The 288,358-nt window shown below is 39.6% G+C and overlaps 8 protein-coding genes across 11 annotated transcripts in view; 5 read left to right on the top strand and 3 right to left on the bottom strand.

The window, feature by feature from the left end:
* Positions 1–8,357, bottom strand: part of slc22a16 (solute carrier family 22 member 16) — a 15,909-nt gene extending 7,552 nt beyond the window's left edge. For both annotated transcript variants that reach the window (XM_066677261.1, XM_066677262.1), the window contains exons 1-4: positions 7,927–8,357; positions 5,144–5,617; positions 4,202–4,319; positions 1,766–2,080 (exon numbers count right to left, since the gene is read on the bottom strand). In XM_066677261.1, coding sequence (XP_066533358.1) covers positions 1,766–2,080; positions 4,202–4,319; positions 5,144–5,617; positions 7,927–7,970 — 951 coding nt within the window. In that variant the 5' untranslated portion in view covers positions 7,971–8,357. The remainder of the gene's footprint in view (positions 1–1,765; positions 2,081–4,201; positions 4,320–5,143; positions 5,618–7,926) is intronic.
* Positions 8,358–19,509: 11,152 nt separating this feature from the next.
* Positions 19,510–76,912, top strand: mettl24 (methyltransferase like 24). Its single transcript, XM_066677959.1, has 5 exons — positions 19,510–19,761; positions 45,645–45,743; positions 50,830–50,969; positions 63,464–63,689; positions 76,309–76,912. Exons 1-5 carry the CDS (start codon positions 19,510–19,512, stop codon positions 76,627–76,629), a joined length of 1,038 nt encoding a protein of 345 aa, XP_066534056.1. The 3' UTR covers positions 76,630–76,912.
* Positions 76,913–84,949: 8,037 nt separating this feature from the next.
* cdc40 (cell division cycle 40 homolog (S. cerevisiae)) lies at positions 84,950–114,111 on the bottom strand. Its single transcript, XM_066677104.1, has 15 exons — positions 113,899–114,111; positions 111,733–111,819; positions 111,483–111,612; positions 111,112–111,198; positions 110,852–110,991; positions 110,564–110,660; positions 110,254–110,393; positions 107,213–107,287; positions 106,059–106,104; positions 103,298–103,399; positions 101,192–101,307; positions 100,569–100,702; positions 90,554–90,630; positions 87,888–88,032; positions 84,950–85,528 (listed from the first exon to the last, which is right to left on the bottom strand). The coding sequence occupies exons 1-15, from the start codon at positions 114,079–114,081 to the stop codon at positions 85,351–85,353; spliced, it is 1,737 nt and encodes a 578-aa protein (XP_066533201.1). The 5' UTR covers positions 114,082–114,111; the 3' UTR covers positions 84,950–85,350.
* Positions 114,112–115,710: 1,599 nt separating this feature from the next.
* wasf1 (WASP family member 1) lies at positions 115,711–227,200 on the top strand. Of its 3 annotated transcripts, XM_066676630.1 has the most exons (11): positions 115,711–116,179; positions 168,797–168,951; positions 170,695–170,829; positions 193,417–193,570; positions 201,541–201,658; positions 212,797–212,871; positions 217,048–217,104; positions 220,361–220,533; positions 221,591–221,761; positions 224,991–225,541; positions 225,829–227,200. In XM_066676630.1, exons 2-11 carry the CDS (start codon positions 168,819–168,821, stop codon positions 225,984–225,986), a joined length of 1,725 nt encoding a protein of 574 aa, XP_066532727.1. In that variant the 5' UTR covers positions 115,711–116,179; positions 168,797–168,818; the 3' UTR covers positions 225,987–227,200. The 3 variants fall into 3 exon arrangements, with proteins under 3 accessions (XP_066532727.1, XP_066532728.1, XP_066532729.1); XM_066676631.1 differs by lacking the exon at positions 212,797–212,871; XM_066676632.1 differs by lacking the exons at positions 212,797–212,871; positions 217,048–217,104.
* A 3,636-nt stretch (positions 227,201–230,836) lies between these two features.
* aida (axin interactor, dorsalization associated) lies at positions 230,837–238,431 on the top strand. Its single transcript, XM_066677223.1, has 10 exons — positions 230,837–231,141; positions 231,603–231,669; positions 231,859–231,912; positions 233,182–233,236; positions 233,579–233,642; positions 233,766–233,869; positions 234,478–234,600; positions 234,690–234,812; positions 234,952–235,069; positions 237,045–238,431. The coding sequence occupies exons 1-10, from the start codon at positions 231,035–231,037 to the stop codon at positions 237,139–237,141; spliced, it is 912 nt and encodes a 303-aa protein (XP_066533320.1). The 5' UTR covers positions 230,837–231,034; the 3' UTR covers positions 237,142–238,431.
* Positions 238,432–238,556: 125 nt separating this feature from the next.
* Positions 238,557–261,784, bottom strand: mia3 (MIA SH3 domain ER export factor 3). The gene is made up of 28 exons (XM_066676495.1): positions 261,627–261,784; positions 260,535–260,668; positions 259,952–260,038; positions 257,008–259,609; positions 256,289–256,582; positions 256,077–256,210; positions 251,787–251,918; positions 251,683–251,704; positions 251,137–251,225; positions 250,974–251,051; positions 250,758–250,868; positions 250,600–250,671; positions 250,345–250,449; positions 249,838–249,960; positions 249,647–249,746; positions 249,499–249,560; positions 249,310–249,400; positions 249,047–249,185; positions 247,358–247,520; positions 247,223–247,258; positions 247,069–247,136; positions 246,892–246,986; positions 245,175–245,288; positions 244,394–244,462; positions 244,265–244,311; positions 244,026–244,088; positions 243,288–243,582; positions 238,557–242,374 (listed from the first exon to the last, which is right to left on the bottom strand). Exons 1-28 carry the CDS (start codon positions 261,745–261,747, stop codon positions 242,055–242,057), a joined length of 5,766 nt encoding a protein of 1,921 aa, XP_066532592.1. The 5' UTR covers positions 261,748–261,784; the 3' UTR covers positions 238,557–242,054.
* Positions 261,785–268,553: 6,769 nt separating this feature from the next.
* Positions 268,554–280,598, top strand: taf1a (TATA box binding protein (TBP)-associated factor, RNA polymerase I, A). Its single transcript, XM_066676986.1, has 12 exons — positions 268,554–268,705; positions 269,167–269,293; positions 270,016–270,179; positions 272,765–272,878; positions 273,072–273,285; positions 274,480–274,592; positions 274,686–274,844; positions 274,974–275,040; positions 275,709–275,838; positions 276,555–276,706; positions 278,369–278,493; positions 280,095–280,598. Exons 2-11 carry the CDS (start codon positions 269,179–269,181, stop codon positions 278,452–278,454), a joined length of 1,314 nt encoding a protein of 437 aa, XP_066533083.1. The 5' UTR covers positions 268,554–268,705; positions 269,167–269,178; the 3' UTR covers positions 278,455–278,493; positions 280,095–280,598.
* Positions 280,599–287,785: 7,187 nt separating this feature from the next.
* The window catches only part of dusp10 (dual specificity phosphatase 10), a 15,708-nt gene continuing 15,135 nt past the window's right edge, over positions 287,786–288,358 (top strand). The window contains exon 1 of the mRNA XM_066676927.1: positions 287,786–288,001. The gene's annotated coding sequence lies outside the window, so the exon portion shown is untranslated. The remainder of the gene's footprint in view (positions 288,002–288,358) is intronic.

Genomic DNA, 288,358 nt, shown 5'->3' with positions numbered 1-288,358 from the left:
ATCATAAATTCTACTGAAAAGCTGCATTCAAATGCAGCACTAGCTGTACAGAACCATTTTCATAATAAGGCAATGAGTAAATCAAGCTTTTTCCTCCAATATGTTTTGCATAGTTAAAATAGATTTTAAAATGTTTCATACGTTTTAGACTTTACCAATTATGATAAACAGTTCATGGATGCTCCAGTAATTTTTTTTTTTTTAGAATTAAACATGCCCCCCCCCCCCTTTATTTCCCTGTGGCACCCAGTGCAGACTTGGAGCCATAGAAAGTTGATTCTATTGTTTCAGTAAGGAACATATCACACAAGAGATTACTAAGTACTGTCTCAGGGATAGTATACTGAGGATCAAGATGTACAACACTTAAGATCATGTTTGTTAGAAATTGATTTGAAGCTTAAGCGCGAGAATGTAACTGCTGCATAATTTAAGGTGAGACAGACAGTTCTAATAAACAGTAGATGCCTGAATGTATTGTATGTGTTTTTACATTTCAGTTTAACACATATTTGTTTTCTAAATTTAAACTTTGGCCAAAATGAAAATTCAGGGTCAAAACTGAAAGTGCTTTTATGGCATAATCACACACTCAAAAGAGTTACTCAAAATTCAAACAGCTGAGCCATACTTCAACAGGTCTATGCTATGCTATGCTGCCTAGTCACATTAACACCATAGTGAACTCAGCTGTTGGGTCACAGATGGTGAGATATCCCACCACCTCTCAGTGGTAAGGTGATAGCATTGGCTGTTTTCAACGACTCTCAGTTTCATCAGTGCTGTCTGGACATGTGGCTTTGAGTGACATTGTGTAGCCATCAAAAACAACAAAAAACAAGTCCCTGTAGCTAATATCCTACATTAATACTAAAATAAAGGGAAAAGTGTAGTTTGTCCTTTTTTTGCTGCAGTAACTGCTTCTACTATTTTGGAAAGTTTTCGAATATTTCTGAGAGAATTTGAAGGCATTCAGCAACAACAGTATAAGTAATGTCAAGGAATTAGATTATTATTTTTGGATGAGAGAGGCCACTCCAACTCATCCCATAAAATTGTAAACAGAGCTAAATTAAATCCAAAAAATTTTGGATACACTTCCCCAAAGTCCAGTGCTGGAGCACTTTATACCCTTTTACACAATATCTGGCAATGGGCATGGTGATATTAAGATTATATCATTAAGTGTACATTCACAATTTAAGGTCTGTGTCACAATTTAAGTAGAATTTACCTATTATAAGTCCAATCTACACACTTTTAGACAAAATTTCCATGATAAACAAAGTGAGAGTAAATAATTCAATCCACCACAGAATCAACATAGCTGGGATGTGAAAACACACTGTCAGGGGCACCTGTCCACGTCAGGGACTTGACCTCTGCTTACAAGAGTACCAGTAACTCCTACCTGCACACATTATCAGTAGTGCTTAGGTCAGAGGATCCATAGCCCCTTAACCCCCATAAAGTAAATAAGCCATAAACATTTTTAGGCCTAAAGGTTTTGATTATTAATTTCTAAAAGAAATTCTAATGTAAATTTCAGTTGCAATATATGTCTGAAAATGTTTCAGCATATCGTAAAGCCTAGTGCCTGGCAGTTTAAGAAATAGATTTGTTAGATTCTCATTTGGCAGTATTTTTCTTAAGATATAGTCCTACATGTTTTTAACATTAAATGTAAATGCTAATAACACTTTCATTATCATTAAGCTAAGGAAAGCCATCAGAATGAGTGTAGATTCTATAAAAGCAGTTCTACCTTAAGTTTGGGTTCTAGGCCATTACATTTTGCCATGGTGTCCAGCAGCTCCTGTGCTTCCTGGTGGCGTCCTTTAGCGATCAGATAGAAGGGTGTCTCAGGGAACTTCCAGCAGTAGAGCAGGAATGGGCTGGTGCTGAGGGTCAGGATAATCTGATAGAGCCACCAGACTCGCACCAGATATCCCACCAGAGCCACTATCATGATGCCCACCGCAAAGGCAGCATGTACATGCATGGAGGTCCAGGTACGCACCTTATTCCCAGTAAACTCCGTAACATAAACAAAGACCACCACCAAATAACCACTTGATACCTACCAAAAGAGAGAGATCAGAAAGAGGGAAAAAGGGATGAACAAGAGGGAGTAGTAAGAAGTTTAAAAAATAAGAAGAAGATAATGCATTTCAAACATGTCTGGTACATAATATGTGTGTGCTTCAGCTAGCTCAGTTGGTAGACCACATCTAGTTCAGTCAGCAGAATATGAGACTCATAATCTCGGGGTCTTACGCGCCCCACGTTGGGCGCAAAATCTATGGCAGCTGTGGCATAATGGTTAGAGACACCGGCGTGGTGCCGCCAGGTTACTGGTTCTATCCCTACAACCATTCATAGCTGAAGTGCCCTTGAGTAAGGCACCTAAACCCCAAGATGATCCCTGGGCACCAAGGGTTGCTGCTCACTGCTCAGTGAATGTGTGTTTACAGCCATGGATGGGTTAAATACATATTTCCATGTACTCCTGTACAAAATACATAAAGTCTGAACCTCTCTGACACAGGCCTGACAAGATTTTCATTCAGAAACTGTAAACCATACATAAATCATCTGCAAATTTTTTTTATGGACATTCCTTTGTTTCTCAGTTTTAAACACCATCAGTTGTTTATCAGTTTAATCAGTACATCTGTCTGTGTTTGGGTCTTAGACACATAAAGAGCAGATTACATGTTTAATGAAGTAATTAGTAAAGTAATTCCATTACACTTTGACAGCGGTAATTAATACATTGTTATGGGTTATGTTTTTTGAGTGACTACATACAAAATACACACAAACACACACACACACACACACACACACACACACACACACACACAAACACACATGCACACCCACACAGACACAAACAGTGGCACTGGTGTAAGTTATATTCAGGCAGCTCTTGGCAAAGTCCATAGTATGGAATCTGTTTAATGAAACAGCCGGTTCATAAGCGGTGAAACAGAGCAACGCTTAGACTGTGTCTCTTTGCTCTCTCTCTCTGTGTTTGTGTGTGTGTGTGTGTGTGTGTGTGTGTGTGTGTGTGTGTGTGTATATGCCTGTGTATGAACAGACGAACAATGTAACAGTCTATGAACAGATAAAGAACAAGTAACTCCTGTAAGCATTCCATTCAGAGTTAAACTAATTAGACACCAAAACTTTCCACCCACTTGAGCTGCTATATGATCACTACAGCATCATAAAGTACATAAATGAAACATCTTTACATATTTAACTATGACCAAATATTTATTTAGAATTAAATATTAATTCAAGTTCAAAGAGAGTTCATTTTTATTCAACAATTTAGTGCTGGCTACAAGGTCTTGACCTCTCTGGCCATTTAGGACGATTGCTCCCATTCATTTGTAAAGTGTGTTTATGAGGATTTCACAAGTTGTTTATGTGACACTGAAGGTCCATGTAAACAACAGGTGCACTTTAGAGTTGCTGATTTCAATACAGTTTTACATCTGATTCAGAAAGTGCACATAAAAGGTTTAAAGAGTATTTTTGTACTAACTACTGTATTTATTTACTTAATGCACAATAAATATATTTATTTAACAATAAAATATATTTATGAATACTGTTTGAAGAATTACAGGAAACCTACACACAAACTGTGTCTGAAAAGTAGAGGTGGGCGGATCGATCCAAATATCGATAATATACAATACTCGTGTAAAAAGTTCGATATTGGGGATACTGGCTCTGTATTTACTTGGTATTGCATTGATACCAAAATTCCCGGTATCGCCCACCTCTACTGAAAAGGTTTGAGTCACTCCCCCACAGTTATAATCATGGGCGTGTGTGTGTGAGGGGGGGTTTTCAGTGTTCTGGGGCCAGAATTGATTCATAAAAGTAAACCCAAGGATCTAAAGTATCGATATTTAGGCATCGATCCGCACATCCCTACTGGACAGTCTTTGTTTTTGTGTATTTGCTTCTGTGTACTTCAAAAAAACAAATTAATAGTCTCTTTTTTCTCAGTAGTCTACTCTTAAACTCGTGCACCCTTTACTACACCAAATTATAGTGAAATGGCGGGAGCATAATAATGGAATGACTAAAAAGCATCCAAACAACATTAGAACAAGGCTAACACACTTTAATGCTCTAGTTCTCTATTGAAGAGCAGGTAGGCTTTTAATATCATACTTACCATGGCTAGCAGGAAACGCATCGCTACAAAAAGGTAGTAGTTTCCGGTAAATGCTACAGTGATGCCAAACACAAACTGGCACAAGCTGGTGACCATAAGAACGGGCCGTCTGCCAACCCTAGAGTAAGACAGAAAAGTTTGTAATGAATCATACTTTGTACTGTGTATAAGTTTAGTTACATTCAGATCTGCCTTTGTTACAACTCAGCTAAGAAAAACCCTAAAACCTGTACTAGATTCTAAAATCTGATGTTAAAAGTGTTTGTAACGTATTACATATACAATTTTAATGGAATACTGGAGTTATATTTCTTAGCATATAGACAGTACTTTCAAAATAGATTTGAAATCATCATCTATTAATCATCTATTATTGATCAGATAATTACTGGACATGAGTGCATGTGATATTTAGTAGTTCAGACAGTTATTATTTGTGGTCTGATGTTTTATTTACTTTTCAATGTTCAAAGTTTCTCCCTTGTTTACTGAGGCAAGTTTCTTGGTAGCGGTGAAGTATCAGTTAAAATAAAAGTATTTATTATCATATTTCAGTTGTTTTACTTTTATCAATATTACAAAAAAACCTCAGAAGATGTGTAAGTTCAGTGGTCATTTTCATAGTAACTAAAGACCTATTCTTCCTTTCACCTCCCCTGTAAAAACCCAAGCTGGTTACATCCGTTCATAGCCACTGTTTACATCAGTAGCATTCCCCTTTAACTGTAGTAAAATCAATGACTTATGTGTTTGTTGTGACTGTGGTGCAGAGTCCTTAAGTGCATGACCCTAATAAGCTGCTGCAGTACATGTGCAGACCCACTGACCGGGATAGAGTACGCATTTACATAGTCTTGCAAATATATAATCATACGTATACATACACGCAGCAGTGTCAACAGTCGCAGACTTCTATTTTGGTCCCAAATATGCCGAACATACCTGTCAGCTATGTCTCCAAACACCAATGCCCCGATCAGGACCCCCAGCATAAAAGACGGCTGTGCAAGCTTGGCCAGCCATTCCTTCTCACAGACCAGATTCCAGTCCGTTACGATGTTCTGCTGCACCTGGCTGTGGTCAAACACATATTGGCTGCATGACTCCACAGACCTGTTGCCTTGGAACTCATAGAGGAGGTCCACTGGGTCGTGTCGCATCACCCTGCGACAGGGACTGAGCTCCCACTGCTCTCCGTTTACAGTCTGCACCACCACTGCACCATTCCCAGGTTTGTAAACAGACCAGACGTCCTCCAGAGAGGTTCCGGAATGATTCCCATATAAGACATTCGTCACATTCCATGGTGCCTCACAGAGAAATTTCGGCGTCTCTACCAGGAACACAGAGGCTAAGTAGTGTATCCCACAAGACGTGGCTTGGAAGACAGCAGCGAAGTACAGACATACCTGGAACCTGGGAGAGGGGTATATGTGTTATCAGGGAGCCCCAAGAGACTAAATTAAAAAAAGAACACATTCAAAAGCAGAAGTCTAGACATCTTGAATCAATATTTATTTTGATGATAGTCTAAGTGAAAATAAGTTTACAAAAGTAGATATTGAATAATGTGTGTTTATGCAATTTGTGCCCACATTCTATTAATTGGCTTAATTTAACATTCATTCATTCATTCATTCATTCATTGTGTATAACCGCTTGTCCAGTTCAGGGTCACAGTGGGTCCGGAGCTCACCTGGAAACACTGGGCGCAAGGCGGGAACACAGCTTGGGGGGTGGGGGGGGGCACATCTTTACTTGCAAAGATTAGGTGGATGCTCCTTTCATGCCTTACATTTTCATCTTCTTATAGCAAAATGTTAAAAAAATTAACACAAACTTTCACTCTTACTTTGTCACTGTTCCGTACTTTTTTGAATGTGTTGCCAGCATCATAACCTTAATTTGTTTCATTCATTGTCTGTAAACACTTATCCAGTTCAGGGTCATGGAACCTTCCCAGAATCACTGGGCGCAAGACAAGAACACACCCTCAGGGGGCGCTAGTTCTTCACAGGGCAACACACACACACACACACGGACACTTTTGAGTCACCAATCCACCTGCCAACATGTATTTGTACTGTGGGAAGACACAGGAACACCCGGAGGAAGCCCATGTGAACACAGGGAGAACACACCAAACTCCTTACAGACAGTCAACCAGACTTGAACCCACAACCTCGAGGTCCCTGGAGCTGTGTGACTGCGACACTACCTGCTGCAACACCGTGCCACCCCTACATTTGTTTATATTTATTAAAAACAATTAAGTTAGTCAACCGGAACATTGTAAATGTTTTCTTTTTACTTCAAGAGAACTTACAAATAATACATTCTTGTTTATATTGCATTTAACAAAAAAAAAGAGATAAAGAAAAAATTAATCCTAAAATAAACACAAATATTTAAAAACAATTCACAGTTAAAAATATAGTTAAATAACTATTGATTTTCTGTCAAATTCATGTCTTAAAAAACATATTTGAAAGCCCCCTAGTGAAACAGGAACTAAGTGATTCTCAATTACCTCTAGCATCAAACAGCCCTGTAAACTGCATATCTGCAAACATTCGCCTCAGTGTCTTGGTGTGAAAACCCTTAACAACTTAATCTTCGGGTCACCATACTATAAGTATCTACTATAAATTATTCTGTAATTACAGTGAAATTACTGTGTGAGGTAAGAACAGTGATAACAAGGCTTATATTTCAAGTTTAGCAAGTGGTTGCTCATAAACAAAATGTGTTACACAACACAATTCTTGACATATTTACTTGTGTTAATTCAAAACTTGCTTTCTACTTTGCAATTACAAGAGAGGAATTGAAGTTTGGACCCTCCGTTACAGTTTAAGTGGTTAAAGGGACCTGTTTCAGTGGATGGCAAGAGGAAAAATGTGAGTTTTCTTGTTACATCTTGTGTCACTGAGGAACATTTTATTTCCGAAAACAAACAGTGAAACTGCATGTGTCTGCTCAAGTGTTAAGATGTAAAAATAATTTAAAACTGAAAAAGAAAAAAAGCAGCTACGTTTCTTTAATCAGCACTGAAGGAGACACTGTAATAAATGCTGAATGAATGAAACAGTGAACCATGATGTTTAATAATTGAATGAATAAAGCTCTGAAATTGTGGGTAATGCAAATCAATAAAAAAAAATTTAGCCTTTCATTTAAAAAAGTTAATAAAATACTGCCACTGTACATCAAAATTCATCACTTAACACTGTAAGAGCCCTGAATATTGATTACTGTATACTAAACCAAACGGTTTTCTGCTCTTGTAAAAAGGATAAATTAAACAATTAATTCAGTGATGAACGTGTGAATAAGAAATATATACTGTTAATACACCAGTGAGAAAGTGATATTTTTAATATTTACTGTACAATGAAAGAGTAAATAACCCACTGTTAAAGAGTTAATTTAACATTAATTAATTAATAATTTAATTTCTATTAGAACGGTAAAAAATGGTAAATATACCACATTAAAACTGAAAGAGTGAAAGACACTGCACGTATTAATTTACCAGTGGAACCGTTAAAGAAATAAAAATAAAAGTCTTTCCAGACAATCATTTGGCAGGTGACTGTAAGCAGAGCTCGGTGTTTTTAATAACTGACGAGGGGGCAGACCTTGCTGACCTATATTATATCCTCTTTTCAGACAAAAGTTTCCTATTTCACTCTTCTACAAACAGTAATATTAGAAGAACTCACTTTTTGAAGTGTCCGAGCTCGTCAAACAGTCTCTCGACGCTCATTCTGACTGTGAAGGAAGTTTAGGAGCCGTTGGCTGAACTGTCCACGACCGTTGTAAATGTTGGCTCCGGTTCATCCTAGATTTAAATGGGCGGACACTTGCGAACTTCCACCTTAAACACCGAGCCCTCCTCTTTTCACACGAGTCCTCATTTCGCCGGTGTTTGACTCTGCTATAGCTCTACTACTTCGAATTCCGTTACGAAAATACAACATCAGTACAGGAAGGGATCACAGCTGGGCGGCTAAGCTCTCGTGCCCATGGCTATTTGTGTAATACGGCCACTTTATCCCGTGATTTAGAATAGTCTGCCAGTCGACTGCTGTAATCACTCTCTAATGCTCTCTTATGAGCTGTTGTTTGGTTATAAGCACAAGGAATGTGTGGGAAATAAAATGTTTTACATGTATTTGAAACGAAGGGTGTCATTTTAGTTCACATTTCAACGTACAGCTTTTTTTATATATATATTTTAATAGCTGACATTTTATTCGGAGCTTAATTCAGACCAGCAATAACCTGGAATCCTTACTTTAGACCAGGCTTTTCTCTGTACTGGTCTACCTATTTTAAGCTAAGTTTTAAAACTGGCTGTTCCTAGTCCATTGTATTAGCCCAGTTTTTCCAAATCCAACTACCCATATTTTAGACCCTGTCCTGGCACTCACCATTTAAGACCAGTCTGTCAAGTACAAGTTCAATAGAGTTTCTCTGTGTTTTGCCCACTTCTGGTCCCTCAATTTAGGATTAGAGCTTTTCTAGACTACTTTCTAAATCTGGTAAAATAGACAGCATCATTTTAGACTAGTAATTCCCACTCCCGGACTCATCTAAACAGGTGTGTTGCATTAGAAAAATCTTTTTTGTTTACTAACAACTTATAGACTTTCTGATGGTTTATGGAACTAGGTAGAGTTTAAAGGGCATCCACAAAATGTAAAGATTCTACATCAAATTGAGGTTGGAGTCCAAGCCAGGATCCATTAAAATCATTTTTAAGAATGCCATTAGGTTCTGCTTTTTAAAATCTGGTCCTAAAATATTTGATGTTTGGATTTAAATAAACACAAAGTAAAGCATCTTGGATAATTAGTGGTTAATGTGGTTCAGCTGGTAACAACTGTTTAAAACCTAATTGAGGCTGGGTTTCTTGTTTCTTTGTAACAACCATGTACGGAGATGTATCCAGTGGTTGTTGAAAAGATGTGAATGTGCTTTAAAAGTGTCAAATCATTTACCTGCATCAAGCAAAGAAATGTTTGGTAAAATGATTGGAAAGGGCTTTATTTAATGACTTTTTATTAAGGAAGACGAAGATTTAACGACAAGAGCTCAGATAGAAAAGAATGATTTTTACACATCATTCATCATTTTAAATAAATGCTACTGAATTTATCAAAGTACATTGTAAGAGCCATGAAGGTTTCATCAACACCTTTCTAGACTCTAGAGTGGTCACAATGGCCCTGACAGTTAACTTTGTTAAGAGTACAGAGTATTGCCTTTGATCATTCTAAATTCATCAGGATATAGACAATGTCAACAATGGAGGTAAATGAGACAAGGCAATCATCGTTATTAGACATCTGTGAGCCACACCCTCATCAGTTCTCATGTAAAAACACCTCCCTCATTTCAAAGACCAAATATCTCTCCTGATATTTTACCTAAATACATATACTTTTGCATGTTTTCTTGTTTATGGTTTTTTTTTAACTATTCTACCACTTCCCTGGTTGTAAACTCATCATCATCATCATCATCATCATAATCTTTTCCACTTAATCCATTCAGGGCCACAGTTGATGGTAAACTTTATTTATAAAAAAAACTATTATTTTATGACTTACAGAGACATATGCACAATTTGTGCACGGTGGCGCAGCAGGTAGTGTCGCAGTCACACAGCTCCAGGGGCCTGGAGGTTGTGGGTTCGATTCCCGCTCCAGGTGACTGTCTGTGAGGAGTTGGTGTGTTCTCCCAGTGTCCGCGTGGGTTTCCTCCGGGTGCTCCGGTTTCCTCCCACAGTCCAAAAACACACATTGCAGGTGGATTGGTGACTCAAACGTGTCCGTAGGTGTGAGTGTGTGAGTGAATGTGTGTGTGTCTGTGTTGCCCTGTGAAGGACTGGCGCCCCCTCCAGGGTGTATTCCCGCCTTGCGCCTAATGATTCCAGGCTCTGGACCCCCTGTGACCCTAAATTGGATAAGCGGTTACAGATAATGGATGGACTTATCCAGTTGAGGGTTGCAATAAATCCGGAGCGCAAGGTGGGAACCCATACTGGAGGGGTGCTCCAGTCCTTTGCAGGATGACAGACACTCACTCACACACTCATGCCTAACAACATTATTAAGTATCCATTTTACCTTCCAATGTGTGCTTTTGGACCGTGGGAGGAAACCCACGCAGACACAGGGAGAACACTCTAAACTCCTCACAGACAATCACCCGGAATGGAGATAGATAGATAGATAGATAGATAGATAGATAGATATTGATCCCAGAGTGTAAAGCAGTGCTGTAAAATTAAAAGAATTTAAAAAGACTGTGTAATATTACAAAACACTACAATAAAATAAACTTAAAAATAAAAGTATATTGTTGTTTTTGTAATATTACCATAAAACCTTATAGGAGACGACCTCCCAGAACTGTGTTGTTCTGCTATATCAGCTAACAGTTGCTGCATTGGCTGGCACTGTGCTGAATGATTTGGGAGAGGGAGCCCCAGCACCACACAGAGAGTGACGCCAGTTGTACTCTTATGAATTCCTGGACAGATGGCTGAGGAATCACTGGGGCTTGAACGTGAGATCTCCTGCTGATAGTGCTTAGAATGTTAGGCATAGAGGAACTAGAAAAGATTAATTTGTTCATTCATTCTTTCTGTAACCACTTTATCTTGTTCAGGATCACAGTGGTTTCAGAGTTTACCCAGAATCACTGAGCACAAGGCAGTGAAACACCCCGTACAGACAGGGCACCCGTCCATCAGGTCCATCACAGGGCATCACACAGTCACACTTTGGAGTTTTTGATTAGCCAGTCCATTTTACAACAAGGATTTTTGGATTGTGGGAGGAAACTGGAGCACTTGGAGGAAACCCACAGAGACACAGGGAGAACACAAAAAACTCCTCACAGACAAGGACCTGAGGCGAAATTTGAACCCACAACTACAGAACCCTGGAGCTGTTTAACAGCGGCTCTACCTTTTGAGCCTCCGTGCTGCACTGGAAAAGACATTTTTGGTGAAAATAAAAATAAAAACATGCACAGATATTTAATATGACTAGATACTACAGGGTGCCCCAAAAGCAAGGAGATAGAAAATAAATATTAAGGTTATTTTAAGAGTGCACTGTGTAGAAACTGCAGTACAGGCTCATTCAGAATAAGGTTCTCCACAGGTTCTATTATTACTAGCCTTGTCTCATTATTTCATTGGATTTCCAATGTGTTTAAGAAAAACATCCCTCCAGATCACAATTTGGTATTTGTTGAATGCTCAGCAAAAATGTCCTTTCCACACTCTCAACAACAGGCACGGTTGGCTGGTATTTTAAGCAAAAATTATTTTATAGAACAATGTAGTACTACGTTTTTCTTCTCTAAAGTTCTTCTCTTTATTATTCATTCATTATCTGTAAGCGCTTATCCTTATCCAGGGTCGCTGTGGGTCCAGATCCTACCTGGAATCATTGGGCACAAGGCGGGAATACACCCTGGAGGGGGCACCAGTCCTTCACAGGTCAACACACACACATTCACTCACACACTCACACCTATGGACACTTTTGATTCGCCAATCCACCTACCAAAGTGTGTTTTTGGACTGTGGGAGGAAACCAGAGCACCCGGAGGAAACCCACGCGGACACGGGGAGAACACACCAACTCCTCACAGACAGTCACCTGGAGCGGGAATCAAACCCACCACCCTCCAGGCCCCTGGAGCTACGTAACTGCAACACTACCTGCTGAGCCACCGTGCCCTCTCTTTTTTTATTATTATTATTATTATTATTATTATTATTATTATATTGGGCATCACAATGGCGCAACAGGTAGTCACACAGCTTGAGGGTCCTGGGGTTGTGGGTTCCAGCACTGCTCCGAGTGACTGTCTGTGAGGAGTTTGGTGTGTTCTCCCAGTGTCCGCGTGGGTTTCCTCCAGGTGTTCTGGTTTCCTCCCTCGGTCCAAAAACACACGTTGGTACATGGATTGGTTACTCCAAAATATTGCTAGGTGTGAGTGAATATGTGAGTGTGAGTTGCCCTGCAAAATACTGGCGCCCCCTCGTAGTGTGTTGCCGTCTTGCGCCCAGTGATTCTGGATAGCCACTGCGACACTGAACTGGAAAATCAGTTACAGACAATGAATGAATGAATAAATGACTTACTATGTTTGTTATACTTTGTTGAGCCTATTCTTTTGAATAAAATATACAAGAAAAAAGAGACTGTGCTGTCACCTGGTCTGATGCAACACACTCTCCAGTCACAGTCTCAGTCTGCTTTCCCCTGAACTGTCAGAGAGGAGCAGAGTAAAACATTATCACACTCACCTACACACGAGTTCAGAACCTTCACCTGTGTGTGCAGCTGCTGAGTTCACACTCACCAAGGCTTCCTGATACGTGCACTCGGAGAATACACGTGCTGTGTTTTTGTAGCAGAAATGCGAAGTACTTCAAAATAATACTCGTTAATTAATTTGGACTTGGACCAAACATTAAAATATTATCAAAATATACTAATAAACTGAGCATTAATGACGAAGGCCACAACAATAATAGAAATATGCTGTTTTCCCATTAGTTTTGGTTTGCATGAATTGGCATGCCACCCTTGGTCAGGAAAACTTAATTAAATACAAATAATAAAATTGAATTTTTTTTAATGGATATTAGAGTTAAGAGGTCTTAACACTATTTTCTGTTGTATGTTGAATGAGTTGACATGGTCAAAGTAGGTGTCCCCAGAATGACCGAATACAGCCCTGGTTAAAAGTTAAGGATGTAGGCAGAGAGAGTCACTAACATATTAACACTTAACCCAAGCAAAGGGTGTAGTAAACCAGCTCTGATTCATTTACACCAACCATTGTGGCCACCAAGAAGTCCAGCACACAGGGCTGGGACAAAGTGTTGTCACGATACCGAAATAATGACTTTTGATACAATACCTGCCTAAATATTTAGATACGATACTGAAATTATACCATCGCAAAAACCTAAAACATCAGGAAAAGTAATGTATACTTTCTCTACAAGCTGAGGGCGGTTGGCAAAATCGCTGGTATCTGCTTGTTTATTGTGACGCCACATGTGACGTTTCGCCATTTCTGGCTTGTTTACTGTTTGAATAATATGGAGTCAAAAGAGGGTCAAAAAGATTTTGAGTTTGTAAAACAATACTCACAAATGTAACGGACTTTGTAACTGCGTTTGAGCAACTACAGACACGTAAAACTAAAATCCACAAATGTATTGGACTGCACAAATTTAAAACAACAGCAACAATGATAATAATTTAAATTCACAAATGTGTAAAAAAGATTTGCATTTGTAAATCAAGTGTCATAATGTGTGAATCAGTACCTTCTGAAACGGCTTAAAATGTGCAAGAGCAGACTTTTTTAAGGTTCCAAATGTGACAGTGGGAGATTTTGAATGAGGTGGAAAAAATCCACACATTCGCCTTCTCTGCTGCGTGTGCGAATCTCTTTTTGCAGTTGCAGATTTAAGACCCTGTTTTGATGGCCGATTGATGGACCAATAGAAAAGCTTTAGCTGGACCAATCACATCGCAAGGTTAGTTTAACCAATCGGAACATTGATTTGTTGCTGTCGCCCATAGTGCTTTTCCACCAAATGAACTCCGGTTCTTGAACCGGTTCCGTTCCTGATTCTTGGAACCTTGGTGTAGCTGTGTCTCCCAGAGCTCCGTTTCCAGGAGCAGAGAAGCTGCGGAGAGAGAGCCGTCTTTCCCGGTCACCGTCAGTCCCGGTGTTCTAACAAGTTGTGCTATAGGCGATTCTCTTCTATATAAGATAGCTAAGGTTCGTACAGAAAGTTGCTGGTGCTAGTCGGGTAAAAAAAAAAAAAAACTAACTAGAAGGTCTGAAAAGTCGCTAAAACTAGCGGTAAAATCTTTAAGGGAGCGGGAGAGGAGGCAAAGCTCTGCAGGCGCACACTGCCCCCGGTGGCACTTGTTGGAAATACCGCTCTTACCATATTATTCTTATTGTACTGGTACTCATTAGATTGGAGGGTATTGTACTGCTTTTAATGACACAGTATTGAGGTACTTTTCTAGTATCTGAGAGGCAATAACATGAAATCGCATCAGCATCGACAAATAAAGTCAAAAGTTGCACATTTTTTATTCTCAAAAAAAAAAAGTTAGGAAATATAAACAGATCACTAAACCTTAAAAAAAATACATTTAAACATTTTTTCTCTGTATAGGCAGTGTTGTTTTTCATAGTTCTTTAAAATGGTCATTTTAATAATGAAGTATAGTTGAAATTAAAGTTACAGGAATGTGATAACATAAAGGGCCTTTATTTTAAAATGACATACAAGAATGTCTTGGTATTGATTGACAAATTCAGAGGGTGGGTGTATCATTTGTACATGAAATTTGTGAATCATTCCTTTTCAATAAATTGAGTATAAAATCGATAGAAATGTCTTCATTTAAGAGCATTTATTTTTAAATTCCACAATGTCTTGATATCTTCATGCCTTGTGACTTTTCTTTTGAAATCAGTTCACCTTCATGCTCTTACCCTTAGTTTAGGTATGTAAGATGTCGATGTCACTGTCACCCGAACGTAATGTGCCCTTGCCTTTCCATGTTATTACCGCTACTGTAGTATCAGTATACCGTACAACACTACTGTGACAATTTGACTTATGGCTCACCTCTGCTGAACTTCATATGGCAGAGGACCCAGTTTATAGTTCTCAGCAACAAGCGCATCATTCATACATTCACATATTTTACACCGGAGGAATCTCTTGGTGATGTGATCTGAGCATATTTGTTTTCAGACAGCACAGCAGTGAGTGTGTGTGTACATGTGTGTCTGTGAGTTGATGTGGGGGTAAAAAGAAAACGGAACACTTTGGAACAGCTGCACATGAGCCTATCATACTGGAGAGGTATAGAGCCCCTCGATATTGGGCTGCTGAGTTACGTTGAGTTGGTGTTAGTGAACCAGAACTAGAGGATGACTCTACCTGTTGTCCGCCTGTTATCTCCTCACTCTATCACACCCATTACAACATCAGAAGGGTGTTGGGACCAGAGGAATCTCTAAAATGTGCAGAGCAGAGGCCCTTCAGAACTGAGAACCAGTGCTCTATGGAGTTCAGGTCTGGAGGGCTGACTGGGCCATAATCAAACACAGTAATATCATTGTCACATTCACACTGGACTTCAGGCGTCTTGGACTCTGTGCCTCTCAACTCTTCCTCCAGACTCTACCTTGATTTCCAGATGATTACTTTGATTTCAAATGTACTTACATCTGAAAAGAGGATATTGGACAAATGAGAAACAGTCCAGTTTGTTTCCCCTTAGCCCAGGTAAGGCACTCTGATATCGTCTCTGGTTCAGTAGTGGCTTGATGTTAGGAATGCAGTTGTTCCTGGTGACATCTGTGCATGATGGCTTTTGATGCAGTGACACCAGTGTGTCCACTCCCTGTGAAACTCTCCCGAGTTCTTGAATCCCCTGTTGCTTGAGCATACAGAATGTTTGAAAACAGTGTAGCTTCAATGTATTTTAAACTTTGGCTCAATCTTATTTTGCCCCGTCCAAATGTTTGGTTTGATGCATCAATCTATCTACTGCAAAAAACACACAAAATATAGAATCAATTTATTATTATTATTATTTTTCAGGTAACAAATTACACATTTACAGAAACTTTTCCAGAAACAGGAATGTACTCAAACTTTGGGACATATAGTACATCTTTTGGTATTTATTCATTTATTCATTCATTATCTGTAACCACTTATCCAGTTCAGGGTCGCGGTGGAATCACCGGGCACAAGGCAGAAACACACCCTGGAGGGGGCACCAGTCCTTCACATGGGACGCACACTCATACTCACTCACGCCTAGGAATACTTTTGAGTCACTAATCCATCTACCAACATGTGTTTTTGGACCGTGGGAGGAAACTGAAGCACCCGGAGGAAACCCACGCAGACACAGGGAGAACACACCACACTCCTCACAGACAGTCACCCGGAGGAAACCCACGCAGACACAGGGAGAACACACCACACTCCTCACAGACAGTCACCCGGAGGAAACCCACGCGGACACAGGGAGAACACACTAAACTGTTCACAGACAGTCACCCGGAGTCGCAGTCACACAGCTCCAGGTCCACTACCTCCTGCACCACAGTGATTTTTTGTAATTACTGAAAAGCAATATTTTAACAGAACAAAGGTACTTCTCAGCTGTTAGGTTTAAAAGCTTAGTGATTTTTTTCAGTGGTTAATACTCTGCTTACAGCCATAAATTCAGAGGCTGATAAAGTTCCTGTGAAATTGCCTTTCATCTTCAAAGTTCTTGGTCCAGTTTTATGCAGAGGCATCACCAAAAGGGTTCTTTATAACATAACTGGTGGCTGTTTCATCAAAGCCAATTTACCAATGTATTAATCCATGCAAATAATGTAGCTGAATATTAGCCTGAATTGATAAGTTTGATGGTCAGTTTACCCACAGATGGTGCAATTTACCCTTTAACTGGGGCAATTTGAATTGATTACATGAACTGATTAGAAACATTCTGAAATTAGATGCTTTCATTGATACAATTGAGGACTGAATTACCATAAAACAGCACATCTTAATCCATTCACTCCTAACATTGTGAAAAAAACTTATAAACAATGCTTGATCCCTTTTCAACAAGTTAACTCAGTTCCCTGGGGTCTAATGAAATATCTGTGATATGCCTTGGTCAAAATATCACAAGGTTCAAACAACATAGCACCATCTTTATCCTGTCTAAACAGCTGTGTCCCGCTGTGAGAATTGTGTGAAAAGCTCTTGTTTTTTGTTATATTTGTGGCAAAACATGTTGTTGAAAAATAAAAATAGGGCCAAAATATATTTCTGACAACTTAAACCAGAAAACTCAAAGCACTCTGTTTGACATCTGATCTCTGAGCTGCAGTGTTTCTGCCCGATTTTATTCTCGATGTGTCAGAAAATGTGCTAAATTCAAGATATAGTGCACTATTAAGGGAGGGGTTTCTCCATTTTCTAGTAATGTTCAAAAACACAGTGTATAATTTTCAGTGCAGTCAAACAATCCCACAATGCACCGCAAAAAGTAGTGTACAACCCATGTAGACTAGCAGATAGCAGATTACCCATAATCCACTGTGCTGTTGTTAGTTCCCAATAATAGTGCACTATATAGGGGAATACAGAGCCATTTCAGACACAGGGTCTTTCTACAACAGCTCAAACAAAACAAAACAAACAAAAAAAAGTAAACACACATCAAGTGTTCATCCAGCAAACTGTGGAAAAGTAGTAATTCCTAATAAGCCTTTTTTCATCTGAATGTCCTGGAGTAGAAAAAACAACCACCAGCCTTCAGATTAAAGACCCCCTTCCACTTCCCCGTCCTGATTACTGACTTGCATTTTAGCAATGGTCACTGTCATCAGTTGTAAAATATCAAACTACCACTCGTAATATAGATAGACAACCCCTGCAGCAACTACTCACATGCCTGTCAGGATCCCATCTTTACCATGAGTCAGTCTTGGATATTTTTTGCCTTTCTATATATACCCCAGACATCTGTAAGACACTGTAGACTGGAATTCCCATTCTCCTTCCTAATTCACAGCCTCATGTAAACATTGGTGCATGCAGGTTTATGGAGATTTCTTTTCTAGGTCTAAATTGCTGTGACTATTCCAGTAACAGGCATATCTATAAAACTACATCCAACAGGGGGCAGTGTTTTGCTATGTATGTAATTTAGGTTCAATGGGTGGGTAGATCGATGGATTAAAAATAAACAATCTTTTTCTTCTTCTTTTTTAATAAAGAGAGAAACTAAGCCTTATCTGTTTTTTTTTCATATGGCAAAAAAAGAGGAAATGATTCTAGTAGAATTCTGAGAGTTTACAGATTAATTAATACATGCTTTGGAGCAGCTCTTATCTTTAGCAAGACAGTTAATTAGGTTTGGAATTAAATGTGTGGGACCCTTGTGATTGTGTGATTACAGTCAATAGGATATAAAACATAAATGGAAGATATAAATGAAGTTTTACTGTATATTTAAACTCTGCAATATGCTACAATTTCTTCCAGAGATAAAGGGCATTACAGCAAGTAGGAGCATTGATTTTTGCTTGAACTGTAGCATACAATGTCTACACAGCAAAGAGAAGCTGTATGGGACAGAGAAAGAGTTCATTTGAGGTTAAAACAAATTTCCTTCAACAACTGTTTTGTTGTTTCTGTTGTTTTGTAGCAGAGAGCTAAGAGGCTAATGTAGCTAACAAATCATGGCAGCCCTGACAGCAAGCATATATCGGTCCACTGGCTTAAAAAGAACGGTACTGCACTGACTGTAGGCCACTGCTGGTACACCATCGAATAAAATGACAATATTACAGATTGCTCCTTTTGACTTTAAAGAAACTTTTTTTTGTACTATTCTTCACAACTTACAATCACACTGACCCCTACTGGCCTATATGTGTTAGAGATAATATACTAGGCATTTTAAACATGGAACCACTATATGGAACGGTAATTTGTTTACTCAGGGACTATACAACATTTTGATTCTTTGTCTCCTGCATTGCAGCACCATCTGCTGTGTTTGTGGATATAATTGGTTATAGTTGGTTGGCTTGAGTCTGCTACAACACACTGGTCAAAACTCACACAACAGTTATGCAGAGAGGCTCAGGGAAAGTTCCCTCTGTGTGCTCTCAGATAGTTGCATTGAGCGGCTGGAGAAAAATCCTGTTGTCGTCTGGTTGCAGATGTTGGGGGAGGTTCCAGAAAGTTGAGGCACTGAATGTGTGTGTGTGTGTTGTGTGAGGGATATCCACAAAGGAGGAGTTCCCAAAGTTCTCAACCATGCCTGCAGTTCGTTTTTACTGGTATTTTCATTTGGCACACAGACACACACACACACAAGCGTGGACAAGGATGTTCACAGATGGTGGACTTTGTAACCAGAGAACTTTCTGTCCTTTAACTCAGACTTGGGCAAGCCAAGTGAAGAGAAGAGAAGCGTGAACGGGATAAAAACATGGGACAAGAACAGCCAAGAAGAGAAAAAGAGAAGGAGTGTGAAGGCATGGAGGGAAAAGCAACCTGAAAGTTGTCAGCAGAAGAGAAAGGGGTCAGCCAAAGACATGGAGATGGAGAAATCCAAGTCCCAAAGTGAGCTTATGAGAGAATAGAACAGAGTGAGAGAGAAGGGGTGAGAGACCTGCAGATTGACTACAGAAAGTGCAGCATGCTGAAAGAGAGACTGAACAGGTGTGTGTTGCTGCGTGCGTGTGTGCTCCTCTCCGTGGTGTGTGTTTGTGTTCATGTATATGTGGAGTTTAAAGGATATGATCTGAAGAATTGGACCAGGGTTGCCCCAGTCACTCCAAAACACACACAACTGGACACTAAGCATCAAAGTGTTTCCAAGTCTTCCAGCAGGTCCGGTTTAAGTGACCCCAATCCTACATGTTGCCCACCTGTCCAGCACCGCAGAAAGGTAAGGGTGAACATTTGATCTGTGTTGCCCCATTTCTGAATATCATTTGGAGTATTTCAGTAAAGAAAATTATGACATTTACATGAACAACTTGTCGGAAAATTTGAGAAAAATGTTCAACTGACAAATCCCACTCTTATAATAATTTAATTGTAGCTGTGGTATAGGATTAAATATTGCAATTGAAAATTAGATTTAAAAAATAATAAAAATTACGTATTAATACGATTTATCCGTTAAAATCGAAATCACTTATTAAGAAAATATTTTAATCATCTAAACCAAACCTTGCATATACTTTTGGATACAATATTATCACCACAATCTGAACAAATAAATGCATGTTTTGCAGAATATTTTTCTTGATGGAATAACAAATCCAGTGGCAAATAAATAATTCTCACTTGCCATTTTCAAACAACATTTTTAGGTTTAGTTTTTGTTCAATTAAATGACAGTTGTGATTTTTAATACTACGCAAAAGCTTAGAAACTGCACTGTTAAGTTTCTTACGTTACATACTAATTACATACATAGGCTAAGCACCACTTAATGGACATCCGTGAATATTTCACATTATTTTAGTTACTGACATATATAAGTATGATTTAAAATGAAAATAGCAGCTTAATTTGCTTTAAAACTGAATTTTATTAAATTGACGGAAAAACCCGAGCTCGCTACGGAAATTCTTGAACACAACCGTGACGTCACTGGTGGACAACAGCTGAACAACACCGCGGTAAAACGCCGTTATGACTGACTGTTATGACAGTATCTATCTAAATAACCAACATTATTCATGACAATAGACTAGCAATAAGCTAAACTCAAATGTAGAGGTACCGTTATTCTTGTAAATGTGATCGAAGTCGAACTCGAATTCATCCGACACTAAACCTCCGTAATGCAGCCGAGTATAATCTGAGCCACCGAGTTTAGCGAGTCAAGCTAACGTTAACTAACACCAACTAAAACAGGCGAAGTGAGTGTCCTTACCCTGTTTACCTCCATGTTACAGAGGCTCTTGAACACCTTTCGTTGGTGTCCTTACATGCCCATATTGTTGGAAAAGCGCCAGTGAAATGAGCTACAGATAACGGAGTGAGCGGATGGTCCTTTCCAAAGTGACAAATTTAGTCCAATTTCTGGATATTTTGGGATCTTTGGGCCATTTGTGCACAGATGACCCACTGCACATTGAATTATTGCAGTCAAAAACAACACACCTTTTTGTCATTTTGCATTAAATTAAGGGGGGGGGGGGTCTTTTAAACGGTCTTTTAAACCTTATTCCTTGAATTAGTAAGAAATAACATGTTTTCTGACTATCAATAAACACAAGTTAGGAACTCAAATTCCACTGTATTTATTTGTTTGACACTTTCATGTAGCTGGTGCTTAGCCTTTAAAAACTATGTAAAACTGAGCATTCTTCCAGACTGCTGGGACTAAGGCATATAATGCTACATGAGTACTGCATAATACAACAAATAACATGCTAGACTGTGCACAACAACCAGTCTAAAACACTGGCCAATTTATAAGCTTAAGTGCACTTGATCACCATGACTTAAGTGTCACTGCAGCCTTGAAAATGAACCCCCCCCACCCTAATAATATCTGTGTTGGACCTGTGGGAGTCCCAACCATAGAAGAATAATGTGAAAGGGGTGAACAATATATGCAAAGCAACAGATGGACTGCTTTCTGTAATTGCACTTTAAAGTGCATATAAAAAATGAATGTAAGTTGCTCTGATAGAGTGGACAGGGAGTTTAGAAACAATGAGGTCATTTTAATGTTTTGACTGATGGGTACATGATTTAATATAATTTGAAATCAAGTCTAAAATATGTACTTAATATTTCTCATATGGGATGGCCTCGAGTATATGTGTATTTAAAAGATTGTCTGTCCAATTGGCAGATAATCTGACATCAAAAAATTCAGAAATGTTCAGAAATGCCAAGGATGACACCTAACTAAAGCAATATTCAAAGCTGTGGTGCAGGTAAATAAATAAAATTAGGAGAAAAACATAACTGGAAGTTTAATTTGTGAAATGCATAGAGTAAAGTCTGAGTTGTTGACATGGCTCTGCTGGATGACAGGAAGAGACCTGGTTTGGCTCAGGCTGGTTTATATTGCATAAGATGGAGATGGGTATTGCATACAGATGACTAAATCTTGATTAAATCACCGTCACAGACAAAAGACACATCCACAGTATATATCTGGCACAGATTCACAGAGGAAACTAATTTGATACTATGTAGATATACTAATACACTAAGATCATTCATTCTGAGAGCAGGACATAGAGGGCTTTTGCAATAGGTTGTTGGACAGTACAGCATCAAATAAATGGTATCTAATATGATGGGATTATTTATGGCATATTGTGCCCTTCAGTCTGTTGACTTTTTTTATTTATACAAGGCTGGACGTAAGACCCCACAAACTAACCCTTTGGTATATATCCCTTAAACACAAGGCTTTTTAAATGAGCAGTGTACTGTGCTATTAAACCAGCACTGTACTGAAGTCAGTGGGGAGGGGGAATTGACTAAGTATTTATTCACTGTTTGATTTACCACAGAAACTTTAGTAGTTTAGTTTTGTTTCTGTTTTGGTCTGGGTTTACTTTCATGCACTTGGTGCTCCCCTTAATTTAGTCAGTTCTATCTGACTAAAGTAATGACTACAGCAAATAAATAAATAAATAAAAATATTTCTCACTTATTACGATGAAATAGAGAAATATCCTCATCTGAGTGTGTTTTTCAATGTTTGGAGGTCTCTCAGCCATCTAAACACCTCCAGATGCCTTTTCTCTGCCGTGAGCAGAAAACCTAGCATATCAGACTGAGACCCTTTGTTTTTTTTGTTTGTTTGTTTTTTTGCCATTTACTGACACTGGGGATTTTGAAGACATTAGACTGGTTTCAAATGCACAAATCAGACTGGAGAACTGCAAATTGTGAGGAAACATCTACTTAATTTTTAATTTTATTTACTTTTAATATTAAAATTATGAACCTTGCCTTTCTTCTCTTACTTAAACTTGTCCACAATTTTTTAAAATCATTTTTCATTGTCCTGTATGTATGAAGGCACATATATATATACACACACAAACACACACACACACACACACATGCAGTGTTGTGCTTGAGAACTCTTATGACACATTTTCACACACACACAAAATTCTATGCTCTCTTTCTTCTCTTATCCTCTTTATCCTTCTCTCCTCAATCCTTCTTGCTCAAGAAGAGAGGCACTGGCTTCCTGTGCTGGCTGTGGCTGTGCGAAGGCCAGGCAGGAGAACAAAGGAGCATTGACCGATCTTCTGATTAAAACATTTGAGTTCCACACCCACAGAGGAACACAGCCCTCAGGCGCTGACCTTCCATCAGAGTGGGCATTCAGGGCAAAGACTGTAAACCCAGATCAAGACTGTGCTCTCAGCCTCTGTACACCTCCACGCAAATTCTCTCTCTCACTCACACACACACATATACACACACACACACAGGCCTTGGTCTCTGCCGGTGTCTCTCTGTCTCTTTCTCTGAAACACATACCCAGTCATGGGCATTCAAGCCCTCTTTGGTTCTTCTGCTCTTGACAGAACATGAGAGTCAGTTTCCATTATCAGCAAATGCTCCTTTCTCTGCTTTTTTTCTTCTCTTTCCAGCAAATACATTTCTTCCAAGCCACCCAGCAAGGTCTCGCAAAGCATATAAGGCCCTCATTTTGTTCCCAGTCTTGCACATAAACATCAACAAAAGGCCCACCGAGAAAAGAGGCTATAATCAATATTACATGCACCATATGCCTGTTCCATCTTCTTTTTTTTTTCCAGACATTTGTCACTGAGCCCCACATGGGCACAGCTCTGCATATTCATCAGCAACCCCAGACGACATGTCGCATATAGCCTGCATTATTGATAAAGCATTGCTAAAAGTCTGCTCAGAACAGACCCAAAATCAGTTTTTCAATGCTAGTTAAGGATATCACTGGAAGGGGAGGGTGGTCCTAGATTAGTAGTCAGTTTACTTCCACCTCAGACACAGTGCTTTTCTTTTTTACATAGAATGGGTTTCTAAATAGAAAATGAATTTTAATTGTAGCCCCGTGAAGGACTGGCGCCCCCTCCAGGGTGTATTCCCGCCTTGCGCCCAATGATTCCAGGTAGGCTCTGGACCCACCGTGACCCTGAATTGGATAAGCGGTTACAGATAATGAATGAATGGATTTTAATTGTAATTAGTACAAAGAATATTTCATATTTGTTTTGAAATATATTTACCAATTTTGAATTTGATGCCAGCAACATGTTTTAATACAGTTGGGGTGGGCCAACAAAAGGCTGGTAACATTGTGTATTACTACAAAATAATTAGGCCAATAGGCTCAGAAACACTTTCCCAAACCATTGTTTCTGAACACAGTTTGTTTCTGCATCCATAAATGCAAGTTAAAGACTATCATGCTAGGAAGAATCCACATATAACCAGGATCTAGAAATTCTGCCCCATTCTCTGGGCCTGAGCTCATTAAAGATGGACGACGAAGTGGAAAACCCTATAAGCTGAAAGCAGCTGAAACCCTATAAGAAACAAGCATGGGTAAATATGTATCTTTCAAAACTACAGCAGTTGGTCCCCTCGGTTCCCAAACATATACAGAGTGTTGTTAAAGAAATGGTGATGCCTGATGGAATGTGCTGCTGGCATCAAATGTAATATGGGCACAAAGTTATCAAAATGCAGTAAAAGTTCTCAGTTTCAACATTTAAATTTTGTCTTTGCTGTATGTTCAATTTAATATAGGGTTTAAATGATGTGCACATAATTTCATTATGTTTTTATTTTCATTTTCACCCCAAATTATTTCAAAATGGGGTTTGTATACCAACTGATCACTTTTAGGAATTTAGTAACCTCCGTATAGATCTGACCGTAACCACCATACAAGGAGTAAAGAAGACCTCTGCTATTTTCCTATGTCATAGGTTTAAAGCAGCCAAACAAGATATCTTAGAGAAGGCTGTGAATTCAAGGTTGCATACAGACAGGGTTTTGTCTATTCAAATAGTCCATTAACTGGCTGAGTGAAAAACCAATTGAAATATATCTGGGGACACTGAACAATTATTGTGATGCTCTAGTCTTTTCAGAAAATATAAGCGCACTGAGAGGAATAATTATATTCCTGTGATCTCCGACTTTACAAGCAGCTAAGTGAACAAGTGCCAAAGAAAAATCAGTAGCATTATGGCAGAGTATTTCACAGTGCAAAATAGCAGAACAGAAATAGAAGCACTACTCTCTTTTTACCCTTAATATAAACAGCATTCCAGAAAAAAAGTATTATTCTTTTTGTACCACCTAACACTACACTGATTCAATTTCCATTTTAGTTGTTTTCATGCTCAAGTAATTATTAATCAGTTCAGCTATTACTAATCAGTGGGAATTTTAAACCATGTCTATAAAGAGGAAGAGACTCACAACTGGTGCAGATAATGGCAAACTGAGGTTGAATCTTACAGTATGTAGCTTGATCAGTGGTTATAAATCAAGGCAGCACTAGATTTTCTGGGGTTCAGAAAATGAAGCGCAACATCTTTCTGCTCATCTGGCTGTCATTTCCTGTTGCAGAAATAAGAGACAGTTGAGGAGAACAGAGAAACAAAGTTGTTATGATTTTACATTCAATTAAACAGTTTGTAAGATCATAAATACTTTGAAAGATTTGGCATGAATCTAGCTGCTCGTATTTTTTTCAGCTGAGGAATGTTCATTTTTTATTATTAATTCATGAAATTTCATTTTGACCTTGAAACAGTGATCTGAGTGTAGTTCATTCTTACTTTGGTTAGAGAAGATGAGGAAAGCATGTTCATTCTATTCAGTGTTGTTTCAGTCTCATTTGCAGACACAAGGTTAAGCAGAAACTGGAAATGTATCCCGTTGATAGTCTGGGATGTAAACATGTAGGTTGCTGGAGCCAAACTGACTTCTTTCATACTATGAACCCCTACTAATTAGCCCTACCCATTAGTTTTGCCTAGTGGGTCAGGTGTTTCAGTTCTTCTTGAGATAGAGGGGTAGGACAAAGTGTAACACACACTCTAATGCCTTGGATGCCTTGTATATCACCAGCAAGATGGCTGCGGTGCAATTGACTAAAGAAATGTCATTATCTACTCTTTTTAAAATATATAACCATTGTCTCAGTCAAATTAAAGTTCAATGGATTATGATCCTTTACTTCATAACACACATAAATTATTGCTAGTAGTATGGTGATGTCCTGGTAGTTAGCTAGTAAATGTCCATTACCACTTTAAATTGTGAAGCAATTACATTATGGCAACATTAAAGGTGGAACCGGAAGTTTCAAAGGAAAGGCTGCTGATTAAGAAGCTGAATTCAGATTCATATCAGACGTTTTAATATTGTTGAATGCTCCTGAAGGGAAAGGATGCCATAAACCACCAGAAATGTCACCGCTGTTTAACTCCTCTGATATTACTGCAGACAGACATAGATCTGAACGGTTGTAACATTTTGTAGTGAAAATTTTAACCGCTACACCTTCTACATCAGTTCAAAAAGGTCAGGTTACACTCTAAAACAAATGGTGGGGTGAGAATACAAATAAGAAATGGGATTGGGCCTAAATGTCATGTTCCAAAGCCTCATGTTAAACCTTCCTTTAACAAAACAGTATAAACTATATTAAAATACACTTAATTTCAGAAGCAATGTCTCTTAGTCATACAGTGTACATTTTATAGATTTACATTTTATTACTGGGCTGTTTTAAAGTCTAACCTTTCAGACCCTTGTGTGCTAGGACATTCTGTGATGGAAATCATAGCTAGCCAAAACACCGTTGTCCGTTTAAAGATTTTATTTCTAATTGCCCAAACACACACCACCCCCATATAAATGTGTGAGCTGCCAGCACTGAGCCTGGGTTAGGGATTGGAAATGGGCCTCCATTCAGCTTGACCTGCCTCCTACAGAAATCTCGTTTCCGGAAGACCATTTGCCATTAGGTGAACAAGTTTGTTCTCACTTCACTCGCTCAGTGTCCAGCACAGGCTTTATCACATGGTTTAAAAAGTAGGTTTCAGAATGTACAGTAATATATCTGCTCATATAAATGTTCAGAATGAGCCAATTCATCTGTAAAATGAAAGATTAGGAGAGAAGAGTGGAAAAGCCATGAGTATAAAGATGTAGAAAATTTGATGTGACACTGCAAAAAGGCAGTGAACACTACTCATCCAGAGTGTTATTCTTAGCGATATAGCCCATGCTTGACATTAAGCAAGTGGTACCACACTGGAATAAGACACTTTAAAGGTTTATAAATTTATCTTAATGATTATTACCTAGGTTGTAAACACATTAAAAGGCATTAATTATCGTTTGTAACACATAGATAGAAGGGGGAACAGTTATCTGTTATTTGCCAGATAGTGAACCCACATCCATCTACACTGTTGAACCTCAGATCTTGCAAAATACTGATCTTAGTTTGGCTTCTCCATCAGTCAACATTAAACCTGTCAGCTTCAGCACATATTTGTTAAGAAGTTTAACCATGAGTTGAATGAATTAAAGGGTGGCACAGTGGCGCAGCAGGTAGTGTCGCAGTCACACAGCTCCAGGGACTTGGAGGTTGTGGGTTCTATTCCCGCTCCTGGTGACTGTCTGTGAGGAGTTGGTGTGTTCTCCCTGTGTCTGCATGGGTTTCCTCCGGGTGCTCTGGTTTCCTCCCAGAGTCCAAAAACAAACGTTGGTAGGAGATTGGTGACTCAAAAGTGTCCGTGAATGTGTGTGTGTGTTTGTGTGTGTGTCTGTGTTGCCCAGTGAAGGACTGGCGCCCCCTCCAGGGTGTATTCCCGCCTTGCGCCCAATGATTCCTGGTAGGCTCTGGACCCACCGCGACCCTGAACTGGATAAGCGCTTACAGATAATGAATGAATGAATGAATGAATCCATTAACCTCAGATAGAATTTCACTGATGAAAATATGGTGTGTACATTAACATATGAAATGACTAAATTAACATTCTCAGGTCTTATTTTATTCTTTGAGGTCACTGCTGCCCTTTCTATTTCAGCATTAAAAAATGATTATGAATTACCTTCAAAGAAACACTATGTAGGATTTTACCTTTAAATGATAACTTCAAAAGGATTGTGATGCTCCACTGACCTGTAATAGTGAGAAAAGCGCCTCTCACTGCTCTGTGGGGATGCTTCTCTAAAAACTAGACTACGTATCTTGAGAATCATGGTGCGGAAATCTCTCACGAGAACGCTTAAAAGCACATATATCATAGGTGTTTAGCTCACTACAAGAAGGATAGCCTTTTTCTGGTGTAGACAGTATGGCAGAGACAGCAATGAAACCAAGGGAGCAAGGAGGGGAGATTGAGAGAAAGAGTGAGCCCATACAAGAGTTAATACTGGACTGGACTAAGTGAAAAAAAAAAAAAACATATGACACACATATGATTTTAATTAGCAAGCCAGTCACCATCTTGGCTTATGCACTTATCACACTTAAGCTAACTGCACAGGCAATCACACCAGGGTTAATTTTAACCAAAATAAAGTCTGGCCATAGCATTAGTTACAGATATATTTTGTTTATGTTTGTTTTTGAGAGTTACTGAGCAGTGAATGCAAAGTTTGCTAGCTTTAGCCGGATTAGCTCACTTTTTAGCATTAGACAACGATTTTGCTAATAAGTGATTTCTGTAGTTGCTGTGTGGTTTTAATGGTCAGAGATACACTTTGTGTTGATTTGTTGACAGCAGGGTTATAATCAGGTTTTTGAGAGTTACTGATGAATAAGGGCCAGAGGTAGCACCTGCTAACTTTAGCTTTTAGCATTGGGCATAGAATCTGGTAATAAATGCTATTCTGAAATGGGGTGTATGAAATCAACACAATTGTAAAATATCCAATTATTATAGAATATGCTACAGTTTTGTTCTCTAACTGAAGGTACAGAGATGTGAGAATGCTCTGTGGTGGTCCTGTGAGGGTCCTGACCACTGAAGAACAGGGTGAAAGGGAGCAAACAAAGTATGTAGAGCAAAAGATGGACTTCAGATTGTAGAACTACAAAGTGTTCCTGTGTGGTCAGTGGAGCTGAGAGAAAGTACAATGAGTGTAGGTACAAGAAGGTGGTGATAATGTTAAGGATGATCGGTGTAGCTAATATGTAAATTATGAAATAAATTTCACCTGGTTGCCTTGTATTCATGTTAGGATTATTTTAAAATGGGCTGAGCAGTGACTTTAAAAAATAGAAGTTGATCTCCAATTTAGATCTCTACTGTGCAAGGTATTATTTTATAATCTGTGGGTGGAAAAGAATAAATATTCATCATTCAAAAGCACAATGGCCCCCCCATTGGTTACTGACGTAAACCACCTGGACCACACACACCCACAAATATACACCAAAGGAGATTTTTCTGTTTCTCTCTCTCGCTCTCTCTGGCACACTCTATTACAAACAATCTGACAAACAGATCTTTATACAATTGACAGCACACACACATGTTGCAAATGTGTTCCTTCCACTTCGTACACATTGTGTGTGTGTGTGTGTGTGTGTGTGTGTGTGTGTCGTGTGTGTGTGTGTGAAACACTAGTACTTCTTATCTAAAGAATCCACTCTCTTTGCCAATAATATTCCCATCACAAGCAATCTGTTCCTCACATGGTTTATGTCTTACACCCCACTGCCCAAGAGAGATTACATAAGAGTTTACATCTTATTTAACTCTCTAGAAGACTTTGAATGTACTCTGTCAGAAAGTTAAATATGGTATAGGTACAACAATAAGTTCTGGCCCATAGAACATCGCTGTCCAATGACAAACACGCATCTCCCGAGACAGTAAATTTACAGGACAAGGGAAAAAATGTCACTTTCACACCACTCTGGGTGACTGTTTGGTGTGTTCTCCCTGTGTCAACATGGGTTTCCTCCGGATGCTTTGGTTTTTCCCATGGTTCAGAAACAGGTGGATTGGCTGCTAAGTGTCAATAAGTGTGAGTGAATATCTGAGTGTGTCACACTGTGATGGACAGGCATCCTCATATGGGTGTGTTGCTGCCTTGCACCCAGTGATTCCGGGTAGGCTTCGGACCCACCACGACCCTGAACTGGATAAGCGGTTACAGGCAAAGAATGAATGGAGGTCAACATAAAGCGATTTGATTGCAAGTAATTTTGGAGCATTCCCATTGGTCCAATATCATGAAATTTTCACACAATGTGAAGGACAGCTTCTGTGTTCAAATCATGTAGTAAACTAAAAATCCAATAAAATGCAGCTACATATTTTTAATTGGACATTTTTTAAAGAGTCCAGAGTTTGCAAAGAATGCTTGCCCATGTGAATTAGGCAGATAAAAATAAACTGACTAGGCTGTTTTGTCTCAGGGTTGGTGGGTTGATAGGAGCGCCAGATCTTCAAAATGTGTGCTTAATGCCATGATTAAATTTTTTTTTTAAATAGGCAGAAAATACAGAGAAAGAGAGAGGAAGTGAAAACATTTTGCTGACTCCCAATGAGTGTGAGTGTGAGTAGTATTGACACAAGGAGAATGACAATATATGCTCTCTATCAGATGAAATGATGTACATTCAGCCAAAGAAATCTGCTGTTCACTCATTTAAAGAAAGCAGGGAAATGCTGTCTGTTACTGGAACCTGTCAAAACTGTGCCTGTGTTTAACATGGAGTGTGGATGTTGTCAGTACATACCAACATATGAGTAGAATATATTGTACTTTGTGTGGGCAGTCTTTACCAGGCTGCTGTACTTCCACCTCAGCATCACTGGTCAGAACAGGCAAACTAGCCTGAGGTATATATAACTCTCAGGAGAAACAGGCTGTGAAAGCAGCTGGGAAAAAACAATGTTTGTATTTAGCCTCCTACTGAACACACTCCCGCGCACAGTGCTACTGTAAATTCTGGTCATATTCCCCAGAGCCCATACCATCCCATTATACTTTGTACTGTGATTCATCTTCATGTTTATTGTTTATTCATAAAGCACTGCTCATTTTAGATACAAAATTCAAAGAGTGTGCTTTACCCATTGATAAAATAAAAACAAAAAAATGAATGAGACCCAATAAACAAGGCTTACGCTAGAAATAATATGGGCACAGGTTCTGTAAAGCTTGTATACTGCTTGTAGACCTTTAGACTAGTTGCTGGAACATAGCTGTAAAGATTTGATGCCATATAAACCATTATAAGGTGAAGTACTGATTCCAAAGTTTTCCATTTCAGTGAATTTCTCCATTAATATTTCACTGTAAAATGGCTCCCTTTTCCTCAAGTCGGTTTGGGAAATGTCTGGCCTGCTAGCTTGTGCTATTATCATGGAATCGATGATTAAAGGAGCAACATTAGCTTAGCCTTGACACAGTAGACCATACAAACCCATCGATTTGGAAAAACATGTTTTGAAGCATGCCTCACTATGTCCCAAATGCCAGCTGGATTAGTGAAAAGCATGCATGTTCTCTGGATTTAAAACATGCTTCACTACCTGGCGGTTTTATGGATAAACCACAGTTACATATCCACATATTTTGGAAAAATATATATAGATAATCTGGTTCTATTTTGGAAGTGATTCCAACACTGTGGCAATTGTTTGAGGTAGTGCCTTTCCTGTTCAAGCAAGTCTGTGCCCCTGTGCACAAAGCAAGGTCCATAAAGGCATGTTTTGTTGAGTTATAGTGTGTAGGAATTCCAGTGAAGAAGCAATCTTCAAATTGCTTACTCACCATTTGCTAGCTCTTCTGTATGTTTGCACCTTGGAAAAAGCTCTGGTGTTTGTACACAGCCCTGTCTCTGTAAGCGGGGAAAAAACTAAGGGCCTCAGAATGAAATTATTGAAATGTCTAAAGCTTCTTCTCTCGAGGCGTTTGGATGGAGGAGAAAAATGTGAATGGTGAAAAACATTGCTTTATTTATACAGTACTACTGACCTCCTTTTTTGCTGTTACAGATTACTTTAGGTGGAACTGACACCAAATTTGTGAGATCGCTAATTGTATGAAAGTAAATACAGACCAAAGTGCTCCAAATCTAAAAAGCTAAAAGTAATGAGTTTCTGTGTTAGTCCAAATGGTGAGTAAATACTTACAAGTAAAACGTCATCCACATACATTCTATAGATTTGTTTCATGCTCAAACAAACTGTTCCACCGTAAATAAATAAATAAATAAATATGCAGAGCTTTTGAATGAAAACGAACAGTAGTTCCCCAAAATCATCTACATTCTGCTGTCATCTAATGAGCACAGATGTCCACAGTCACCTCAAAGACTAGTGGAAATCCTTCCCAGAAGAGTGGGGATCCACTCCATATTAATGCTCATAATTCAGCAATAGGATGTCAGACAAACGCCTTTAGGTGTGATGGTCAAATGTCCACAGATGCACATCCATATTCAGTATAACAATAAATATAGGAACAAATCTGCATAAGAAAGCAGCAACTGAGCTGAAAGTTATCCAAGGACTTGCTAGGTCCAGGGTTAGTTACAGTTGAATCTGTTTAAGTGAATGTTACAGACGGGTATGGCGGCATGAGCAGTTGGCTGGTGTTATTCTGCTATGCCCAGGGCAGGTTTTATTGCTGCTGTGCTCCAAACACCAGGTCTAAGCTCCAGACTAACAAACTGAGCAAATCAGTGGAGAGTCGCTGTTAGTTATCACCCATCTGTCACAGTTTCTTGTGCCAGAAAGAAAAAACCCACACACCCAACCATGCACACACACACCCACATACACACACACACACAAGCACATGTGGGTCTAAACGTCTGCCGTGCAACTGCTCAGCTGAAGAGGGAGCGCAGTCTAATGGCTTGATGTGTCATTCTTAGCTATACTGACATGAGAGTGTTGACAAGGAAGGAGTAAGAATAGCCTGACAGTAGAGAGGTGGTTTCTAGGCAACCACGAGCACATTTTGAGGGATTTGGGTTAATGATATTCTCCTTTACTCTTCCTTACTCTCTCTCTCTCTCTCTCTCTCTCTCTCTCTCTCTCTCCCTTGTCTTTTCCCTCTGTTGCTCTCTTGCAGTCAGCTGGGAAATGTCCAGATCTGCACCTTTCCACCATAGCAACCCAATTTTTGATCATCAGATAATGCATTATAAGCTGCATGAAACAGGCAAATTCATACATGAACCTTCAGGTCCCTTCAGGCTGTCTGCATTTTTATCAGCACATCTGTAATGCTTCTTTCCAGTAGAGGGGTTAAACCAAAACCACATGTACAAACATACCAGGATCACTGAAGCTGGATCAGCCCATAACCCACAGGCAGCCGAATGAAATGAGCTCTCAGCATCAGCCGGTTGCATACAGACTCCAGAACACATTTGATATCATTTCATGTATTATACGTACAACCCGTGCATTATAACTATTAATGGCAGAGATGCACCCAATTCCTCAAGTATTTTATGGTTCACATTCCATTCGCGCACATTATTTTGAATAGAGTAAAGGGTGATGTTGCAGTGGGCCGTTATCGGCTTTCTGATTTGTAAATAAAAGAAAATAAATAAAAAGTAATTGGCTACATCAATGTGTTTTCTGTGATTGTGTTATCGACCGGAGCACACCAGTGACAATATCTCATGTTATAGCACGTTCTCTCGTGTATTATGGCGTAATTGGCGTAAATGTTGCTTCCAGAGGCAACAATTGATAGTTTCTTCACTTAATAAGCAACCGAAGATCACTCTCCTGCACTTGGTTTCTCCACTTTGTGCGTTTGTGTGGTCTACAACGGTTGCTCTTGACACTTACAGTTGACTGTGGCAGATCTAGCAAGGCAGATATTTCACAGACTGACTTGTAAAAACAGTAGCATCCTAAGACCGTCATATTTTAATTTACTACATTTAGCATTTTACAGTTTTCCCCATTCGACTGCCAGTGTTTGTCCATGAAGATTGTGTGGTTGTACTTTATATAAATGTAAGCAATGAGTGTGGCCTCTGTAATTAAAAGTACTGCCCACATAGTGTAGGCCACACAGTTCTTACTCAGGCATATGAAGTATATATATATAAAAAAAACTGTAGAGAGACCTTGCATTCCACTCATCTAATCCATTCCAGATGTTTCTGAGAGTGGGAGTTTTATAGAAAGTGAAAGAAAGAAAAAAAAAAGAATCCTATTACGAAGAGATCATGTGAAAAATGCCGTCTCCATTCCCCTCAACTCACTCGGAACATAAAACGCTCATAAACCTCTGTCTGATAATTTCTCTGTATTAAAAAGATCTTCATAATCCCCTATCTTAATTCTGTTATGTCTCTAATGTACATTCCCTCTGAGCTGGGATTGGAGCGCTGAGCCGATTTCCGGCCTGAGAGAAGTGAGGAATAAATCTCATAAAGTCTAAGTGTGACAGACACAGAGGAGGTATTTAACCTCTGAGGGATCATGTGAGAAATAAATTCCCACAGATTTAATGAGTTATTTTGCTTGGCTGTGCACGGTTTTGAATGGGTTTAAATGTGTGCGTCATTGCTTAGTGTGTGGTTCCCTGAGATGGACTGGCACTCTGTGTGATGTCTTCCTGTGTTGTACCCTGTGGTTCTGGGTGGACTCTGGAATATGTGTAATGTTGATCAGGGTGAAGTGACTACTGAAGATGAATGGATCTTGATGAAGAACGCTGAAATATATATGCATTAATACTTATTTTTGCTCTTACAGATTACTTAAGTTGGAACTGACTCCAGATTGGGAGACAGCTAATTGCATGGAAGTAAACGCAAACCGAAAGTGCTAAAACACTTTACAAGCAGCTGTACCAAACAGATCCCTGCAATCATAGATGCTCCCTTTAATGGAGACTAAAATATTACTCTTGTTCTTACTGGATCTTTGAGTTTTACTTGAGAAATTGTGAGTAAGGTGAAGAATGAAGTGCCTCAAGTTTCCCCTCTTCTGAAATATTTTGATATGTGTGTGTGTGTGTGTGTGTGTGTGTGTGTGTGTGTGTTCTCCCAGTAGACACTACAGCACCACAGCCACTGCCTTTACTGCTGTCCACTCCAATTATAGCCTGGACCCTTCACTTTTACCAGGACCTCACTTTTAACACACACAACACCGAACTGTCAGAAAACTCTTTCTCTTTCTCTCTCTCTCTCTCTTGCCGCTCTTCATCTTTTTAGTTTATCTTCCCTCTACTAAATCTGTCTCTTCCCACTGCACATTTCTCTCTCTTCTCCTACTACATTCATCTCTCTCTCTCTCTCTTTCTCTCTCTCTCTCTCTCTGTCTCTCTCTCTCTCTCACTTTCTTCTCTCTCCACTACATCTGTCTTTTTGGCTCCACAACCCTCCATCTCTTCTCCTACTATATTCATGTCTCTCCCTCTCTCTCTTTCTACATTAATATCTCACTCACTCTCTTTTTCTCTTTCTGTCTCCCCACCCTTCATAATGTTTCTCTCTTTTCTTTCTCCACTACGTCTGTCTCTTTTCATTCCACAACCTTCCCTTTCTCTTCTACTACTACATTCATCGCTCTCTCTCTCTCTCTCTCTCTCTCTCTCTCTCTCTCTCTCTCTCTCTCTCTCTCTCTCTCTGTCTAGGGATGTATTGATGGTGCTGAGGATATTTTCTCTAGCGTAGCGGGACGAAACGTGTTGACAGGCTGTCGACCCCTGCTTCATTCTTTTTCACAAACCCAGACAATCACACACACACACATTGCGGGGATCACTCAAGCTTCACTGAGTTCAGAGTCACACCTGTGCTTAAGGGCAGTGTTCTATGCTCAAAATGGTGTGAAATGCAGAAAAAACTAGCTATTCTGTCTTCATCTCCATCTGCTACCTACTGTTCAACTCGCACATTTCAAAACAAGGAACATTCCAGGGAAGCCTAGTTTTGATGGATCACCGTCATATTTAAAGGTCACAGATTTTTCAGAAATGGGGAAGCATTGGAGACACCGTAATTATTATTATTATTGTTATTATTATTATTCATTTGGACTAACGTAGGCTGTTTGGTAATGTCTTGCATTTTGAACAATGGGATAAAATATGTTGTGATGGTTCAGGTAGAGGTATGAATTCACAGGGTATATATATACCATGTATAAGACATGTTTATTTACACACACACCCTTTTTAATTGTGTAATAAGCTCATTCAGATTTTATTAGAATATTTTAACATAAAACATCTGTATATGCTACAAAAATGTCACAGAAATGAGTTTCACTATTAGGGCGGTGCGGTGGTGCAGCAGGTAGTGTCGCAGTCACACAGCTCCAGGGACCTGGAGGTTGTGGGTTCAAGTCCCGCTTCAGGTGACTGTCTGTGAGGTGTTTAGTGTGTTCTCCCTGTGTCTGTGTGGGTTTCCTCTCACAGTCCAAAAATCTACATTGATAGGTGGATTGGCGACTCAAAAGTGTCCATAGGGGTGTGTGTGTGTGTTGCCCTGTGAAGGACCAGCGCATCCTCCAGGGTGTGTTCCCGCCTTGCTCCCAGTGATTCCGGGTAGGCTCCAGACCCACCGCGACCATGAACTGGATACGCGGTAACAGACAATGAATAAAGTTTTACTATTTCAGTACTATTTTTGCACTATGTCTTTACATAAGGGAGGGGTGGTGGTTCCTTACCCTCCTCCAAAAGTTACATAGTGCAGTCTCTGCAGTGCTGAGCAGAGTAGCAAGGACAGAGGCTCTGTTACACTTACATTTACAGTATTTAGCAGATGCTCTTATCCAAAGTGACTCACAAAAGCGCTTAGTGTTCAGACAGAATGTGTATCCTGGCCAGTACAATAGGGTCGAGTCCAAACTCCCCCTGAGCTCAGACGTTGCCAGAACAAAGGCCAGTGCTGATACCTACAAACAACAAAAACATAATAAGTGCAATACACAGCATCTACTTGGTGCTCATACCAATAAAGAAAGGAGTTAAGCGCAGTATAAGTGCCAAGCAGTCTGTTACTGTGAGCACTAGGTTAGTGCACCTCACTTAAGTGGGTCACAAAGAGATGAGTCCACCATTCGGACAGCCAGTGGAAGTTCCTTCCACCATCTGGGCACCAGGACTGAGAAGAGTCTCGACACTAGTGCTCCACGTGTCTTGAGGGATGACAGGTCAAGTCAAGCTGTACTGGTGCAGCCCGACTCTTATCTGTGCTCCCTATTACAGGTCAGAATCCCAGTGATTTTAAAGCTGTAAATGTTAAGTAAAAATACTATCTAGTGTTCCTTTAAAGCATGTTTCTTGTTGATTATGCTGCTTTAATAATATTAATAATTAATCCGTATGCACAGTGAATCAGACTGCGACAATGAAACATCTAGTAAAGAGTTGTGAGGAGCTATGAAGCTGTGAAACAGCAGGAAGACTGCTAAAGTTGCTTAAAAGCTAATGTGTTAAGACATATATTAAATGTATGAGCTAAACAGGAAACCTTGTAGTTTGAGTGTATAAAATTCACCAGACTGGTAAATATAATGTTGAAATATGGTGAAATGCACTCAGACTGACCACGAAAGTCTTCCCCACATCATACAGTTTTCTAGCTGTGCTGAGAGTCTGTCACTGCTTTCGCAGATTTCATGTCCAAACACAGCCTAGGTGGTCCACAAGACACGCTGATTCATGCTGCCCACTCCACAACTAGAATGTTATCTCACTCTGTACACAAGGCTGTAGCAATTCACTTTAACATTTATGGGCAAGGACCTTTAAAGGTGACGTTTACAATTGTAATAAAAAAACACTTTTCATTTTTTTTCCCCTCCAACTTACCATTCCACCTTAAAAGATGGCGAACTTCTGAATGTAAACAAACCAGAGAGAACAGCATTTCCCTACAGTCCCCTTTAAACTATGGTTTGTTTGAAACTTGTCATACTACACACAATATATATATATATTATAGCCAAACGTTTGTGGACACATTCTTAACCAGTATTTGTTGCCAAACCAAGGGCATTAACAATGAGTTAGTGCCACTTTGCTCTAGTAACTTCTACTCTTCTTGGAGGATTTAAAATGAAATGACTACGATTGTATATGCTGTTGTCTGAGAGCAACATCCTCAGCCATTTTCATGCTTTTCAACATTCAGAAGCCTTTCCATTATCCACATGCCTCCAGATACCCATTTTTCTTGATTACTGCTCAGCTAGCATCATGCAGGAAGAAAGCCTGAGCCAATTCAGAGAGATTGTTGTCCATTTACTGAGCAAGGGCTGCATGCAAACATTGGATATTTTCCCACGCAAACAGACCAGAGAGCTAATCATATTGGATTAATATTGTCAACGTCAAATTAAAGTGTTAATAAAGATATGAAAAACACAGTTAATATAGTGAGGGCTTTTGAACTCAGAAAATGAGATTTAATGTGATCAGAAATCCTGCTGTCGTTAAATGTTTCAAAACACATTTGCCTGTGATTTGCACACTCTAGTGAAGTCTGACCAAATTTTCCAGTCTATTCCTCCAATTAACATTTGTCCTGCAGGTGTGTGGGGTGAGTCTGAGCGGGACTCTGATCAAACATGACATCCAGCTGCTCTCAGCACAAAGCCTGTCCTAGGGCTACAGCACTGGACCCAGCCGCTCAATTGAATCATTTATTTTGCTCTTTAACCATTTAAGCACTTATGGTTTCTATTCAGAATTATCTAAATATATCAGCCCTTAAAGGCAACGTTCACAATGTTGATCAAAAAAACTACATTTTTAAAATAAATATCGGGTGTTTCCTCACCATTTGCTATTGTTACATTTGCGTGGTTACGAAACCCCAGTGTCTGTAAATGGGTTAAAAAAAAAAAAAGTGTCTCAGTCCAGTATGCTAGGATTTCTCTGACTATGCTCATGGCAGAGAAAAGGCATCTAGGGTGTTTTAGACAAGAGAGAACTCTTGACAAGCATGAACCAAAATGAGGATGTTGCTCTATTCCTGCTCTGTAGGTGGGTTATATGGACTTACTGTTACTTGCTGGAAATACCTTCAAATTAAGGAGGCAGCTAACTGCATGAAAGAAAAGACCGAAAGTGCTACAAATCCAAAAAACTTGAGTTTCTGTGGTAATTCAAACAGTGAATAAAAACTCACAGACAAGTTAAATATGAGCCTCATAGGAACAGCAGCATTTTTTTTTCACCTACAGGGGTTGGACAATGAAACGGAAACACCTGTCGTTTTAGTGTGGGAGGTTTCATGGCTAAATTGGACCAGACTGGTGGCCAATCTTCATTAATTGCACATTGCACCAGTAAGAGCAGAGTGTGAAGGTTCAGTTAGCAGAGGGTAAGAGCAGAGTTTTGCTCAAAATATTGCAACGCACACAACATTATGGGTGACATACCAGAGTTCAAAAGAGGACAAATTGTTGGTGCACGTCTTGCTGGTGCATCTGTGACCGAGACAGCAAGTCTTTGTGATGTATCACAAAGTCACGGTATCCATGTGATGAGTCACGGTGTGATGAGTCACGGTATCCAGGGTAATGTCAGCATACCACCAAGAAGTACCAAACACATCCAACAGGATTAACTGTGGACGCAAGAGGAAGCTGTCTGAAAGGGATGTTTGGGTGCTAATCTGGATTGTTTCCAAATAACATAAAACCATGGCTGTGCAAATCACTGCAGAATTAAATGTGCACTTGTGTTTCCACCAGAACTGTCCGTCGGGAGCTCCACAGGGTCAATATACACGGCCAGGCTGCTATAGCCAAACCTTTGGTCACTCATGTCAATGTCAAACGTGGGTTTCAATGGTGCAAAGAGCGCAAATCTTGGGCTGTGGACAATGTGAAACATGTATTGTTCTCTGATGAGTCCACCTTTACTGTTTTCCCCACATCCGGGAGAGTTACGGTGTGGAGAAGCCCCAAAGAAGCGTACCACCCAGACTGTTGCATGCCCAGAGTGAAGCATGGGGGTGGATCAGTGATGGTTTGGACTGCCATATCATGGCATTCCCTTGGCCCAATACTTGTGCTAGATGGGTGCGTCACTGCCAAGGACTACCGAACCATTCTGGAGGACCATGTGCATCCAACGGTTCAAACATTGTATCCTGAAGGCGGTGCCATGTATCAGGACGACAATGCTCCAATACACACAGAAAGACTGGTGAAAGATTGGTCTGATGAACATGAAAGTGAAGTTGCACATCTCCCATGGCCTGCACAGTCACCAGATCTAAATATTATTGAGCCACTTTGGGGTGTTTTGGAGGAGCGAGTCAGGAAACGTTTTCCTCCACCAGCATCACGTAGTGACCTGGCCACTATCCTGCAAGAAGAATGGCTTCAAATCCCTCTGACCACTGTGCAGGACTTGTATATGTCATTCCCAAGACGAATTGACGCTGTATTGGCCGCAAAAGGAGACCCTACACCACACTAATAAATTATTATGGTCTAAAACCAGGTGTTTCAGTTTCATTGTCCAACCCTTTTACCTTTCCTCCTTAAAATATGCTGAGTTTCTAAACATAAATAAACCAGAGAGAACAGCATTTCCCCACAGTCGTAGATGTCCCCTTTAATGCTTAAACATCTTAATGCTAAACCTAGCTTATAGACCACTTCCTATAATGAATGGATTCAGCTATGTTTAAGTGGACCTTGTGGACAGAGATGTGCAGTTGTGCACACACAGCTTGTATAATTCCAACAGTAAAAACCATAAATATCGGCTCATCAGCTGCACGAGTTTAACCTAACCATCCTTAATGTTAAACATCAGGTATAAACGTAGCGTCTTGGTGTTGATCTGTGGAAATGCATTATGATGAGCTCACTTTTTTTTTTTGAGAATTTTTGAGAATCACTGGAGTTGTGTTGGTGTTCCAGAACTAATCATCCACCATCAGTGCCTGACCTCAGTAAGTCTAACTCTACTCTAAGTCTAGAGTAGAGGCTGTTTCTGCAGCCAAAGGGGGACCATCCCTTTCAATGTAGTTGTAGTTTTGTTGACTTTTGTTTTGTTGACATTATTTGCCATAGTCTACATTTTTCCTCACTTCTTCTCTGTTAATCAATTCATTCCCTCACTCTCGCTCACTTGCTCGTTCAGTCTCTTTCACACTAATCGATCTATTACTGCATTTCACTTTCTCAGAGTCTCCCTGTAGGGCTGAACAAATAGAGCACTCAAAGAGAGCCATTAACACACACACACACACACACACACACACACACACACACACACACACACACACAAACATGCTGTACATTGTAAAATGTTATACCTAGAAGCACAGTTATATAACACAATATTACTGCAATAAATTCATAAACTTACAGATAGAATGAGAGAGTGGGAGACAGAGAGAGAAAGATGAACTATGAGAGAGAGAAAGGGACAGAGAGGTAGAGCAGGAAAGAGAGGTAGGAAGTGAAAGGGACAGGCATAGCAAGAGAAAAAAAAGTGGTGAGAAGTGAGTGAGAGACAAAGATGGTGGAGAGACAGTGAGAAAAATAAGGAAATGTAGTTGGAAGAAAGAGAGAGAAAAGTGAGAGGTTGTGAGTAAAAGAGGGCTATGGGTCGACAGACAGGAGTTATAGAGAGAGACAGATATTCACAGCAGATCTAGTTGGGATAGAGAGAGAGAGAGAGAGAGAGAGAGAGAGAGAGAGAGAGAGAGAGAGACCATGCTATTATTACTCATTGGTAATTTATTAAGTGTGATTGGGGGTGAAGTTGGTGAATGTGGAAAACCAGAAGCTTAAGAGTGATTTTGCCTGAAACATACACACACACACACACACACACACACACACACACACACACACAAAATGCACTTCCCTTCTGCTTCCAGGGATATAAATGAAAATGTGGAACTACTGAGAAAATGTGAGCGAAGTAAAGAAGCTCACAGCGATACACAGTCCTGCAAGAACACCAAAGAACAAGCAGCACAGAAAGCATAATGGTGACAGGGTCTGTAAATGGGAGAGCGAGTGAATGGAAGAATAAACAAAATGGTGAACGGGCTCATCAGTTTTCCTCCTAAACAAACGCTGACTCCACAATCTCCAGGATTTGTTTGACAGTTGAAAGCAAGCAGAATAAATGCATCTATGAAAAGATTCAAGATAGGAAAACTTGGCCTCAGCTGGAGGTATAAAAGACCTCTTGTTACTCATGTTGTGATACAAGCCAGACGCAGCAAGAAGATAAATATCCGTCTACTTCTTGCCTGCTGACTGCTGTCCAAATATTTACATCAGAAAGCTAGGGATTTGAACCAATCAGGACAAATGTCCAGTGTTTGGTGTGTAAAGTTTGACTGGTCTGAATCAGGCCAGAAGGTGGAATTAGAGGCTGGAAGGCGATTAGCACTATGCTATGCCAGATATTCCATGTGAGGTACATTGAGAAATGTCACACTGGCTTTGCCCCATTATGTAACAGTTCTAAAGTAAGCACACTCAAGTGAAGTGCACTACAGGACAAATAGCCTTTTACATTCCAGGGAAGAATCTGTGCTGGCAGTTGAAGTTCACAATCATACAGCATGTGTTTTGTTGCAGAGAATTCTATCACACACACACACACACACACGCTGCATTTCATTTGCCTTGTAATTAAGATGTCTGAGCTGGGAATGATGTCACACTTGAGCTGAGCACTTTAGAAAACCCTATTACCTAATTTTTCATTGTTAGCTTGTTCCTGTTTAGCACTAGCAATACCAGTTTATAATAGTGCATTTTGTGATATTTTACACATCCAAACACCATCTAAACATGTCCATACTGCAGTGGGACCATTTAATTAACTCTAGTAGAGAGACACAATAATAAACTATATGATACTACTGCTTTTATACATTGCATATATGCAGTCAGCCATCTTGGATTCTGTCTTCAGGGATTGGAGAGGCGTCCCCAACATTCCAAGGAGGAAATCCAACTTGTGGGAGGGTTCCAATTGAAAATACAACATTCAAGTTCAAATCCAGTATTAAACATTCAGAAAACACTATGCCACTGTTAGCTAGCTAGCACTGTTAGCGATAATACTTGATAACTGCACAAGGATGATGTTTTATGCATTTAAACACATTGAAAATACATCCGGCAGTTGGACAGTTACTGAATGTATGGCTGATTTAATAAAACATATAGTGCTAATAAACTGCATGGTACTACAGCTTTTGCACCTCATTTATTTAAAGGTAGCCATCTTGGATTTAGAACTCATGTATGGTGAGGCTACCCTGATTTGTAGGAAATCTGACTTGTGAGGGGAGTTTCAGTTTAATATCATACTGGGAACATCCAGACATCTGAGTTCAACTGGCATGCAGCAACACCCAAAGACACACACACACACACACACTTTCTTAGACAAGGCAGATAGAGTACATTAATGTTATGTACCAACAAACCTAGAGTGATTGTGCTAAGCTGCTCTCTAACGATAGTACAGGCCTAATGTTGTTAGGTCAGTCAAGTCTTCACCAATCACCATCCTAAACTTCCCTCTGTAGAACAAGACCAAGGTTTATTACTCTTTCATTCACACACACACACACACACACACACACTGCAGAAACAATTCATAGCAGGACAGAAACACATTCACCACAAGCTACCAGGATAACGTGAGGAAAAGGTCCATGGAATCCATTAAAGGGATTTACTGAAGGGTAGAGACCAATAGAATGAGGACAACATCCCAAACTGTGTGTGTGCGTGATTCTAATGCCGCTTTTCTACTGCATAGAACCTACACCACCCTACTCGACTCAGCACAGCTCTTTAGCTTTTCCACTGGCCACACCTGGTAACTGGTCCCTGGGCCCGGGTAGGTTTTCGGTCCCAGCTCCCCCAGGGTTCCAACCGTGCCGAGTAGGTACTAAATGGTGAGATGTAAACCATGAAGAGCGCTGATTGGCCAGAGCCAGGTCAATCACCACAAAATGCAGAGCTCATTCAAATCCAGCACAAGTTCACTGCTTGTAAAATCTCTTCAATTACAGCAGTTTTCACATGTATTTTTATCGGACTCACAACGGCAGCTCATAACTTTACCTCAAGGTGTTTTGAAGAGGTTTAGATGCTCCTTGGGTCAGTGGCCGACGGTAACTTCCAGTCAAAGCCAAACGTGCAAAAAGTACAATTAAACTGAACTGTGGTCAGCCCAAAAAACAAAAACAACATGTGAATACATGATGAGTAAACAGCGCCTAACTTTTCCACTGCCGTTGTTGTTGTTTTTGAAAAGCCAGTGAGTCCTGTTAGACACGGGGTTTTGCAACATCACCATGTCAATTTCACTGGGCAGTGGAATAGCGACAAGCTTTAAGTGTGCTGAGCCGAGATGTGTAGAGTTGAGTCGATTAGAGCCGGACCCATGAAGTGGAAAAGCGTCAAGTGTGTGTGTGTATGTGGTGGTGGTGGGGGGTGGTATTCAGGGGACTGCAGGGTGCTAATGGCTGTCAGCAGAAAGTAAGACAATTTGAGTGACCCAGTCCTTGGTCAAATGCTACTGAGTAACAGCAGACAAGAAACACATACAGGCATTCAAGTCCTCATTTGTTTTATTTTATTTTATTTTATTTTATATTTTGGGGGGAAAAGGATGGTTCTAGTTCAGTTCTAAACTCAATCATGTTTGAAGCCTTTAACAGACCTCTGAAATGACCAGTGTCATGCCCTTATTTGGAATTCTACGTCAAATAAGGTTTCTGTATGGGAAACACAAATGCCATTTTTCAAAATCATCAGGTAAACAGAAATATTAAAACTGAGAGGGAAAGGGAATAATTAATACATGAAAGAGAGCATGCTGTGATATTATGTGATCGTATATGTGAAGGGATGGCCTCCTACTTTCCTCCAAATGCAGTTTGGGCGTTGCTGAGCCTGGAGTAGCAAAGGCAGAGACTCTGTTCTCTTATTTATGTTAGTGACACATCCCTTTGTTCCTTTAAAGGCACGCTAGTTTATTTCAAATGGTTTAAATGTGAAGGTGAAAAATGGACCTGCATATACTGGAGGTCCTGGGGTTACGTCAGTCCCGAGTTACGATGTTTCGTGGTTACGACACATCTCCCATTTACTGTATAAAGCCTTTGTTTCGACTTAAGTGGTTTTGTGTCGTAAACGTCGTAATGTGAACTTCGTGTTTGGTGTGCGCGGCGGAAGAATACACGGTTACGCGGCTCGGGACCGAGGAGGATAGGTGTTAGGATAGGATAAGTGCTTACAGTATGTTATTTACGTACAGTATGTACGTATGTTCCGACTTACACCGAAAATTGGTTTACGACGCGACGTAGGAACGGATCAACGTCGTAAGTCGAGGACCCCCTGTATATTGACAGCTGTGTTAATGTGACAACATTCCATAAAAATATAAAAAGTGCACATTAAAGGAACACTCCGTAATACAGATTGAGAATCGTTATGATGTTTCACTGAACGGTAATATGGAGAGCAGAGTCTCTGTCATTGCTGCTCTGGGCTCACCATTGCAGAAACTGCACTATGTAACTTCAGTACAGTGCTGTAAAAAATTTAATTACACTAAGGGCGACCCCGAAAATCTTTTTTTACCTAGTGTTCCTTTAAATAAATCAGATATAACACAAATGGATATGGGCCTGATCTTACTGATGCAGTACCACACTGCAGTGTACAACAAGAGGTTTATTCACAAATTCACAAACTGTTTTTTAGACAAAATTTTCCCTCTCTCTCTCTATCTCTGTGTGTGTGTGTGTGTGTGTGTGTGTGTGTGTGTGTGTGTGTGTAGGCTCTCAAGTGGAAGATAGAGCTGCAGCCATGGGCTACAGACAGCCACAGCCTGGAGGATGAGGCACTCAGATTCATCAAGTACATCACTACACCACAGGTAAAAGAGACTCACCGAAGCTCCAGTGTGTGTAGTAACTGTATTCATTACACATAATAAATCAGTAGAGCACATTGCACCCAACCAACCAATCAGATCAGAAGTTTATAGATTTTTCTCGCTCACCGAGCTCAAGCACCATGTACTCTAGAGCAGTGTGTGTTAGGTTACAAAGCATAAATCAATATAGAAATACAGATGTATACAGCCTGCGAGTATTAAAAGATTAAAATCGATGTTTTTGTCAGAAAACATTTATACCTAAGAACATCTGAGAGGAGCAGGGTTCGGTGCTGCTTTAAACAGATGCCTATGAATTTCAGTATAACATGCTTTCAAATTAATAAATGATCATTTTTTCCCCCTTGCGTATATACAGAGGAGTTGAAAGCATATTCATTTTCCTTTGCATAGATTTTCCATGTCTCTGGGCCACAGTTCTTCCAGCAAATATTCCCTCAGTTGGTGTTTAGAAGATGATTGAAGAAAGTGCTGTCGAACATGTCAGTCCAAAACTTCTTAAAGGTGTTCAACTGAGCAGAGATCTGATAAATGAATAGATATAAAGCAAAGGATTTTCAAAAAATAAGAATGGAATTATGAGATTTGGGTATGGCGGTAACAAAAAAGGATGCAGGCTGTATTCAGAAACAGAGCTATGAGCAATTCACAGCTTCCAGTAAAAACTAGACAAACTGTGGTGGTTAAGGCTCTTCTTTCAAAAGCTGAAATGTGATCTAGCATTGAATAGAGGGGGCAGCTGTGGCCTGGTGGTTAGGGAACTGGGCTTGTAACCTAGGGTTACCAGAAGTCCTCTTTTACCCGGACATGTCCAGGTGGAATTTCACAAACGTCTGGGATTTTGTTTTTCTAGAGTTTACATAGAATTTGGAGAAGCGTTTCGTTCACAAACTAGTCCCGCCCTCCCCTACTCCGATTGGTTCGCTTGAGTGAGAAGGGGGCGTGGTGTAGTAGCCTAAAATCTTCGGATTGGACGGTCTGACAGTAGAGCTACCGTTATTGGTCGAAACCTTCTCTGTAAACATTTAATTGGTCAGTCTGCACGTCAGTGCATTTTCTCACTGCACTCTAGTGTTCACTAGTGTGTGTGTGTGTTTAAATGTGTGTTTCACTGCACGGATTGGGTACATAAATGTGGAGAACAAATTCCTCTGTGTGCAAGCGCAGTGGCCATTAAAGTGATTCTGATTCTAATTCTAATTAAACACAGACAGAACAAAGCAGAATATCTGGGAGATTTTGGCATTGGCAACATTAAGAATAGCCCCTCCATTACATCTCCTTCTGTCTCTTTCAGTCTCCATCTTTCTCTCCCTCCCTCTTTTTTCAGTCTGTCAGTCTGTCTTTCAGTCCCCTCCTAGCTTTCTCTCTCTCTCTTTCTCTCTCTCTCTCTGGCAGAAAAGGCTTGGCAGTATGTGTCGTGTGCTGCAGCTGTTGGAGGTGATGAATGCTCTTTCTTTTTTTGATCAGTTATGCAAACACACACACACACAGCTCCACCTCCAACCCCTCTTCACTCCTCCCACAGTGACGCACTGTTCTTCAACTAGCCACGCTGTCAGTTCCCACCTTTGCAACAGAAACACAACACAGATACTGAAACACGAACAGTCCGTTTCCTGTGCACTACAGCTGTCTTTCCAACAGTCATAGAGACTCCCTCTAATTAGTGAATTCCACTACTTTACAGTGAATCCAAATCACAGCTGAGGTCAAATGCATTGTGAAAAAATGGAATGCTCTGAAGCAGCTGTAAATGAGCCTAATGTCACCATGACCAGTGCCAAGAGTCTAAAAGAGGGAGTTAAAATATATCAGCGTTGGTAGTGGAGCAGTGGAACCGTGTCCTCTGGAGTGGAAAAGCACCAATACATTTGGTATGAATTGGGTCAGGAATAACCCTTTATTCTGAATCACCTTTAATCACAAAAGTGACCAAAAAAGTACAAATCGGAGAGGTTCAGAGGTTTTCCAACCACTAAAATTGTTTATAAAGGTCATTTATAAAGGTAAGATTGTATAGTTTTGCTCCTGGGCTCCTCCTACAGTTGCAGAGTGTAATTTATCACTTTTACCGCACTCGGGGCAGGAGTGGGTGGGTCCCTACCACCCCTACCCTACCCTTTTCCAAAAGTTACCTGAGGTTCGTCTGGATCAGCAATGACAGAGGCTCTATTCTCCCTATTACAGGTCACTGGAGCATCACAATAATTTTGAAGTAAAAATGTAACATATTGTTTATTTAAATACAGAATTCCTGGTACATTTCAACTGCACAATACCATTTGCCCTGAATCATAAAAAAGGCACAGAAGTTTGAATGAACAAAAGTCAAATTGATCTCTAATAAACAGATACAGAAATAGACAAAGTGACAGAGGATATGGTTGAAAACAAAAGACACTTAAAGGGGGTGAAAGAACAAAACTCCACCAGCGGAGGAAGAGGAATCAGCACCTCTGTGTGAATTTCAGGACATGTGATGATTTGATTAAGAATAGAAGCAAGAGAAAGACAACTGAGAAAATGAGAAGGTGGGAAAATGCAGCATGAGACGAGAAACGGGAGGAGGCAGAGAGAGAGAGAGAGAGAGAGAGAGAAGTGTGAGACTGAAGACGACAGTAAAAAGGGAAAATGTGTGAGATCAGTTCAGATGAGCTTTATGACGTTTGAAAATTCAGTTAAAGGAGCTTGAGATCGACTGAAGGACTGATTAAAGATTAAAAGCAGCCCAGTGCACATTCAAATAGCCCCTCATCCTTTATTCAGGTGCTGGACCTATATGTTTATCTGAGAGTATAGGTTAGTTCAAAGTGAGCACAGAGGAACAAGTCAACTGATTAAAAATGTCAAAAATGGAGAAAAGGAGAACAGAAAAGAAAGGAACAAAGTAACAGTAATAGTCACTTGCATAAATTGTCATCTGTGAGGAGTGTGGTGTGTTCTCCCTGTGTCTGCATGGGTTTCCTCCGGGTGACTGTCTGTGAGGAGTGTGGTGTGTTCTCCCTGTGTCAGCATGGGTTTCCTCCGGGTGACTGTCTGTGAGGAGTGTGGTGTGTTCTCCCTGTGTCTGCGTGGGTTTCCTCCAGGTGACTGTCTGTGAGGAGTGTGGTGTGTTCTTCCTGTGTCTGGGTGGGTTTCCTCCGGGTGACTGTCTGTGAGGAGTGTGGTGTGTTCTTCCTGTGTCTGGGTGGGTTTCCTCCGGGTGCTCCGGTTTCCTCCCACAGTCCAAAAACACACGTTGGTAGGTGGATTGGCGACTCAAAAGTGTCCGTAGGTGTGAGTGTGTCTGTGTTGCCCTGTGAAGGACTGGCGCCCCCTCCAGGGTGTATTCCCGCCTTGCACCCAATGATTCCAGGTAGGCTCTGGACCCACCGTGACCCTGAACTGGATAAGCGCTTACAGACAATGAATGAATGAATGAATAAATTATCATACTTTGAATTAAATTTTGTAAACTATAATTATGGAATTATGGATTTGGAGCATAGTTACATGGCTTATTCGTGAAATTTTTGTAAGATATACCACATATTATAACCATATATTTCTAGTATCATGCCCTTTACTTACACAGTACATAGTTTATCTTACAGCTTACTTAACAGGTACATACTCTGTACTTACCCAGGAATTAGTGGGCTGTAATTTTAAGTGTTACCTAAAAATTATACTGAACTCTAAATACTGAAATTAACTGTGGATCACAAAAGCCGCTCACTCCCAACTATTGCTCCATTACTCTAGAGAACACCGTGCCCCTCTAGCCCATGCTTGACACTGGTCATAGTGACTTTAAGGTCATGCCAAGCACTATCAGTGTCCCATTCATTTTTGTGGTTATACAACTCTATGAGAGCAACTCAATGCCATTGGGTAACAGAATCACCTTAAAATAGATGCATTTCTGACTCTACAATTGGTTAAAAAAGTAAATCAAAGCCCTAGTCACCATATGGTCATATGGAAGGTTGGCCACAAGCATGTTAAGACTTTCTCTGGATTCCCTGAATCTTTTGATTATAATATGCACTGTGAAGCATTTAGGAATGTTTTTTTTTTTTTTTCAAAAATTGTTGGCTTACTCACTGACACATATTTGGCAAAGTGTAGACTTTCCCGAAGGCTCCTATTATACTCAAGCATTTCTGGAACCTATCATAAATTTCCTAATCTTAAACGCCTCCTTTCAAAACTTTTATGAGTCATGTTGCAGGTATCAGTTTAAGTTCAAACATATAAAGATATAAAAAAAAAAGTTTTTAATCTTTGTTCAGTTGGTGTTTAAATATAAGGTAGATTTAATAGATCAGGTGGCGCAGCAGGTAGTGTCGCAGTCACACAGCTCCAGGGACCTGGAGGTTGTGGGTTTGAGTCCTGCTCCGGGTGACTGTCTGTGAGGAGTTTGGTGTGTTCTCCCCGTGTCCGCGTGGGTTTCCTCCGGGTGCTCCAGTTTCCTGCCACAGTCCAAAAACACACGTTGGTAGGTGGATTGGCGACTTAGAAGTGTCCGTAGGTGCGAGTGTGAGAGTGAATGTGTGAGTGTGTGTTGCCCTGTGAAGGACTGGCGCCCCCTCCAGGGTGTGTTCCTGCCTTGCGTCCAATGATTACAGGTAGGTACTGGATCCACAGCGACCCTGAACTGGATAAGGGTTACAGATAATGAATGAATGAATAAATATAGGAGAGTTGGTAAGAGATAGTAAGAGAGTTAGTTTTGAGATTTAATCTGAATTTCATCAGAAAAATAATATAATCTAAGATAACAGTAGTGATGCTGTGTATACATTGCCTAATAAAACTTTTATACATCACTAGACTGTTTTTAAAAAGTCTGAATTATAGGAGGAAGTGGCCAAATTTGGTAAAATTATTCATTTGAGTTAAATAAAAATAAAATAAAATAAAACAAAAATAAAAAATGTGTCAAAGTAGTTTCCAGATTAATCACATGCAGTAACACGTTAACGTTGACAGCACAAATATATATATATACAAATAGCATATAATGATGTTGTTTGCCGTTATCATAAAAACATAGCTACTCGTGTGTGTTTGTCTCCAGGTTTCCTGTGAAAGACCTACTTTTCCAGTGATAGAAAGTGACGGTTCAGAACTTCAGAGGTCATGGGTGCTGTGTTTGGACAACAGATTCAGCCTGGCACGATGCATCCACACCAAACGCTGCAGAGTGTATTCACTAGGGTGAGTTTCATGCTTATTCACAAACTCTAATAGTACTGAAAGTATTTAAAATAACATTTACACACAAAGTTTCTTCTGTAGTTGGAAAGTGGTTAATTTCATATTAATTCTAGCTGAGTATTGGTGTCAGGGATGTTTCATTCCCTCAGCTTCCTCTGTGTAAGCATTTGCAGTCTGAGGTGAGTCCAGTTTGTTGTCAAGGGAGCAGATATTATAAAGAGTGGGAATACAAGAACTAATGAAGTTGCCCTAAAAAAGGATCCAAAGCCTCATCAGTGCATGAGGAAGGAAAGCTAATAAGGTCTGGTCTGAATAAAGGGCTACTGCAGCACAAGACACTTATTTCTAGTGAATTTACAGGAGGATATATCATAACAAACAGTTCAGGTCCTGGGTCTCTAACAAACTCTAGGTCCTGGGTCTTTCGTGTTGTCATTCATTTGACACATGCTTTATACGTGATGGAAAAGCACCAAATAAATATTCATTCATTTCATTCATTTATCTGAAACCACGTATCCAGTTCAGGGTCATTGGCCCACCCAGAACCACCGGGTGCAAGGCGGGAAGGCACCCAGGAGGGGGCGCCAGACGCCCACAAGGCGACACACACCCACACATTCACTCACACCTACGGACATTTTTGAGTAGCCAATCCACCTACCAACGTGTGTTTTTGGACCGTGGGAGGAAACCGGAGCACCCGGAGGAAACCCACACAGACACAGGGAGAACACACCACACTCCTCACAGACAGTCACCTGGAGGAAACCCTCGCAGACACAGGGAGAACACACCACACTCCTCACAGACAGTCACCCGGAGGAAACCCACGCAGACACAGGGAGAACACACCACACTCCTCACAGACAGTCACCCGGAGGAAACCCACGCAGACACAGGGAGAACACACCACACTCCTCACAGACAGTCACCTGGAGCAGGACTAGAACCCACAACCTCCAGGTCCCTGGAGATGTGAGACTGCGACACTACCTGCTGCACCACCATGCCGCCCATTATTATTATTATTACTATTAGTATTATTATTAGGTTCCAGGTCTGTTTTCTTCAGTGACTGGCATGATAAAATCAGCTGTTACAGATATCATGAGTTTGTTGTGAGTGAGTCAGAGTGACTTTTTCAGCTTTTGCTCTCAGCAGTGTGAAATTAAGACGGGAGCTGGGGTTAAGGCAGAAAAGAGTGTGGGGCTAAAGGGAAAGGCATCACAGAGCTACTGTTAATGTTTGCCTCTGAGACACTAGTGCATCTCCTGCTGACAAAATCTCAGATAGTGCACCTTTAAATCCTTTTTACAGCTTGATGGCAGTTGGTTATGTATGGAATGGTGCAGAAATGTCATAATTTGACTTGTTTAACAGGCTCAGGGTGTGTACACGCTCGCTCCTCATTTTTTACCTGAAAACATATTGGAATCTGTTTCTGTATCTTGAATCTGTATTATTTCAGAAGTCACACAGTCCATTTTCTTTTCTACAGAATGGGTTAAATTCCTGTCAAATTCCTGATGAACTGGGGGTGGGTTTTGCACTGTGCTGGACTGTTAAGTGACTCTCCAGAAGAGCAGGCACCATCTGAGCCGGAGGAAGGCATCAGCACAGCTGGGATCCGGGGATTAATTTGGGTCGTGTATTTAGATGTTGAAACAAAGAGTCTCTATTTTGTCAGTGAAAGGAAACGTGGGTATGTTGATAGAGTGGGTTGCCACTGAGAAACGTAGCTCCTGCAAAGAACCTATTATGATATTATTGAGTTGTGGAGTAAGGGATAAGGGTTTTATAGGGGGAGACAGGGCAAGTGGTCAAATAACTATTTGGGTTTGAATAGACCCTGTAATCCATCATTTGGATTACAGCACAGATATAGACACCTACACACACACATAGAGGGAGAGGGAGAGAGAGAGAGAGAGAGAGAGAGAGAGAGAGACATACTTCCAGTGAAAAATTTGTTTTAAAAAAATCTAAACTAAAGACTTATGCTTAAAGGCACATTTCTCAGATTTATGGATAATTATAATAAATTATTAAAGTGGCGTTTACAGTCAAATCAGATCAATATATTAAAACAGAATTCATCACAGGGATTCTTCATAAGAAATGTAATTTAATTTGATTGCCTCATGCCTCAGACATTGTTTAAAGATAGCACCAGACAAGATTAGTGTCTAAAATAAACAAGCACTATCGGCCAGACAGAAGAAAACAAGGTTAAAGAGGCTAAAGAGGAGCAAGCCTGAAGTGACACTGAGGGCTATACAAACTCAGTACAGCACTGCTGTGTCTGATCCACTCATACCATCACAACACACACTAACACACCACCATATCAGTGTCACTGCAGCGCTGAGAATGATCCACCTCCCAAATGAACCCTGCTCTGTGGTGGTCCTGGCCATTGAAGAACAGGATGAAAGGGGGCAAACAATGTATACACAGTAACAGATGGACTCCAGTCTGCAATTGTAGAACTACAAAGTGCTCCTGTAGACAGTAGAGCTGAGAGAATGGACAGTGCATGTAGAAAAGAGGAGGTGGTCATAATGTTAGGGTTGAGCGGTGTCAGTCCTGGAGTTGAAATGGTTGGTATGAAATGAACACATTTAAAAAAATCTACAGTTGGGCTTACAGCGAGTTGCTAATCATGAAGCTGCTTCAGAGAATAACACAAAAAATGCCATCAAGGTAGTGGCTACTTTGAAGAATCTACTGTACAATAAACCTCAAAGGATTTGGCATCATGCACATGTCAAGAACAATTGGTCTTTTGCCAAACTTGATATTCAAACCTGATATATTTTGTTTTATTTTCACCCTAAGGTTTTGAGATTAATAATATGGCAGGTAGTGTCGAAGGTAGTGTATAAGGGACCTGGAGGTTGTGGGTTCGAGTCCCACTCCCGGTGACAGTGTGTGAGGAGTTGGTGTGTTCTCCCTGTGTCTGTGTGGGTTTCCTCCGGGTGACTGTCTGTGAGGAGTTGGTGTGTTCTCCCTGTGTCTGCGTGGGTTTCCTCCGGGTGACTGTCTGTGAGGAGTTGGTGTGTTCTCCCTGTGTCTGCGTGGGTTTCCTCCGGGTGACTGTCTGTGAGGAGTTGGTGTGTTCTCCCTGTGTCTGCGTGGGTTTCCTCTGGGTGACTGTCTGTGAGGAGTTGGTGTGTTCTCCCAGTGTCCGCGTGGGTTTCCTCCGGGTGCTCTGGTTTCCTCCCACAGTCCAAAAACACACGTTGGTAGGTGGATTGGTGACTCAAAAGTGTCCGTAGGTGGCCGCCTTGTGCCCAATGATCCCAGGTAGGCGCTGGATAAGTGGTTACAGATAATGAATGAATGAACGTACATGCTACAAGCGAGTAAACACTCCTGCACACTGAAGGGACATGGTGTAAAACTACTGTTAAAGGGAACATATTTTCATCCTTTTTCACATATTTACACTGGCAGGCTTTGGTCAAATAGCCACAAGGATCAAACAACACAGTTCTCCTCCTGTCTAAACAGCCCTGTTCAGAACAACTGATTTTTATGGTGACAAAATAAAGACACATTTTTGAGACCCTAGGAAGACTGTTATTATTATTGAAGGGTTTAAAAACCGTACTCTGACCATGTTTTTAATTTGAGGGTGGGATCTTGTCAGCCATTGGCTGCTGGAGATAAGCCCCGCCCACAGAGTATATTCTACATGCGCTTCAGAAGCCCGCAATTTTAATTTTACCATGAGGTTTACCACTCCAAATACAAAATAAACTATAATACACTTTTAAAACAACGTTGTTTTGGATTTTGTTTCAAACTTTTAGTGACTACAGAATTCCAGACTTGTTCTTTCATAGTTCTGTCTGATATTATTTTAATGAATCTGTAAAAATATTCAGGAGAGCTTTATGAGCAGCTGTGTCTGTTTGGCTGGTTCTGTATCTGTAGCTACACAAGTGGAATCCAGCATGTCTTCACAAGTGCTGCATATTGTAATGAGGCACAGAAGCATCAAACTTCAGCCTCTAGGTATTGCTATAGGACAAGAACAAGAACAGTGTCAGCATTAAAATGCAGCATAGGCTGGATATTAATAAACACACAGTACAGTGGGAGCTACTGAGGCATTCAAAAGTTTGGTCCTAAAAGCAGATCACCAGCACTTCAAAGGGTTTGTGTAACAGTCGAATAAAGAAAGCTGCAAACAGCCAGTGGAAGATCTACACAACCAGTGTGAAAAATAAATCAACAGCAGAACGATTTGGCCTGAACAAACACAAGGACTTTCAAAATAAAAAGGTAATACATACAGATGGGTGACATTTTTAAGGGGAAAAAAAAGAATTTTCTTAAGGTATGCAAGCTGCCACCTAGCAATGGATTCTGCAAGTATCTGGCACTATACTGGGGTTACGGAAAATCTGTGCTAGGTGTTCAGTTATGAAGGCAAATGCCAGAGCATGTAAATATACATGAAATTTTCACACTCATCAAACCATCCATCAAACCAGCAGGTAGTGTCGCAGTCACACAGCTCCAGGGACATGGAGTCCTACTCCGGGTGACTGTCTGTGAGGAGTTTGGTGTGTTCTCCCTGTGTCTGCGTGGGTTTCCTCCGGGGGCTCTGGTTTCCTCCCACAGTCCAAAAACACACGTCCAAAAACACACGTTTGTAGGTGGATTGACGACTCTAAAGTGTCCGTAGGTGTGAGTGTGCAAGTGAATGTGTGAGTGAACGTGTGTCACCCTGTGAAGGACTGGTGCCTCCTCCAGGGTGTATTCCCGCTTTGTGCCCAATAATTCCGGATAGGCTCCGGACCCACCGTGACCCTGAACTGGAATAGCGCTTACAGATAATGAATGAATGATGCAAGAAAGAAAATAACTCAGAGCATCTTTGTGTTAATTTGCAGGGACCCTTTATTGTAAGTGGTCACAAACCATGCCGATATAGTGCCTCTGATATCTGAGGAAACATTAGCTAACTGTGGAGACTTTGTGACTGAGGCACCATTCACACGGATTGGGATATTTTTAAAAACAAAGGTTTTCCTCCCTATGCTTTTTAAAACATCCCCGTCCAGATGAATATGAATATGCTTGCATTATCATGCCAGTCCTGTAGGGGGCTATCGTACCTCTTAAAGAGAGACACCAAAACACCATGAATCAAGTTGGAAACAAAGAGGTTTAATCGCAAATCACTCCATACGTGCTATGCAGTGCACTATGCCTTATGAAAGTACTGAAGTACTGTAGATCTTAATAATGCATTATATATTTGTAATATAATATCATTTATATGTATTCATACGTGGGAATCTGGAATCTATTTGAATGTATACATTGTAGTTTTATGACATGTATAATTTACTCAGTAGGCATTGAGCTATTTGAACTTCACCCAGAGACAGGCACACTGTGTGTCATCAGTGTTTCCAAATAAACCCCCTTTTCCCCATCCACACGAAAACAGTGACACTGCGTTTTTCAAAAATCTCCACCTTTGAGAACGTTTTTTAAAAAAAAAACTCTTTTTTTTTAGTGCTATAAGTTGCTAGATTAATAAATAATGAAGCAGCAGAATATTTCCACTTTGAAGTCTTATTCGTCCTGTGGAAAATAACCCTTCAGAATTTTATTAGTGTTTACACCCTCTGGGCCTTCTTAGTGGGCCACACCACCAAAATAACTATTCACACACCTTAACAGACCCCATGGGAAGGGTGTGTGTGTGTGTGTATGACTATTACTCATGTGGTGGAGGTCATGTCTGGATCATTGCCAGTTATGTCAGAAAACTTGTCCTTAGGACTATGTCTAAGCCCCCCAGCTGCTGAGTCAGCAGATTCAAATAGCGGGAGCATGAACCCCCCTCTGAGAGAGAGAGAGAGAGAGAGTGCATTGCTTCAGTCCTTCCCTGAGTAATGGTGCCATGACACGGGGTGGTTGCAACTTCATAGACTCTGTTGGTCCCTCTCTCTTTCATTATTTGCTGAATAAGTAAGTGCACAGCTGTAAGTTATTAACCCCCTAGCCTGGCACTTACTGTAATGAAGTCAAAATTTATTAAAATGTTTATATGTGTGGAATTAATTATAAACCTGGTGTACTGCGCAGACATGTTGGACAGAGCCATTTTAATACTTCTACACTATATGAATACACCTAAGCCTCCCTGTATATACCACCTCTAGTAAAATACCCTTGATTTTAAAAGAAGCAGTGGATGAGCAAGTGTTAATGAACTTTTAGAAATATAGTGTACATACACATCTATCATTAAATTAAGTTACTTCAGCGATCAGGACTCCCACAGGACCATAATAGAACAGGATTTATTTGGGTGACGTGGTGGTGGTGTGTTAGTGTGTTGAGCTAGTATGAATGGATCAGACACATGAGCGCTACTTGAATTTTTGAACAGTGTCCACTCTGTAGATTGTAAAGTCAGGGACTGTAGCTAATCTGCTGCTGCACAGTTTGTGTTGGCCGTCCTCTTACCCTTCATCAGTGGACGCAGCCCCCAGGACAGTGTTGGTGGACTATTCTTGGTCCAGCAGTGACACTGAATGGTTTAGAAATGCTGCACTATTGTGTCTGATCCACTTGTGCCAACACATTCATTCATTCATTCATTCATTATCTGTAAGCACTTATCCAGTTCAGGGTCGCGGTGGGTCCAGAGCCTACCTGGAATCATTGGACACAAGGTGGGAATACACCCTGGAGGGGGCACCAGACCTTCACAGGGCAACACAGACACACACACACACACATTCACTCACACCTACAGACACTTTTGTGTCAGACACAACAGACACAACATGTGTTTTTGGAGCGTGGGAGGAAACCAGAGCACCCGGAGGAAACCCACGCGGACACGGGGAGAACACACCAACTCCTCACAGACAGTCACCTGGAGGAAACCCACGCGGACACTGGGAGAACGCACCACACTCCTCACAGACAGTCACCCGGAGGAAACCCACGCAGACACAGAGAGAACACACCAACCCCTCACAGTCACCCAGAGGAAACCCATGCAGACACGGGGAGAACACACCAACTCCTCACAGTCACCCAGAGGAAACCCACGCAGACACGGGGAGAACACACCAACTCCTCACAGACAGTCACTCGGAGCGGGAATCGAACCCACAACATCCAGGCCCCTGTGCCAATACAACACAACACATACTAAAACACCACCACAACGTCAGTGTCACTGCAGTGCTGACTATGATCCACTGCCCAAATCATACCTGCTCTGTGGGGTCCTGTGTGCCCTGACCATTTCAACAGGGTGAAAGGTGGCGAACAAACTATGCAGAGTAACATATTGAATACTGTGTAATTTTAGAACTACAAAGTGCACCTGTATGGTCAGTGGTACTCATAAAATGGACACTGAGTGTAGATACAAGGAAGTCAATCCACAAATTTGGCTTATGAGTGTATATAAATAGGCCTCAAATTTCTCATTCTCATTCACAGTATTGTTCAGTGGTCATGGATCATATTTTATTTAATTCAAAGTCAAAACTGCAGTTAAACTTATGAATTATTAATAAAACAAGTTATTAATATCAAGAGGCATATCTGAGAAGATAAATGAACATAGCTTAAGGAGGGGAAAACTGGAGCTATTAAAAGGCATAGGGAAACTGGGACTTGTAACAGCCAAGCAAGACATGGTCGACCACCAACACTTACCATCGTACAGTACTTAATCGTCCTATTTTTCAGAGACAAGAGAAAACCATTTCATTTATTGATTTAAAATATTAAATGCAGCTTTGGCTTTGAAAAATCTCTATAGGGAAAACCACTGAAAACCAAAATCGTTCTTTGTGGAATCTCATTAAATGACACTACATGGTCGACAGCTTGTGCAGATTTGCTCATAAAAGATCCATTTGAAAAGAATGGCATCAATTGGGAGTAGACCCGTTGTGAAGGCTCTGCACTAAATCAGTGGTACTGTACAGGCAGCATCTGGTCCAGGTCCAGATATAAAAATCTAATTTATTACAGTCCCACCAAAATATCAGCGAGGGAAATAAACCTCTTCTTGCAATCTGTCTAAATTTTCATTTCTTGCAGCGTATAAAAACAACAATGAAGTCCGTAGGCAGGGGGTTAGTTTGTTGACTGTGACAAAATTTCTGGATATATATACTGCACAGTTTGTGTTTGCTGCCTCTAGTCCTTCATCAGTGGACAGAGGACACTGTTGCTGGATATTTTTAGTTGGTGGACTCTTCTCAGTCCAGCAGTGACACTGTAGGCTTTAAAAACTCCAGTAGCACTGCTGTGTCTGATCCGCAGCACAACACACACTAACACACCACCACTCCAATGTCACTGCAGCACTAAGAATGATCCACCATTCAAACCATACCTGCTCTGTGGTGGTCCTGTGGGAGTCCTGACCACATTTCAACAAGGTGAAAGCAGAGAAATAAAATACACAGAACATAAAATGGACTCCAGTCTGTAATTGTAGAACTACAAAGTGCTCCTGTGGATAGTGGAGCTGTGAGAATGGACAGTGAGTGTAGAAACAGAGTGAGTGTATATAGAGTACAATATCAGTGTTTTCACCAAAAGTGTCTTTGCACCCTTCTTCACCTGTTTACTTTCATTATGAAATACTGGATGGACAGTTTCAGAGCACAAAAGCATGCCACTCCAGCTGCACTGGGACAACGTTTTGATGTTTTATGTGTCTCTAGGCCTTCATGCTTGTCTGTGGAAATTTATACAAACTGTGTGTGCACAAATGAATGTCTCCACAATGGGTGTATGTTAAAGAAGTAGAATAAACAAATTATAAGCCGTGTCTCCAAACCTTTGGACATACAGTTCATTTTGCAGTGTATGGAACTACACAATGGTCAAAAGTTTTGTTCATTTGAAAAAAAAAATCTGAAACTGAAAGTTCAAATCTTGAGATTGAACTTTAAAAAATACAACGGTGCATTCAAAATTAAAAAAAGGGTAGGATGATTTTTTTTTTCAATTTAAATAGAATTCAATCAATTCTGATTTTATTTTTCTGTGAGGAGTTGGTGTGTTCTCCCCGTGTCCGCGTGGGTTTCCTCCGGGTGCTCCGGTTTCCTCCCACAGTCCAAAAACACACATTGGTAGGTGGATTGGCGACTCAAATGTGTCCGTAGGTGTGAGTGTGTGAGTGAACGTGTGTGTGTCTGTGTTGCCCTGTGAAGGACTGGCGCCCCCTCCAGGGTGTATTCCCGCCTTGCGCCCAATGATTCCAGGTAGGCTCTGGACCCACCATGACCCTAAATTGGATAAGCGGTTACAGATAATGGATGAATGGATGGATGGAATAAATAATTTTAAATAATAATAATAATAAATAATAATAATAAAAATAATTTGAAAAAATATTTTCAATGTTCACGTTCCTGTATATTTAGATATTTGAAGTTTCATATCTTGTTTTTGGTCACAGATCTTATTTTCACTTTCAGATCCTTTTTTTTCAGTTTCGGATCCTTGTTTTTCAGTTTCAGACTTCTGACCCTTTCTCGCGTGGGAGGCGGGACATCAGCAGAGAGGGGCGTGGTCTACCGACTTTTTTTTCAAATGAACAAAACTTTTGACCCTAATATAGCTCCATAGCAGTGGTGCCTTTAAAATCCTTGTTATGCCACTAGTGCTAGATTATGACATGAGCTCAAAACAATCTCTGTTAATTCATGGTTTTTATTAGTTTGATAACTAAAGTTTTAACACATGAAGTCTATTACTGTGGATTTTTGATTTGATTTGTGCTGAACTGTGTGCTACATATTAACTATGTAAATGCAGCATGGAGACCCCAGTGGAGTTGAGTGTTCAGAAGATGTGTGAAGTTCTGTCTCTCTCTCTGATCTCCTTCAGCAGCTCCCTATGAGACACATCCAACTGCAGGAAATGATCTGTGTGTCTTTGGGTGTCTGGCTAGAGCTAAATGAATCATTCAAAAGAGCTTGAGACGGATACCCCTCCTCTTTGTTTTTCCCCCAGAAAGACAGCACAGAGAGACAACAAACCAACTTCAACTGATTGAAGAGAAAGAAGGGGGGGGGGGGTGCTCCCTCAGCTACAGTTTAACTGAGGAAGTGAGGGAGTTGGAATGAGGGAGGCATGGCTAGATGAGCAGAACATCAGACGAAGAGATGGAGCCGAAGTTGGTTGTGCAAAATGCAGCGTTTGTTGACTTGGATCAGTACATAAACGGCCTTCACAGATGAATACCCTCAGGAACGAAGAAGTCAAGAAAGAGTTCTCTTTGTCTCTGTACTTTCACTGAGACAACAACACGACCTGATGGAAAGACATAGAGACTATAGGAGAGATACACCCATGTTGATCTAGGACCTCAGTTCTACAATTAACTGTTATCGTTTTTTTCTGGACAGAAGTGACCCTTCTCTTGTTTTTGTCAGATGCTATTTCTCCTAATGAGTTAAAGTCAGTTAAAGGTCATTAAAGGCCGATTTATACTTCTGAGCTGACACGACGCAGAGCCTATGCAAGAGCCCTACATTTCTGGAGAGGTGCACATCAGGCTACACCTTAGTCTACAACGTAGGGTCAGCGTTGATGCGTTGCCTATGGTGTAGGGTCAATGCAGAAGTATAAATTGGGCTTAAGTCTCCTGAGCCATAAACGTACAACTGTATGCAATAACCTTTTCCTATTGGTATTAGTGTCGCACTTTGGCCATGTGAAAAGAGCTTGCTTCTTTTAAAGCAACGACTACCCAGACTGCAGACACATTTGTGCCTATTCTGGGCCACTTTTGGCACTTACGGATCAGTCATGGCACTGGCAAGTGTTGTGTGGGCCTGACATGTCATAATATGATATTTGCCATGTCACACAGTACTCTGTAATGCAGCATTATACTTGTAAACCATGTTTGATTTTATATTGTATTCATGTTGTCATGCATTATTATTCATAATAATAATAATAAGATTCCTATCATACATTTTACATCACAACATACAACTACTGGAAAACCCAATGGTGTCAATCAAAACTAATACCCAGCCTATCCTCTGACATAATTAATTCCTTTTCCATGAGAATACTAGCATACCTTGATATTGATTACAACAATGGCGATAGTAAACCTATCCTCCCCCTCCTCCCCAGATGCGAAGCTCGACCAGAATGCCAGTTTAAGGAAAACTGAACATACACAAACCAGTAAGAGACAGGTTTAGGAACTTTGGACCATAATAGCTAAAATTAATGTGCCATAACCAATGTATTTACACAGACCAGTGGACAGAATTTCACTAAAAATTCTACCTATACCAGTAGCTCATGGTTCATCTCTTCCAAACTAGAGCATTCATTGTCTCTGGTGCAGCAAGGTCAGAAAACACTGTGCAAACCCCCAGTGGAGATCCAAATTTTCCCTCAGTGAACCAACCGTGGTCCTCAATACTTGTCATCAGGGACCTCATAATTATGAGTTACTGTCTCATAATTATGACCTACTATTTCATAATTAATACTTAGTATCTAATAGCATCTCTTATTTATGACATATTATCATAATTATGACTTTGCTTCCAATCATTTGACTTACTATTTTATAATTATGACATATATAGTGTCTCATAAATATGACATACTCTCATAATTATGACTTAGAATCTCATAATTATGAGATATTGTATGTTTTCTTTTTCTTCAAGAGGCGGAAAGGGGCTTCCGTAAGTAACACACTCTAATCTTCTGGGAAATTTTTAAACTCATTTGAAGCTTGCTGTGAGGATTTAAAGACATTTATCCATGAGAGCATTAGTTGTGGATCACAAAATCCAGTTTAACTTATACCAAGGGTGTTGAATGGAGCCCCATCAAGAGAAAATAACTCCAATGCCCAAAGCTGTGGTGCTTTATACTCTGCTTGCTGATGCCTGGCATAAACGTGACCTTAGGTATGTGTACAGCACAGTAGCATCTCGTTTGATTTTATGTTCTTCTTTGGAGATTCTAAACTGTGTGGGTGCAGTGTAAAGTACGTAGATTCACTGATTAGAAGCTTGTGTCTGTAAATGCTTGTACTTGTAGTATTTGTCAGAAAAGGGGAGTTTTCATAGTTTGACTTATAAATTAACTCTAGTTTACTGGGGCACTGTAGTAGGATGCTGATTTTTTTTTTTACTTTGCTCCTAGTATCTCTTTTACAGATGTAGCATGACTCCTAAACTAGTGAGAGAGAAGTGTGATATCATGTTCCTGTGAGAGCTCAGCAACATGTTTTCAATATCAGCTTGTACTTTAGCTCTCCACTGCTTAATTGTGCCCTTACTGGGCTTATCTTCAGAGGCAGATAAAACCATCCGTTCTTCCTTGAGTAGGAGTTGTAGAACTCTTAAAAGCTTGCCCTTACCTCACGGTTCAGGGCCTTTGTATTAATGACCTCACTCTCATTCTCTCTCTCTCTTTCTCTCTCTCTCTCTGATTAGGCTGGGTGGTGAGGAGAAATGGTTGGAGAGAGTGTTGTCTAATGCAGGTTGTGAAGTGCACTGTTTTGACCCCAGCATTAAAGAAGCCCACCTACAGGATTCCCACATGTGGCTTCACCGTCTCTCTGTGGACTGGAGAGACCCTAACCCTGCCATCCCAGCTCAGAGGCAGCACAGCAGCACTAAGAAACTGGCCACCATTCTCAATGACTTTGGGCACAGACAGGTGAAAATTAAACACAATTAAACATCTGTTTCTCTACATACTTTCTCCCCATTTCACCCTGCTCTTCAATGATCAGGATCCGCATAGGATACAAGGGTACCAGGAAGGTGTCCTAGTCGAGTGATCGTTTGTGTGTCTATATATATGTGTAATATATATAATTAATAATTTCTGTGCTTTAGCACACTGAATTACTAATGGACACATGCTACAGCTGTTTACTCCTACATACAGTTACACCTCAGTTCCTGCAGTGAGCCCTGTGTAGTGTGAATGTATATTTTATCATCCAAAGATTGTAAAATAAAATGTGTGCAGTGCTAATATCTCAGTAAAGACACAACATATCACTAATTTAAGTGATTTTACACAAAGATAGCCGGCTCTCCCTGGGGGAGGTGTCTGGGCGCTTCAGTAGAGCATGCCTGGCTTCAGCATTATTGAACATTCACAGGGACAAAATACAAAAATACAATAACAGTGTTAAGTTATTAAAAATGCAGGGTTTTTTTTTGCATTAATGCATTAACCTTAAAAACTTTATATATTTAAATTAAATTCACAGCAACTCCCACAGCTTCAGTTCTTTTCAGATTTGCTTTCAGCATTTCAAAGAAACCTGCAGGGTTGTTTTGCCCCAGCTTCAATGTTCATACTAAAAGGCTGGTTGTAGTTTCTGCGTTTTACAATCAAAGTAATCATGACCACATTCAATGATGTGAAGGACTGTGGTCTGTTATTGTGTCAGTTTCACAAATATTATTCTTTTTTTAGCTTAGACATTTATTGCCTATTCACAGTGTACCTACTAAAATGTTCATTCTACCAAACTTGTAGTGTTGAGTTGTCTTCTCACAGTGGGAGGTTGGACTAAAATACCTGTGGATTTTTTTTCAGCTCTGAAGTGTGCTCTGGAGTGGAGCTTCTCTTCCCACAGAACCCACATGATAGTTTATATCTCTTCATAAATTTTTGGAAGCTCATATATAAAGGCATTTATTCCTTTTGTGAGGTACCATAAAAATACACTGATCAACCATAACATTATAACCACCTCTTTGTTTCTACACTTACTGTCCACTCTTTCAGCTCCAGGACAAAAAATTGTAGAGCAAATGTGATTTGGGTGGTGGATCATTCTCAGCACTGCAGTGACACTGATGTGGTGGTAGTGGTTTTGTGTTAGTGACTCATACAAGCCAATCAGACATAGCAAGGCAGCTTGAATATTTAAACACTGTTTCCACTTAGGGCGGCATGGTGGTGCAGCAGGTAGTGTGTCGCAATCACACAGCTCCAGGGACCTGGAGGTTGTGGGTTCAATTCCCGCTCCGGGTGACTGTCTGTGAGGAGTTGGTGTGTTCTCCCTGTGTCTGCGTGGGTTTCCTCCGGGTGTTCCGGTTTCCACCCACAGTCCAAAAACACACGTTGGTGGATATGCGACTCAAAAGTGTCCGTAGGTGTGAAGGTGTAAAGGACTGGTGCCCCCTGCAGGGTGTATTCCCGCCTTGCGCCCAATGATTCCAGGTAGGCTCTGGACCCACCGCGACCCTGAACTGGATAAGCGCTTACAGATAATGAATGAATGAATGTTTCCACTTACATTCCACTCTGTTAGACATACCTACCTTGTTGGTCAACCTTGTGAATGTAAAATCAGAAACAGTAGCTCATCTGCTGCTGCACAGTTTGTGTTGTCCTTTATCAGATCCACTCGTATTAGTGCAACGTCAGTGGACACCACCCCATTCATTCCTCCTCTATGGGGCTCCTGACCATTGAAGAAAAGGGTGAAAGGGAACAAACAAAGGATGCAGAGCAAGAGGTGGACCGCAGTCTGAAATTGTAGAACTACAAAGTGCTCCTGTCTGGTCAGTGAATGAACAGTGAGTGCAGAAACTTGCAGATGCTCATAATGTTATGGTTGACTGGTGTATGTACATGTACATCATTTGAGAGGATAAATATTGTTTTTCCATATCACCCACTCATAGCCCAGCTCATTGGGCATTTGGACATAATGTTGCTTCTGCTGGAAGGAGAGGAAACACTCTTCACTGAATGGGTTTATCATGCACATCATCATCATCATCTCTCAGCAAAACATGAGACTTCTGCAGTCCTGCCAGCAATAGCACTCAGACTGATTAGATAGCCATCTGCATAGTAAATGAGTGCCTGAGGGACAGCAAACTGAGTCAGGAGTTTGCTTTCTCGTGTGCTGAAAGAGGACCAGCCATTATCATGTTATTACTGCACGTATATCTGGAGTTTCACAAGCAGAAGTTGCACTTGCATAGATGAAACAAAACATTAACACCATGTGCTGTTTATACAGGTACCACATGTCAAACTGACCTTACCCAGGGATTCCCCGCAGAATATTACCTATCACATTCTCTCCACTGGTGACACCACAAGCATGTCCAGCTGTCCACATAACGGAAAGAAAATGAGGGCTGATTTAACCATTCAACATCCCTGCATTGCCCTAAGGAACAGTTCTAGCAGATGCTTACAAGTTTGTTGTTGGTGGTTGAATGTGGACAGGGTCAGCACTGTCACTCTGACTGTTCAGTGGTTACACAGCCTCATACATGTTGGGGTGTGACGTACTGCAGGTGACAAATTCCTACTCTAAAAATTGTTAACAATTTCTGAGACTTGTATAATCCTTTGTGATTATATCTCCTCAAACCACTGTAGGTAGTTGTGCACTGCTGTTGACCAGGAGGCCCACACAGTCTTTGCTGTTTAGGCCCAAATCATCTGGCCACTTGATACAGCTCAGGACTTAAACTGAATGATCACTGGATTAGGAACACCTACCTTGTGTCTACATGTGTTGTCCATTTTATCAGCTCCACTGACCATCCAGGAGCACGTTGTATTTCTACAGTTACAGACTGTAGTCAACATGTTTCTCTGCATACTGATGAAGGACTAAAGGACGACTACAATGTGGGCCAACAAGGTAGGTGTGTCTAACAGAGTGGATAGTGAGTGGACACAGTGTTTAAAAACTCCAGCAACAGTGCTGTGTCTGAACCACTCATACCAGCACAACTTACACTAACACACCACCACCATGTGAGTGTCACTGCAGCACTGAGAATGATCCACCAGCCAAATCACACTTGATCTGAGGTGGTCCAAAGAGCAGGGTGGACTACTGTCTGTAATTGCAGAACTACAAAGTTCTCCTTTATTGTCAGTGGAGCAAAAATCCTATGATTGTTCAGTGTAGCAGTGTAGTTCAGCAGAAGCAAGATTGTGGCTAGATGCTCAAGGAGCTGAGCATTGTTAATCTGCGTCATTTGTGTCTTGTGTAAGTGGTCTTAATGTTTTGGCTTATCAGTGAATATTGTTCTGTATCAATGGCAGCACTGTTAGATTTCTACAATCAAAAGCCTGTGAGGTCATGGCTGAGATATCCCAGCCCCAGCTCATACATCAAACTCGTTCACAAACAGAAAGATTTCCTTTGCCTTTCCTCTTGATTCAGAATGATAATTGCTTCAGATTTATGTGCCATATCCTGAGCTGCCAGTTTTTTGACTCGCTCATATATCACCCTGCCTCCCCCCTCCCCCCTCCCTTCTCGCTGCATGAGCAATTGTTTAATTGTTGCAAATTAAATTCAGGCCCTCAAACAGAAAAGCCTACAAGCCACGCGCTAGTGCGTAGCATTAGCCTGCTGACGCTTCCCAGACAGCGTGATTGATCTGTCTTTCCGAGGCAGGTGGGAAGTGTATGAGGAATCCATACTAATTAGTGTCACTTAAGAGGGCTTCCAACAAGGGCATCTACACAAAGGTGACTGGAGATCACTTGATGTTAATGACTGCGAAGCTGCATTTACATGCTGGCTTAGATGTTGCAGATAGTACATGGCTGACTGTGGCATTTGTTGCCATGGTGATTTCTGACCATGTGGTGTTGATGTTAGCTACTTTTTCATTCTAAAATGTTTCAAATGTAAAACCAATGGCTGTGACTGAAAGTGACCTCTACACCTTTGTCTTACTGAATCACGTCAGTGCCTTAAAAGGCAGAAATTTGAAATAAAGGTGTCTTTAACTGAGTCATTAGAGACAGGCTTTAAAAGAACGTCTATGATTTTGGGGAAATTCAGACCTGTTTGTATATGTTCACAAGCTCTGAGTCCTTTAAGGTGGAATGGTATGTTTGAGAAAAAAACGTAATTGACTGAAATTTACTTGTCTGTATATTTATAACTGGAGTTGTTTTAGAACTTTTCCTTGTGCATTTAGCACTTTCTTGAATTTGGAGCATATTTCCACCTCAAATAATCTCAAACAACAAAAATAAGTCAATTACTTACCAATGGAGCAGGATTAGGGCAATGTCCTCATCTTGGTTTATGCTTTTCAACGTTTGGAGTTTTTCACCATTGCCAAAAAAAAACTCATGCCTTTTCACTGCCTTGAGCAGCGAGAGAGAGATAAAGCCTAGCATACCAGACTGAGACAATTTTTATTTATTTTTTTTGGCTATTTACGGACACTGGGGCTTCAGAAACACATAAGCCCGGTTTTGAGCATGCAAACAGACTGTAGAGTTAACAAATGGTGAGGAAACACCCTCAGAATTTTATAAAAGAGTATCAATCATGAAGGTAACGGCAGTGTTCGTGTTTGGAAAGGCATAGACTATCCAAGTTGTGAGTATTACTTGTGTGCTGGTGTCTGCGTCATTCTGCAGGAACACCATCAAACCACTAGGGCTGAATCACAAATATCTTGCACAACCCTGTGTAGTACACAATGCAGTGGTGTAAGGATTATTAGTTTTATAATCTGTAAAGTGCACTATTTAGGGAGTATGGTGCTGTTTGGAGTATAATGATGTGCCAAGAAAAATACAAAGCTGGCACCTTTTATCCCATGTACTCCCACTCTTTGTAGTTTTTGTAGTTTTTTTTTTTTTTTTTGTGTTGTCCAAACAAGTTTTTAGGGAAATATCTCATCATGAATTTGCAGCAATGGATTAACAGTACATCAGATACAGATAACTAACATTTTGTAATTCACTCACTCACATTAAGCAGGCTGAATTTGTTCCAGAAGAGGGCGCTATTAGCAGTCAGAGAATGTTTAATGCTTCGTAAGAGCAGCGCTTCACATTACTGGGACTCAATATCTTTGTTAACTAGTATGTGTTTTACTGGAAATTTGGCCCCAGAGTTATAAACAAAGGTTTTAACTGAAATGTTTCATTTCAGAAATAATATATTAAATATCATTTGATATGTCTTGAATTTATTCCAAACATACCAGCTTGTGTTCTCTATGTTGCCCCTTCTTCCTTCTCTGCTCATGGCAAAAGAGCAAAAAATATGATAAGGAAAAATGTGTTAATATCAATATTTGTTGGTTTCAATAATTGCAGCACATTCTGATTAGCTCAGCATCAGTATCTGCTGCCTTGGGGACAAGGGGATGTAAAATTGCAGAGATTACTTCCACCCCCAAGCTTACACACCTGAATAGGACACACTGTCCCTTTAATGGATGTTGTGGCCATACTGTGAAATACATTATATAATTGAAATTTGTGATTTAGTTTGTTCAATCAGTTTAACACATGGTGCCTAGCTTCATATTGATAAAACCACTACAGTTCATTGGCTAGATGTGTGTGTGTGTGTGTGTTTACTATGCATCATTGCCATTTATAAAAGTGATCTCCATAAACTTTTCACAGCAATTAACATCAAATTTAAAGCATTTTGCTGAAGAGTTTAAGCTGTTACTGCCAAAAAGTGGGGACCAACCCAATTTTAATACCCTTTATTTCAGAACTTTGAACAAAGGTGTCCACAAAGTTTCAGCCATGAGTGTTATTCTAAATTTATATTTGTCCTAACATATGCAGACTTTTAGTGACCTTACTCAGAAAGTCAATTTTATCCTTCTTGTTTTTGACGGGTGGCAAAATGTAAGAGAAGCCAAAAAAAATCTCTTTAAAACGTCTCTTAAATGTTAATTCTCATTGTAACCAGTGTCTTTGTTAATAATAATAATAATATTAATTATTATTATTATAAAACACAACATAATACAAAAATATAATCATCTATAAGGCAATTTGTGAAATATATATATATGGGCGGCACGGTGGCGCAGCAGGTAGTAGCTCCAGGGGCTTGAAGGTTTTGGGCTCGATTCCCGCTCCGGGTGACTGTTTGTGAGGAGTTGGTGTGTTCTCCCTGTGTCCGCGTGGGTTTCCTCCGGGTGCTCCGGTTTCCTCCCACAGTCTAAAAACACATGTTGGTAGGTGGATTGGCGACTCAAAAGTGTCCGTAGGTGTGTGTGTGTGAGTGAATGTGTGTGTGTCTGTGTTGCCCTGTGAAGGACTGGCGCCCCCTCCAGGGTGTATTCCCGCCTTGCACCCAATGATTCCAGGTAGGCTCTGGACCCACCACGACCCTGAACTGGATAAGGGTTACAGATAATGAATGAATGAATGAATGTATATATATATATATATATATATATATATAAAATACATGTACAGATGATGTGTTGTCTGGGGATGCTATTTATTATTATTATTTTTTTAATATTTAGTACACATGGCAGCAAAACTCAGTGATTAATAAATGTGTATTCATTAAGATCATAAAAGTGCCACTGTGTTACTGTCCTCCTTTTAAGTTTTAATAGATTAAGCTCCTAATGTCAGGTTAAAATGTATTTCATATAATTTATAGTGTAAAACTGTTTTCTTGTATGAAAATTGTTACAAGAATAACTGAAATAAAACAGGCTTAACACTTTCTGTAAAATTCAAAAGCTTTTTCCTTACCATTTGCTGCTCTCCATTCTGTTTGTGCACTGGAAACCAGACTTATATATTTACAAAGCCTCAATATCAGACATGTTAGGCTTCCTCTCACTCTGCTCATGGCAAAAAAACAACAAAGGGAATACAAACGTTAAAAATCATGAAAAGAGAATAGGATATTGCTTTACTCCTGTTTCATAAGTGGTTTAATATGTGCTCTTTGTTTATTTATGTAGGAACTAACCCACTGTAAATTCAGGAACTGCAAGAAGGTAAACAGACCAACAGTGCTAAAATACTAAACAACTTGAGTTACAAAAGTATTTCATACAGTGAATAAAAACGTACAGCCTCATTCAAACAACAGTGTTTTCTCCAGGGGCGGCATAGCAGCGCAGTCGCAGTCACACAGCTCCAGGGACCTGGAGGTTGTGGGTTCAATTCCCACTTTGGGTGACTGTCCTCTGGGTGCTCCAGTTTCCTCCCATAGTCAAAAAACACACATTGGTAAGATGATTGGCGACTTAAAAATGTCCATATGTGTAAATGTGTGAGTGTCAACCTGCAAAAGACTGGTGCCTCCTCCAGGGTGTGTTCCCGCCTTGCGATTCCGGGTAGGCTCTAGACCCACCGCGACCCTGAACTGGATAAGCAGTTTCAGACAATGAATGAATGAATGGCTTTCTCCTCAAAATTACTGTTTCATCTTAAAAGACACTGAACTTCTAAATGTAAACAAATCAGAGTTAACTGCATTTCCCCACAATCTTAGATGTCCTTGTTAAATATGATTTGACTATTCTGTGTTTTAAAAGCAGTAGCGTATCAAGCCTGTGCTTCAGAACCTTGCTCAAAATAATGGAGGATCACCTGGTTACGTAACTGAAACACTACTCTCCTCCCACGGCCCGAAAACACATGTTGGTAGGTGGATTGGCTACTCAATAGGTTTGAAGGTGCGATTGAGTGTGTAATGCCCAATGAAGGACTAGCCAGGTGTGCCCTTCCTTGCACCCAGTGATAGACCTAGACCCATAGCTACCCTGAACTAGAAAAGCAGTTACAGACAATGAATAAATGGAAGAGCCATGTCTAATGGTTAAATACTGGGTCAAATGACTACAGAATGAGCTGAACGCTACAGTGTGCAGGGAGCTGAAAATGGGAGGTACAGTGGATGGTGGGCTATAGGGAGAAAGGAATAAGCAGTGCACTGGAGGGTATAAGAATTAAGGAAAGGAGAGTAGTCAAGAGGTTGTGAGGAGTAGGTAACAGTACAGGGGAGAATATGGTGAACGGAAGAGTGTAGGGAGTACAGGAGTGGGTGTAGGGAGAAGAGAATAAACACTATAGTTAATGATGTATAGAGAAAGGAACACTGTTGAAGATTTAGGGAATATGGAGCACCATGGAGGGCACTGGTAGCACTGTTCTTGAACCAATTCCCACCAGTTTAGAAGGGAACCAAGCATCTTTGGTGTTCTTTTGGTGGAAAGAGCTATAGGTGCACTCTGATGGAACATAGGAGGAGGGCATAGACATCATAATCAGACTGAAAAGTGTGGGCGATGGAGAACTGAGAAGAAACTGTGATGTGCAGTTGGAATCTCTTAGGGAAGTACCCTCATTTCCTGAAGAGAAAGTCTTTAAAGCTAATGTCCCACTTAAGGTGCACTTTCTTAAATGACTTCTCTATCATTCCCTAAATATAAATTAGACATCTCCCCAACACCAGACATAAAGCTGAAATGTGTCATATTTTTCTTTTTATTACAGACACTGAGATGTTTTCACAGCTCTCACAGTCTTCATTCAGCACATCAAGGCCTTGACAATTAGCTGATGATTTAAATCAAGTTACACAATGGACTGTGATTCACCAGCATTTTTACATAATTTAATAAAGTTGTGACAGAGATTGGAAGCAGTGGAGACTTAATTTATAAAAAATGATTATTAGTTTTTGAAAATTATAAAAAATACCAGTTGTTTAAGTGGGCAGGCTGCAGACAGAAGGGTTCGAAGGGTTATTCATTTTAATAAACAATGACTCAGCGTGCACTCTCCCAGCTCACTTCATGATGACTGATAAATCATTTACACAGTCTGGGAGTCATGCTTTCTATTTTATCCTGGCACTTGTATTGGTGGAAAATAATGTACAACACAGTGAGGCCTGAAGACTCAAAATAAGTCAGCTAAAGATCACTTAAAGGAACACTAGGTAAGATTTCCAACCCTCCTTCCAAAGATACATAGGGTGGTTTATGCAGTGCTGTCCCTGGATTAGCAATGACAGATGCTCTGTTCTCCCTATTACAGGCCAGTGAAGCTTCACAATTATTTTGAAAGTGTATTTTATGGTTACCGCGACCCTGAAATGGAGAAGCGGAGAAGAAAATGATGATGATGATGAATTTTATGGTTAAAATAGTACCTAACAGGGCGGCACGGTGGTGCAGCAGGTAGTGTCGCAGTCACACAGCTCCAGGGGCCTGGAGGTTGTGGGTTCGTTTCCTGCTCCGGGTGACTGTTGGTGTGTTCTCTTTGTGTCTGCGATGGTTTCCTCCGGGTGCTCCAGTTTCCTCCCATGGTCCAAAAACACACGTTAGTAGGTGGATTGGCGACTCAAACGTGTCCAAATGTGTGAGTGTGTGTGTTGCCCTGTGGACTGGCGCCCCCTCCAGGGTGTATTCCCGCCTTGTGCACCAATGATTCCAGGTAGGCTCTGGACCCACTGCGACCCTGAACTGGATAAGCACTTACAGATAATGAATGAAGGAATGAAACCTAACGCTCCTTTTAGAAGAATATTCTGCCCTAATTCAATTTTATTATGATATTTGTAACATTTTGCTGTAGTTTGTTGTGCAGGTTCCTTCAGCCTCATTGGTCAATCCCAGGGCATTATCCTTCCCTCCTCCACCAGAATTTTATGTTGGTGCTTAACATTTCAGTAGATAGCTTTCTCCTGCAGTGCACTATTTTAGAATGCTTTTATTGTCATTGCACAGCAGTAGGGCAAAAAATTTCCTGCCACATTTAACCCATCTGTGGCAGTGAACACACACACAGTTCAGTCTCAAGTCCTTTTTTGAGTTCCAAAACCATTAGGCCACGGCTGCCCCCCCTAGCCATCCAGATTTGTCAATCAAACTGCCCTGCCATATAATAAACTGTGATTTAACACTCCAGAGAACACATTTTCCACTGCTTTACATCACACCAACACTTAGCCTTGCGCATGGCAATCTTAGGCTTGTGTGCAGATAATGGGCAGATAATTGGCAATGGAAATGCACTTTCTGAAGCTTTTAACAGAGTTCTGATATTTCCTTCAGAGGCTGAAACTCTGTAGTGATGCAACAAATGACAAGTTGTTTTTAAGTTGGAGTTGTGTTTGTGTGGTTTACTGCTATGTGGCTGAAATTATGTTGCTGCTGGATGAGATATATATATATATATATATAATGTTTTTTTTTTAATAAAAGAAAGGCTGTGACAAACTGAAACGAGAGAGAGAGAGAGAGAGAGAGCTGGATGAGCAGCTGTGTAAAGGACATTATAGGACGAGTGTTCTGAGCCAGATCTCCCTCTGGGTGAGAACACAAATTCAGGCCACAGCGTTCAGATGCTGTCCACCTTTCTCTCCTCTGCCCCCAAGAACAGCTGCCCTACTTTCCCTTCTCTCCCTCCCTCCATCCATTCACATCCAGCCATCTTCCATTGATCTCTAAAGAGAGTCATTTTGCTGAACTAATTTCCTGCATTTTCATTTTTTTAAGGAAGCAAGCAAGATGGCACCATATGGAGCAGTCAAGGCTCTTGGCCAAAGCGCACAAACATGGCAATCTGTGGTCACAGGGGACAAAGAAATTGTCCAGTTGGGCTGCTTTAAAAATGCATTGATTTGGAGGCAGGGAAGCAAGGGAAACACCTGCTTTTAGTCTGTGGTTAATAAAACACTCACCATTTGATTATTGATGCCTGAATCCATGTACCATGTGTTTCCATGGGTTTCAGTGAGAGAGTATTGAGACACTGCTAAGGAACGTCAATGTGCAATACAGACTTTGGCAAAGCTGTGCACTTGATAGTTGTTTGTAGCTAAAACCAACAACAACCCAAAAGCATGCTCAGAAATGCTGCAGATACACCAATCTTAAGGGTAAAGAGAAGGTGAGATTAATAAAATCACCTCCTATTGGCCAAGAAAGCCTACAGCGCCTTGTTAAGTGTCAATTCAATTATTATTAGGAGCCCACTTAAGTAGCCACGTTCCCCACAGAAAGGAAATGAGTTCAGTGGAAACAATTGTGATTCATTCTGGCAATAAAGTCTAGCCCCAACTTTTAATGAAAGTCTGGGATTGTTGAGAGGTAATGAGGCAGGGGATCTCAGCACAACCATGTTTCAGTCTGATTTGCTGATGAGAATCCATGGGGCAGACAGCCACTTAGAACTTTAAATGTACTGACTGCAACTAAACTAGCAAGAATTCACACTACTGCAGCTTGCTCACAGTAAAACAAAGACTAGTCTAACAACAAGAAAAATAAATGAACCCTTTAGAAATATTTGGATTTCTGCATTGATGATTTGATATTAGAGGTCTGTCCAAAAAAGCTAGTAAGCTACCTAAGTAGGCACCGACTATGTAGACTGCGCTCTAACGGATGTCTGTCCTCATTAGGAACGTTATTGAGACACTCTAGTTAAGACAGCAATTGTGTCACGGTTTCCCGCCTACTGAACGCAACCATTATTTACTTAGCGATACCTCAGCGGCTAGACTCAGCTTTTCAGCACGATGGATTCTAGTCTTCCCGTTTTCTTTGCGATTTTAATTATTTTTGCGAAGAAAAAAAAAAAAAGAGCGAAATAGACGGGAGTTGTGCTTGCGTTATATCACGGGATTGCCTTCGCGGCTGAAGACGCTTCGATACTACATTAAAATTCGTCAAGATTAAGGTTTCTCAGTAGGTATAATGAGGTATCGAAGAATTGGGACATCTTACGTGTCGGGAACGCGCACACTATGACGTAAAATGCTGTATATGTAGCTCACTCTATTCAAGAGGGTAGTGACTGGTTTTGGGACACTTAACTCATTCAGGTTTTTACCAAACAGCACAGTGGATTATGGGTATCCGCTATACACTAGTGTCAGCTAGTGTACATGGGTTGTACACTAAATTTGCAGTGCATTGTGGGATTGTTTGCATGCACTGAAAATTCTGCACTAGGGTTTCAGACACATACAAAACGGCAGAACACTAAAATAGTGCACAATATAGTGAATAGGGCCATAAGTTTTGGGACAGACACTAATAGGTGTACAAATAAGTTTGCACATCTATGCATCTATCTTTGTGTAATGTATAATTGTAATTCAAAATTCAATCATTCTCACACTCCTTACCATTTTATGGTAACTGTTGCGTTTGATTCAATATGACCATTTTCATTATATTTACCCAAAAATAACTTAAAAATGAATTATAAATTTACTACATTAACAAATGTTAACATTGAATTCACCATCTTTAAATAATCACACATCTAAAACACACACATCCTTTTGCATATGATATTTCCAAGAGCTGAACAAATCAATTTTCTGATGAATGAATTTGTCAAAATTAAATTCTAACAAGATGAATACTTGGTCCAAATGTGGCCTACATTTGACCTTGAATGACGGCATTGACTCGGGGTGAGTCTGGCTGCCTCAAGGATGCTGGACAAAACATTGCCTAATTTACATACAAAAAAAGAGATATAATTAACATCTCACTCTCTTCTACAGGTGGATGTGCTGAAGATAGACATGGAGAGTGCAGAATGGAAGATTCTGGAGAACTTAGTTCTGGAAGGAGTTTTGTCTTCAGTGGGGCTCCTCCTCCTTGAGGTCCACGTGCACTGGGCGGGGTTTGAAGTTAGTGGGGACGAGCCGTCTGTGGTGCGCTATTGGTTCAGCATGCTTAAAGAGCTGGAGCGTGCAAACTTCTGTCTTTACCACAGCTACCGGGACCCAGCCAAGCCACGCCTTTTTCTGCAGAAGAACATGCTTAATGCCAGCAGCTCTTATATACTGGGCTGGGTCAACACCCATTATACACCTCGGTGAGAACTCATGGCCTTCATTCTGGAAAAATTGGTTCAGCTATTTTCTCAACAATATCTCTCCACTGAGTTCGAGTTGTTGACACATTTTTAAGCCATTTCCCTAATAGGTGTTTTACTGGCAGCTAACAGAACTCTCAATAAATATGTTCCTTTTACTCAGCTCCACCACTTCAGAGAAGAGTCCATACGCTTGTGGGGGTTTGTACCCCTCTAGCCTAGATTGTTATGGGCACAGAGACCCTGACTAATGCACAGCTGCTGCAGAGCACCACAGTCCACTGGGCAATGCTTTTCAGTGGCAGTTATACAAGCTGTGTATGCAAAATTAAACATTTGTCCACAATAAATTATGTACAAATAAGCCTTTTTGTGAACCTTATTATTGTAAATCAAAATTCAACTGCTCTTTTACCATTTTTGGTGGCTGTTGTTTAGTATTAGTATTAATATGATTATTGTCATTTCATTCAACAAAAAAATAAATAAATAAATAAAATAACTTAAACAAGTAGTTATGAAAATGGCGAGCGAGAAAAATTGATTCGTCACTGCATTTGTTGCAGTGCGATTTTGTTCTGTTCTTGGGGATAATATTGTATCCAAAAGTAAGTGTGTGTTTAATTTCAGACATTTTAAAACGATGATTTAGATGATTGTGAAGGTAGCGTATTAATACTTATACCACAGTTAGCTCAGACTCTACAGTGTGATTGTCTGAGAGACATTCCAGGAGTGCCATTATTACATGATTATGGCATTCTGACTGAAGCTTTTCTGGTATTACTCCGCAAAACACATGTAGCCTAGCAACGACGCCAGTGCTTACAAGACAGTGGTGGAATTACTAGACTTTTCAACCAACAGAGTACTGGGGCACTTTTGTTTTGATTAAAGTAAATAGTTGTGGCAAAGTGCAACTGTTATTAGCTTTCTGGTTTGAAAACAAACATACAGTGAAATGCAACATCTATGTGTGATAGCGTTCAGTGACTGTGTTCAACTTGAGTAGAGGCGTGTCTTTAATTTATTTTTGCTGCTCTCTTTCACCAGCTCAGCAGCACAGATCTGGAGCCATTCTCCAAAACATTAACTTAAACTTAAACAGACAGAACTAGCCATCGTTTACACATGTATCATATCTCACTATGATCTTTAAAAAAAATGGTTAAACCATGACATTTTATTGACACCATATGTTTTTCTCTGTCTCTGACACTGTCCTGATTTAGACCAAGAGCAGCTCTAAATAACGCAGCCTTAATTCCCATCAAAACTGGTGCAAACGCAGACCAGTTCACTTGAGAGAACCGAGGTCCAAGATCCATAGTTAGTCTTAAAAGGCATAAAGGAATGTGTGACAGAATAGAACTATATTACCTCGCAAAGGTTGATTATGAAAACAATTTTTTCTGTATTCTTTTTCTTAAAACCTAATAATAAACAACAATAACAAACTGTGGTATAAGCGCAATAATACATTCAGTGTTCGTCCTATAACATAAGATATTGGACACCAGTACCCATGTCTCACGTTACAGTGTAAATCTCATGTATTACTGCTTTTTCTTTTTTTAATTACTATTTTTAATACTTTGCAACAGTCACCATTAAATGACACGAGCGGGAGAATGTTTGACTTTTTAATTACAACTATAAATTACAAAGTGAAACCCTAAAACTTATTAGTACACCTAATAAAGTCACCAATTATTGAAATGTCGACAAACCTTTGGTCATATAGTGTGTTACTTGGCTGACTTTCTCTGTATAGAGGAGAACAGATTATCCTTTTGAGGGCTGGGGAAGGGAAGAACAGAACGCCGTAATTACTTGTAGGAGCTCATCTGTGTCTTTTTGTAAAGGCTGTATTTCTTCCAGAGGTCAGTTGCATAGTTAGAGCAGCAGTCACTGGCATCTCCTTATCTCGTGCTGGCTACTTGCCAGGAGTCTGACCCTCTGACTCTCTCTCGGAGAGAAAGTTATGAGCCATCAGTCAGAGAGAGAGAGAGAGAGAGATATGAGCCATCAGTCAGAAACTGATAGAGGGGTGGGGAGTGGAGTATGCTAAATAGTATGAGCACCTGCAGGAAGCCAAAAGAGGACAAACGAAAAAAGCAAACCAAATGCCTGAAAGACTTAAAGGATGGGCAACTGACCACAAAGTGGCAAAAATGAGCAAGAACCAAAGAAGAGAAAGAATGGGGGTCAATAGGAGAGCACCAGTCAATGTTTGTCCAGTCTAGCACTCTCATGTTCCTAGAGTCCACGGAAACATGTGCCTGTAGAGTGTCCCATTAGCCATTTTCTCAATGCAGCTGGGCCATCTATTGGTGCTTTTCCACTGCATGATACCTATTCTAAACTATTTGACTCTGCTTTCTCTTTTACCCTCCATTAAGCAAATCTGGTGCCTGGTACCGGGTGCTTTTTTGCTTGTGTTTCTTAGAGACCGATAGGGGTTACCGTGAACAGGCATTAAGGAGTCCATAGTCTCAGTTTATAAACTGTACCCTCAGATTTGTAAACTGTACTCTCATTGCCTAGTTTTGTTTAAAGTATCCCATCTTATGGTAAAGTATGACCCAGAGAGCTTATTGTCTGCCTTGTAAACAGGAATGAATTACTGCTGGATATTTGTATCCCAGGGGACACGTGTCACCTTCACACTGTGTAAAATGTTCATGATGAATGAACCAATAGAAATGTTCCAAAATTACTTGGATCCAATATTAGGCTGTTTTTATACAAATACATGATCTCTGTTTTGCTAAAAACTGCAATTTATGAATTGAGAGTATGGATTACTAAACCATGGGTGCAAATTTTCTTTTTCTTATGGTTTATTTTTCCACCTTATGACCCCTACAGGGCTCCGTAGGTCCAAGCGAGAAGAGTAGGGACTAAACTGTGATGTGTAAACCTTGTAGAACGCTATCTATACAAATTAACATGGGTGTACTTTGAAGAGGGACAAACGTTCCTTGGCTGATGAAACACTCCAGTGAGAGCTGGATAGTGCAACATGAAACAAATCACTACACCGATCTGTCTAAACTGATGCACAGAGACCTGTTCAGTCCCAATAATCAAGAACAACACTACACAAGGACAGCAAATACAAAAGAAGTAAACAACCCTAAAAACTTTGCCACCAGTGTTGTGGTTTCCAAAGCTTGCTGTTCCCATTAAAGATGGGATTTTAGGACATCACCATCTACATTTTGGGGAGGGTGTGCATTATAGTTGAAAACAAACCAGGAACCAGGTACCAAAAATTTAGTAGATTTGAGTAGAGTAGATACCATGCAATGGAAATGCATCATATTCAAGTGTAGGGGTCTTCAACAGAGATGTGGACGGTCAGAATATCTATCACAATGTATGGCTGTCTTTCAGCTGTCTGACCAACATGCACAGAGAAAGATAGTAAGATATGAGAATGTGTTTGTTTATTAATTTCACTTGTAATTGAGCTGCAATTTAATTGTAAATCAATCACGTTACATAGGCAAATTAGCTCATCATTTATAATTTAAAGTATTCTTGATGTCTCTTGCCCTATAGATCTGCAAATTGGAGGACCACCACAGAGCTAATTGTCTGTCCATTAGGAACAGGATCATGCATTAAAAGTTTAATTTGTTCACCTATGTGTCTTTTCTTTTGTGTATGAGCTCATCATTCTTAAGAGCAGCCAAAAATACCCTTACATTCACATTCACCAATAATTTGATTAACTTTCATCAAGCGTTCAGAGAGCCCTCTCATAAATGAAAACCATTCTGTGAAACCACAAAGGCTGCAACAAAACAGTCACTGGTGAAGATGGTTACTCTTTCCCTGACAGAGAAGCTTTTCCATGACTGAGAAGAAATAATACATCCTTAAAGATTTTAGGATATTAGAGGACAAAGGAATTCAGGAGGGCATCAGTTAGGGTTTTGAAATCCACTCGTGTCCTCCGTTAGCCACTCATGATTCCCTTTTCTTCGCTGCAAAACAGATAAATGGATGTGTATCTTCACAGAGCTATAAATCAGGTTTTATAAGGATATTGTGAGGGCAGTGAAAGTATGGCAACAAAGTTGTAAAAAATATTTATGTGGCATTACTTAGTGAGAACAAAAAACATCATAAAAAAGACAGATTCAAACCCAACCCAGTAAACAATTAGTCGTTGATTCAACGTTAAAAAAACATAATGACTGCCGTCTAATCAACGTTCTCTTAAGGTTGAAAATGAAAGTTGAAAAGACGTCCAAACACAGACATTGAAAAGACAACTATAAGACGTATTTTGGACGTCCATTGACGTTATTAATTGGTCCCGAAATAAATTACTTGTATAAAACGTGTTTTGGACGTCCACTGACGTTATCGACTGGTCACCACTTAACAAACTTATTACGATGGAATTTGGACGTCCATTGACGTTTAAAATATGTCCTTGACGGACAGACTACTTTTAGACCTATTTTGAACGTCCAGGAACGTTCCTTGTTTACTGGGAAAAAGCTGAATTACCTCAAGTGTGTGTGAGATAAGCAGTGCTTCGAATAATGAGTGTTTTTTCGAGTGCCGACCTCCCTCTCAGAACTAGCACTAGGCAAATGTTGTCATAGTCCCCACTGCCCCCCCCCCCATCCTTTTTTTTTTCTTTCAGTCAAAATTGGTGTTGAATCTTCAGACACTCTTTGAGGATTAGGCCTAAACCAAGGAAGCCAGTACCCTGAGTGAATGTTTAATTAAAATAAGGTATTTACATAAATAAGTAAATAAATATGATTAAAACTGAAGATTACATGTGAAAACAAGAGTTCAAATAAGGATTTTACAAGAGTTGCCTTGTTTTTATGGCTTTGTAGATTAAATAACAGCAACAAAATTCAAAATTAACCAAAAAGTAAATAAATCCCTACACAAAATAAGCACATCTTGCAAAGGAAATCTGACTGAAGATTATTCAAAGGGAAGCTATTGAGGCTGGAACATAAGACATGGCCTGATTAGTCAGAAGAGCAGCGTGTGTTATTAGTGACTGCTGGGCTTGTGTGAAAGCTTATAAAATGTCCACAGAGCACTGAGGCCTTAATGAGCTCCAAAAGTAACTGCAGAGTAACACTCTGTGTCTTGCTGTGTTCACGGTGTACATTTTGGAACTTAAAATGCCATCAAGATTAAGTCATGCATTTGTTTTACGAATAAAATACGTTTATGATGATAATCTAAAAACACATCTTACCAGAAGCTGTTTCCTCAACATTTGTCAGATCTCAGGTCTCTCTGCGCGCTCGAAAGTGCTCTAATGTGTTTACAAAGCTGCAGTGTCAGTAAATGAGTGAAATAAAAAATCAAGCTGTCTCCGTGCAGTACCCAGGGTTTCTCTCTTTCTGCTCACAGAAGTGAAAAGCCATCTGGAGGTTCAGAGAGAACTCCAAACGTTCATAAGCACGAACTGAGATGAAGATATTGTTATTGGGAAATACTAGAGTGACCGGACGTCCTCTTTTACCCGGACATGACCTCTTTTTAGGCTTAAAAAATGTCCGGGCGGAATTTCACAAACGTCCGGGATTTTGTTTTTCTAGAGCTTACATAGAACTTCGAGAAGTTTCGTTCACAAACTAGTCCCGCCCTCCCCTACTCCGATTGGTTCGCTTGCGTGAGAAGGGGGAGTGGTGAAGTAGCCTAAAACCTTTTGATTGGACGGTCTGACTGTAGAGCTACCGTTATTGGTCGATAATCTTCTCTGTTATAATTGGTCAGTCTGCACGTCAGTAGTCGTATATCAGTGAGTAAAGCTTACAGACAATTACGCCAGGTACAAACAGTTTGTACAAACAAGTACAAACGGACTACTTTTGCAAAACACAGAATCACCACTCTAATGTATACCCTGTTTTTTTTTACTTTGTAACAAATTAAAAAATCATAGACATAACTCACAAAATGTTTGATAGCTATTTAACTATTTAGTGTCGCAGTCACACAGCTCCAGGGTTGTGGAGGTTGTGGGCTCGAGTCCTGCTCCGGGTGACTGTTGGTGTGTTCTCCCCGTGTCCGCATGGGTTTCCTCCGGATGCTCCGGTTTCCACAGTCCAAAAACACGTTGGTAGGTGGATTGGCGACTCGAAAAAAGGTGTCCGTAAGTGTATGTTGCCCTGTGAAGGACTGGCGCCCCCTCCAGGGTGTATTCCCGCCTTGTTGAACAGTACAACAGATGAACTACATTTGGTAATTGCAGAAATACAAAATGCAACTTTGTTGTAAGCTGATTAAAAGGACAAAGAGTGTAGAAATAAGGTCATGTTGTGGCTTATCAGTGTATATCAGGTAAAGGACCAGGGGAAATGGCATTTATTACCACAACAATTAATGTACAGGTGTATTAGGATATTTTTCTCATTCCATCAGTATAAAATAACTTTGGTGAAGAAGTCATTGTTAGGATGATTTTGCACTAAGTTCAATGGCATGTCCTGCAAAAATTCTCATTCTAATGTAAATGTAAATTTAAAAGCAAATTTGGCCCATGTCAGTGCTCATTTCTGCAAAGTTTATGTAGCTAATTAAAGGGCAAAAGTTGTGTTCATTTAAAAAGTAAAACTTAACTTAACCCTACAACTTAAATTCAAGTGTTGAGATGGAAATTTATTGAAAAATACATCAATATATTCAAAATAAAATGAAATGCTGCAATTGGTGCAAAATGCTGTCATAAAAAGCCTGCTCTGCAGAATTTGTCAGTAACATCAGTGTTTTTCATTGAACATTGTGTATAGCGTGTCCAGTGATATTTTTCATAGTCCATAAAGCTGATCTTATATCAACTGCAATTTGAAATTTGGATCCAGCTTAATGTAGAACATTGCTTTTCATTCGTGAAATCCATGCCACAATGAATTCAAGCCCAAGGAACAGCAACAAAGTACACATATTTTTTTCCTAAATGTGAGTGATTCTGTATTTTGTCCTGTACTTCATCTGAAAAATGAAAATATGCCATTAATTCAAACAATTTAATTTTTTGAGGTCTGTTGCACGAAGCCAGCAAGTTCACAATATTATCGTGTCTTATCTGTGAAGCTATGAAGCCCAAACCTTTTTGAACATCCCTCAAGTGTAGTGATTTCATAAATTCCTCCCAGTCATAGGAAGACTTTATACTAAATATAACAACATTTCTGTAATGATCAGCTGTTTTTAACCACACTTTCTTCAACAACAATTCAAAGTTGGATTGCTTCCATGCTTGTTAAGGTGAAATGAAGATCCAAATAATATGCTTTCAGCAAAATTCCCTCCAAGATGCGGTTCTGAACTATTGTTCAACAGTGTGGTCCCAAGCCTTGTCTGTGATTTTAACCCAAAGTTTCACTGTCCAACCTTCGTTAAACATTTATGTGTTGACAACATTTAGTCACAGGAGCGCTTATGAAGTCAACTATTGATGTGGAATGTTTAATTCTTGATCTCATACTCCATGCCAACTCAGTCTAGAAGGTCCACTTCTACACAGCCCAGCACCAGACACTGTATATGCTTTCTAGTCAATGGTTTTAACTTTTATCTATTTCAGAAGCTATAAACATGCTCCATTTTGGAACACTAAGGCCGCTGGATATGTTATAAAAATAAATAATAATTAACTAATCGATAAAAAATGTGTTTTGTCTGCCTCTTGGCCTTCCTTCCATATGAACATGCCATTTTAAGTCACTGAAAACTGAGGTTTTCAAAAAAAATTTTTTGAAAAAGCTGTTGACACTGTTCTTGTGTGTAATGACAAAACGCTACTTTTTAAAAATGCTGATGCCACACAATGGATTAAGGGGCAAAGATGATGATGATGATGATGACACACAGCATGCCTTACTTTGGGATTAAACCTTTTTCTCTCATGCTGTGTGGTTTTGATATCACAAGAGGTACTATGGCCCCCTACTGGACTGGCATGACAATGCAACTATTTTAATATTCATCTGGTTTTAGACATTTTCAAAAACAGGAGGAAAATCTCAGTTTGTTTTTTTTAAATATCCAGACCCATGTACATATTAAGTTCATGTGGAAAGATGTCAAAAGACCAAATGCAGGTTAAGCTTGGGGAGGAATTGGTTTTCATGTTTCATTGTGGTACTGTGTAACATAGATGACCCAGAGCTGATCTACTATAGTAACTCCCATTACGGTTCACTATCAAATCACTAAAAGTCTAAATGCAAGAAATAAATATCCTAGTGAAGCATCTGCTCTGACGTTCTGCTCAAATGCACATACTCAAAAATGACTACAGATGGACTGATGGAAAAATTTACAAAATGTTTTATTACCTTCAGAAAAAGACATCTGATTTGGAAATGAAGACACTGTGTTAAAAGTGACGGATAACTCATTAATAATGAAACACCATCATAAATTCCCTTCTCCACTGAAGATGTCCAATACAGTAGAGAATGTTTTTGAAGTGGCAGAGAGGATAAAAATTAAACTAGAGATAGGGACTGGATGCCAGTCCATAACCTTTAAAGCTTTAGTCTGTAACTAAGCAAAACAAAAAACATATTAGAAAAAATCCTGTGGATCCTGTGATGCAGAATGATACAAATACAATGGAAAGCACACATGCCAAATACAAGATGACACGGCAAGGGTTCAAAGGTAAGAAGCTCATTCCTTTGTTCAATGTCTTTCTTCGTCCACTGAATTCCTCCCGTCCCTTTCAGTCCCAGAGTTTGATCTGTCCGTCCCAGCCGCAGGTAATGACCTTGGAGGTCTCATGAGGATGCCAAAGAGCACTGATGCAAACTTTGTCATGTGCTTTGATTCGGTGGTAGAGCTTAGTGGTCTTCCAGTCCCAGATATTCAGCTTCCCATCAGCATCGCCAGACACCACATAACTACAAGTAGGAGAAGAATATTACTGTAAAATATGTAAGAATATGTAGCTAAAAATGTAACTTAAGATTTATTCATTCATTATCTGTAACCCTTATCCAGTTCAGGGTCGCGGTGGGTCCAGAGCCTACCTGGAATCACTGGGCGCAAGGCGGGAATACACCCTGGAGGGGGCGCCAGTCCTTCACAGGGCAACACACACACGGACACTTTTGAGTCGCCAATCCACCTACCAACGTGTTTTTGGACTGTGGGAGGAAACCGGAGCACCCGGAGGAAACCCACGCGGACACAAGGAGAACACACCAAACTCCTCACAGACAGTCACCTGGAGCAGGAATCAAACCCACAACCTCCCTGGAGCTGTGTGACTACGACACTACCTGCTGCGCCACCGTGCCGCCCATGTAACATAACTATCTATTTCATAAAAGGTACTGTTCCAAAAGATTAAAAAGCTACAGAAAAAAGTTCAGTTAAATAATAAATAAATTAAAGTTTACAATTTTGCTCAAGGCGAAGCATGGTCCAGTAACTGTTCTAAAATGCATTTCAGTGCTATCATTTGATTAAAAAAGTTATAATAATTGCACAATGTGCTGCAATGAAATGTGATTAATCAGTGTATCACTTCTTGTGTCTGAATCTTTTAATAATGGATATTTAAAAGTAAAATCAACTGAATGATACGATCAACACAATTAAATTATATTTGTATCAGTAGTCTAGCGATTTAAAAAAAATGTAATCACAACAATGAAGTTAAAATGCTAGTACTTGTATGTTTTGGGAGGGACATTTACTTTATTATAATATTTCAGTGTATTTTTATGATTTTTTTTTATTGGAGTCTCTTAATTTGCTGAGTAATACTTTTAGGGATGGCTTTAGCAGACAGAAGTTTTAACAGAGAATATAAAAGTTACAGTGAAGCTTGTGCCTCAAATATGGAACCAGGAGGGGTGTGTGTGTCTCACGTGTGTAAGAGCAAGATGGAGCTAGCTTCTGATCTAAACAGTAGTGACTCTTTACATCGCTACATAAAAATGTCACTAGGCTCTGTAAAGAGAGTGAATTATGGAAGTTGTGGCTAGATTTCATTAAATAAGTAATTGGTGCTAAAATAATTAATGCGTTAAATTCCCATGTGCGTTAACACATCAATTTTCACAGCACTAATATATTCCTAGGAAGACTTAAGGTGACAGCAAATGTCACAATGTTATCTTTCACCTCATGAACCTGAAACTCACATTTTAGTGTTTCATATAAAAGCTGCTTTACAGAAATGACACTGTGTCTTCATTAAAGGCTAAGCACCAGCTATATGAAAGTGTCAAACAAATAAATACAGTGGAGTTTGAGTTCCTAACTTGTGTTTATTGATTGTCAGAAAACATGTTATTTCTTACTAATTCAAGGAATAAGGTTTAAAAGACCGTTGGTTCCCCCACCCCCACGGTGTTCGGAAACTCTAATAGGCGTCTTGCCTGTGATGTAGATGGTGGACAACAACTCTAGAAGCTGCACTTAATTTAATGCAAAATGACAAAAAGGTGTGTTGTTTTTGACTGCAATAATTCAATGTACAGTGGGACATCTGTGCACAAATGGCCCAAAGATCCCAAAATATCCAGAAAATGGACTAAATTTGTCAACTTTAAACGGGCACTTTGGAAAGGACCATCCGCTCACTCCGTTATCTGTAGCTCATTTCACTGGCGCTTTTCCAACAATATGAGCATGTAAGGACACCAACGAAAGGTGTTCAAGAGCCTCTGTAACATGGAGGTAAACAGGGTAAGGACACTCACTTTGCCTGTTTTAGTTGGTGTTAGTTAACGTTAGCTTGACTTGCTAAACTCGGTGGCTCAGATTATACTCGGCTACGTAGCTGCATTACGGAGGTTTATAGTGTCGGATGAATTCGAGTTCGACTTCGATCACATTTACAAGAATAATGGTACCTGGAATAATGGTAATGTTGGTTATTTAGCTAGCTAGATACTGTCATAACAGTCAGTCGTAACGGTGTTTTACCGCGGCGTTGTTCAGCTGTTGTCCACCAGTGACGTCACGGTTGCGTTCAAGAATTTCCATAGCGAACTCGGGTTTTTCCGTCAATTTAATAAAATTGTCAGTTTTAAAGCAAATTAAGCTGCTATTTTCCATTTTAATTCATACTTATATATGTCAGGAACTAAAATAATGTGAAATATTCATGGAGGACAATTAAGTGGTGCTTAGCCTTTAAAAGATATCTGGGATATTCAAATCACTATACTTGTTCATGTTGTCACTTTTTCCTTCTCCACATTATTTCTACTTTCTGTGTGGGCTGCAAGGGAGGAAAATTCTTACCTCATATCTGGAGAGAAGTCCACCTGGCAGGCATATCCAGCCACCATGTGACCCTTGAAGATCTTCTTTTTGTTCAGCCTGAATCTGTTCTGAGCCCCAAATATCAGGATCTGATTATCCATGGACTGACAGGCAAGCCACTTGCCTACAAAAACAAACAAACAAACAAATTAGATCTTAGGAACAATAGCCTTAGGGTCTGTTTTTCTATATATAATAAGCCAAGCTGGACACAACTATCAGAATTTGGTCAAGTTTCATTCTGATTGGCTCTCTGCATTAGCAATCCTCCATTGCACTAAGTGGCCTTCTGTGTGAACACTACACCACTTTCAAAGTCAGATCTGTGTACTGCTCACTTTATATGACATATTTCCCTTGCAAAATATAGTTTGTCAACTGACATTATGGTGTGCATGCAACACAGGTGATCACATATGAGGCTAAAATGACATAACCTCTTACTTGAGGAGGTCCCAAAAACCTGTCTATGACCTAAAACGTTTTTGTGAGCTGCAAAGCTATAGTGCATTTAAGGTCTGATGTTCCTTTTCTGTCAAAGTTCCAAAAGGCACCAGATTTAATAACAAAAAAACATAATTCTGGCTTAACCTTAAGCCGACAATAAGTTGTTTTAAGTCATGTAACTCAGACAATGCATGAAATCCAGATGGAAGGCAGGTGGTGAATAACAATGGAGGAGAGGAGCCAGTATTGTGCTAGTTCAGATGATATTATCAGACAAACACCAGCACCAACATATGTTTTGCTTTATTGTTTGTATATGTTATGGCGAGCTATTTTTAACTGAACTGTAAGATTAGCTGCTATCAAGGCAGTATAATAACTGTCTTCTTGTCCAGACGGCCTTTTCTTCAAGAACCCTACTGAAAGCATATAAAAGCAACGAGGCGTACAACTTGTTTTATTTTGAATTAACAGTTTACAATAAATGTTTACAAACAAAACTGATTACCGCCTTTAAGTTTGGCCGATACATTTTATTTATTTTAATCTATGTTTAATTTATCTATTTGAATGCGCCTGCACAACTTTTATTATTTTAGTGACAAATAAACAGCAATTCTGGACATTTCCCTATATGTGCTATGTGTCTAAGCTAGTCCTGATGCCGTAAGTCTCTCCCAGATGGTGATATACTGTATGTAGTGTATTCATTCAGCCGATACATAAATTGAGATTTGGAAATCAGAATTGTGCATCCCTAGTTTTAGGTCCATCACCAATGGCCAATCACAGCACACAACTGAGCAAAACTACAATATTCGCTCCTCACAGACAGCAGAATCTAGTTAGTTTTTCCTTTCCACCTTAAATGGTGAGGCAGGTATATACTGGCACCTGCTGCTCCATTCAAGGTGGAATACCGGTGAATAAAAGCTGACAAACATGAACAATTTTTGATACATCGTATGTTTTGATACTTGATATGTCGAGAGAATTTCGACTCGGAGGTCGACCTTAAAACTAGGAACCCGACCCACGCAACATTTGTAAACAAACGGCGCTCGTGTTGAGCTTAACTGACGCTACTTGGCGTCAGTTTACGGCGTCATTCCGCAAGGTTGGAAGCTTTTTGAGATTGTGTTCCATGTTTTTGCGTATTTAACGCGTCAAAAAAATTATGGTCAAGAACCAATTAATCGGTTTTTCGTTATTTCTTATGGGGAAATTCGTTTCGGAACTCGACCGCATCAGTTGTTGACGCGAGTTCCGGAACATTACCGTCGACTTCCGGGGTTCTACTGTATATAAACATGAAGAAAAGGACAGGAAGAAAGCAACTCTTATTCTGCCTGTCTTAATATACATATGATTGTCAACATGCACAAATGCAGCTGTTTCCTGCACATGTCATGAACCATTTGATCAGCTGAAGTATGCTCTTAAGCTGCACGATGCCAGCTTTCAGCTCTGAGCACTCTTATGAAGACAGGTCTTTTTCACATTTATTTAAGCCACATATTCAACTTGTTAGACAATCTTCTGAAAGTTTTTCAAGCTTCCTCAGCTCCCCCATTAACAAACACTCAGAAACCAAGTTGCACCCGTTCAGCATGTGCTCTCTTCCACACACACACACACACCACTTTACTGAAAAAGAGAGTGGTTTAAACTGCAGCTCATATGCTCAACTCAAGCTCTGATTTTACCACCCGTAGCATTTGCCACTGTTGTTGCAAAATACCAACAAACATGAAGAGGAGGCTATTTACTGCAGCCCATCTGTTTTGCGGTATTGCAATTTAGGAGAGAAATGCAGAAAAAGGATGAAGGATAAAGGACAAAAAAAAAAGAAAAGCCAACTAGACTAGGAACAACAGAAAGAAAGAGACAGGGGAGAGCTTATGTTCCCATCACTTTACCATTTTGTCTTTCTGAGAATAAAAACACTCTCTCTCTGAGATTTTTTATAAATTATTCACTGAGGAAATTATACCCGTAAGAACAAATTTGAACATTCCCTACAGGAACGGTAGAGGGGTAAAAAAATATTAAAAAGTTATAAAAGGGAAAAAAAAAACACAACTGCACAAATGCTCGCTTTGGGGAGTACAAGCCGCAAAGCATTTAATGAAAGACAGATAGAGTGTGTGTAAGTGTGCGTAGCACTGGTGAACCTATTCTTGGCCACAGGTACTCACCATTGGGTGAAAGTGTCACTGCAGGCATTGAGTGCATACTGGGCTCTGCAATATATTTGAAGTCCACTGGAATATCCCTGAAAAAGGACACAGATTACAAATTACAGAAAGACACAAACACCCTTGAGTAACCAACAACTGTATGGACAGATCAAGATGAATTAGAGAAAGCGTGGCCAATGGTCATGGACCGCTGATCCCTATCAGTAGCTTTTGGAGCCAACATATTTGCAGAAGCACAGCTGACAAAGAAGAACATGGAGTGGAAGTCAATGATATTTTGGCTGAACATACCTCCTGACTGTTTTAAGCCAATGATAGAGGCTCAAGTTTTACAAACCCTCAATTTGTGAAATGGCATGGGGCTGACAGTGAGTGGTGACTAGCCACAAATATTTCAAAAGGGAATAGATCATGTACCATGCTTAACACTAAGCAAAGACATTTAACTTTTTGGAAATAAACCTTGAAAACATTCTTATTTATATGTTACTAGAAGTTACCGGGGAAATGCAGACCAAAGAGACTAAATGGCAAAGAAGAACTGTGCAGATTAGCAGTTCCAAAGTCTGGCCTACATCTGAAAATAAGAAGCATCTCACAGCTCTAGAACTCTTAAAACAAGTTGATTTCAAATACTCCTCTAAAAGTCTGTTTAACTTGAAAAGTGATTCCCACCCAACCCTGGACCTGGAGTGACCCCTATCCACATTGCGGATTTCTCCCAGATTTAGCAGATCAGACCATTTACAGTAGCTTACTGAGCTAAAGTGAGGGAGTTTGTGCAGGAAAACACAAAAGAAAAATATGCAGGTTATTGTTATGAGCCAAGGGTCTTATATTTTGCATTTTTTAAAGCTCAAGGCACTTTTCTGTTATTAATTAAAACGCAAGCTAAAGAGTACATCTGAAATTTATGAAGAACATTTTAAACCTAGTAGCGACATATTTACTTTTGTTTTTTATTGGTTAAACGAGTCTTGTATAATATTAAAAGTTTAAAAATCTGTAGTAGATATGTACACTGTACTTGAGCAGCGTAGTATTGGTAAAATGCATATTTATCAAACAAATGATGATTTAGAGTATAATCCAGAGCTAATAAAAGTGAAATAACTCACGTCCTCATAAATCTTACACATCCAACTGTCTGCTTTAAAGGAATACTATTTAAGAATTGGCTTTTTTGTCTCCTGAGCACCCCCTACCCATTGCTAAGTGTAATTCACATCTCCCTCTCTGTCCATCCGTCTCTTTCACTCACAGAGTGATCAGTGATGTTTACAAACGTCACGAACGGCTCTTGGGGCTTTAGCTGATGTTGAGCTTGTGGGTGGGTTGTAATCAAATAAAATAATGTTAACTACACAATAAAACCCATATATCATCCATAACATACTCGTGTTATTACAACCATAAAGTGTAACTTTGGTGGTACTTTAGCTATTATAACCACAGCAACCAACAGAAAAGCACTTATTACCAGAATGTTTAGCGCTAAAAAGTGAGCTAATCTGGCTAAAGTAAGCAGGCGCTACCACTCGTCCCCGTTCTCTCAAAACCGGAATATAACACGGTCCTCAACATAGCTTGGGTTCCACCGACACAAAGTGTAAATTTAGCCATGTAATCCTCATAGCAACCGGCGAAAAGCACTTATTATCAGAATCAGGTCTGTTTCAGTTCACTCTACTGTGTAAATTTAGTCCAGTATTAACTCTTGTACGCTGCTCATTCTCTCTCTCTTTTCTCCTTCTTGCTCTCTCTGCCATATAATGTCCGTACCGAGAATACAGAGCTAGATTCTTCCTGTAGCTAGGCAACCATCCACCTGTTTCTCGTGAGAGTCCTCCACCCCGTGATTCAGAAGTTGCTTAGTGCAGTAAACCAGCAGAGGACATGGTGTAACAGCCACAGAGGCTATATTCTCCCTATTACAGCTCAGTAGAACATCACAATCACATCACAATTTTAAAAGCTGTAATTTTAAGGTAGAAATACTACATAGTGTTCCTTTAATTGGAAATTTTTTTTTGTTTTTACACCAGACAAAAAATTGTAAACTTAATTTTACTTTATATAACATTATAGAAAGTTTAGAAAGAGACTATAGATTGATATGAGGGGAAAAATAAAAAAAAAACGATCACAATGTATGAGCAGCACATTTACAAGTATAGATTTATCAGAGAGTATTAGTCTATAGACCATTTTTTGTTTGCAAAGAGAAATTACATGGTTTGTGGGTGGAGCTTATAGGCTTAATTGGTGGCAGAAAGTCACAGTGAGCATAGTGGTTTCAAGTGTAGGAAAATGGGAATATATCTAATCCGGATGCTTTCTCCGGTTATTTTATTAGCTAAAGAGTAAGAGAGATGTTGTCCTACATTAATAAGATAACTCTTAGAAATGGGGTGAGATTTTCTGACCTATACTCACTGTCACAGGCAAAAGTTACAGTGGCCGGATATCTTCATATAGCTTGTGGAAAAACCCAGTGTGTATACAAAACAAACACTCAAGGCATAAAATCTCTCGATGCCTACAATGTCCAGGACGGTTTAATGGCAACATTTTACATGTTACCTTCCTTGACAAACTAATCTCTTGTATCTCCCCAAATGGCTTTTTACCCTCACCAAACAGGAAAAAAGTTTTATTTTGAAGTGTTGTTTTATTTTCTTTTTGCAAGTGATCTTTACACAACCATGAGGATTACTAACGAGTGGATTGACGGAAAGACTCAAATTTGGTCTTGTTTTGAACAGGACAACCTACATACGTGCTGGTATGCTTTGTGTGGGTGTGAATTGCTTGTGGGCCCTTCAGGCTTACTGGCGCCACAGTTTTTTTTTTTGTCGAGGAAGACATCTCATATATGGAATATTGGTTTTAATTCAGTAATCTTACTGGACTTGCTCTCGGGTCATCGATAATGTATGTCCATTCAACTTTCATCAGTCCAGTCTGTCCGTTTAATAGCTTGTAACCATAAACCTCTGCGTTTTGCATAACGAATCTTATTAATACATAGACATACATATGGGATTTATACCACATTATATAAGCAAAGAAAACTACTTGACAAGTGCTGCTGAACTGACAAGGCATAAAGAAAATATCAGAGCAGAATCAGCCCAGTTTTGACAACCGTCCTCTATGTACAACAAACAGGTCACGGACAGGTTAGTCTCCAACTATGGACCAAATGCTCTCATGAATAGATCAGATACACTTAAAAATGCACTTCATACACAGCATTTTTAAGATGATGTTAAACATGCAAAAAGCCTCAAAATCCAAATAGACCCCATGTAACATTTGCCAGGAATAAGTAGGAATCCTGGCTATGAACCATTGTCCACACTTTTGTAGACATCCCTTGTTTAATTCAGCTACTTTATGGAACACTCTCTGGGGACAGAGACATGCATTTGTCCACACACAGCTTATATTATTTCTGTAAAAAGCATGAAATGAAATGGGACAATCTTGAGCAGCTGCACACAGGCCTAAGGGACTCAATGACAGGTTTGGGCTAAAGTGGTATATTCATTCATCCATTTTCTGTAACTGCTTCATCCTATTCAGAATCACTGTGGGTCCTGGAGCCTTCTCAATTCAATTTTCTTTATACAGCTTTTTTTTTCAGCTGGTATCTCAAAGCATTTTTCAGAATTCCTGGTCCTAGACCCATGTGAGCAAGAAGAGTGGAAACTGGCAAGGAACTGGGACTCAAAAGGGGAACCATCCTCTTCTGGTCAGCATATGCAAAGACCTTCAGCAACCTTTAATACCTCTGACCACATGGCTGAACACGCAGTGTACTAAACACTGAACGATCACTGGCTTAGGAACACCTACCTTGTATCTACACTCACTGTCCATTTTATTAGATCCACTGCCCATACAGGAGCACTTTATAGGTCTACAATTACAGACTGTAATCCACCTGTTTCCCTCCATACTTTCATATCCTCATTTCACACTGCTCTTCAATGATCAGGACCCTCCCAGAACAACCATAGAGCATGTATGATTTAGGTGAGGGATCATTCTCAGTGCTGCAATGACAGTGTTGGTGTGTGTTGTGCTGGTAAAAGTGGGCCAGACACAGCAGGGATCCTAGAGTTTTTAAAGCCCTCAAAGTCACCCCTGAACTGAGAACAGTCAACCAAGCAAAAATATTCAGCCAACAGTGTCCTGTGGGTAGCGTCCTCAGGATATTCAGTGAATTGTGTTTAAGAACTTCAGCAGCACTGCTGCATCTCATCCACTCATACCAGGCCCAACATTCACTAATACATCAGTGTCGCTGGAGCACTGAGAATGATCCACCACCCAAATCATATCTGCTCTGTGGTGGTCCTGACCATTGAAGAGCAGAGTGAAATGGGCACAAGAAAGTATGCAGAGAAACAGGTGTGCGCCTGTATGGCCAGTAGAGATGACAAAATGGACAATGAGTGTAAATACAAGGTAGGTATTTCTAATTTAGTAATTCTTCAGTGTACATACCTTATGTTATACCGACCTATGTGAGAGAAACTGAATTAACTGAGTAACATGAAACCATATTTATTTTAACTGACCGTTAATAGGCTACTTGGGGCTATGCACATTTTGTGCTGATATTGTTATAATAAAAGGACCCGTTGTTTTATTGATGGACGAAATACACAGCATCATCACAGACTCCCATTACTCTCTGAAAATGTTCTACTTCTCTCCTTAATCTGGTGGTTAAATACACAAATAGTATTAGCACAATCAGGTGCAGTGGCTTGCGGCAGTAGTAGCAATGCTACACACACACACACACACACACACACACACACAAAATCAGATTAATTAAATACATAGAACCCTTGTGGTTTCTAAGTCAAAACAACCATGTGACAGTTTAAACGAGACTCAATTTTATATATAACTTTTCACAACCTGGGAACATATCTGAAAGCAGGCCACATGTTGCCACTGTATTCCTATAGGGGAATGTTGAAAGAATTAAAATTTGAATTTAACACTGTGTATTTATTCAGTGTATACACCAATCAGATATAATAACAGGATCACCTATAGGAATTTTTCTAAACTCATTGTCCATTCTGTCAGCTCCACTGACCATAAATTTGCACTTTGTAGTTCTACAATTACAGACTGGAGTCCATTCATTGGATACATTGTTTGCTCTCTTTCACCCTGTTTTTCAATGTTCAGGACCCCAACAGACCACCACAGAGCAGGTATGATTTGGGTGGTGGATTATTCTCAGTGCTGCAGTGACCCTGATATGGTGGTGGTGTGTTGAGGTTGATTAATGCGTCCGCGTTGACTCGACGCACAGCCTGTACCGTAGCCTGTGCAAGAGCCCTACACTATTGTGAATGTTTTCTACTTGTACATAGATGTCTGCTTCTCTCTGCAATTACACAGTAACAACTCTAGGGCTGACTCTTAAGCACCTTCCTCTACAGTGTCCAATGTGTAATGCTGTATGAGTATTAGTTTTAAAATCTGTGAAGTGCACTATGTAGGGAATAGGGTGCTAATTGGAACAGATTGCATTTTGAGTGCAGAGCCAGGAAAGAAACAAATGTTAACATGGCACTTATTCCCACAAGCTGTTGCTCCTCATAGCAGGTTTTTTTTTTGGAAGCATCTGAAATTCATGAGTTCATGTCGACACAGGACCTACTCGCTGCCTGTGGCATAGGCTCAACCCAGAAGTATAAATTGGGCTTTATTGTGTGTTTTCCTGGTATGAGTGGATCAGATACCGCAGTGCTGCTGGAGTTTTTAAACACATCAGTGTTACTGCTGGGTTGAGAACCAAAAATATCCAACCAAAATCATCCTGTGGGCAGCATCCAGTGACCTCTGATGAAAGATGAAAATGACCAACACAAACTGTGCAGCAACAGAAGAGCTACCGTCTCTAACTTTACATATACAAGGTGGACCTAAAAGTTAGGGTTGTATAATAGAGTGGACAGTGATAGGACACTGTTTAAAACACAACTTGGTAATGGTTACATGGCTATAATGCTGTAATAGATCAGGTATTAGCTATCCTGCGTCTATTTTCCTACCATTCATAATAAAACATATGGCTGTTGGGTGCATGTACATTTTTCCCGAAGGGCATAGAATTGTAAAGGGACCGTAGAGACATGTCCCTACCAAAACGATTGCTGAATTGTCCCTAGCAATAATTCTGGACTAAAATTACAATTTGCATTTGAAACTAGTGATGCACCATATATCGGTACTAATAAGCGCCCTTCTAGAAACCATTGTTGGCTCGCTGTTGTCTGATATGTTGACCACCCCTGTAATATATACATACATAATATGGACAACAGTTTGGGTAGCCACCTAGTACAAAAAAACGTGTCAGCTCTGCAGACAACCAGAACAAAGTTTTGCTATCATCTATATACTGCATTTTTTGTGTGATCAAAATGATTATTTGAAACAAACATCAATGTAACTGCCATGATTTGTCTAAACAACCAGAATTGAGCGCATCTGGTATTGTTTAAGATATTATAAATGAAAGATTAATTTGCACACAAAATGCAAAAGCAATTATCACTATTACAATTAACACACAATATTTTGTGAAGCTATAATAGCAACACAAAACGCGAGCATTAAAACAGACCTGGCTATGTAATACTGCACACTAGCCCTTTCCTTTGACTTTACAGCTGGAAAAGGTTAATTGAGAGGTGTGTTTGTGTAGAGGTGATTCAAAGTCCATTCACTACAGCAAAGAAAAACACACCATTACATTGCACTGCAGACACATTTCTACCTTTTTCCAATGCACTGATTTTGTTGCTCTCTGATTCTTTTCCTCTCTTGCCCTTACTCACACAGCTGGAGGGCTTCAACAGACTCCGGGTAAGAAGGCCTGAAAATAGGGCAGCACTGAAACCTGAGTGATCCTAGACACTGAACACAAAGGACAAATCCCTTTACACAAGACTACACGCCAAAAATAACTCTGAACAGGAGAGAGAGCCAGATTGAGTGAGCACAAAAGAAACAATGTAATGTAAGCAAGTGAGAGTGTGAGAGACCAAAAGAGAGAGAGAGAGAAAAGAAAGGGAGTTTACTGGTGATGCCAAACTGACTCTTTCCTCCAATCCCTCAAAATACATTGCTCATTCCTTTACTTTTTCCTCAGATACCCTTGGTTCTTTTCATCATTTACAGCCTTTCCTGCCTCACCGCTTTTAGATCTCTTTCTTCCTTTTAGTGCTCACTTTGTTCCTTTCCTCTGCATATTTTCATCAGTGCTCTGGCTGCTGAGCTCTCAAATCCCTCCATCTGAGCAGCCTTCGTGGGAAAATAAAGAACAAACACCCTCGAGCCCACACACTCCCTCACACAGACTCAGTGTCTGTGTGAGCGAGGAGCCAGGTGGCATCTGTAGTACGGCAGCAAAGCCTTGTGCTGGCATTCGCTGAGGGCACACATTCCAGCATCTGTACCCTTTAAAGCTCTCAAAGTTGCGCTGTGTTCCAGCAATGTATAGAAGATAAGCTTATGACAATGTGTGTAGTGCATGTATACATTACTTTACTTTTATAGTGTGTTCTAATGCACGAGTGTAATAGATATTGCATTTACGGCGACGCAAATCACCTACAATATACAGCATATGGCAAATGTGCTCCAAGCAAAGGGGGGGGGGGTGGGTGTTAACCACACCACTGTCCAGTTTAACCATTTAACCACTGTTAATTTCCACACTGTTATTCAAATTAGAGGATTCTGTGACCATCAATGGGAAAAAAATGGGAAAACACTCCTTGCCACTGCACTCACCACAAATCAGTGAACCATACCACACCTCATTTACCTTTCACACCAATGCACAACTTGGAAGATGAAACCTTCTATGAAACCTTTATGGTATGTAGTTCAAATACACAAGCCCTCTAGATAGCTGCAAACTTCTACTACAAACCAGCAGCTATTGCTTAAATTATTCATTATCTAGAAATGTGCTCAAGCTTATTCACTTAGGAAACGAATCTCATTTGTGAAAATGTCCCAGGTGCTCTTATGATTGGCACATTGCTAGTGAAAACAGTATGAAGTCTCACAGTCTCTCACCAGCCAGACTACATTGAATAAGTCTTAAGGGAAGGTGGGGGTGAATCTCATACTCTGGAAAAATGATCCGCATACACAGCTATAAAACAACTGATTACTCAGAACAGAACCGAATCATGGCAAACTTGCAAAATCCTGCAGAAATACGAACTCAGACCTCATCTAGCTTGCAAGATCAAGCTTAAATGATCAAAGTGCTTGACTGCGTCTTTGAGTGAAAGCATGATTAACCAGCCTAGACAATCAGGGGCTGCTGACGGAGTGCCAGTCAGAAATCGTAGCTGGAGTTGATCTAATTAAATTGAAAAGCAAAGCTGTAATATGAAGACAGTAACTGCTGGATGAACTGCAATTTCTAACAGGGGCAAAACCAGTGTAGATTATATAGCAAGGCTCCAGCCAATAAAATTAAACCAGTGGTTATTATTCTGAGTAATATGTTTTAAAATATTTAATATTTTTATAGCCAATATTATGTTCAGCTTCTGTGGTTGGTTCAACTGTGACTGTAAAGACTATGCGGCAAAGTTACCAAACGAGAACAACATACACCTAGGAAAATATAATACAATACAGTGATGCCATTTTTTTGTATGCAATATAAATATATATAAATTTATATACAATATAAATATTATATAACAAAAGTCAGAAAAAAAAAATATACAGAGAGAGCCATATAAAAACGGTGATGCGATTTCAGACACATGCACCCAAGCTGTAGCGGAAAAGGGAAACCTTGTGCTAACAGCTTTTCACTTTTTCAGACAGCTACTTTACAATTTTAATCTAATTAATTAAATATTTCCAGAGGTCAAACATAATATAAGCAAAAACAATGACGTTGACATTCATACTGTTGCAAACAAAAATACACTAATAGTTTCAGTCATTAAAGGCCTGTATAATCAGGTCAGCATCTTGATAGATTAAAACAGGTAAATGCACTTTAAGCCAGGAAAAAAAACAAGGCATATTTATTCAATAATACAAATGGGAGTGCTATAACACGGTGTGCTGCGGTCATATATCAGTACACCAGTGCCTATATCTCACGTCATGTTATTGTGATTATACCACAGTTCGTTATCGCTGTTCATTATTAGGTTTTAACTTTAATTGTTTTGTTTTAGCACTGGTTCTCTCCAGCCAAGACGGTCTGAGCTTGCACTGAACCAAGACTGCTTTATTCAGAGCTGCTCTCTGTGTAAATCAGAACTGCGTCAGAATCAGAGATGAACAGAGTCAGTAAAATATCATAGGGTATCGGCTGTTTAGAGCGTGTTCAGATCATAGTGATATATCACTGCTGTGTAATTAAAAACATGCATCTCCCCAAAGAGTATCGTTAAGAAAAAGAGAAGGAGAACCTACTTAAGTTTCAATGGAAGTGAATGTAAAAAGATTTAATTTAAAGTCATTTTGGTGCACTTCTATAGGTCCATTCAACGTGAAATTCACACAATGCAAACAACAGCTGCTGTATTCAAATGATGTAGTAAACTAAAAATCGATAAAAAAGGGAGATAAAATACATAAAACATACATGTTTTTAATTGGACAGCTACATTATGATACATGTGTAAACAATGCCATGTTCTGTCTAAGTTAAAAGTGTGTATTTTGGAGTATGGCCCTGTGCTAGAGGAAAATAAACGTGCCTTCACTTAAGTCGAACACTGTCACAGAAAACACCCATCACATAACTCTAATCTGTTTAAAATTAGGCATGCATTCGGGAACATACTATACTGGCCATTCTGCAACGCATGCCATATTCTGCAGTTAAATACACTCATGCATATCAACAAGGGAGAATAAAATCCATACAATGAACAAGCAGGTTTCATTCAAATGATAATGTGCTTGCACTTGCCCCACTCACCATTCCCAAACACGCAGACTCTTATCGTCTGAGGTGCTGACGAAGCGTCGGTTCTCGTCTACAAACGTGATTGTGTTGACGGCTCCCAGGTGACGGTCATATTCCTGAACCACATCCCCTGAACGGATGTCCCACTAGGGGAAAAAATATGTTTACTGAAATGGTGTGTATTTTCTCTTTACACAAAGACACACACAAAATCTAATTTAAACTTTTTTTCCTCCCTGTCAGCGATAGATAGACTGACGAGGTGGAGTTCTAAGTGAGAAAGACACTAAAGAGAGGAATAGAGTCTAGTGATTAGCTATCTCAGCTGTGCTCTTTTGCTTTTGGCACATTCACTGCTAAAGGACTAAGACATCTGACCATTTTTCCCCCTCTGTCTTTCTCCTGCAGGGCATGTTTCATGGAGATTGATCTACCAGTTTCATGTGGGGATATCCATCCATTAGAACCGCTCGTCAGGTAGCTTTCTCACACTTTCTCCAGAAGAGATTCATATAGCTCTCATGCTCTTACTTTGAAGGAAATCACAGAGCATGAAATGAGGTCCCATCTTCAGACTTGCTGAGTAACCAACACCTCTCTGCGGTTTAAGTTTGTGTGTGTGTTCATATGCTCACCTGAACAATTTTCTTGTCTGACATTCCAGCAACAAACAGGTTTTGTTTGTCTTCATCTGGATTGAACTTTACACAGTAGGGAACTTTTCTGTTCGTGAACGGGGCGATGCATTTACCTGAACACAGAAAGAATTCCATTAGAGTCTCACAGCTTTATGTCTCTCTCAGATGGCCCTGGTCTAATGCTTTATTGTTATGTGGTCTGATATAGATGTAATTCACTTATCAGATATCAGACAGACAGGGCCAATCCACTTACAGATCCATAATCCAGTCCGCAGCTTGTACTTGCCAATGGACCATCCATAACATAACATAATAAAGATGTGTCACCGATCCATTATCCATTCCACATCTTACCATGAACCCACGTCAAAGACAGTCTGTGACTGTGGCGTTGTTGTCTGTGTTTTTGGCCTCCTGTTCACACGGATACAGACAACGAAGATTTTTGAAAACTCCATTGTAGGCATGGTTGTGTTTAATGCAGAATGGAGCTTTTGGAAAACACTGCCGACACACTGTGAGCCACTGAGCTCTATTCACATTAGCGAGACCATGTGTGTGTGTGTGTGTGTGTGAGAGAGAGAGAGAGAGAGAGAGAGAGAGAGAGAGAGAGAGAGAGAGAGAGAGAGAAAAAGACAGGCGAGCCATGGCGAGCTTGTCTGCTGCATGTTCTGTTGCGTTCTATTGGAGATTTAAAGACATTAGCTGTTGGGTTTGACTACATTATGCCCAGGTATTATCTGCCATACAGAAAATACATAGCACTGACAGGACAACAAGAGGATAAACATGTGAAGGATGCACTGTTACTAAAGTTAATTTGTAATGATTTTAACCTCACTGATTGTATGTCAGAGTTGATGGTTAGGAGAATGCTACAGGAGTAGGAGTGTAACAAATAAATTCCTTTGGAATGCATTTAAAAGGAAAGTCGACAATTGTGGAGAAACACAGTTCTCTCTGGTTTGTTTACGTTCGGAATCTGTTTGTTTAAGTAACCCGAAACAGCAAGAATAAGTCAATATCAGGAACAGAGCAATATCCTCATCTCAGTTTGTGCTTTTCAACAGTTGGAGTTCTCTCCATAGTCTAAAAAACTCTAGATACCTCTGCCATGAGCAGAGAGAGGGAGAGAGAAAGAACAGCATACCAAACCAACACCAGAACTTTGTAAACACATTAGACAGGTTTCACGCGCGCAAACAGACTGTAGTGCTAGTAAACAGTGAGGAAACATTTTTGCAAAAAGTGTTTTTTGATTACAATCGTGAACAGTGTTATTGTGAATTCAATGCAGCGTATGTATATTTTTTTACTCTTCCAATAATAAGTGCTGTGTGGTTTATTTCAGCCTCATGATGTAAACTTAAAAACAAAACCAAAAACATTATATATGATATTAAAGTAAAAAGAGCTCATATCAGAATTGGTATTGGTATTTGTGTATCGGAATTCGAATATGAGGAACCGTAGTAGTGCATCGATAATAAGCTAATTTCAACTAATGCCAACATTTAATATTTACTAAACATTTTAAATTTGTAAAAGTCATTAAATATTTCATTCATAACAGACACCTTACATTTATCTCTTCAGTGATTCCTTCAGTGATTCAGTAAATGTACAAAGCCCTGAGGAGCCCCTCACAATCTTCACATTCTACAAAACTCAATCAAAACCACTGCCGCTTCTATTATTTCCTTCTAGTTCTTCACCTTTGCAGAGATGAAGGATCAGGGCTTGTCAAGCAAATGTGCCTGGGGCAAATTTTCAGTTCAGACAAAAATTAATGAAACTAAATATTACTACACTTCAAGTCAAGTTTCAAAATCTGATCCAGGATCAGTAGTGCCTGCCCTTTGTGTGTGGCTCCCCCTGGTGGAGGAGCAGAACGTGGGACATGAATGTAAATAAACCTTTTACAGCCTACCCTAGTGCCCCATGCACTAAAGTTCAATACACAATGAAGCACAGCAGAGCAAGGAATATGTACTTAATAAAACCCTTCAGCTCTTTAGGCGTACAGAAAAATGTTCACATTTAGACTGGCATGCAAAATAACTGCACCTTGAAACATATGCGTGATTGTATTACACTTACCTGTCTCAGTGTCCCACAATTTGATATAGCGATCATAAGCAGCACTGAGAAACTGAGTACCAGTGTTATTGAAACAGATATCACGCACTGCCTTACTGTGACCTGTAGAAGAGGAAAGAAAACCAACATTAAGGAGGAAAAAAAAAAGGAAAGCAAGGCAAAGCAGGGAAAAAAGACAAAGACAAGGCAAATGAGAGTGAAATATTAGCATTCGCAAAATAGATAATAGAGTGAAAAGAATCCTACCACTACATAATCTGCTTCAAGTAAACATAATGGACAATAAATGTGGACTGATACATCAACACAATAATAGCAGAGAGTGTCAGAGATACGTTTTGATTTTCTCTTTGTACTTCAAACATAACAAATGACAGTCAGAAGACAAAATGTCCCGCTGGCCACTTCTCACCCTTCCTGAAGCGATTTTTGATGGCCTGGGGACCGTAACCAGGGCAATAACTGTAACCCATAGATTTTTCAGCAGACGACAGCGCTTGTTAATGATGCCGCCAGCAAGCAGACCTGCAGGTACTGCTGAGGATTTGGGAGTATGCTGAGATGTGTTGTGGGCAAATTTACCACCTTAAAGACTTATGTGCCTTCTCTCTCCCACAAACTGTGTGGAACTAGAATAAAACCCAAACCACAGAACAAAACTGCAAATCACAGCAGTTACAGAGAGAGGGTAATGGAAAATTACCAGGATTGTAAAGGTTTGCATTACAAAAAACAGCTTTTTAATTGGCTTAAATAAATAAAAGTTAATAGCCATCACTTCATATTAAATTAAAAAAATATAAAAAAATAAAATAAAATAAAAAAAGGGGGAGACAATTTTTTTAAAATTTGTGTAATGCTAAAAATGATCTCACAACAAACATGCCATGTAGAGTCCTGGAAATGCACTGGAGAAAAACAGATTTATCACGTAAAACCAGAAAACGTTAAAATTTAGCACCTAAAATCTTGTAACAAGCAAACAGGGGAAATTTTTTAATTAACAAAATTAAGGTAATTGTAATTCTCACTTTCCAAAAGATAGCAGAGTGGTGTTGTGGGGTTTAAAAATGAGTTGATAGAATTGATATATTTGGCATTACATAATGAGCATAAATAAATAACCATTTTTCTGTTTAAATATTTCACACACAGATATCCGTTATTGCTAAAAATATTGGTAACCCTAAAACTAATACTGTTTATTTCAGTTGTTTGCAGTGGAACAGAAAAAGGCTGAGTTTAACTGTCAAATCTGATATTATTTCACACACAGCACCAGAAATCTACTTGACAAAATAATTTGCACTCTTAAAATGAACCCCTGTAACCATGAATGAGTTTCAAACACCTGTCTACTGGAATTTTGGACCACTTTTCTTTTGCCTACTGCTCTAGCTCTCTCAGATTATAAGCGTGCCCCCTCATAACTGCTGTTGTGACACCTCTCCATAGTGCGGTCTATAACATTTCGATTTGGACTCATTGCTGACCATTTCAGAATTCTCAAGTGCTTTGTCTTATACCATTACTAGGTGCGTTTATAGCATGATTTGGCTCTTTGTCCTACAGCCTTCTGACAGTGGGCCCTTCAGTAGTCTTTAGGATTCACAAAATTCACAAAATCTAAGTGTCCAGTGCCAGAAGCAGCAAAACATATATGAACATCCACCATGTTTGACTGTGGGGATCATGTACTGTCCTTTGAAAGCCTCATTTTGTTTTCTGTAAACAGTACATTGATGTGCTTTTAACAGAAATCTCCATCATGGTCTCACCTCTCCTCAGGCAATATCTGCCTTTATTTTATGTCTCTGTGTCAGCAGCAGGGTCCTCCTGGGCGACCTAACCAAGTGTTTGATTTCATTTAGATGGCGACAGATAGGTTACGACAGTCTCAGCTCACACTGGGTCTGCAGGTCAGCTCGAGTTTGTTCGGAAGTTGACTGAGGTATTTTAGCTACAACTTCAAACCATCCTTTGTTTAATTTCTTCCATCAGTTTTTCTCTTCTGTTCTTTTCACATTTTCTTTTCTTTAATCTATCATTCTTTCCTGTCCCCTCTCCCTCTCTATCATAATACATGGCAGAAACATCTTGACAAGCGGAATCAGTCCAGTGGAAAAAGCCCATTTCCACTCTCCCAAACTGTCCAAACACCCAATAAACATATAAAGAATATTCTGCTCACGATATCTTTGCTCATGTCTGCCTACAAACCCCTGACTAAGCCAGGCAAAAGCCTCCTGTTGTTTTTGACAATGTTTAATAAACAGAGCAGGAAAGGAAGGATGAGAGACTGAGAGAGAGAGAGAGTCTTTAAAACATTTTGCATTCTCATGCTCAGATCGATCAATTATTTGGCTGCATTTATTTAAAGCAACCTGTATATCTTAAGTTATTAAAGTGCATAATTAATTAGCATTTTACAACACTCACACCACAGCATTTCAGTAGAATTACTTCAGTGTTTCTGGGGTGTAATAACCCTAATGTTACAAAAGATATTACTGGATTATTATTCATTAAGAACTGGGAAACCAACATTTATGAGCAAATACTACTTGCGAACATAATATTACTACATTATTTCTCATTTAATACCACAATGTCGAGGGCAACCCGTGCTTTTTTCCAAGTTAAAATATGATTAAATAATAAATCCATGTTACCAGTCAGAAATAGATCCAATTCATGTCTCCAATTCACCACAAGACAAATATTCGGTGTTGTAAGTAGTAAGTAAAAAGGCTGATCTTACCAATAAATGTCCGTAAACATCTCCTGTCATTGTAGACTTCCCACAGCTACAAGAGAAAATAGAAGGCTTTAAAACCAGTGAAAGCATGGAATACGAATATATGCATTATTTTACTTCCTGCATGCAATGCTTTTATTTCACTCAGCCCAAACCTTAAATTACCCTGTTTGTGCCCTCCTTGTGCATTTAATCTGCTCTGCTGACCATATAGGTGTACTTTGTAGCTCTACATTTACAGACTGTAGTTCCTCTGTTGCTCTACATACTTTGTTAGCTCCCTTTCACCATGTTCTTTAATAGCCAGGACCCCAACACTACAATCACCACAGAGCAGACATTGGGTGGTGGATCATTCTTAGCACTGCAGTGACACTTACATTGTGGTAGTGTATACTGCACCAGTACAAGTGGATCAAACACAATAGTTTTTCAAGACTTCTATTAAAGGAATAGCACAAAGTGAATAGCAGCAGGTGAACTACTGTGATTATAAATCTGCAAGGTGTGGAAAAAAGGTAAGCGTGTCTAATAAAGTGAACTCTATGATCTTGTGCGGTAATTGTATGAGACTGCTTAATGTAAGCCCATTAATACCTATCAAAGAGAACTAGTTTGTGTATTATTTACAACACATTTCTTATCTTATGCCCTACTTCCAGGTCCCTCGGCCCAATGGCTCATATAAAGCTGTTATAATATAAGTGTTTAAGATGTCTCAAGTGGCCTTGAAAATTAGTATTACCCAAAATAGACAAAACAAGGCAAAATGAAATATGTTATGTGCTCATAGTTACAGATAAAGCACTATATTTGCAGAATTGTGTGAAAGTATCCATTAATTAGACTGAACTACTCCAGTATTAGTGTGTCCTCAAAAATGCCACTGCAAATGTAACAGCACATTAGGCACAGGCATTTAGTGACATAATATGATGAAGTGGACACGTTCACTGTTATAATAATAAATATAACTGAAAAACAAACAAGTATGGACACTTTTAGCAGAAAAACTATGTGTGACAATTTTCCTCTCACCACCCACAAAAAAATGGCTACTGAATGAAACAAAACATTTTACTTTTCACACAAGTGCATTTGATTCATCCGTGAGCTTTTGCTTTGTATTTGGTATTATGCAGAGAAACAAAACATACCTTGATCTTACAGTCCATAGAACAGGAGAGCAGCAGGTGACCAGACACAGGAAACAGCCGAATACCACTGACACCCTGAGAACATCAGAGGAGACATTTTATGTGCAATTAAACTCTGCCTACTTCAAGAGCTATTTACGTGGTATGATACCACTATCATACAAAATAGAGAGAGAGAGAGACCAGAGAGAGAGAGAGAGAGACCAGAGAGAGAGAGAGAGAGACACCAGAGAGAGAGAAAGACCAGAGAGACCAGAGAGAGAGAGAGAGAGAGACCAGAGAGAGAGAGAGAGAGAGAGAGACCAGAGAGAGAGAGAGAGAGAGAGAGAGAGAGAGAGAGAGAGAGACCAGAGAGAGAGAGAGAGAGAGAGAGAGACCAGAGAGAGAGAGAGAGAGAGAGAGACCAGAGAGCTGGCCAGGCAATCTTCAGAATGATGTAGGCATGATTTCAATGACTGAATGAATGACTGTGGCCAATATTTATCAGGTATTATATGAATACAACATATCAGTATCAGGACAAGTCATAATACTGACAAATGTTCCTCTTGTTATGTGATGTAACACTGAACAATGGTATAATTTAACCTGGGGTTGTAAAAAAAGGTCTCTTTAGAGCATTCACATTGAGTCTTTGCACAAACACTAAGTTTTACCCCAAAAAAATCTCATCTCTAATGAATGCTTAAAAGGGAAGGGTGAACTAATCTCAAATCAATACCTTCAGACACTTAATAAACACGGGCCAGTGGTCTGATGCCAAACTAATTACAAATGTGAGCGTGAAGGCGCAAGACAGATTGTGAGGGAGCGAGACATTCACCTCCACTGTTCCAGAGCATAAGCAGAGAGAGAAAGCAGAATGAATACTGTGGCTCTCACACATTCACTCAAATTTGTTGACAGATGAAGCAAAGTTGCAGTGCTGATATCTCAAAATGCCCTAAAGTCTGTGCTACATTTCATTCTCTTTTTCACCAATGTTTTTTAGGCCTTTCAGAGCTACAACTTATACTCTAATCATTTTTATTGTGCCCAGTCACCCAAAAGCAACCGTTATAAATTTTCTATGTATTTCTATGATTATGCCAAGGTGAACAACTACGCATCCTATCAGACCTGATGCTAGAGGATATTGTCCAGATGTCCGTCTGCTCAAAGTTCATTTCATTCAGTATCCCGTCCAATACATCAGTCAAGGACTGCAAGTGCTGTTATTCACAAATCAACTACATAAGTAATATATCAACCACATTAGCATCCTACTAATCACGGGGATTTTCACTGTGTATAAATCAAATCCATCAACGGCAGGAACAGATGTTCTGAGAGTGCTCTGACAAATGACAGTTGTTTAAAATCCTGAAAAATCAATCAGGCATGCTGTGTGTAATGAATATACAGACCCATTTAAATCAACTTTTCAACCACAATATCACTGTTATCCATCTAAAACAATTACAGTAAATTATTGAAAATAAAATTACAGGATGAGATTACAGGTTAATTCAAATGAGATGGGCCTGATTATTTACTACTGTATCAGAAGGGTTGGGACAATAAACCAATTTTAAAATATAAAAGCTGGAACAAATTCATAGCTAAATATCAACTTTTCATAACTGAAAACAGTGCTATATTACAACTATATAATTAGGCGCAACAAGACCAAATAGACATGAGAGATTCCAGTTATTTATTGGTAGAACCAACACATCTGGACTTGTATTTCCACAAATTTTATTTTTTTTTTATTTCTAAAACATTCGCAGGTGTTTGCGACAATTAAACATACCCCTAAAAGTAAAAATACTGTTTCTTAGTATTTTCTGCTCACTGTTTTCCAGGTACGACAATGAAAATACATTGCCCAGCTCACTAGGAGCTAGGGATGGCTCTGAATATTCAGCTATTTATTCATTGGGCAGGAATTCGGTTTATAATTTTGAGATTCCGATATTCGTTTTTTTTGGATGAATGTAGCTATTGATAAAGGCAACTCTCCACTCCACATGTATTCAGCATCGTCAACATAAAAGTCTGGAACAAAGCCTAAAACGCTACAGCAACCTACTTACAATGAATCATGGCAAAGCTACAGTTCATTTTGTCAGCTTTACACCTCAAATTAGAACACCTCCATGAAGCTCTGGTTTATCTGTGTGCACACTGCGCCCTTAGTGGCACCGAGTTAGCGAACGACTCAGCGAATGGAGCCATGCTGGGAACCGCAGTGCAGCCTTAATTTTAAAGTTGGTGCTAAGTGCTGATTTTCTGAAAAACAGGAGTGGCCCTGAGTATTCGGGTATTCAGATATTTGTTCGTTGGGTGGGTATTCGGTATCTAATATTGAGATTCAGAAATTCGGTCCACTCAACCCACCTTCAGGCTCTGCAGCAATAAAAACAGTGCTCTCCCACTACATTCATATTCAGGCTCATCAACATAAAAGTCTTTGTGCAAAATCAGGAAATTTTGTCACAGTGGAAAGAACAGCTGATTCAAAATATATACAAGGTTTTATCCAAAGAGTGACAACATATACATGTGCACATACCATATCAACCATAACATTAAAATGACCTGCGTTACTGCTGGAAAGAAAACAGTTTCTAAACCAAAAACTATTTAGTCTATAGGGGTAAGCTTCCTGGCTGCTTCAGTCTTTAAAAACGGTGTTTTCTCACTATACATCCTACTAAACAAACCTTATGCAGATGCAAAGCCAGAGACAGTAACTCATCTGTGGCAGCACAGTTTGTATAAGTCGTTCTCCAGTCCTTCATCAGGGGTCACAGATTGGTGCCAACAGGATGCTGCTGGCAGGATATTTCTGGCAGGTTACACTCAGCTTTACACCCACTCATACCTGGCTTGAGTTTGGTTGCACAGAGATGCCAAAGTTGAAACTGATAAATATCATAAAATTCTGTGACTGTTGTGTGCTCATGTTATTATCAGATATTTCTGTACGCATGAACGGGTGTGCAGAAACTAAGGTCATTTTAATGTTTTCACTAACTGGTGCACACCATGCTCACCTTTGTGTGCCCTGTCCAGACATGCAGCTGCTTTTTGGGCAGATAGCATTTCTCTGGTATGTCTGATGAGCGCAAGTTAATCCCCACATCCTGAGGAACGTGGAGGTAAGAACGGCCCTGGTAGTCGTAGGCATCTTTAACTGTATTAACACAATCACACACAAAAAAATGTAATATTATTATTATAAACAGAAAAGTAAAAAGGCTCACTGGTAGTCCCAGATATATTTAACACAGACAAGCAATTCATTATGCTCCCCTCACACTCAAAATAATCATTTAGCATTAAAAAAGCTACCACAAATCTTACCGTGTAGGATGGTCTTCTCCTCTGATGGAGCCTCTTCCTCGTTCCGTCCTTTCTTCTGCCTCTTTGCTATGATTTCATCCAACTCCTTCTGCTCCTCCTACCAATCAAAATATTGATATATAGCACTGCGAGCTGTTCACAAAGTAAAGCTACAGTATTTACACAGTTGTTACAATATTTCTTCCCATGGTAATGTAAGGGGTATTGACATAAGCAAACAATAAAAAATGACAAAGTATGTTTCTACAGTCATGCTCAAAGCTTATTTAGAAAAATACTACAACTGACCTCAGAAGGTTTAGCAACATCCTTTTCATCCTGATATTTGGCCCAAGGTCCCAGGAAGCCATCAATCTCCGATGCCTCTCCTCCTTTCACCTTCCTTCTCTTCTCTGCCTTTTTTGTACCAGTCTCAAAAACAGTCAGCCCTGGGGGGAGCCAAAAAAGCTGATGCTTACAGCTGCTTGGACCTTTGATGTCTTTGGTGACTCCGGAAACCTCAATTACCATACTCAACAAAAAGAGTCGTACAATGTCATGACTGTTACCTTTATTTTTCTCTGCCTCGTCCACTGCTCCAATATAGCTGCTTGAAGACAGCTGACTGTTATCCACAGAGGGGTCTAATGCATAACCTGTGGAACATATTACAAATTTCAGGATTGCACGCTCTACAATGGAGAGTTGAATATGAGCATTTCATAAAGAGTGTGATAAATGTTAGCATTCTGATGTAACCTGACTCTTGCCCTAAGAAAAAAAAGTCTGTGTTCTAAACTCCTGCTGCAGCAGTTCAAATAGTCCCTTGTTTTGTTTTCTTTATTCATTCAATGTCAACTGTACAAAGCAGTTTGAAACTATGTACTGTTTGTTTCGTGTGTGTTCTGTGAAATGATTTTAACATATTATGCAATCTCACCAAAAGTTGAAAACGTTCTCCTTTGTTGTTCAAACATGAAGTCATTAACATGTGCGGGTTCAGCATATCCAGAGAGCATGTTCCTGGGAGCAGCCATTTGCTGAGTTTTGAAGGGATTCACTGGTCCAAACTACAGCAGAATATTAGGAGAATTAAATGAAACACTGACATACTAAAACGTGAACATCTCATCATATAATACTGACCATATTAGAGGCACATTCAACGAATCTTAAGCATAAGGGCTAACCTCAGGTGCAAACATAGTTTCATAGGTAGGGTTGTAGTTAACTTCTTTGAGCGAGGGATCCAGGTGTGCACCCGTCTCAACATCTTCCTGGAATAAAGCAACAGCAATATTGAGTTTATTTATTAGTTAAATGCAGCACTTTTTTAATAGTTTCAGAAATGAGGCCCACTTCAGAAACACTAAAGCCCAGGATAAAACTGCTAAGCTTAGATTTACAAAAAAAGAGGGAACTGATGGTTGGCATGCTCACTGGCCTGGGTTAGGGTCTGTAGTTCCACAATTAAAACTGTTAGCTAATGCTTCAATTTATCAGCCGCCTGCCCCTTAAACACCCTGTCCAGTGAAAACCAAATCAATTTTTTTTTATCTTGTTAACATGTCCATGATCGAGCTAATCAGTCAAAGCCATGGCTGATCATTTCAACTTTGAACCTAAGGCAGTCACAAAAATGAGAATCCGGATAGCCAGCGCTTCTCATGTCATAAATTTAAGGAAACAGTTGCATTCACTTGCAATGCTTTTAGACTGCACGCAAACAGCTGAAGGGGATAAATGAAGACAGATGCACAAACTATTTACACATTTATAGATCCATGCACAGCATATGAAAGCAAAGACATCGTTATAGCCAAGTCATTTAAAGCAGGAGATATTTCCAAATACCCCAATTTGATTCAAATAGATAGGTTTTTGAAGTTTATTTGATGATCAGATAGCACCTATAACCTTGTATATCCATGATGCAGACACCAACTACACCTAAGCATGTATTACTAAGGTGGTGGATCATTCTTATCCTGCAGTCACACTGGTGTTAAATGTTTTGTTTTTCTGATGTCATTAGAACATGGCTTATTTTTAAAGCTTAATGTCTACAATCAAAATGTGGTATTCTTTAAAAATAATAATAAATATCCCTTAAAAACATTAGAAATCTAATGAGAATGGTCCCTTTAATCTCTACTCTGCTTTGCCAGAAAAAGTCAGACACTATTATTACACTCACTGTCTATTTTATTAGCTCTACTGACCATAAAGGTGCATCCATCTGTTTCTCTGCATTATTTGTTTGCCATTTCTTACTCTGTTTTTTGATGGTTAGAAACCCCCAGAGGGCCACCACCACCAACACCAAGAAGACTGTGTGATCTGAGCTGTGTATCATTTTCAGTGCTGCAGTGGAACTGATGTTGTGGTGGTGTGTTCTGCCCGTAGGAGTGGATCTGACACAGTAGTGCTCCTGGAGTTTTTAAAACTATGTGCCCACACACTGTCCTGTCGACTAGACAAACGTATGTTGGTCCACTTTGTAGATGCAAAGTCAGAGACAGAGGCTCACCTGTTGATGCACAGTTTGTCTTGGTCAGGGGTGTCAAACCAATTCCATTGGTGGGTGCGTAATTTCCTTTCAACCAAGCAGAAGCCCCACACTACTGAAAGTCAATATCTATTGATTAGATCCATTGATGAAAAAAAAAACAGGTGGAATGAGGTGTAGCTGCTCTTTGACTGGAAAAGATACCTGCACCCACACTGACCCTCCATGGATCTGGTTTGACACTCCTGGTCTTGGTGATTCTCTTGTCCTCATGATTGGATATTGCAGATTGGTAGATTATGCTTAGTCCAGCAGTGACACTGAGGCGTTTAAAAACTCCAGTAGCACCAGGTCGGTGTTAGTGCAGTGCTGTCATTAACCCACCAGCCAACTAGTACTTGCACTGTGGTTATATTGACCTTTAAAGAAAGCTTCATAGAGGTCTAGCTAACAAAGTATGCAGAGCAACCTATGGACTCACTGTCATTGTCAAACTAAAAAGTGCATGTATAAGGTCAACGGAGTTGATAAAACAGACTATGACTAATGAACATTGGAGTGCTACTTTTTTGATCTGTGTGACGTTAATTTTTCTCAAGAACTTATGTAGTGATAATTAACTCAACATTAAATGAAGCCTGCTAGCTGTTACCTAGTTAACATACTACCGTTATTCTGTCTAGCCTCATAAAGCCGAAGCCACTGTAACTACATTTTCTACACCTGTATAGTCTCCGAAATGCTTTAAGACCGTAATGAATAAAACACGGTCAAAATCTAATGTTACCGCCAATAAACTGGGCTCAGTTAGCGAACCTGGCTAACTTTAGCGTACTAGCCGGCTTACCTTCACGGCGACCTCAGGAGCGGAGTTAAGAACAGCCAAAGACGCAGTTCTCCCTGATTTTAACGGCTGAAGGTGGGCGACTGCGTCGGGGTCTACTTTTTCCGAACTTATCTTGGACTCGGACTCATTTTCCGAATCGGAATCACTGCCGTACGCAACGAGGGATCCGAGCACAGCCGCCATTTTCGATGTTGTTGCTTTTCGTCAGAAGGTCCTTACTCTTACACTTACAGAATTTCCGAGATAAAATCAATAAATGCGGATTTAGACGGACACCAGTCTTTTTCAAACACGTATTTCGTTAATCGTTCTCATTCAATATTATATATTTACGCTACCAATTTTAATAATGTATTTGTGAACTATATTTATATTATTTTACTTATGGACCTTCTGGGACCTGGGGGTTGGACTCTTAAAGGTTTGCGGTTAAAAGTCGGAGAGAAAAATAATTAGGCTTATTTCATATTATATTTATTATGATATTCTACACCAATGTAGTGCACTAAATTTTAGATAGTGAATTGCAGCATTTATTTATTTGTGTGTGTGTTTGTTTGTTTAATTTCAGTTACATGCAATTCACTGTTATTATCATAGAAATTTCATACAGGCACATTTCCAGAACAAAACCACTCAACACAGCTTGTAGTAAAAAAAAGTTACATATGTGGCCCGTGTTTGTGGTTATATGACTGAAATTTAAAAAAGTCCATGGATTTATTGGATTATATTATGCAAATTCTTGGAGATTATTTTATCAAATTTTATTTATGGGGAGTTATTGGTGCTTTGAGCAAATAACAACACAGTAGTAGAATTTCCCTTTAAGATATTAGAATATGGGCGGCACAGTGACACAACCGGTTGTGTTAGGGTCCCATTTTTTTTTTTTTTTTTTTGGTTATAGGAGATATTCATGAATTGAAGAAAACATTTTATCACATTTGTCCATATTTTCCCTGAGAAATTGGCTGATACAAGCAGGGAATTTAAAAATCAATTGTGTTGTGTCTGGTGTGTAGTTTTAAAGTCACCATGAAACAGAAATTTGAATTCATTTTACGTCCTCATTGTGATGCACTTTCTAGTGAAAAAGGCAATTAAATGGAGATGTTACAATATTATATCCCTTAACATTTGATGACATTTCAAAAAGCTGGCTTTTTAAAATTAGACTCGCTTATTACTACTTTATAAAGAGTGCAGCTACAGTTAAAGTCACTGCCACACAACTCCAGGGTTGTGAGTTCAATCACCTCCTCGAGTCACTGTCCATGTTCTCCCCATGTCTGTGTGGGTTTCCTCTGGGTGCTTCCTCCCACAGTACAAACATTTATGCTGGTAGGTGGACTGGCTATGCAAAGGTGTGTGTCTGTGAGTGACTGAGTGAGTGTGTGGTGCCCTGTGATGCCGACCCATCCACGGTGTGTTCATTCTTTGTGTACAGTGATTCCAGGTAGGCTCTGGATGCACTGCGACCCTGAAAATGTATGAATTAATTAATTAATCAACATTGTCCTAACAAGGTTTAAGTATGTACATTTAGCATAATAATACAGGTTGTGATGTGTCAGTACTACGTTCATTATTCAAGCCTCAAGTCCAAATAAATTGTATGCTGGTTTTATTGACAGAAAAAAAAAACATCCCAGTGAGAAAAATATTCACAAATCGGTCAGCCCTACATGAGGGGGCAACGGTAGTGCACTACAAAGGGGGTAGGGAGCCTTTTTGACATTCAGCCTTTCTTACTCATTCACTCCTCACACTGAGAATCAGGGCCCAATAGTGGGTGTGGTTTTTGTGGAACCGACCAATCAGCCGAGGAGCTCGGTTAGTGCGGGTGTAGTGCGGAGTTTAGTGCGGCGTGGGGCAGGTCCAACAATAGAAAGCGGTTTGTACCAAAGCTGGCGGACAGAGGTGGATTCACATGGATCACAACCAAGAGCACTGCAGCCTTATAGTAACTCATTATACAGCCATTTCACATGGAGAAAGACAGGTCTTTACGTCAGCCTGAGCGCCGCTGCGAGTGAGAAACTGGTCGTTTTTGGCGCATGTTATTTGTTGATTTCTGTGGAGCCCTTTTTACTGTTTTTTTTTCTTACGGAATCCTGTTCTCCAGTTCTGGGAGCGCATCTCTAACGGGATCCACAGCTCTTATCCAGCGATGGTAACTCCGTAACGTGGAGGAACTGAACTGAGAGGAATACGGGGATAGCAACACAGTGCGGAGAGCGATGGAAAAATAAGAATCGACACAACTTCTGAAGTAGAGGTAGAACATTTTTTCCCTTAAACTGATTTTCTTGAGCACATACAGCTCCACAGCCCGTTTGACAGCTTTCTGCTCTTTGTAGCACATTTGACAGCCTGTCTTTTTTTTCAGTGATATGTTGTAACTTACCCTTTCGAACCTTAGAGAGCGTAACGTTAAACGTAATCAATATCGCGTGCTTTTATATCTGTATTTTACAGACTGCACTGCCTCGTGTAAGACAATACTGACCGGCCACCGCTAGATGAGGAGTGTTAGTGAGTGGGTGACAGGTGTGGGTTAACGCTGAATTATGTATGCATCCCACATATTAGCTAGTTAGCTCTGCCTATATGAATACACAGCGAAGGGTACATTGCAAAACACACAACAGTTTTATGTGTTCTCAGTGTACAAACGGACACGTTTCTTAAGTATAGTCACAACGTATTCATTTCAAAAGACACATCTGCAGTCTAGTATTGATAAAAAAAAAAAAAAAAAAATTTCCATAGAAATATGTAAGGAATAGTAAGGAACACCACATATCTTTCAGACGAAAGATTGATTTAACAGTAACTTAAAATATTTAGAGATCTCTGTTGTGTTATCTGCTACGTTTTGTCTTGGAATTTTTAACTGAGGGAAATGTACGTTAATGTTTTTCTTTGTTTTTAGATTAAGTTACAGGTTAGTGTTCTAGCAACGGTGACCTCACGGTGTGAGAGAAATGCAGTGGTGGTTTTAGTGCCATTGCCATTTACATTAAGCTTTTTCGCATTTAACGGTTTTATACTCCTCGCAGCCAATGTCCTTGGTAGATAAGTAACTTGTGTGCAGCTTGATTTGAGACGAGAAACCAGGGTTTTTGTCGCTGTTTTCTCGCCCTTCTTGGGCTGCATCGAGTAAGTAGTGAAATGTAACCGGGGAGGGGGAAGGGAACGGTTCGCAATTTCACATCTGCACGGTGAACGCCGACAGTGAGGAATCCCTGCGCTTCGATTTACCGCCCGCTAACGAGGTGTGCTAGCAAACCGCCAGCTAACTCACACTTAAATGTCAGTTTGGGATTCCCTCTTTCCACAAATAAAGTCTGGAGGGTCGTTTTAAGGACAAAAACTGCCCTTTTGCCCAGGCATTTGGGAAATGTTGGCTTTGTGTGTTTCCCGAGTAATAAAACGAGCGCGCTGCCGTTAGAAGAGAAATGTTTTGGTTTAAAAGGGGAGTAGTAACGGTTATACGCGTGTTTGTATAAATATCAGGTTTTCTTTTGTAGTTTCTCAAGTTATAGAGTCATTTTGCTCCCTCTTGAAGGGGGAGGGCAGAAAATCATTGGGAGACTCTTTGTGAAACCCGAGACTTCCAAAAAGTGCTGTCGTAGCGTAGGAAAGAAAAAATAGATTCTGCTTTTTTCATTTAATTTTCATAAATATTTACACTTGAATGAGTTAATTACAAACACACATTATTCTTCAGTTTAGATACTATCCATAAAGTATATTATATGCTCAAAGGTTTGTAACTAACACTAATAATTAGTTAATTATACGTACTAGTTCTTCCTTGGGGAGTGCAGCTCTGCATACAGTTTGTGATGAGATAATCAACCTTCATCAATGACTGACTTAACTGATGCTCTCGTTGTTTGCCATCAAATCCTCACAAAAATGTTAACAATTAGTTTAAAGTTTTCCCACTAAAGTAGTGGCCTCTATTATGATGAAAATTGGACAAACCACCAGTGAACACATTCATTTCTCAGATGCTGGATGAGCAAAAGTCCACAAACTTTTGTCCATATAGTGTTGGTAAACTCAGTGGAGAACTAAGAAACAGACTTAGAAATCTGCCCTATAGCTACTCTGGTTCTGACTGCAATGCATGGTTTAAATTATTTATAGTTTAGTACATTTTTTTTCTGGACTTGCTGTATTAGAAACAGCAGGAGGCAAAACCCGTTCCCTCAGTGTGCCTTACAGATGCGAGATGCTTGCTGGAAATATTGACCACTTAACCATCAACATAATCTTAGTTTTTTAATTGTATTCAATCTGCAACAAGATTAAAACCACATAGGGATTACAATGAGTTAAGCACTCATGATCCTTCTTTTTTTGATCACCAGTTGACCTTTTTTGGACCAGCTTGAAAGGTAATAACCTATGCTGACCAGGGAACACATGACACAATCTGCTGATTTGGTTTGCTTTCATGGTTTGGTACTTGTCAGTGTCATTCTGATCCTTATGCTTGCTAATCTTTCCTGCTTCCAACATATCAAATTCAAGAACTGAATATTCACTTGCTGCCAGATGTATCCCACTCCTTGACAGGTGGCAGTGTAATGAGATAATCAACATTATTCTTTTCACCTGTCAGTGGATGTAGTCTTGTGGCTGATCTGTAGGGGTTCTGTCAGTTCCAGGAAATGGGGAAAACTCCATTAAGTAAAATAATCACTCTGTAAATAAATGTTTATTGAGTTAAATTATATCCAGTGTAAATATTTATACACCTGAAAAATACTTAAGAAGGCCACTGTGTTAATCTTTTGTTGACAGTGCCTTCATTCCACCAGCTGTTGCATTTCTCCATTATTAGAGAAGCCATCCAAAACATCACAACACCTGAGGCAGGTTGACGTGGCCCAGAGTTCAGCTGGATGTCCATGGTGGTTAGAGTGATAACCAGAGCACACTTTCCCCTCACAATCCACAAACATGGCAAAATATTGATAGAAGACAGAATGATAAAAAAAAAACACACAAAACGAACAAAAAAAAAATGTCTGCTCAGAGGTGTACATTTGCGTTTTATTCAGATTTAATAAGAAAGACTGCTCCTTCACTGACAAACACTAGCATTTACACTTAGCAGTGCAGCTGTAGATGGTGATGATTGCAATAAATCATAGAGACATTATTCATACTACCCACTTGTGGGTACAATGTAAGCTAAAATGATAACGCACAAACTCTGTATAGCCTAGAATATACACTTATAGAATGGAATGCAATATCATAGATTAAAATGAACTAAATGATAAACGAGGGGCGGCACGGTGGTGCAGCAGGTAATGTCGCAGTCACACAGCTCCAGGGGCCTGGAGGTTGTGGGTTTGATTCCCGCTCCGGGTGAATGTCTGTGAGGAGTTGGTGTGTTCTCCCTGTGTCCACGTGGGTTTCCTCCGGATGCTCTGGTTTCCTCCCACAGTCCAAAAACACACGTTGGTAGGTGGTTTGGCGACTCAAAAAGTGTCCGTGTGTGTGAGTGAATGTGTGTGTGTCTGTGTTGCCCTGTGAAGGACTGGCGCCCCCTCCAGGGTGTATTCCTGCCTTGTGCCCAATGATTCCAGGTAGGCTCTGGACTCACCGCGACCCTGAACTGGATAAGCGCTTACAGATAATGAATAAATGATAAACGAGGTACACATTTATTTACCTCTGAACTTCATAAATGTTGCCACTTAAAGTGAACCTGAAACCACCTGAAATAAACATTGTTACTTTTTTTTTTCATATCTCTGTTCATATTAGTCACTTAATCCATTAGGGGTCAGTGATAAGGCAAATGAATAACAAGAAATAATGTTAAAAATGCATTGTAATACTTTATTTTTCTGAAATTTGATAAGCTGAAACTGAAAAATAAGGACCAGCACGGCATATTAAAAATACAATAAAAACGGTTTATAACATCATTGAGTGTTTTACGTACTGCACTGCACTAAATCCAATTAACTCCAAAGGAACAAAGATGTTTATTCATTTATCCTCATAACCATAACTCGTATCACACGGCCAGATTTATCATCTATTATATCCTTCTTTTTTCATAAATTATTATAACTTTAAGTCATATTAGTTAGATATGACCCCACAGTGTGAGTTGTGTGTTTCTCTTTTATTGTCCTAGGGATTAAATGAGCACAAAAATATTTATCACAGCGATGCCTCACCAGTGGACTCCCAGAGCTGAGCAAAATATAATACCCCGCATAGACCGCACAATAAAATCAGATTCCATATCTATCTAAAATGGTGTGGTAGGTACACGTGGGCGCCTGCTGCAACATTTAATGTGGAATGGAACACTGCCGAATAAAAAGCTGCCTTCAGTCTCAGGGTCTTAGTTTCACAAAGAATAATATGTTGTGAATATTGTGAATCTAAACATTGACTATTCCAACATCCTTTTAAAATACATTAAAATGTATATAAAACATTTAACATATTTATCCTAAATAAGTACAGGAGTCTGTGCTTTTAATTTGCTTTAACTCTACAGATGATAATGGCTGGTGCTGACAGAGACTTAACAGAATTAACAGTGTTGGAGGTCTTTAAGCAACATGCTTTTCAAGTAAGAGTTTCAAAGCTATTACCAGTGCACTCACCTCTCAAATGATGACCACACACACATACACACACACACACACATAGATAGCGTGCCCCCCCCCCCCCCCCCAAGTCCTGATGCACAGAAGCAGCTTTGTAGAGGAAAGAATCACGAACAAAGCCTTCTGTGTGTGAGACATCCCAACAGCTGGGATATACAGCAAGCTTCAAACACACTTTAACCACCACAGGACGTTCTCTCTGTCTTTACGCCACCTTCCCTTTCTCTTTCTCAGTCTGCCTAACTTGGTTTCTGCCTCCCACAATCATTGTTTTTTCTCTGAAGCCCTCTCTTCTTTCTTTTCACCCCACCCCTCCTGTCACAGTCTTTTCCTCAGTGGTAAGGATGAAGAGTCTGTAAAACATGGGCAGTGTCGTCAGCATCAGACAGCAGCCACATAAAAAGCTACTGTACATTAGAAGAGCATTTCTGAATCAGAAATCAAAAGGGATTCATGGAAAGCAAACATTGGGCCTTGCCAGTAAGACACCGCTAAAAGGAGACAAGTGTGACCTATTAAATATCTTTGAGTTTGTGTTGATACTAGTTGTGTATAGTGCTGTTCCTGTGTATTTGAGAACCCTGGGATTAAGGAGTATGAGGTAATGTAGTTGTAAGTAGCTGATGTAAGCTAAAACTAAAAACAAAACTCTATCTAGCTGACATTAGCTAAAAAGACCTCTGATCACAGTGGTATCATAAAAAACATTAATAGATGAACAGTGGTGCTAAGCTTATTTCATATGATTGTCCGTACACAATCTTCCACTGCCAATATATCCAGTGACACGGATTCAAATTATAATATACAAGAGGTGTAGTATGTGTTCTCCAAACAGGACTACAGTAAAGCACATTTGAAGCACGTATTGTATTTTTATTTTCCTATGTAATCACCCTTTATTTTAATACATTTGTTAGATCTAACAATTAGCATTTCAATTCCCTGAAACAAAATACATTTACATGCATCTTTACTCGAAAATAAAATTATATTTTCATCAGAGCAGCTATAAAACATGAAGCACAAAGGCTTGTATGTTTGTATTATTGCAGAGAATCCTACTATTGATATTATTATTGTAGTTGTTTATAATTAGTCATTCATTCATTGGGTGGGTCCGGAGTCTACCCGGAAAAACTGGGCGCAAGGCAGGAACACACCCTGGAGGGGGCGCCAGTCCTTCACAGGGCGACACACACTCACATATCACAGACTTACACCTATGGAGTCGCCAATCCACTTATTAATGTGTGTTCTTTGGACCATGGGAGGAAACCGGAGCACCCGGAGGAAACCCATGCAGGGAGAATACACCAAACTCCTCACAGACAGTCACCCAGAGGAAACCCACGCGGACACAGGGAGAACACACCAAACTCCTCAAAGACAGTCACCCGGAGCGAGACTTAAACCCACAACCTCCAGGTCCCTGGAGCTGTGTGAGTGTGACACTACCTGCTGCGCCATCGTGCCGCCCTGTTTATAATTAGTTTTTCAAAATTAAAACGTTCTAAAACGTTTTCAAAAAACCCACATTAAAAATATATAAATAGTACCAAAAAAAAAGGACTAGAAAATGTTACACAGATCTGTTTAAAGTAGTCCGCTGTGAACAGGAAAAGTCAGAATTGCACAAGCCTAAATGTTGCTAATAGTTTGTTGTGTTAAACATCTTAACAACCTACTGAAACATAATATATCTGTTATGCAATGTGCCAGGTGTTATGTATTCAGTTATTGTTCCATCATATATTTGGTAATTTATTCACAGCACTTTGTTCCCACTTTGTATCTGTCCTTAGCCGTTTGCTTTGCATTTATAATAAGTGTAACTTTCCCTATGAATATAGGGTTTTATTAAAAAAAAAAAAGATGTGCTTGCACCAGGTCCTAGAAGTACATCTACTTTATGTTGATATAATGTCTTGTGGTATGGTCTGTAGGCTGAATTAAAGCCTTTTTAATACTGCAGTGAATGGATTACAAGCAAAGTTTAGATATGTATCCGGCAGCTAGAACAAATGCTATTTATTTCAGCTTTAAGTATAGGATAGGTGAAGAGTTGTCCTCCCTGTAGTGTTTGGCATTGCTTTTATTGTGTGTTCCCTCGGGGCAGCCGCGAGATAAAGTTATTGGAGGACGCTGCGAGTGCCTTGGATTTTTGCTACCGGCCGTGAGTATTCAGTGACCCAGTCGCCCCATGCCAGGGTTTTCTGTCTGACCAGAAGCTATTTAGAGCACAGATACACTGAAACTCAAGGGAGAAAGCCAACGTAATAGAAACATCACATTTCTAAAAGCTTTTATTTGAAAAAGACAGGCTAGCATTGAAACTGAGTTTACATATGATTCTTTTAATGCATAGCTTTACAAAAATGTATAAAATGTTCCTGGCTGCTGTAAAAGTTCAGTACTCACATATGACCTTTTAAAGCATCTGTTAATATCTTTCAATATTGTAAAGTAAGTCAAGCCTCAAATGCAGGTATGGAAATAGAAGACATTAGGAATATTTGCTTCCCCAAGAAGCCCTGAAAGGGCTTCTTATGCAATAATATGTGAGAAGAGGGTGTGCTAAACCATGAGATATTGACACTGGTCATGCTGCAGTCATACACACACACACAGGCCTTTTTTAAGCCAGAGACAGTAGCTCATCTGTTGTTGCACAACTGTGTTGGCCATAGTCTAGTCCTTCATAAGTGGACACAGGATAATGTTGGCTGGATATATATATATATATATTTTTTTGGTTGATGGACCATTCGCAGGTCGATAGTGAGACTGCAGAGTTTAAAACTCCAGCAGTAATGCTGTGTCTGATCCACACACAGCACACACCACACCCAACAGTAGGGGGAAAGCGTGTGAATTCTTGCCTGCCTCCAAACTTACATAGTGCTGTTTCTCCAGTGCTGAGCCTGATGTGTGCGTCGAAACCAGAAGGCCTTTGTATTCCTGCTCATAATGTGCTTTTGTTTATATCTATGCCTTTACACCCCTTTTTGTCTAGCTGCCCATTCGGTGTTATTAAGCAGTTCAGCACTTGGAGGAGGGGAGTAAATGCATAGTCCAGTGACCCAGTGCGGATGCCCATGGTTAATGGTAAATTCTTTTACTCTTTAAACCTGTAAACCTAAAGGGTCCCTGTGTAGACTAGGGCCTGACAGTTATGAACATTTTGTGACTGAAACCGATACAACAACCCATAATAGAACTGTAGATGTGGATACAATATCTGCAGGGATTTTACAGTTACATATATTTTTGGCAAGCCAATTTATCAGCTGACATCCAATTACGGTTTGGCGTATACGACAGTATTAAACATTTTTTAAACGGTATCTCCAAATAAGGGTGGCATTTAAAAAATATGTGTCTGGTGTGTCAATTTCTTCTGGTATTCATTTCAGAGAGCCACAGAGAGGGGGCGCTGTGGGCGCTCACTGACTGGTGATATCCTGCTCTAAAAATGAGTGGTGAAGAAATACACAATCCTAGTAGTTGTAAGTTAGCACAGAAATTGGGTAATATTCAATCAAAGCAAAGGTGAAACTGACCAAAACAGTTAAAGATCCTTTAATCAACATTGTGCTAACAAATATGAGGCTTTGTCATATAAACATGTGTGATTTGCACCTCAATTTGCTGGAACACAGTCTGTGATGTGGTGTTTAGCATGTTAGCTCATGCTAAATCTAAGCCTAGTTGGCCTGATAGGCTTCTAAACAGTGCAGAACCAGTTTTATTACACTTATATTCTAACTTTTCTGTTCCTTCAGTCCTATTTGCTGGACTCAGACACGAGTTTTTGTCATCAGCATGTGTCGGTGTGCACTTCGAATGCCTCTGAAGACCCTTCACTTGATTTGTGTTGACAGATCTGATGTCCAGTGCAGCACAACAGTGCAAACACCCAGCCCCCACATGCATAAAAAGAAAAATAAATTTCTATTCAAAATATCCTTATACTAAACCACATTCTCGTGATCTTTTACTTACTAATACACCACAATATTATTCCTTTGCTTTCATATTTTTGAAAATACATGTATTTGCGTATTTAATTTTTCTTGTAATCCACTCCCTGTGACCTACAATGGGCTTCTTCCTCATTCATTAATTCCTTTTCTTTCTCGATCTGTCTCATCTTTCTCTCTGTGTTTTTCTCAGTGGAGTAGAGCATAAGCAGAAAGCAGCAGGAGTTCACAGAGAGCTCTGAACCCCTGCGTCTGGGTGCTGGTTATTAAAGGCTACGATGCCTGCAGGGTCCTTCTCCAGTCACGCAGACAGTGTCCGACTCATTCAGCTGCTCTCTTTAACCCAGCGCACCCAGACCCAGCTTGTTCCTGCTAAATCAAGCACCTTTTGTAGTCTCAACTAATTTGTAGACTGTTCCGAAGCCCACTAGAACAGCACTTAGGTTAAATGACAAAGCTCCCCTTATGAAATACTTGTGGACCTGTGTTTCTTTGAACAATTCTATTCAGAAAGATAAGCTCAGAGGCTTTATCTGCTGTCTGACACAAGAGATTGTTTAGCATTGCAAATAGAGGTTTGTGGTAACAATGCCAGGCCCAGAAAAAGGCCAGGTGGCCAGTGATCAGAGACGACTCGCCAGTTTCTGACAACAGAACACAAAGTAAAATTTCTCATCCGAATTTTACTAATAAAGTTCAATTAATCTCAAGTTTTAAGAAGTTTGCTTTTGCAAATTTGAGAAAAGTGAAACAAAAACGAAAGGGTTGGTTTCTCAATATGGGTTTGAGACCTGCTCCGCATGACTGTGAGGAATTTGGTGTGTCCTCCCTGTGTCTGCATGGGTTTCCTCCGGGCGTTCCGGTTTCCCCCCCAAGGTCAAAAACACATGCTGATAGGTGGATTGGCGATTCAAAGTTGTCCATAACTGTGAGAGAATGTGTGACTGTGTGTCACCAGGCGAAGGATTGGCGCCCCCTCCAGGGTGTGTTCCAGCCTTGCACCCAGTGATTCCAGGTAGGTTCTGGACCCACCGTGAACCTGTGGTTCAAGTGGTTACAGATAATGAATGAATGAATGAATAATTTTCCACACATCTGTAGTTCAGTCTAAAGTTAGCTCTATTAACAGCCAAGTAACTTTTTTGGTTTGTTTGTTTTTGTTGTTTTGATTGTTTTTCTCCTGGTAATACCAAACATGTTCAAATGTTATGATGATATGGATTCTGGGATGGCCAGTGCATTGTTCTATGAAAGCAAGGGCTGGACAATATATATATATATATATATATATATGAATAATGATATTGTCACACTTCTGCCCTGTTTTGTGTTCCTGCTTGGTCTGTGCCCGAGTTCCCTTGTTTCTTTGTTGTTGTTGTTTTTTGTTCCAGTCTCCTCCCTTGCCCTGCTTTGTCATCAGTGTTTCCACCCGTGCCTCCTTTGTTGCCCTGCCCTCTCGTTATCTCTTCCAGGTGTTCTCATGTGTGTATATACCCCTTGGATTCAGTGCTCCTTTATCTGGTCTTGTGTGTGTGTAGGTGTATGTTTCTTCTCAGAGTGTTTTATTTCCGTCTACACTGGTTTGCGATTGATTTGTTTTGTTACTGTTCAGCATGTTCTAGTTAGTTGTTTCTGCCACTCGTGATGGTTTTCAGATTGTGTTTCGTGTTTACTTTTGCTTGTGTTAACAAACTGTAGCAGATATGATTTTTAAAATAAATTTTCAATATTTTAATATACATTTTCTACAGGATCTGTCGTTGCCTGCCATCAGTTCAAGGCACTCACATTATGAATTTCAAAAGATTGTTTATTGGTGATGTCATGTTTAGGGTGACCAGACGTCCATTTTTGCCCGGACATGTCCTCTTTTTTAGACTTAAAAAAATGTCCAGGCGAAATTTCACAAACGTCCGGGATGTTGTTTTTCTAGAGCTTACATAGAATTTCGAGAAGCGTTTCGTTCACAAACTAGCCCCGCCCTCCCTTACTCCGATTGGTTTGCTTGAGTGAGAAGGGGGCGTGGTGAAGGAGCCTAGAATCTTCGGATTGGACGGTCTGACTGTAGAGCTACCGTTATTGGTCGATAACCTTCTCTGTAGACATTTAATTGGTCAGTCTGCACGTCAGTAGTCCTTGTTTACGTCAGGCAAAGCTCATGTACCTACCCTCATCTCGAGCAGCTATGCCAAAACGTAAATGTAAGTTCTCGGATGAATTAAAAAAGAAATTCCCATGTTTTCCCATGTGTAGCAAATAAAGGTGTAAAGGACCTAAAAGCACACATAGGTTCAGCTAAGCGTACAATGGCAGCGAGGGCTCATCAACCCCCCCCCCCCCCCTTTTCACCATCTCAGATCTGGTCACCCTAGTCATGTTTCTTGTTTGCTTTGGCAGTTTCAGTGGATTTTTTATTGTTCATATATATATATATATATTTATTATTATTTTACATATATTTTATTGTTTTTTTCTTACACACAGACACACACATACATGAAAGGGGATGTCTAGTACTAAGTGAGTTGTCATCCACATCAGCAGAAATACTACATTTTGGCACCAGGTTTTCGTTTTGTAACTCAGGTAGCTGAGCCCCTTGCAGAGCCTCCTGTGTTTAGTGGCTGGTGTGGATATTATGCCTCTTTACGGGAATTTTCCCCAGAGGTGAACATGGTGTCTGCTTACACTTCCAGTGTTAGAGTAGATTCCTTTGTCTGTCCAACCTGTGCTTATTAACAGGTGCTGCTAAACACACAGCTTTTCGGCCAACAGAAATCACAGTGGTGAGTTAATAGTGCAAACCTACACTGACAGATCTGTCATTATTTTTAACAAAGTATCTTCACTCTTTGGAAAAGTAAAAATGATTTGTCTTAAAGGAAAAACTTCTCAAACTGTCATGGAATTACAGAAACGATTCAGTTTGGAAGCTTATTCAATGTAAAAAAAAACATGTGGATTGGTTCTTGTATTTCTTTTGATGTTTTGTAACTTTACTCTTTTAGGTTGCTGTGTAACTAAAGACTGAATTGCGATATAACCCTCAGCTACATTTATAAGATTAGGAGTAATATATATATTATATTATAGTATAATAGTATTATAGTAATTATATATATATATATATATATATATATATATATATTTTTTTTTTCTTTTAGTTCAATTTATCCTTATTTTAGTAATTCTGATATCATGTCCCCCACTGTTGTTCATGCACTGTCCTTTTAAATTCACACTACCGCAAATGTAGTCACATGATTCTGGACCATCCAGTCTGTCACATGGAGGCAAGATGGAGGGGAACCTAAACACAGAGTTCAACGGAGCAACTCAAGCATCTTGTACCAAACAACAATCCTGTGTTTGGAGGATCTGACTTTAGTGAAGATGACACTGAACATAAAAGTCAAATGTAAACACTGACAAAATAAGTTTCAGCAACCAAAGTTTATCCCACCCATCTTTTTCAACACTTAAAGCACAATCACAGCACCAAATACGAGTGTATACCTCAAAGAAAGAGACTGCCAAGCAAAGACAAAATAATAGTTCATTTACCACAATCAAGGTAAAACAATTGAATAACTGTGATAATGATTTGCGGTGAGATCGCCCAGCACTAGATAAGGTTTGGTATTTGTACTCCTAGGGTTCCAATGCCGTTTGAGAGAGTGATTCACATTTACAATTTCCTACCCTCCTCCAAAAGTTACATAGTGTAGTTTCTGCAGTGCTCAGCCTGAAGTAGCAATGGCAGAGTCTATATTCTCCCTATTACAAGTCAGTGAAAAATCGCAATAATTTTTAAGCTGTAATTTTAAGTCATCAATACTACCTAGTGTTCCTTTAAGCAATTAGTTGATCATGGAAATCATTGTAAATGTTTGGCTTATTTCTGATATTTCACACAACAATTACTTGATCTGAAATCAATCACTAAGCTTTGCCACATGCTAACACATGCTAGCACATGCTAACAGCGGTCCTCTGGTATGCAGCAAGTCTTTGTGTAGTACTCCAGGCTTTTTTGAATATTCAAATGGTTGTGTGTACTCTCCCTGGGCACTAACAGTCCTTTAGTATAGATCGGTCTGGAGGTGTCTCTCTTGGCTAAAGGTTAAAATTTGGGTAAGAAGAAATGTTCTCAGATTAGCACGAAGAGGCCCTATACATGCTCCCAGTCATTTCTACCCACGCCATGCGCAGTGTTCCTTGTATCACTGCCGACGGCACGATAATGGGCTGCCTGTTTTTTTTCCCTCTCTCTATCGTGCTTTGAACTCACCAGTCACTCCACTTTGGAGAACCGTGAGACAAAGTGTGTGATGATTGATGTGGGCCAGATGAGGAAGAGGTTATGCGCTCTTATGGTCGTTGGTGTTTCGAGTCACGGGTGCCTGGCTCCAGTCTCCAATATTCAATTACAGAGGTAGAGGAAGGTATAAATTTGCATTTTATAAGTGAGTGTGCCCCCCCTTTTCCGCTCTGTGATATCCACGCGTGTTATAGGATGAGGGAGAAGTGCTTAGCAACTAAATGTGCCTAACCCCAATTTTTTTTTCAAGCCTGGGACAGAGCTATCTTGCTGCTGGCTGGAATCAGAGAACAATATTTGCGCTGAGGGGACCAGCATTTAATTGTGCTGCGCTGTGCAAATCCGGTTCTGATTTGCATGGGAGCTGCTTTGCATTTGGAATGGAAAAGCTGAAAACACAGACAGGCCCAGCTGTGGCCTCCACGGAGCTTCAACTGCCATCTTTTCTCCTAACAAACATGCCATCACTCATTTCTGGGGTGACAATGGGTCTCCAGTAATTATCTGAAACCAATGTTTTGCTGGAGTTTAATCACATATGAGTGGTTACTGATTAAAGATCAGTAAACAGTGATTAATGTATATTAGTGGAGTTAATGTATGTTAGTGCAGTTTGGAAATCATTGTGATGTTACACTGACCTGTAATAAGGAGAATAGGGTCTCTATCTGATTCAGAACTGTTTTAAAGGGTTTTTTTGTTTGTTTCATACAGTACAATTGTAATTCACAACACTAAACTAGTATTAAAAATGGCATTTGACATTTGCCAAGGTTTTAATGGGGAGGATAAACTGCAGGAGTGGAGGAAGTTTCTCACTCTCTTCCTTCTCCTCTGGTGTTGGCAGGAGCTTAGAGGATTTTATTTTTATGCTTCATTTTCAAACAGAGTGGAAAAGAGAGGGAGAAGAATGTGAGGGAGAAAGAATGAAGGCTTGAAGAAAGAGAGAGATGGAAATGGATGGCCGGCCTTTCTTTTGTTTGGACTGAAATAAGTTGCTGGGGCTAAAAGGCTCTGGAGGGTGAATAGTAGAATATTTGAACTACGGCAGCCTGTGGTTAGCTATTTTGGAAGGATGAAGGCTTTTCTACTCTAATTTAAGGAAGCCATAGCTAATGTATAATGATAGATTGGCCTTTATTTTTTTTCAGAAGCTGAGGACCATACTGGGTTCATAAGATAATGACAGATGCCAGCATTTGCAGATGGTAAAATGAATGACTTCATTACTCTGAAGAAGATCTGCTACTCAGCTAATTTATTCCATACAATTTCCTTATAAGAAACACTTAAAGGGAACATCAGGGATTCTGGGAAACTGCTGTTCTCTCTGCTGTTTGCTTGTGTTTAGAAGCTCAGCTTCTTTTAAGGCAGAACAGTATGTTTGAGGAGAGAAAATGACTGTTGTTTGTACATGGCTGAAATTGAACTTGTCTTATGATTTGGTGGCACTTGCACCTTAAGTTATCTGAAATAAGCAAAAATAAAAAGCCAATATTTCCCACCTATGGAGCAGGAATAAACCAATATCCTCATCTATTTTCATGTTTTTTTCAACAGTGTCTAAACTACTACAGATGCCAATACTCTGCCATGAGTAGAGAGAGAGGGCCCAGCAAACCTCCCTATATTTTTTAACCATTCACCGACACCTGAGCTTTGCAAACACATAGGATATACAGGGGTTAGACAATGAAACTGAAACACCTGTCATTTTAGTGTGGGAGGTTTCATGGCTAAATTGGAGCAGCCTGGTGGGCAATCTTCATTAACTGCACATTGCACCAGTAAGACCATGTGCATCCAATGGTTCAAACATTGTATCCTTAAGGCAGTGCTGTGTATCAGGACGACAATGCACCAATACACACAGAAAGACTGGTGAAAGATTGGTTTGATGAACATGAAAGTGAAGTTGAACATCTCCCATGGCCTGCACAGTCACCAGATCGAAATATTATTGAGCCACTTTGGGGTGTTTTGGAGGTCACGTAGGGACCTGGCCACTATCCTGCAAGAAGAATGGCTTAAAATCCCTCTGACCACTGTGCAGGACTTGGCCGCTAAAGGAGGCCCTACACCATACTAATAAATTATTGTGGTCTAAAACCAGGTGTCAGTTTCATTGTCCAACCCATGTATATCCAGTGCCCAAAAAGACTGGAAAGCTAGTAAATCCATCCTCTGAATTTTATAAAATGTCTTTTGTTTTTTACACAGACTTTATCCTGCTAGCCCGCTAGTACAGTGTTTGGGTAATGCCTGAGTGAGCACATATGTGAGCTAGTTATATTCCAGAAAACCACAGTGTTTTTTTCCTGCATGTGCATCACATGCTCCAAGCTTAAAGCATGATCGAAAATGTCCAGCAGTGAGTGAAAATGTCAACGCATCTGACACAGGCAGTCTCTGGCTATATGCTACATGTGTGAAAGGGCAACTCCATGGCCTTTCATGTCCAGGCCTGATTTTCTGGACATATTCCGCAGTGTATATGGGAAAAGTGTCATTCATACTAAGCTGCTGGAGGCTTTTGTTAAACGTGTGGGTAAGTATGAGTGAGTGAGTTAAAAGCCATTTCCATGAGGTGCTTTGCAGCCAAAAGCATGGATCAGTGACTGCTGTAATCGTAACAAATGGGTAAATATGACCAGTGGTGTCATGTGCACGCGCACAAGCATACACACGACAGCCCATGTGCTTTCATGGCCTTTCAACCTGAAGTTCCTTTACACACACACATGCATGCTCACACACACAGTCACGGCATCAACAGTACAATAAATCAGAAGGGTGCTGGAGCGAGAAAACCTCTGAAGTTACCAGCTGGGTTCCTTTTTTTTATTATTATTTATTTATTTGTTCTAACACAGGAGTCAGCCATGTACACAGAGCCAAGTATGGTGGGTTGCAGGATAAGGGTGGGCTGTGAAAAGATGGGTCAGACTTGACCTTTTCTTGGAACGTGCAGCAGAACACTGAGCAGGTGACAGGAGGACATTTGTCGACCTGCCTGCAGGATTTTAAGGCAGACATTAACAGCCTGATAGATTCCGGTAATATGTGTAGATTCCAGTACAATGGGCTCAGGGTTGTTTTTTTACTATGATTTTTAATTGTATTCACATTATTATTCGAAATTACAGCACATGTCCTCTGAAATGAAAGGTATTACAGGGATTATTACCTGCAGAGGCGAGCCAAGGAAAACTATATTAGTGTTTAATGGCCACATAAAAAATGATTATAAATAAAACAATATAAAATTTGGAGGATAATGTCATTATTTTGAGAATACAGTCAAAATATATTGAAAACAAAGTTGGAAATTCTGATTATAATGTGAATAAATGTACAATATTTTTCATAATCTTGCATGTATGTATTCAATGAATGTGCTACTTACATTTGTAACAGGTTTGTGGAGAGTTTGAAAGAGCATTGCTGCTCTTTGTAGCCCTCTTTAGATAAATGTGTGGATCTTCAAACCAAACAATGCAGTGTATTATGGGTATCCGGTATCCGCTAGGGTACATTGTTTGTACACTGATTATTGTGCTGTATTACGAGATTGCTTGAGTGTCCCAAAACAGTGCACTGTTTAGTAAATAAGGCACGGTTTCAGACACAGCCCATGTCTCCAAGAATATTTTAGGCCCAACATGGCCTAAAGTGTTGGTTCCTGGTGTCAGAGACAGTAGCAAAACTACTGATGTCTTTGCGAATCCTTGATATCCTCAAGACAAGGTAATCATATAACAATAACAAGTCTACAAGACAAGTTCCCTGAAAAGTTTTCCCTGGATTCTAAATACAGACAGTTGTCAGGTAAACACAGGTAGCATTGCGTAATGGTTGAAATGACCAAGACGAATGGCCGGCTGAACAATTATTAGCCATTTGATGACCTGAGTAAGACAATAATAAAGAACGGAAGAAAAGCAATGTAAGTAATTAAGGTAGAAAGGTAATAAAAAATAAAAATCACACATGAACAGAACGTACCCTCCTTTGCTGCTCTGAGGTCAGCATCTGAGTTTGGACGTTTAGTTCTGTATTAGAAATGCCACTCCTGCTCACTCCAAATGTATGGATGGCTTTTAGCTGAATTCCAGTGAGAGCCCAGCAGCGAGCAGTGAGATGATGTGCTGTTTCTTTTTGCCATTTCCACTTTGTCCCTTTTCTTCTTCGTTCTCCTTTTCACCATATATAATCAGTACTCATAACTCCATGCTCTGTTTAACCTCGTCTTTGTGCTTTTACATAAACGCGGCCCAGCACTGTGATTAGAGGCATTCAGAGGAGGAGGCAGGAGGATTTTAAAGTGCCTGACGTCTAAATAAGACACAGCACCAAATCTCTAAAAGGACTCATTCAGTGACTTAGGCAGACCATACAAAACCGACTGTAGTTTTATTCTTTTTGTCATATGTTTATAAGGTCTTTGTAAGTCTCATTTAAAACTACAGGAGAGTAGTTTTGAGACTGAACTGATAGACGCTTCCAAATACACATGCCCACAACATTCATGCTCACACACACACACCCAAAAGTCACTCAATGCTACTTTTGAACACCATTATTGTGCGTTATATCACTAAAGAGTACCTATTACACCTCATTACTTATTATAACCTTATTATAGTTATATTGTAGTTATAGAGAAATTATGAGGTATTATGCAACACTGTGTTCTGGTACCGTTGGCCTCTACATTTCACTGCTGTTCTTGTCATATGTGATATTTATGTCATAGCAGGTTAAGTCTTTCTAAACACAACCTCACTTTACATTTCTGAGTACTGTGTAGTGTTAATAGTCAGAACCAATATATGTGTTGTCGCTGTATTTATTGTTTGACCTGTCTTTCACTCATTGTATTGTCTGCATTCGTGATCTGTATTGCACCATGCTCCTGGAGAAACATGGTCATGTTTCACTGGAATGACAATCAAGGTTCTTAATCTTGAACTAACAGCAGGTTACAGCTAAATCCCAATATAGTTATGGTCCTGAATAGTCTGTTGCTGTACCTGCATCCTGTATCCAAAACAACAACCAACTAATACACTGGCTCCACCTCTTTTTTTACATCATCTGAGACATAGTATCATACTACATGACTACTAATCAGTTTGCAATTATGTCTAATGCACATAAGCAATAAAGGAAAACTAGCTAAGATGTGGTATGCTTGCTCCTGAATTCACAGCCATTTAAAACATCATACTGTAACTTAAGATGTTTTATTGTAAACACTGTAATTTGCTGTCATTTTTTTTACAGTGTAGCAAATAAGCAGAGGTATATGAAAAATATTCCGCTCTCCAGGGATGTGTCTGCTCCGGACATGAATTACACAAACCTCTAATTAAAGTAATAGTAGACAATGGGAAAATGAATTTAATTTCCCCATCTTCATGTCTTTGCACTGACTAGACAAAGAGTGAGTCATTGTTCACAGCAGAGTGGGTCAACCAAGGTTAAACTGGCTTCTCTCTCATACTGAAGCACCAGAGATGTCCACCCAGATGCCACAACTGAGCCTCAGGGGTAGAACTGTTACGTAAACAACAAAGGGTCAGCAATGTGGCTGATTGTCAAATTCATCCAGTTGTCTTGACAGGCCTCTGGGAAGCTCATGAGGTTGCAAATTCACCTCTGCATTGTCATGTCCAATGAAAAAGAACCAATAGGTGTGAGTCATCTTGCTTCAGGGGGTATTGCCTGAGGACAAATTATAATCAGCTCAGGTTCACAGGCAGTAGCAATTACATAAATAATGAATGGATCTGGACTGCTGGAATTCAAAGGTTCACTGGGGTGAAAACCTTTTCATGGGGAAGTGTGCAAACAGATGAATAACTTGGCTGAAGACTGTGGACAGAGTGTCACATCTCCAGATCGATACAAATGTAATGGTAGTAGTAGGATAACAGGCCTGCTTTTTGGGCCAGGTATTTGTGGAAGAATAGGGAACGAGTGCAGGAAGGTGTTTTAGGGCAATGGCTTATGCGAGTTCAATCAATACAACATAATAGCTTCAACACTGCTACAGGCATTAAACCCATCACATAACAGTACAGCAAAAACAGAAAGAGAAACAAAAAGAAACAGAAGAACCTAGTATCCTTGGTGACCTACACAGCAGCAAACGAAAAGGCTTATAAATGCGAAAACAAACAACAAACGACGCATTAACTCTATGGTTGACATAGCTAATGGAAAAGTGACTCTGACACTTCACACCTCCGTTCTATGGCATTTTATTGCGGCAGTTGCTATCCGCAGGCAGCCAACAGGGCATGCCAGAGGCTTGCTTGGGCTCATCTGTGATTCCCTTTCAGTTCACTTTGATATGCAGACAACAGAGGGCTCGCCCCACAGTCGCCAAGTCAGCTAATGTTAGTTCTCAAACGGAGTCAGAGGAATGGACACTGTAGATTACAGGAAGCAGACGACATGGTGCAAACAGTTGAAGAATATGTATAATTATAGGATTACCTAGCAAACAGATAGCTCAGGTCCCAGGCTTGCAAAAAGAGCCACGCCACTACTTTGTGTTAGACTTTACTGAACTTTTATACTGAAGATTTTAGAATCTTCTAGATCACTTGAATTCATATACACAGCGTTGCTTAAAGCAATATAAAATGTATAAAGGTAAAAAGAAAGAAAATGATGGTTGAATAAAAGTATATGTAACCTGGTTCACTGTACCAATTTTAGTAATGAAATATGGTAACAGCAAATACAGTAGTGGATATATCAGAGTCACTAATGAAAATACTGAACCATATAGAGGAGCATTACTTTATAACTTCTAAACAACTTACATCCAAAGGAATATTACTAAAGATTTACTTAAAAAAAAACATTTCAAAAATAAAGTCGGGATGCTGTGCAACATGTAAAAAATAATAATAAAAGAATCATTAAAGCCCTATGTTTATTTGAACAAGGATAATATTTTAAATGTTGAAAATGAGAAAGTTTATTATTATTATTTATTTTTATATTTTGAAATTAATGCCAGCAACACATTCCAAAATAGTTGGGACCAGGGCCTGTTTAACATTATGTTGCATCAAGCCTTTGTATAACAATACTCTGTAAACATTTGGGAACTGAGGAGACCAGTCGCTGCAGTTTTAAAAGTGAAGTGTTTTCTCATTCTTGTTTGCTAAAGGACTTTAGCTGCTCAACAGCTTAGAGTCTTTATGTTAGTTTTTCGTTTGCACTAATTTTTTTTCCACTGATGAAGGATCTTGACTGGTTTAGCACTCTTAATATTTTACTAAGGAGACATAATGTTGTACCCCATGCAGAATGTGGATTGGCCTTGTCTTATTGAAATAAGCAACGTGTTCCAAAACCTGTATATGTATCATTCAGCATTAACGGTGTCTTCACAGATGTGCAAGTTACCCACTTATGTGCATTAATGCAGCCCAATACCAGTTGCTGCATGCTGGAGGGTCACATCTTCTCTTTAGCCCAGAGGATATGACACCCATGAGATCCAAAAAGAATTTCAAGTTCTGATTTGTCAAACCACAGCACATTTCCACCAGTTTCTTTTTTGTATTATAGAGTTGATGCAGCAAATAACTATGTTCATAGGCAAAGGTTTCAGTAGTGTTTCTGAGCCACTGATTTCCACTGCAGAATCCTGTCTGTTTATATATGTGTATTTACATTTATAGCCTTTGGCAGACAACCTCATGCAAAGCAGTGCTTGTGCTGTACTTTTGTGATATGTTAGGTGTATGTTCAAATAAGGTACATGTCACTACTCATCTTTCCATACAGTTTTTTATTTCAACAGTGAAAATTTCAGCTATTCCACTACAGAATTTAAAGGCGATGTTCAGGGTTTTATTTACAAAACACTTTTTTAAAAACTGGGGATGTTTCCTCACCATTTGAAACTCTCCACACTCTCCAGTCTCAAACCCAGTCTAGTTTATGAAGCCCAAGTGTCTCAATTTAGGTGGAAAAAAAGATGCTTGGCTTTCACTCTCTCTGCTCACAGCAGAGAAACAGCATCTGGAAATATTTAGACAATGACTAGACCTCCAAACATTTAAAAGCATGAACCGAAATGAGAATATTGCTCTATTCCTGCTCCACATGTGGGTATTATTGACTTATTATTTCTGTAGTTATTATTTAAGGTGGAAGTGACTGAATGAAAGTGCTACAAAACTCAAGTAACAAATGAGTTTTTGTGGTTATTTAGTAAATCTAAAATCTTACAGACAAGTTAAAATTCAGTAACATACAAATAACAGATCTTTTTTTCTCCCTCAAATACAATGTTCCACCATAAAAGGTGCAGAACCTGAATGTAAATAAATGAGAGGACAGCAGTTCTCCACAATCATAGATGTTGCCATTAAATCGAAATATACAACAGCATAATGGGGCTGGAATGTATTCAGCACTAATACATGCTCAGTGTGCGGATGGTAATGCACCGCGCACTGACACTGTCATGCTGTCTCCAGCATTCTTCCAGCTGGTCAGGTCTTAGGCAGAGGGTTGTTGGTCATACAGAGTGGCTGTGGTGATAACAGAGAGTGCACTACACGCAAACATGGAAAGCTAGCAGATAAGAACTCTGCAACATCTTTGCTGACTCCACTCACAAACTCCACATATACATGCACACACAAACACACTCCTCTGCATATTGCTGGGCTTTTGCCGTTTGTTGTTTTACCCCCTGACTGGGAAAAACATGCCCCCAGACAAATCCATGTAGGACACTGGCATAGATAAGCGGGAAAGAACCACACTGTCCCACAGAAGAACTGTATTTGCCTGCCTGTGTGGCACAAGCAGCAAATCCCACAAAACACAGAGCAGAGGAAGGCATATAAGTGTAGGAATCACATCTTTCATTTGCTTCTTCTTCTCTCCAAACCCCCTGAACACGCTGAGATTTTCATAATTGTGTTGATTTTTTCACAGGCACGGTAGGGCAACAGGTAGTGTCACTGTCACACAGCTCCAGGGTTCTGGGGTTATGGTTTCAAGCCCCACTCCGGGTGATTGTGAGACTCTCCCCATGGCTGCATTGGTTACCTCTGGGTGCCCTGGTTTTCCTCCCACGGTCCAAAAACACACATTAGTAAGTGGATTGGCTACTCAAAAGTGTCCCTTGGTTTGAGTGAATGTGTGAGTGTGTGTCGCCCTGCAAAGAACTGGCAACCCCTCCAGGGTGAGTTCCCGCCTTCCACCGAGTGATTCTGAGTAGGCTCTGGACCCACCGTGAACTGGATAAGCAATTGCAGACAATGAATGATTTCACATGCCCCATTTCAACTGAATATTCACATCTCCTTCTGGAGAACAGTATATGAAATGTATCTGTAGGGAACACAACTTGACTTTAAAAACCATGGCTGTATCTTTTAAGGTGCATTTACACTGTTTGTACTTTTGACAATAATGTACCTGAACTGTACATTTTTTCCTAACAGTGTAGAATAGAAGGAAGGAATATAAAGAGGTCAGATTATGGAGAAAAATACAACATACAAATCTCTGTTGCCTCACCATAAGCAAAAGGAAAGCAAGAGTTGGGGCAGACATATTGATGTGACAAACCATATGCTAGTGCCTTCAGGCGATTGCTAGGATGTGTTTGATCAGCATAGCATTTGCTCAACGGAGGCTACTACTAACAACTTCCTCACTCTGCCCAAAATCTCATCAAGTCCAGGCCAGCACTATCCACAGATCGATGCCCTGATCATTATTCAATATAATAGGACTATAAGTGGACATGTCTAGCTCATTATACGGACAACTTTGCGTGGGCTAGCCAAGGCTTGTGGCAGTGTTACTCCCTCCTTCTCATGGGGAATTTTTTTTTCCAATCTTAGCTCTGTGCTCATTAATCAGGGTGAGAATTGCACAGGCTTGGGATAATGGGTGAATTGCCAGGTGCATAATGGGGAGAATGCGTAGGTGACAATGTTGTTATTTCACTGCTGGCAGTGTGTCTACAGTGTGAAACATATAGCATAACTGCCTCATCATTTACACATTGTGGGTGGGTATTATTACTCATGAATTGCTAGCATGAAGGCCTATACATTTCTGGGAACTGAAAAACACCTTTAAGTTCATTTTTATTTCAATGGATTATGACCCAAGGTTTGTTTACAGTCTCCCAGTATTGTAGTAATATACAAAATACACTTATTTCATGTTCTACTTAGATATTTTTTAAAACCACTGTTGTGTCTAGGTACATACAGCCAAGTATCCTCTCCAGTTGGTTAGGTCTTCAGGAGTTGACAGTAGACTTACCATAAGAGAGTACTAACAGCATACTTAGAAGGTGTGAACAGTGGAATCAAACAATTGTAATGTGTTAAAATAGAGATAAAGTCGCTCTAGGCTTTCTGGGAGTCCTAAATTAATCTTCTGGTGCTTTTCTATTGCATGGTATCTACTCTACTTGACTCTACTTAGCTCTACTTGCTTTTTGGTACCTGGTACCTGGTTCCTTACCCAGCCACACTGAAAATCACTGAAGAAATGCTGTGTGGTGATGGTAATGAGTTTGCAGTTAAATTAAACGTTTCTGCATGTTTTCATTTGGTGGACATAAACCACTTGTATAGTTGTGCTGTCTTTCTAGTGTGTTTATTATTATATTACAAGGAAATTCATAACGTGATGTGCGCTTTTGGAGAATAGACTTTAGCCACCAAGAGACATAGGTCACATGGTCACAGTATATGTTTTGACCTCCGGCTTAAGCGAAAGCTGTTCTTTAAATAGTAAAAGCATCGTTTGTCTCCATAAAATGAACTCCCACATTCCCCTCCTTTTTCAGAATGGTATGACTCAGTGGCCTGTGTGGGCCTTTCTAAAGGAGAGTGCTGTGTGTTTGTTTGTGTGATTCAAAGACCCTTGCTGGCTCATTTCAATAGAACCACTCTCTATCAAATAGCTGGGTGTCTATGAATTACCGCCCCCTCTTGCCCCGGCAGCCTGATTGGCATACTGTGCCACTGGCACGGCCGCTGGCATTGAGCACCATGGTGGGCCAGAGGAACCTCAGACGCCTGCCAGTTTTGTGTGCCCAGAATCGTCCCATTCACGGCAGATCCAAAATGGCGGCTAGGTCTTTTCAGAGGGCACAGTAAGATTTAATGAGCCAAACTTGCAGCTGGTTCTCTGTGAGCAGCTCCAGCTCAAGCTCTGGTTAACATTTATTCGTACTAGGCACATCTTTGCATGACGTTGTTATGCCTAAAATCATTGTGACCATCAAATGCACAAATGCATAGTTTGATTTAGTTATAAACAGTAAGCTTGTTGTGTATATTTCAAGGCGATGTTCAAGATTTTAATTGAGTATACTTTTTATGAAGTTCAGAGAATGCTTCCTCACCATTTGCTAGCTTACTACTCTGCAGCTGTAGTTGTTTTGCTCTGCTTCGAATCAGTAATGAAGTTCTTAATCTTGGATCATTTTCCTCTTGGTTTGGTTGGGTTTCACACAAGGAAAAATCCAGGCCCACTAAAGCGCTTCACTGCAAACCATTTGAGGATGTTCTCACCACTGATTGGTCAGACCTGACTGAAACAGGAGCAAGAAAGTAAACACAGAAGGAAGCTCCTGTGTTCTGGACTAGTGCCTTTTTTCTGTACCATTTCTATAATTATTGGCTAAACTTTAACCAACTCTCTGTTTACCTGCTCTGCTGCATCAAATATGCAAACCACCCCTGGCTACAGGAGCTGTTTAGCTCAGACCTGTTGCATACATCTTATAGTTGGGTCAGATCAGGGTCAGATCAAGGTCAGATCAGAGTCAGAGTTCATTTGGGACCAGATCTAGACCACCGCCTCTTGAGGGTTGTTTTCTTTCACATCTGCCTAAACAAACCACACCAAGGATGACAATGAGTAAGAGTTCGATTTAACTGGAATAAAAACTGCAGGTCTGAAAAAAAAGTCCTAAATGTCTTGCTTCAAACTGGCTCAGGAGCTCTCTTCCTCTGTTGCCTGCTGGGATACGGCCATGAAATGGCATCTAAAGGCATTTGGATGGTGGAGAATCCTCTGAATTTGGAAAAGCATGACAAAATTAAGAATATTGCTGTATCCCAGCTCCATAGATGGGTAACACTGGCTTATTTTTGCTGTTACAGTTACATTACTTAAGGCGGAAATGAGACCAAATTCAGGAGACCGCTAACAGCGTGAAGTAAACACATGCCAAAAGTGCAACAAAACTAACCAGCTTCAGTTACAAAGGAGTTTCTGTGGTAATTCAAACTGAATAAAATTTGCAGGCAAGTTAAACTTTAACTTAGTCAAACATACCATTCCACCTTAAAAAAGAGGGATCTTCTGAATGCACACAGGTATCCAAGTTTGACGGGAAGCACCTAAAGGCAAACAGAAAGCTCAGATTTAAGACCACTTACCAAGCAATTGGTGGCAAGTGCACAGCACCAGGAGACATGTACGAAAACACTGCATTAAATATTCATCCCAGTTAAGTGCGGAAGGGGTCAAAACAGCTTTGCTCAGCTCCAGAGTGTTGGCCTTAATGTCAACAAGACTATGATTTCAAACCCTGACAGTACCACAGTGGGGAGTCTATTCTTCAGGTGGTAGAATGCCCTTCCATACTTGCATCACTACCCCTTGTGATGCTAGTGAATGAGGGCATCTGTTAGCCAATATAAACAAATTAAAAGCATGCATCTGTGAATATGGGGAACTGCAGTTCTCTCTTGTATGTTTACATTCAGAAGCTCTGCGTCTTTTAAGGTGGGATGGTATGTTTGAGGAAAAGAATGTGGCCAAGAACCACCTACTACTGAATGGAAAGAAATTTGACTAATTCACGTCGGCGCAGTAGAAGAGTCAGTCCAACAATGCTCAGAAATGCGTATTCATGGGTTGCGGTGATGTAATGTTTTTGGCATGGGCGCCATATTGGGGACCGGGTGTCTGGTTTTAAAGCGCAGCACTAATGTAAAGAATGGGAAAAACTGATACATTTATCTCATACACAGCTCCTCTCCCCATGCTGGAGAGCATTTACAACACACAGAAGCATAGCAGGCCACCTCCTCTCTGTGTCAGGGGGTAAATGATCACACTGTGTAGTATAATGAGAAAAAGACTGTTAGCCACATTAGCATTTTATTTATAGGATCTTATGGAAACCTATTAGCACCCCAGTCTCTAATGCTCTTCTGCCTGAGTGAGTTATCCATACACAGATCACATGCAAGCTTCAATAATCGTCTTATTTCACTTGTGTTTTGTTTCATGTAAGCACCTACAGACACAAGCCACATTTTCATTTGTCTCAGCTCCCTGTCCCCCACCCGCACCCCTTCACTTATGAGAGTGGAGTAGATTCTTGGAGGATAATGTTTTTATCACGGCTGTCTGCCTAATTTATTTCTCTGATTTGGCTTAAAGTTTAATAAAGTAGTTATTTATCTAAAATGTGTGATCAGTTAGTTGACAATAATTTTAGTGTCTTAGTGAATTAGCATCAAATTACAGTCTGTATTATTAGTTTTATTTTCTGTGATGTGCCCAATGTAGGGAGTATGGCGCTACTTTGGGATGCGGCCCGAGCTCCTCTACTGACTGACACAGACATACAGAGTTGTGTTTGCCAATGTGATGCAGATAAATTGGTCAGGGATCCACACTTATATTTCTTTAATTTGAACTATTAACGAGAACTACCAATGTTAACAGAAACAATAAAACACATTAAAAAATAGCACAGTTTTTGTTTGAGTTGTGTGTTTGATTAATGAGTAGGTCCCCAATATGGCGGCTACTCTGTACCGTGATGACAGCTGCAACCCATGAATGTGAGGGTCTACAGACAGCCAAATTCAAATTCTGCAACTGGCAGAATCCTGACAGTGAGGCCAAATTAGTGCACTAAAGGTATCAGACTCTCCCTCTACATGGGGGCAGAGCCAGTGGTGAGACTACTGCAGACTAGATCTCTCTACAGCCACTGAAAATTAACACATTTTAAAATCTGTTTCAAAATAAACAGTGGAAAGCGAGTGCTTGTGACCGACTGAGCCCATGAATGAACAGTGGGTCATTACAGAGGCACATGCTGCAAAAATTGTTGAGAAAATTAGTTAAAAACCCAACCGGAAATCAATCTTTGTATAAACTGCATTGGCAGGCTGTTGCTAAAATGAAGCATTTTATTATGAGTTCAGCTTAGACATTGACAATATTGTGCCAAGTTGTTGAAATGAGATCAGAAAAAAAGTTTATTGCATTTTGACGGCTTTTATTCTGTTGGCAAGATATTGCTTGAGGCTCTCATCCTGTCATCTTTAATGAACATCTGCCTATTTACTGTCCATTGCGATGCGCAAGCCTTATGATTTCATGGATTGCACAAGGCATATAAATGCTGTTCTGTTGATCAAATGTCTTCTAAATAAACATGTTCCAAGTCTCAGTGTTTGGTGGCAGGTTTTAAAGACTAAATTCCTGCTTCTTTCCATTGATTCTGACAGATACTTCAGATTGCAAAAAGAAAAAAATTATTGATTCTGGCAATTCATGGTCATTTAGACTCACAACAGACATGGTAATGCTAAGATTTAGATTGTACTTAATACAAAATCATGGCACTTATCTGGAGGAACTGGAATTATGAATGAGAACATAGACAAGTAGTGCTGCAGCGATACTGACACATTATCACTGGCAATTTAACACAGTATCGTATCGGCAATAGAGGACCGATAACATTAAGCAGTGCTTTTAGAAGCTCTTCCCCCCAAATTAATGTTTTTGTATCGGTAAAGTAAATACACTGGGCTTACAAACAGAAATATATTACAGTGTTGTGTTTCTCGGTCCTAACTTTGTTTTCAATTTACAGGACCAGGACTAATCATAAATACATAAAATCTTAGGACTTTTTTTCAATGCACAAACAAAATTAGTGAACAGTGAGAAAATATTTGGTTGCTCTACCTAAGCGTTACCAAACCAAGGCGGCTTTACCGCCGTTTTATACTTGAGTCTGTGAACATGTAAAGGCGAGTTTGAAAGATGTAGATCCAACGACTCTGTTAAGTTGACTGCTTCAGGGGTGGATGAGGATTTCATGCTGAAAAGCACACTTAGAACACTGCCTTTACCAAAATAAAATATGTAGAAATTGGAATGCTATAAATAGCAGGATTTGTAGGCAACTATTGTACAGTTTAGTTAGGTAGAGTTAGTGCCAGTATCGGTACTCTGTATCAATAGATACATATCAGTAGGGCATCAAGTATCGTATCGAAAAGGAAATAGCAGTTTTGGTCCAAGGAATTAGAGCACTCAACACAGTCACACAAAGTTGCCCAAATGGACATGAGTAATATAGAAGTTGGCACAAACAGCATTTACAAACCAGGGCCTTCCACAGCAGCTATCATGCCCCTGTGACATGGAACTTTCATGCAGACTCTAGTGTGTAATTTGGAACAGGGTGTTAGTTGGCAGTTTGGCAGACGTAACAGCATCGGTCACAGCTACAACCTGTGCTGCAAATCACTGTTCTCTTCTAGTGGCCTACTGAAACACATCCTGCATCTACAAAACCAACAGATGAGGCAGGTTTGGGACCAATTTCATTAAATTGCTGAATGCTGTGATTATTAGGCTTTATTCACAGCAGGTCAAAATGGGCCAAATCTGATTTAATGATCTAATCAAACTTTTTACTGCTGTTCACATTGTGTTTTCCATGTGTCCATGAGGGTTTCCTCCGGGTGCTCCGGTATCCTCCCACAGTCCAAAAACACACATAGGTAGGGTGATTGGCTACTTTAAAAGTGTCCATCGGTGTGAGTGAATATTTGTGTGTCACCCTGCAAAGGACTGGTTTCCCCTACAGTGTGTGCACCTAGTGATTCTGCGTAGGCTCCGGACCCACCATGACCCTGAACTTTCCAAATATTTTTTACAAAGTGAAAATGCTTTGACCAGTCCATTTCTATGACCTAAGACCTCACATTAAAACAAAAATTCTTTGAGCAGTCCATTTCCATGTCCTTAACACCTCAACAAAAATGCCTTGGACCGGAGTCCACAGATCATTCTCAACATCCAAGGAGTGATGTAATGGAGACTCGCATTCCCACATGTCGAATAAGAATCAGATCTCAATACCATATATGAAAATGCATTCCTATGAGCACTGAACACCGAGGTTCATATTCATAAAGATTAAAGCAGAGGTGAAGTTTGTTTTGTAGCCCAGTGTGAGGAAGAGAGGTGATTACCATTTACTCTAGTGTTTCATGTTTCCTTTGATATATATATTTTTTGCACAGGATTCAAGGCAACTCAAGAAATTCTTAAACAACTTACTATAAATATTTTTGGCATTTTTCTTCTGTACTTAACCAAATAAGATTTAAAGTGAACAATGGTTAAATGGCTAAAGTGGAGAGTATCCGTTTTTAATGCTTTTTTTTTAATATAGATATGTTTATGGTATATTTACCAAGCTTTGACTAATAGGAACATTTTGTGGCTAATACTGTAATGAGCCAATCTCGCAACTGCTGTGATTAGAATTTTAAATTGGGGTCACAATCCAAATAGCCGACTAAAATTACCAATGTTTATTTATATTTATACATGTACTTTAGATTTTAATCTCATAATAAATGTGGTGGGTTTCCAGACAGGTCAGGGATTCCACACGCCCTGGAAAACCTGGAAGTTTGAAACAACTGGAACATGAGAAAATTGCTGTAAATATGAAATAGGTCCTGGAAAATAACACCACTTACATTGCATATTTAGGCTGATAAATCTCTATTGATGTTGTGTACACATAAAATTGATCTCCAGAACAGCATTTTCTAGAACGTGGCAGTCAGAATGTATGAGTGGAGTAAGTAGAGGAGCGCCTTTTAAGTTAACACGTGTTTTCACTCAGAGTTCACTTCCCTGCTATTCCAGTGCGACACTACACTTAGCTTGCGAACTGCATATGCAGAGACATACAAATGCATGTAATTGAAACTACAAATGTTGAGGGTGAACACAAGAGTTACTTGAGCTCCTCTTGCGTGCACTGAGATCATATTTGTGTGAGCAAAACCACTTATGTGCGCAGAAAGATCTATTGGCGCAAGCAAAAGCACTGTCATTAAATGTCAAGTGTTTTTACTGTACAATTATTGAGTTATCTCAGCCTAATTGGAATTACAGACTATTCTCTTGCCTTGAAGTTGACATATAATTTAATTGTTATGTCCTAATTTAGTATTAGTCCATAATGGTACAATAAAAACACTGCATATTAGATAGGTAGTATGGCAAAACCAAGAGACATGAATTCAGGTTGGACAGTTGAATTCATAGATCATTCTTTGGAAATGATCATTTTATTGTGACTTGTCGTAGAGCCTAATTTATTACAATGGCCAATGACAACACACATATATATAAGGATTTTTACATTTAGTTTTTTTTCTATGAAGTTAAAATAAACTGTAACCTTTTCTTTTTTATGTTTGTGCTATGGACAACACTGAAAAAAATCTGATGGATTTATGGATTAGTTATTATAATACTTTAAGAATGAGCTGTTTTGACTTGGTATAATATAAGGAAATTACTTTTCTATCCTTTTGTCAGATATGTTCTAAAATGTTTGGGAATCCTGCAGGAATAAAGCCTTGTCCTGGGGTCCAAAATATTCTGACTGGAGATTTTCCAAAGAACGGAATACATAGTTCAAGACTGGGTATAATGCCTGTCTGGGAAACTGCTTTACTTGCTGAAATAATCAACAGTTCTTAATTACTACGTTTCTTTAAACAAAGAGCCTAAACTCACATTTTTAGCCCTATTATGGATTATATGACATGAGTTTTAAACTTGGTCATGCTTTGACACAACAAAGTCAACTAATACTGGTGAATAATTGGCAAATTGTAGCTGACACGGATAACATGTCAGATCAATATTATCTGTAAACTGTTGTCAATATTTCCAGCCATAGTTTTAACAGTGTGTATGCATTTAAGAGGAATTCATGTAGGGACCAAAAACTGTTTTAGACATACTACCATATTTAATGCCCTAAATACCATATATATTGAATATCATATACAGGAGGTCCTCAGGTTACCTCATTCCCGAGTTACGATGTTTTGTGGTTACGACACATCTCCCATTTACTGTATAAAGCCTTGTTTCGACTTAAGTGGTTTTGCGTTGTAAACGCCGTAAAGCGAACTTCGTGTTTGGTGTGCGCGGCGGAAGAATACACGGTTACGCGGCTCGGAACCGAGGAGGATAGGTGTTAGGATAGGATAAGTGCGTACAGTATGTTATTTACGTACAGTCTGTACGTATGTTCTGACTTACACCGAAAATCAGTTTACGACGCGACGTAGGAAAGATCAACGTCGTGAGTCGAGGACCCCCTATATATTGCTCACTAATGTCTGCTCCATTAACAACAAATTGATAAAGGACTTCTGCATTTTAATTTCAATTTATATTTATATAAGCAAAATTTAAACATGTATTGAAACTTTTGTATCACCCATTACTAACAGAAGGATATTTCTTATCATGAAGAAAAACTGCTGAACAGATCAGGATGTAGGGATAAGTGGGTCAAGGACTAACAGAAAGACAATAATACACCAGAGAATTTACCAGCAGACCGCTGGTACATCTTAAGAAGAAATAGTCCACGATACAGCTTACTAAAAAATATGAAAGTGTTCAGGGACAGGTCTTTTGGATGAAATTTGTTACAGTGATATAAAGAGAAATGTGTGAAGAAAAAAGAAACTGCTCATAAGCCATCCAAAGTACACCACCTGTGGGACTATGAATTGTGAAGCCTACAGAAACATCTTAACCAAACAAATGCCTCAAATACCAAAGGCCTACATTATTTTAGGGTAACAAACCGAATGCGTTTGACTAACCTGGTCAATCACTACACCTGAGCATATATTTCATATGTTGAAGCTAAAGCTAAAGCTAGATCAAACTTAAACTGCTATCTTGGAAGAACATATTCCACTATTTTTCCCACTTCCCAGGAAATTCACTGAGTATCAAATGGTGTATTAACACAATCTAATTGCTTGCAGAGTTTGCTGTGTGCAGAGTATAAAGCCAACACACACACTCACGCTCTGATTCATACACACACAAACATGCACTTGCACTTTGACAGGTTACATCAGCAAAATCAATTACCATCTCGCTGAGAAACTCTGAGACTTCTCAGTGAATGAGATTTAGAGCGAGCGGGAGTGAGAGTGCAGTAGGTAAAGCAGTGCTCTCCACTTTTCCTCGCCTGTCAGATAGGCAGGGATGAGTAGGATTAAACGGATGGTCTGAGTCTCGTTTTGCTAAGGTGTCAGTTTCACATGAAAGTATTTTAGTCATACAAGTAGTAGTGCAGTCTCGTCTACAGAAGTTCACTGGCCCTACTGAGAGCTCTGTGGAGGCATGGATTTATTTATTTAATTATTTATTTATTTATTATTCATTCATTCATTCATTATCTGTAACCGCTTATCCAATTCAGGGTCGCGGTGGATCCTACCTGGAATCATTCCGAGTGTCAATGTTCTGAATGTGGATATATTGCCCAGCCCTAATTTACATCTTGTAATTAACCTTACTTTGTTATTTTGTTCATTGTAAATACATGATTTCTATTAAAATATTATAATTTTATGCACATATTTATTCGCCCCCACTTTACAATGGGTGTCCCAAAGACACAGCGACACAGATGCGCTGTAAAATTATGAATGTATAATCTCCATAGAAATGCATGAAAAATGCAATGAAGGGTCATTGGAGCTGCAGGATAGGACCTCATATAGCTAAAGAGTTTGTGGCACAGTGCAATTAAAAATAGGAAATGTTCCAAAATTGTGTAAATCCTAGAGTAGAATCTGTCCAACAAAGTAGAGAAATGCCCTCTGTTAATATACTTAGTTTCAGGGGCGTATACGCAGATGGACCTGAGTGGCCCTGGGCGGGCCTGGGTCCAGCCAATCCTTACCGAGGCCTACCCAGTCAGATATATCAAATTCCCTGCACATGGACACACTCTCCTTTTGTGTCCACCTAGTATCACCCAAACCCACCCAGTGGTCAACTTCTGGATACACCACTTCTTAGTTTCAGAAGAAATGTTGAATGAGCAGCTGTTCAGAAAATTGCAGACAGAAAGAACTCATGTCTGTTGTATAAACACTAACATCTGTGTGTGTGAGAAAGCAAGAGAGAAAGAGTCAGAATTTCCTAGAGTGTCTCATTGACACCATTTGCATGTCTGAAGTGTGTGTGTGTGTGTGTGTGTGATCTAGCCATTGTGTTGTCCTTCATGTCTGTGTAAGCAGTAGAAGAGCAGTCCCAGCATAATGAAGTTTCCCCACAGCTAAATAACTGCGGTTATAAATTTCACAGGGTGCCATTCATTATTTACAAGTATGGCTTCATTATTCATGACTGATTTCTGTCTACTCAGCACAGACTCAACACAGTCACATGTTTTGTCTCAGCATCAGCCCTGTTTAGAGTTCAAAGCCATGGAGCTTTGTAGTGTTATGTCTACATGCACATGTCGTGTCTGCTTAACTTCTCTGTCATGAAAATGGTCTCATAAATGTATCTGCTTTAATTTTTCACAGGGAGCAGCTACAAATCTGATGTCAGTCAATTTTTACTTTTCTAGACTGAGCCAGAAAAACAGTTTCCAGCAAGCTCCCCTGTGTGCCTTGAAGTTAGATACAGCTTGTGATTGGAGGGGGTCCAACCACTTGAAATTTACCAATTTAGTGTGTGTGTGTGTGTGTGTGTGTGTGTGTGTCTGAACATCATGCCAAATCTCCTGTAGGGTTTCATATAGAGCTGTGAAACTGGGCCCTAGTTTAAAATTGAGAAAAGAGAGAAAATGGAAAGACATTAAGGGTGAATCCGATTTCACACCTTGCCCCTATCACTTAGCTTTAGCCCCTCTGTTTTGCCTAGGGGTAGGGCATCTCAGTTTGTGTTGGGATGTTGGGTGTAGGGCCTAGTGTTAGGGCTGCATGGCCCTTTAAATGGAGATTGTTCAAAAGGAGTATTATCTCTGGCAAGATGGCTGCACAAGTGACCAGAGAAATAATTGTATTATCTTAATTTAATGTAGTTTCATTGTACTATGACCTTTTAATTAATATCAAGCATAAAACATTGCTAGTAGTTTGCCACGCCCAGTGATTGCAGGTAGGCTCCAGACCCACCGCGACCCTGAACTGGATAAGCGGTTACAGATAATGAAAGAATGAATGAATGAATATTATCACCCACTCCTAACTCTCTGTGATTTGAAGCTGAATTCAGCTGATTATTTGGCCAGCATTTTGTTTGAACTCCAGTTCTACCTTAAATGCTGCAGTAGCCACAGGCACTAGAATGTATTTGCCTCACGATTTAAGGTGGAACTGGAAAGTTTACTATCAATGTCTTATGCTTGTTATGAAGATATTACAATTGATATCATAGTTTTAAAATGAGAAAATACTGATTTCATCCTTGCACCTCTTACAGCCAGTGAGGAGTTCACCATAAAACACAACCTGTAATGAATGAATCTACTATAAAGTGCACCCATTGTGGACATATCCATACAGTTCACCCTTTCATTTCAAGATTCTGTATAAAAAGATGGAATGAAATAAGATAAATTCACCATGTTTGGTACCAAGTATGAGATAAAGGGCTATGTAGTTTCCAACACTAGGCTCTGGAGCAGTGGAACTGCAACATCTGTAATTAAAATGTGCAGAAGTGTTGTCCATAGGGAATGTGTTACTAATTTTCACTTTAAAAATCAACATATCATTGAACCAGGGGAGCCCTAGCATTTGCATTCGGAGCTGCCATGTTCCAAATGTGTGTGCTGATGTTCTAACACTGCTGACATGCTGTCATTCACAGAGCTGGTTATTTTTAGCCGGACAGTTGGAAGTGTGTGCTGTTCAAGTTGTTAAAGCAGTTGTGTTCATAGATTGCCAGGGTGTGAATGTGCAGTTCCTGGTGTTTGCAGTCTGTTGTTCTACTTTTGTATTCTCACGCTAGGATTTGTTTTGCTTGCCAACTTCTGTGAGTGTGTGTGTATGAGTGTGTAAAAAGGATAAGAGATATCAACTTAAGGTTGCTCTCACACTCCATCCTAATTGGTACTTTGGCTCACATTTGGACAGCTGGTGACAATGTGATTCTTAGCCAAGCAAGAAGAGATGCAGGGCATTGATTAGTTCAGTCACTGATGCAGCTCCTCGGCAGTGATTCTTATGTAAGGACTGTGAATTTGAACAACTGAGGATGTTGCTGAGATCTCATTTATTAAAATGAGTTTATATGTGAACATCAGGCTTCTGGTGGCTGCTGTCTCTGCTATAGCCTTTGCTCTAGTGATGCAGTTTTATTATATATATATATATATATATATATATATATATATATATATATATATATATATATATATATATATATAGGGAGAGATAGTTAGGTTGAATTGGCTTTAAATAAATAAATAATTTTTCTAATTGGAGGCTTCCACTAGAGGGCAGACCAGAGAAAGACACAGGTAATTACTGATTTGGCTCTGACACAATCTTGTTCAATCTTTCCGCTATTATAATTTTGTAGCTCACCTGCACTGCCCCTACGGTTTACACTTATACTTTACCTTGTGTATGCCCAGCTTTATTTTGTGAGGATGTGCACAAAATACGCACCAAACAGATGCAGGCAGCCATGTGGCGTACCCAAACACAATTAGAAGTAGATCTCTACCCTACGTCATGCTGCAGTTACATTCAAGTGCCTTTATTATAAGTTTTTGTTCAGCTTAATTCGGTGCAGCAGTTACATTTTGGCACATTTATCTGTATAGCCCTCCATTGAAAGTTAGGTTGTTTGCCTTGTTGATATATCCATGTGTTGTTTTTATATACTACAAGCCATGCTGATTATTTCTCCCTCCTTGGAACCTGAACTGTACGAAACTGTAAAATCATCAGTAGCACTATTACTATCAGGGGATAAATGCAGAAGCCACTAGCATCTCTGTTATTTACAGTGTTTTCTGTTCCGGTGCAAATCAATCATAAACATTACTGATGTCTTGTGGTAAAATTTCATAACCCCAGCTCCCTGCATAAAACTAATCCTGTCCAAACAGGGCTTTAGTCAATTTAAAAACGTCATGTATCACAAGGCGGACTGACGGAGGCGGACGTACACGCTAAAACGCTGTTACTTTTATTTACAACACAAAATAATATAACAAAACAAAGACAGGAAACTACGGAAACGACAGGATAAAGGAAATGAAACGAGGAAGCGACAGAGACAAACGGACCGGACTAAGCAACATGACTAGGAAACATTGGAGGCGAAATAATAAGACTTACCGGAAAGAAACGACATGAAACAAAACGACATGACTTGGAAAGACAACGAAACAACTTGACTGGGAAAGAAACAACACAAATGACCGATACACGGAAGTGACACAAGGGAGCTTAAATACATGAATGGATGAGACACACCTGAAACAGATAACGTGGACGGCGGACAAGGAGGCGGAACAAAGGCGGGACAGGGGCAGAGACATGGACAACCACAAACAGAGCCATGTGCTGAGAGAGCACATGGCAGGGAAAACAGACATGACAGGATGAGGGCGTGACAAAAAACTTCAGGGGAATAAGAAATATTGCTTAGATGAGCAGAGATTAGCTTTTAGGGGTTTAGTCAATGACCAGAGAGGGACTTTATTGTGCACTAATGAAAATTGAACCAATATTTAAAAAAGTGAATAAGTGAAAGCAAAATGATAATTTAATTGAATGAGAAATTAAATCACCTTTACTCTTTATTAGTGTTTAGTTATGCTTTGTATTGTGCCTTTGTATCATTAGACTCTAATTTTATATTTTCTCTCTATTTTTCTGTTGAAAAGAAGTGCCAGACTTCTGAATTCTGCCATTTTGCTTCACAATTAGGGACTGAACGATTACTGGGATCATTTAACCCCATTTTACATTTCTCTAAAAGTGTTGCCAATCCAATCTTTTAGCCAGGGCTCAAACACAAACATATGCTTCCTCTGAGACAATGTGAAGCCAACTATCACTTCTTTTTCAAACTGAGATCTCTTGATATTAAGACCAACTCTTTGAATGCTGTGCCACTACGTAGCCCCTTCCAGGACCATTTTAAATTACCTGACATTTGACAGGCTTTGCATTATACATTATAGACTAGTCTTTGCAAACTAGACTTTCATAGCCTCCATTAGCCCTATGTTAGATGCTGAAACAAGCCTGTACTTTTGTAGCAAAATGTGCTGTGGAGTCTTATCTGTAGCTTCTCCAGGCTGTTGGAGACCAGTGAAATATTTATTGGCCTCTTGTACTGATCCCTTGCTAATATGCTTTACGATTTGATCAATTCCAATTTCCAGTTCCAAAGTAGTTCCTGAAAAGACCTTCCTGGCAAATTCTGTGTTCTGAGCTCAATGGGGCGGCTCAGAGAACAGCGAGACTCAGGATGGCACAGCAGAGGGGGGAACTGTGGAACACTGATGTTGGAAAAGTGGTGGCACAGATTTCATAGTGAAATATGGAAGAGAATCTCAGTTGTAAATGAAGCTAGAAGAGCTGTTTAAAGGACTGCTGCTGGTATCTGTGTACTTTGCTCTCCAACACATTTCTGGAGTGTACTGTGTTGTGTTTACATGCATCACTCTCTGGTTTATGGATTATCAATGGATGTGGGTTTTTGTCTTGTCAGTGGCTTGCACAGGTGCACAACTCAGCAATGAGCAAATAAGGCTCTGCCCAATCACTGAAAGCCATTTAACTGCAAATCGTAATTGCAGTATGTAAAGATATAGTTTAATTTAAAAAATGTCCATATTGTCTGGCCCTTGATTGTGTTTTGGGACTGTTTATATTCATCTAAATGTTTCAGGGCTTACAGCAGTGTGTCAGCTGCCCAGTCAGACCGCTGTCCTCAATCTCAGCTACAGCAAAGCATCATGGACGTGGGGTTGGCATTGCAGATGTAGGTTAGGCTGCTGTGTGTCAGGTGTGCAAAGAGATAAGGAAAAATCTCCTCTAGAAGCAAAGCAGCCTGGGATATCAAGAATTCTCTTAGTTACTTATTCTTCCCGTGTAGACCCATCAGTGTATCTCCATACCAAGGTCGAATGAGACTAACTTTTATAAAAGAAAAAAAAACTAAAAGCAACTTGGTATTCATGAAGGGTTTGAGTTCAGGAACTCTACTCTCCCTTGAAGATATAGCTGATACAAACACTGCTTAGAAGCAACTAAGCCCTGCAACTGGGATTCAGGTTTGAAGCGTGTGTGCACTGAGATATACATATGGTGTTCCCAGGAACATAGCATTCTCGTTTAGAGGAGAAAGATGGCAGGTTCTTTACCTTTCTTTCATCATGTGAACTTACAAATGTCAGTATTTATTCTTAGATTCTATGGTAATAATTGCATTTTACGTATTATTGACAATTACTTAATAAGAAGCATAAAACATTTCTAGTAGTATGTTGATATCCCAGTAGCCACAGTGTTAATTTTGGCAGCTGGTTTTGATTTATTATTAGTCTTAGTCTTTTAACTAAATTGTGTGTTAATTGGGTGGCACGGTGGTGCAGCAGGTAGTGTCGCAGTCACACAGCTCCAGGGACCTGGAGGTTGTGGGTTCGTGTCGTGCTCTGGGTGACTGTCTGTGAGGAGTTGGTGTGTTCTCCCTGTGTCCGCGTGGGTTTCCTCCGGGTGACTGTCTGTGAACTGATGAAATAACAATAAAGTATTAATGGAGTCACATTTTCATTTAGCTTTGATCATCAATGAACATTGCAAAACATTTTATCATATTCATTCATTATCTGTAACCCTTATCCAGTTCAGGGTCGCGGTGGGACCAGAGCCTACCTGGAATCATTGGGCACAAGGCAGGAATACACCCTGGAGGGGGTGCCAGTCCTTCACAGGGCAACACACACACACACACTTTTGAGTCGCCAATCCACCTACCAACGTGTGTTTTTGGACTGTGGGAGGAAACCAGAGCACCCGGAGGAAACCCACGCAGACACGGGGAGAACACACCAACTCCTCACAGACAGTCACCTGGAGCAGGAATCAAACCCACAACCTCCAGGTCCCTGGAGCTGCGTGACTGCGACACTACCTGCTGTACCACCGTGCCGCCCTCTTTTTCAAATGAATATTTTTATTTAGTTCTTTCTATTTAGTTTATTTAGTTACTAAATAAATCATCACTAAATTATTGTAGACTCATGGCAACTTATATAACATATAACAAACACATTAAAAACATTACTTAAACTCATTATGTATGTATTATATTATCACTTACACTAATATATATTATCAAAGTCTTCGGTGTGGGTGATAATATATGATTGGTGAACACTTCTGAAGGCATATGATGCCTTAAATTTACCCAAAGTCCAGCAGCGCTCCTCTGAAATCACTGCAGACTGGCAGAGCTGCCTACAGAGCACCGCTAGTAGCCTGGGAATAAAGCACTTTATTCAGACCTTTCAAATGTAAAGAACTATAGTTGAAAAAATCTTAAAAGTGTAATGGTACTAAATGAGTAATAGGTTTTTCCCTTTTCCTGTGTGTGCTAACTGCCCCTAGTGCGTGTGAAGAATTGCTCACTAGTGCGTGTTTGTGTGTTCACTACACAGTTCATGATTTATAATAGTAGACTAATTCTAGTACATTTCAAAATATATATTTGAGTGAGAGATTCAGTGGCAAGCTTCACACACTTCAGAGTGTCTTCATCTCTGATACTATTTGCACTGCTTTATTTCTTCTAAGTCACTTTATATTTGAACTCCTCTCTGTCTAAGCCAGAGCCAAGGAATGCTCGCGTTGTCAGAACTGAAATTACATCTTGGACTAGTTCTGTTTGGAGCCGTGTGGGGGTGGTTGTGTGTATCTTTGTTAGGTCTCGTGTTGCACGTCAGGTCTTGGAGTAAATGGAGCTGTAGCTATTCCAGGCAAGCCAAAGTTCTGTTTTCTGCTCTCTCTGTTGTTTTGAACAGTGAGAGACCTCAGGAGAACCTTGGTGGCTAATTGAAACCAGCTGTAGGCTTCAGGCCCTGCTGCTGTTGACTGTGGTGATACTAGATTGATACACCATACAGCCAAAGGTTTGTGGACACCTGATCTAACATTTCTTCTGAAATCAGGAGTTAGTTTTTCCCCTCTTTGCAGCAACTCTTTTTACACTATATGCTGGAACATTTCTGTGAGGAGTTGATAGCATTTAACATGCGCATAAGTGAGGTCTTGTGGTGATTTTCGGATTATTAGTTCTGGTTATCAAAGGTCACGGCAAGTCAAACCAAAGCTAATGAATGATGCTTTCTCTCACTCTAGAGAACTCAAATATTATATTAAATATATTCTAAGTTCTAATGAATTAAGCTACCACTTGTTACAATAAGATTCATAGCTTTTCTTGGAGCATTTTCACACATGAAAGTCCAGACCTATATATAGACTACATTCAGTTCTATAAATTTTGGCTTCGCTCTGCAATCTAGCGAGCAGATTTAAGGACTTGCCTACATCCTGCTGTCATCACCTGTGTAGGATACATCCCTTCGTACTTGACATTGATTTGTTTGTAGAAAGCTGTGTATCTGTGGGTAGCTTGAAAAAAAATGTACAGATTTACTACTACTACTTATTGGTGGCTCAGATCAAGACATATCTTATGAAAGACACCAAAGGTGACCTTCACGATTTTAATCAAGGAACACTTTTTTTTTATAAAATTCTGAGGAGGTTTCCGCACCATTTGCTTGTTCTCCAGTCTGTTTGCGTGTTGGAAACCCGTCTAATGTGTTTACTAAGCCCCTATGTCAGTAAATGGCTAAAAACGAGTATCTGGGTGCCTAGATTGCACTGTGTTTGTATGTGGTATAGAGAATAACCTGGTGTCTTGTTTTGTTTTTTGCTTCTCTCTTCTCTCTCTCTCTTTCTTTTCTTCTCTCTTCATAGTCACAGAATTGACACACATTAGACTCTTGAAAAACTCTCATCACCCATAAACACAAGGTAGTTGTCTGTCTTCAGAAAAGACAGTTCACTGGTGTAAATGGCTTGAAAGCTAGCAAATCTGATATTTCAGTGTAGCTGGCATTTTCACAGGCCCCTCGCCAGTGTGCTGTTTAATTTGATTTCATTGGTATTCCTGTCTTCATTCGAGGTTTACAGCCAGATCTTTAGATACCATTTTCTCTCTGCTCTCATTAGATCATTAGATGGACAGCAGTGATGACCAGTATTGGCATTATCATCAGCATTTTCCTCTGAAAGTGCTTCAGAATCACTGTCATACTATGATTATGGTTAAGGGGATTTACACAGCAGAGATCTGTCTGAGTGAAAGTTTCTCCTGAGGCTTGACAGGCCATATCCAGCTTTCTCATGCATTGCACGTAGAGTCCATCAGTGCAGTTTGGCCCTTTTGGACATTATATATAGCTCTTTAGATCATGAGAGTCTATGTTCAGTTTTAAAGGGCCTGTTTCAAATTCTCCCTTTATCAAGCATTTAATTGTGGTTATACCACAGACAGGCATGGATATGAATTTATATATTTATGGCGTGTGTGTGTGTGTGTGTGTATAGGGCTGTACAATGGAAGAAAATGCCTATTTTAAACAAAGGCCATCCTAATATAGGACCATGCACTTCTGCACTAGCTCTGCATTATTAGGGCACATTTCTGAGGTTAGAATTGGCATAAAATCTTAACTTAAATCATAAAATAAACATATATATATATTTAAAAAATTATATATTTGTTTTATTGTTGGCGCAGCTGGTAGTGTCACAGTCACACAGCTCCAGGGGCCTGGAGGTCGTGGGTTCGATTCCCGCTCCGGGTGACTGTCTGTGAGGAGTGTGGTGTGTTCTCCCCGTGTCTGCGTGGGTTTCCTCTGGGTGCTCCGGTTTCCTCCCACAGTCCAAAAACACACGTTGGTAGGTGGATTGGCGACTCAAAAGTGTCCGTAGGTGTGAGTGTGTGTGTGTTAGGACTGGCGCCCCCTCCAGGGTGTATTCCCTGCCTTGCGCCCAGTGATTCCAGGTAGGCTCTGGACCCACCGCGACCCTGAACTGGATAAGTGCTTACAGATAATGAATGAATGAATGAAATCTACAAAAATGGCACAAAAGCATTCCTTAAAATTATCTCTTATATAATAATTATGAATGTGAAGAGACAACTGTGCAAATTATAACCACCACCTGGTGCGTGAAGATCAGATGAAGCACCAACAAAAACTCCCACAGACATTAATGAAATGATATAGCAACATTTTTTATTGTCAGTTTTGATCAAATATTTCTTTTCACTTTAAAACGAGGCCTAGACTTGAGGCTGTGCCTGAAGTTGAGAAAAACAAAGCACAGCGTTAGGCGAATGTAGTGATAACAGTCTTGTCAGTGGACTCGTAATTGTGTCGCGTAGGGTGCTTGCCAGATTTGGGAACCCCATTTCTTCATGTGTTGAAGATAGAGGTGTTAACAACTGATTAACACAGCTACAAACTATATCCACTAGTAGCAGAAGTTGAGTTATTTTAGGTCCATGGCTTTATAAACTGAATATGATAGAATTAGGGAAATTTCTACAGATGTGGCACTCATGGACAAGACTGTGTTATCTTTGCTATATCTGTAATAGATTGAGTAGCAAAGACACGATACAGTTAAGACACAAAAATGCAGTCAGTATATTATTCTTACAGAATAAGGCAATAATCAGATTAGAACTGCGCATAATAGATAAGAGGGAGTGCTTTAAAGTAAGATATTGGCACTGTAGTGCTTTGCTTGTAGGTTCTATATCTGAAGATCCGTAAACCACTGCCAGTATCTCACATTATAGCACAGACCCTGATTGTATTGCTGTGATTATAGCAGTTTCCAGTTATTGCTGTTTAATTGTGCATTTTAAGATAATGGGAAGGGAAAAATTTCCACGAGGTGTAATTGGCACGCCTAGAATGCCTCTCAGCCAATCACTTTGCAAACTACATGTGGTAGAATGATAATTATTTTCAAACTGCATTAATTTAATGTAATTAATTTAATTAATTCATCGTGACCCTAGGAGTTGGTGTGTTCTCCCAGTGTCCGCGTGGGTTTCCTCCGGGTGCTCCGGTTTCCCCCGACTGTCCAAAAACACTCGTTAGTAGGTGGATTGGCGACAGAAAAGTGTCCGTAGGTGTGAGTGAATGTGTGTGTGTGTCTGTGTTGCCCTGTGAAGGGTGTATTCCTGCCTTGCGCCCAATGATTCCAGGTAGGCTCTGGCCCCATCGCGACCCTGAATTGGATAAGCGCTTACAGATAATGAATTAATTAATTAAAAACTGCATTACTCATGATCATTCAACAGAATTCTGAGTTTTGAATAATATATTGAAATTATATATATATTGAATATATATTGCAGTCCAATTAAAAAAAGGTATCTCCCTAAATAGTAACTATACAGGAGAAGGAAACACCTTCTTAACTTTCAATGGAAGTCAATGTAAACAGATTTTATTACAAGTAATTTTGGAGCATTTCATCATGAAATTGTCACACAATGTTTAGGACAGCTGTTGTATTCCAAAGATGCTGTAAACTAAAATTCAACAAAAATGTTTTTAATTACAAAGCGACAATATACTAATATATTGCATAAAATGCATAAACATGTTTGTGTTAATTAAACCTAAATATTAATCTACAGATTGCAATTTTATCTGTAAAAAGAATACAATTTAAAGTTTATAGTCCCTACATTATCAGTGTATAGTGTGTGTTTGTGTGTGTGTGTGTGTGTGTGTCTGTGTGCTGCTTAGGGTGTCTTTGGGAGAGTGATATACACTCATGTTCAAGCATGCTGCACTTAAGTATGCTTGTTAGCCAATGAGAGCAGGGTCAAGTATTTTCAGGCTAAATGGAAGATGCTTTTGTGTGTGTGTGTGTGTGTGTGTGTAAAGAAGTCAAGTCCCCTCAGTGTATGTCTTTTCAGCTCTCATTATATGCCTCTTCAATGAGTAAACACACCATTAGCGTAGCATTAGCGTAGCCATCGCCATATTGTCCTTAGTGCATTGAGGTGTGACAGAGAGCATGAGCGCTAGTGCCTCTTCTGTTGTGTTCAGCAGTATATCACACCTCCTCTGTCTGTCACGTTTCCTCTGTTTCTGCATCTCTCCTAACCTCCCTTTCCCTCCTAACCTCCCCCTCTGTCTTTCTCTCACACCTCCTTTTTCTCTTTCTACATCTCTACCTCTATTTCCTTCCCGCCTTCCTCTCATTCATCCTTTGACATTTTTTCCAACCTCCTCGCTGCCCCTCCTTTTCACCCTCTCTCTCTCTCTCTCTCTCTCTCTCTCTCTCTCTCTCTCTCTCTCTCTCTCTCTCTCTCTCCCACCTTCTCTCTCTCGTCTATAGGGACAGCAGTTGTAATTTGAAACATGTTTTTGTTGTTACTGTAGAAGCCATTATTTCTGCATGTGATATGCTTCAGTAATAATTCCAACCACTGCCCCTCTGTATATTTCCTAAAACTCTTTTCAAAGCTGCACTTTCTCAGTTCTGTCTTTATTTTTGATTTTCTTTTATAGTCCAAGACATGATCTTCTCTCTCTCTCTCTCTCTCTCTCTCTCTCTCTCTCTCTCTCTCTCTCTGTGGGTTGGGTCAGAAAACAGAAAGTGACACAGTAGAGTGGGTTATCAACCATGTGTGTGTGTGTGTGTGTCGTGGGGGATGGTCAGTGACCAGTATCACAGCCTTGGGTTGCTGTGGAGATACTGGAATATGAATGAGACCCAGGGAGATCAAACACATGAAGATTTTTTTCTTTCCCCCCATTTTTTTTGCCTCACCCTCTTCATCCCTCTTCTCCCCCTCTGCTGTCAGCACAATCCACCACTGTCTGATTTATAAAGGAATCTAATCAAGACGAGGCTGTCCCATGCATTTTACATTCTTTCTCAGCACTGGAACAATGGTATTGGCATAAAAGACTAAAATTAAAGCAGGATGAAATGTGCCATTCATTTAACCGAGAGCCTCTTACCTATGTATTCATGCAACCCTTCACAGAGTAAATCTACCATTCATGTACACAAACTTAACACATCTACCCATGAAGTGCTTCATAGAAATCATTGTAGCACAGAAAATCCCTTGTCTGTTTGTACTCAACATGTCAAACATGCGCCGGCACTGTGAACTCAGATGTTCACGAGATGTGTCTCGTGAATCACAGCTTTAAGTCATTCATTCATCCATTAATTTCCTGTCACAGCTTCATCCTCTTCAGGATAGAGGTGGCCCCGAAGTTAGGAACACACCCCTCCATCACAAGGCACCACACGCTCACTCGCACAGTCACTCATACACTCACAGCTAGGGACACTTTTGATTAGCCAGTCAACCTATTAGTGTGTGAATTAGGGGAAAACCTATGCAGACACTGGGAGAACACATCAAAGTCTTGACAGACACTGACCCAAGCTGGGGACTGAACCCACCTACAACCCCAGGACCCTGGAGCTGTTTGACACTGACAATGCCACTGTGCCACCCTGCATTAAGTTGTGCACAGCAAAGTTAGCTAACGGATGCTCACTTTGGCTAGCATGGCTAGCATAGTTTTGAATGTAAGGGGGAGGAGTATGGCCATCCTACTGTCCAAGAGATACCCAAACCCATTAACTGCCTGCATGAGATAGCTTGGGAATCACTGGGATTTGTGATTTGAATCACTTTGATTCGTGATTTGATTCAGATAGTTTTCAAAACCATAATCATGTCGAATCATTGTAAAGTCAAAGATTTACACATTTAGTTGCTGTATTTATTTGTGTAACGTGGTACTGCATTGGCTAAGCCTCTTATTGATCAGGGATATGGCTGCACTGCTGTAGCCAGGGGGATCGGTGGGATTTGTTAAGTCCTGGAGCCTCTGACAGGAAGTGGAATTAACAAGCATGGATTAACCTGCCTCTCCTTCGAGGGCTCATTCATGCCCCTCGACTGTCCCACTACAGAATAAATCTCTCTCTCTCTCTCTCTCTCTCTCTCTCTCTCTCTCTCTCTCTCTCTCTCTCATTTTCCCCTCTCACCACTCTCTTTCATTCCCTCTTATTTTCCTGTCTCTCGATCTCAAGATATTCTTCCATGTTTTCTTTCTTTTCACTTGCTGCTCTCTTTCTTCACAAAAACACTCTCAGAAAAAATGTTTGTAAATGTACAAACAGTGTAAATGTGCCTTTAAATGTACAACAGTGGTTTTAAAGTCCTGTTGTTTTCCTTAAAGGTATAATACCCTCCCCTTTTCAGAATGAAAACTGTACCCCAGTTACAGTTTTTTTGACAGTGTAGAGTAAAGGCCAGTTTATGCAACTGTGTCCTGACGTACATGTCCCTTTAAATGTTGCGGACACACAGAGTGCCACCAGGAGCACTGTATGGAGGGACAATTCTAAGCACCTTTGACTGACAGGGGCCTTACATATAGTTTTTGTTTGACGTGAAGTCCTGAACGTGAGCTGCGGGACGTATGCTGAGAACCCAGTGTACCCCCCAGCCCCACTGCACTGATGATGGAAGGCCCATTGTGATATCCTTCTATTGGGCCTAAAATCCTTGGCAGTGCCCCTGACCGCAACAACAGTGACTGGCAGGCAGTCAGAACAAATATGTTAACCTCCAAAAAACTCGCTATAAGGGGACAGTGGGGACTCAGGTAGGAAAAATGCATTGTACTTGTTCCTTTCCTGGCAACACAGACACACCAATGCACAACTATGAACGGCCACAAGAAAGTAGGCCACCTGTGCAGGCTACTGCATAGACTTTGCATTGTTTCCACACAAAGGCATAAATTGGCCTTATAAAATCCCACTTTATCTTTTTCTTCCTCTTTTAGATGCAAAGCACCCAATGGAACCAGCTTGTAACGAACTCACTTAGATATGGTGCTTCTCCACTGCACAGGGTGACCAGACGTCCTCTTTTATCCGGACATGTCCTCTTTTTTAGACTTAAAAAAATGTCTGGGCGGAATTTCACAAACGTCTGGGATTTTGTTTTTCTAGAGCTTACATAAAACTTCTAGAAGCGTTTCGTTCACAAACTAGTCCCGCCCTCCCCTACTCCGATTGGTTCGCTTGAGTGAGAAGGGGGCGTGGTGAAGTACCCTAAAATCTTCTGATTGGACGGTCTGACTGTAGAGCTACCATTATTGGTCGATAACCTTCTCTGTACACATTTAATTGGTCAGTCTGCACGTCAGTAGTCCTTGTTTACGTCAGGCAAAGCTCATGTACCCACCCTCATCTCGAACAGCTATGCCGAAACATAAATGTAAGTTCTTGGATGAATTAAAAAAAGAAATTCCCATGTTTTGTGCAGCAAATAAAGGTGTAAAGGACCTAAAAGCACACATAGGTTCAGCTAAACATACAACGGCAGCGAAGGGCGAGAGCTTATCTCTTTTTCACCATCTCAGATCTGGTCACCCTACCACTGCATGGTTCCTACTTGGCATAGCTTGGCTATTCTACTAGACAAAACTGGCACCTGGTACATGGAACCAGCAATTAATTTTGTCCTTGCTCAAGCCCTGTTGCAAACAAGTAGAGTAAGGTTTAAATGTGAATCGTAAACTTTGCAGAGTGCTGATTAGCCAGAAAGACTTTCAATCACCACAAAATGCAGACACCCTGCACACTCGAATTCTCAACAGCGATCACATTCCAACTCACAAAGGCAGCTTTTAAAAATACACCATGGTCTTTTGAATAGGTTTAACTGCTCCTTGGATCGGTGGTCAACTAAGAGCTCTAGAGACCTCTAAAGTGAACATGCAACAGAGAAAAGAAAAAACTACTGTTCTGTGAAAACTGGGGCAGAGGGCCACATTCAGTTCCAAAAAAACACGTGAATTCACAACTCAATACAAGTAAAGTGCACTTAACATTACAGCCGCTGTTGTTGCGGTTTTCAAAGCCTGCCGTTCCCATTAGAGAGAGGGTTCTGAAACATCACCAGCTACATTTTGCGGGGGATGTGTGGTAATGGAAATGTGACCAGGGACCAGGGCTGAAAATCGCGCTGAGCCGTGCCGGGCCAAGTGGAGTAGGTACCGTGCAATGGAAAAAGGCTAATAGTCTCTTAATCACGTTTAGCCTAAGAACCTCCTCAAGGTGGCACCACTGCCTGCGCTACTAGGTGATGCTATTTAAGTTTTTCACCTTGTATGTGACAGGATTTGTTTCGGAAAGTTTCGTCCCTCCATTGTTTCAACAGTGATATGTGCGTCATTCTCAATGGAGGGCTAAAAAATAATAAAATAAAAAAGCTAAAAATATGTGACAGGGCATTATGTGGGAGGGAGCCACATTAACAGATCCATAGGTTCTTTTAGTGAAAGAGTAGACAGGAATTGAGGGAGAGAGAGAAAAGAAGAGGAGGAGGGAGATAACAGAGTGTAGGGTGTTGTGTAAGGAGTATGGTGATTATGTGTGTGTGTGTGTGTGGGAGAGAGAGAGAGAGAGAGAGAGAGAGTGAGAGATTAGTCATCCTGCCCACAGTCACACATTTTGGAGAGTAGTGGTCAGCACATGCCCAATCAGGCCACATGGAGAGCTGCCTTGGATCCTGATACGTGTCGTCCGGCACGTGGGTGTTCACCTCTGGTGCCGTGGTAATTGGTCAGTGGAAGGAAGGTCACCACACACATCATTTGCAGGGTTCGAGGAGAAACAGGAGAAGTGGGGGTTAATAAGTGAAGCATGGGAGAGATGGACGTAGCCATTCAAATATGTAGATATTAAACATCATAATTGAATTTATATAAAATGTTGTTAAAATGAGTCATATGTGGTTTGGGGTTTAAAGTGACCCAAAGATAAGATTTTGGAGAAAGTTTTTGGTGGAGAAATACACAATGCTCTTTTTAGGCAAAATGGCGAGGGGGTTAATAGATTATTAGAATGTACAAATATACTCTGTAGTCATCTTGCCAAGACACAACTGGTGTCTGAAATGCACCTGAGCATTTAAAGTTAATTTGACTAAAATACAATTCAAGTTTTTAATCTAGGCCAGTGGTTCTCAAACTTTTTAGGCCAAGTACCAACCAAAACCTCCAAGTACCTCCTATGATTTTTACCACAGAAACGTGTGCACCCCTCTGTTCCAGGGGCATAAGGCAAAATCTTGCATGAATTTTTGCCTTTTACTTTCTTGAAATTCATTCATTCATTATCTGTAACTGCTTAACGAGTTCAGGGTCACAGTGGGTTCAGAGCCTACCTGGAATCAATGGGCACAAGGCAGGAACACACGCTGGAGGGGGCGCCAGTTCTTCACCTGGCAACACAGACACACTCAAACATTCACTCACACCTACGGACACTTTTGAGTCACCAATCCACTTACCAACGTGTGTTTTTGGACTGTGGGAGGAAACCCACGCAGACACAGGGAGAACACACCAACTCCTCACAGACAGTCACCCGGAGCAGGAATCAAACCCACAACCTCCAGGTCCCTGGAGCTGTGTGACTGCGACACTACCTGCTGCAATACCGTACCGCCCCACTTTCTTGAAATTTTCATGCTTAATACAAATATAATACTAAAATATTTACCAAAGATTAAAGAGAGCGTACAGATAACTATAGGCCTCAACTGAATGTTTTAAACCCAAATTATACATTTATGAGAACATATATAATGTATGGGCAATGAGTGTTTTGAAAGAAATAAAAAATGAGAAGAGGTCAATTTATTATCAGTGATGTGCTTTAACAGGCTACAGGTGAAAACAGGGCGGCGGGGACTTGGTGCAGGTCACAGCAGCTCTCTGCGCTTGTAGCAGTAGGTGAAGGAGTGGGTGTGCTGTGTTAAACCTTGTTTTAGGGCTGTAATGATGCAAAGAACTGCCACGTTTTCCTTCAGCCGAGTGTTTTCTTCTATTTTTGTCTTTACGTGTACAGAATTCTCACTTCATTTTTCTCCATTTTTGCCTCTGGATTTAGTCCTTCTGGGCTTCTGAGTATTTCTCGGGCTTGGTCTTGGCTTGTTTTTCTCATTTTTGCTTTGCCCTTTTTATAATAATAAAATCCAAATTGCTCACATCTGTCTCTAGCCTTTGCTTACGTCCAGTAAGCAACTGAAATGGGCTTTCTTTACACGGGTTTCTCAAAAAACTAGGGGATTGCGTTCCCTCCCTGAAAAAAAAGCAGAGGAATGCTGTCCCCCACCACCCATCGTTCTCTTACAGATGCAATAAACTATGGTGTATGTGTAGGCCGTTGTATTTTTCTACAACACAAACGAATTTCATTGGGGTGTAATTATGAAAACTGTGAAACATTATGTAAATGTTTTTTTAATGTAAAAAATTGCATGTTCTCTAAACCCTTTTTCTAAAAAACAAAAGTGCAATATTTATTTAATAATCAGTGTGTAATTATTGTTTTATAATACATTATTGTTTTACTTTATAATTAATGATTACTGTAATTTAATATGTAATGGAAATTGCATATTAATCATGGTCAGTAAGTAACCCACCTTGAATCATGAGGCACAAGACAGGAACATACCCCAGACATGAACATACACACACACACACACACACTCACACACACACACACACACACTCATACCTACACGCCAGGCTTTACATGACATAAAAATGACATTACTATGAATAAATTGACACATTAATTAATAAATACATTGTTGTCATGCAATGTTGTGCCTAATTAGGACGATTAAACGTCTTGAATTGGTTTCTGCACTGGTTACTGTTTTCTGTTCTGTTTCAGCAGCACAGCGTCTTTATTAAACAGAATAAAAAACTCTTTCCTCACTTTTATCCGCGTGTTCTATCCATGTTTGGCAAAGATGTCGCTCGTGATTTATGAACAGGGAGGCTACGCTTACAGGAACACAAACGAGGTGGAGGGTGGAGACGGGTACCTACACGCACACACTAAGCAGCAGCATTATTTCTGTCTGTCTTGAACAAATCAATTGTTTTAATAGACTAACCTCAAAGCCATGAAACAAATGTCTAAAAGCGTGGATAGTTTTACTTTGTTTAATACAGTCACTGTGCAGAAAGCAAGATAAAGCAAATCTCTTCTGTGAGGTCCCCATGCTGTCGGTAATAATATACGGACACAAGAACCACCGGGCTGTTTACTGGTTTGCCAAGCTGACCAATCCTTCTTAGGGTGAGGACCAGTTTAATTGATTTAAAAAAAATTCTTCCAAACACACAAAGCTATCAAGCTGGGTGTTTGAAGAGCAGCACATGCTTCCTTTGAGACCTAAAGCCATGCACCAACCAGTTTTTACAAGCTGTCACTAATGCAGTATCATTTAACAGCTGGACAGGCTTGGAGGAGAACATTAACTGCCCTGTTGACAGTAGTTTTAAAAAGAAGTAGTGGAAAGCAGTGCAGTTTGTTGCTCTCTGAAGTGAAACGATGAAGATGCCTTGCATGAATTTATGATGAACCAGCTATAATTTATTTAAACATTTACCAGATGTTAGCAACATCTCTTCTTTTTTAAAGATATTCACTGATGAAACATGCTGTAGTTTCAGCTACAGTCTATTCCAGCATAACAAAACACTTTTAGAATTCAAATAAGTCCTTAAGAGTAACATCCCGAAGGCTGAATTGTGTGTACGGTTCACGGTCACGTCATGATCCACCAGCGGTGTCATAAATGTCGTTAAAAATGGCAGAGAAAGTTTATTACACTGTCCATAAACCACCAACCATAAAAGATTCACACGTTCAGATTTATATCCCCTGTAAATGATTTATAAAATCTATACCAACTCATCACAGGTTTTTTTATTTTGATTATTTATAATCACATGTACATGAATTTAGCAGAACGTCATCCGTTACGCAGGACAAACTACATACGTGTAGCCGTATAGAGCCTATTTATAACACCCACAGCCACACGCACACACTCTGAGCTCAGACAGATGTGTGTGTGAGAACTTGCAGCAGATAGGCTTAATAAGAATTGAGATTTGGTGCGGCCTTGTCTCAGCGCTTTTATCTCGGAATTATGTCTAAATTACTGAATACTTCACACTTAATATAATTATCTCTGTGCTGCTGATCCTCAGCAGAACAGAATTAAACACACAACACTGTGCCTACCTGCCTTATATAGGACAAACTCTCTCTCTCTCTCTCTCTCTCTCTCTCTCTCTCTCAGAATGTGCAGTGTGATTAAGGAGTGCTAGTGTTGAATCTGGTGTTAAACAGATGATGTGTTTTAGATTTTCTTGAATGTGTGTAAGTTGCGGGTGTAGAGTGATTGTGTGATATTTGCAGAAACATTTTATGGAAGATTGTGGCTTAGAAAGGTCTCTGATTATTTTTGAAGTCTCTCTCTCACTTCAGCACCATTAAGCTGTGCTCGTCTGACATATACCCATTAAGATATAACTGACAGGACATTGTTTGCTGTTAGGTTTGACTTTTATGTGGAGTGCAGCAGTGACACTCTGGCTGTAGTCTGCCTTAAATGATGCAGTTGTTATATTCTTGTGTCATTCCACCTTAAAGGGCAAAACCATGACATTCTGGTGTATTCTCTGTATTGAGAGAGATGTAGTATTTTTAATGTGGTTTCAAACCTGTGCTAAATGTTATAAATATTATGTTTAAGGACGTATTAAAATGCCTCTGTCTCTTTCTCTCTGTGCGCAGGTGTTATCAGTGTTAGGTGAGGATGCCGCTGGTGAAGAGGAGCATCGAACCCCGGCATCTGTGCCACACAGCGCTGCCTCGTGGCATCAAAAACGAGCTTGAGTGTGTCACCAACATCTCACTGGCCAACGTCATACGCCAGCTCAGCAGTCTCAGTATGTGCTTTGTGTGGCTTATGTGTGTGTGTGTGTGTGTGTGTGTGTGTGTGTGTGTGTGTGTGTGTGTGTGTGTGTGTGCCAGGAATATATCACATTGTGGGGAATGTGTGTGGAGATGTAAAACTAGTATGCTTGGGCATGTAAAATGTTCTCGGTGGGTGGGGCTTATCTCCAGCAGCCAATGGCTGAATAGATCCCACCCTTCTTTCCAAACAGGGCCAGAGCTCGGGAGTTAGAAGCTTTTCGAGCTTTTTGAGACTGCACTCAAAAGCAAGACGGTTTTGAAACTGAAAGTGAGACGAGTAAAAATGTAAATAAACTCTCAACATGAATAACAGTCCTTTCCATTTCAAGATTTTATTTCTCAGTTATGAATTCTGATTTTTATTTCTCAAATATTTTGGCCCTATATTGATGCCATACAATAACAACAGAAAGAGTGGCTGCTGAGCATGCTGGGAGCTCCCCCATCAGCCCCTCAGCTCTTGCCATACTCGGCACTGTAAAAATAATACACTGCACTTTTAAACTTTTGGGGACATTAGGGAGTCGCCTCAACCATCTCCAGTATGCAGTATCCACCTGGATGATGCATCGGCGGCCAATCTGCACCATTGCACTCACCACACATTAGAGAAACACTGAAAGAGAATGACTGAGGCTGTATTTGAAAAGATGGGATGATTAGAAGGACAGAAATGATACCACAGTGGAAGATTTAACAGGACATCTGGTTTACCCTCTGCTATTTTCAAGGAAGTGCCCAAGAATGTTTTATTACCTCAGAGAGTGAGGACCTCATTTCAGGCCTCATCCAAGGAATGGTGCCATTTGCTCAGCGTCCCTATCACTGCACTGCGGTATTAGGAGTAGATGTTGGTTGGATGGTATTTCACCACAAGAGCATTTGTGAGATCATTTACTGATGTTTGGTGGTTAATTTTGCATCACAAACACCACTCCAGCTTAAACTCAAACTCAATCACTCCAGATGTTAATACTTCCTTTTAGCACAGTCCCAAAAAAGCAGGCAGTGGCTTATAGCTAACACTTGGCATTGAGCATGATGACACAAGTCTCGTGTGCAGCTTTTTCAGAGCATCCTAGTTTGATTTATGCTTATATAGAGGGATTATGTACAAGGTGTGTGTGTTTGTGTCTGTGTCCAAAATTTGTATGTTTCAAGGTTTAACTTTAAAGGTCATTATAGGATTTTTACCTTAATATTACAGCTTCAAAAGCATTGTGATCCTTCGCTGACCAGAGCTTCTGTTGTAGAGCTCAGCACTGTAGAAACAGCACTATGTAAGTTTGGGAGTATGGTAAGAAAAGTAATTGATAATAATAATAGAAGGATAAATGGCCATCGTTTTGGAGATGTTCTCAGTGTGTGGACTGCAGCCGACACATCACCTGCTTAAGGTGAAAACTAAATGGCAAGCAACAGCTCCACTTAGTCCTTTTGCAAGAGACAATGTGTTATTTAACCATGAATTTCAATAGCCAGTCTAATGAGCTGTTTTGCTGCACTGGTCTTTTTCATCTGCATTTATTTCTCTGTGAATTCCCTATGTATGGAATGAAGATAAATCAAGTATTTAAAACACGTGTAAGGAAAGGACAGTTACAGATACTGCATTGTTTGTGAGGGTTTCTGTGTCCTTAGTGATGTGCTTTTGCTGATATGTGTGTGATGTGATGTGTGTGTGTGTGTGTGTGTGTGTGTGTTTCTCTTGTTAGGTAAGTATGCGGAGGATTTGTTTGGAGAACTCTTTAATGAAGCACATTCCTTTTCCTTTCGAGTCAACTCCCTCCAGGAGAGAGTGGACCGCCTCTCTATCAGTGTGACTCAGCTCGACCCCAAAGAGGAAGAATGTAAGTATACATGCACGGGCACCCACACACACATGCACGCACACATACATACATACATACATACATACAGTACCTGTCAAAAGTTTAGACATCTTCTCATTATAGGGTGGAATAGGGCTATTCGCTGTATAGAACTGTGTACCAGTCCCTACCTCAGCACATCCGAAGTTATGGTCTCAAACACATTAAGATGGCGAGCAGTTTTAACAAATTAACTCCTGACGAGGCCACAGCTGTTCACTGAAAACCATTCCAGGTGACGACCTCATGAAGCTGATTGAGAGAACGCTGAGAGTGTTCAAAGCTCTCACAAAAACAGGTGGCACAGCAGGTAGTGTCAGTCACACAGCTCCTGGGACCTGGAGGTTGTGGGTTCAATTCCCGCTCCGGGTGACTGTCTGTGAGGAGTTTGGTGTGTTCTCCCTGTGTCTGCGTGGGTTTCCTCTGGGTGCTCCGGTTTCCTCCCACAGTCCAAAAACACACGTTTATAGGTGGATCGGCGACTCAAAAGTGTCCGTGTGTGTGTTGCCCTGTGAAGGACTGGCGCCCCCTCCAGGGTGTATTCCTGCCTTGCACCCAATAATTCCAGGTAGGCTCTGGACACACCGCGACCCTGAACTGGATAAGGGTTACAGATAATGAATGAATGATTTGTTTAACCCGTTTTTGTTTACAACATAATTCCTTCATAGTTTTAATGTCTTCCACATTCATTTACAAAGTGGAAAGTAATAAAAAATAAAGAAAAAACATTGAATGAGATTAATGAGATTAACAATTAATAATATTATCAAAATAAATAGGACCAAAATATATGAACCAATTTTAGTCATATATAAGGTTTTACAGTTTTAGAGGTAGTATTTGTTATTTACTTTAATAAACACTAGCTTATAAATTATGTTACATTTAAAAACATGTTGCCATCCAAAATTATGTAAGGAATATAGCCCCTTTTTGTTCAAATACAATTTGCCTTTATTTATCATTATTGTAAGTTTGCGCTTGCAAACCAAGACTGAGTCGACTCAAAGGGCTTCAACTTTATGAATCATACGCTGTGTCCGAAATGGCTTCCTATTCACTATTGTCCGTATTACTCATTATAGAGTGCGCTATTATATTGAATTAAATTCAGGAGGGTAGTGAATTTTTTTCAGACACTAACTCATTCAGGTTTTTAACCAAACACCACAGGGTATCCGCTATCCACTAGTGTCAGCTAGTGTACATGGGTTGTACACTAAGTACACTGTAAGTGTACTGAATATTCTGCACTAGGTTTTCGGACACTTATACAAAATGGCGGAACCCAAAATAAATGCACTATATAGTGAATAGGAGGTTGTTTCGGACAGTATGAGTGACTCCCAGATTACCCTAAAACAATCATTTCCAACATCGTTGCCATGACAACAGCACATTGACAGAGTGTTTTTATTTCCTGTATTTACTCCTTGTAATTTTCTGTTTTCAAAACATTTTGTCATAGCTCTCGACTTCAAATGTTTATTTAAAACAAGTTCTTGTCTATTTTTCTTTGTAAAAAATACATCATTAACTAATATTTTCTGTTTGTTTTTGTTAGATCTTACGTTTTAACACATACACATACACACATAGAACAGTGAGCCAAAGTCAGAGACCACCGTTAGTTTCTTTAATATCCAAACAACTTGCCCTACTACAAGTCAATTATTTTTCAGTAGATGTCTTTGAACTACATGTTTTAGCATTTAGTGATGGCTCCCTGAGCTTTAGCAGACTTTCAGTACTAGAAGTTTTATTTTACTTTTTGTGCTTCTCATGACCCACATAATCCCAGTTGCATTCTGTGATGTTGATGTCTGTGGACACCAGAAAAGTCTCCTTGACAGATACACAACCTGTTATAGACACATAGTGTTGAGTGTTCTCACAGAGTGGAAGGATGGACAGAAACCCTGCAGATTTTTTCATGTGAAGCAAGAGTGGAGCTTGATTTCCTGCTGTCACACACACACACACACACACACACATTAAAGGAGCTGATGTGTGACACTCTATATACTCCTATTATCAGTTGCAGTGTAAGTGGAAAAAAACCTCCCCAGTGCAAATTGACAGTGTGTTTACTCCCAGCCCTAAAACCACCTCATATCAGATACCAGAGAGAGAGAGTTAGAGAGAGAGAGAGTGAGAAACACTCCCCCCATCCAACTCCAGCACGCACACATTGTGTCAGACAACCTCTCCATCACTTGGCCACCTTTATTTTTTTAATCACTCGAAACAATTTCAATTACGGCTGTGTTCAGAGCTCTCTAGCCTCTTAATGGCCTTATTAAAGAAACAGGTTCACTGTAGATTCTGCCATTTTTCACCCCAGCTATTCATTTTTCCAGCCAGCTCAAAGCTTCCCTTCAGTGCCTTTTTAAATTGGCCAGCTGCGGTGCCTGGGATTTTCAAATTAAATCCCCCTCTGTCTGCTTTTTTGTTCACTGTTGAAACGGGTGGCGAGGCTAATAGAGAACGAGGAGCTATTGTGTCCTCCTCGTACACAGGTAAAACAGGTTCCAGCACAAAAGGGAGGGAAGGCTTATTACTGGGGAGAGACATGAATACTGTTCTAAAGTCTTCTATAGGCATGGAAAGTAAGCGTCAAGAGACTGTTGACTGTACTCTCTTTTCTCTGCTGAGTGCTACCTTTGCAAGCACTTATACCACTCCTACTAAATCTATTTCAGGTGGTTATGATGTTAGAATTGTAAATTGGACTGCAATGATGAGTTCTAATCAGTGAAAATAAATGTGGCTGTGGCATTCATTTTTAAACTTCACTTGGTAATATTTTTACCTTAAAATTACAGCTTGAAAGTCATTGTGATGCTTCACAGGTTATGGCCCCTGTCTCTGCTAATCTGTGGTAGGTTGGTGGCAATATGAAGTATAACTTCACCTTCCCTCATAAGCTTTCTATGGCAAAGCCATCCATTTTCAGCCTCAACTGACATTCGGGGTTAAACAATGCAGTGATTGACAGCCTTGGCTTGTCTGAGACCGCCTGCCAGACCCGCCCACTTTCTCTCAGACCTGCTTTGCTTTCTTTCTGTTCAGAAATAGCTTAGTTGTAGTGGAGCTGTCTGGCAGCTATCTAATAATCATACTGTTATTTATCATTTAGTTTATCTGTTGAATTCAGACGTGTTGACAGTCATGTCCTATTCAGCCATTGGTTGCTCTAACAGAAGATCTATGCCATGCTCATGTACATCTTAGCTTCAGACATTGAGTGAACTTAACTTTCTATTAAAACTCTCATGTTCTCCTTAAAGGTAATGTTTGTTTATGATTTTAAGATTTTAATCAAAAACATTTAGAAAATTTAAAGACACATCAGACTTGTTCACTAAGAACAAGTCTGATGTGTTAAGCCCATTCCAGTAAATGTTTCTTAAAAAAGAAAGGGTCTAGGTCTGGTATGCTGGGCTTTCGCTCTCAGCTCACAGTAGAGAAACAGCATCAGGAGTTGTATAGACAGTTGAGAGACCTCCAAACTTTGAAAAGCATGAAAAAAGATTTGGATATTGCTCTACTCCTGCTCCATATGTGGATAATATTAACTTATTTTTGTGAATTCAGATTACTTTATGTGGAAATGACGGCAAATTCAGGAAACTGCTAATTGCATGAAAGTAAACACAGACCTAAAGTGCGACAAAGCTAAAAAGTCTGAGTTATAATGAGATTCTGTGGCATTTTAAACAGTGGATGAAAACTTACAAACAAGTTAAACTTAAGTCACATACAAACAACTGTTGTTATTTTCCTCAAACATACCATTACTTTTTAAATGATGCAGAGCTTTTGAACATAAACTGACGACAGAACAGCAGTTCCCCGCAATCATCGACATTGCTTTTTTACAGCTGCAGCAGTTGCTAGCGTTTACCAACATCCCTTTTGAACTTAACAGGGGCAGCAAAGACATTCTGGCATCAACAGAACTTTTCTTTCCACCTTAAATAGTGCAATAGTTACATTCTGGCATCTACAGAGCATTCCATTCTACCTTAAACTGAGCTAAAATCACTGTAGCCACGGTAGAATTCTGCATGCACAGTGAGGACCTATCCATGTGGATCCGGATATGCAACATTTTGTGTAACTGAAAATGGAGGTTTTCCAAAATGCTCTCCATTTGAAATAAACTGGTGAGGAGGTGTACTTTATTAGAGCTTCATTTATTCATTTTAATGCGTTTCTAAGTTCCCATTATTTATATGAAATGAAAACAAGACATCGTCATTCTCCTCTTTGTCTTCTTCTCTTTTTATTGCACTGTCTAAATTTTCAGACCTAATTTTGACACTAAATTAAAGAGGTAGCAGATAGGGTCAGTGGTTTTAGCACTGCTTCACTGAGAGTGACTGTGTCAGTGCAGTAGAGGCAGCTTTAGGTGAAGTAGTGTATTTAGAGAGTGTTATGTGTCTAAGAGCTGTATAAAGCAGAGTGACAGGCTTTAGATTACTCGTCCATCTCTCACCTTTACTGTCTAAGCCCATTCTTCTCAAACAGCCGCAGGAGTCCTTTACTCTATCCGCCGCACTAATGGACACAGCAGTGTGTGGGTGTGGGACTTTTATCTCCCAATGTGTGTGTTCCCATAACATCTATAGAACTGGCCTGAATACTCAAGGATTTACTTGTTACATTGATATCCAGTACTTGATTTAGTGTGCATAAGCTTTGTCTTTTTTAAAGCCACAAAAAAAGAAGATACAATTTATTTTACCTAAAAAAAACATTGTAAATAGAGCAGTTGACTGAAAACGTGTGCTGCTCAGCCAACATTTAATCTGAAATGAAGTGTAGTATGAGGGAATTTGTCCCCACTTTGCTGCAGCAACAGCCTCTACTCATCTGGTAAGGCTTTAAAATAAATGTTGGAGCTAAATAACTCTTCCCAGAGGTACTGGATTAAGCTCCATCACTCCAAAGAACACAGTTCCACTGCTGAACAGCCCAGAGCTGGGGTGCTTTATTTTCCATTAGCCCTGGCTTGGCATTGAGCATGGTAACTTTAAGCTTATTTGCATCAATTCCAGAGTATCCCATTTCATTTCAGGCTTTTCTAGAGATGACGAACGTTTGGATATATTACACATGATGACAAAAAAAGGAGTTGTTTGTATTTAGTAAAATTGTTTATGAGTGAATGTAATGATAATATATGCAAATGATGACTGTAAAACTATCAAACTGAAAGGAGGTTTAGTACCCCGCTGGGCCACCTCTTGGCCTTTAGCACAGTGAGATACAGTTGAGCATGAGTCATACAGGTTCCATATATCATCCAGGAGCTGGGCCTGTAGATCCTGCACACTCATAGGTTGCAGGAACCTGTGTCCACAGCTGGTCCCATAAATGCTTGATTTGTAATATCACTACTCCCATCACCTCTTAACAGCTTAAAAATCTGTCAGCTGGGCAAGGATATCTGCCTGAGACATTACTGCATGCCAAGTATTTAGCATGCCCCCCCCACCCCCAAACAAAAAGCTATTTTGTAACTTAACTGTTTTAGTGTCTGCTACCCTACAGACCCATCTTCTCTCTCTCTGTAAATGTCTGTCTCTTTCTCAGTCTCTCTCACTCTACCCCTCCGCAAACTAAGCAGAGACTCATTATTTATGAAGGTCAGGGGAAATGAGGGAGAGTACTGCAGGGACAGAGAGATAAAGAAGAAAGGGAGAGGGAAAGAGAAATGGATAGATCCAGGGCAGTATAGAAATGGAGGGGGTAGCCTACCTGAAAGAGTAACAGAAGAGAGAGATAAGCTAAAGAGTGGAGTTTCAGAAAAGGAAGGTAAAGGAAGAGAGAGAGAGAGAGGGTTGGGCACAAAGCAAGAAAGGAAAGAAAGAAGGAGGGCAAAGAGCAATGAAGAGAAGGTGAGAAAGTGAGGGCGGCTGTAATTCTGAGCTCTGCAGTTAAAACCAGTGGAGTGTGGAGAGAGAGAGAGAGAGAGAGAGAGAGAGAGCAAGAGCATGAGCATGTATATGTGGCTGCAGGTTAGCTGTTCTCCCGAGAAATGCAGAACACGGCATACACCCACTTCTAAACACACACTTCTAAACGAATATAGGACAGCTCAGTTTACTGCTGTTTCTAATCTGCACCAGAGCGAGAGAAGTAGAGAGAGAACGAGGGAGATCTATAAAAGGAAATAGAGAGGGATAGAAGAATGATAGAAGGAAAAAACCCTAGAACTAAAGTTTAATAAATGGATGTACACAAAGTAGGAGAAGAGAAGTGCAGAAGAGAAATAAAGGAAGACAGAGAAGGAGAAAAGCCAGACAATAAAAGAAAGAAACAGACAGGCAAATCTAAGGTGGAGCAGAGGTCAGAAAAGACCGGCAAAAATTACAGGGAAGCAGAAAAGTGATAAGGAGAGAAAAATGTCGAGAGGGTGGGAAGAAAAAAAACAACAGTGACAATAGAGAGAGAAGGAGGAGGTAGAGTGGAAGTCAGGAAAGACAGATAGAAGGGATATACCGGAAAAGACAAGTAATAAAGGAAAAATGAACAGAAGGCAGGAATTCAAAAATGAATTAGAGAGACTGAGACATTGGGGGGAGTAGAGCAAGAAGAAAGCATCTGAGCTTCATTTACTGGTAATCTTCACATTTCCTCCTCACTCCAGAAGCATTATGGGTAATGGCATGTGCTGGTCTGTCTGTGTGTGTATGGCCCAGTGGTCTGTGGTCTGTGTGTGTATGTGTATGGTTCAGTGGTCTCATAAATCAGGTATGGGGGTTGATGGGATACTTTGCTAGATGAAGGGGGTTGTGGTGTCTTCTAGTTCCGCCCCTTAGATACGAGGGATTTCTTGGCAACAGTTCCTACAAATCACACATCACACACCCAAACCACAGGCCATATCTCTCTCTCTCTCTCTCTCTCTCTCTCTCTCTCTCTCTCTCTCTCCCTCTCTCTCGCTCTCTTTCTCATTCATTATGTGTATTATGTCTACACATATAAACCATACAGTAATCAATCCTTTGGTTGTTTTAGCTTTTTCCTCCATGAAAAGATGAACATAGAACGTACTAGAAAAACATGATATTAAAACTCAGTGTAGCTGGATGTGCATAGGGTCACTGAAGGGCTCATCTCAGATCTTGTGAATGTGTGAGTGTATGTCACCCAGTGGTGGACTGGCGTTCCCTTCAGGGTGTGTGCCTGCCTTGCGCCCAGTGATTCCGTGTAGGCTCCGGACCCACCGCGACCGTGAACTTGATAAATGGTTACAGACAATGAATGAATGAACGAATAGTTGCTTCTCCTGAGTTATGAGTTGGATGCAGGAAAAAATAGACAAACATGAAGATTTGAGTGATTTTGAGAGGGCAAGGCTTGTAACTAACCTTTGATTATGCACAATATTTCTCCACCTATAAGAAACTATTTTAGTCCTCATTTAGATGTTAAAATGAAAGAAATATAAGTATAAATCCCTGATCCATTTATCCGCATCACATTGGTAAACAGAGCTCTGTTCATCTGTGTCACTCAGTAGAGGCTTGGGTGTGTCCCATTAGCACCATATTCCCTGCAAAGTGCACATCTCAGATAATATTGCACTTAGACGTTGCACTAATTTGACAGGCAAATGTGAACCATATAGCTGACTAAAAATTATTTTTGCCATACAACGCACTATGTGAGTACAGAAAACGTGCCCTACAGAGGGTGTAGGGAGACATCTGGGAAACTCACTTATCTTCATACATTTCATTCATTCATTCATTCATTCATTCATTATCTGTAAGCGCTTATCCAGTTCAGGGTTGCGGTTGGTCCAGAGTCTACCTGGAATCATTGGGCGCAAGGTGGGAATACACCCTGGAGCGCTAGTCCTTCACAGGACAACACACATTCATTCACACACTCACACCTACGGACACTTTTGAGTCTCCAATCCACCTACCAACATGTGTTTTTCAAATTTAAGCCAAATCAAAGAAAAAATTTAGGCAGAAATTCAGAAATATATATTATCATCCAAAAATCTGTTATATGATAATAATTCATGTACAGCGAGGTCAGATTAATTAACCTGTTAACAGGCAAAAGAAGGAGACAAATGTATATGGCTTGTGCTTGTAGTCCCTTACACTCTAAAACAAAGCACAAGTGAAATAACACAATTACTGAAGCTTGTATTGATCTTTTTAGGAATAATTCACACAGAATTGGTCACAAGAGCAGAGAAATGCATTGGAGTTTTTCCATCAGACCCTATGGCAAAAATGCTAATATGGCTAACAGAGGTAAAGGTTTTCTTCTCCTTGTTATGCAACACTGTGGGATCCTTTCTGTTAAATCCATGCCTATGGAGACACACAATTGGTCGCAAAGAGGTAATCTATGTAAGGTGTGCATCTACACGTTTGCGCCTCCGTGAGCTTTATATAGTTCACAAAAAGTGGTGGCAGTGTCTTGTGTGCCTCGTGCTCCACTCACCTTGCTTCACGGAAAGAGAGTGTCCACATACAGGAACTCGCACATTGTGACTGACTAGTGGTCCATTTTGGGTGCACCCAGATTCAACAAGGCCCACTCAATGCTCCACCACTGGTTTGTGGAGTCTTATCAATCTGCAGCGGTGGGGGTGATGGCGTGATGAGCTCTCACCCCTTGCTTCCGTTGTATGCTTAGCTGAACCTATTTGTGCTTTTAGGTCCTTTACAACTTTATCACACATGGGAAAACATGGGAATTTCTTTTTTAATTCATCCGGAAACTTACATTTACGTTTCGGCATAGCTGCTCGAGATGAGGGTAGGTACATGAGCTTTGACTGACGTAAACAAGGATTACTGACATGCAGACTGACCAATTAAATGTGTACAGAGAAGGTTATCGACCAATAACGGTAGCTCTACAGTCAGACCGTCCAATCAGAAGATTTTAGGGTACTTCACCACGCCCCCTTCTCACTCAAGCGAACCAATCGGAGTAGGGGAGGGCGGGACTAGTTTGTGAACGAAACGCTTCTCGAAGTTCTATGTAAGCTCTAGAAAAACAAAATCCCGGATGTTTGTGAAATTCTGCCCGGACATTTTTTTAAGTCTAAAAAAGAGGACATGTCCGGGTAAAAGAGGATGTCTGGTCACTCTAGTGAAAACCTACTGACAGTTATTCCAGAAGGAATAAGAAGACAATTCAAATGAGGGAGTGTAACAGTCCTGGCAGTAATCTTCTAAGAAAACCCTGGGTCTGGCCATTTATGTTTTACACCTATCTAAGCATTTGGGCAGAATGCCTTAATATTCTGCTTCATCTATGTAAATAGATGTTTTAGGGTAGTGGTTTTCAAACTGTCGGCAATGGCCCACTAGAGGTTCCCAATGGTACTGCTGGGGGCTTTTTCATTTTTATTTATTTTATTTTATTTTATTTTATTTTTTGCTAAGTAAAAATCCTTCCATTGTACCTCAACAAATGTATTATAAGACGTGACCCATGTTATGTATATTATTAGCAAACTCAAAACATATTTAGTAAGAGATTATTGAGTGTTCTGGCTTAGTATAGTCACAGGACTGACAAAGCTAATTATTTTAATTAGTGCCAGTGTAACCCGTCTATCTTATAAAAGCAAGTACGACCAAGGCTCATCCAGTCAGCCATAATTAATTCCCCACATGTAAGTTCTGAGAAGCGTTAGCTGCTAAGAGAAAGCCAAGAGGGAGCAGGATGAGGCGGTGATGATAGTGAACTTTATAGAGAGTCAGCCAGTCCAATCACATTTATTTTATGTGCTATGCGAGGGAATGAGCAGCGATCAATTTTAGCTTTTACACACCAAAGTAAGATGGCTTTCTCACAGAAAGGTGCTAACTCGAGTTTTGAGCTGAGGGATGAAGTAAGTATTATTATTTTTCTGACTCAAAGTTTGAACTGTTTCAAGATGGCTTACCTCTCAGACATTCTTACCCACTTGAATGGACTCTTAGCTTTCAAGGCAAATCGGTAATGGCTTTTCAGGTCCAAAACAAAATTAAATCTACGATACAGAAGCTGGACATGTGGACCAGGCATGTCAAGCTTCTAGTTCTTTGAGAATCTGTCAGATTTTCTGACAAAGGAACATGCATTAGTGCCAGCTGCTTTTGAAAGGATGATTGTAGAGCAAAAAATGTTGAAAATTCAGTTCCATCATTATTTTACAGCTCCAGGTGTTCATTTTAGCTGGATAGAAAATTTCTGAGCAGGACAGCCTTATTGAATTTATCTTGCAACAGTGATTTAAAATGAATTTTGTTCACAAAAGTCTTTGGCAAATTTGGCTTTCATGTTAGATCAGAGAATCCTGATTACAGGACCAAGTACAGGAACAGGCTTAATGTTGAGCCAGACCTCCGTTTGCATCTTTCCGAGCTTCAGCCTGACATCCAGCACTTGGTTGCTGACAAACAACACCAGCCATCTCATTAGGTGAATAATGCTGTATTTGTTAGTGTTTATTTTGTTGAGTGATTATGCAATCAAGTGAAATTTTGATAGGTCACATTGCTTTTTGTGCTGTATCTTTTTTTAGATTTAAAATGGTTTTTAGTGTGGGCCATAAACATGTGAAATTTTGTGGTGGGATAAGTAGGCAGCTGATTGCAAGAAAGCATAGTTTTTGTTTTTTTAACATATTTCTGGGGTCCTCAAGTGGCGTAGTGGTCGAAGCGATGGCCCAACATCACACTGTCACATGTTTAAATCCAGGTGATGCCTCAGGCTTTGCTCTCTATGTGGGTAGCTAAAACACCCACTTTTCTCCAGTGACACTGAATGTAATTCTATTGATTTGCAGAAAATGTAATTTATTTTATTTAAAAAAAAAAACAGAGATGTTGGAATACACTAATAACAGGGCACCAAAGTTTCCAAAAACTGGACAGAGGGTTTCATATACTGGGATCCAGATTCCAGACCATGGTCAGTCAAGTACATTAGCATGTGTAGTTATAATGTCATACCACTGGGCTTTTTAAAATCCTGGCCTGGATCCAGACCCATGGTCCAGATTTGGAGACTCAACTTGCTTAGACGAGAACACTAATAGTGCTTTTCCAATGCATGGTACCTACTCTACTTGGCTCGGTATGGATGGAAAAACTTTTTAAACCTTGTCCCCTGTCACATTTCCTTTAACACAGCTTCCCTCCAAAATGTACTTGTTATCATCTTAAAACCCTGTCTCTTACAGGAACTGTGGGCTTTGAAAACCACAACAACCGCAACGGTAATATTAAGCAACGTTTACTTGTTATGTAATTTCATGTTGTTTTTGTTGATTTTGGGGAGTGAGCACAACTCCATGTCCCAGTTTTCACAAACGTTCTTTGTTGCACCATCCAGCTCTCCCTGGTTTTATTAACCTGCCACCAATCTAAGGAATGTTTGAAACTCTTGAACAAATGTGATTGCTGCTGTAAATTGGAGATTTTACAGATGGCTAGTTTGTGCTGGACGTGCTTTGAACTACACACTAGCAGGGACTACAAAAACTACCAGTTCCTCATACCAGGTACCAGATTTGCCTAGTGGAAAAGCAAAAGATTGGAGCCTAGCCGAGCTGAGTAGGTACCATTGCAGTGGAAAATCACCCAGATCTCTTATGATACTTTCTTCACACTCAGACATCTCTTAAACAAAAATGGTCCTTTGAGGAACTAAAAGTGGTTCTTTTATGACATCACTCAAATACCCTTTGTAGCACCTTTATTTTGAAAAGTGCAGCTAATAGCTTTCTACATTGGCTAGTATTGTGACAATTTCACATGCTCATAAACTTCTCTTTATCTCAATACCCAATAACTGAGACGTCACCAGAAACGGAACTTTTGACAAACAGTTTTCTGGTGACGGGGACAGTGCTCATACACTTGTGCCACTTGGGAGCCTTTAACACAGCTTAAATTAATTAAACATTATGAATGCATCCTGTGTACCAATTTAATGACAGTCTAATGTTCTTTTGTCTGTGCTCTTAGTTGTCCTGAGTGAACCCACACCTCTATGCTGTGTGTTTCACTCACAGGCCCAAACTAATGGTCCGTGTCCTCCTTTTAATGGCCACGTTATATCATGGCAGTATCTTGGCCTCATAATGGTGGACAACATCAAGTTCCCTAAGGCCTATCCCTTCTTTCCTTCTCTCTCTCTCTCTCTCTCTCTCTCTCTCTCTCTCTCTCTGTTGCATGAAAACAGTCTCTCATCCTTTCAGTTTTTATCAAATCTGTTTGCATGAAATTGGACTGATTTGTTTCGTTTCGGAGTCCATTCTGTGGGAGTGCATCGTTGCTAGGCGGCAAATTCAGAAGACAGAAGCTATTCTGAGGTGGCACATCATCGCAAATCAACAAATGTAGATCAAATCAGTCTGTCTGCCATCTTATGTTCACTATGTTTTTGGTAGTTAATTGAGAATATAAAATAGGTGGGCAGTATTTCATGCAGTTTTTTGGTACTGTGATATAAAATTGAATTTGTCAGCCACATCATATAATGGCCTAAATGGCAAGTTTCTTCTCCTCGAACTTGAAAACTGCATTTCATCCCTTGTGAATGAGTGAATATAGTACTCAGGACCAATATCACTTCATACATTTTATAGGCATAAATTTATAAATACCTGCTCTTACCTCATTTTGTCTGAAACTAAGTGTTAAGAATTAGTTTGTCCTCTTTTTCTTCAGAATCTAATTTTAATCTTCTAGGAAGGTTTTAGTCTAGATGGTAGAATGTCTCTGTGCAGATTGTTTGCCATTTGTCTACTGTTGTTTAAGAATAGTTCTGGTTTACAAAATAGTAGTGTCGCAGTCACACAGCTCCAGGGACCTGGAGGTTGTGGGTTCGAGTCCCACTCCGGGTGACTGTCTGTGAGGAGTGTGGTGTGTTCTCCCTGTGTCTGCGTGGGTTTCCTCCGGGTGACTGTCTGTGAGGAGTGTGGTGTGTTCTCTCTGTCTGCGTGGGTTTCCTCCAGGTGATTGTCTTTGAGGAGTTTGGTGTGTTCTCCCTGTGTCTGTGTGGGTTTCCTCCGGGTGCTCCGGTTTCCTCCCACGGTCCAAAAACACACGTTGGTAGGTGGATTGGCGACTCAAAAGTGTCCGTAGGTGTGAGTGTGTGAGTGTGTGTGTTGCCCTGTGAAGGACTGGTGCCCCCTCCAGGGTGTATTCCCACCTTGCGCCCAATGATTCCAGCTAGGCTCTGGACCCACCGTGACCCTGAACTGGATAAGCGCTTACAGATAATGAATGAATGAATGATCTGAATGGGTATTCATTTTTATTTAAGCTCTGTCTCTCAAAAAAATGCAGTATCACTGCTCCACAGCCCAGTACTGAGGGGTTTTATTTTCATGTAGTCCACAGCTGACATTGAGCAAGCTAACTTTAGGCTCATGTATGCACACAAATACACTTACCAGCAGAGATGGACATAGCTGATTAGTGATGCTGGTGAGCAGAGAGGCTCAGGGAGGGGGTTGTGGAGGGGGATTCTAATGGGAGCTGGGTTTGTCTCTTATCTCTGAAGTACAATAATGGAGGTGCAGATCAGCAAACTGATCATGGCATGAAGGCTATATTCACACACACACACACACACACACACACACACACATACACAAACAGAGAGAGAGAGAGAGAAACACAGTGAAGTTGATTAATTTCTGGCCTCCAGCCATTGCTTTATGGGTTCATCAATGTTTATCTTTTCAATGACACTCCAGAATCACTGCAGCTTCCCTTTAAAAAAACGGAACAGTTTTGTGCATATTTTACTGCGTTGAATAATTCTGTCTATTTCTGTTTCCCTTTCTCTGAAGACCTGCAACACCTTTACAGAGGAAGCAGGACAGCACTGTCATGCCTAGTAGTTTAATGACTTTGTCTCTTTGTGTGTGTGTGTGTGTGTGTGTGTGTGTGTGTGTGTGTGTGTGTGTGTTCCTGTATAACCCACCATGCGGACAGTACTGTGTATCTTAGACTCTGTCCTTAGGTTTTATAGTCCTTGTTTAATTTGCATGCACAAAGCCATTAATACATATCATCTTTTAGGTGTAGGGTACTGTGCAAAAGTCACATACAACTTTAGAATGTATTTATTTTCCTGTTTAAATATATGCTATTACATTTATTCATTCATTATCTGTAAGCGCTTATCCAGTTCAGGGTCGTGGTGGGTCCAGAGCCTACCTGGAATCATTGGGCGCAAGGCAGGAACACACCCTGGAGGGGGCGCCAGTCCTTCACACACACATTTTTAAGTCGCCGATTCTTTGTGGGAGTAAAACCACGTAGACACAGGGAGAGCACACCTAACTCCTCACAGACAGTCACCCGAAGCAGGACTTGAATCCACAACCTCCAGGTCCCTGGAGCTGTGTGATTGCGCCACCGTGTCACCCTATGCTATTAAATGTCATGAGATGTTTTAGAGAGATATAGCACGATTACATAGGTACAGCTGTGACCTAAGGGTTAGAGATGCAGGCTTAGGACACAAAGGTTGCTGGTTCGATTCCCATGACCAACAGGGAAATTGGGGGCAGTGGGAGTGAAGGAAGAGCATTGTCCTCCTCCCTTAATCAATGGCTGGAAGCCCCTGTGCAAGGCACCCATCCCCCAACTGCTCCCTGAGAGCTAGGGATGGCTGTCTGCCATCCTCAGTATGTGCTCAGAGCCCCTGTTGAACTAGTGTATGTGAGTGTGCTACCATGCATGGACCAAATAATGAAGACAAATTTAGTAACTGCATGTTTTGCACATTTACATTTATTAGAAGTTTGCAGGAAAGGGGAATATCTAAGGAAAAGTGGTATATCTAAGGAAAGTGTATTATAAGATACAGTTCCCAATAATTATTTCATCCGTGAAATATGTTTCTCTTCAACATTTTCGGAAAAGACAACTTCGCATAAAGATGCTGGCGTTCTCATAACAATGGCCGCCACCGAGCCCAGATCTCAGCAACGCTGAATCAGTTTGAGATTAATGGGGTTGAAAGAAACAGAGCTGAATTTGGAGGTGTGGAAAATCTTTTTTTCCCCTTTAAAAATGTTAGAAATATCAGAAACATCAAATAAACAAACATTACTTACTCCTGTTCTGTAGAAGTTACTGACTTGCACCCTTTGAGACAGCATATTGATGAGGTGTTGTTGTATTAATAAGACCCATGACATTTAATTTACCTCACCTTGACTAAAACATTTTGCAACCGTGCAAAAACATAGTGGTCATCTGAAACTACATCTCTTACTGCTTGTACACCAATGAGAAACCAGAAAGATTCCTGTTTGTGAATCTAATGTGGAACTGTTTGTTGCATTTCTACCAACATTAATAGCTTTGTGAACCAGAAAAGTTAAGTTGGCAAAAGCTGGCACAAACCATGATGTCTTCTGTGGGCGTGCCATGCTTAAGAAAGTCCAAAAAGAGCACAGAGCCTCAAATAAATAGTGTTAGCACAGTGTTGCTGGACATGGTCATTTTCAAAATTGTATTTAAATAAATAAAGAGAACTAAAACAGGAACATGCTCCATTTATGTTTCTGGTGCTGTGTTTAGCACAACACAAGACACGTTGGCTATGTTTCTCCACCATTCAAAAGAACAAGACAACCTCCGGATGACACAGGATTCACTTGTATCACATCTCATTCTGATCTGAACCCACTGTAAGCAAAGAATTAACAATGACCCTGTCATGACTCTGTCTGTTTATCTATGGCTCTGGCACTTGCCCTGAGTTCAGTCACAGCTACACTGTAACCGAACACCCCCCAAGAACAGCCCCCACTGATGACATATCCTTGGATCCCTGGAGAGCACCAGGGGTCCAAGAATCCAAAATGGAACCAGTTCAAGGACCAGACTTGTTTTGGTGGAAAAGAGCTATCAGATAATTGGACCCAAGAAATTAAATTACTCTGACTATCCTAAAAAAAAGGGTTTTTGCACAATAACGTATGTGTGTTATTTAATCCTTTACACTTCCTCTGCAGTTTCCCATTCTCTCTGTGTGTGTGTGTAAAAAATCAATTTTACTCACTTGAGACAGCTGTCCAGGAGACTCAAGTCCAAAGTCAGAGAGGCTTGCTGATCCGTGCTTGTGGTGTTTTCCAATGTAATGTCCGTCATTAATGCATCTGTAGTCCTTATTTACCAAAGACATGTGAAGCTTTCATTTCAGAATGACTGCCCCAAGAATACATTTTGTGAGAGTTTACCCAAAACAACTTGTGAACATTTCATAATCCGTATATATTGTTGCATATGTTCAATTGTTTGCTCTGAGATAGCATGCAAACATCGTCTTTTTTATTATTAGATATCCAAACAGGCAGAACTGGAACCCAGACGTGTTTGTTCAGATATTAATGAGCAATGGCAAGAAACCAATCTTAAGAAAACATGAACGAAAGTTCTGAAGTTCACACTTAATGGAAAAGCCTCATATTGCGGAACTGAATGCTACAGTTAAAGTGCTTTGGCAGTACACTATGATATGCATTACTTTGAATTATTGCACCGCACCGGAGCTGTATTGTTCTACATTTCAAGCAGCATGTCGCCTGCTCAGCACTCATAGTTTCACAAAGCATTCACTAGGCTTTACAATGGTTTTCAATACAAATTCTATGAGCTATATATTTTTTTCTTTTCTTCGCACCCTGAAACACTTAGCAATGCTAAGAATGAATCAACTGCTCTTCTATTGAATGTTACTGCTGGCGCTAGACATTCTGTTAGGTAGTTTTTTCTTGTCATCCATCAGAAAACCAGTTAGTGATTCATCACTTCAGAGAACTAGTTCCCACTGCTTCTGAGTCCAGTTGCAGTGTGTATTACACCACTCCAGCTGACACTTCTCATTGTGTATTGTGACCCTAGGCTTGTATGCAGCTGCTCAGCAATGGAAACCAATGGAAACTAAGCTCCTGATGCATCGTTCTTGGGCTGAGGTTGCTTCGAGGGGCAGTTTGGCACTCAGTAGTCAGGGATGCAACTGAGAGCAGGCTATTTTATGCACACTTGGAGCCCTGGTTATGTGAGATTGTATGGTCTACTGCTATTGCTTCAATAGCAAAAAAAATAGCAAAAAGTTCATTCTCAGAAGAAAAAAAGTTTTTTTTAAATTTTGGTGAATAAAAGTACAGTGTAAATGTACCTTTAAAGGTGCAACAGTTGTTTTGAAATCCAGTTTTGTTCTAAAATTACATTATGTTTTCTTCTCCAGAAGGTGAATATTTGTAATAATTCGTTAGAGAATTGTGTAAAATCAAAGAACGTAATATCTAATCAGGTTCTGGAGATGGAATTAAGCATATAAAATCAACCCAGCTTCAACATTTTGAAGAGTTAATAGTGGGTAATAATATAGGATTGAAATTCTGCAAATGTAACTACATTAAAATACAGCAACATTTCTCTGATACCACAGCAGATCGGCTTTTTTGCATTATGATGACGTATCAGGTTCTTGAAGAGTTGACTATTTCATAGAAATAGTTACATGTCTGTAATTGACTGTACAAGACGGGAACACACCCTGGAGGGGTCACTAGTCCTTTGCAGTGAGACACACATTCACTCACACACTCACACATATGGACACTTTTCAGTAGCCACCTACCAACGTGTGTATTTGGAACATGGGAGAATACCGGAGCACCCGGAGGAAACCGCAAACTCCTCAAAGTCAGTCATTTGGAGTGGGGCTCAAACCCACAACCCCAGGACCCTGGAGCTGTGTGACAGCGAAACAACCTGTTGCACCACTATGCTGCCAGTAGAAGCAAAATTAAGAAATTTAATACCAATATATTTAAGTATGTAGGGAGTGTTAACATATATACACAGTGTGCATTTGTGGGGGGTGCAAAACATGATAAGAATTGTTTTTTGTACCTCCCACAAGTACTCAACTGGATAGAGATAGAATGCATCTTTGATGCATATCCTCTCCAGATAGGTGACGCAAACTAGCCATCCACATGACGAAAAAGAAAACATGATTCATCTGACTAAGAGACCTTCTTGCATTCCTACATCAGATTTGATGGTCACATGCCCATTGTTGGTATTTTTAGCAATGGAAAGAGATCAGCTTGGGCCGGCTGACCAGCAAGTTGACAGCAAATTAAATGTAGGGCATCATTCCTTATCACCACTCCTAACTCTCTGTGATATGAAGCTGATTTCAGTTGCTTATCCAGCAGCTTTTTGTTTCAAACTTCCAGTTCCACCTCCAGGTTCTTAAATGCAGGAACGAGGTAGGCACAGGAATTACAATCTAATTGCTTTGGCATTTAAGGTGGAATGGGAAAGTCAGAGACATCTGTAAACTACTAGCCATATTTTATGCTTGTTATGAAGTTAAGGCACATAATGCATCGAAAGTACATTAAACTAATATAATAAAATTGTTATCATAGTTTATTAAAGGAGACATGTCTGACATTACCACGACCCTGAACTGGATAAGCGGTTACAGATAATGAATAAATGAATGAATGAATTTCTGACATTTGTGGCTTCATTTGGTCGCAACCATCTTGCTGGTAATTTCCAAGGCATTCATAGTCTTTTGTTGGAAGTCTGTCCCTGAAAAATCTCCATTTCAAGGGACATATAACCCTCACTTTTCTGCCCTACCCCTCTTTCCAATTGGGATTCACCTTTAATCTTTATATTAATTATGATTCTAAATATAATTCCTACTTTGGATTGTTAACAATGGTCAGATAATGACTGTAATATTGCTCCATTTATCCCTTTCAACTTCTAGACTAATTTTGAGTCTAAGTAGAACTTATATAAAATGTATAATAGCTGGTTTATTGGACCAGTTTTATAAATGCTGTTTGAATTGCAATTATTGTCTATAAATTAATTCGATTTAGACTTTTTGAGGATTAATAATTTATTTTGTGGTTGTGATATCACAGCAACACCACTGATTGGATGCCTCTGACATGTCTGAGTTATTATAGGTAACGTAACAACTTGAAATTGTCGAGAAAAGTAGACTAGAGTAACATTTGCAGCTCTCAAAGTCTGAAAATTGCAGCCTTGCAAAGTGTGACTGTGATTTAAAAACGATAAAGCCCTACCTTTGTGGTGATTGCAGTTACTGTTTAGTTCCCTTGTTCTCTATGGAGCGTGTTCTCAGTCCCTCAGGTGACTGCTAATGGCACTTAGTGCCCTTAGTGTTCTCTCCAAGGGGACGTCTAATTACAGAGACCGTCTGATGTGTTTGTGCAAACGGCAAGTTAAAAGGGGTTCAGGCCTATTTGTGGCTGTATTTATTCTCTGCATGCAACTTTGGGTGAGGACAGATAAGAGTGGAGAGCCTACGGTGAGGCTTTAGTCTCAGGGCATTGTAATCATAATACCTCTGTAGGGTTTCGTTTGAATGGAAAGTGTATATTATTGGATTGTGTTTTGTCTTGATTGACCATTCATTTTGTTTCATGTTCATTCCCTGCTTCCACTTCACCCCTCCGGCTTTTCTTTAAGATTTACTTTGTTTCCCCCGAAGTGGTCGTTTTAACCGCAACATCGATTTTTCCGTGCCATATCTCAAGCCCTTTATTCTAAATGCCATGAAATGCTGCAAAAAAAAAAAAACCCAAAAAACTTAAGTTTAACTTAGAAGTCCCAGACCCTTTATCTAAGGCTTTGGGTTGGCTTTGAGAGCTTCAGAAGTAAGAGGATTGACACAGATTGTTTTTATCAGATCACTGATGAACAGGAACAAGTGTTTAGGAGCAGATCAGCATTCCTAGACACTGATCGTGAGGATAATGACAAGCAATGATGATTATTAGGATGATAGCAGCTGCTGTTGTGATCCTCATTGGCTTGAGTCTTTTAATGCTGTTCAGCTCAGTAATGTCCCAGCAAAAACATGCAATTAATTTTAGCTCCCTGTTTCTGCCCTGTCGACTTCAGTGTCATTAGAGGTCCATCAGAGAGAGAGAGAGAGAGAAAGACTTGTCTTTTTGCCTAAAGACCAAGACAAATACACTCATACACAACACACACATCTAGCTCATTATCAGCCACCGAACACAACTTCAAACCACACAGTCTAAAACCTCAGCATATCATTCAGCAGTCTGTAATATGCAGACTCCACCCTCAGGTGGGACCTGACCATTCTCCTGAACAGCATAGTGTGGGCACAGGGCACATGCTGCGTTCCATTTACCTCATAGGTCAGATGTCAGAGCTGGTAATGATGTCATATCAAAGCTGAGCTCCAGTTAAACCATGATAAAACCTTACACCATAGCTTTTGATTGTTCTGGGTTAGCATTGTCAGCGAAACTAGTTGACAACAGTGGATTTTGCAATATTATATACATCCAAATACCATGGAAACATGTCCAGTTAGACAGTACTGTGTGTACAACTGATTTAATGAGACACAAATGGCATTTTTCCATTGTATGGTACCTACTCGACTCAACTTGGCATGTCTCAATGCTGTTTCAGCTCTGGTTTTTGGTTGATTTTCTGTGACCACAACTCCTCCGCTAACTGTAGCTGGTGATGTAACAGGAATCTGTAACAGGAATCACAGGCTTTTGATTCTAACTAGAGTTTTGAAATACCTCAGTTTCTGGACTAAAAATAGTCCACCAATCAAAAACATCCAGCTACAAAATCTTGTGTTCACTGTCAAAGGACTAGAGGACGAAGGGCACAAACTGTAAAGAAATAGATGAGCTACTGTCACTGGTTTTACATCTACAAGGTTGGATCAGCAAAGTAGGTGTGTTCAGAGTGAGTGTTTAAAACACAGTGTTTAAAAACTCGAGCAGCACTGCTGTGTCTGATCCATCAGTGTCACTGCAGCATTAAAAATAACCCAGCACCCAAAATATTCCTGCTCTGTGAGGTTCCTGTGTAGATTCATGGTGTGTGTGTGTTGAGAGAGAGAGAGAGAGAGAGAGAGAGAGAGAGGGAGAGAGAGAGAGAGAGAACCCAAATGAGAAAGACAACAAGAGAGTGCAGGCAGTTATATGAGAGCTAAAGTGGAGAGAGGGCATGAGCCAGTCGAGTCACAAAAGGCTGGAGAAGCGATATATCAAGGGGAAGAGAGAAAGCAGAGGAGGGAAGGAGAGTGACACAGAAAGACAAAGCACACAGTGTGGGTGGACAGATGCTGGCTAGAGTCCTAACTGAGCTCTGAAGGGCCAATTTGGTGCCTGTTAACATGGCTGTGTGGTGTGACGTGCTGTAAAAGTGTGACTTGCCTTGTGAGAAAGAGACGCATATTAAAGAAATAATTTGTGGCATCACCCAAAAAAACAATAACATGATGCAACTCATACACTGAATGGCCATATTTTCCCAAATGAGGTATTAATAGAGGGACCTACTTTTTTACGTGACATATAATTGTAATTCAGAATTTAAACTTTCTCCCACTGTACTGTAATTTTATGGTAACCGGTGTCTAGTAAGGCGGCACAGTGGCACAGTAGGTAGTGTGTTGCAGTCACACAGCTCCAGGGACCTGCAGGTTGTGGGTTCAAGGCCCGCTCCATGTGACTATATGTGAGGAGTTTGGTGTGTTCTCCCAGTGTCCGCGTGGGTTTCCTCCGGGTGCTCCGTTTTTCTCCCACGGTCCAAAAACACATGTTGGTAGGTGGATTAGTGACTCAAAAGTGTCCGTAGGTGTGAGTGTGTGAGTGAATATGTGAGTCCTGAAGAACTGGTGCCCCCTCCAGGGTGTGTTCCTGCCTTGCACCCAGTGATTCCGGGTAGGCTCCGGACCCACCGCGACCCAGAACCCTTGTCATTTTTTTACAAACAAATAACCCTAGTTAATGACATGTTAAAATGTTGAAAGCCCTCACATCAACATTTTTAATTGATCATCAAAACCAAAACTTGCACATGCTATTGAACACAGCATTATTCCCTAGAGTAGAACAAGTCAAAGCACATGCTTTTCCAGAGCTTTTTCCTTGATGGGACTCATAATGACTGTAATGACAAATGAAACTTCTCACTTTTCCATTTCTAAACTACTTACATTTTTGATTATATTTTGTTACATAAATTAACAATTGTCATTTTTAATACTGCACCACATTTACCATCAAATGACCAACGAGCAGAAGAATGTTTGAGTATTGAATTACGTTTATAGGTTACACAAAAAATGCTCTAAAACTTTTGTAAAGTTAATAAAATATTAAAATCGTTATTGCATAAACGTTAACTGTTTGAAAGATATCAATTTATGACAAATATGGTTAATATAGCAAATTATTTCAAACTTAATGCTACAATAATGGATTATGTAATTGCACGATAACATTTAAATCATTTATTATTTGTTTATTAAAAAAATAAAGCATGCATTTGCTTACGTGTTTTTTGTATTTTTAAGTAGTATTTCTTCTTCTGAATTGTAGCAGCTTAGAGATCAATCACTATAGTTAAAATCAGTCCATTAAACGTGCCTCAGATATCATCTAGCTCCATAAGTTTCTCTCTCTCTCTCTCTCTCTCTCTCTCTCAGTGTCACTGCAGGACATCACTATGAGGAAGGCGTTCCGGAGCTCCACCACTCAGGACCAGCAGCTTTTTGAACGTCAGTCACTCCCCATGCCACTGCAGGAGACTTTCAACCTCTGTGAACAACCGCCACCCCTCAACATCCTCTCACCTTATAGGTCAGTATCTTAATCTCACACACCTGTGTCCTCTGTAGTTGTTGCCAGGCCTATACAAGGAATTACAGCTTTAAGCAGGATTAAAGAATGAGACAACAGAACAGCATTTTTTAATGGCTGTTGTAATACAATAGGGTACACAAAATGGTCACTGGATCTTCAGTGAATTTTTCAAAGACTTACATCAAAAGACTGGAAGACTTGCCAAAATACCCTAAGCCAAAACAGCAAGATTTGGCCAGTGTGGCAAGTAAGTTGCTTTGGCAACAGCAAAATACGTTTTGGGTTTAAGTTTAGGTTTAGTTCATTTTCTTAAGAGTTGACATTATTCTGCAACATCAGTTCAATGTGTAGTGGAAAAGTCATTGGACCAATCGAGTCGCTAGTGTTGTACAGTCAGGGCCAGCACTTTTGACACTCTTTCAGAAAATGCACCAGTCTTCCCATAAAAATGATTTCCATTACAGATACTTTGGTATTCATATGTTTTTTGTTTGTTTTTAACTTTAAAAGTCAAATCTGATATAATCCTCCCCAAACTCCAGAAACTCACTGGAGAAAATGATTGTTACTTTATCAAAATTATAAGGAATAATTAGATTTCAGTAATGTGATGCTACATTAATTTGTATTTACACTCCCCTGTGACAGGTAATAGGTGCTTGCAATATAGAAATCACTATTGTAATGAGCTTAAAAACAGTTCTCTCAGTCTGTCTAAATGTACCTCACAGCAAATAGAACAGAAAGAAGGGGGAAATTTGTCAGAGGATATGAGAACTGAAATTGTGGAAGAGCATGGCCTTTTGCATGTTTAGTTCTTATGCACTCTTAAAAAGAGTCTTAGAATCTCAAGACAACATCATATATTAAGATATAGAATTGTCTCAGCGGCTCCTTCTTAAGTAAACCTTGCTAATGTTCATTCCTTTAAGAATCTCAGATTTGTTTGTCCATTTTTGTCCATCAACGTCATTTGACATATTCTTAACTGAGGACACTAGTCCTACATTACAGACACCAGGCAGACAAATCATTTATGCTAATCACACTACAGAGATTTTGTTACCCAGACTGTTGTTTCTTTGCAGAGCAGGTGCTCAAACCCCACCCTGCTGGCTGGAACTTTACCAAGACAAAAAATCCTGAGGATACATTCCATTTTTAGACTGCCCTTTGCCCAAAAGTCTGGGGTTTGGTTCCTAGCTCAGGCAGGCACATTATGTTGTACCAGTAAGGGTAGAGATATACTTGCTGTTAACTATGCGTTCGCATACGCATCATGGCTGCCTCACATATCCTGCATCCATATTAATATAACATTAATTTTGTTACATGAATGTGTTCTTGAAATGAATCTAAGTATTTTTCAGTGTTTTGTTCATATCGTTATTGTTAAAAACCCTGAAATATCATGATATTATTTTAAGGTCATATCGCCCACCCCTAAAATATACTCCCCCCGTTCATTCAGACGCTCCACATCTTTTAAGGTGGAATGGTATGTTGGAATAAGAAGCCGTTCATGGTTGAAGTTTAACGTTTTTTTTTATCGGTTAGTTTAAATTACCACATGATCTCATTTCTAACTTGTTTAGTTAGGGAGCTCTTTCAGTCTGTGTTTACTTCATGTAGTTAGCACCCTCCCGTATTTGGACTCAGTTCTACTTTATGGTAATTTAATTGTAACAGCAAAAATAAGTCAAAATTACTCAGGTGTGTCCAAGATTTGCATACAATTGTATTTTCATGTGCTGATTGTTGACCTTCCCTGGCACCTTGTCACACTGAAACAGCCACTTCTTTTACTTCAAACACAATTTTCATACCTCACTTGCTTTACAATTCACTGGACAGGATTTAATATTATTTGACCATAAACAAACATAATGAAAAAGCAAGTGAAGCAGAAGACAGCAGGAACTGTAAATGCTTTATGAGTGTAGCAGGTCTGGGTGTTTGTGCTTGTTTATTTTACCCCTTAGGCCATGGCTTTTAACTTGCAGGCCTGCTTTAAATATAATACACTATAGGGTGGGTTCCCAGATAGGGATTAAGGCTAGTCCGGGACTTCACAACATTTAGAATTGTAATTTTCCAATGAAAGGAGAATATAGTCCAGGTCTAAGCTTAATCCTTGCCTGGGAAACCAGCCCCAAATGACCAGAAATTTGTAAACATCCCTTGTAATTAGTCACTTCTGTTGCTTTAAGGTGGATCAGCTGTGGACACAGATGTTCAGTTGTGCACACACAAAATGTATAATCTCCGTAGACAATTGAGCTGTGATGGAGCATGATCCAATAGCTTTGTGATTAGTAAGTGTGACTTTGGTCAGTACATATTCTCACGGATGTTCTTGTGACTGAAAGCCATTACATTCTCACAGAAATGTTCCAACAGCTGAGGTTAATCCCTCACCAAAGAGTAGATGATGTTATTGTACCAATGGGGGTCATTGTATTAATAGATTTTATTTTGAAACTTTATAAATTAACCTCTGGGGTGATTGGTTTTCAATTTTTTTATGTCTCCTTCTGGGGTCAGGTTGTGCACACCCTGTCCCAAGGGTCTGCAGCTACAGGGACGTGAATAGTCATTAGGGTCAAGTGGATCACTCACTTGACAATTGTGTGCAATTGAAAAGTGTGTGTGTGTGTGTGTGTGTGCACCAGGAATATCACTTTAAGAGGACCAAACCACATTGTGAGGACTTGTCTTCCATGTGGGGACCACCAGCTGGTCCCCACAATGTAACTTACTGTATTTTAAAGTGAAGACAAGTATTGATTAAGATTAAGCTTAGGTTAATTTAATAGTACTTAAAATAGGTTTCATGGTCAATCTCCACAAAATAAATGGAATAGACTTAATGTCCCCACAAGGGACAGATAAAAAGTATATATTATGGATATTTATATAGGAATATATCACATGGTGGGGACCAAAACCTGTTTACACACTCAAAATGTGAGACGTAAAGTTAACTGTAAATGTCCACAAAATGAATGGAAGTCTATATAATGTCCACACAATTCACACATAAAAGATTGTGTTTGTGTCTCTCACTCTCTCTCTCTCTTTCTCTCTCCCTCTCTCTCTCTTTCTTTCTCTGTGTTTATGTGTGTGTGTGCGCGTATAAAATCCTCGCTCTGTTATCCCCACACCAGCTATCGACCCACCTTGTCAGCCTGTGTGTCTAGATAGTGAGTGTTTGGGATCCTCCTTTCTGGATTTTGACCTTGGAGGCAGATGCAAACAAATCGAGTGAGTGTTATGGCTGTAAATTCAAAGCGTGTCTCGGGAGCATAATGTATAAAATCACAAACTTTCCTGAGATAAGCCAATGTAGGTCAGGGTGTGCGGGGACCAAGCCAAATCAATTGCTCTGATGCGGTTTGCTCTGCCAGTGTGAATTTCTCAAGTTGCTATAGCTCACTGCAGCAGAACCCCCATTTGACATAAAGTTGTTGTAACTCCGGTTATCTGTGCCTTTAATTTCCAACATCCGCATTACAAGGCCAAAGGTTCTTCTGAATTCAAGGATAACAGTAGGGAGATTGGTCCTCTGTTACTGCACTACTAGTTTCTACTCTACAGGCATGGCTTTACACTAGCAGTTTTAACATTGCTGTGTGGCTTTGATTGCATTTAGCATTTAGTACTAGGTGGAGCTCCATCACCCAAGACCCAGAACTGTCTGCATCAACAGCAGAGCATTCCCTGCCTACTATTATTCCATTGGCTCTTCTAAAATATAGAAAACTTATGTTTATTTCTAGTTACTTACACAGAGATCAGCAAGTAGACGCTTTCTGGGGTCTAAAATGTTGTCTAATTTTGTGTCACTTCTTAAATTTGCTTTTTAATGCTCTTAAAGGTGATGTTTATGAATTTAATCCAAAACCACTTTTTATAAAATTCTAAGGATGTTTCCTCAACATTTGCTAGCTTTCTGGACTGTGTGCCTCCTGGAAACAAGACTAGTGTGATTACGAAACCCCAATGTCAGTAAATTGCTTTAGAACACTAAGGGTCTCAGTCCTGAATGCTAGGCTTTCTTTCCTCATGACAGAGAAAAGCAATCTTTTAGACAATGAAGCACCCTCCAAACTTTAAAAATCACGAAAATAGATGATGATATTGCTTTACTCCTGCTCCATAGGTGTGTAATATTGAATTATTTTTCAGATTACTAAAAGTGAAACTGACTTGAAATTTGGGAGAGGGCTAACTGCATGAAAGCAAACACAGACTGAAAGTGCTAAAAAAAATGAGACAATTCCAGTTACAAATGGGATTCTGTGATAATTCAAACCTACAGACAGGTTTAACTTCAGGCATGACACACCTCAACACCTTAAAAAGATGTTAAGACCTTAAAAGAAGCAGAGCTTCTGAACATAAACAAACAAGAAAGAACAGTAGTTAAAAATCAGTCAACGTTGCCTTAGATACACAGGTCTCACTCAGCTCTCTTTATAATGAGGCCCCATTTGACATATTGAGTATTGTGAATAGATATAGTTTTCCCCTAAATCTGAAAACATCTAACTCCTTTATGTCTCATATCGCTAAAAATACTCCCATACTCCTGATGTAATGAAAGGCACAATATTTAATCACACTATCTACAACAGATTAGAAGTATGTTATGTTAGGCGGAAATATTAAAATTATTACTCAGTCTGCTTGGTTTACACCTGCCTGAGGTTATTTTTATCGCAAAGGAATAAAATAAAATAAAAAGAATTGTTATATAGATATTGACCCTTTTTCACCATATCTTGCCTTGCTCATTCATACATCTAAACATCATGTTTAGCAAAAAATAAAATAAATTAATTAATATTTTTATGACTAGAAGAAACTTCTAGCTTCTATTCATTCATTCATTCATTCATTATCTGTAAGCGCTTATCCAATTCACGGTCGCGGTGGGTTCAGAGCCTACCTGGAATCATTGGGCGCAAGGCGGGAATACACCCTGGAGAGGGCCTTCTAGCTTCTAGTTAATTTCAAATAGCTAATATTTTTTTCCTAACTCGGTAATAATAGACATAATAGAAAAAAATAGTATATTTCAAAATAAAAAAAATGAATTTGTCCCCAAATATAACTTTATTTGGAGAGGAAAAAAAAAGAGCAAACATCTTAGGCTACACTAGTTTTTACATTCAAATAAGTTTGATTATCAGTTGTTACATAGCAAACTATGTAATAGTCAATATTTTACTTTGTAAAAATGCAAAACAAATTATGTAATATATTCATTTTAAAGGAACAGATCTGGTATTTTTGCCCCTGGATTCCTCCTAGAGTTGCAAAGTGTAATTGTACAGTGTCTGCAGAGTCTACAGAGTCTCTATTGTCCCTATTACAGTTCAATGAAGCATCACAGTGATTTTGACACTGTACTACCTAGTTTTCCCTTAAAAAGGAATTATACTAGACCTTATATCTTTTGGTCTGAACAGTTGAATGCTTGTGTGAACAATACCTTAAAGAAGCACTCATTAGAAGAGGGTTTTGCAAACTTTTTGGATGCACAGTATATCGTTTCTCCCCCTCTGTCTCCCTCATCACATTCACTCATTTATTCAGGTAGACAACTCCACGCCCTCAGGCACTTTTTGCTAGACATCGTGACAGATGTTACACTCTTCCGCTCTTCTAAGCATCCTTCCTCTCCTGATGTGCCTTCTTCCTCTCCTGACACCTCTTCTTCCTCTCTAGTCTTCATCCTCTCACTGTTGCTGATCCCTCCACAGGAGCTCCTGTCTGTTTCTCCACATGCTTCTCCCCAGAGGAAAATTTATTGCTCAAAAGTTGCTCATTGAAGGATCAGGTGACTTTATTGGGGAATTCTATTAATTCCTTAGGAGAAATGGCATCAGGCAAAATGATGACAGTTGTGTACAAAGTTTGAAAGCGTTTTTCCTGTGACATATAATTGTAATTCAAATACAAATGTTCTTCCACTCTTTTGTTCTTTTTATGGTAATAGTTGTATCGTATTAAAAATGTAATTTGTTATATTGTTTAAAAAAAAGAAAGAAAAAAAATGTAAGTATTAATACAGTTTATATTTGAATACAATGACAATTGTCATTTTCAATACTACGCAGCATTTACTATTAAAAGACAAAAAGGAGGGGAATGTTTTAATTGTGGGTGGCACAGTGGGGCAGCAAGTAATGGCGCACTCACACAACTCCAGGGACCTGGAGGTTGTGGGTTCGATTCCCGCTTCGGGTGACTGACTGAGTTGGTGTGTTCTCCCCGTGACCGTGTGGGTTTCCTCCGGGTGCTCCGGTTTCCTCCCACAGTCCAAAAACACACGTTAGTAAGTGGATTGGCGACTCAAACGTGTCTGTAGGTGTGAATGTGTGAGTGAATGTGTGTGTGTGTTCCCCTGTGAATGACTGGCGCCCCCTCCAGGGTGTGTTCCCACCTTGCGCCCAGTGATTCCAAGTAGGCTCTGGACCCACCGCGACCCTGAATTGGATAAGCGCTTACAGATAATGAATGAATGAATGTTTTAATTGTGAATTACAATTAAACATTACACAAAATATACTTTTAAACATATTTGTGCACCCAATATTCACTCCCTCCTACGATTCCTACAATTTTTTACATTCCATCTTTCCATATTCCATCTATAAATTTGGTTGTGATCCTAAATGCAATTGTCAGGATCATGGGGCAGACTGATGGAGGCGGACGCACACGCTAAAACACAGTAAACTCTTTATTTATAGAAACGAAATATAACAAAACAAAGACAAAGACTCAGGCAAAAACAAAACGAGGAACAGACGAGACACAGACTTGGGCAAAAACAAAACAAAATGGAATGAGGAAAGAGAACGAGCAACAGACAAGACAAGACAGACTGGAGAGAGCAAAACAACAACGGAGGAAATGACAACGGTGAAACAGCGGAGAATTGTGGAGACAGACAGACTAGACTGAGTAACAAGACAAAGGAAACGAAACAATACAAATGACCGACAAGAGGAAGTGAGACAAGGGAACTTAAATACATAACACAGACAAGATACACCTGGAATAGATAACGAGGGGGACGGATACAAACTAACACTAACACTAACGAGTAGGAGGAAGAAAGGCGGGACATGGGCGGAGACATGGACAATAACAAACAGCTAAGCTAAGAGAGCACATGGCAGGGAAAACAGACAAGACAAGGGCATGACAGCAGTACAGAACGGTTTGCTTTCAGCTGGAAACTTTCAGCAGACACAAAACTGTAAGATAAGGACTATAAGTGGCCCTAATTAGCCTTGAATCTCCAATGCATTTGTTAACTATTCAATAAACAATAAGTATCAATAAGATGAGAAATGTGTTTAAATACTCTACATGCAGTGTATTGTATGCAGCCAAGGAAAAAAATTGCCAGGATTTAGATTTTGTTTTTGAGGACAGATGTTTACAGACCTCTCTCTCTCTCTCTCTCTCTCTCTCTCTCTCTCGCTGTAAGTGAGACAGGACTTCCACTTATATTCTTAAAAACCCACTATGAGTGCTTTTTTCCTCAAATGGAATTTTGACATAATCATGCAGCTGTGAGTTATTACGAGAGTGGGGGGGGGGGGGGGTGATGGAGGCTGACAGGATGATGCAAGATTGTAAGAAAAGATGTTCATGAACTGATATTCAGTGGCGGAAGAACAGTGAGAATATTGAAAGAGAGCTGTGGAGTCTGGGACAAGAGATGGACAGACCGACAAGCAACATACCGAAATAAATAAATAAATAAATAATAGGCTGCTGCTTCTGAGCTGTTTTCACCCACGCTATCCACCGTGAGCCGAGATGATGATGACTGTAGAACACTGGAACAGTCTGTCCCACTATTCTGATAGATGTGTAAAATCTGTCTCTGTCTCTTTTCTTTGTTGGTCTTACTTTCTGTGTCTCTTTCTGTCTCTGGCCTCTAGGGATGATGGTAAGCAGGCTCTGAAGTTCTACACTAACCCGTCCTACTTCTTTGACCTGTGGAGGGAGAAGATGCTGCAGGACACTGAGGACAAGAGAAAGGAAAAGAGGAAGCAAAAGGTAAGGGTTGGGAGGGGCACAAACAGGAAAAGACATGCTCTCACCAAGAAAGGTCTTATCTACCGTGCTTGCTTGATCATGGATGTTTTTTAAAGGGCATCTTTTACAATTAAGTGTGCTTTTAAATGTGTAACTTTTGGTGTTCTTGGTTCCAGCCAATGAAAACAATGTACGCACTCTTGTATTTTTATACTGATTCACTTAGCTTACACATTTACACAAGACATCGAACCCAAAGGTGGAAACAAAAGAGACCTTGTATCTACACTGATTTTCCATAAACCAGATGCAGCAGTGCTGCTTGAGTATGTGCTCCTGTATGCTCAGTGGACCTTTCTAAACAAAGCTGTACTGTGGATTTCCTGAGCTTATGTAAGTCATTTTACCTGTGTGTAAAAAAATTCTAGAACAATAAGCCATGAGAAACTATGCATTGTCCTGTGAGTTTAACAGAGCATGAGCTAAACTCTGTGTAGCACACAGCTGTAATGCTTTTATAAGCCTCGACACATTAATACTTAATGTAATTAACGCGTTTTGTCATGTGTGTATGTGCACAGCAAATGCACAAGTTTTAAATCAACACAGTTAGTGTTTAATTAACACTGTGAGTGTTAAAATTTAACACTCAGTAATAATTCAACTCTAATAGTGTTGATTTAACATTCGTGAATTTGCAGTGTGCTATGTGGGTCTTGGCCCACCCATTTGAGTTTGAATGGCAGCGTTCACACAGTTGTTGTAGGAGTGTAAACTCACCAGGACTCATTTTAATCAAACTAAGCCTACCAAGCTATAAACACACCATAAGTATTAAATAATCAGACAAAGAAGCTGCACAGTGCAGGTATGATATGCAAACCCCATTTCAAGAAAGTTGTGACTTTTTATAATGCAAATAATACTTGAAACTATGACTTGATCTTTGTAAAGCGCTAAATAAAAATTTAATACATTTTCACAGACCAAGTTGATCATGTTTTGTAAATATAAATACATTTTGAATTTGATGCCTGTAACACGTCTTAATATGCATAAGAATCAGGCAACAGGGACCGCAGAGAGCTGAAGTCTTTTATCAAGTCAGAATGGGCAGAAATTCCACTTGCAAAACTTGAACAATGAGTATACTCAGTTCCCAAATGATCAAAGAGTGTAATTAAAAGTTAAGCTAATACGACACAGTGTTATGCAGGTTGCAGGTGTCAAATTCTAAATGTGTTTATATTTACAACATAGAACTTAGTTTTTTCCGTGACAACACACAAATTTTGAGCTTTTGTTAACTCAATTAAACAATGATCAAATCACAGATTCTTGTTTTATTGCATTTTACAAAATATCCCAACTCCTCTATAGATGCGGCTTGTATAAAACTTTGCTATAAGTATGTTAGAAGGCATAACCGTGTTAACTTGGGAAATATCTGCCAATATTGTTTCATGCATTTGTCGGAGTTTGTAGATTAGAGCAATATTTTTCCTTGGTGCTCATTTACTCTAAATTCTCTGTAGTTGATATCCATATCAAACATTTTAATCATGCTACAGATGTAGGTGATTTGAATGTTAGCTTGCTTGCCTAGTAGAAGTGTGGTTACAAATGGCTAATTATGTCCTTTCAAATTGTAGCAGTACTACTGTAGATTTTATATCATGGAAAATAATCTCACTACTTCTAGTTACTCTATATAAAAAATGAAAAAGAACAAAGTAAATCTCACATTAACATTCGCAGGACTGTCCCTAAAAGGAAACTGCCAGTAAATGCTTTTCAATGTCCTTAGCTCTGCTCTGACCAAGACAGACAGTTCTGCTTGATTAAAATTAATGGTTGATGGAATTTAAAAACCTAGTAGGAACAGTTTCAAAATATCTCCCTTAAACTAAAAAACAGCATGGTAATATGGAAAGTTCACAGAGATGTTTCTGAATGAAAATCTGTTTTATTTTTGCATGATTCAATTTTTATATATATATATATTTTTTTTTTTTTCTTCAAACTTCAAAAACTCAAATAATAACAGATTAGTCATGATGTTTACGGGGTTATTCACAGCAGGTAGCACACCCACATGCAACTTGAGGTCAGACACAAATACAAGAAATTAATGTTTTAAATTCTTCATGATTTATTAATATTGTTAAACATCCATCCATCCATTATCTGTAACCACTTATCCAATTTAGGGTCGCAGGGGGTCCAGAGCCTACCTGGAATCACCGGGCGCAAGGCGGGAATACAGCCTTCACAGGGCAACACAGACACATTCACTCACACTTTCGAGTCACCAATCCACCTGCAACGTGTGTTTTTGGACTGTGGGAGGAAACCGGAGCACCCGGAGGAAACCCACGCGGACACGGGGAGAACACACCAACTCCTCACAGACAGTCACCCAGAGCGGGAATCGAACCCACAACCCACAACCTCCAAGCCCCTGGAGCTGTGTGACACTACCTGCTGCGCCACCGTGCCGCCCTATTGTTAAACATATTAACATGTTTTAGGTTAGTAAGTGTGATGTGTTAAATATTAACACACAATCTTTTTTACAGAAATATAATGTTGAACATTAGTGTAATGTATTACTTTGTAATTTGACCCCAGCACAAAGCAACAACAACTATAATGGAGGATTATATTAATCAAAATGAAAATTTCTTTTTAGCCTAAATTATCATACATTTACATTAAATCACATTGAGAAAGAACACTATGTGCTCTCTGGCCATAATAGGACACCTGCTCTTCTGAAATTAAGGGTATTGAAATGTAGTTCCTCTAGCTTTCATTTTTCTGAGAACTAAAATAGATGTTGTAACATTCCTATGAGAATTTTATGGCATTCAGACACAGCAACATTAATAGAAGTATAAGAAAATATTGATACATTTGTTTTGCAATACTGTATAGATTCTCAAAAACACAGTAAAATGAGAACCTTTAGTGCAGGATCCAAATAAGAAGTTTGGAGGTCTGCAGCCATTGACTCTGCAGAAAACTGGCAACCTCCGCGCACTATGTATCTCAGCATCCATTGACTCCATCTGTCATTTTGCATGGCCAACCAATTTGTGGCTGAGTTGCTGTCGTTCCCGGTTGCTTTCACTTTGTTATAATACCACTGACAGTTGACTGTGGAACATTTAATAGTGAGGAAATGACTGGTAATATGCTTAAATTCACTGAGATCCTAAGAACGACCCATTCTTTCACAAATGTTTGTACAAGTAGTCTGCATCCATAGGTGCTTGGTTTTATATTCCTGTTGCCTTGAAAGTGATTGGAACACCTGAATTCAATGATTTGGATGGGTGAGTGAATACTTTTTGGCAATGAAGTGCATATAACAATATACTGACTCATATCCCCTGTATCATGATATGTATCATATTCTTGCCAATAAACAGCATTAATGCAGTGGTTAAAAAAAAATAATAAGAGATAATATTAAGATATCATAATAAGAGATCCTAAGTGTTGAGATTTTACAGTATAAATTTGCACAGCTGAACGTCTGCGTCCATGATGGGGGCAGTTTAAAACATATGAATTCACTAATTACAAGGGGTACTGATGTATCGTCTCATTAAGCATCATTAGTTGTTGACTGCAGTGTATTAGTTACTTTTGTGAGCTCAATGAAAGCTCTCTGGTGCCTCATAGAGGAGATTGGGTTATGAAGGCATATGGCTGATGAGATGTGGGTGTTTTTTGTGTATGTGTGTGTGTGTGTGTGTAATAGAGACTAGGCGGAGTGTGTGCTGATTAGATGTTGAGTGGGGGGTAGGCTGAACTTGGCTGGATGTTTTCAGTGATTAACAGTTTTGGTGGACCCCCTCCACCTTCACCGTCATTAGAGACCACAGCAGAATGGAAGCCCTCTCACTGACTGCCTCTAAATTACAGACTAACACACATGTACACACACACAATGCGGACCACCCTCCCCCTAAACGCCAGGGGCTAATCAGAGGCTAATCAGAAGCAGATTGTGTTTCTGCGCATGGAGGCAGTCTCTCTCAGTCTTTCTCTCTTTCCCTACTTCTCTCCATCTATCTTTCAGCCTTCGCTGCCACTGTGTCTCCCACAATCTCTTTTGCTGTCCCCTGTAGCTGTATGTCAGAGAAAAGAGATATACGAGTGTGTGTTTTTAGCTTGTTTATGGTTTATGGCTTTAATAAGATAGAGGTGGTCTTCAGTATTAGCAGCTGAGACAACTACTCTGCTCGGTTCCTGAAGAGAGCAATGCAACGCCTGTGCATGAAGCGTGAAATGTGTTCATTGCGAAAGATGTCATTCCTGCAGCCCATAATAATAACCCAATATGAAGAGCCCTTGTATGGTTGTCCATAGTAACAGAGGCCAGACCACCCCTCCCCTTTTTCTTAAAACAAAATGGACCCTGTCACTGCTGACAAATACCAATCTCGACACTGTCATACACCAGCTGACTCTCAAGAGGCGTAAAAATGGAAGGAAGATATATCAGCTATGAATATGAATTGAACAATTTTGGGTCCAAATACACGATCAGCAATTTAAGAAGTCACATCATACACACTGATCAACCATACATTCCAGTGAAAACAAAATGTATTGTCTTTTGTGTGTTAATAATGTAATTTTGTAAAAAAGTCTTGCTGTGATTGACTCTTGAGGGAGATTTAGTAATTTATCGTAGTTTATAATTATTTTGAATTTTGAACTTCAAAATCAAACCAAAAAATTATTTTGATACCATCAGTGTTGATATAATATAACAATTATTATTAGCAACTTCTAATTAATGATTATGTCATTGATGTACTGGTTTTGAGGCACTGCCAATCTCTGATATTTATCAGGTGCACATTGGCCAATGTCTGTACCAATGTTAATGCATAAAGCATATAGCAAACTAAGAGATCATCTTATGATCATCTACTTGGATTATATTATTAAAATACATTTAAGCGTTTTTGATGTTGATCTGAAGCAGCTAATTTTAAAGCAAATACCAATATGATTCCTAAATAACTCTGCATCCCTAATTTTAACCAAATACAATGCTGTGATTTGGTAGAATCTCGTATCTGGAAGAACTTACTGTTGTAATCATCTTACAGAGACACACTAATGTAGCATTAGGATCTTGCCAATCGATTTTAAATTTTTAAGTGGTGTTCCTACCCAAGCTGGGAATTAAACACTACTCTGCAGTGTGAAAGGAGACTAGAAACTTCTCTTAACACCTACATCCCTCTGTTCTACCAGCTGTGCTTACTGAAAGCAACAATGTTGTGTGGCTGTTTTTAGTGTGTACTGTTTGCTCTTTGTCAGACAGCTGGATGACTCATGAGGTCAGATATATTACTGTTTGTAAGCATTCTCACAGTGGGAGTGCTGATCTACAATCACACTACCTTCACTTCGTGTTAACATCGGAGTGTGATTAAAACGAGGATGTGACCCAGACGCTGTACTCTGTGTAGCTGTGGTCTGTCAATTAGAGTCACTGGAACAGAGTTAGATTTGTCTTTTCATGGAATTTCCATGGAATATTTGAAAAAATATATATATAAAATTATAAAAACAAAAAATGAAACTTTGTACCCCATTTGAAATACAGAAGGTATACTTAAATTGTGTTATGCTGTTATTTTACAGCCACCCAATTGTATTTAATCAGTAATATGTAATACATTTATACGAAGTTACGTTTGATATATGTGGAGTGTGGGAAAAAAACCTTAAAATTAAATATTAATAAGCGTTTGCAATCTCTACCATCAAAATGGTTCCAAAATGACATAAATATATAACAATTTTAGTACAAGTACAAAACAATTTTTTCACAAGAGAAAATGGACAGTTTTTATCATTTTATAAGATGTTGCTGTGAGTTGATATCTACTTATATTTTTCATAGATATCTATAATCCTTATTTCATTCATTCATTCATTATCTGTAAGCGCTTATCCAGTTCAGGGTCACAGTGGGTCCAGAGCCTACCTGGAATCATTGGGCGCAAGGCGGGAATACATCCTGGAGGGGGCGCCAGTCCTTTACAGGGCAACACACACTCACACATTCACTCACACATTCACACATTCGGGTCCCTGGAGCTGTATGACTGCGACACTACCTGCTGCACCAGATCTTAAAACCCTACTGACTGTTCTCCCCTTTGCTGCTGCTGTCACTAAAATTTTCATCTGTGCAACAAGTCATTTCTTCTGCTGAAGTTCCATGAAACAACAGAAGCAGTATCATCCCTAACACATAGTGCACAATAAACCTCGTGCATTACATGGCACAGATGGCATTTGTCCATTGAACAATGAACAATGATTGCAATCTGTGCCATATTACTGCAGCTCAGCCCCAGTCTCATCTACTGCATCTCATCCAGGTAATAAAGTGGTTTGGACCAGAACAGATCTCCTGGAGCAGGGTCAGTCCCCACTTGGACAGTGCACTGGTCATTAAGAGCCAACATAATTCGTGAAGTATGATGTGACAGGTGCCAGATTCATACAGAAAGAGAAAGCAAGGGAAAGCCATTTATTCTCATTAGATTAGACCTATGTGGGAAAAGCAGGCCTTGGATTAGGCAGCATTACATTAGGTGGAATATATTAAATTAGCGAATGACTGATGGACACCATCCTGGTGAAAGTGCTGCAACAGCAGTCTCTACTTTTCTCTCCCCACTACTCATTTCCACTGATATTGGAGCTGACATAGTGACTGACTCGCTTATTCTCAGCCTCTGTTTTCTTCTCGTTCCAAGGCAAACTCGCTGTTCATATTAGCAGGCAGCAAAGCAACTGGAGACCTCTCGTCTTCTATGAAAGCTGACGATTTAGCAACAAGCTTCAAGCCAGACACAGGGTTCATTTCCCAGCTCGGGCAATATTGAATACTTGCCGTTTTTTCTTGTAACAGTCCTCAGTGAAAAAACATATAACGATAATTAGTGATGGGCTGATCTGCATTTTTAAAGTTCTGATTCGATTCCAACAAACAACTGCAGATACAGATACAGCTTCTCATACTCATTCATTCATTGTCTGTAACCGCTTATCCAGTTCAGGGTCCACAGCCTACTCGGAAGCCTACACTGGGCGCAAGGTGGAACACACCCCGGCGGGGGCGCCAGTCCTTCACAAGGCAACACACAGTCAGACCTTTAGAGTCAACAATCCACCTACCAACATGTGTTTTTGGACTGTGGGAGGAACCCGGAGCACCCGGAGGAAACCCACGCGGACACAGAGAGAACACACCAACTCCTCACAGACAGTCACCCGGAGGAAACCCATGCAGACACAGAGAGAACACACCAACCCCTCACAGACAGTCACCCGGAGGAAACCCATGCGGACACAGGGAGAACACACCAACTCCTCACAGACAGTCACCCGGAGGAAACCCATGCGGACACAGGGAGAACACACCAACTCCTCACAGACAGTCACCCGGAGGAAACCCAATGCGGACACGGGGAGAACACACCAACTCCTCACAGACAGTCACCCGGAGGAAACCCATGCGGACACACGGAGAACACACCAACTCCTCACAGACAGTCACCTGGAGGAAACCCATGCGGACACACGGAGAACACACCAACTCCTCACAGACAGTCACCCGGAGGAAACCCACGTGGACACAGGGAGAACACACCAAACTCCTCACAGACAGTCACCCGGAGCAGGATTCAAACCCCCAACCCCCAAGCCCTGGAGCTGTGTGACAACGACACTATCTGCTGCGCCACTGTGCTGCCTTATAAATTATAATAATACATCAAATTAATTGTAATATAAATTATAACATATGAGAGAGAGAAAGAGAGAGAACGTGTACCGAACTGAGCATGTGTCTTTAGAACTCAAAAGCATACATCTGTTTGTCGTCTCCTGGTTTGAACCCTGAGTGACACACTGAGTCCCGATATATTTTCCTGGAATGACGAGTTGCTGTCTGTGCGTCACATTGATGGCCTCAGACAAGATGGCACTATGTGTGAGTGTGTTTGTATGTGTTTGATGTTCTTATCTTCCCTGCCTCTCTTCAAGTATACTCCTCGAATTCATACACCAACTTTTGAGAACACTGTGACCAAAATCCCCCCCTCGCCCCTGACACACACAAACAAGGAATAGTTCCTATACCTCACATTAGTGTTGAGAAACAACATGAAAATGTCAAATTCAGTACTTCTTACACAAGTCCAGCTTGCGAGTGCTGAAAGTGTGAAAGTCTATCTGCTCCACATGCACTTGAATAATTACATCCATTCGTCACCAGGCTGTAAACTCAGTCATCCGACACTTCTGCCACACATCCTGCCATCCTGAAGCAGTTACAGTACAAATCAACTAGCCCTGCCCTTAGCTCATACCCACAGTTACCATGATGATGTTCTATCGCTCTTATCGCATTAATTTTTGGGAACCAACGGTTCACCATACCAATGGTTCCACACGTGTCCGGATTTTAAATCATTCATTCATTCATCAATTGTCTGTAACTGCTTATCCAGTTCAGGGTCGTGGTGGGACCGGAGCCTACCCGAAATCACTGGGCGCAAGGCAGGAACACACCCTGGAGGGGGCACACTTGTTCTTCACAAGGTGACCCACACTCACACATTCACTCACATACATCTATGGACACTTGCCAATCCACCTACCAGCGTGTGTTTTTGGACTGTGGGAGGAAACCGGAGGAAACCGGAGCACCTGGCGGAAACCCATACAGACACAGAGAGAACACACCAAACTCCTCACAGACAGTCACCCAGAGTGGAACTAGAGGTACCTGGAGCTGTGTGACTGTGACACTATGTCTGGTTTGCCCTCTTGTCCACGTGTAAACAGCATTTTAGATCACTGAAAACTGAAATTTGTTATTACTCTATCCAAGTTGGAGTTGGAGAAACGCAATGTTCAGTTATCTCGTGTTTACGGCCAAAACGCATGTTTTCAGAAACACTGGCATCACACAGTCTCTGTCTGAAATCCAAAATATCCTCACTCCCTGTACAACAAATGTAATGTTTTAACGTAAACATACAGATAGCACAAGATTTCATATTCTCACATATGAATAAATAAATGATGTTGTATTAGAAATGGGGAGGCACGGTGGCGCAGCAGGTAGTGTCGCAGTAACACAGCTCCAGGGCCCTGGAGGTTGTGGGTTCAATTCCCGCTCCAGGTGACTGTCTGTGAGGAGTTGGTGTGTTCTCCCTCTATCTGCGTGGGTTTTCTCCGGGTGCTCCGGTTTCCTCCCACAGTCCAAAAACACACGTTGGTAGGTGGATTGGCGACTCAAAAGTGTCTGTAGGTGTGAATGTGTGTGTGTGTGTTGCCCTGTGAAGGACTGGCGCCTCCTCCAGGGTGTATTCCTACCTTGCACCCAATGATTCCAGGTGGGCTCCGGACCCACTGCAACCCTGAACTGGATAAGTGCTTACAGATAATGAATGAATGAATGTATTAGAAATACATAATGCATTATTAAGATCTAGATTCAGTTATGTCATGTGCACTACATAGGGAGTATGGGGTTATTTGGGATTAAACCTCTGTGTTTCTCTCATGCTTCGCAGTGTTTTAATGTCCCTCCTTAAGAGGTGTGTGGCATGGCATGAATATGCAACCGTTTTTGTATTTATCTAGACGGGGATATTTTAAAAACTCTGAAGTTTTTGAAGTGACTGACTGACTTTCCGAATGAGGAAAGTCTCTGTTTATAAAATGCCGAACCATGGTGACGGGGCCTCAAACTGTGGTACGCAAAGCATCCTGAGGTGGTACAGCAGATCACTTAAAAAGGACTTATCGAATCATTTATATTCTAAGGTTTTCATGTGTAAATTACACAATCTGTTTCAGAGTTTTTATAATTCTGTTTAAATTAAATAATTGTGTTTTACATTAAAAATACAATGCCACAAAAATACTGCCACAACAGCTTCCAAAATGCAATGTTCCCAGAGGAGCATTACATTCTCTTCTACAGAAGGCGAGCTGATTATTTGTAAGATATCATTATAAAACTATGTGAAATAAAAGAACATAATACAAGTCCTGGAGATGAAATGGAGCATATGAAATCAACAGTTGTAAAATGTACAATTATAATAGAGCAAGGTACAATTATGTTCCCTAATTACTCGCACTGAATATGCACCCTAGAGGGCACCAGTGACAGCAAAATGTACCTCCACAGTGACAGTTTTTTTGACAGTGCACTTCAAAGTTTTGCTTTGATAATGGGTGGTTCTTGGTCTAAAAAGTTTCAGAGCCACTGCCTTATACTGTAATGCAGGGTCGACTTGTCGAGGCTCTTCAATGGACAACCATCCTGCCATAGCCCTTACATGAGATTTGAGAAGCAAATGTGTGTGTCAAAAGTGTGGAGAACGTATTATAGGTGGGCAAAACTGTTCAAATAGCCGTGTTCATAGGATCATCATCCATGGCTTGTGTTCTGCTGTATTCCAGATGATAAAAGAACTCAGAGTTATTAATAGGGTAAGAACTTAATGATAATAGCCTGGCAATAACTTAGTATTGAGTATTCGTGCCTTGTTTGAAATAACTGAAGCTGTTCATGCTTTTAAATGCTGAAAAATTCCTGGCAGACTTTATATTGTGTCGACAAACAATCTCAAAAGTGTGTGTGTGTGTGTGTGTGTGTGTGGCTATAAGCAACTCTAGAACTAGATCGGAGAGCTGTAAGGTTGAGGAGCTAGAGATACAGCTGAGCCACCTGTAGAGGAGAATCACTCATTAAAAATGAATGATCACATAAAATCTGATCTCTCTACACCACTCTCTGGAGCTGTTTGGTGCACAGCACAACATACCACCGTTTTCTCAGTGCAGGGATGTGTACAAGTGCGTGTGTGTGTTGTTTCATTGAGGACTAAACCTAAAACCACAGGTTCAGACAAATTCAACCACTGTATTAGGTGTGTGTACACTGGAGCATTTACAAAGAAACTACCCTGTTATTCTCATTCCTCCTTTCCGTCTTACTCTCTTGTTCCCTTATCTGTCAAACCCTCCTCCTTCTCTCTTTTTCTTTTTTGCCTCTGATCTCTCCCTGTCTTTCCTTCTCTGGTTCTGAACAGTTTGAGGTGCCTTATCTATCTTTGCCGCAGGGTTTTATGGGTAGCACCCATGGACCCCTTCCTCTCATGCCTGAGGTAAGACAGAAAAGTAACACCACTGAACACCGTAACCCACCGGGTCTGCCAGCTTGCTGCCCACTTCTCACCAAACACCAGCTTGCCAAAGCCCTTATCCCCACTAATCCCTACTCTAACAACAGCCTACTGTAACACAGCATGTATGCAGAGAGGGAAAAAAACACCAGACTTGAAAAAGACATGAAAAGACACTAGCTAAGAGCTCTGAGTGACCTCCACCCCTACCCCACTTTTTCAAAGGTAGGTTCCACAGATTTTAGAGTTAACCTCCACTCAAGAGTACAGTAATTTGATTCTTTTACGACTATTTAAAGCTTTTCTAAGTGTAAATCAAACCAAGAGAGAAGGCTTAAATGCCAGTCACTTCATTTGGTTTCAGGAGATCTATGTCCACATAAGCTAGGTTCCTATTACTACATTTTTTTTTTTCAAAATAAGAGCCATACTCCTTACATAGTGCACTTCACAGTTCAGGAAGATGTGAAGTCATTTAACATGATATACAGCACATTACTTGAGTGCAGCAGCCGTTATTTATGACCTACACTAGGCACTACATAGGGTGGAGGAAGACATAGGGTGAGATTCAGCCGAGCTGGCATTTCTCCCTTTCTTCTTCTATTCATGTACCATTAACAGTCTGTTCCAGTTCTCTCTGACGGCTCTTTTTGTAGAGTACACTTTTGTGAATTCATCAAGAAGTGAACAGTGCATTCAAGGAGACAACCTTGAAAACAGAACTGGAACACAGTCAGCTCATGCCTCCATTTATAGGACAGGTTAATACCATTAAGGTAATGAAAATAGAACTTTTCTTCAGCGCATATAAATAAACGACTCTCACAACCATTTCTACTCAATACTGACAGCTCGTTAACAAGAACACACCCACAAAGGGTGCGAATTTGTTAGTGTGAGTAATGGGACAGGACTTAGGTGTTGACATGCAGTGGAGTAAGATCTCTGAATGAAGAAGTATCATTCATCTGCAAGGAGAGTGGTAGCTAGAGGAGAGAGAGAGGAGGGACTGTTATTTTAGAGCACAGCAGGTCTCAATGTTGGTGTTAAATATAAACAAGTTTAATGCAAATCCACACACAAAAAACACACGCAGATGTTAGCAGTGTGTGGATAACAGTGTGACAACTCTTTCATTATATCATGCTTCTCCTACAAATATGAGTGTTTAATGATTAGATGTGTGCTGTTGATGACCCATGTGTGTTTTTGTGTTAGCTTGTGTGTTTTTGACCAGTTACTAATTAGGGTAATGGACCTTCATCAATCTTAATCACTGCTTGATTTCATTATATTCCCTTGATAATGTATGAACGCGTGTGTGTGTGTGTGTGTGAGAGAGAGAGAGAGAGAGAGAGAGAGAGAGACAAAGAGAGAGAGAGTGCTTTCAAGAGCATTGCAGCAATTAACTGCTGAAGATAAGCTTGTTTATGAGACTAACTCCACATTTCTGGTGCAGAATTCATTGTACACAACACTGTCCTCCAAAGCAGATAATGAGCATGTCACAACAGCGCTAAATATCTCACTAAACTCTTTCAGCATAAGCACTGATATCAGAGCATGTCCTCAGACTAAAGGAACAATGACTGATTTTTGCAACCACAAAAATAAGCTAACATTGTTTATTTATTTATTTATTTATTTCCTTCCTTCTGTAATAGGAAAACTATGCAACTCACGTGAGAGAACAAAACTGTGCCCAGTTTTCCCCCAAAAAACGTCTTAGTGTTTAGATCATCTTAACAGGGAGAGAAAGTGTTTGATGTGATGCTCACTCTACCACTTAGGAATCTTCTTTGTGTTAAGATGCTTTTGGGAAACCCAGCCCAGCTTTGCAGGCCCTAAAAGTACCAGTTTATAATCCAAATAATGGGCCCCCCATAGGATAGGTCTGGATAGCTATATGTAAAATAGGTTTAACACAAGCCCATACACCCAGGCCAACAGGTGTCAGTATAGTGGCTATTTCTTCATGCTCTTTCTTTATTTAAGATTTTGCATGTATAAATATCCCCTTTGTGTTCTTGTATTTTGAAATGGGAGGGATTTGACAGTTTGTGGGTGGGGTCAGGGCTGTTTCTCTCAGTGAATGCTATTGGCTGAAATCTCCTGGCTCTCCGACTGCCTGCTTTATACACTGTATATGGCCGGCCTACTTAGAGAAACCTTCTACAGAAAAACAAACAGGGAGGATGTGTACATTTTGAGTTTCGTTTTGAAATGGGGATAATGGAAGCTAGTGAACAGGAGTCTACTCCCGAACGAATCGATTCTTTGAGCATCTATAACTAGGGATTGACTCTTGATAAATGATTCAAAGAGTCAAACCTCGACTCAGTCAACTCAGTCTCAGTTTTCTAATGCCAGCAAATATCATTTCCACGTATTATTCATGGCTCTGTTGCTGTCTGGAGGGAAAGAGCAGCTCTGTGAACTAGGCTTCTCCTAGTAGGCGGGGAATAATTTTTTTTTTCTTAGAGCCAGGGAGTCACAGAACTTATTTAACATATATTTATTTGTTGTATGCAGGCCAGTGCCTAGTGAAAAAATAAAATGTCTTACTTTCAGTGACGTTTTTATCTTCTTTAGCAGATTACAGTTAAAAGCAAAGTGCTTCCTGATCTCAGTACACTTTGCCATTTTCAAAACATGATTCAGTTCCATTAGCCACATCAATTTTCATGATTTATCTGACTAAATAATGAAGGACTGGTTAGAAGGTCCTGGATAGTAAACACTACACAAACTCATCCCAGGGTTATGGGATGGAGCGCCCACAGTCCAGAGAACACACATCCACTGCTCCACAACCCAGTGTCTGGGTATTTTATACTGCTCTATTTTTTTTTGCACTAAGCCTTAAAGTGACCTTAAAGTTATATGCAGCTGCTTCAAGGCATCCCCTTTCATTTCATTATTTTCTACAGAGATTATAGAGTGTGTACACAGTTGAACATTGGTTTCCACAATGGGTTCACAGTAGCTGACAGGGTGTCTACAAACCTTTGGACATGTAGTGTGTATGTCATTCACATTAATTTACACTGACCCTTATGTCATAACATTAACTATAAATTCAAGTCAAAACCTAAAGCTAAAGCTAACATTGGGCTAAGTGTGGATATCCAAATAAAAAGGAACTGGTTAAACTACACATTGACAGACATGTGTTTATTTGTATTTATGTACATTTTTAAACAAATGCATAATTACTGCCCGTGCATATAATATTTTCACATACTCTAGACTTCAGCACACTACTGTTTGTCATTTACTGACATTAATTCTAGAAAGTATTAGTGCATGCCACATTTTTTATTGTGTTTTGTGATTTTCCATCATGCTTTGCTGTTATTATTTTGATTTTTTCATTTTGTGTTGTCTAATATATCCTATGGGATGGTTTCACAGATAGGGATTTAAGCCTAATCCTGCTCTACACAGCATTTTGAATAGTGATTTTTCCATTAAACAGAGAATATAGTCCAAGACTAGGCTTAATCCTTTCTGTCAAACCACCCCAATATGTCTAAAAGTTTGTAGACACCTGTTCTATTGAGTAATTCCCACTATTTTAGATGTCCCCCTTGATATTATATAACATGAATGCCAACAGAATGATTTGAAGTGGCTGCACATGAGCACTGGAACGATGGAGTCCAATCCAGGAGCGTTTTACATGTTTGGAATCCCATTTCTGGTCCAGTGCTAATCATCCAATGAAATCTCATTAATGTTTATATGGCTGAATGCAAAGAAATCTTCACAGCAATGTACCAGTGTCTGTAGTAAATCCTTCCTAGAAGAGTATAAGAAGTATATCACTGCTGTAGAAAGAGGAAACGATACATAGAATGAGCGGGTGTCTACAGACATTTGGCAGGTTTATGTTTTAATTGCATTTTAGTTTAATTGAGTTTATTTGAATTTAGTTTCAGTATGTTTACATTTTTGAATGCTTATGTCACATTATGTTAAGCTTCACTTGCCCTTTTTGCTGTGTTTTACTTTAGTTTTAGTGTGTTCTTATTTAACAGTGTAAATTCTTATTTTAGCATGAAGCTTTTAAACAGTTTTTCTGCTTTTATTGTGTTGTTGTGTGTTAATTTTGTACCTTTGGTGCTTCTCTTTTTATTTTTTGTGTTCTTGTAGTTGCAGGACCCCCACTTGTATGATCAAGTCTATAAGTATTTAGACCTCCCAGGGCAGGTATGTGCATTAGAAAACTTGATAATAAAACAATAGTACACCTCAACACATACTAACTCACCAGAAAGACACCTTCAGCTCATCTTTGCAGGGAACAAAGGAATCTATGGCTTTTTTGTTTACCATTATTTAGGATTTGAGCTTTCCAAGGTTTGACAGAAAAGTGAATGTGATCTGTTTGAAGTATTTTTTCTTTTCAGCATGAAAACGGTCACAGAAAATGTTCTAATCTGAGGCTGTTACGAAAACTAAGTACTACTACATTAACTGTTCCAGTGAACTCCTTCCCTTGCATCACCTATAAAGTTGAAAACCATCAAGATATAGTCATATATTGAGGAGAAAACTACCTTCAAATAACTATGTAGTAACTGCGTAGTAACAATAACAATTTAGCAGTTCAATCAGTCAATGTATCAATCAGTCAATCAAAGCCATATTTATATACCACCTTTTAGACAAATCAAATACAGTGTGCTTCACAAGTGAATGACAAAACAAAATAAAAAGGCCTTAAGTCTTAAGTAGGGCCGGACAATAATTAAATATCAATATATATTGTGATATAACAAGTTTCAATAACAATGATATGATTTTAAAACACATTCAATATTTCATTATATATTATTAACAACATCTGTCACTGACTGACGTTCATTACAGGGCGCTGTCATCAGTTCAGCACCAAGTTTAAAATTTGGTTTAAAGATATTAATATTTACAAAGCCGAGAGATTTGTGTTTGATGGTGATACCATGTTTCTAGTTTGCTCTTGGAAGCTTTTCAGTGGATGTTAGACTGTTCATACTGATGTCAGAATTATATCATAATGAGAAAAATTAAGAAATAGATCGTGATATATTTTGGCCCTGTCATCCAGCCCTAGGCTAAAGAACAAGACATTTCTAACTAAATGACACTAATTGAATAGTAAAGGATATGACAATACACATTAAGATTAAAAATTCTGTGCAAGAATTAAGCAAAATGTAAATAAAAAAATGGAATAGAAGCAAAGTTCATTGAAAAGGAAATACAGCTAGAAGAAATAGTGTCCAGGACCATAAAGCATTTATATAAAAATAAACATTCACAAACACTACATGAAATAGAGATGTATTTGTTTCCCATATATTGCAGTGTGTTTGTGTGTGCACTGTTGTGCTGTGGACTATTCTGTGGTTGGCTATACAACTGTCACTGCTTGATCTAATGTATGGAAGACCTTTCTCTCACAATGCATGTGTGCACAAACGAATGTGTGATTGTGTGGGTGAGCTTTTCACCTCAGCTTGCAGGTAAAGCTGACATGACAGATTATCAAAGCACTGTCTGGAAGGATGAATGAAAAAGGTGTGGGGAAAGGGAAATACCTTTGGGGTTCTGTGTGTGTGTGCATGCATGCAAATGTATATAAACCTATAGCCCAGAGAATTGGTTCTTGATGCTCAGTACTGTGACAAAATCAGTGACAGCCCTTTTGTTTATTTGATTTTCCAACAGTAACTGCCATTAAAGGAACACTAGGTCGAATTTTTACCTTAGAATTACAGGTTCAAAGTCATCGTGAGGCTCCTCTGACCTGTAATAGGGAGCCTAGAGCCTTTGACCTTGCAACTCTGGGCTCAAAACTGCAGAAACTGCATTATGTAACTTTTGCAGGACCTCCATGAATATTTCACATTATTTTAGTTACTGACATATATAAGTATGAATTAAAATGGAAAATAGCAGCTTAATTTGCTTTAAAACTGACAATTTTATTAAATTGACAGAAAAACCCGAGCTCGCTACGGAAATTCTTGAACGCAACCGTGACGTCACTGGTGGACAACAGCTGAACAACGCCGCGGTAAAACACTGTTATGACTGACTGTTATGACAGTATCTAGCTAAATAACCAACATTATTCATGACAATAGCCTAGCAATAAGCTAAACTCAAATTTAGATGTACCGTTATTCTTGTAAATGTGATCGAAGTCGAACTCGAATTCATCCGACACTATAAACCTCCGTAATGCAGCTATGTAGCCGAGTATAATCTGAGCCACCGAGTTTAGCAAGTCAAGCTAACGTTAACTAACACCGTTAACTAACGTTAACTAACTGGTTAACTAAAACAGGCGAAGTAAGTGTCCTTACCCTGTTTACCTCCATGTTACAGAGGCTCTTGAACACCTTTCGTTGGTGTCCTTACATGCCCATATTGTTGGAAAAGCGCCAGTAAAATGAGCTACAGATAACGAAGTGAGCGGATGGTCCTTTCCAAAGTGCCCGTTTAAAGTTGACAAATTAAGTCCATTTTCTGGATATTTTGGGATCTTTGGGCCATTTGTGCAGATGTCCCACTGTATATTGAATTATTGCAGTCAAAAACAACACACTTTTTCGTCATTTTGCATTAAATTAAGTGAAACGTCTAGAGTTGTTGTCCACCATCTACGTCAAAGGCAAGACGCCTATTAGAGTTTCCGAACCCCGGGCGGTCTTTTAAACCTTATTCCTTGAATTAGTAAGAAATAACATGTTTTCTGACTATCAATAAACACAAGTTAGGAACTCAAATTCTGTATTTATTTGTTTGACACTTTCATATCGCTGGTGCTTAGCCTTTAAATACATTGCTATACGATTGACATAAACTCTGCAACTGTAGGTGGAGTCCTGGAGCAAAAATACTAAACCTTACCTAGTGTTCTTTTAAACATAAAGATTCCTATTAGTTACACTCTTTTTTGCACTCCTCCAGCCTTCCAAGAATAAAGCGGGTGTCCTCTCAACAAAACTGTTCCCAAAGGAATCGTTGACATTAACATGGACACAAGGAAGTTCCCAAACACACTTAAGAAGAATAACTTAAAAATGATTTGAAATTTTAAATGTTTCTGATATTTGGCCTGGGCCAGTTAAATGATTCAATGGGTATTGGTTGTATATAATACTGTAAAATAATATAATATTACAATAAAATACAATGTTGCCTCTGTAGTTGTTTGTAACCATGGACAGAATGTGGATGGTTGTATCACATTTGGGCACATGCACATCATAGACGTATTCACTCTTACTTTCTTTCCATTCTTGCTCTTCTAACGCCTTCTTCTGCTCTCTCCATTTATTACTAAGATCTCTTCATGTGGCTCCTGTTTGATACTAAACTCCCTGTTTGTCAGTTTGTCAGTTGCCATGTTTGACAGCAGATGTAAACTCTCTGAACTCTCATTAAAACATACATACCTTGTCTCACCTCACAGCTGAAGAACATTGATCGTCCTGCAGAACCAGAGAAGATTCCACGAGCTCCTCATGATCGCAAAAAGGAGTGGCAGAAACTGGCCTTGGGGGCAGAGCTAGCAGAGGATGACATGGAAGATAAACAGAAGGAAACCACCAATGGTTCAGCACCCTATCATGACACTCGGTCTATGTGAGTATTTTGTTGGATCAAGGGAATGTCTATGATTGTGGGGAACTACCGTTCTCTCTGGTTTGCTTACGATAAGAAGCTCCTCTTTGTTCAAGGTGGGAACAGTATGTTTGAGGAGAATGACTGTTTTTGATGTGTTTAATATACAGCAATATATTTTAAACTTTTATTTTCATCTTGCCCTTTATCTTGTTTGTCTATAATTTTTTATTCACTGTTTGAACTACCACAGTCATTTAGTTGTTTAGGATGCAGTTAGCATATTTAGCTAACGCAAATTTAGGAACGCATATTTAGAGTGTGTTCCTACCTAAATAATCTGAAACAGCCAAAATATGCTAATATTACCCACCTATGGAGCAGGAATAAAGCAATATCTTCTTCTCTTTTTCTAAGTTTGGAGGGCTCTTTGCCATGGTTCTGCCATGTTTTTAACCAAGCCAAGTTTGGTGCTTTATAAATAAATTAGACCAGTTTCCAGTGCACAGAATGGAGAGCTAGCAAATGGTGAGGAAACGTCTTCTGAAGGGTTCTTTGATTACAAACGTGAACATTACCTTTAAGGTCAGGAAACAGAAGTTGAGATTGGAGGGTCGCCGGTTAAAAAATGCATCCAGAGCTGAAGTGTCCTTGAGTAAGGCATTTAACCCCCAAACTTCTCCCCGAACTTCTCACTGCTCTGGGTGTGTGTGTGCTCAGTGCCCCCAGTGTGTGTGAAGGATTGCTCACACACTAGTGTGTGTTTGTTTGTTCACTGGGATGGTTTGAATCCTTCTTCAACTAATTAAAAAAGTACTGGATGGATCTTCATCACACCAGAAAAGAAAGGTCCACTTCTCCACACCTAAATGCTGGGCAGGGTTAAACCCCTTTAGCCTCAGTTGCTCCAGAGCATGTTTTGAAGTGAAAACCTGTGCCAACGATAGATGAATGGATGCTTTTGAACATAAAGTGCGTATAAAGTGTTTTTATGATATGTGGGTGCCATATTCAATGTTTATTTAATATAAGGAATCATTATAAATATTCTTTTCCATCCTTGTTTCACCCTGTAAAGGCAAATGTACATGGATCATCTGGACGGTCCGTACTCTCTGGCCGCTCTGCCATACTCTCAGATGAATGAGCTGCTAAGCCGGACAGGAGAACGAATGTATGGCCGGCCACACGAGCCTCCACCACCTCCACCCGCACACCCAGCAGACAACAAACCAGCCTCTGCCATCAGGTACACATACAGCACAAATAGACCTGCCACATTATAATGAAATATTTGTCTGAAACTAAAGATCCTATTGGTTCTGATGTCATTTCCCAAATGTGTGCTACCTCGAGTGGGGTTCAGATTTCATATTTGGATTCACTTACCCTGTTGATGGTAGATGACAGTATTTATCACCAAGGTCCACAAGTAAGAGAAACCAGACGTTTGGGAAAAACAACAAAAGGACATATTCTATATGTAAGGAAAGAATGTATTTGGCTAATATTTTTACATATGACATTCTATATAAAGCAGTGGGCTAGCCACAGATGGGCCTTGACCTGACAGCCATAGCAAATTCCCTGTGTGGGTTTATGCATGCAGACACACTCTGCTTCCTGGCTGTTCCACATACATTTCCACATTCCAGAGCTGGAGCATGAGGGGAGACAAGGGGGTGCAAGGCACATGAGACATTGCCACTGCTTTTTTCCACATACATTTTTTGATTGTTCACATCCCCCCAATGTTCAAATTCTGGCTATGCCCCTAAAGGGTAAACGTGATAAATAAAAAAGTCATGTTATTGAAGCCATGCACTTATTAATAGAACTATATCTATACTAATAGAGTTATTTTCCAAATTAGTTTAATGCTAAATTTAAACCTAACTTTGCACAGTTTGTTATACTAGGTGTACAAATAACTTTTGAAAGAACACTACATACTATTTTTAGCTTAAAATTACAGCTGGAAAAACATTGTGATGCTTCAGTGGACTCCAATGGGGAGAATAGAGGCTCTGTCATTGCTACCCTGGGCTCAGCACTGCAGATAGAGCAGTAATTTTGTAGGAGTGTAGGAACCCCCCTTCCACACACCCCCTTTGATTTCACACACACACAAAGCTCCTGACAGGTATACAATCACACATACACTCTAACGTCCTGTGAGAAACATCTGTAAACACATTCAATCATTCTCACACTTACGCATACTGATCTTGGGCTTCTGTGAAGCTGTTTGGCCTGCGCAGGGTTTGATTTGTCTTGGGATTTAACTTGGGACTCCAGTGTCCAGTGAGATCACTTGTCACTTTCAGGCTTGTGACTTGATATTAAAGACAAAAAATATTCATCAAGTAAACATGTAAGAGCCACAGTGAGTCAACCACTGCAGACATAAAGACAGAAAAAATACATCATCTTAATAATACACTGTAGGTGACATTAGCAATGATTCACACCATTGGAACCCACGTTGATAAGAACATTTTATTTTTCCACATTATGAGATTATGACATTTTGTTGGTCTCCTTAAAGAAATATGTTGCTTTTTATACATATGCAGCTCTTACTTAAAACTGGTTGGGAATCATTTGGAGTGTTTATATGCATTACAGAGTAGCACAGTTGTACCCTGCATAAGGATAATCATACAGAAATCGGTGTTATAATACCTGGAAGTTTGCCGAGTTGTGCTGCCTTTCTTATGTACTCACTCTTTCCTAGAGGTTCTTTGGCTGTTTACTCAAATCTCAAATGTACCTCTCTCTCTCTCTCTTCATGAGTTAGCATTTCTCTTGGCTTTGTAGCAGAGGTGACCCAGTTCAAAACACATGAGAAATAACCCTTACTCCTCCCAGATGTGTGTGTGTGTGTGTGTATGTGTGTTCTTGTTTTATTTATAGCCCTAAGGATCTAAACATTTCACAGCAAAAACACCTGACTAGGGTTTTCTCTCTCAATCTGTCTGTATGTTTCAGAGCTCAACCTTTTAGTCTTTTACAGTTACACACGGACACAAACAGGACTGTTTTGGCCGGGCTTTTCAGGAGTAGCATACACTATTGGTACAGAGTAGTGGGTAGCAAATAGCAGACGGAGGTTCGTTTCTCAGCCTGAGCAAGCCCACCGTGCTAGATCATGGGCCTTAACTACGCACTGTGTCTACACAAACTGCAATGACTGTGATTGGTGCGCAGTTGGACGAACATGGATCAAGTTGAGTCCAGAAATATGCACTCGTTTCCCCCACAGTAGAGACAGCAGACAGCAGTATAAATACACAGAGAGAGACATTGTTTGGAATAAAAGCAATAAAATGTGAAACGAGTTAAAATATGGATGCCTCTGGGGGATAAGAAACCTTGCTATGAGGAGTAGGAATACACGGGAAAAAGTGCCATCTTTGTATTTGTTTATTTTCTGGCACCACATGTAAACTAATGCTACTACACCACTACGTTTTAAACTACACAGGGTGGAAGAAGATGAGGGTGATGCAGCACTTGCACTTTGGCAACGTAATTGCGGAGTAACGCAGACACCACCTCACAAGTATAAAACGTAGGTCCTAAAACTTCCTCACCTGTGTAACGGCTGCCCATATAGCTGATAAATTCAGGCCAAATCTGTTCCCATTTTAGGGTTTACGGCTCAGTTTAGGCACTGATTTGGGCCAGATTTGGGCAACTTGATTTGGCCTACAGTACACCTGACATCTAGCCCATATAATGTGGACCTGAAACCAACCTGAGTCAAAGCCTGTTTTCAAGGCCAAATGTAGGCTATAAGACTTGGGCCAAACATATATTGCTATCTGGGTGGTGTTCCTAAATCATACACAGCTGACACTGTAAGATAAAGCAGAGGAATTTAATTAAAATTTTTAGTTAATATGCCCCACCTATGGAGGGACCTGGAGGTTGTGGGTTTGAGTCCCGCTCCGGGTGACTGTCTGTGAGGAGTTGGTGTGTTCTCCCTGTGTCTGCGTGGGTTTCCTCCGGGTGCTCCGGTTTCCTCCCGCGGTCCAAAAACACACGTTGGTAGGTGGATTGGTGACTCAAAGGTGTGAATGTGTGATAGTGTGTGTGTTGCCCTGTGAAGGACTGGCGCCCCCTCCAGGGTGTATTCCCACCTTGCGCCCAATGATTCCAGGTAGGCTCTGGACCCACTGTGACCCTGAACTGGATAAGGGTTACAGATAATGAATGAATGAATGAATAATGCTACATTTTAAAGATTGGGAATGTAATTCTATTGGACAAACTGATAGCAAGAACATCCATTTTGTGTCTGTAATTTAAATGTGTTTGTACTCTCTGAGAACCATCTACATACAGTCAAACAGAGCAAGGATGGACTTGTCTGAAGTGGACAAATACGTGAGAGAAAATACATTTTTTTTTATTCTCTCTCTCTCTCTCTCTCTCTCTCTCTCTCTCTCTCTCTCTCTCTCTCTCAAACACAGCTCCAGTTCAGGTTTCTCAGACAGTCGTCCTCAATCTCCAGCCCGCACTCCAGTCTTCCTCAACCCCAATGCCCCGCCCCCTCCTCCCCCTCCATTACCTCCACCCCCTCCCCCTCTCCCATCCACCCTCACAGGGCCCAGCATGCGGGGCACGCCTCCTCCCCCAATCCCACCCCTACCCTGTCAGCAGCCCCCAGCTATCCCCCCTCCTCCAGCGCCTCTTCAAATTGCCCCAGGTGTATTACACCCTGCCCCTCCTCCTGTGGCCCCACCCCTCCACTCCTCCCCAGCCCGCCTCCAGCAGGATAAATCATTGCAGCCAGGAATGGGAGATGGTACCGTTCTACCCCCTCCTCCACCTCCTCCTCCTCTGCCTCTCCCAGGAGCCAGAAGCTCCTCCCCCTGCTCTGCAGGCCCGCCCCCTGTGCCTTCCTTCCCTGGAGCGGTTTCGTCTCCGCCCACTCATTCGGGTCACGAGGTCAAGCGGCATCCTGCCAACCTGCCACCTATCAGCGATGCACGCAGCGTCCTATTAGAAGCCATTCGTAAAGGTACGACATTAATCCTGCTCTTGTTTCTTTGTGCTGCAGAATGATGCGTAATCAGTGGATTATTGTGGGTTTTATCACTGGAACAGTTAAAGGAACACTAGGTGAAAGTGGCTAGGTGTACCATTTCGATTCATGGTTTTTGATTCTTTATTTAATAGGGTACATTATTCACATGATGAATTTAAAGCCTAACTGCAGGTGCAGGTAGTTACGCTGTAATCCTGTGACAATTCCTCAGCTTCACCAGGATCATTGTCACAAGTGATATCTATTTTCTCTTCTCTCAGGTATTCAGCTGAGGAAAGTAGAGGAGCAAAGGGAACAAGAGGCCAAGCACGAGCGCGTGGGTAACGATGTAGCCACTATCCTGTCCCGCCGCATTGCTGTGGAGTACAGCGACTCGGAAGACGACTCAGAGTTCGACGAGGTTGACTGGATGGAGTGAGAGAAGAACATGGGAGGGAAGTGATGGATCTTGAGCAGGGAAGATAACAAAGAAGGAGACTTCCCGTTTAACAGATGTGTCTCATTTAACTCTTTATGTCCCTCTTCCATGGTTCTCTGTGGTCCATTTTGGGAGACCTCCTGATTGGGTTTTTATTTTTTTTTTTTTTTTCTTACCGGAATGCTTTGCTCTTTCTCTTTTCATATTTTATTATACATGATTTGTTTTATGTTGCCATCCTGAAGATTTTTAACTGCTCATATAGGATTAATGAATGATAGAACATAACCTAGCTGTTATGTTGCGTCTAATTTTAAAGGGGAACAACACTATCGGTTATTTTTATGAAGTGTTATGTAAAGGGGCAACGAAGAGCACCTTATTGAATTCTGAGGCTATGCTGCCACCTTCTGGTTGTAAGCCAAACTGGAGTGGTTTGTGTGTGTGTGTGTGTGTATGTGTGTGTTTAGGAAGGACATTTTGCATCTTAATTAGGCCAGTAAATACCTGCCAGAACCAAGGCACATATCTTAAAAGCCGGTAGGATGGTTTGTTAAGAAATTGGACGCAAATACTTTTTCATATCTGTGAGGAATATGTGATGTTATGTCATTGTATGATTGTCAAAAAAAAAAAAGAGTGGAGATTCTTGTTGTTAAGATTGAAAATGGATAAAGCATAATTTACTTGTAGGAGAATCCTGCATAGAGTGGCATTACACGGTTGTGCTTTATCGGGATTCTAGAGTTAAGTGGGTCCTACCCTAAACAGTGAGACATAAAAGAACACTACAGCTAAAGGCCAGATGGGTCTTTTTGAGTCCCAGTATTTTGTGCTTCTAAAGACAAGCACTGTCTGCAAAAAGAGTACTTACACAAAGCAGAGAGACCGTTCCAGCTTATCATTTATACAAATTTTGTTTGTCTCCACCTGCCGGTCATCAGCGAATGAATGACCCCACCATCTACCTGTAAGTGTTCTAACTGAAAAAGATATTTGCTGTTCATTTCTCTTTCTTCTGCCTTATGGTTTGCATAGACGTGTCGTTAAGTTGATGAATGTACTGTGCTGTTACTACTTTTTTGCCTGCGTTCCTACAAGCATTAGCTGTTTCTATGTTCCAGCCAGAAAAAAAGAAAAAAAAAAAAGATGAAGAAGCAAAAAAAAAAAAAAAGATTTAAAGTGTACACCTTGTAACTTATGTAACTGTTTAATGTAACAGTTTGCTTGAATTAATAAAAGCTAATGTTATGTTATGGTGGATTTCATTGTCATTTTTTTATCATGAATTATGTTTTTTATAAAGTTGTGTAGTCATCTGCTCATTTAAATATATCTCTTTTTAAAGATTTTTTAAATGAAATATTCTGTAGCAGCGCCTCCTACTGTTCAAATTAATTCAGGACAGAAGTTATTCAACAAAAGAGTTGTTGGTGCACACTGAAGCGACCTCGTGGAACGGGCTTGTAATTCACTCACTCACATTTGGGAACTGCACCACACACCACAGACAAATGTGTTCTTGATTCACTACTGAAACACCAATTTATTTGTAATTCTAATTTCTATGTATTCAAAATTATTTAGACTTTACTGTCATTCAAATGTACATGATACAGTGCACATTATAACTCAATTCATTGGCTCAGAGTAGATCATAAATCACAGTAGCAGTAATAGTTCTGGGCGATATGAGTGCAAATCAATATCACGATTAATTGTACATTTGACCACGATTACGATTGATGATTAATGATACGATTATTTTGTTTTTGTATTTTTGACCTTCATAGTTCAGTGACGAGGCTTGTTCTGTAAACATGCTCCTGTATTAAATATGGGATATTTATTCTAATGTCGCTGGGAGCTTGTTCCCCTCTTGTTTTTTGAGCACTGTTTATATTTGGTGTGTGATTGTGCTTTGGTCACTGAAGCTGTTTTCTCACAGCATTTACATTTGACTTTCTTTTGTCTCCTTAATTATTGTCAAAACAGCACGTCCAAACCACGAAAGCTGTGTTTTTCTTTGGTATGAGTTGCTCAAGTGGTTGGCCTCAGTTTAGGTTGCTTCCATGTGGCAGATAGGGGCACAATCATGTGACTACAGCTTGGTAGTTTGGTTTTAAAGGGATGGTACATGAACACAAAGTGGGGACATAAGATAATAAAAATAATTGATATTGACATAAAGATTATGTCAATTAGAAGTTCTGAATGTCAATTTAAATTAATATTTTAATAATTGCTCAGCCCTAAGCAGTAAAATATATATACAAAAATGTAAAAAAAAATTATATTAATTCATTAATTGTCTGTATCTGTAACCGTTTATATATATATATATATATATATATATATATATATATATATATATAATACACCCACTCAGTTAAGGTTTCCATTTTCCACGAATTGTGAATGTACAGTACCAGTCAAAAGATAGGACACATCTTCTCACATTATATTAATTCATTAATTGTCTGTATCTGTAACCGTTTATATATATATATATATATATATATATATATATATATATATATATATATATATATATATATATAATACACCCACTCAGTTAAGGTTTCCATTTTCCACGAATTGTGAATGTACAGTACCAGTCAAAAGATAGGACACATCTTCTCATTCAATGGTTTTTCTTTGTTTTTTATTATATTCTACACTGTAAATGAATATGGAAGACATTAAAACTATTAAAACAGATTAAACAAATCAGAATATGTTTTATACACTCTCAGTGTTCTCTCAGTCAGCTTCATGAGGTCGTCGCCTGGAATGGTTTTCAGTGAACAGCTGTGGCCTCGTCAAAAGTTAAAGTAAAACTGCTCGTCTACTTAATGTGATTGAGAACATAACTTGGTTTGTGCTGATGTTGGGGCTGGTACACAGTTCTATACAGTGAATAGCCCTATTCCACCAATGACTAATGAGAAGATGTGTCCAAACATTTGATTGTTAATGTATATAAATCGGTTTTATGTTCCGTAATCTTATGGCATGTGGAAAGAAGCTGAACCTGGCTGTTCTGCTTCTAAGACTTCAAAACCTCCTTCCAGAGACCAGCAGCTAGAACAATCCATGTTGAGGTGAGAGTGATCTGTTTATTTTCTGAGCTCTGGTCAGACAGCACCTTCTCGCATGTCCTGTATAGGAGGGAGTGAAGTCCCAGTAATTCTCTCTGCTGTCCTCACTACCCTCTGCAGGGACTTCCAGTTCCCTTAAAGGGAACTTCTAAGACTTGGGGAAACTCTTAATTTTGATTTAATTGGATTTAATAATCTAATTCATATCTTAATACTTTGCTTTAAACACATTTAAACATGGTAGCATTTGTTTTTATTCTCTTCCAGCATTTAATCTAGTTTTTCCAGTTTTCAGAAGTAAACAAACTGTCTAAATTGTCATATATTATCTGAAACAAATACATGCAGTTTCCGTTGAATGGAAAAGAAACCATTGTCTTCCAGTATGTTCTTCATTAAAAAAACATTGTTGTAATTATGTGTAATCACTATGGGTGAGGGAGATTATCTTGACCCAATATTATATATATATATATATATATAATGTTATTTAGGGAGAGAAAAAATCTGTAAACGGAGGCCTCAGTTTACAGCATTTACTTGTGAATTAGTGTCATCTTTTTACTATAAATATAAATGTTACCAAAACCAAGGTTTTTACCTTACTCTTTACCTGAGTCCTGGCTCTTGAGTGCTGTACATAATTTTGTATATTTTGTGAATAAATTATTGAATGAAATGTTTGAAAAATAAGTGAGATAAAAATGGTATTGGTAAATTTATATTTCCTGTCAGTTTTTGTTAGCATGTTGGGTGGATGGGGGAGTGAGGTTTTTTCACTAAAGGAGTAATAATGTTAATCCAGTTAATACAGAAATAGCCTCAGTTAACCGTTAACGGACACATCGTTCAGGCGAAGAAGTCATATTGCTTGACATTCGGGACTTTTATTTTGATATTCCAGGCCATATCAGGGAAAGACCTAGCTCCCTGTGTAGTGTACTATGTAGGTCATGAAATAACTACTGCTATATCCAAATTGTTCTTTATATGTCCAATTAAAAAGCCATTGATATCATAATATGTAAATTCAACCATAAGCTATATTACTCCTTTTGTAAATTATGTGACCTATTTGAATGTAAAATCAATCTTGAAAAAATATCTTTCCCTTTGTAGGGAAATAGAGTCATTTGAGATTCAGCCTGAATTGTTTTAGTTAAAAAAGGGGAATATAGCTACAAACAAAATATAATAATATTTAAACGATAAATATCCCAAAAGTAATTAAATAAAAAATAGCTTGACTGGGATTTTAAAAATAAATTGCAGCACTGAAGAATCCATTTTTTAGACATCTTCCAAGTTCGCACTTTGAAAAATATTTAATAAAGTTACATATAAACAATTGCCATTTATATGGATATTATTAATAGTACGATTACATTTATTTATTAAGGTGTCTGTGTAACAAGGATAAATGCAGGGTTTCAAATATTTTTAAAGAAAGTGTCTGTTTTATTCATGAATACAATAATAATAATAAAAGCACAATAGAAACAGTCTCATTTATTTAATATTTGAATTTATGAACTTGTGAATGTGATTAGGTTGTTTACGCTAAAGAATGGTTACATTTTATGTGTGAAGCTCCAAACCTTCTATAGGTATTAAATTATATCACCACGGTAGATTTGAAACGTGGAAATATCTTTCACGTCGATTCCCAGTCAAAGGGAGTGTGCTCTCCATTCGAATAAAGACAGTCAGTAACCTACGAGACTTTTAAACTGGCCGTTTCTCCTCTGAAGCAGCGGGACTTCCTCCGGTGCCGTGATGCAGTGTGTTTGGTTGCGCGGCAGAAGGCAGAAGGGCTGGGTCCTCAGGAACGGACCCCGGTTTATCCGCAGCTCCCTCCCTGAAATGCAGCGAGCTGCGGAATAAACGCTCTCGGAGCTCTCCAGCGATGTTAACCTGAGACGACTTTTCGGAGCTTAACGCGAGAAGATGTCCGATGTCACTAAGACCGTGCAGAAGTGGCACGCCAGTTTTAAAAAGGGCACGGACTTTGATTCGTGGGGGCAGTTGGTGGAGGCAATTGACGAGTACCAAATGTGAGCTGCGAATATTATTGTGCTTTGTTACTGCATTGCAAAAATATTTTGAGTCTCTTTGCCTTGCTTCAGCGCACAGGGGTCTAAAAATCCACTGGTGAAGAAGGCAACACCTACGCGTTAACTTTACTTTAAAGTTGTCATAAAATACCACACGGCCATTTGGTGATACTTTATGAAGCTGAAATGTTCTTAGTGTGTTCTCGGAGAGTAAACAGCCCTCTCCCGCAGAAACGTTAGGTTCCAGAATAACCGCCACACCCTCTCTTTCCTGTGGGTGGAGCTCTTTACTTACTGTGGACGGTTATGTTTTCATTACCAGAAGAATTGGCATAAAATAGTGATATATTTTATTCTATAACGTACACACTACTTTGCTTTTATCGTGAATGAACCATACTATGCTCCATAGCGCTGTGTTCAGTTTTATTTTCTTGTATTCATTGTAATTCCTCGGACAGACTTGCAAGGCAGCTGCAGAAAGAAGTCCAGTCATCAAATTCACATGAATTCACAGAGGAGCAAAAGGTGGGTTTTTTTTCTATCGCCTAGAGCAACATGTAAAATAGTACAATAATAAACAATATATAAATAAGATAAAAAGGATTCTCAAAATTCATTAATGCTTATTAGTTACCATTTATTTTTGGCATTTTAAAAATATATATATGCATATGCTTTTTGTAACTGTTCGTTCCTTTCGCTTTTTTTAACCAGAAAACTCTGGGAAAGATTGCAACATGCCTTGAAATGAGAAGTGCATCTTTACAGGTTTGTAGTAACATAGGGTGACCAGATCAGAGATGGTGAAAAAGAAGACAAACGTCTCGAGGGGGAGGGTTGTATGCTTAGCTGAACCTATGTGTGCTTTTAGGTCCTTTACACCTTTTTTGCTACACAAAACATGGGAATTTCTTTGTTACTTCATCCGAGAACTTACATTTACGTTTCGGCATAGCTGCTCGAGATGAGGGTAGGTACATGAGCTTTGCCTGACGTAGACAAGGACTACTGACGTGCAGACTGACCAATTAAATATTTACAGAGAAGGTTATCGACCAATAACGGTAGCGCTACACTCAGACCGTCCAATCAGAAGATTTTAGGCTACTTCACCACGCCCCCTTCTCACTCAAGCGAACCAATCGGAGTAGGGGAGGGCGGGACTAGTTTGTGAACGAAACGCTTCTCGAAGTTCTGTGTAAGCTCTAGAAAAACATGTCCGGGTAAAAGAGGACGTCTAGTCACCCAAAGTAACAGTTACAGCATGTAGTTAGCTACATCATAATCGAAGCTACAGGCTAAAACTTACAGAGAAAAACATGCCATAGAAAATGAGATTTTTCCCTACATCACCAAGCACCAGTGGAGGGAAGGGTGTGTGTGTGGGGGGGCACTTTTGAGTCGCCAATCCACCTTCCAACGTGTGTTTTTGGACTGTGGGAGGAAACAGGAGCACCCGGAGGAAACCAACGCGGACACTGAGAGAACACACCACACTCCTCAAAGACAGTCATCCGGAGCGGGAATCAAACCCACAACCTCCAGGTCCATGGATCTTTCATGCAGAGGCTTCTGGGAAATATGGAATTCTACAAGATGAAAAGTGATGTCGTTGTAAAAAGAAAACAGTCACCATGGCCACGTAGACAGTCCTTTTTGTTTAAAAAAAAAGGTGTGCTGTTAAATGAAGAAAATTTACAAAATGAGTTTTGTTTTATTTACCACCAACATGACATTTGTGAATCGTGTGAGGTGCAAGGGCAAAGTTATGCTGTTGGTTCCTGTAATATCACCTGCTGAAATGCTACTACTTGTTTGAGGAATGAGACTCAGGCTGATTAGGGGTATTTTTATATTTTCACTAAATCAAACTAATTCTCATGATAACAGTAGTTCCTTATATACTTTATTATTGATGTGTTAGCTTGGAAAGTCAGCAAGCACAGTGACCAGGTCCTTGAGTGGTTAAAATGGATTAAGATCAACAGTACGTGTCAGTGAGACTGATAAATTCATTTTACTTTATTTGCTTTTCAGTGCACACAGTCCCAAGAAGATTTTAAGCTGGAGGACCTGAAGAAACTGGAGCCCAGTTAGTAAATTATATTTAATGAAAATGCATACATTGGTTTACAACACTATTGGAACTGTTTGTGTGTTTGTCATTGCTAGTAAAGGCAGTTCTAGAGTATTCTATGTATTATTTATATATAGACTTTTAGGTATCTGTATATTCAGTTAACTTTATTTTTTAGATGCCTGGTTCATGTGTTATACCTGCTTTTCCTAAGTGTTGGTAAATTTTAGGCATACAGACTAGCAGAAAAAATATTGGTGTAGTACATTTTGTATTATGCAAATGTGATATCTAGTAATGGAGGTAGTAAAATATTTTTGAATGATTTTGCCATTTATTTTTATCTTTCTTTAATAGTTATCAAGAACATACTTACTTACAACAAAGACTTCCCTTTTGATGTCCAGCCAGTGCCTTTGAGGTAAATATAAACGACTAATATAGCTTAATAAGGCCTGAAGAATTGATTTGTATAATTTTTGTTATTCTGAAGTTCTATACTTTTAAAACCCTAGCACCTATGATTCTGAATCACCATTTTTAGGAAAATCCTTGCACCAGGTGAAGAGGAGAATCTAGATATTGAAGAGGAGTTGGACACAGCCACTGGAATAGGATCAGCACAATCCTTCCCCACGAGAGTACCCGGTATGTTAAAACATGTGATGTCAAGCCATAGCTTATCACCCAGGCTTTATATGCATTTTCACTCTATTAAAGATTTATTCGTTATTTATGAGTTGTGGGGATATTAAAGTCCCCTGATTTATCCGTTTTGACGTGTTGTAAACAGACCACTGAAGGTTAGGGTTTTCTTGAATGTTTAACTGGAGTGCGCTCAGCTTAGGTGTGATATCGTTCCCAGCTCCAACATCCAGCTAACTTAAGAGGTTAATAGTATGCAACATAAACAAATTGCCTGAGCCCACAGAGCTAGCTAGCACGTTAATCTACAAGTACTCTTTGTCTACAAACAACAACTCATAACCACAATAACTACAAAGCCTTTGCATACTGACAAACACTGCCTATGCAGTCTGCTCACTAGCTGAGTTACAGTTGCTGTTGAGAAAACGGTATATGAGCAGAAATAAGTGCTCACGTTCTGTACAGTTATGCTCATCATTCAGTCGGCAATGCAACTCATCCCTGTGTTTTTACATCTCACCTGCTTCTGATGCTCGATTACAGATGTGAAGGTGTACTGTACCCTAATGAATAATGGAATTTAAAAAACTTTCATGTTGTTTTAACAGGTACTTTATTACCACGGCTTCCCTCAGAACCAGGAATGACACTTCTCACTTTGAAAATCGAGAAGATTGGTTTGAAAGATGCGGGACAATGTATAGATCCTTACATGACAATTAGTGTCAAAGGTAATTATTAAATACCAGTTCATGAATCCATGGACCTGGTTAAATACTTCCCTCTCCTCAGAATTTAATCTTGGGTTTCTCTACAACAGACTTGAATGGTGTTGATTTGAACCCTGTTCAGGACACTCCAGTGGCAACACGTAAAGAAGACACATACATTCATTTCTGTGTAGATGTGGAAATTCAGAAACATGTTGAAAAACTACCCAAAGGTCAAAATATTTACCATTAACTATTATTGTTCATTACATACATGTTTAGCATATAAAGGCATTCTGTTTTAATTGTAATCACGTTTTACAGTGTCTTTGGGAAAAGTAACTGAAAGCCCAGTGTATCTTTGTGCTGTAGGTGCAGCTATATTCTTTGAATTCAAACACTACAAGCCCAAGAAAAGATTCACCAGCACTAAGTGTTTTGCCTTTATGGAGATGGATGAGATCAAGCCCGGTCCCATGGTAATAGAGCTGTGAGTACTGCATGAAGAATAATCATATATTTACACGATTAACTTTGTAGACACGTTATCATTTGTGAACTCAGATACTTAACACTGCACTTATTGTGGACAGATATTCAGCTGTGCACACTGATATTATAATAAGTTCATTTTTCAGGAGATACTCATGAAGAGATTTGATACAGAATCTGCATGTGGGGAGGGGGGGGGGGGGGGCTTAAAAAAAACCAAACAAACATAGAAATGGGGCTTAAACTAAGCCAAGTAAGACCATGTAGACGGCTCAAAAACTGACATCTTGTTCTTTCCCTTGTAAGCTACTAACTTACTACAAAGGGTGAATCCCGTTTCTTATTTTTATGCCTAACCCTTGCTTCCAAGTGTCATCTTGCCCCTTGGAATGGAGTTAGACAGTGTAAGGGTACAATCTTCCCCTACGAAACGAGACACCCTTTCAATAGCTTGATGTGTCATCAGAACACAAATGAAAAAGAGCAGTGCAGCTCAAAATTGATTAAATTAGCTGGATTTATCGTTTTTGATATGACGCTGAATTCAGCTTCTTATTCTTGGGGTATTGAGTATACTATTTCTGGTAGTTCAAGGGCCACATAACCTTAACCCTGCGCCCTACCCCTCTTTCCCAGCAAAAACTGAGACCCCCTAACCCTAGGCAAAACTGAGGGTTAGGGCTAAGGCAAGGGGTGAGATGGGATTTACTTTAGCGTACCCGATGTTACTGATATTGTTTACCGTTTTCCAACTTCAGCTAAAGGTTTTCTTAGTTCAACACCTGGCAGGATGTGAGAGTTGAATACATTAAACGAAAATGTTAACCACAGAAAAAAGTACACTTATGAATCCCATACGTATCTCAGTACACTACTCACTTTGAGACACTACACAAAACAATATTTAAATACTACAAGGGAGAGAAGAGTATCAACATTTTTTTTCTGACCTGAAAAAAAAAATCTACAGGTGTTTCTTCTCTGAGGATGCAACATAATTGTTATGAAGTTTGTGCAGCTGTCAATAATCCATTACTGAGAAGCTGCAATGTGTTATCAAATAAATAAGCTCATACTTTTCTCAGAAATATGCACTGGCCTCTGATTTCTGATTCTGGGAAATAATTAATGCTCTACATCTCACAGATAGGTAACGTTTAGTGCTCCATAAGTGTTTATGGGCTTTTTGCCACATCAAAATTAGGTTGGTTGAGGGACCATGGGCCTGAATGAATAGATTAATTTTTACTTTTTACTAGTACTACTTATTTGTGGCTCAGATAAAGATATATTTATGAATGACACAAACATATTCATCACATAAGCAGAGCTTATCCTACTAATTTACCAGCTCCGTATTCACATTTTTTAATTCCACAGTAAATGTTTGAACTCTTTGAGCTGGCTGATTGTGTCCCAAATCACACTGGCCTACATTGTACCTTCTACACTACTGAGTGTCCTTTTAATAATGATGCAATATTGTTGTGTGCCAATGTGCAGTTTGGGATACAAACAAAGTAACGCAGTGAGAAACTGAGCTGTTTAAAATTTAGCTTTTATTTACATTTACTTCATAATATAAAGTCCACAGCTCCAGGGACCTGGAGGTTGTGGGTTCAGGTCCCGCTCCCGGTGACCGTCTGTGAGGAGTGTGGTGTGTTCTCCCTGTGTCCGTGTGGGTTTCCTCCCACAGTCCAAAAACACATGTTGGTAGATGGATTGGCGACTCAAAAGTGTCCGTAGGTGTGAGTGTGTGTTGCCCTGTGAAGGACTGGAGCCCCCTCCATGATGTGTTCCTGCCTTGCGCCCAGTGATTCCAGGTAGACTCTGGACCCCCGCGACCGTGACCTGGATAAGCGCTTACAGATAATGAATGAATATGTTCTGCTATATTCCAGGCCTGCTTTTTTAATCTCTTCCAGTGTGTTGTCTTTTTAATAGATTTTGGTGATTGTGATCTGTGATCTCAGGTACAAGAAACCAACTGACTTCAAGAGGAAGAAGCTCAACCTTCTCACAAAGAAACCACTCTACCTTCACCTTCATCAGACTTTGCACAAAGACTGAACAAAGGCATATGGACCAACATGAGACTGACACAAAGGGACAACACTTTTTTTTCAAATTGCCAGCTTTTGTTACCTGATTACAGTGGTACATCTCTTGACATTCACAGCAATATCAAACTCTGGATGTGAGACTTCAGCTTTGTAATTTCAGACAAGCTTTATATCACAACACAGTGTCCATCTAATAAATGAGTGTCCAAGACTGCTGGAAACTAGCATTTACATCTCCTGCATATCTTTCCATGTTTTTTTTTCTTTTTAACTAAACTGCCCCTTGTCCCCTAAAGTCATTATGGAAGAATCAAAGAGGACATAGACATTGGCTTTTTCAAAACGGGCAGGTGCCCCTGTCAAACACTGATGATGGCCCATTGTCAGCTCATTGTTTAAGCCCCAAACCACTCTTGAAAACAAGTGCTCAACATGCCTTATATTACTTCTTCAGAAATTACACCCAATTTACTTGGATGGCAGTACAGCACTTAATCTTTCAGTAAATATCTGGATGCCAGCATTCAAATTTCAAAATTTGTTTTAAATATATCACTACCTTCATATTCTATGGACGTAACTATTCTAATTATATGACAAGTTATATTCAACCAATGCAAAGCTGACATGGAGAGTAACATGAGCAGGTTCAGTGAGTTCAAACAAAAGCCTGTAAAATATGTAAAGCATTTGGCTTCAGGCATTTTCACTGGAGTTAAAACTAACCTAAAATAATGTTGCTATTTTTAAAGAATAACTAGTAAAGTAAACTTTTAACAAGCGAGAAACGAACAGCTGGAAACTGATAATGTTGGAGATAGACACCCTGGAAGCCTGGATTTGTATGATAATGTTGGATAGAGATGTCTGTTGTGGGCCCCAGTTGTACCATATCTATTCAATTGGGACGCGATCCAGTTAAATCTGGCCAGTGTGTAATTTTTAAACTCATCTAATTATTCAGTGATTTTTTTTACCTTTGTTGATGAAGGCATTTTCATCCTTGTAGGGATCACTACTATCACAATAAACCTGTCCTGAAAGTTTGGATTTTTGTAAAATGCATTTAAAAACAACGTGATTTGTTAATCCCTTTGAACACATACTTAACTGACAAAATAAAAAAACTAATAATTTAAAAATACATTTAATAATTTAACAATATTAATTACAATGTCTTGGCTGACCAACGTGAACGTTTTTGTCAATAAACAGATCATAAACAATTTAAAATTACTCACTCAACAAAACCGGGACAAGCAAAATGAAAGTGGCACCTTTAATGAGTATTTAAACGATACTGTACCATTTCACAATACAGGTTTGAATATAAGATAAATATCCACCAAAGGCAAGGTCTCCGCAAAAACTTTTTTTCCTACAGTTCAAGAAGAACGCAAGAAGAAAATTGTCTTTTTTAATTGTGAAATGTCTGAGAATTTTGAGTTCCCATAGGGAAAGGATGGAGACGACAGTGAAAATGTGCTGTGGTCTGATGAGTTTATGTTTCTGCCAAGCTCACAGCATATGTAACTTGCATATGTGTGAAGGTACTGTTGATGCGAAGGAATATATTGTATTTTAGAGAGACATAAGCTGAAAACTAGGCAGCTTTCCCTAGGAAGCCCATGGTTTTTTCAGCAAGACAATACCAGGCTTCATGACAGTGTGTGTTTGACTGACCTGCCTGTAGTCCACATCTGTCTCCTATGGGGCATGATGAAGGAGGGATCACACAGAGCATGGACTGTTGAAAAAACTGAAGCACTGAAGCCTTTAATATCTCTATATATATACATATATATACACAACATACAATCTTGTTGGTCAGTGAACACATTGCTAATCATTTAGCCGCTACTAGTTAATTAGGTTCAAGGGAAAAAACAATCCGTTTTTATTGCATTTTGCAAATAATCCCAAGCTTTTCCAGAAGCGTTTTGTAAAATTATAACAGGATAAAAATAATGATGATCATGAAGGATAAATATGTATTAACTTTCAGGGTTTTATGCAGACAGTATAAGGGGTTAATACACTAATGTTGCTTGCTGTGTGGCCGTTTGTGCTGACGTTCTGCACCGAGAGTAATCAGAGGAAGAGCTGCTCTTATTCTTCTTTAAATGTTGCACTAAATCAGAAAAAAAAATTAGACTCTCTTATGTCTTTCCTATAGATCTGAAGGCAGGGGACATTTTAGTCACATTTCCCAATTCAACCAAATCCAGATCAGCCATCTTTGTGACTGAAATTCAACAGAGCCCCAATAATGAACTGTTTCAAGGTTCATTGATATGAGCCAATCTCTAAAACTGATCCAGGATTAGGCCACCTCTGCTTCATTTATTTAAAAAAGAAAAGAAAAACAGGATACAAAAATGGTAGGGTGTTTATTACATAACTGAAAAATGAACTGTATCTGTGTGAAAAGAGTTCCTTTGTCATTTATTCAGGTTCTTTCCCTTTATTATGCAACCCATCTGTATTTTTTGAGATTTAACACTACACCTTCAATTAGATATGTATTCGATTGGACTGAACAAAACTAAGGCTCTTTATTATCCATTTGCTAATATATATATATATATATTTCCTACATTCATAATTCAGGACTTCTCAGTTTCATAAAATTGAGTCACAGAACTATACTAACTATTCATTATTGATATTGTGAGTAAATTATGCATGTACTGCTTCTCTGTGAGGATTTCATAAAATGTTTAATGCAGATAACGATCATCACGGGCTGAGGTATTCACATTGCTTTAATATCCAATAAATGCTGCTTGACACCTACAGATTCACTAAAGCTTTCCCACAGAATGTCACTGGATTAATCTGAAAGCTTCAAGCGCAAATAACCCTTATTAGAGGTGACATGCAAAGCTGTTGTACAAATAACTCAAAAATTGAGGTATAAAACATTTCTTTTTCTGCCTTTACTCAGTAAATCTGAACTTTTTTAAGGCATATGAATATCAACCTTAAGCAAAGCTCACATTTCATCTAGATTACAGCACAAATCCGTATGACAAACATGCAGTTGAAAACAGCTTGTTTAATTTGGTTCTTTTAGAGTCCAGTTTCATTAGAATTTTAGGTTTACTACATGGTAATAACTCAAAAGAGAACAATTGTTTTCAACACTTTTGACACTACATCCCTGCAAGTAATTTCTCTGAACAGATATTCTTAATCCCCTGGACATTCCCTGGTGGTACAGTAGAAAAAGAGAGAGAGGGGTGGGGGGTGTTACCAATTAATGGAAATAAAATACCGCCATTAAAAAAGATTTAAAAAATACAGAAAACGTCTTCGCCGAGTTCCTGATAGTGATAAACAGGTTTACATTGCTGTGTGTTATATTTTACTTTTACTTCCCCTGTGCTGCTTGTGGATCTGACTAGCACAATGTCATCAAGCACAGGTAAAGACAACTGAAACCTGTTAGGTACTGTACTGCATTTCTATTTACTCGTAAACTGATTCATGACCATTTTATTACGTCCAGGTGAGGGAACTGTACAAATACTTTGTCAATATGACAGCAGGTAAGTCTTCTCACTAAGAAAAGAGATCATAAGAACAATACACTAAATCAAACATTACAAAAATAGATGACCTGACGGATAATTCGTTATTGACCAGAATGATTTGGCAATTTGTTTCATCAATGCATTGTCTTATTTAAACAGCATTTCAGAACATCGGCAACAAATCATTGTAGCATTTGTTCATTAAACGGGGAAAACAGCCAGAGGTCAGAGAAGACATCAAATAGAACGTTGTTCTAGCTATCTCAGTTCAAGTCAATGAGCATGATTAAATAAGTTATTCAGTCTCTAAAACTTCACACAACTTACCCTATTTCATTAGCTATGAAGCAACAGCACTGGGCAAATAGCTGGTGTGAAAAAGGTGTACAAATAAATGTTAAAGCGTTTTCGTGTAACATATAATTGTTCTTCAAATTCAATTAAAAAATAAATCACAGTCGTTAAATCGTCTTTGGGATATTACTATTATTATTATTATATTATCCCCAAGAACAGAACAAATCGATGTCCATGTTTTCGGAGTGGTTTTTTCATGGATTGAACTCCTAAAGCACACAGTGATGAATACAATTTTCTCACTAGCCATTTGGAAACGAATTGATTTTTAGGTTGAGTAAAATGACAACTGTCATTTTAAAAAAACAACAACAATGTAATATTTTACCTCAAATTAATTACAGCTTTAAAATCGAGACGTTTCACAGACCTGTTAATGAGAGAACAGAGCCTCTGTCATTGCGTTGTCCTCAGCACTGCAGAAACTGCACTATGTAACTTCTGGGGGGGGGGGGGGGGGGGGATGAAGCCACAGCCCCTCGTTATGGTGCTATAAAAATTCATTTCAGGGGGAGCCCCAACAAAAAAAAAAAAAACCTTAAATCTTTTTTGCAAACCCTAGCTAACAACCTAAATCCTACCCACTGTTCACACACACGAGTCACCATAAATGACGAGTGTGAGAATGTTTACATTTTTAATTACGATTATACATCACCCAAAAATTGTTTATAAATTATTTGTACACCTAATTCTTTCAAATTACGGCCGAATTTGTGTTTACATCCAAAAGTGTAACATTTCCATAGGAAATGTTATTTTTCCTTTTACAAACTTACAACGAACCACTAACATAAAATAGAAATGTTATTGCACAGTATACACAAGCAATAGTGGTCAAACCTTTTTTTTTTTTTTGCACCTCTGTCCAACATGTGGTTGAAATATAACACGGCATTATGTGGCTTTTTCGGATGCTTTAATGTGGAAATGATATTTAAGGGATTTTAATTTCTGTTAAATACATAAAAATAAAGTTCAGTAATGAGCAAGCGGCCTTGTCTGTGGGTCTGTGGTAACTGCTAGTTCAAGGTTCAGCCATTGAAGAAATGGCTGTGTCCGGTGCATTCTCCTGTTGAGGGGGGCCATCTGTAGCATGACCAGTCGCCTGGGTCATCTCACAGTCCCTAGAAGTTTGAGCCACAGTTGGAGTGTGTCCACGAAAGTCCCGGGCACCAAATGGGGGTGGAGCCATGGGCCCGGAAGGAGGAAGAGGGCCAGGGGGGAAGGGCCGAGGACGGAAAGGTAAGTCACGAGGTCCAGGAAAGTCAGGTGGGAAATTATGCGGACCAAATGGTGGTGGAGGTGGTCCCATGGGAGGGAGATCTCTCATAGGCATTCCACGTGCTATAAAGAATGGGCAAAAGGAGTTTTATCAGTACAAAATATGGTCAAAAGTGTGTTAAATATTGCTAACAAATCTAAAATGAAGGTAAACGCTATGTTATCTCAGTGACATCAAAATATGCCTTTCATGAATTGATACATTTGCCACTACTCGATGAAATCTCTGCCCTGTCGACTATTAATTGCCATTAGTGTGAAATGGAAGCATTTTAGCCAAATAGTGGTAGACCTCAGAGCGACTGCTGAAGTGTGTTGCATGTAAAAGGTCTCTCGTACAGTACAGATTCCCACATATTTTCATTTCTGAATGGATGGAACATAGTTTTTTTTAAAAATGAGAACAAATTTACATATCCACTAGGCTTTTGCATTGTTATGAATTAATAATAAACTCCACTCACTGTCCACTCTGTTAGACACATCTACCTTAACAGGTCCACGTTGTAGCTGTATAGTCAGACACAGTAGCTCATCTGTGACTGTAAAAGTTGTGTTGGTTATCCTCTAGTCCTTCATCACTGGATGCTATTGGCTGGATATTTTAGGTTGGTGGACTATGCTCACTCAAGATTTAAAAACTCCACTTGTACCAGTACAACACAACACACCAACATGCACCACACAAGTTATACCTTCTCTGTGGAGGTCCTGTGAGGTTCCTGACCAATGAAGAGCAGGGTATACAGAGCGACAAACGGACTACAGTCTGTAACTGTAGAAATACGTGCTTCTTTATGAACAACGGTGCTGAGAGCATGGACATTGAGTGCAGAAGCTATGCATTAGATGAAACGCAACAGTGCCACTCTGCAGCTTCAGGGTAAATCAGGGAAAAACCTATATTGCACAAGGCCTAGAACCCCCATAATCACAGACACGTCTCCTTAGGATGGAGCATGTAAACATCTCTTACCAAAGGGAGGGACGACAGGTCCATACGGGCGCAAAGGAGTAGGTCCATATGAGTCCATATGAGGTGGTCTGAAGCGTGGGTCTGGTCCAAGAGGAAGCCCAGGAGGAATCATAGGTGGATGGCCATTAGGTGGTCGAGACATTGATGGAAGTGGACCGTCAGATGGATGTGGGAATTGTCCACCCATTGGTGGGGGGCCATACGCCTTTGGGGGAGCATTTGAATTTGTGACAGGAGAGTCCCTGATCGGAGACGGGAGAAATGACCCCTGGTTCTGAGACTTTGAAAGCTGAAACTGGAGAGAGAAGAGGAAAAAGAAAAAAATTCGGGATCATATATTGTGCCTGTTTTGCTGACTTCTATGAGCCAAAACTAAGCACATGGAAAGACCTTCAGAAACACCATGCACATAATCGCCTGCAGAAGGCTTCCTAGTTTTGTTAGAGGTCCCATAAGTCTCAATGAAAACATCTCAGTTTAAAAAAAAAAGGAGAATTGACTGTCCTGGCTGAGGGAGCAGAGACGATCAATACCCATGATTACAGAGATTAAAGCAAGCCTAGTCAAAGAGCCCAGTCACAACAAAACCATCTCTTTCACCTTAGAGTTAAAAATGATGCAAGTCTGCACAAGCATTCACAGAGTGTGTAAAACAATCAGTGTGTAATAGTGCAGCCTCCGATTGTGCACAAGCCATTCACCCTTTTTCACATCCCAACACCCTAATACTGTACTCACTGCCTCCGTAGTGTCAGTGGCCACCTGTGATGAGGCTTCAGCCTTCGCATCTACTGGGGCTGTCTTTTTGTTCATTTTTTTTTAAAGCAAATAGCACCCAAGAAAATAAGAGATATACATACAGTGACTATGAGGAGTGTATTTATTTTCCCCCCCATACAAGACATTAGATAACATCGTGTAAAATACAGAAAAACATAAAAACAGATGGCATCACCCACAACTATTAGTACACTTACCGATCCATCCTGTGTGCAAGGAGATGAGGTGCGAGGGGCATACAATTCTGTAACAGACAATACAGTAGATTAATTTAACATTCCTTGTCATATGATGGGTTAATTTTAATTTAGAACAGTGGCACGGACCTGGTCGATTAGGCAGTGGATGTCCAAGGTCAGAAAAGCGTCCGTGGGCATCAGATGGAGGTCGTGGACCTGTAAACGTGGAAAGCTTTAATACCCCGAATACTGAGCGAAGGTTACCTTTACACCTCAGTTCAAATACTTAGCTGCTATTGAAATGACACATTTTAACCAGTTTTTTTTTTATTCGATGCTCAATAGCTACTGTCATGTTAAAAGAATTTCAAGATGAAACTCATCTCAAACCTATAAATCCACCTTGAACCTATTGTACTAGCTAAGGATAAACACTCTGACTGAACACTGAACACATTTGTGAGTCACTCTGGATAAAAGCGTCTGCCTAATGCTGTAAAAGTAAGATGTCTAAACTGTTTGTCACTAGAGGGAAGGGTTGAATTTCTATGCTTTTAAAAGCTTTGATTATGTGGGTCATTCACATCATTTCAAAAAGCACTGTTTCAGTGGTAACATTTTAACATTTCTAAAATTCCTTACAAATTAAAACACCACATTTTATCAAAATATCCATCCCAACATTTTACATTGTAATCATGAAAGACAGTGTTTGAGGAATATTCATCACACTTAGCTCCATGCTTGGCAATAAAAAACAGAAAACAAGACCCAAAAAAGGAAAGGAAAAGTGAGAGATCATTTAAAAGAGAACAGTTTATCAATCTGTAATTAAGATTATGAAGAAAGCAAAGGTGAATGGGATCGCTAGTTTGATTGAGAGAAAAAAAGTGCAGGGTAGGTTTAAATGACACAGAGGACAACTCACCAAAAGGCTCATTCCTTCGGCCCACAGGAGCAGAAGGAGGACGTCCAGGACCCTCGATCATTAAAGGGGGAGAGGGTGCACCCCCACTTACAGGTGAGGGACCGTAAGAATCACCTGTTCAGACCACACCAGCACAATCACTAATGCGTCTAACTAACACTTCAGTCTAAGCAGATATTTCATACAATTACTACAGATGCACAGATATAGAATTTTATGCCGATACCATAACCAATAATTAGCATCTTGTTGTAGCCAATACCGATATTAAATAAGCAATAATACATGAGAGCGAGTGCTATAATAATTTACATTTTAGCACAAACCTCGAGGGCATTATTGCAATTACACCACAGCTCGTTATTGCCAGTTATTATTAGGTTTTAAGAAAGTGAAGACTTTCTTAAAACTTGTTTTTTTTAATCAACCTTCCAAGAGGTCAAATGTTTTCATTCCATCACACATTTTTCCTTGCTTTACAAAATCACAAAGTGGATAACGCTCCACTGCACCATAACATCAAAACAACTGGTGTGACAAAGGAAACTAAACCAGTTGTCCTTCGGTTAAGAAAGTCCAGGCACACCACTCTCTTGTAAGCTCTGGTGTTACTGCTAGGTTACATGTATTTTGCGGAGTAATAGCAGAGAAGCTTAGGTCAGTGTGCTATTATTGAAAGATAGAGCGTTTCATCGCAGGTTTGGAACTAACTTTGGTATAATAACCGGTAATTTTATGATTTTAAAGCAAATTCTTTATACCATAGGTTGTCATAGGACAAACCTTTGCTTCAGTATTTTCTACACATCTTTATTAGGCGTAGTTCATTTGTACTTCTGCAAAAATTTACTGATGGTTCTACATGGATGGTTTCTAGAGGGGTGCTAATAAGTGCAGCACAAGGTTTGTTTTGGAGATCGAGGGACAATGTGGCTCTGAGCAAGGGAGAGAGAATGTTTTCAGTGAATGTGTGTTCATTTCCCTTTACACTGAATAACTCAATATCCATTTTCACGTGAAGGGCTCCTGCACTGTGGTGGTTGAGAGTATTTGTCAGTAGTTTATTCAGCATCAATAATATTTTACATTAATATTTACCCTCAAAATAGACAATTAAAAAAGGTTTAGTGATAGAGAAATTAAATTCCAGAGAGCATTGTCTGCAGACAAAGCTGAGTAGTTAAAAGCGTCAGTGCATTTACACAATCACAAAAGAGTGCCAAGTTATTGGTTGTAATCTCGGATAAAATTCCAATATGGGACCGATAACAATAACAAAATAAATAAATAAATAAATAAAACAAAGAAAGAAAAATCCACATAATCAGCAAGTAATATACTGACCTAGGAAATACTGTGCAATACTAACAATTACTAAACACTGAAATAGAGGCAATACACTGCAGCAACATGAAACATATTAAAAGTTGTCTATAATCTTTTAAACACAAGAACGGTCCAGGGACAGAAAGACTATATATAGCAGGGACCAGGGACATACAATTTACAAACTAAAAGATGAATTGCATTTCCATGTTTTTATGCATGTTTGTTTCTCCAATGTTTGCAGAAATGCTTTAAAATGGTTGGAACTTTGATGTATTAAGATTTGTTTAATCAACACAGAGGTATGAAAATCCAACACTCAAACAGAAGTTGCTAATAACAATGATACAATTAAAATAATTAAAAAAGAAGACTGAGGAAGGAGACTCACCTCCTCTGCGTGGAGCAGGCACGTGGCGGTCTGGAGGTGCTGACTTATACAGAGTATGCTCTAAATCTGACATCCTATCACTGCACTCCACAATTCTGAGGAGCAAAAGCAGCTTATGAGATTAAACCAGTAATAGATACAGCTCTATTTGACTCAGTGAAAACTGTGTGTACTCACTTTTGACGCAGGTTAGCGCTCTCTCTCTTCTCTTCTATCAGAGCTCGTTCAGACGCACGGGCCTTTAACTGAAATACATACACAGAATTTAGAACTCACACAACCAAGGAAAAATCACTGTACACACAATAGACAACAAATCCATAGTTCATACCCAGTTTTCATGAGCTTTTTTTTCTTGAACAGCAATCTGTAAAAGGGGGGGGGGTCAATAGATAGTCAGTCAACAGACAATCAATAGATATCTAAATTAAAATTGGTATTAAATATAAAAAATAAAGCAAACCACCTCTGCCTTGAGAGCCCTCTCATTCTGCTGCATTTCTTCCTGCATGTCCTTCACCTTCTGTCTAAGGCTGCCCAATTCCTCTTCTGCCTGCAAGGCTCGGCCATCTACCTCTGACAGCTTGGTCTCTTTCTCGCGCCGCTCCAGCTCTTCCTGAGTGAGTTTTCTGCATGAAAAGGATACATGTCAATGTCTGTTCTAGCTGTTCAAACTTTCTTTAGTGTTACAATGCATTTATAACGTTCATTATTGCAATGGCTCCCCATAGGGCAAGACGTGGTTTAAAGGTGTGAGAAGGAAGATTGGAACAGGAATGTCTACAGTTTGATCCCCACAACCAGCAGGTAAATTTGGGGCAGGGGGAGTGAGGGAACAAATGTTGTCCTCCTTCTTTAATCTGTAGCAGAGCTAACCTTGAGCAAGGGTTGTTTGGGGGTAGCTGCAGTGTGAGTGTGCCTACTGCCCCCAGTGCTCTAGTTCACTGCGACAGATGGGTTAAACCAGTGGTTCCCAAACTTTTTCTGCCATTCCCCATTTTTGTAGATGAGAATATTTTCACACCCCCAATGCTGCCACATGTTCACATCTGTAACTTCCAAGCTCCACTTGAATTTATTTATTTATACAAAACTGCTACTATTTATAGTCAAAAACAAAAATAAAATGATTGTGCTTTACAGTCAAAGTCACTGCAGAAAACAAAAGCATTAAACCTGCACGTGTGCTCTGCAAAAATGACACATTTAATCAGCTCATCTATTCAGTAACTGGAATGAGCATGCTTTGAGATATGCCTCATCATATATACTTCTTTTCCCCTTTGGAAGTTGTGGTTTGAGAAAACTCATCTGCTGCACGTCTAGCTCTCACAAACTTGTCCATCTGTTGTTAACAGTGTTCAACATGCGTAGCTCATTTGACTTGGCACGCTACCCCTGCAATAACCCCCCCCACCCCCCCACCCCCCACTTTCAGAACCACTGGGTTAAACACTGAGGAAAAATTTTGCTGTATTTTTTGCAATGACAATAAAAGCATGCACGTTTAATCACAATTACACTACAGGCTACATAATTAAAACAGCTCGTTTTGTAATGTGCATTTTCATGCTTATTTCATGTTAGTTATGCCCGCCTATGTCTTTTTTAAGTAATAAACTTGAACCCAAGTTGTTCTAAATATATAACATTCAGTCCTGTTACCAAAATCATTACATTTGAGTTTAATAATTTATTCATCCATCCATCCATCATCTGTAAGCGCTTATCCAGTTCAGGGTCGCAGTGGGTCCAGAGCCTACCTGGAATCATTGGGAGCAAGGCGGGGGCGCCAGTCCTTGACAGGGCAACACACAGACACACTCACACTTTTGAGTCACCAATCAACCTACCAATGTGCGTTGTTGTTGGAAACCGGAGCACCCAGAGGAAACCCACGTGGACACGGGGAGAACACACTCATTTTTGTTTATGTTCTACACAAATTTCTTTTTCATTTTTTAAAAAGCGATTTGGTTTTGTTAGTTGACGGGAATGACAGATGTGAGCAGGATTATGCAACAGTTACAAATAAACCTGCAGCCTTTTGTAATATTATATATCAATAGTGACTACTTATTTGATTCATACACAAAATATTTTTACATTTTTCACTAGGAGGACTTCAACAGCATGAATTTGTATTGACACTTACTGCTGCAAAGCATTTTCTTTCTGCTGGTATAATTCAGTTGTTATTTCCAGTCTCTGTTGGAGATTGTTGTACTGGGATTCCAGATGAGTTTTCTCATTTTTTAGATTTGTTTGGTCATGAACCACTTTCTGAAATTGCTCTGGGGAAGATGAAACAAACAAACAAACAAACAAACAAAAAAAACAAAACAATAAAATAAAACATTTAAATGCAACAGACACCAATAATACACAAACAAATATAAATTAAAGTAACATACATACCTTCTAGTTCTTGTCTTGACTTCTGTTCACGCAGTAAGTTCTCCAAATAGCGATTTCGTTCATCCTCTATCACAGAAAGCTTGGCCTTGATCTGGGAAAAATAAAATAGAGGAAAAAAAACAGCATAACACATATGCAGCATGTATGATATATGTGGCTCATATGAATCTCACATTTATAAAGACTTACCCTTGAGACATCCATCATCTGTTTGAGGCGCAGTTTAATAGGATCACCCTTCTTCTCTGTAACTAAGCATAAACATCCATGTCAAAGAGTTAGAGCAACGTAAGCAAGACCGAAGCAATGTCTAAGCACTGTATTACAGAACACTCACCAGCTGCATCCCCATTGGAGAGTTTAGTATCACCTGTATGTGCGTCTGTACCTTCACAGACCTCAAGGCCCTTCAGTTCAGCAATGCAGCTAGTCAAAACCTATCAGACACAAAAGATTTCAAAGGGATGGTTTGAGTCACATAGGACAATATTCTACAACATTATAGATGAAAAAAATTACTTTACTCACATCAATTTCATTTTCTTTGTGCACAAGGGAATCCTCCAAATCTTTCTGTGTTTTATAGTAGACTTTAATTTCTTCACTGAGTTTTTCATGCTTTTCTTGCCAATCTTTGGCATCACGCAACAGCTGTCAGGAGAAAAAGAACACAAAATGTATGACAATTTACAATTCAATTTAATCTCCCAAAATGTAGTTATATTAATAATATTAACAATAACTTGTACGGCAGACCTGGAATAAAAGTGCACAGTCAACTGGGACAGTGGTGCAAGGCATGAATATCGAGCAAAGAGGGTTGGGAAACTTTTCAGTGTTACGACACATGCACTGTACCAGGTCTTTGTACACAGTAGGCATTAACCAGCCTTAAAGCATTTAGGAATCACAACTATTCATTGCCATACTGGACATTACAACACACACACACACACACACACACACACACACACACAGCTTAAGCCATGCTTCAGATATAGCAATACGTGACAATGCAGGTTTCCTTTTACTTACAGTTTTCTTCTGCTCTTTCAAGGCACCATTATCCTTTTCAAAAGACAGCAATTGAGCTTTCAGAGCATCCTCCCTGAGCTTGGCCTCATCCATAAGAACCTGAACCTGAAATAAGACCATACAAAAAAATGTAAACATATAAGAATTGAAAGAAACTGAAAGGATTTTTAACACATAAAAATCATTTTTAAAAAAATAGTAGAATGTGTCTAAGAGAACTGCACAGAATAAATAAATACAAGATTTCATATATACCTTTAAGCGTTCCTCTTCATGGCTCTTTAGACTATTCTGGTGTTTCTCAATTTTCTGATGCATTGTAACCATCTTCAAAACAAAATAAAACAGATCCTTAACAGAGGTCTATTACTAAAAAAGACGACAAATAAGATTACTTAAAAGTACAAGCATACCTTGTCATTGAGAGTTTTGTTCTCTTCCTGTGTCTTTGCAATTTTTTCACGGAGTTGAGTAATACTAGATCGTAGCTCCTCCCTCTGATTCTGGAGGTCTTGGTAACGGGTCTATAGTAAGTATATGAAATAAGACGGAAATTAATAAAAACCAAAGGCACTGGAAAACATCACCAACGGCACTGTCACGGTTAACTGAATTGCATCAAGACTTGCCTTAATCCCTTTAAATTCCTGCTCTGTAGAGCATCTGGACTTTTCAGAAGTCTTCAGTTTTTCCTCATGTTGCTTGATCTAAAGGGACATCATTTCCAAAATGTTTAAGAGACTGGAGTCAAACTTGGTGTAAAATAATCAAAAACAGGGAGCAAGACTTTACCATATTGTTCAGCTCTGTTATTTTGAGGAGGGCGGCAGATTTTTCACTGACAAGCTGTTGTATCTTCTCCCCAAGCTGCTTTTCAGTTACTGACAAAGAAAAAATAAAAATCCAAACAAGGAGTGAGGGAGAATGTTGCACATAGAACAAAAAAAAAAAAAAAATCAACAATAAATGTCCAAACAGTCACAGAAAAGATTGGAATAATTGCATACTGTGTAATGAAGGATTGTCATAACAAGCTAGTGATTAGTGATCCAGGTTTATCTGCCTTGCTTCTGCATCCATCATACAAATGTACCACAAATAACAGGAATAAAGAGGAACTCTCATTCTTCACACAATTCTTATAACACAATCTGATGGACTAGATTTAGCTCATTGTACAATCGGTTAGACAATATTCACATGACATGGGTGCATTAGGATACAAATGTAAATAAAAACTATTCAAACAAAAGAGCATGTTTGACCAAGCAAGCTCCAGCTAATGCTGTCCCTACTTAGCCTTAATCATTAAAGATAAATCCTGACATAGATACTTACATAAATATGTTCTGCCTTTTACCTGTGAACAAAAAAATAAAATGGCGTTAGTTAAGGTTTAGTCACAGGAACAGGATATTATTTGCATTAAAGCAACATCTTACAGCAAGTATTGTCCTCCAGGTGAATATTAAAACAGTGAGGATTCCAATGATAGCTGTAGTAACCACAGGCTTCCAGGGAAGACCGTGGAAAGTAGGGCCTGGCTGCCATTCCTCAGGCAAAGTAGCTATCATCTAGAAAAGGGACACAAAAAAAAACCTGTCATCTAAGATCACACTTACTTTCAATTTCAGAATGGTGAGACGGGCATCTGATGAACATTCTCTCTCTCTCTAAATCAGAGAATACTAATGTAGCTATATAAAAAAAATTATCCAATCCAATGAAACCATTCAGCAAAATACGCCAGACTTGTGTATAAAATAAATACTAAGGACCTTCTCTCTTAAAGACCCCTTGCTACAAAATGATAACATGCAGGTTTACATGTCCATGCCCAGAAAACACATAATTTGCTGTGTGATGATTATATGAACATGATACAGCTCACAGACCGACTTATGGACCCCTGAACTTCGGTTCGAGAGCCAGTGTAGTAAGCCATTCTGATTATCACCATGCAATGCAAATACATTAGGGTCCAGTGGACTTTTAGCCCTGAGGTGAGAGTTAATGTGAACGAGTCGCTAATGCGACATTGGGTTACTTTCGCAGTAAATGAGGTTTACATTAAAACCACATAACGTTATTGTCAAGAAACAACAACAACAACAATGCGTGAAGTAAATGAGAGCATGTATTACTGAGGCTAAGTGGCTAGTCAGCTATGATTACATGACTGCCTCACACAACAGAAACCAAACCAAACATGAACAGCGACCTGCTCCAACTAGCAAGAGCATATCAGACAGATTCAGTAACGTTAACGTTGCCAAGCATTCAGCTAAGGCATGTTATAAGTGACAAGCAGAAACGAAAACAGCATACTTACTTCCTGTAGTTCCGACAGAAACAGAACTGAAATAGCAGTCCACAGATCAAATATTCCTGACGGACAATACGCTTGAATAATTCCCACGTCCATTCCGTTCCTACAGTTGACCAGCTCGGGTTTTAAACACTGAAATAACGAACATTTGCAAAACCACCACCACACGGGAGCTAACGTTAAATGGCGCTGTGGTGTCTTACTTCATACTGACTGCTGAAAGCTAAACCAAACCGCTAGCTCAGCGAAGCGGCCACAACAAGCTGCTAACACGTAAATGTCCCCTCTCACAACCTGTGGATATTTCCAGACGAAACGCAAGCCAAAAAACGAGCCCAAATCTGTACTGTACAGAGAAAACCACCACTGTGTGTCCGAACTGTACTCAAAAGTCTGTACTTCAACCCTCACCATAGAACACGTCAACATTTGAAAACCCTCTTCCCCTCTTCACGTCACGCTACACGTGACAGCCTCAGAGAGATAACCTACAATTCACTCAACCGATCAGCCAAAACATTAAAATGACCCATTGTTCGTTTTATCAGGTCCACTTACTGCCCTTTGAGGTGCTACAAGCTACTATCACAGGCTGATGTCCATCTGTTGTCCTGCATTTTTGTTACCCCCTTTCACATGGTCATGATTTCCACAGGACGCCCACAGAGCACGTATCATTTGTGTGATGGGTACAGCACTGCAACAACACTGATGTTCGTGTGCCATGATAGCGTGGGTTGCACTGATAGGAGTGGATCAGACACAGCACCGTGGCTGGAGATTTTAAACTAATTGCTGTTCATTGTATTAGACTCATTCTCCTTGTTGGGCAACCTTATAGAAAGTCTGAAACAATACTTCATCTGCAGCTGCATACAGGCCTGTCATAATAATTATATTATTCACTTATACAATATATGGATACTTCTTCAACATTTTTTGCAGGCCATGGGGTTTAATTGCATATTTGTATATATAAGAAAAAACGCCACCAATATTTTAGCCGCTCAATCTGTTCTGTTCTCTGGTCTATTTGTTCTGGGGCCATTATGTCACTTTGTTTGAAAACTGGATTAATTATATTTATGTTTAATTTATTTAGGATATTTATTATTATCATCATAATTGGTGGCATACCACACATTCACTCACACCTATGGGTACTTTTGAGTCGCCAATCCACCGACCAGCGTGTGGTTTTGGACTGTGGGAAGAAACCGGAGCACCCGGCAGAAACCCATGGGGACATGGGGAGAACACACCAAACTCTTCACAGACAGTCACCGACATTATATGTTGTGCCACAACCTTTTGCTATTTTCAGGATGAGCAAATTGGGCTTAAGATCAGCCTGATTATCATGTAGGGAATGTTTATTGGGCACAGCATAATGAATATTACATTTATTTGGACAGTCCTGAACTTTTGGTAAGCTAAAATTTTTGCTCTGGCTGCATCCCACATTTCTCCCTGCCGTGAAGAGATCTGATATTCAGCCTGTGGCATATTGACTAACTGGGTGGTTATATTTGACAGAGAGGCTGTCAATCATTCAATTGTGGTCCAAACTCTCATAGCATAATGGTAAAAGGAAAAAGGGGTGGGGAAGGTATGACATTTATTTTGTTTTAGTTTTCATAGAACTGTAAAAACAATTAGGGTGAGCCTTTTTAATTTGGGTTGATATTTTCCTTCATTTTAATTATCCCACATTTTGGATATTTTATAAAGTGTTTTTAAAAAAGTAGAAAAACATGCACACAATTTAAAGTAAATAACTTAAAAATAAATAACTTCTAAACAAAAAATTACAGCCACACATTCTTTAAAAACCTGCCAGATTTAAAGATAATGATAGTGACTTGTGAAATATGGGAACAAATTAAAGAAATAGTGGACAAATTTTATAAAGAATACAAACAAAGTGCCAAATGTCCTCTCAAAATAGATTTTTATATTTCCCCATCCCTCCTTAATTTGTGAAAACCAGGAATGCACCGATTTTTAATTTTTTGGGCTGATACAATAACCAATAAGTAGGACCTTGGAGTAGCTGATACTAATATCAATAACCCATAATTTTATCTTTTTGTAATTAAAGCAAATTCACATTGGATTATAGCATAACAAATTCTTTTTAGCACAGATTGTCATAGGACACACCCTTTTTCAGTATTTGTAGATTTCTGTACGTCTAAATTTTATTTTTTAAGTTTATTAGTTGTAGTTCGTTTATATTTTTATCAAAAATGTATTGCTGGTTCCGCATGAATAGTTTCTAGAGGGGCACTAATTAGTGCATCGTCAGGTTTTTTTTGGAAAGAGAGATCAGCATGGACCATTTGCACAATGTACAGTGACGTATGTCCGCTTTCCAAACACGTCTGTTTACTTCCGCCTTGTGCCTATCAACCCTTACCCTACTCTTTCATAATTAGTGTTTGTATTATTGTAGTGTATTTTATAGTGTTTGTTGTTGTATATTGTTGCTGTCTGATTAAAAACATCTCAATTTTTAGTTTTCACTTTTTTACATGTGTTAAATGTAGGAATTAATCTCTATCTTTTCATAACAGCTAATATCAAAATGACCAATGAAAAGGTGAAAAATCACAGTTTCTTTAACAAGTATCTTCATTGGCTGCTAGACTTGTCCATCAAAGCATACCCCCCCCCTCCTGAATGTCTGTGCTAAAATTAACGAATGTTTACGTTTGCTCACGTGAAATATTAGACCAGCGTGGCTATAATTAATCACAGTAAGGATTAAATAGGCTGATTTCGATCAAGTATATTAATGATACTCTGATTTTGCTAAAACATGGATTCATAACGTCAGTGTTTTAGGGGAATATGTTGCAAGCTGTGGTTACATGGAGGCTCATTGGAATTCACTAAAAGAAATCTGCGTTTGTCAGTATTTGCTGTCTACATTACATGCAAGTCCATTTTACATATAAATGTTTTGAACATACATCCCAATAAAGATATTTTTACATTTCTGAGCTGCAATGGGTATAAATCACGTTATCTGTGGTTTATTGGTGTTACCATCAGACAAATACAGTCTTTTCGTGTTCCTGAAAAGTTAGCTTTTTGGATATACATTTATACAATATACTCTTTTACTTGTTTGAATATTTCACTGCATTCCCAGAGTGACAGCTCACTCAGTGTAGCACTAGCGTTAGTCATACACAACAAACAAAAATGCTATAAAATGCACTACAATAATAAAAACACTCATACAAGCACACAAAAGGCACCAAGTAATCAGCTGTATTCCAATAACAATAACTAAAATAATCCATATATTGGCAAATAATATATCGGCCACGATATATCGCACATCAGTAGTGAAAACCAGACAAAGCAGCAAAAGAAAAGACTAATTGTTACTCACCGTTTCTGCATACTTCAAGAGAAATTCAGAGTCAAGGATCAGTCTGCTCCAAAGGTCATCTGAAACTGATGTGCTGGCTTGCTCATAATTTGTTTTGTCATAGAACTCAGAAGCACTTGGGGGCTCTAAGGATCCTGATGAGTACAAATGCAAAATATTAATTCCTAAACAATGTTCAAAGTCTTAGCACTAAGGTAAATAGAAAAACAAACCTGAAGATGGATCCATCTCAAAACCTAATGCAATATCTACAGGAGTCTCCAAAATAGCTTGTGGTCCTCTTTGAACCTCTTCAGTGTCTTTAAAGCCTGTCTGAATGTCTTTATTTTTATTGAAATGTCCGCTGTCCTCTTCAATGCCCATGTCCTGGTTGTGGGACTCACTCTCCTCAGCATTGACATCAGATAACTGATCAACTTCTTGAAGGGCTTCAGGAGCTTCAGCTACTTCTGCTACAGGGATACTGTTGACTGAATCTTCCACCACTTCTGACACATTCATTTTCTCTGCAACACAATATGCACATATAAAAATATTTCCAAACATGGCTAGCAAAATATATGGCTTGCATTTGTAGTCACACAATGTACAGATTATACACAAATGTATAAGATTAAAACCAAATTAATAAATAATAATAATTTATTATTACTATTATTACTAAATTATTATTACTATTAACCTATACACAAATGTCCATAAACCTGAGATTTCAAAGCATTCCTTTGTGAACTACACATGTATTTGCACTTTTATGTTTGAAGCATATTGTGCTGTCCCAGGACAAGCAACAGGTTTTAAAACTTTTAACAAGCACATCCTCCAAACCCAATCATTTTAAGCACACAATGGACAGGTTTGATACTGGTTTATATCTGTCTGAATATTCATAATCTCTATTATAACTACTAAATATAAATATATGACCTACCCATTTCAAAGTGAGATTGGCTGTCTTCTACCAAGGGGACACTGTCACTGACTGCAGAGTACTTCTTACGTAGAGCAAAAGCCAACTCCTGAAAGTCATCCAAAATGGCAGCCTCCTCATCGAACATCACTGGGTCCAAAGGCTTTCCAAGGTCCTGGGCCTTCTGTTCGCGGGCATCCAGTATTTTCTCAATCTCATCCAGTATGAAATTTTCAGAAACCTCCAGGATACTCTCCAGTTTCCTTTCTATGTTTTCACTTGTCTCTGATTTTGACTCTTTAACAGACTTCAACTCCTGCTCCAAATCAGAGAACATTGCTTCAATTCTGAAGAGATCTTTCAGGTCTAGGTATTTCTGAATGCGTTCCATTTCATCATCCTTAAGGTGGTCTCTTAAAATCATGAGTCTCAGCACATTTTCACTGTATTCATTCTCTTTGCTAGTGTCAGGCTTTTCCTGAATTTCAACTGGGATATCATCATCAATAGACTCTTGATCACTCTCTTTATCACTGGATGAGTCTGAGGATTCTAAAGATGGAACCATGTTTGATTTTGTATTTTCATTTGTCTGTGTGGTTATATGATGTTTTGGTTCTTTAGGTGGTTCGTTGTTTTCTGTAGCTACTTCTACATCCTCAATTTTATTAGTGAGCTCAGTTTCTGTGGATAATATTGCATTTTCATCTTCTAATAACTCCTCAGAATCCTCATTTTCTTCGTAAATGGCAGGTTCTTCTGTTTCCTGCTGTTCTGCTTTCAGTGTGCTTTCAAATAACTCAACTATGTCTTTTTTCACTCTGTCAATCTGTTCATCTTTTTCCTGAACAATTTCAGTTTCTTCTTCAGCTGCAGGTTTCTGTTGTTGGACCATATCATGGACTACATCGTTTTCCACATTGTCTGTTTCTATATCTGTCTTGGCATTAAACTGAGAAGCATTTTCTGCACCTTCCTTAGGGGGACTCTCCATTTCTTTAGACTGGATGCTTTCAGTTGTGGTTGCCTTCTGAATGGTTTTCTCTACCACCTCTTCAACAGGCTTGTCTGAGTCAGATGTTGTGGTAGCTTGTTCACTTTCAACAATAATATCAGTAAGGGTCTCATCCACATCTAAAGATTCTTTTGAAGCTTCAGATTCCTCACCGCTTTCCAGCTCTTCTAATTCATCCTCTTGTTCAAAAATTTTGGAATCTTGTTCGGACATTACAGTATCAGTTGTGTCATTTGGTAAAATAATGTCCTCAGATATAAAGTGAGCATTGGACGATTTTGTATTAATCTCTTCAGTGTCTTTTGATAAAACAGGGTCCTCAGACATAGAGTCAATATCAGACTGTTTTGTGTTACCCTCTTTAGTGTCTTTTGATAAAACAGGGTCCTCAGACATAGATTCAATATCAGACTGTTTTGTGTTACCCTCTTTAGTGTCTTTTGATAAAACAGGGTCCTCAGACATAGATTCAATATCAGACTGTTTTGTGTTACCCTCTTTAGTGTCTTTTGATAAAATGGGGTCCTCAGATATAGGGTCAACATCGGATTGTTTTGTTTCAACTGTTTCGGTGTCCCTTGACGGAAAGGAGTCCTTAGCTGCAGAATCCTCATTTGAGTGTTTTATTTCAATTTCATCTTCATTTATTTCTGAAATCTGAAGAGGTATTTGATCATCTGAATCTTTCTCACTTATATCTTGATCAGTGTCCTCATCATCATCATCTTCTTCTTCCTCATCCTCTGTATCTTCATGTGTAACAGTTCTCTCACCCCCACTTACAATGTTAAAAACTTTATCCCCTAAAGATGACCACATGTTGCCATCTTTGTTTGCCCCAGTGGCATCGTCTTGTTTTTCCACTACAGGCTCTGTTGGATGGTCTTCATCTTCCAACTCAGATGGATAAAGTGTGTCATCCTCAATATGAGTGTTTTTTTCTGCAGTAGGAAGTAGTGCAGGTTTGTCTTGACCTTCCTCTATTTGTTTATCCTCATGATCAGCTAATGTTTTGCTTTCTTCTTCATCAAAATAAGGAGTTACTCGCTTTGTGTCTTCATCATCAGATGTAACAGCATCAAATGTAGTGCCCAATGTAGTTTTTAATTTAGGTATTGCGTCCACCTCTGTAACATGTTCAATTTTCTCTACAGCACCAGCATTGTCTGATGAAAGCTCGTCTTCAAAGTCTTTGGTTTCTGTTTGTAAATCTGCATCATCTGTATGCTCCTGATCAATTTCAGAATCATCTTCAACAACATAAGGATTGTCACTGCCATCTGAATCTTCTATTTCCAAAGGTTGTTGAATAGGTTCGGTAGGCTCCAAGTTGTGAATATCCTCTGTGCTATCCACCTCTTCAGCTTTATTTTCTTCAGGTTGAATATCTGAATCTTTAATGTCCCCATCACTGGCATCTTTAGGAAGTTCTTCCAATGTCTCCAAATTATTGGCATTACTCTCTACATCTTCCTTGTAATCAGATCCTTCTGATTTCTCACTTTGGCCATCACTCTCATTTAATAAAAGTGAATTACTTAATAAAAAATCAATGTCATAGCTTTCAAATTTATCTACTCCAGTGTCAAAGCAGACAAAGTCAGTTTCCTGAAAAGCATTGAAAGGTACATATTACATTTTTTAAATGTAATGTAAATTAGTGTAGCATAATATGATAATGATCAATTTATTAAAATGTAAAAACAGCTGCAATTGAATTCATATAATATACACTACAAAACATGATGATATTAAAATAATGAATGTTGAATAATGAATTAATGGAATCAAATGAGCTTCTATGACCAAGTGCAACAAAACAAAGGCTGATATTGACTGAGGGCAGACAATATCATACAATGTATTAATTTTTTAATGGCCTTCCAAAATTGGTGCCTGCATTCAAGTAAACACATTATAATTAATGTCCACTGACAACATGCCACTTACCTCTGCTGACACTTCTACTTCTTTGTCAGTGTATATGTGATTGATGTTAAGAAAGTCTTTTGGGAAATAGCCAAAACTGCTGCCAACCTGAAAAGTGAGTAGGGAAGTGGTCCATAATGAAAATTGTTCTGGTAAAATTGTATGTAGCTGCACAAAATAAAGTCTGCCATCTTATAAATTATGAAAAAAAAAATCACTTGTGTGTACATTAGGATATTAATTTGGATATCTGCAATTCCTACCAACCCACAAACTGTGAAATTGAAATATTTGCGTGATCAGCCTTAAACTGGGAGGACATGGGAGATTACAAGCCATGCTGACTTTGTGCTATGACTTTTGTAGACAGTACACACTTGCCTAAACAGCCCCATTCAGAAAAGTGCTGTTGTTTGACCTATATCACAGATGTTTTATTTAGAACCCCAGGAAGTCTGCTAGCTTGTGACAATATGGGTTAAATATGGGTTTAATTTCCCTTTTAAGAGAAATCTTTAGGGAATGTTTATCACTTGTTCAAGTGTTGACAAGTAAATATATTTTCAAGCATTCAACTCCAACAAGTGATCAATGATTAACTTACACTTCCCGCCCACACATCCGACCTCTGCCCTGAGAGTTTATAGTACACGTATATAGTCTCCCCTTTTTTGAACGACAAAAAGCGACAGTCTGGTCCAGAGAAATCTTTTGCTGCCTTCCCTCGAACGAGGAGCACTGAGGAAAGAAAAAGAACATTTAGTATGAGAATGCATTTCTAATTTTTACTGGTAAGCTACTATTACATAATATACATAAACCTGGAATATATTTCATATTTTCTATATCAATCTTCAATAGTATTTTGTTGTTAATAAATTAGTAATACATGTAGTGCCTGGTATTTTATTGTTTAGTTGACTGTCGGCCCAGAAAAAAAATATATTACATTTCTGTTGCTGCTTTCATAATAACTACATGTTAAGTGGCTGAAGAAAAATAGCTAGCTAGTCAACACGATGTGACTTATAAACTGTGGCTGTTTAAAAAGGCTAAAAATAAATAAATAGAGCAAGATTTGTCGACAATGTCAGCTAGCAGCTGGTTAAATTAACTATAGTGCTATCAATACAAATAACGTTAACTCTTACGGCGGCACATTAAGCTATAAATTGGAGTGGGGTTTTTTTTTAGACAAAATGTAAACAGCCCGCTAGCTGTTTAAATGCCCTTCGGCTAACACTGGTAGCTTGTTACTAACCCTGTGAAAGCCTTTTAGCTAACCAGCGGTAAAGGCTAACGTTAACAGTCAGCTGTTGTGTGAAGATAAAACTGTAATATGGTTAAAAACGAGTCAGACGAGACGACTATATCAGAAATGTACAGAAAGGCATTAACGGTGCTGCTAATGTATTTAAATAGTGTTTACAGACTGTTGTTATGCGTATAGAAAATAAAATGTTGTTTTAAAATGTAAACAGAGAAAGCCATTGCTAATGCAGTAACGTTATTTTACGACATGGCACTTCACTCTGATTAATGCAAATTCTGACCGCAGTAGTAACCCTGCGGTTCTTATGTCTCTTATCACATACGGTAATGTTATTGTTAATGACGCTTGCTCAGCATCCTGCTGAAAAAGGGGAAGAAAAAAAAGTTGAAGCGACCTTCGCTCACTAAAGTTATCGTTACTCACTACTGCATTCATCGTCGGCACATCTCTTGTAGTCGGAGAACCGCCGCTCCGGCGAACCTTCAGAAAAACAAACGTAGAAAAATAAAATAAAATGGTAAAATCGGGAGAAGATTCCAGCCATGCTGGCGAGATGTGATAGGGGTAACAGTATGGAGCATGGGCAGAAGGAGCCGAGCCGACACGTCAGCACATCTGAGAGGCAATCTGCAGCAAGCACCAACCCGATGCTCAAGGCGACAAGGAAAAAAGACCGGAGTCATGTTACACAGGATCCGGGAACATTTAAAGAGACAGATTCTCTACAAAACCACACCAGTGTTTTCTCCAAACAATGGGTTTAAGCTCATTTATACATAAATAGGCTGAGTATGTAGTGCCAAGGCAAATACACGTATTATGTGCCGTGGTCGTCCATTAAAACAAAAATTGATTGAATACATTTTGGCTTCTACCTTTAGGCCTAGGCCCGCTTTGTATTTTTGTTTGCTTAGGTCTATCCTACCCAACCCAGGTTCTGTTTTGCCTCTTTACTCAAAAGTGTCCTTAAATCACAGTTAAGTCTAATACCTATTCAGTCTTTTCATAAATAAATATAAAGATTTAAATAGTACATATTTTCTCTGACCCAGTTCTAACTCTAACTGTTTTATGTGTGAATCGTTGCAAATATACGGTCTGTGCATGAAGTGCTCATAGAGCTTGTGAACACCATTGTTGGAAGAATGTAATAAACACTAGGTAGTACATTCACCTTAAATTGACAGCTTCAAAATCTTTGTGATGCTTCACTGATGTATAATACAGAGACAAGAGCTTCTGTTATTGTCTCAGAACTGCAGAAACAGCCCTGTGTAACTTGTGGGGGTGGGTAGGAAACCAACCAACCAAACCACCCTCCCCCTCCATCACCGTTGATTTCATGACATCTCTTTAAAATTTTAGGGGAAGCTCAAGAGCAAAACAACCAAATCTTGTTTTGTGTTGCTTTAAAGAAACAGAACAACTTACAGCCGTACATGTACGTGTACAGTCCCAGATGGTCACATGGAGGGCATGCAGTGCACACATTTCTGATTGCCAAAATGAGAAATGGCACGCACTACAGGTTTACAGAGTCGGTGTGATACTTTCTTATAAATGTAAACACAGCGATTTTTTTCCTTCAGTGCTGTAAATATTCAGTGTATCTGTTTAGTGTGTTGTATGTCATACATGTGTGCATTCTCTAGGGCAAATTCTTTGTACGTCAAACATAATTGGCAAAATATTATATGAACATAATGTGATTGTGATTCTCTTTGAGAAGGACCGACTTTTGGGGCAGTGTCCTAAATTAGCAAACAAAAGGTGCAAGGGTGTGTCAACATTGTGAGTGTTTCTAAAGGCCTTTACTGCAATGCTTCTGTATACAGCTGCTTAGAAAGCCCAAAAAGTCAAAGCAAACATCCACGGCTGAAGAGAAATATGTTGTTTACATTACAATCTGAATGTGTTCTACACTTAGGCACATTTATCAAATTTTCAGGAATGAAATCACTAGAGACTTCTCTGTCTAAAACAAGATTTTTTTTACAGGACGAAACCTAATCTCTGTGAGGGAAATCTTATTTGTTTGTCCCAAAATGGATGACTTTAGAATGCTTCTGAAGAATGTTTCATTTTTTTTGTTAATCACGGTACACGGTTGCTCGGTGTGCCATGATCCCAGATATGACAACCCGGTCTCACATCTATTTGTGATATAGTCACATATATAGGAGACTGCAATTCGTGACATAGTCGCATATTTATGACATTTTATGTGACAATATCACAATCATAACTGAATGGGTAATTACCATACAAACATGTGTTACTGTGCCCCGTGTTATGCGACAGTAACACGAAAACTCTTCCTTATTAAGGCGTCATTACCATGCGTTAATACTACCATCTTTTTTGTATTTACGTAAAATATAACCTTACTAATTCATTATTTGCTAAAATATCAAAGCAAATAATGACTAGAGAAATGTCCTTTTCACAACTGACCTTTTGAAAATTAGTCAAAATAATGTTAAGTGAAAGAAATGTTCTTGTTAGAGTTAAAGCTAAATTAGGACTCCAATAATAAGCATTGCTTAGGAGAAATAGTATAATAAAATTCCTTTGTTGGAATAACAACCCATGTTATGTAATTCACATGATGCCTTTTTCTATGTTATATGAGTAATGACGCCTGTAATGAGGAGAAGTTTGTTACTGTTGCAAAGTGTTTGTATGGTAATTACCCATACACTCACGAGTGTGATATTGTCGCATAAAATGTCATAAATATGCGACTATGTCTCAAATTGCAGTCTCCTATATATGTGACTATATCACAAATTGGTGTGAGACCAGGTTGGATATGAGGTATATTTGTGGGCCGCTCAAAATTCAGATTTGCCTTGTAGCGATGTACCTGTTCTGTATAAAGTTTGTTTTTCCTGATATGTATATATATATATATATATATATATATATATATATATATATATATATATATATATATAAGGCAATTAATATCTCTCTAAAATGTCCTATTTGCATTCATTTCCCTGTGTGAACTAATGCTCATGCTGTCAGTAAGTTTTAAATTGTGAAATGACCTAGGACATTTCAAACCTGTTTTTTTTTCTTACAGGAAGGAACATCTTATCTTTGTTTAACGTCTCATATGTCTGCCTCCGGGTCATTTAAGCCCTCAAAACCGATCTGGGAATTCAGCTAATAAGCAGCTATTTTCAGTGTGATTATCTGTGCTTATGTTCATTAGGTTTCATTAAAATTAAATTACTTGTCTTCAGGTATAGCCTACAGCTTCCAAGCTAGCATGTATTAGATATTTCACATAACATCTTAAGAACATAGCTAGCTGTATCAAAGACAAGCTATTGGTTTTATTGTTGGTTCTGTACATGATTAAACTGGCTAAGTCATTATAGTTAGTAATTTATTTTGACAAATATAAATACGTCTTATTCTATAAATACCTCTAACTGTTAACTGCTAGCAAATGTTCTGTTAGCTAGCTAAGCTAGTTAGAAAAATGTTACCCTGTTAACATGTTAACAAACTATAAATTGTAAGGTAAATTCAGCTAACCATATTATCTAATTAATTCATTTTCTATAACAGCTTAGATGACCATATAAATATTTCAAAAATATTAAAAATATAAAAAAAAAAACCTGTGGTATTTACTCCTTTCGATCTTGTTGCTATTCACCTTCTTCACTTAAAACACAAAAAAGTCCTTACACCTATAAAAATATTCACTGTTCCTCGCTTTCTTTTTACTTTTTATACAATTAATCTATACATAGGCATCTGTAATATTATTATTATTATTTTTTTTAATGACATTTGAAAATGCTACCTGTTCAAGAGAAAATGAGCCAACTCTGGATCTGACTTATAGTCTTGCTGCTTAAACTTCTCCATCTTTCAAACATCTTAGCCAGTATTTCCTTTTGTTTTAGAAGGATTAGAAGGATGCTGAGGCTTTTTAGGTTCAGTAATGTCTGACATTTTCTCTGTTCGCTTGGTCACTTCATGGCTGAAGGACACTATGTTTGTCTCCACTCTTATGTTTACCCAGTGGGTTTGGACTGTAATGTGATTTCAAAAAGAATATACTGGCCTCAGCACTGCTTCATCTTAGCCTGATTCCTTAATCTGTGATGACACACCCTTGATATTTTATGACTGAGTACAGTAACTGTATGACAGATTGCTCCTTTCATCTGTTGTGTCCGCATGGTCAGTAGCGCTCGTTAGAAATAGGACTGGCATAAGCAAGTACCAGTGATGTGGTGGGCCCAGTTAATGTTCTGCACAAATGCAATTTAGATTTATCTAAATTTAAATAAATTATTTCTGAATAGTCAATGTCTTTCAGCGTTTTGCCCCATTATCATCAAAAATGGTAAATATTCTGGCTAATTTGACCTAAAATGAGCTTGTACATTGTTACTGCTTTTCAGCTACAAAGTACGATGAATATGCTATGTGTAAGTTACTTCACTAAATGACAGTAAGCTATCAGTATTCTGGGAATGTCATGATTAGCTGATATCACCATTAATGCATTCCTCCAAAACTAGAAGCTTTTATTTTGCATTTAATTTGCATCATTTTGCAAAACCAAGTGACAATGACCTCTGAAGCTTCATTTTGAAACACAACAATGTAGACCTCTGTATCTGCTTCAACACAAGCACAAACCCTGGAGAGTGTTTTAGAGAATGTTTAGGGAAAGTATGTTTTGAAGTGGTTGGAGTAATAAGTGACAGTGATAGTCTGTAGTTGTGGCACCCACAACAATATCAGCAACCACAACAAAAACTCAATGTAAATAAGGAGTGAAGATTTTGTGTGTGCTACCAGGTGTAGTTACCACATAAAACCAATTAGAGAACCCCTTGAATATTTGGCATATGCTGGAACCCCTAATATTTGTATCCACTAGGAGCTGCTTTTCATAATTTTGGTCACAAGATGCCACTCTGTTGAAAGTTTTCCATTTAAAGGAAAAGTTCCAGTGCTTCACAAAGCATGATTGTGAGGTTTGGTGCCTTCGTCTCTAACCCGATTACAGGAACATAAAGGCTGCCTAACAACAGCCAGAAGGTCAGCAGAGAAGTTATGTAATAGGAAAATTGTGCACCATAACTCCTTAACGCATGATGCATTGTCCGAGATCAGTCTGCATCTAAACCCTGGCAGTATGATAACATATCAGTATTTAATAATAATAATAATAATAATAATAATACATTTTATTTTTGGCGCCTTTCAAGACTCTCAAGGTCACCGTACATAATAAAAGCAAGCAAAACAACAGGTATAAACAAAGCTAGTTAGCTAAACAGGCTAATTAAAGAGATACATAAAATCAAAAATCAAAGGACTAGGCTAAAGACTGTATGCTGTCCTGAACAGGTGGGTCTTGAGGCGTGATTTGAAAATGTCCAGGGAGTCAATATTACGAATGTCCGGTGGGAGGGAATTCCAAAGACGGGGGGCGGTGCGGCTAAAAGCTCTAGACCCCATGGTGGTCAGACGGGCTGGAGGGACAGTGAGACTGATGGATGAGGAGGATCTAAGAGTCCGGCAGGGTCTGTTTATGTGGAGGAGCTCTGTGAGGTATGGTGGGGCAAGGTGATGGATGGCCTTAAAAGTAAGCAATATGAGTTTAAAGTCAATGCGAGATTTAACAGGGAGCCAGTGGAGCTGTTGAAGAACAGGGGTGATGTGATCAATGGATGGAGTTCTAGAGATAATACGGGCTGCAGCATTCTGAACCAATTGCAACTTATGAAGGGACTTGAAGGGGAGACCAGATAAAAGAGAATTGCAATAGTCCAGACGGGATGTGACCAGGGAGTGGACCAGGATGGCAGTATTGTCAGGAGTGAGGGAAGGACGGAGGCGGTTGATGTGACGAAGATGGAAGTATGCAGAGCGAGTGATGTTATTTATATGGGTTTGGAAAGACAGAGTGCTATCAAGGACGACACCCAGACTCCTTACCTGAGAGGAGGGGGAAACAAAAGTATTGTCAATGGGGATGGAGAAACTGTTTACTTTTGCAAGAGTGGATTTTGAACCGATGAGGAGAACCTCTGTTTTATCACTGTTGAGTTTGAGAAAATTGGAGGAGAACCAAGACTTGACTTCCTCTAAGCAATTGCATAGGGAAGTGGGAGGGAGAGAGGAAGTGGGTTTGCTAGAAAGGTAGAGCTGGGTGTCGTCAGCATAGCAATGAAACTGGATGTTGTGTTCACGGAAGATATGACCAAGGGGGAGAAGATAGATTATGAAGAGAATTGGACCAAGGACAGAGCCTTGAGGAACACCGGAAGTGAGAGGAGATGGCTGGGATGTGAATGTCTTTAACTGAATAAACTGAGTGCGGTCAGAAAGATATGAGGTGAACCAGTCCAGTGGTGTGTTGGAAAAACCGATGGCTGATAGTCTATGGAGGAGGATAGAATGGGAGATGGTGTCAAATGCTGCACTCAGGTCAAGAAGAATGAGTATAGATAAAACACCCGAGTCTGCTGCAGTCAGAAGGTCATTTGTTATTTTGAGGAGAGCTGTTTCTGTACTGTGATGAGGACGAAACCCAGATTGAAACTGCTCAGCACGGTCCACTTTCCTGTCAGGGTTTCTCCAAGGGCGACGAGATTTAGACCAGATGGTATTTATGGCCAAGGAGTCGTCAATGTGGAAGTTCCGTCGGGATCCGCGGTGGATGTATCTGCGTCGAGGAGGCCGGGCGATGTCCGGGTGGATGTGAAGTACTGGCAGCACAAGGGGCAGGTGGAACCGCAGCTTGAGAAGTTCAGCAGCTGAATACTGGTGTAAGGTTGCAGATGGATGAATTACTGTGGACAATACAGCCCAAGCGAAGACAAACCTTACAGTCAAGTCATTAATCCACATGGCGAAAAAGTAGAAATAGGAGACAGCAGGCAAATAAATAAATAAATAAATAAATAACCGGAGAGCAGCGGCAGCTACACGCTATTTGGTAGGTTAAGTACAGGAGGTTCACCCCTCCCAGATCCCCCTTATGGTGATATGCAAATATACACAACTTTGATCCCCAAGAGCCAGATGTAAATGAACATGAGTGTGAGGGGTGTGATGTTATCCCTCAAAGGTTGGGAGACAAAGGGTCATTTCCATACAAATGAGGTTCTATGTAACAAATGGCTACCTACATTTGAAATCAAACAAATCCCACGGCCCTGGGCAACACAGCTTGATTGACCGTTTGATGTACAGCAAGCTAAAAATAGATTTATCATGGGAAAACTCATGGTAAGTGAAAAAATTGTCGGTCTGAGCATGCGCAGAACCGGTAAGCGTCAGGACACCAGCTCTGGTTATTCATCGGAGAGACGCTAGGCGGCAGTGTGCACATAAACGGCCATGTTGTCCATAAAAGAAGCAGAAAATAGAGAGAGGCGGGTGAACGCCGCAGTGTGTGCACATATTTAAGGTTTGATTGTTTTCAAGTTAACACGCGACGTCATATAAAATCGCAGGTATGTACACATTTTGCGGCAATGGCAGGTAAAACTAGGGTTGTACTACAATAAGTGTTGCCGTGTTAAACAGTTAGCTTCCTGTGTAGTGTCAGTCATGAATAACATCTCACTAATGTAGCATTTAAAATATAAAGATTTATATTTCGCATAAGATGTCTGACCTTCCAGCTAACGGTGTACATTATAGGCACAAAAACCGCAATTTCGATACCTACCTATAAAGTAAAACACGTTTCTCAGAACCAAGTGGCCACATCGACCCCGGCCAACAGACTTTTACTGGGGTCACGTGGGATGAACATTGGTTAATTGGACACTATTGGGCTAGTAGTTAGACTCAGGCAGTCTAGACAGCTCAATGAGTATTGAGAGATACTATATCTGTGTAAACTGTGTGCTTGAGATGTATCACTGCTGAAAGATAACTACAAAACTCCCATTTTCTTTTCTTAATCCAGAAATCACAAACTATGGATGATATCGTAGCAGAACGTAACTTTTCAGGACCTGATGGAGATTCGTCTTCGGGGGATGAATCTGACACGAAGATTAAAACCAGTACACTGTATGAGGCTCCAACTAGTGGTAATTTAACTATTGAAGCAGTAATTCTAATATAAAAGCTCTCAGATTGTGTTAAGTGGTGTATTATTTGGAACCTTTTCAACTACATTCATGACATTCACGAAACAAATAGACTGTAAAAGTAAATGTTCTGACACAGTGGCAAGGAGGCATCAGAGATTCTGTTCTAAACCTATTTTCATCACATCTGTCCTCTTGTTGGGGAACTGCTCTTCCCCTGAAAACTAGTTCATTTAGGTACTAAACGACACATTTATTGTGTGTGTGTGTGTGTGTGTTAGGTATACAAATACACTTTACAAGTACCCAAGTACAATTGTAATTCAAAATTCCAACATTTTCCTTTTATTAAACGAAAACCTAAACAGTATTACACCACAGTCAAGATTTTTGCTAAAATCTAAATCACCATATTTAAAGGACCACTAAATAATATTTTTACATTATAATTCCCGCTTCATAATAATTCTGATGCTTCACTGAATTGTAGTAGGGAGAATAGGTTCAGCACTGTAGAAACTGCTCTATGTAACCTGTGAAGGAGGGTAGGAAACCAAAACTTCCTCCCCCGGCCCATTTGTTTCAGCAGTGTTGTAAAAATGAATTATGCCAGAGGGAGCTCCAGGAGAAAAATGTAATTTTCACTTTAAGCTTAGTATACTGAATTCTATTTTATAATAACTTTTTTTGTATTAAGTGTACTAATGTTCCTATCTCTTTAGCACGGAGTAAAGAAACTGGATTTCATAAGACTGCAAGATTATGTCTGAAGGGCATTAGGGATGCCTTGCTGCACCTTCGCTGGCAAGACGCTGCACTCTTTTTAGCTGAATACTCTCAAACATTGGAAGACACCACAGTCAAAAAGCAGTTACTAGCAAGTGAGGTATGTGATGAATTCACTCAAATTTTCTATGCCAAATCCAAGTACAATTTATTTATCACTACTGGAATCAGAGTGCAAAGTGCCATCTTGAAACCCTTATATCGATCCTAGAGAAATGTTGGGTATGCATAATGGAAAACAAGGTTCTTATATTGGTGGCTGCCTAAGAGTGACTTATTTATTTATTCATTGATTCATTGTCTGTAACCGCTTATCCAGTTCAGGATTGTGGTCCGGAGCCTACCTGGAAGCAAGGCAGGAACACACCCTGGAGGGGGCGCCAGTCCTTCACAGGGCGACACACAAACACACACACTCTCACACTTATGGACATTTTTGAGTCGCCGATAGATCTACCATTGTGTGTTTTTTGGACAGTAGAAGGAAACCGGAGCACCCGAAGGAAACCCACATGGACATGGGGAGAACACACCTCACAAGCAGTCCCTGGAACTGTGACACTATTTATTATGGATATACATGGGTTGGACAATGAAACTGAAACACCTGGCTTTAGACCACAATTTATTAGTATGGTGTAGGGCCTCCTTTTGCGGCCAATACAGCGTCAGTTCGTCTTGGGAATGACATATACAAGTCCTGCACAGTGGTCAGAGGGATTTTAAGCGATTCTTCTTGCAGGATAGTGGCCAGGTCACCTACGTGATGCTGGTGGAGGAAAACGTTTCCTGACTCGCTCCTCCAAAACACCCCAAAGTGGCTCAATAATATTTAGATCTGGTGACTGTGCAGGCCATGGGAGATGTTCAACTTCACTTTCATGTTAATCAAACCAATCTTTCACCAGTCTTGCTGTGTGTATTGGTGCATTGTCGTCCTGATACTTGGCACCGCCTTCAGGATACAATATTTGAACCGTTGGATGCACATGGTCCTCCAGAATGGTTCGGTAGTCCTTGGCAGTGATGCGCCCATCTAGGACAAGCATTGGGCCAAGGGAATGCCATGATATGGCAGTCCAAACCATCACTGATCCACTCCCATGCTTCACTCTGGGCATGCAACAGTCTGGTGGTACGCTTCTTTGGGGCTTCTCCACACCATAACTCTCCCGGATGTGGGGAAAACAGTAAAGGTGGACTCATCAGGGAACAGTACATGTTTCACATTGTCCACTGTCCAAGATTTGCGCTCCTTGCACCACTGAAACCGACGTTTGACATTGGCATGAGTGACCAAAGGTTTGGCTATAGCAGCCCGGCCGTGTATATTGACCCTGTGGAGCTCCCGACGGACAGTTCGGGTGGAAACAGGAGCGTTGAAGTGCACATTTAATTCTGCAGTGATTTGCGCAGCCGTGGTTTTATGGATACAATCCGGGTCAGCACTCGAACATCCCTTTCAGACAGCTTCCTCTTGCGTCCACAGTTAATCCTGTTGGATGTGTTTCGTCCTTCTTGGTGGTATGCTGACATTACCCTGGATACCGTGGCTCTTGATACATCACAGAGACTTGCTGTCTTGGTCACAGATGCGCCAGCAAGACGTGCACCAACAATTTGTCCTCTTTTGAACTCTGGTATGTCACCCATAATGTTGCATTGCAATATTTTGAGCAAAACTGTGCTCTTACCCTCTGCTAATTGAACCTTCACACTCTGCTCTTACTGGTGCAAAGTGCAGTTAATGAAGATTGGCCACCAGGCTGCTCCAATTTAGCCATGAAACCTCCCACACTAAAATGACAGGTGTTTCAGTTTCATTGTCCAACCCCTGTATATGTATTTTGTCACTATTTATTTCTTTTCTGAAGTAAATTAAGTATTGTGTTTTATATAACAGTAAGCTTTTTATGACACACTGGTAGAAATGTATTATTTAGCTGTCTCATTTTTCTCAGTTATTGTTTCTACCATTTCTTGTTTGTCATGTCCACAACAGCTCCACATTCTTCCAAGGAAGGAGAGGAGCAGTAGGAAAGAAGGTGGCCAAAGGTTTTTTGCAATAATTGGTTTTCCATCCACTTTTTACAAATTTCACTGTAAAATCCCTGAATAGAAAAGGTTCAAAAAAGGCTGCAAATACACCAGAAAAACATTTCTATGCGCAGATGAGGTGGAAAAGTTCTTTATTGAAATGTCAAAGCGTGAAAGATGGATGGAAATGGGTTTTTCTACTAACCAACGAAGTTTCATACCTTCATTTCGTGCACAACCACAAGCTTTTCCTAGACTCCCAACCTCCTTCCTCTCCTAACCATACTGTAGGGCCACTCAGTTTTCATACAAGTGCCAAACTGAATTGTTTATTTCAGAATAAAAAGAAAAAATTCTGATCAAAGCAAAAATCAACTCATCTGCCTTTCTCCCTCATTCCTATGCCACCGCTGATAACAGGAGCATACTTCATCAGAAGTTTATTTGCAGAAGTGTAATGAATGGAAACAGGACTCCTTTTGCATTTCTTTTGTCGAATTTATTTCTTTTTAAATTGCAAATAAAATTGCATTTTCTTTGATGGAGATCTGGGTTATAATTGGAGGAACGGGACCTGACCACATACTTGTGATTATAGGCTTTGTTTAATCAACTGAATGTGAAGACTTGTATTTGTTTTGATCTCAGATTATTTGGAGATTGGGTGCTGAGATCCTACAGCACCATCCAAAAGCCAATCTTGATGATTTCAATGCTATGTATGAGCGGTTGAAAAACTGTGGAGTGAAGCATTATGCCAAGGTATAATCATATGTTTGTAATTCTTGGTACTCATGGGAAATATGTGGAATATTGGAGTACATTTTTAAAATAGTACTTTAAATATTCATAATTTTATATTAAATATTATTTCCCACATTAATTATACTCCAATATTTTTTTTCTCATTAATATTTCATTTTTTTTTTATTCAAAATGTTTTCTTTGTTGCTAGATCTGTTTGGAGCACTGTTTTCACCTTCTGTTGAATGGCCAATTTAATGATGCCAAACGTCAGCTGTCAATTGCAGCAAGCTGGAGTTATGGCAAGCAGAATGCAAAACAGGCTTTGGAGCTGAGTCTCATCCAGGCATACTGCGGCTTTCTGGATTATTTCCTCTGGTGTACGAAGAAGCATTCTGTCATCAGTGCGGGTGACCAGAAAACAGGTGAACACAGGACTCCACCCTTAACTCACTCTTTTGCTTTGGCCATGAGTATTAAACACAGAATTCCAAATGTCCAGTGATGTTTTATTGGAGCTTTGAAGCACATTTTGGCACAGTGTTAGTTGATGCAGTTCTTTTGTTAAGCCTTTTCACAGGGCTGCACTATCAAAGAGAGCAGAGGGCTACAAATTAATCAAATCAATCAAATCCAGATCATAACTACTCCAGCAGGAACAAATACATTTAATAAGATTTAATTTTTTTATGTTGTTAGGGTGCATACACTAGAATGAGAATCAGCCAGCATCTACCAATTTGTCTGCTGATTAATCATCCCATAACATAGAGCAGGTCCTAAAAATCAACCAATAAAGGTTGAGACGTACAAGCAGGAATCAATAGTGTGCACAATTTTTTTATTATTATTATTACTGATGATTTAAACTTCCAAGAAGGGTTTTTTTTACTTGATCTAAGCCACATTATGTTAAACATACCTGCCAGAGTGGCACTTATAGTTCTGCAATTACAGACTGTAGTTCACCTGTTTCTCTGCATACTTTCTAATCCGCAGCTCACCCTGCCCTTCAATGGTCTGGACCCCCACAGAACTACCACAGAGCAGGTGTAGTGTGTTAGTGTGTGTTGCTAGCATTTATAAAGCCCTCTGTGTCACTGCTGGACTGAGAATAGTCCACCAACCATAATAGTCATCCAACAGCATCCTGTGTCCACTGATGAAGTACTAGAGCATTGCCAATACACACTGCGAAGCAACAGATGAGCTACTCTCTCTGACTTTACGTGTACCATATGGTGAACGCGGTAGGTGTGTCCAAGAGAGGAGACAGTTGGTAGACACAGTATTTAAAAACTCGAGAAGCTCTTTTGTGTCTGATCCACTTGTACCAGCACAACACACACTAAGACACCACAACATCGGTGTCACTGCAGTGCTGAGAATGATCCACCACCCACATCATACTTGAGCTGTGTGGTCTTCTGGTGGTCCTGACCATTGGAGGGCAGTGGGAAATTAGGGATAAAATATGCAGAGGAACAGCTGGACTACTGTTTGTAATTGTAGAACTACAGAGTGCTCCTGTGTATTCTTTACTTTGGTGACTGTTAATCCTTCATGTTATTTGAGAACAACAATGGGAGTTAATGCTGGTGTCTTGTTTGTTTTTCCAGATAATGAGACAGACATGGAGATGCACAGTTACTTCAAACAATCCTCAGTTGCCCTGCAGGAAATTATCCAACAGCCTGGTGTTTGGGATCCTTTTATATTGAGCTATGTTGATGTGGGTTTGGACAGTAATGTGTTTTATCTCAATGAAAACTCATGTTTGGGGCGACTGATGTAATTCTTCTGCCTTGTTTGATTTTGCGGACAGATGTTGGAGTTCTACAATGATAAGGCCACAGCTCTGAATGTATTGAAGGACTATGCTTACAGACAGGATTACCCAGCAAATCCCAATGCTCATGTCTACCTGTATAAGTTTCTGAAGAGGCACGGAGCCCCACAAGTCAAACTTATAGGCACTCTGAGGGTACAGCATACAATGCTTATTTGCTTTATATTAGTGTTTCTGTGACACTGTTAATATAGTAACAAATAAGAGCCTTCCAAATATTTGTGAAATTCAAGGCAAAAAATTTTTCTCAAATAATTGTTTCAGGTACTGCACTATTTAGTTCCCAGTCATGAGCTGATGCTAGAGTTTTCTTGTCTTCTACGGAAAGAAGGTAAATGTAGATGGCACTCTTTTCCTTTAGGTGCTTTTCCACTGCATGTTATCTACTTGGATCGGCCTGGCTCAACATGCTTTTCCCTGATACGTTTATTTAAATTTATTTATTTATTTATTTTAACACTGAACACGGCTTGACACGCAAGTTGTCAGAGATCAGTTTTGTCATTGTTGCACGTCCGCCTCTTGATGTGTTTTGTCGGCTAACGATCCAAGGAGCATTCCGACTTCTTTAAAACAGCACACACGATGATACAAGCTGCCCTTGTGAGTCAGATTAAACTAAATGTGACCACTGATGTAACTTAGGACATTTTACAGATGGCTTGTTTCTGCTGGATGTCTGCATTTTGTGGTGATCGATAAGTCTCTTACAGATTCACAGTGCTCTGCAAGGTTTACAAGTCATATTTAATACCTACTCTGCTTGCTTGGAACCAGGCAGGACCTGGAACAAAAAATACTAGCTTTAATGGACCAGTTACCAGATTTGCAGAGTAGGTATCGTGCTGTGGAAAAGCATCATTTATGGCAGTACATTTCAGATGAACTCTGATAAACAATGTAGTATAAGTGATATTTTCTTCTGTAGAAACAATACGTGTGTTCTGATGATAGGAAGATTGAGGAAAAAATGCAATTATTTTTTTTTCTCTTTACCAGGACATAAGAAAGTAGACAGTCTGAAAGAGTCTCTTGCCGTTGCAATGGATCTGCTTGACTATCCCTGCTGGAAGTTAGATTTGAGAGCATGGAAATGTCTACTGAAGATTTTGACGGTCTTTCAAAATGAGTATGTTAAATCCTTCTAGCAAAACACACTAACACACAATGTCTTGTGTGTCATATCCAGTTCCAGGGTCACAGTGGGTCCAGAGCCTACCCGGTATCACAAGGCAAGAACACACCCTGGAGGGGGCGCCAGTCTTTCGCAGGAAGAGTGACACTCACCTATTGACACTTTTTTTTTTCAGTAGCCAGTCCACCCACCAATGTGTGTTGTTGGACCATCTGAGGACAGTCACCCGGAGCGAGGCTCAAACCCACAACCCCAGAAACAGCTGTGTGACAGTGACACCACCTTTTGCTGGGGTTGGGGTTAGCTACCTGTTGCCACCCCTTTGTGACGTTAGTGTTTTCGAAAAACTCAGTTTTGCGTGTTAACATGACACCACTGACAGTGTTCCGCCTTAAAGGGCGTTTTTGAACACTTACATTATCAGAGACCATTTTTTTTATGTGGACAGAAGTCTAAAACGCAGAAAAAAAAATATCTGGATACATGTGGATGGGGACTTATTATCCCTGTTTTCCAAAACGTTCAGTTCCCTACATGCTTTTGTCAAAAATACTGCATGATCCAACATTACATTAACATTCTCTCCCAATTTAAACAGCCCTGTTTAAAACGAAAGCCAAAGCTCACCATCAAGCAGGTGTTCTTGTTTACGCAGTTTGTGCTCAGCTCTTTTCCGGCTGTAATTGTTTGCTGGTATTTATTTTTTTTAGGCTTCTCACAAATCCTGTAAGAGAAGAATGGAAGAAAAGGAAAGAAATCTGGCTGCTAATGCACTTTCGATATTGTAATGCTGTTGAGGATTTTTTACACAACAAAGAATGTCTGCAGCTCAAAACCAAAGTGGCATTAATTATAGGAAAATGTAAGTACAATGTGACTTTGCATTTCTTGTAACACTTTCCTGTATTAAAAAAAACCATGAATTATTTCATGTTCATCATCAGTGACCATATGCGATTTATGTGCCTTTACCTCGGCTGCCCTTTTGAGTGATGTATTGCGGTTTATTTGCTTTCATATGAGGCACAGGCATGAAGGGTAAAGTGGGGAAAATACATAATTAGTAGCTGATTGGTTTACAATCAATTCATCATCTCTTTCATGTTTTCGGTCTTGTCCAACTCCCAACACATTTTTACGTTTTTCATGTACACAGATGATTGGTCTGGCTTGTTAACATCATGAATATATAATCAGTTTATTTGGCTGGTTAAAACAGCACAGATTAGCGCACATTTTGTGTTCAGACCTGTAGTTTGTTCTCTACAAGAAAGTTATACATAATTACATTTCAGTCTTGGTTTGAGTTCGATAGCTGGGCTTAATATGGGGTTATGTTGTTTTACCAACTGGAAATATGATGAAAGGAGGTAAAATGGATAAACAGCACCTGAAGTGCTGCAGGGACCAAAGAAGGTATGCTACAGAGAAAAGATGTTAGGAGGCCTGTCCTCTACATTGTTTTTAACACCATGTTCCCTCGTGGCATGATTATTGTTAAATCCTGGCATATAGCTTCTTGCGTTTGGTTCGTTTAGATGCCTTTGGTTTGTGTTGCACTCATACTCGAAACAAACCACACTAGTGTCTTTTAGAAAGGAACCGAAACCAACTGAGTAGGATCTGCTTGTTTGGTGTGTACCAGAGTTTGAAAAGAAGCGTTCACACACACTAAGGAACAGCACTAACAGAGCAATCACACTAGGGTTAATTTTAATCACACCAAACCTCACAAATCTGAACAAACCCTGAATGATGTACAAACTATTCATTGTGATTCATGACATGTTTACACAACATGGAACAATTGGAGATTTGAGTGCAGTTGACATATTTACTGCAATACGTGAATTCAGCCCTCAGTCTAACAATGACTAATTTACATAAAGCTTGTTCATACAATTTTTTGGAAGTGAGCCAAAATGGAATTATTATTATCATGTTCTTACGTGGAGTTTGAGACCAAATAATTTTTAAATGTGTAGAACGTTGGTCAGTACTAGGAAATAACAGAATACATCATGTAAAATGCTTTTAAATGAAAGTAATAGAGACAGCATTTTTTAAAATTTATTATTTTATTTTGAGCTACATATAAAAACTATGTTCTGTTTTTGTTCTTACTTTTATTTTAGAGCACATTAATATGTTCAACATCTTTTCTGCTTAATCCATTTCAGGGTCACAGTTAAATTAATATTTTGTATTTAAATGTAATTTATTTTCATTGTTTAATAACTCAAGTTTACACACTCGTTTCATAACCAAATTTGACTGTGTAGAATGTATATACGATAAGGGTCACAGTGTGAAGGAGCTGCTCACATTCATTTTTTAACATAAATGAATGTATAGTGTATTTTACCTGAAGCATTAAAGCAGTTTCACAATCATTGAGTCATAAATTCACAAAAAAAAGTTTTTTTTTTTTTTTTTTGTTTTTTTTTTTAATGTGTCTTATGTTGTGTGATGAATCTCATTATTTCAATTTCCTTTTCACTAACTCTAAACTTTTCCATCTTAGCTCAATTCTATCAATATTTGAAGGCCAGAACGTGGAGTCGTATGCAGGATGGTAATCATGAAATGCAGACGACGGCTACAGATTGAAGCATACATATTTACGCGACTTTTGGGATGTCGCTTCTGGTAATTTTAGAGTTAACACTCCATTTACACTTTGCAGAAAAATCACAATGTTTAGTTCACAATTTTTGCTTGTATTTGCAGAGTTTAAATTTTGGGGTGGGGGTGTCATAACACTTTTCCCCATTATGTTAAATCTGGCATATAAACAGTAAAAATACATACATTATATATCGACGAATGTTCTCTGTAGACATGAACTAAAATTAATATGTAACTTCAGCATTTTTGCTGTGGGGAAAATTTTAGGATTTATATATATATATTTATTTATTTATTTTAGTGTATTGCTGGCTGGTATCTGGCCACTAGGTTGTGCTCATGTTTTATTAAAAGCAAAAGTGCCATTGTGGCGATACTGAAATACCAACCGTGGGTTTCAGAAATTTCCTTCATGTGTTTAGCTTATATGCTTGAACTACTGCTTTCTAATAAAGCTTGTCATTGTTTTTTTTGGTATTACGTTTTCCTGTATTGTATTATCTTAAAGTTCAGAATGCATATTGCACAAGGTCATTATTACAAAATAGTTATTATTCACGAGAACAGGGAAGGGCAGAATTCGCAAACTCATTTTAAAGTCCTATAACCGGAAAGCTGTGAGTAAAAGTGTGTACATTAAAAAAAAAAAATTCTGAAATTGCTGGGGGTTTTTTTCTATTCCACCTTCAAAAATATGCTGATTAGTTTTTTTTTATTAAACGTTGTATTTATTTTGTAAAAAAAATGAAATCCTGTGATTAAATGTTTTCTACAGTTTATGATGTTGTATTGACCAATCAGTTATTACAGGAGTTCAGGGCGTTTTGTTACAACACTCCTTTGATCAGAGAAGCACTGGGATGAAGTGAAAATCTGCTAAAGTAGAGCAAAGTCATTTTAAGATTCACAGTCTCTAAGTTGGAAAGAAATTTTTTTTTTTTTTTTTTTTGTGCCAGTCCATCAGAGGGCACTGAACACTTGCTCTTCTGGCCAGTTTGTACCAAGGCTAATCTGTAATTTTCAATGAGCAATGTGGCCAGAGTATCAATGGTGAGCTTGTAGTGCCATAAACGCTTGATTAATGCAACACCCACATTAGTGGTTTGTGGTTTTGGAATGCCAGCCTCCTTTAGAGAGTATAGGGGAAACGTATTGGGATGGTGTGTTTGAGGTTAGTTTTTGGCTGACCCTCAGAAGATGTTTAAAGAAGAACTGCACAGATTTTTTTGTGTATAATAATGTTATCAAAGTCATGAGTAATTAGAAGAAATATGAAGTGTGGCATTCTAGAAAAGCATACAGAATCAGAAATGTTTACAGCAACTGGAACCAGATATCTGAAGTTTTTGGAGCTGAAAAAGGCGACATATTTTGACTGTTTGATAGTTCTCCGATCTGTTTGTTTGCTGAAAACTGTTCTGATTTGTTTACGAAGCCCTGCTCCATAGCTGGATAATATTGACTTACTTTTGCTTCAAGTGTAACTGATGCCAAATTTGTGAGAGCGCTTCTGAACATAAACAAATCAGAGCGAACAGCAGTTGTCGAGAATGAAGATGAGTTGAAAACAAGGTCAGATGGATTCATTCATTCATTTGTTGTCTGTAACTTATCCTGTTCAGGATCAAGGTGGATCTGGAGCCTACCTGGAATCATTGGGTACAAGGTTGGAACCCACACTGGAGGCGGCTCCGGGCATATACACACACACATTTACTCAAGCAATCACACCTACAGACACCTACCAACATGTGTTTTTTGGACCATGGGAGGAAACCCATGCGGACACGGGGAGAACACACCAAACTCTTCACAGACAGTCGCGCAGAGCGGTGTTTGAACCCACAACCCCTGGACCCTGGAGCTGTGTCGCAGCGACACTACCTGCTGCACCGCCATCCCACATGGATTCATAAGTCTAAAAGAAATTAGTAAAAAAAAATAAGCAGTTATGCTTTTAACTTCTCACTGTCAAAAAAAAAAAACTCAAGTAGTATGAGATGGAAAAACCCTTCCTAACTGTCAATGGAAGTCGATATGTTTTATTTATATGTCATTTTGGAGCATTTCTATTGATACATTCATCATGGCATGGTCATACGATGTGAAGGACAGCTGCTGTGTTAAAATGACAATAAATGAACAACTGACAAAAGATGTACATGTCTTTCTTTGGATAGTGACGATATATATTTTTAAAACTTCTGTATTCCAAAAAATATTGTAGAATTTATTGTAAAATGTATGGTTTGCACTGTGGTTATTTCATATACTATTGCCATTTTAGCCTAATGTCACCATGCTCAGTGTGTCACCTACAAGGATATTTAGACCCCAGCACTTGTGGAGCGCCATCCAAAATAATAGATTTTTTATTTTATTTTTTTTTGTGTGTGTGTGTGTGAGATTCAGGACTAACCGTCCCACATCAGTGTGTCCTCATTGACGAATGACTTTTAATCCTCATAGAAATGTTCAGATACATAGTCGTTATTGCAACAAATGGGGAAACTATGTATTACAGCCATTAAGAAATGTAGGATATGCAATTGTCCGCAGACTTGTACATTGAATAATCACTGGATTATGAAAACCTACTTCATATCTACACTCATTGCCCATTCATTCGCTCAGCACCACTGAGCAAACAGGAGCACATACTCAGTGGACACAGGACACATTTGGCTGGATATTTTTGGTTGGTGGGCTATTTAGTCCAATAGTGACATTGAGGGGTTTAAAAACTCTCGCAGCACTCCTTTGTCTGATCCACACATATCGGCACAACACACACTAACACACCACCAACACTTCAGTGTAACTGCAGTGCTGAGAATGATCTAAATGACCCAAATGCTCTGTGATGGTCTGACCATTGAAAAACAGGGTGAAATGGGGAAGAATATGTGCTGAGAAAAAGGTGGACTACAGGCTGTAATTGTAGAAATACAAAGTGCTCCTTTATGGTCAGTGGAGCTGATAAAATGGACACTGTAGATACAAGATAGAGGGTTCTAATGCAGTTACGGTTCAGTGTAGTGTATATAACAGACTGAAAATATTTTGCAGAACAGAGATGCAGATAAGATGCATATGAGGTAACTGTGGAGGTGGAGGAAGAGACATTTGCCTGCAAATCTAAACACAGCTGGATTCATAATCATTTATCTACTACCTGTCAACTGACAGCATTTTGTATTTTTGTTTCTAACAACAATAATATATAGTATTGTTCTAATTACATAAACACAACTGCTAATCCTATGAGAATAAAAATTAGTTTTTAAAGAATTTACCAATAGCGGCTTGACAAACTTTCCTAATGATTCTGTAAAAAGCGTGGTTTCATGTGTAAGTGCTCTCCAAGGTGCAATAGAGGAAGTGGTTTTAACTTCCCCTGTACCGTGGGTTGTAAATGCCACGCCACATGAAGTCAGTTTTTCCATGTACATATTCAAATACGTTTTCTTGATTTTAAGAGAAAAAGTACAACCCTTGTCTTTGTAACAAAGTAAAAAAAATTCCAGAAATTATGTTTCTGTAGAAATATAGAAGTATTTAGTTCAAACACTTTTATCACAAAATCACAGCCCACTTTGGATTACGTAATAAAAATGTCCTTAAATAAACGTATCGTGGGAAAGCTCACTAAGCTGAAGATTACAAATATATTTAAAAAATTACCTCATAATGCTAATTCTGGGTTGTCGGTGGTTTTGTGCATTTTTGTTTCCCCTCAACTGGGTGTGTAATAACAAGAGAAAATGTGTATTTAAAGAGTACATTAAAAGATCACTGGATTAGGAAAATAGCCATTTGTTGTTCTCTAATTCCTTATGTGTGCGTCTCAGGTTACGACGTTCCACTGTTAACCGAACAGTTTGATGGTGGCACGGTGGCACAGCAGGTAGTATCACAGTCACGCAGCTCCAGGGACCTGGGGTTGTTGGTTCAAGTCCCGCTCTGGGTGACTGTCTGTGAGGAGTTTGGTGTGTTCTCCCTGTGTCTGCATGGGTTTCCTCCCATGGTCCAAAAACATTGGGGATTCAAAATGGTCTGTGAATGTGTGTTGCTCTGCAAAGGACTGGCACTCCCTCTAGTGTTTTGGCACCAGACCCAGCGCGACCCTGAACTGCAGTGACAGAGAATGAGTTTATAATTTCTTAAGCCCATTTCATCCTAATCTTATATGATCAAGACCCCCACCACAAAGCAGGTATGATTAGGGTTGTAGATCATTCTCAATGATCTACAGGCTTTAAAAGGCTTTAAAACCTCTAGCAGCACAGCTGTGTCTGATTCACTAGTACCAGCACAACACATATGCTAATGCTTGTTAGATTTGAACAGGGTTTCAAGGTTAGAAAAAGTGTCTGAAGATGTAAACAAAGCAAACGTTACCCAGCAGTCAGACAATGATCTTGCATAATTCTCATATTTTCAAACTACTCACTAATAGCCGACACATAATTTAAATACAATCTTCTTAGTATCAATACAATTCTTTTTTTATCAGCATTTTAGTTCTGTAGTCCATTCTTTGTCTGCATACTTTGCTATTGTCGTATTCAGTGGTCAGAATCCTGCATTCAATCCCTACCTCAGGTCTCTGCCTGTGAGAAGTTTGTTGTGCTCTCCTTGTGTCTTTGTAGGTTTCCTCTGGGTGCTCCAACTTCCTCCCACAATCCCAAAACATATATTGTTGGGTGTATTAGGCTGTGGAAAAGCCTTCACAAGTGTGTGTGTGTGTATGTGAGTGAGCAGTTGAGTGTGTTACAGAAAAGTAATGAATGAATAAACGTCAGTGACACCAAGGTGTTACTGTGTGTGTGGGTATGTGCGGTTCAGACCCTGTAGTGCTACTGGACTTCATCATCACTGCGCCCACTTACGGCCCACTGTGTTAAACACAAATACCAAATCAGTCCACCTTGTAGATTTATTTAGCACATATGCAAATGCACTACTCAAAATGATTCTGGAAGCAGAGGTGTCTTCAATGGAAAGGGAACACCGTTAGTTATCAGCCAACAGGCAAAGATGAATTTCATTTGTTACAATGGACTGCATAATTTGTGCTATTCATCCTCTTGTGCTTCTTGTGTAACTGGATGTTACTTACAGGATGCTGTTGGCTGGATATTTTTGGTGGGTGGACCATTCTCGGTCTAGCAGTGACAATGAGGTGTTTTAAAACCCAAACAGCGCATTTTTTTGGGCAAATCTTTACTCTTTTATAAACAAATATTTCAGACAATATATATATATTTTTATCTGAATTAAGTTTGGCCCCTTTTGATGCTGTTACTTCCTCTTTTCTTTTGGTAATGCTTTTAGACTAAAGGCTGGAACTTAGCTGTAAAGATTTGTCATTCAGCCATCGAAGCATCAGAGAGGTCAGGTACAAATGTTGAATTATTAGTTGATTCAGTTTTGATTGTAGGTACCTTTACTGTCACAAGCATAGTTCAATACATTTCATACAAATCCTATGAAACCGCTGTTAATACGTCAAGTTTCACTCTGAATTAGGACATTATAACTATATAGGAAAATCAAGTTTTACATACGTCTGTCTTTAAATGGTTTTAAAAAAGTCCCTGTCCAGTATTCTAGGATTTCTCTCTCTGCCCATGGCACCAAAAAGGCATGTGGGTTTTATTTAAACAATGAACAGACCTCCAAATGTTGAAAGGCACAACCTGACATGAGGATATTGCTCTGTTTCTGCTCCATAGGTGAGTAATACTGAATTATTTTTGTTGTACATGGAAATGACTCTAAATATGGGAGAGTGCTAATTAACAACTGAGTTTCTGTGTTAATTTAAACAGTGAATAAAAATTTACAAACACACAAGCCAACCTTAAAAGACGTAGAGATTCTGAACGTAAACAAACCAGAGAGAACATTTTCTCACAGTTTTAGACGTTCCCTTTAAATATTATAATAAAAACATTTAAGCTTTGATGAACTTTGGTGATTATATAATTATTTAGGCATTTCAGGTGAAGCTTAATATGTCTACCATAGTTTAATGACGTATTAAGTCAATTAAAGAAATTTTAGAATATTGAAACATATTTTAAGAACAAACCAAGGTCATTTTAAACAATTCAACATGTCTGTTATTCTATGTTAATCATGTGCTCAATGCTAACTTTAGCTAAAATTGTGCATCTTTTCATTGTCAACCACTTTAAAATACATTAATGACAACATGGGCACCATACGGGTGGGCAACATAATGCCTAGTTCCTGGTTATTTCTTGTATAATATACTGAGGAAAAAACATATAATATGGCTTGTGCCTTTTATATCATTTATGACATTCATGCATTCATTCATTATTTGTAACCCTTATCCAGTTCAGGGTTGCGGTGGGTCCAGAGCCTACCTGGAATCATTGGACGCAAGGCGGGAATACACCCTGGAGGGGGCACCAGTCCTTCACAGAGCAACACACACACTCACACATTCACTCAAATACTCACACATACGGACACTTTTGAGTCGCCAATCCACCTACCAACGTTGTTTTTTGGACTGTGGGAGGAAACCGGAGCACCCGGAGGAAACCCACGCAGACACAGGGAGAACACACCACACTCCTCACAGACAGTCACCCGGAGGAAACCCACGCGGACACAGGGAGAACACACCACACTCCTCACAGACAGTCACCCGGAGGAAACCCACGCGGACATGGGGAGAACACACCACACTACATACCAAAATACATTTTTCCAATAACACAGATGCATAGTCACCCACTCACACCCTATCTGAAGTACCAAATAAGTACAAGGCCAGGCAAGATCCTTCTGTAGACCCTTAAAGGAGAGAGAGGTGTCTGAGCAAAGTATGGGAGAGATGGAGAAAAGATGAGGAGAGTGGAAAGAAAAGGGGATTAATTACCATTCTGAAAGAAAAGTGTATAGTATAAAGAAAAGTTTATAAAAAATTGAGAAAAGCAGAAAGATTGCCAATGCCAAGGCAGAGGTAGTGGAAACCTGATGCCATCCAAGCCAGTAGACATTGGGGAGCAGTGTGTCGGAAAAGGATACCCTGATATAATAGTGGATGTTGCTGAAAACAGCAGTAAAGTGAAATGCCTGCACCACACTGATACTAACAAATTATTTTGGCCAAATCCATGAGATGACATTTGTTGGTATAATGATGGGCAGATTCTCTGCATTATGACTGAACGACAAACAGTGAACAGACGCTCCCTCCAGCTGGAGTAGTCGGTTTGGAAGTATGTGGAGGAGATTTTACAGAAATCATTAAAAAGTGTTGCTAATTCCATATAATAAATTAAATGCATTATTACTATCAGTTAACTATGTATCAGTGATCATGTTAGCATTAGCACACTCTAAAAGTTAGAGCTATATCTTTTCTGTGGAATGTTGTTGAGCAAAATATTCACATCAAAGCATCATTAAAATCTGTTTATATGATGTCAATGTTTAGTTTGATTGTAGGAATCCTCCCTCATATCTTTACCATTATTTTTAAAAGTGCATCTTGGCTCACCCTGTCTTGTATTTCTCTGCCAGCATTATCAGCATCATTGTTCATTCATTCATTGTCTGTAAACGCTTATCCAGTTCAGGGTCGCAGTGGGGCCAGAGCCTACATGGAATCACTGGGAGCAAGGCGGGAACACCCTTCACAGGATGGCACACTGAAACATTCACTCACACCTATGGACACTTTTACGTTTTTAGAACCGTGGGAGCAAACCCGAGCACCTGGAGAAAACCCACGCAGACACAAAGAGAACACACTAAAGTCCTCACAGACAGTCACCTGGATTGGGGCTTGAACCCACAACCCCAGGACCCCAGAGCTGTGTGAGTGACACTACCTGTTGCGCCACCGTGCAGCCCTCAACATCATTGTGTTTTATTATATTATTAATAAACCAGTAATTCTTCACAGGTAAACAAACCCTTATAATTGATTTATTATACATAACAGTGGGTCATGTATTTTCATCCCCTTTTTTGTTTAATGATGCTTGTTGTTACTACTGTCGGAAACATTCACAGTGGGGATCTCAATGGAGATACAACATTTTTCAGAATATGACTCTACAGTGTTTTAGAATGATGTATTTATGTTGTGTTTATTCATGACAGAGAGGACACATTGTGCAATATGTGTTTTTGGTTTGTTGGTTGAACCTGAAGCACCTAGAGGAAACCCACAAAAGGAGAACACACCACACCCCTTACAGACATTGACCTCAAACCCAGGACCCCAGGACCCTTGAGATGTGTGGTAGCCACATTACCTCTACTTAGGAATGTTAAAAGGTCCCAAATGCAAAATATATTTATAAAAACCCAAAGCTGGATCACAAAACTACTCCAAACTGTTCTAAATGTATTGAATGTCACTCTGTCAATCCAGAATATGCAGTTTAGTGCTGGGTGATATGACTGCAAATCATTATCATGATTAATTTAATATGTCACGATGATTATGATTAATGAATGGTTATTTCGTTTTGTTTTTTTGCCCTCAGAGTACACTGACAAGCCTTGAACAGTAAACATGCTATAGGATGTTTAATTTTAAGTTGTCAGTCTCTTTTTAGAGCCATACACTGCATATATTTAGTGGTTATATTTGTCTTCTATATGTTCAGTTTCATCTTCACTAAAGTTAAATCATGTTCAAACGAGAGACACTGCATTTTTCTTTGGTAAACCCACTTGATTTGCTCAGTTGGAATCTGTTTTTAGGTTCTCCTCCATGTTGCTTCCAGGTGGCAGAATCATGTGACTACATGTGAGGTAGTATGGGTTTAAGGGGATGGTACATTATCAAAGAGTATGGGGCAGAGTAGAATTTCCAAAAATAAAAAGGGAACAGAATTAAAAGTACAATTGATTGAATTGATATAGGTGAGCTAATGTTACTTTAACTGACTGAATGGCAATTCCGATTACTTGCCTAACCCTGATGGATTCCTCCTGGTACACTGAATATGTTTCAGCCAGAAGTGCACCTTAAAATAGCTGAATTCACTAATTATAAGGGTGTATTTTGCTACTACACCCCTCCCTTTTGTTGACGTTTGCGACCCTCTTTCCTGGTTTGGACCAAAGAGGCTTTTGATTGGTTGTCAATGACATCACCCTCTGCTTCAATACATGGGACCCTAAGCATTGTTTAGTGAACGGCACTCAGAAAGCTGACTTTACTCTCGCTCAAGCCCCCTGCTTTGTGTGTGTGTGAGTGTGTGTGTATGTGTGTGTGGGTCCGTTTTGAAGTCCACGGTTTTTGCACCTTATCGAGGACATTGATTGGCTGCTTCGCGTGTCGCTCTCGAACGGGCACTTCAGAGGGCTGGGCTTAACTCACTTAACACCGTATCGCACAGATAGAGGCAAAGTGAAAATGTCGAGGAGCTACAGTAACGTTACTGGAGCTGGCTGACGAGCGTAATTTCAAAGTAGCGCCTTCACGCATTAAGCTGAGGAGAACTGAGCCTACAGATAAACGCCCGAGGTAAGTGTGGTGGTCCTTATTCGCGTTGTTTGTTTATTTATTTATTTGTTTATTTATTTATTTATCTCAGGACAGACGGGCGGCGAAGTAACGTTAATTTGGTCGTTGGACAGCGATATAGATAACAATGGGCAGAATGAGGCTGTTTCCAATATACACACTACTGTAGCCTACACACTAAACTAATCAATGTTCTTTTAATGGTGGTGTAGCCTACTATTTAAGGTGAGAGTATTGGGGTTTGGGCACAGCCTGATTATCGCAGCATATTTGTTTTAATACTTCCACCCTCGTATATTAGCCTTCCTAGTTTCTCAGATAGAAGTTACAAAAAAGAAACATCAAAAAAACTATGCA

Source organism: Hoplias malabaricus, chromosome 7 (assembly GCF_029633855.1).
Source record: "Hoplias malabaricus isolate fHopMal1 chromosome 7, fHopMal1.hap1, whole genome shotgun sequence".
Lineage (NCBI taxonomy): Eukaryota > Metazoa > Chordata > Actinopteri > Characiformes > Erythrinidae > Hoplias > Hoplias malabaricus.
This window is presented reverse-complemented; position numbering and strand designations above follow the sequence as displayed.

What these genes read in the sequence shown, in the direction of transcription:
- mettl24 (XM_066677959.1), top strand. Translation starts at nt 19,510, where the DNA reads ATGCTGAAAGAGAGACTGAACAGGTGTGTGTTGCTGCGTGCGTGTGTG. An exon ending in AGTACATCACTACACCACAG is followed by an intron (nt 45,744 to 50,829) that starts GTAAAAGAGACT and finishes GTTTGTCTCCAG; the next exon opens with GTTTCCTGTGAAAGACCTAC. An exon ending in ATGACTTTGGGCACAGACAG is followed by an intron (nt 63,690 to 76,308) that starts GTGAAAATTAAA and finishes TCTCTTCTACAG; the next exon opens with GTGGATGTGCTGAAGATAGA.
- cdc40 (XM_066677104.1), bottom strand. Translation starts at nt 114,081, where the DNA reads ATGGCGGCTGTGCTCGGATCCCTCGTTGCGTACGGCAGTGATTCCGAT. An exon ending in ATTGTGGGACACTGAGACAG is followed by an intron (nt 101,308 to 103,297) that starts GTAAGTGTAATA and finishes TTCTGTGTTCAG; the next exon opens with GTAAATGCATCGCCCCGTTC. An exon ending in GACTTCTCTCCAGATATGAG is followed by an intron (nt 85,529 to 87,887) that starts GTAAGAATTTTC and finishes TCCTACTTGTAG; the next exon opens with TTATGTGGTGTCTGGCGATG.
- wasf1 (XM_066676630.1), top strand. Translation starts at nt 168,819, where the DNA reads ATGCCGCTGGTGAAGAGGAGCATCGAACCCCGGCATCTGTGCCACACA. An exon ending in AACATCCTCTCACCTTATAG is followed by an intron (nt 193,571 to 201,540) that starts GTCAGTATCTTA and finishes TCTGGCCTCTAG; the next exon opens with GGATGATGGTAAGCAGGCTC. An exon ending in ATTAGAAGCCATTCGTAAAG is followed by an intron (nt 225,542 to 225,828) that starts GTACGACATTAA and finishes CTCTTCTCTCAG; the next exon opens with GTATTCAGCTGAGGAAAGTA.
- aida (XM_066677223.1), top strand. Translation starts at nt 231,035, where the DNA reads ATGTCCGATGTCACTAAGACCGTGCAGAAGTGGCACGCCAGTTTTAAA. An exon ending in AATTCACAGAGGAGCAAAAG is followed by an intron (nt 231,670 to 231,858) that starts GTGGGTTTTTTT and finishes TTTTTTAACCAG; the next exon opens with AAAACTCTGGGAAAGATTGC. An exon ending in TGAGAAGTGCATCTTTACAG is followed by an intron (nt 231,913 to 233,181) that starts GTTTGTAGTAAC and finishes TTTGCTTTTCAG; the next exon opens with TGCACACAGTCCCAAGAAGA.
- mia3 (XM_066676495.1), bottom strand. Translation starts at nt 261,747, where the DNA reads ATGGCTGGAATCTTCTCCCGATTTTACCATTTTATTTTATTTTTCTAC. An exon ending in CGGATGTGTGGGCGGGAAGT is followed by an intron (nt 260,039 to 260,534) that starts GTAAGTTAATCA and finishes CTCACTTTTCAG; the next exon opens with GTTGGCAGCAGTTTTGGCTA. An exon ending in AAAAAGCTCATGAAAACTGG is followed by an intron (nt 247,137 to 247,222) that starts GTATGAACTATG and finishes TATGTATTTCAG; the next exon opens with TTAAAGGCCCGTGCGTCTGA.
- taf1a (XM_066676986.1), top strand. Translation starts at nt 269,179, where the DNA reads ATGGATGATATCGTAGCAGAACGTAACTTTTCAGGACCTGATGGAGAT. An exon ending in GTATGAGGCTCCAACTAGTG is followed by an intron (nt 269,294 to 270,015) that starts GTAATTTAACTA and finishes CTATCTCTTTAG; the next exon opens with CACGGAGTAAAGAAACTGGA. An exon ending in GAGTGAAGCATTATGCCAAG is followed by an intron (nt 272,879 to 273,071) that starts GTATAATCATAT and finishes CTTTGTTGCTAG; the next exon opens with ATCTGTTTGGAGCACTGTTT.